The sequence below is a fragment of the Lepidochelys olivacea genome (assembly GCF_965140295.1).
Source record: "Lepidochelys olivacea isolate rLepOli2 genome assembly, chromosome: 2".
Lineage (NCBI taxonomy): Eukaryota > Metazoa > Chordata > Testudines > Cheloniidae > Lepidochelys > Lepidochelys olivacea.
In genome coordinates this window covers 136,855,810-137,144,167 of record NC_140412.1, presented here as the reverse complement: position 1 = coordinate 137,144,167, position 288,358 = coordinate 136,855,810, and the positions used below count along the sequence as shown (strand labels likewise).

At 42.5% G+C, this 288,358-nt stretch overlaps 2 protein-coding genes and 1 long non-coding RNA gene across 5 annotated transcripts; 1 reads left to right on the top strand and 2 right to left on the bottom strand.

The window, feature by feature from the left end:
* Positions 1–30,872: 30,872 nt before the first annotated feature.
* LOC311517221 lies at positions 30,873–49,509 on the bottom strand. The gene is made up of 3 exons (XR_014710639.1): positions 49,422–49,509; positions 49,258–49,321; positions 30,873–32,261 (listed from the first exon to the last, which is right to left on the bottom strand). It is a non-coding gene; the product is annotated as an uncharacterized lncRNA (long non-coding RNA).
* Positions 49,467–97,305, top strand: OTULIN (OTU deubiquitinase with linear linkage specificity). Of its 3 annotated transcripts, XM_084621869.1 has the most exons (9): positions 49,467–49,635; positions 59,351–59,581; positions 71,400–71,735; positions 81,172–81,248; positions 82,248–82,342; positions 85,137–85,280; positions 91,977–92,102; positions 94,334–94,603; positions 97,014–97,305. In XM_084621869.1, exons 1-9 carry the CDS (start codon positions 49,619–49,621, stop codon positions 97,206–97,208), a joined length of 1,491 nt encoding a protein of 496 aa, XP_084477995.1. In that variant the 5' UTR covers positions 49,467–49,618; the 3' UTR covers positions 97,209–97,305. The 3 variants fall into 3 exon arrangements, with proteins under 3 accessions (XP_084477995.1, XP_084477997.1, XP_084477996.1); XM_084621871.1 differs by lacking the exons at positions 49,467–49,635; positions 59,351–59,581 and adding an exon at positions 69,269–69,587 and having other exon boundaries at positions 71,404–71,735; XM_084621870.1 differs by lacking the exons at positions 49,467–49,635; positions 59,351–59,581 and adding an exon at positions 69,269–69,587.
* A 22,580-nt stretch (positions 97,306–119,885) lies between these two features.
* ANKH (ANKH inorganic pyrophosphate transport regulator) lies at positions 119,886–257,858 on the bottom strand. Its single transcript, XM_084619141.1, has 13 exons — positions 257,672–257,858; positions 257,099–257,242; positions 178,746–178,962; positions 169,684–169,802; positions 168,927–169,010; positions 165,892–166,062; positions 165,061–165,195; positions 161,909–162,001; positions 155,180–155,275; positions 126,058–126,187; positions 124,804–124,927; positions 124,007–124,106; positions 119,886–121,624 (listed from the first exon to the last, which is right to left on the bottom strand). Exons 1-13 carry the CDS (start codon positions 257,678–257,680, stop codon positions 121,508–121,510), a joined length of 1,539 nt encoding a protein of 512 aa, XP_084475267.1. The 5' UTR covers positions 257,681–257,858; the 3' UTR covers positions 119,886–121,507.
* Between the last annotated feature and the right edge of the window lie 30,500 nt (positions 257,859–288,358).

Here is a 288,358-nt window from a genome sequence, read left to right as displayed (position 1 = left end):
GGGAGTCCTGACCCAAAATGGGATAACGCGGGGAGGTCAAAAGTTGTTTGGGGGAGGTGTCGCAGCATTTCCTCCCTCACTTCTGTGCTGCCTTCAGTGCTGGACTCTGAAGGCAGCAGCCACTAACCTTCCTGAAGCGAGAGGAGGCTCCCGGATGTGGAGGTGGGTCCCAGCTGGTGGGAGCACCTCAGCTGGGGCTCCTAGCTACTGGTTCCCTGGCAGATTAATGCAGGGGCCCCGGCCAATTTCGGGGGCCCCAGAAAAATAGGCACCTGAGCCCCAGCAGGAGCCACAGGGGGAGTAAGCCCCGAGCCTGGGCAGCCAGAGCCCTGGCAGGAGAGAATTGGAGGGTGGAAGCCTTAAGCCCGGCACCCCAGTCCCTGCTCCAGCTGCGGAGCAGCAGCCCTGAGCCTGAGTGCCTCAAGTTCTGGCTCCAGCCGCAGGGGCTGAAGCCTCGAGCGGCCACTGCAGCTGCCGGGCAGAAGCCCTGAGCCCAGGTGCCCAGATCCCTGGCAGGAGTGTGTGTGTGTAGGGAGGAGGCAGAAGCCCCAAGCCCAGGCACGTGGCTGGAGTTTTCGGGAGCTCAAGACATGAGTCTGGGTGCCCCAAACCCTGGCTGCAGCCTCAGGGGCCAGAAGCCCTGAGCCTGGGCACCCAGAGCCCTGGTCGGAACAGGAGCAGGTGGGGGTGGGGGCAGAATCCCCAAGCCTGGGCAGAAGCTGCCAGGGCCAAAGCCCTGAGCCCAACTCCGGGGCTGCTGCAGCACAGATCTGAGGGTGTACCAACCTCACTAATGCGCTGCGTCTACAGGTGAGTCTGATAGCCCCACCGAGAGCAATTGTGCAGGGGAAAATCTTGTCCTGTCCCCAGCCCAGCGGACTAGCGGGATGCTCCAAGCCGGCACAGGAAGATGGGATTTCACAGGGCAGGGCTAATTTCACTGTCCTTTATAATTGGTAGGGGCCTAGCTATAGAAAATAATGAGTACCAAAATGCTCTTCAATCTAGTCAAGAAAGGCACAACAAGAAGCAACGGCTGTCAGCTGAAGCCAGAGAAATTCAAATTAGAAGTGAGGCAAGAATTTTTGACAGTGACGGAGACAAACCAATGGAACAAATTACCAAGGGAAGAGGTGGAGTCTCTGTTTCCTGATGGCCTCACATCACAACTGGTTGTCTTTCTGGAAGGTGGGTTTCAGTGAAACACAAGGAATTGAGCTTAATATGGGGTAAGTGTCTGAAATTTCATGACTTGTGAAATAGAGGCTGGATTAGGAGATCTAATGGCCTACAAATCTATGAAAAACTCAGTGCGGGATGAGGTACAGACTCTGCTGTTTTACTGGAAAGCCTGCTTGTTCCCCAGAATCAAGAGTGAGCAAGTGGGGTGATCGGGGGAGCAGCTCAAACATCCAACCTGGCTGTCCAGGGGCAGACATCAGCCCTGCAAAGGAGAGGTGGGTGTGGCAGTGACTTCACAAGGGCCTTTGGTAGGAATTCAGCCTATTGGGCAGAGTTGGTGAGGAGGCTGTGACCTCACAGAGCTCCCTTGACATCAGACATGCAGTACAGGGGTGCAGGTCAGGGGGAACCTCGGAGACCCCTGTAGCCTTGCTGAACAATACTCCTTCTCACGGTCTCTCCTTGAGGACCAAGAGAGGATTTGTGTTCACGCACCTGAGTGCTAAGAAGGAGCTTCTTTGGGAGTTTTCACCTTCCTGTGTTGATTTTGGAGAAAGCAGACATCTCCTGTGTAGAAGGTAAGATTCTCAGTGAGAGTTGGAACTTCTTCAGTCTTCTCCATGCATTGCGAGCCGAGCTCTAGGCTCGGAAAACAAAAGGTAAATGGGCAGAAAAATGTCCCGCCTAGGATACTTCCCCTTAGTAACGGGCTACCTAATAGGTCTCAAAATGTAATTGTAAAGGAGGAATCGTTCTCAGGCAAGTATCTTTCTAGTAGGATCCTGCAGGGATTGGTTCTTGGCGCTAATGCTATTTAACATTTTGATCAGTGATTTGGAAGCAAATATACAATCATCATTGATAAAATCTTGGTTATGAAGTATTTCTGGAGATTTAATCTAAATCCGCTATGCTATAGTTTGAACGCATTGCCTCTTGTCCTGCCCTCTGTGGCAAGAGAACAATTTTTCTCTATCTTCCTTATGAAAGCCTTTCAAGTATTTGAAGATTGCTATCATTTCCCTCTTTTCCAATCTAAACATACCCAATTCATCCAGCCTTTGCTCATATGACTCACATTCCACACCTTTGATCATTTTTGTCACTCGCCTCTACATCCTTTTCATATAGCAGTGACCAAAATTGGACACAGTACTCCAGCTGAGCCCTAACCAGCGCTGAGTAGAGCAGTACCATCATCTCCTTTGACTTGCATGGTATGCCTCTCTTTATGCAACCCATATTGCGTTTGCTTTTTTGCATTTGCTGTGCAGAGAGCCTGAAAACGGTTTTGCACCTCTATCTGCATTGGGGGTACATAGGTTCTCCTCTTTCTTCTTCTGGAGGTCACATGCTGCCAATATTCTCCCCCGTTCTGCACTGCACTCTTGGATTCTTCAGCATATGGTGCTTCAAGCACCAAACAGACTTCTATCCAGAAAACCTTCATGTTCTCTGATGCAGCGCAGGGTTGATACTTGCCTCCCTAGTCCTTTAACCTTCTCTTCCAATAGAGTGAGCACACACACACATTGGAAGAGTACAATGCCTACAGGAAAGGGAAACTGATATTTACAGAGGAGAAAAACAACAGGGGCAAAGATAGGGGAAGCAGTAAAACAGGGTTACATTCAACACAAGGCCCTACAGGCCCAGTGGTACCACACTCTGAAAGGGCTGACACCAAGCAATGTGTCTGCACACAGAGTTCAGGACTCCTGCTTGCTGCAGCCCTTCTGTCTGGACCTCCAGACACACACCCTATCGCTTTCTCCCCCATCTCTCTGCTCCCCTGCCCTCCCAACAGGACTTCCTCCCGATGGAACAATCAGCAAACCCTCCCCCACCCCCACCCCCCGAAAAGATCCACAGAGCTGGATCCAGAGGTTGGGTCCGATTGGTGCAGTCTGATAAGTGTCCAGCAGGGGGACTCAGTCTGTGACAATAACCACATATGTTAGAGCCAGCTGGGTAACAAAAAATCCTTCCTCGCTGGGGATGTGGAGCTAAGCGAAATGGAGAAGAAGGAAAAGCATCCAGTAAGATGCTTCCTGAATTTTACACCAGAGAGGCAAGGAACACAAGGGACCAGGGCCTGGTCTGGGAACCAGAACAAATACATTGTTCTCATCCAGGCTTTTCCATTCAATCACTGTGTGACCACAAGCAAGTCACTTCATTTCCCTGTGCCATACAGTCTCCCCAATTTTAAATGAAGATCATCAAGGTGGGTTTATCATACCAGTTTAGAAGGTAGGAAACTCAGATACATAGAACTGCAGCCTGTTGACACTCTAGATGTGAAGTGTGTTTGTTAACAGGGGACCCCCATGCGTGGTTCATAACCCCATAGTTGAAACTGCTGCTAAGCGTGTTTTTGAAAGCATATGAGAGTAGGGCTGGATGCCCTTTTCCTGTACTACAGGGGGGAGTGGGTGTGTGGTGCCTGGGGGAAGGCGGGGGGTGAACAGACTCTCAGCCATTAACTGTCTTCAGCATTTACAACAACGATCTGGAAGTCAATATCACATCACAGCCAGTAACGTCTGCAGGGGGCACAAAGATTGGTGTCGTGGTAAATAATGATGAGGACAAGTCAGCCCATTCAAACAACACATCTGAATACAGCAAATGCCCAGTCCTAATCTAGGAGTGAGGGAGATTAATGAGTGGAAGAAATTGCCTAGGGAAGAGGTGGATTCTCTGTTTCCTGATGGCCTCACATCACACTTGGCTGCCTTTTTGGAAGGCGTGTTTTAGTGAAACACAAGCTATTGGGATTAATATGGGGGTAAGGGTGTGAAATTTCATGGTTTGTGAAATAGAGGCCTCATTAGGAGATCTAATGGCCTAAAGGAAAATCTATGAATCAATGAAAAACTCAGTGTGGGGTGAGGAACAGACTCTGGGTAGCCTATTTGCTGCCCAGAATCAATAATGAGCATGTGGGGTGATGTGGGGAGCAGCTCAAACATCCTACTGGGCTGTCCAGGGGCAGACATCAGCCCTGCAAGGGAGAGGTGGGTGTGGCAGTGACTTCACAAGGGCCTTTGGCAGGAACTCAGCCTATTGGGCAGAGGTGGTGAGGAGGCTGTGACCTCACAGAGCTCCCTTGACATCAGCCAGGCAGGACAGGGATAAAGGGCAGGGGGAACCTGGGAGACCCCTGTAGCCTTGCTGCAGCAAGCCTCCTTCTCGCAGTCTCTCCCAGAGGACTAAGAGAGGATTTGTGTTCACGCACCTGAGTGCTAAGGAGGAGCTTCTTTGGAAGTGTTTCTCCTTTCGGTGTTGATTTTGCAGAAAGCAGATATCCCCTGTGTAGAAGGTAAGATTCTCAGTGAGGTTGGAACCAATTCAGCCTGATCCATACGTTGCCAGCCGAGTTCTAGGTTCGGAAAACACAAGTAAAGTTGTCAGAAAAATGTCCCAACTCGGACTCCGCCCCTTAGTAACGGGCTACCTAATAGGTCTCAAAATGTCCTTTTAAAGAAGGAATCATTATCGAGCGGGTGTCTTTCTCGTAGGGTCCTGCAGGGATTGGTTCTTGGATGTACGCTACCTAAAATTTTGATCAGTGACTTGGAAGCAAATATACAATCATCACTGTAAAATCTGCCAATGACAGAAAGATCGGGGGAGTGGTAAATAATGAAGAGGACATGTCACTCATATGGAGCCATCTCGATTGCTTAGTTACCGGAGCACAAGCAAATAACATATATTTTAATATGTCCAAATGTAAAGTTTCCCTTTAGGAACAAAAAATATAGGCTATATGTACAAGAGGGGGACTCTATCATGGGAAATAGTGACCCTGAAAAAGACTTGGGGTCATGGTGGATAATCAACTGACCATGAGCTCCCACTGAGACACTTTGGCCAAAAGGGCAAATGCGACCCTGGGACCCATCCATAGCGGAATCTCCGGTAGAAGTAGAGAGGTTCTGTATCTCTGTACTGAGCACTGCTGTGACCACTACTGGAATATTGTGTACAGTTCTGGTGTCCACAGTTTGAGACAGATGATGATTAATTTGAGAGGGTTCAGAGAAGAGCCACAAGAATGATTAAAGGATTAGAAAACATGCCTTAAAAAGATAGGTTCAAGGAGCTCAATCTATTTAGCTTAACAAAGAGAGGGTTAAAAGATGATGAGCATAAGAGAACAACTATTTGCTAATGGGCTCTTCACTTGAGCAGACAAAGGTATAACAAGATCCAATGGCTGCGAGTTGAAGCTAGACAAATTCAGACTGGAAATAAGGCAAACATTTTTAACAGTCAGCGTTTGAAGTAATTAATCCAGGGTTGTGATGGATCCTCCACAACTAGCATTTTTAAAATCAAGATTAGCTGTTTTTCTACAATATGCGCTCTAATTCAAACAGGAATTATTTTGAGGGAAGTTCTATGGCCCATGTTATACAGACTAGATGGTCAGAATGGATCTTTCTGACCTTGAAATCTATGACTCACTGAGGCGTTTGGAATTTGTCCGTATTTTGCTTCTCTTTTCCGCCCTTCCTCATGTCTTTTCTTTTCTCTTCTCTTGTTCCATTTCTCTCTGCTGCTCTTCTTCCTGAGGCAGGTGGGGCTGTTCTCCAGCTGTCATTGTAGGAGGCCCTCACAAAGAGGTGGGGTGGAATAGTGCACTGACAGAGGTCTCCACCAGAGTGATCTCCTGTCCTGACTAGTGCTGTCTTCTGGCCACCTGTTGAGAATGCTCAGCCTCCAGTCCCTGAGAGTCTCCATGCTGATTGGATGAGCTGGGGGTTATTACTGAGTTAAAAGGGAGGAGATTCAAGTCATTGTTGGCTGAGAGCAGTGAGGTCTAAAGCACAATTCAATGACATTTCTTTGTCACTCTGCAATGCGGTAATTTTTGAAGACTACGTCGTATTGATTCCAAAATTTCCGGGAATTTCTAGGCATTGGTGGAAAGAACCTTGTTGATTTTATTTCAGAGTAGCAGCCGTGTTAGTCTGTATCCGCAAAAAGAAAAGGAGGACTTGTGACACCTTAGAGACTAACCCATTTATTTGAGCATGAGCTTTCGTGAGCTAGAGCCCACTTGAAGTCACTTGATTTTCTTTTTGTTGATTTTAGTGACAACTGGGAACCACTGCCACCAGGAAAGCTTGATCTCCACACTGTGCCCATTTAGTTGGTGCTGCAGACAGAGGCACATTGTGACATCAGAGTTAACTTAGCCAGTCAATGCTAATCCTGTGCAGATGATTTGCATCATTAAACCCCATTGGTTAAAAGGAATCAGCAAATGATCCTGCAGGTTTCAATAGGAGAGATGACCAAGGCAGAGGCCGTAGGGTTAGGATTTAAGGTCAGGGTTATTGGAGTGAGTGAGTGATGGGTGGCTGAATTACCTTGGATGTCACAATGTTACTGCTCAGGCTACTCTGCCTGCAGAGCCCCATGGGCAGTGACTGACTGTCAAGGGGAAGATTTTGTTGATCTGAAACTTATAAACCAAGAAGAGCAGAAGAGGAATGGCTTAGACGATTTGACAATAAAATGTAGGTTTTACAGCATTATCCAGTGCAATTGCTACTGGTTCAGAGGTAGAAACTGGCCCTACATAAACAAACAAGTGTCCAACCCTCTAGTTAGTCTCTTTTAAGACTGAGTCAATAATTCATAACAAATTATTGATATGATGACTTTTGCTGCCTTCTCTCCTTCAATGGCATATGAGCAGTTTATGATTCTCATGAATGTAGTAGTTCTCCTAAAATCAAGGTGAATAAAAATCAATGCTTGTTTCAAAACCAAGAAACCCAAAAAGGGATTTTTTAAAAGTTAAACTGGATTATTTTTATTTAAATTAAAAACAGGTTTATTTTTTGAAAAGCAAATCTATTGGAGATTAAATTTGAAATTATGACAACCCATGTTAATGCCTAAACTTGCAATAGCTTAGTAAAGTCATTTAAATTAAGTAATAAATATTGACAAGTCCATGGTTGCTGCCAAGTTTTAGTGGTAATCAAACCACTGAACTCATGGAAGTCTTTGGCTGGAACCAGAGTTTACTGAAATGGTAAACCAGCTTTTGACAGCAGTAGCTTCTTCTGCAGGCACAGAAAGAATATTTTTTTAATTTAAGTTGATTCAGCTAGTTCAGTTCAATAACCATTTCATTCAAATTTCAGAAACTGACTGGGAGTGGAAAAAGAAGGAAAGCTTGTTTTCCTCTTCCAGTCTATAAATAAATACTAGACGTGGGGGGGTCAGACCTATTAGTTCTAAAATCTGAGAGACACGATGACTAGATGCAATCAGTTCATTTCACTAACTGCAGATACTTCCTTAAATCAGGTTTCAGAGTAACAGTCACGTTAATCTGTATTCACAAAAAGAAAAGGAGTACTTGTGGCACCTTAGAGACTAACCAATTTATTTGAGCATGAGCTTTCGCCGTGAGCTGTAGCTCACGAAAGCTCATGCTCAAATAAATTGGTTAGTCTCTAAGGTGCCACAAGTACTCCTTTTCTTTTTGCGAATACAGACTAACACGGCTGCTACTCTGAAACCTGTCATTATGCAAGGCACTGCATTTAGCCGTATGGAGTGGAAATCTATCAACTGTATCCGATGAAGTGAGCTGTAGCTCACGAAAGCTCATGCTCAAATAAATTGGTTAGTCTCTAAGGTGCCACAAGTACTCCTTTTCTTTTTACTACTGCTAGGAGTTAGAGAAGTGTCTCTATCCCGAACAGAGGTGGTGAAACTGAGGTAAAGAGCAAGAGGTGTTTACACAGCAATGCTGTGGCCGAGCCAGAAAGAGAAGCATAAGAAAAAAACATTCATCAAAAATGTTTTGCATTTAAAACTACCTGATTTCTTATTAAATAAAGGAAATATTAGCTGTAGTTAGTGAACTGAATTGATACATTCTGGTCACCATGTTCTTCCAGATTTTTCAATGGGTTGATCTCATCCCCTCACACCTAGTGTTTATTCCTAGATTGAAGGAAGAAAACAAGTGTGCCTTCTTTGTCAACTCCCAGTGTTCTTTTTCAATTCCATTAACTAGTCATTGAACTGAACTAGATGAATAAACTGAAAGGAAGAAACTATTCCTTCTGCACTTTCACAGGAAGGGCTACTTCTGTCTAAAGATGTTCTAGCACTTCCACAAACTCTGGTTCCGGGTGCTTCAGTCATTTGACTCTCCTTAAAACTTGGCAGTAAACGTGTACTACTTAAGATGGATTTCTTTCTATTCTCTTGAAATTATTTTAAGAGATGATAACAAATTTAGGCCTTAACATAGATTGTCAAATTCAAATTGAATTTGAAGCAGGCTTATTTTTAACGAAAAAACCCGTGGTGAGTTTAATTTGAAAAACCCGGTTCATATTTTAAAAACCCTCTATTGTTAATCCACCTGGCGAGGGACGGAAAAGCCTCCTAGCTCAATTCCCACCCCAAGAAGGGCTGATCCTCAATCCAAGGTCTAGGGCTGGGCTCCTCACTCTGTACGGGGTTGAACTGAAAGCCCAGATCTAAACTCTAGGAATTTGGATCTGACCGATGAGGGTCCAGTGCTGCATAGCACTTACAGTACGACTTTTCCTGGGTAAATCTCAGCACTTTACAATAAGTGAGTAAGTATAAGATCCTCGTTTTACTGCTGGGGACTGAAACACAGAGCAGGGGAATGGCTTGCCTGAAGTCCCATAGGTCAATAGGAAAATGGCCACTGAAAGCCAGGAGTCCTGACTCCCAATCCCCTGCCTCAGTCACTCCAGCCGGTCACACTCCCTCTCAGAGCCAGCGAGACTGGGAACAGGGTCCTGCTCGCAACTGCCAGCTCTGGAAAGGAACATTCCTTTTGTGGTTAGTGTCGGGGCCTGGATACAGGGCTCCTGGGCTCCATCCCTGGCTCTGTCACGGACTCCCAGTATGACCCTGAGGCAGTGGCTTCCCCTGCCCAGGCCACAGTTTTCTATCAGTGTGGTTTGAGTCCCTCCCCTACAGCCCTTGGCTTGTCAGGCTTCAGGAATGTGTGTGAGGTGCTAGGAGACCTTAAGATGGGAGGCGTCCTGCCCACAGTATGTCAGTGTTCTGGACCCCGGCTGCTAGCCTGAGTTTATCCATCCCTTGGCAATAAAACATGATTTTGTTTTCACAGCCACTGTTGGTCTCCCTGCTGGCAGGGCATTGTGCAGCTCCCTTTTCAGCCCACGTTGGTGCGGGAGAGCGAGGAAGAGGGCCAGGAATAGATCAACTCTGAGCATCTGCCACCCAGCACTGCGCCATCTAGACCTAGTGAGTGTCAGGTAGCATTTCCTCAGAGGCTTCCCTGTTCTGCTTGGGGAGAGGCAGAAATGGTGGGAGGAGGAGGGGGAATCTCCTCCCAGTGAGACTAGATTTGCTAACACAGTCCCCTGAAGTCCTTCGCTCTGGGCCTGGGCAGCGTGTTTCTTGCAGGGTGTTCTCCAGAGCCATCTCCAGCATGGTGGAAATAGCCCAGCAATAGGGCTTCCAGCTCTTCCCTTATAGGAGTCTCTGGGGGGTCAGACCCCAGCAGCTGCTGAACACCCACTTTCCCACTGAACTCAGTGGGAACTGAGGGGGACTCATGCCTCATATGATTGGAACCTTGTGAAGTTGAGCCGGGGACGAGTTCCCAGGCCAAACTCAGACTCCTTCCCGGGTTCTGGTCTTTCTCTAGCCAGGGCGGGCGTGTAGCCTGGGCGGGAGGAGGGAGCTGCTTGTCCAAACAGACTGAAAACCCCACTGTTCTGAACGGATGAGACTCCCCCTGTGTCACAGTGCCTCAGTAGGGAGAGGGAGCTTTGGGAGCAGCCTGTGCTGTGAGCTGCTGCCAGTGTGTGTAGATTGTAGTCCCTGTGCCCTGTGGTGGGGCGTGTAGTGAGGGGGGAGGAACAGGGGGACAGAGCAGACAGGCCCGTTAGTGAGAGCCTGCCTTGACCCCAGACTCATGGCTTCTCCCCACTCAGTTCCAGGATGGAGAGGCTCAGGCCGATGATGGAGAGGCTCAGGCAAATGCTGCAGAAGAAGGCTGTGCAGCTCGCTCCAGAGCCAGTGGGAAGCAGCTGCCAGCTTCCCCAGGAGGAGAGCAGTCCCTCTGTCCCCACTGGAGGGGAAGTAGCTTGTGGCCAGGCCAAGCGGTGGATGTGCCTGGCATTCTGGAGGAGGGAGACACCAGCTCCCAGAGAAGGCCCTGAGGCATCTTCTGGGGCAAAATGGAGGTGGCCCAGGGTGCATCTGTGTGGGAGGCAGCGAGGACGGGACAGAAGCCGGGCAAGGCGGCTCTGTGGCTTCCTCTCCAGGAAGCAGAAGATCCAGGAGCCCAGCGCCAGGGCCCAGGAGAAGCCACCCCCCGGCCTGGCCACTGAAGAGGCCCCAGCCTGCCTAGGGGAGGAGATGGGTGACCCCTGCTGTCATAAATATAAAGGGAAGGGTCAACCCCTTTAAAATCCCTCCTGGCCAGAAGAAAAATCCTCTCACCTGTAAAGGGTTAAGAAGCTAAAGGTAACCTCGCTGGCACCTGACCAAAATGACCAATGAGGAGACGAGATACTTTCAAAGGCTGGGAGGAGGGAGAAAAACAAAGGGTCTGTGTCTGTCTGTATGCTGCTTTTGCCGGGGATAGACCAGGAATGGAGTCTTAGAACTTTAGTAAGTAATCTAGCTAGGTATGTGTTAGATTATGATTTCTTTAAATGGCTGAGAAAAGAACTGTGCTGAATAGAATGACTATTCCTGTCTGTGTGTCTTTTTTGTAACTTAAGGTTTTGCCTAGTGGGATTCTCTATGTTTTGAATCTAATTACCCTCTAAGGTATCTACCATCCTGATTTTACAGAGGTGATTTCTTTACTTCTATTAAAAGTCTTCTAGTAAGCAAACTGAATGATTTTTCATTGTTCTCAGATCCAAGGGTTTGGGTCTGTGGTCACCTACGCAAATTGGTGAGGATTTTTACCAAACCTGTCCCAGGAAGTGGGGTGCAAGGGTAGGGAGGATTTTGGGGGGAAAGACGTGTCCAAACTACGTTTCCCAGTAAACCCAGTTAGAGTTTGGTGGTGGCAGTGGAGATCCAGGGACAAAGGATAAAATTAATTTGTACCTTGGGGAAGTTTTAACCTAAGGTGGTGAAAGTAAGCTTAGGAGGTTTTCATGCAGGTCCCCACATCTGTACCCTAGAGTTCAGAGTGGGGGAGGAACCTTGACACCTGCTCTAGCACCAGCAGCTCCACCTACACCCAAGGCGCCAGCAGCACCTCCGAGGAGTGAGAGCCCTGAGGCTGGAGGCTCCCACAGTACTGGTGAGGGGAGACCCAAGGGAAAGGGAGAGTGACTGGGGCGGGGGGGCTAGTAACACCCTGTGCCATTGGTTCACTAAGTTGTCAGTCCTCAGCTACGTGAGCCCCACTGACACCAGTGGGTGTGGCACAGCCATGCCTGGTGCAGGGCATTCTTGGCGGAGTCAGGGGCACTCCGGCTTCCCGGACCCCTGATGATGTTGCGGGGGTGGCCTGACTGCCATGGTGCCCTGAAACTGATGGAGCTGAGGGCATCTCTGGGAGGGGCCGGGTGAGGCCCTTTCTGCCCTGGGGTTCTTTACAGAGGAGGGGGGCACACTAAGCCTTCTCTCTCCACTGCACCCCGTCCTTCCCCTCGGCAGCAGCAGAAGTCACCCTCTCTCCTTTTCTGCCTAGCATTTCTCCCATGTTATCTGGGACCCTCAAGAGGGGGTGTTTGTCCCACGCAGGGCAGTGTCTCCTCTCCCCACAGACACTGTCCCAGTTACAAACCCTGCCTGTCCAGGAGGACCCTGTGGTTTTGGGCTTTTCCTATCCAACCCATGGAGGACCTGAGCCCTGGAGCCAGTTTCGGTGGGGTGGGGAGGTCCCTACCTAACAGGCTCTCTCTCTCCCGCAACCCCACTCCTAGTGGGTGCAGGACAGGGCCAAGCAGCTCCGCTTCCTGCACGCAATCCCCACTCTGTGCTTCCCTGCACAAAAGCAGGGGCAGGACACCCTGCGGCCGCACTGCTCCAAAGCGTCCCTTGTGGAGAGCATTGTGAGCGAGACCCGTGCCCAGCCCCTTGGGGGAGGGAGCTAGACGTGGGACGAAGAGAGGCCTCCCCTGCACCAGTGTGGGGAGATGGTGGGGCTGGAGGGGTAGCAGAGGATAGGGATTCCTGGGGCTGAATACTGGGAAGCTGGATGTGTGTGCGCAGGGGGATATGCTGGCTGTGTCTGCAGCGCACTTTGGCCTCCTCTCTGGGAAGTGCCTGTGGGTAATCAGGGCCAGAATCCACCTGCTGTTTTGTCTCCTTTGGGTCTCCCAGGAGCTGATTGAATACCTTCCGCTGGGCTCTGAGTCAAGCTCCATCCTCTCCAGCTCTATGGCCACGGTTTGCCACCTCCAGGTACCAGGACCCTCCCGTCCAGTTTCCCTAACCCTGGTGCTCTTCAGGCTGAGACCTGGGACTCACGGATCCTCCCCCTCCTAGGTTATTTGTGGCTGTTCTCATCCTCCGGCCGAGGAGGCGGGAACGTTCACTCTTTCCTGGCTGTGTGGTTGATTTTACTCCAGTGACATTACAGTGGCCTTAGGGAGAGGATCACCGGGGGGCGGGGGCAGAGATAACGGGCAGCAGGGTCCAGTGGTGAGATCAGGGGAATGGGCCCTATTGCAGCCCTGCCACTGATTGGGTTTGTGACTTCAGCCAGGTCACTGCGCTCCTTGGCACCTCCATTTCCGTTTTTGCTGGCCGGTGCCTATTTCCCTCATGTTTCATGTCCATGGTGGTGCCCGCACCACTCTTGTGCTGCAAAGTCGAATCGAGGCTCCTCTTTCCTGCCAGCAAACTGGACCTGGAGCTGGAATCATCCCTCCTGCGAGCTGTCCTGTGCTGCGTTTTTACCATGCGCCCAGGGAAGGACACCGTCCACTTCCGGGTAGGTCACCATCCTACTTCTCTGTTGCAGGAGCAGGAGTGGCCTGTGGTTTCGACCTACTCCCTTAGTTTGGTGGAGCTGCTGAGAATAGGGGAGGGGTGAGCAGAGCTGGGAACAGGCCCGGGGGTTAAGAAAATGGCAGGGAGGGCCCCTTCCCTCCAGAGGGGATAGTGTTTCCCGTCCTTGGCAGATCCTCTCCTTTCCTCCTCATTCTGTGCTCTGCTACCTGGACTCTGTCTGGGCGCCTGGCTCCCATTCATTGCAGTTTGGCTGTTCCATACCCTGTTGGGTACCAGGCCCTGTAGGAAGAATTGCTAAGGGCAAGGATTTAAGAGCCAGGACAGAGACATCTTTGTCATCCTGCTGTCCTCCTTTTATTCTTAGGAAGAGAGACAAGGGGATGTGTGGGATTTGAACCCAGGTCTCTAGGGCTCCAGGTGGGCAGTGCCTGGGAGTACCTGTAAGTCATCTGGGCAACAAGGCAGACCCCCTGCCCTGATGCTGACACAGTGCCCATTTTGTTCCTGGTTCCTGCCTGCGTGCATCGCTCTGCCCTACCCTCCGGTTCCCAGCTATTGACTCAAGCTTGACCCTCAGCTCCGGTCTCTTGCTGATGAACTTGGCGGAACCCTTGGCTCCAGATGTTGTCTAACAACTAAGGCTTAGCATTGTGCTTGCCCTATTCTTTCCTCGCTCCAGCCCCACCACTGACTCACTCCAGCCTTGTCTCCTCCTCCTGATCCTCCCCAAGTCCTTGGATTCTGACTACCCAGCTTTGACCTTCCGCCTGTATCTGGACTCTGGCCTGATATCAACTTGGCTTATCTTTGGACTCTGACCACCCGGCTTTCACCTCTGGCCTGCACCTGGACTCTGGCTCCAGTTCTCATTCTGGTTTGTCTATGGAGTCTGATCTCGGTGTTGACCCAGGCATGTCCCTGGAGATTGATTCTAGCATCACTCTTAGCCTAGGCGTAATCCTACGCCTAGCTGTGACCTACACTCCAAGCACTAGACCTAAATATCGGATGCAGCATGTGAGATCAGGTGGTGCAACTTTTTGCAGAAATTTAATTCCGGAAGTAAGTGGCCTGTATACAAAAGGGGACATATCACACCAGGTGTGAACCATAGTCTTGTTACCTGTGCCTGGCCCTATGGTGCCCCTACCAGAGTGGTTGAACGGAGATGACTGAAAATGTAGGGGTTTCCTACAACTTAGCCTGAAAGTTCCCTTTGGCCATATTTACACAATGTCCAAAGACCTAGTAGCTCTCCCTGTGTAAAACCATGAAAACTGGTAGAAAGGGTTTATTTGCTACTAAGCATTTCCCACAGGTTTCCCACAGGTGCCCTGGCCCTTTTTGGGAACAAGAAAGGTGGGACTCTACGCCTCTGTGCAGACTACCAGCCCCTGAACAAAGTGACAGTTTGGAACCTATACCCCCTGCTCTCAGGGGCGGTCCTAGACTAGCTGCCAGCAACTGGTGCCCTAGGCAAAGATGCAATCAGTGCCTGTCAAGGTTCCTTCCCCACTCTGAACTCTAGGGTAAGTCCTTAAGTCAAGTTGCAGTGGGGGAGGTTTAGATTGGATATTAGGAAAAACTTTTTCACTAAGAGGGTGGTGAAACACTGGAATGCGTTACCTAGGGAGGTGGTAGAATCACCTTCCTTAGAGGTTTTTAAGGTCAGGCTTGACAAAGCTCTGGCTGGGATGATTTAACTGGGAATTGGTCCTGCTTCGAGCAGGGGGTTGGACTAGATGACCTTCTGGGGTCCCTTCCAGCCCTGATATTCTATGGTACAGATGTGGGGACCTCCATGAAAACCTCCTAAGCTTACTTTTACCAGCTTAGGTTAAAACTTCCCCAAGATACAAACTATTTTACCCTTGGACTTCCACTGCCACCACCAAACTTTATCTGGCTTCCTGAAAAAACGTAGTTTGGACACGTCTTTCCCCCCCCAAATCCTCCCAACCCTTGCACCCCACTTCCTGGGGAAGGTTTTGTAAAAATCCTCACCAATTTGCGTAGGTGACCACAGACCCAAACCCTTGGATCTGAGAACAATGAAAAATCATTCAGTTTTCTTACAAGAAGACTTTTAATCGAAGTAAAGGAATCACCTCTGTAAAATCAGGATGGTAGATACCTTACAGGGTAATTAGATTCAAACATAGAGAATCCCTCTAGGCAAAACCTTCAGTTACAAAAAAGACACACAGACAGGAATAGTCATTCTATTCAGCACAGCTATTTTCTCAGCTACTTAAAGAAATCATAATCTAACACATACCTAGCTAGATTACTTACTAAATTCTAAGACTCCATTCCTGTTTTGTCTCCGGCAGAAGCATCACACAGACAGACACAGACCCTTTGTTTTTCTCCCTCCTCCCAGCTTTTGAAAGTATCTTGTCTCCTCGTTGGTCATTTTGGTCAGGTGCCAGCGAAGTTACCTTTAGCTTCTTAACCCTTTACAGGTGAGAAGATTTTTCCTCTAGCCAGGAGGGATTTTAAAGGGGTTTACCCTTCCCTTTATATTTATGACAGTACCCCAGGCCCAAACCGCAAGGGAAGGTCTAGGCTGAGGTTTTTGGTAAACTGGGAAACATTTTGCCGCTTTTTTCCTTTTCATGTTTTTTAAGCGTTTTTTTTTAAAACAGAGGCTTAATTATTCGGTTTGTCCATCCATCCGTCTGTCCAACCACTGTTTCTGAGATCAAATAAAATAGAGACACGACTTTTCAGAAGAGATCTGTACACGACAGTGAGGTGATATTTCAGTTGATTTCAAATAAAAATGCATTTAAAATGTTAATTATAATTTGTATTATTACAAATCCAAAATCATCCATTACACTATCCTGCTTTAACTGCCATTACCACCACATCCAATATAGAAAGAAATGAGAAAACTCTTTAATGAACTTCAACCTGTATTTACAAAACACTCTGAATAAAAAACACTCTGTGCTCTTAAAACATGACTTTTTTTGCTTTAAGTTTTGAAAATTCAGTCACTCGTTCTCTTAGATCGAGTTTTCCAGCTAGTTCATGCTCTATTGACATTGTGGCAAGTCCAACAAGTCTCTCTTGCACCATTGTTGAACTCAGATATGTTTTTATCAATTTTAACTTTGACAAGCTACGTTTCCCACTAGCTACGGAAACTGGCAAAGTTGAAAGAATGCGTAGAGCTATAAAAATGTTTGGAAAACTGGCTGAGAGTTTGTTTTCACAAACAAACTTCAGTACTTCTTCAGGAGTGGAATGTTCCTTAAGTCGTCTTGAAAAAGTCTCAGGCTCACTACACAAATCTGTAGCATCAATGTCTTTAGAATTTTCAGGAGTCAATGCCGACTCCAGTTTTATACCAAATTCTCTTACCCGTTTCGCTGTTTTCTTTTGCAAGCTGTGGATATCATCTAGAAAGCCAAATATTGACTCTAGCTGCTGCATCTGTTGACATCTTTCATCAACCGAGTGAATAGCAGTATCAAGGACTGCGAAGAGAAATGCACTTTGAACCTTTGTTTTGGGTTCTGAATAGGTGTGTCTTGTCATTCATATGAAAACTGCTGTTTCTTTTGCCGAATGCAAACTGGCTCTGGTTCAAAGTCTGTCGGAAAGTCTATTTCTTCAGCAAGCTTGAGAGAATCTACCAGTGTTCTTTCGAGCCCTTCATCACTTCTGAATTCCTCCAGAATATTTTGAGTTTGCTGCAGTTTTTGAAGAGCAGAATGTATGTTCAAGTTCTTTTCCTGAAGCTGCTTACGAGTGAGGTTAATCTCGAAAAGGATATTATACCACAAAATGAGTGAAGTCACAAATTTGACTTTGGAAAGGCCATTTGCAAGAGCTTCTGCATCTGAACGTGCCATATTGCCAGATGACCCAGTAAAGGTAGTATCATCAGAAATTTCAATTAGGGCATCATAAATGTTTCCAAGTTCATAGTGAAGAGGCTTCAAAGCATCAATGCAACTCTCCCATCTTGTCTGACTAAGTGGTTTCACAGTTAGAGAATTCACATGGCGAGGCAGAATCTCCCAACGGCGTGTTGAGCCTGAGAAAAACACATAAACACCTTGCACCAGGTCAAAGAAACTGCTTGCCTCCAAACAGCATCTAGCAGCATCATTGACAAACAAATTCAGAGAATGCGCGCTGCAAGGAACGAAAAATGCCCTAGGATTGATTTCCATCATTCTCCTTTGTACACCATTGTCTTTATCCTTCATATTACTCCCATGATTATAGCCTTGACCACGTAAATTTTCAACAGATAATGACTTTGTTTCAATCTCTTGTAGTATAGTTTGTCATAAATGCTCCAGTCATCTCCTTCAGTGATACGAACGCCAAGAAATGTTCCTTTATGAGCACTTCAATATTATCTTCATCTGCAGACTTTTCCATATCCACAAAACGAATGATCATTGTCATTTGTTCAACATGACTCACATCTGGAGTACAGTCCAGTATTATTGAAAAGTATTTTGCAGAATGGGCAGCTTCTGTAATTTTCTTTTTAACGGCATTTGCTAGGATTTGAATCAGTTCATCCTGCGTATTTTTTCCTAAGTAACGAACCTGTGTTTCATGATCAGTTATTGTACGTAGATGCTCCTTCATGACTGGATCAAAGAAAGCTCCTGGTGGGGTCAGACCCCCGAGCTAGCTGTCAAAAGTTGTTTTTGAAGTCGGGGAGTCAGTCAAAATAATTCAAAATATTCAGGCAAATTAATTCATTTGTTGTTGAGAACGAGGCTAGGCCACATCTTATGGGTCTGTTACAGGAGGGTGACTGGAAGATCACGATGGTCTTTTCTGGCCTTAAAGTCTATGAGTTTATGAAAACAGTGCTTAGCCAGTGCTAAACATTTCAGGTGCCGTTGTCTTTTAAAAGCTCTAGCGCCCCCAGGTTTTGGAGCAGGGACTTGAAATTTCCCAAGGAGGTGGCCTTTGTACCAGGGATGCACCTTTTGCTGTCTCTGAAAATCTACCTAAATTGACCAAAGGAGAAGTCTTTGAAAAGTCAGGGAGAATGGAGCTGCTAACCTCAAAGAAGTCAAAATAGAGACTTCTTTGATGTTAGCAGGTCCATTCGCCCTGACAATTGTGTCTGCACTGGCATGCTCCAGCCTGGGGCTGAGCAGGACTTTCCCTGTAATTGCAGCTCTCAGCTGCTGCGGTCTGTGCTCAGTCCAGGTACCTGAACTGAGAGCAGAGAGCCTGTCTCTCCTGTGCTCTCAATGCCCCCCTCCCTGCTGGGCCCAGAGGAGGAAGCGCTAGATTCAAATGCAGAGACTAGGGGACAGGGGTGAGTAGATTGGGAGAAAGAGCCTAAGGGATGCTGGAAGCTGGCAGGAGGTGAAAGAAACTGGCATTTGGAGGTGAGGGGAGGGCAGAGAATATGTCTGAGTGAGCAAGGAGACTTGCAGCCAGAGAGGAGACGGGGAGTGAGAACCAGTGGGGTGGGTGGAAGGAAGTGAGGGGGAATGGGAGATGGATCTGATGAAGAGCTGGGGTTCAGGAGAACTGGGACTGGCTTGGCAAAGAGATTGAAAGCAGGACCTGGGGCTGGAAATTCATGAGTATTGTGATTGGATGAGGAGCCTAGGGAGTGAGATTGGCACAGGAGGCCAGGACTGGGGGGAGAGACAGATCAGATGAGGAGATGGGAGGGGGACTACTGGGACTGTCTGTCTAGGAGATGGGCCCTGAACCAGTGCTGAGATGTCCCACACCTCTCCATCCACTTTCCACATTTTTCCAGATTCCCCCTTCACCTCTGCTCACTTCCCTTTCCGGTTTAGCCCCTTGGGGACCACATAGCAGTTAAAGGGAGGAATCCCAGGCTCTGCAAAGTAACTTCTTAAACACACACACACTTTACTCTTAGACAGCACAAGAGAGTCACACATCTGTGCAAAAAATAAATACCTGACCTCAGTCCCCTCTCTGCATTCTCAACACTTCTGAGAGACATTGGGTTTTGGTCTGTGTCCTGGGGCTCCTGGCATAGGATTGGCTTTCTCATCTTAGAGAGCACATCACTTTAAAAAACAGGCTGTGAAACCTTTCCCTTGGGGCCGAGAACATCTGGACTGCAAAGTCCCACGTCACCAGGAAGGGAGCCAGAGAAGAAGTGTGCATCTGGGACAGGGCCTTAGGAGCCCCACAGCTTGAAGCAGTGGCTGGACATTGCCTGACCCACATGGCTTGGTTGTAAGTTGGATCCAGAGGTTGGGTCTGATTGAGGCAGTCTAATGAGTGTCCACCAGGGGGACTCAGTCTGTGACTTGAATTTAGAACAAAGAGGCAAGGAATACAAGAGATCAGGGCCCAGTCTGTGAACCAGAACAAATACTGAATAATAATGAATAATGAATCACTGTGTGACCACAAGCAAGTCACTTCACTTCCCTGTGCCATAGAGTCTCCCAAATTTTAAATGGAGATAATCAAGGTGGGTTTCTCATACCAGTTTAGAAGGTGGGAAACTCAGATGCATAGAACTGCAGCCTGTTGACACTCTAGATGTGAAGTGTGTTTGTTAATAGGGGACCCCCATGCGTGGTTCATAACGCCATAGTTGAAACTGCTGCCAAGCGTGTTTTTGAAACCATATGAAAGGAGGGCTGGATGCCCTTTTCCTGTACTACAGGAGGGAGTGGGTGTGTGGTGCCTGGGGGGTGAACAGGCTCTCAGCCACTAACTGTCTTCAGCATTTCCACCAACCATCTGGAAGTCAATATCACATCACAGCTGGTAACATCTGCAGGTGGCACAAAGATTGGTGTTGCGGTAAATAATGATGAAGATAAGTCAGCCCATTCAAACAACACATTTGAATACAGCAAATGCCCAGTCCTAATCTAGGAGTGAGGGAGATTAACCAGTGGAACAAATTATCAAGGGAAGCGGTGGACTCTGTTTTTCTTGACGGCCTCACATCACAGATGGATGTCTTTCTGGAATGTGTGTTCTAGTAAAACACAGTATTGGTTTTGATATGGGGGTAAGAGTGTGGAATTTCATGGCGTGTGAAATAGAGGCCTCATTAGGACACCTAATGGCCTCACAATCTATGAAAAACTCAGTGTGGGGTGAGGAACAGACTCTGCTGTTTTACTGGGAAGCGTATTTGCTCCCCAAAATCAATAGTGAGCAAGTGGGGTGATCTGGGGAGCAGCTCAAACATCCTACCAGGCTGTCCAGGGGCAGACATCAGCCCTGCAAGGGAGAGGTGGGCGTGGCAGTGACTTCACAAGGGCCTTTGGCAGGAACTCAGGCTATTGGGCAAAGGCAGTGAGGAGGCTGTGACCTCACAGAGCTCCCTTAATATCAGACATGCAGTACAGTGGTTCAGGGCAGGGGAAACTTCGGAGACCCCTGTAGCCTGCTGCAGCAAGACTCCTCCTTGCGGTCTCTCCTTGGGGACCAAGAGAGGATTTGTGGACACGCACCTAAGTGTGAAGGAGGAGCTTCTTTGGCCATGTTCTCCTTTCTGTGTTGATATTGCAGAAAGCAGACATCCCCTGTGTAGAAGGTAAGATTCTCAGTGAAGGTTGGAAACTGTTCAGCCTGATCCATACGTTACCAGCCGAGCTCTAGGCTTGGAAAACACAAGTAAAGTTGTCAGAAAAATGTCCCAACTCGGACTCTGCCCCTTAGTAACGGGCTACCTAATAGGTCTCAAAATGTAATTTTAAATAAGGAATCATTATCGAGCGGGTGTCTTTCTAGTAGGGTCCTGCAGGGTTTGGTCCTTGGATGTACGCTACCTAAAATTTTGATCAGTGACTTGGAAGCAAATATACAATCATCACTGTAAAATCTGCCAATGACAGAAAGATCGGGGGAGTGGTAAATAATGAAGAGGACATGTCACTCATATGGAGCCATCTCGATTGCTTAGTTACCTGAGCACAAGCAAATAACGTACATTTTAGTCTGTCCAAATGTAAAGTTTCCCTTTAGGAACAAAAAATATAGGCCATATGTACAAGAGGGGGACTCTGTCCCGGGGGAACTCTATCATTGGAAATAGTAACCCTGAAAAAGACTTGGGGTCATGGTGGATAATCAACTGACCATGAGCTCCCACTGAGACACTTTGGCCAAAAGGGCAAATGCGACCGTGGGACCCATTTCTCTCTGCTGGTCTTCTTTCTGAGGCAGGTGGGGCTGTTCTCCAGCTGTCATTGTAGGAGGCCCTCACAAAGACGTGGGGCTGGAATCGTGCGCTGACGGAGATCTCCACCAGAGTGATTTCCTGTCCTGACTAGTGCTGTCTTTTGGCCACCTGTTGAGAATGCTCAGCCTCCAGTCCCTGAGAGTCTCCATGCTGATTGGGTGAGCTGGGGGTTATTACTGAGTTAAAAGGGAGTTAAAGTCATTGTTGGCTGAGTGCAGTGAGGCCTAATGCTGAATTCGATGGCATTTCTTTGTCTGTCTGTAATGCGATAATTTTTGAAGACTATGTCCAATTGATTCCAAGATTTCAGGAAATTTCTAGGCAGGCATCAGTGGGAAGAACCTTGTTGATTCTGGTGACAACTAGAAAAAGAAACCACCAGCAAAGCTTGGTTTCTGCACTGTGCCCATTTAATTGGTGCTGCCGGTAGAGGTGCACTGTGACATCAGATTTAACTGAGCCAGTCAATGCTAATTCTGTGCAGGTGATTTTCATAATTAATCCCATTGGTTAAAAGGAGTCAGCAAATGATTCCGCAGGTTTCAATGGGAGGGATGACCAAGACAGGTAGCAGGTTTAGGGTTTATGCTCAGGGTTATTGGAGTGAAATGAGTGATGAGTGGCTGAGTTACCCCTGATGTCACAATGTAGCCTGTACAGGCTACTCTGCCTGCAGCGCCACACGGGCAGTGACTGTCAAGGGGAGGATTTTGTTGATCTGAAACTTATAAAACAAGAAGAGGAGAAGAGGAATGGCTTACATGATTTGACAATAAAATATAGGTTTTACAGCATTATCCAGTGTAATCGGTACTGGTTCAGCAGTGGGAACTGGGCCTACATAACAAAAAAAGCGTTCAACTCTCTTTTAAGAATGAGTAAATAATTCATAACAAATTGGTGATATGATGAATTTTGCTGCCTTCCGTTCTTTAATGGAATATGAGCAGTTTATGATTCTCGTGAATGTAGTAGTTCTCCTACAATCAAGGTGATTAAAATGAATGGTTGTTTCAAAACCAAGAACCCCCTGTTTGAGTCTAACTCTCATGACCTACTCAAATCGCACTACTGCTAGGAGTTAGAGAAGTGCCTCTATCCCGAACAGAGGTGGTGAAACTGAGGTAAAGAGCAAGAGGTGTTTACACAGCAATGCTGTGGCCGAGCCAGAAAGAGAAGCATAAGAAAAAAACATTCATCAAAAATGTTTTGCATTTAAAACTACCCGATTTCTTAAAGAAAGGAAATATTAGCTGTAGTTAGTGAACTGAATTGATACATTCTGGTCACCATGTTCTTCCAGATTTTTCAATGGGTAGATCTCATCCCTTCACACCTAGTGTTTATTCCTAGATTGAAGGAAGAAAACAAGTGTGCCTTCTTTGTCAACTCCCAGTGTTCTTTTCAAATTCAATTAACTAGTCATTGAACTGAACTAGATGAATAAACTGAAAGGAAGAAACTATTCCTTCTGCACTTTCACAGGAAGGGCTACTGCTGTCTAAAGCTGTTCTAGCACTTCCACGAACTCTGGTTCCGGGCGCTTCAGTCGTTTGACTCTCCTTAAAACTTGGCAGTAAACATGTACTACTTAAGATGGATTTCTTTCTAGTCTCTTGAAATTATTTTCAGAGATTATAACAAATTTAGGCCTTAACATAGATTGTCAAATTCAAATTGAATTTGAAGCAGGCTTATTTTTAACGAAAAAACCCGTGGTGAGTTTAATTTGAAAAACCCGGTTCATATTTTAAAAACCCTCTATTGTTAATCCACCTGGCGAGGGACGGAAAAGCCTCCTAGCTCAATTCCCACCCCAAGAAGGGCTGATCCTCAATCCAAGGTCTAGGGCTGGGCTCCTCACTCTGTACGGGGTTGAACTGAAAGCCCAGATCTAAACTCTAGGAATTTGGATCTGACCGATGAGGGTCCAGTGCTGCATAGCACTTACAGTACGACTTTTCCTGGGTAAATCTCAGCACTTTACAATAAGTGAGTAAGTATTAGATCCTCATTTTACTGCTGGGGACTGAAACACAGAGAGGGGGAATGGCTTGCCCGAGGTCCCATAGGTCAATAGGAAAATGGCCACTGAAAGCCAGGAGTCCTGACTCCCAATCCCCTGCCTCAGTCACTCCAGCCGGTCACACTCCCTCTCAGAGCCAGGGAGACTGGGAACAGGGTCCTGCTTGCAACTGCCAGCTCTGGAAAGGAACGTTCCTCTAGTGGTTAGTGTAGGGGCCTGGACACAGGGCTCCTGGGCTCCATCCCTGGCTCTGTCACTGACTCCCAGTGTGACCCTGAGGCAGTGGCTTCCCCTGTCCAGGCCACAGTTTTCTATCAGTGGGGTTGGAGTCCCTCCCCTACACCCCTTGACTTGTCAGGCTTCAGGAATGTGTGTGAGGTGCTAGGAGACCTTGAGATGGGAGGCGTCCTGCCCACAGTATGTCAGTGTTCTGGACCCCGGCTGCTAGCCTGAGTTTATCCATCGTTTGGCAATAAAACATGATTTTGTTTTCACAGCCACTGTTGGTCTCCCTGCTGGCAGGGCATTGTGCAGCTCCCTTTTCAGCCCACCTTGGTGCAGGAAAGTGAGAAAGAGGGCCAGGAACAGACCAACTCTGAGCATCTGCCACCCAGCACTGCGCCATCTAGACCTAGTGAGTGGCAAGTAGCATTTCCTCAGAGGCTTCCCCGTTCTGCTTGGGGAGAGGCAGAAATGGTGGGAGGAGGAGGGGGATCTCCTCCTAGTGAGACTAGATTTGCTAACACAGCCCCCTGCAGCCCTTTGCTCTGGGCCTGGGAAGCGTGTTTCTTGCAGGGTGTTCTCCAGAGCCATCTCCAGCATGGTGGAAATAGCCCAGCAATAGGGCTCCCAGCCCTTCCCTTGTTGGAGTCTCTGGGGGGTCAGACCCCGGCAGCTGCTGAACATCCACTGAACTCTTTTCCACTGAACTCTGTGGGAACTGAGGGGGACTCATGCCTCATATGATTGGGACCTTGTGAAGTTTAGCTGGGGACGAGTTCCCAGGGTAAACTCAGACTCCTTCCCGGGTTCTGGTCTTTCTCCAGCCAGGGAGGGCGTGTGGCCTGGGTGGGAGGAGGGAGCTGCTTGTCCAAACAGACTGAAAGCCCCACTGCTCTGAAAGTGTGGGATTCCTCTGGTGTCACAGTGCCTCAGTAGGGAGGGGGAGCTTTGGGAGCAGCCTGTGCTGTGAGCTGCTGCCAGCGGGTGTAAATTGCAGTCCCTGTTCCCCGTGGTGGGGCGTGCAGTTAGGTGGAGGGGAGGTGGGGATGGAGTAGGCAGGCCCATTAGTGGGAGGCTGCCTTGACCCCAGACTCATGGCTGCTCCCCACTCAGTTCCAGGATGGAGAGGCTCAGGCAGATGCTGCAGAAGAAGGCTGTGCAGCTGACTCTAGAGCCAGTGAGAAGCAGCTACTGGCTTCCCCAAGAGGAGAGCGGCCCCTCTGTCCCCGCTGGCGGGGAAGCAGATTGTGGCCAGGCCAAGTGGTGGAAGGAGGAAGACACCAGCTCCCTGAGCAGGCCCTGATGCACCTTCTGGGCCATCATGGAGGTGGCCCAGGGTGCAGCTGTGCAGGAGGGAGCTGAGTTACTCCAGGGAACTCTTTCCTGGGTATCTGGCTGGTGGATCTTGCCCACATGCTCAGGGTTCAGCTGATTGCCATATTTGGGGTCGGGAAGGAATTTTCCTCCAGGGCAGATTGGAAGAGGCCCTGGGGGTTTTTCGCCTTCCTCTGCAGCATGGGGCACGGGTCACTTGCTGGAGGATTCTCTGCACATTGAAGTCTTTAAACCATGATTTGAGGACTTCAATAGCTCAGACATAGGTAAGAGGTTTATAGCAGGAGTGGGTATTCTGTGGTGATATTCTGTGACCTGTGTTGTGCAGGAGGTCAGACTAGATGATCATAATGGTCCCTTCTGACCTTAATATCTATGAGTCTATGAGGGTGGCTCTTGGGACAAAGATCAGGTTCTTGACGGAGAGCATCCCTTATCCCTGGATCCCAGCCCTGGGACTCAGACGTTGTTCTCATTGTACTGTGTTGATTTTATTCCTAGGAAAAGCAACGTCAAAGGAGGTGTAAGAATCCTGGACTCTATTGCCTGCAAGAAGCTTCAGCCATCTTCACAGGCAGAGGTCACTGTCTTTCATACAATTACACCAGTGCCCTTTCTGGTCTCCAGCTCTGTTCCCTCCAGCAGGACAGAGACAATCCTTAACTCCCAGAGTCCTGATTTCCTGCCTTTCCAGGGGCTGAGGGCTTGTATGGTCACCAACCTGTCATCAGATACTTTTCCTATGGGAATCTGATGAGAGCAGAGAAGGAATCTCCTCTTCTCTTAGAACCAGTCTATTCAGTAAATCCACCCACACTGACCTCATTTTAGCTGCTTTGTTTAGCTGAGATTAGCAGTATCTTCTGAAAACCCTTAGTGTGTGGGGGTGAGGTGGATCAGGGGACACTGGAGCACCAGCAGGTTCCCCTGAAGAATACCACCCTGTCTTTCTGTGGTCAGGCTGGGATGCGCTGTCTATCATGGAGGTGAAGACTGGATGGGAGCTGCTGGATTGGCCTTGATATGCCGTGTCCTTGTACAGATGAAGGACCGACATCACAGAGATGGCAAGAAGGAAAAGATATACCACAAATGGCTGGGAATGGGCTGAACAACCTACAATGATAGGTAAGTAAAACCCTGGCCACATACAGACACCACGGGCATTGGTGTGGATTGAACCAGGGTCCATCAGCACAAGCCCCTCTCACTCAAGCTAAAGGGGTCACTCTAGGAGTGTAGGAGAGGTACTGGGTGAGTCTGATGGAATGAATAGAAAGGGGAGCCTGAGCGGAGGTTGCTGGGTCCTTCCCAGTAGCAGCAGGATGCTGCAGGAAGAAGGGTCTGTAAGGTGGGAGTGGGAGGGGAGGAGCAGATGACTGAGGTGGAGATATTTTTACACAGGGAGATGTTTGCATAGGGAGCTTTGGAGGTAAGAAGGAGAAGTCCAAACTGGACATGGAAAAAAAGCAGCCAGAGCCAGACTTGGGAAAGTGGGGAAGACAGCACCAGGAGAGGAAGATCATCTCAGCAGCTGCAGTTTGGATGGCTGGCAGGTGGGAGGGAAATTCACCAGAACATGATTCACCGGAACGGCCAGGGCGAGGTGCCTGACGAGCGGTGAGTGGAGAGTCCCGTTACAGAGCATGCTGCAAAGCCAGCAATCCCGTGCTACTGCAGATGCAGAGTCGTTGTCTTTCTCCCCCTACACTGCCAATGGAGGGAAGATTCTGACCCTGTGAATTTCTCCCTGGCTACAGATAACCCATCCTTGCTCTCAGTGAAATGCTATGGTGTACTGTACACAGCATGCATGACACTCAACCTCGGAATGCTGTTAGCACTGTTGTGGGGTGATGGCCAAATATCATTGATGAGCATTGCTCTCTTAGGCCCCTTTCACAGTGTATTGAGCCTGTGATGAGCCAACCTTCCCTCCGCCATCCCCGCTGGGCTTGGCTCACAGAAACTCTCAGGGAATGGGTTCCTCCACCACAAGCCGGGGAGTGGGGCTAAGCTGCTCCAGGGTTGTACTGCAGCCTCAGGGCTATAGTGACATGTTCCAGTGAGAGAGGGGCTGTACCAGTGGGGAGGCTGCATCTCCGAAGTGGGGGATAATCTCACGGTTTGGAGACTAGTGACGCAGCTGGGAGGACATTCCTCTAACAGTACAAAGGGAGGGTTCTAAGCTGTCAAATGGGGTTCTAACTCAGGGTGTTGGGAAGATATTGACTAGAGGTGGGAAAGAAATGTGAAGAGAAGAAACTGAATTGTTTATGCACCATTGCTAGGAGACTGGGTAAGAAGCAGGAGGAACTAAACGTTCTCATTGATAACTACATTTGATAGAGTTGGTATTATTGAAACCTGGGGGCATGACTTGCGTGACTGGACTGTTAAAGTCACCTGCTGCAGTGGCCGCCTTGTGTCTGGCATTTCCCAACTTTTGAGTGCTTGACTTTGCAACCGGAATGATTTTCGTGTTGCTTCTCTCTGTGTGGGTGATCAATATGCAGAACTTAGAACTTTAGCAAGATTCTGGATTGTTGGCTGTGCTACAAGCACTGCTTATATCAACTGTCCCTATATGCTGAGTCTTCAACCCTGCTGGGTCTGAGAGCAAGTCTCCCCTTCCTTCTTCAGACCCGCAATCGTCCAATCAACACTGAAGAAAGCAACCTTTTCTCATATAAATGGATAGCTACAAGTATTTTCTGTTTTTCAAAAAGACACTTCCACAACATGACAGATGTGTGATCACGTTGCTTAATGCACTATTGGAAGGTGCTCAGATACTATAGTGATTAGCACAGTATAAAAACCTATAACTAGGGCCTTATCAAATGCACAGACCATTTTGGTCGATTTCAAGGCCATGGGGTTTTTTAATTTCTCAATTTCATGGGTTCAGATATTTACATCTAAAATTTCATGGTGTAACGGTGGGGGTCCTGACCCAAAATTGAATAATGGCGGGGGGGTTGTTTGAAAGTTGTTCTCGGGGGCGGGGGGGTCACAGACTGCCACTCTCACTTCTGTGCTGGGCTTTGAAGGCAGCAGCCACCAACTTTCCTGAAGCTAGAGGAGGTGGGTCGCAGCTGCTGGGAGTGCCTCAGCTGGTGGCTCCTAGCTGCTAGTCCCTTGGCAGATTAACACAGGGACCCTGACAAAATCCGCAGGGGGCAGAAGCCCCTAGCTGGGTGCCCTGAGCCCCAGGTGGAGCTGCAGGGTGGAAACCCCAAGCCCCAGCTACAGCCACCTGGTGGAAGCCCTGAATCGGGGCATCCAGAGCTGTGGCAGGAGTAGGGTGGGGGGTGGAAGCCCCAAGGCTGGTGTCCAGAGCTCTGGCTGCAGCCACAGGGGCCAGGAGCCCTGAGACCTGGCAACCCAGCTCCAGCTGCAGTCACCATGGTGCCTTTGTCATGCAGTGATTGTTTTGGGCAGTCTGTGTATTTCTGTTTTCCCGCTCCCCCCCATAACTGAAGGTTATCAAGGGGCATTTGAAGGTGACCTGTATATGTTCCATTTCATGTCATTGCATTCAGAATTCCAAAGTTTGCAGGGATTCTTTAAAAGCATGTTTCCCTTCCCTCGACATTCTGTCATGGTCGCCACAATTGGTTCCTTTAAAACAGGAAGGGCAAAACTTACCAGTGTTTGTTATGAGTTGAATAAACTGGTTATTTTTCAGAAAAGCTCTTTGTTTTGCACGGCACAGTGTTCAAACTTATCCACTTTGCCCTCTACCGTTCCCCTCCCAACACACCCCCCGTTCCTCCCCCCTTCTCTTTTTACATGTAGGAAGCGGTTGAAGAGGGGATCACAGACCCGTGTTGGTAAGATGTTAGAGGTTAACAAAACACATGTGGAGCATATAATCAGCGAACGCAGAGTGGATTTACAAGTTAAACTGGGGTCACCCTACTGTTAAAGTTTCACCACGTCCACTGCCTCCAGTTCTGGTGCAATTATAGATGTTAGAATTTGGTCTCTGCAGGGTTCGGTGTATGGCTCGGTATGTATATCCGCCAAACCCTTTCAGTGAATAAATCCCTTCTGCATAATATTGCTTCATTCCTCGCCTGCCTGGGCTGATCCTGGTCATGCTTCATATTCTTTTATATCAGTGGGCTGACCACGCAGGATATTGGATCGCTCACCTTCAGATATCCTGGTTGCAGGATTCATAATTGAATGTTGTGCCAACCCCCGCACCCCCATCTCTGCTGGTTGATCTCCTAAGGTAGTGAGCCTGCACCTATTACTCTCCGGGGCCGGCATTTGTCCCTTTGCTTACGTGGGTCTGGCAGCTCCTGATACAAAACCCAGGTACACACACAGGGGTGTTCCACCAATTTATAGCAAAGAATATTACGCAAGGGGATGGGAACAAACCAATCAGCCAAAATGGGGATGAGAAGCTTAGGAGAATTTAACAACTGTGAAACAATAGGACAATCCCTTCCCCCACCTCTGGAGGTGACCTAAACCTTCACCCCCAACCAGAGACCTTGAATCCCACCAATGCACACAGGTGACCAGATGTCCCAATTTATAGGGACAGTCTCGATATTCAGGGCTTTGCCTTATATCAGTGCCTATTACCCCCACCCTCATCCTGATCATTCACATTTACTGGGTGGTCACCCTTGGTGCACACTGAGCTGAGATGCAAGCTGTTTACTAAGAAACTGAGGCATAGTCTACACTAGAAAGGGTTTGCTGGTATTAAAGTGTCATAAAAAAAATCACACCCTTGACATTATAATACTGTCAAAAGTTGGTACTGTGGACCTTGCCCAGAGTGATCACTCTCTGAAGCTCACTTGGAACTGTTAACACAGTAAATTAGGGTATCTCCATATAATAGCCCTGACTTATTTCTGGAAATAAAGAACTCTCGCCTGTCTTTCAGCAAAGAGTTAAGCTAAGGTGCAGGAAAAAGGGAGTGTTTCCTAATTGCTATACATACATAACTTTTCTGTAAACAGTCTGTGCACCTATCAATATTAACTCCTCAGTTCCCAGAAAGTTACACTTGCACCCACGATTACATCAGGTTTAACTTGCATGACTGCTGAAGGAATAAAAAAACCCTCCAGCCATTTTTTCTTTTTAAAGATATTTCCTGCCTTTTCTTGTCATGATATTATCCTGTATGTCTGCTCTAAATTTCTTTTTTGCAGATTCTACTGATTTACATGATACTCTGTGGTTTTGACAAGTTACACTATGATTTTTTTTTTAACATTTCTTACTGTCTTTGTGCTGTTACATTTCATGCTCCTAGTAATTATTTGTGCACTTTGGTAATTTCATATGTGAGCTCATTAATTCAAATAACACTTTATTTTCATTTAGGAACATAGCTCTAATATCCCTTTGGTAGCATTGGCATGCCCTGTGAATACTGTATTGTTCAGTGTGCCTTATTATGATCACATGTCTGAAAAGAGTCTGCTTACTATGTGTATAGATGTTCTATCTTTGCAATTATCAAAATATGTCAATAATTGGTGAAATATCTTCTGTGACGAATACTTAGGGAAATCTGTTGAGGATCAAACTGTGCAGGCTTTGCAATACAAAAAGAATAACATACATTTTGAAATCATAAATAAAAAACAGAACCTTAGCTTGCGTCAATATTCCGCTGACTTTCATTGGAAGGCGAGGCATCATTTTTAATGGTTTCAATTGCAAAATATAATTAAATCTTCAGCATATAGATGATGGGCCTGTTCATTAACCACTGAAGTTATCTGGCATTGTAAAATTAACATCAGTGGAATTAGGAGCACAATCCACACAATAAGGTTTTAGTCTTAATAATCAAGCCCTTAAGGCTTATATGGATGTATAACTTCTTATGTACATAATCTCTTAAAACTAAGTAATATTTTTAAACTGCAATAATATATGTCATCATTACATCTTAATCTTTTGTGGGTAGCAGAAAGGGAACTTTTCCTTAAGGTAAAAAGTTGAAAGTTGTGTACACCAAAAAGGAAGCCTTAGAACTGTTCCAAATGTACCATGACAGTTCAATAGGTGTACGTAGTGTTGACTGGATTTTATACTTGGCCAGAGGACAAGTCTCAGGAACGTCTCCTCCCTCCCAAGTCTATCATCAGGGTCTTACTTCCCCCAGAGGAAAAACTGATAACGGATAGGGTGCAAAACAAGAACAGGTTGATTGGAATAAGGGTAAGACTAATTCATGTGACAAAAGTTCCTCCTCTGCCTTGGTAGGTCCTGCACTTATTGACGTATTTGCTTGCCTCAGAGATTCACGGCCGCCCTCAGTTTGGCCAATTTTGCTAGTGGCTCAAACCTGCCATTCACTCAGCTAACCTCATCACTGGCCAGCATGAGGAAAGGGAGGAGAACAATCCCTGCAGTCTCTGCTGATCCACCTACTGGGTGGCGGGATAGGCCAGGGACCTTCCCCTCTGGTGGGACCCACAGTCCAGGTCACCTCCTCTTGTCTCCAATAGGGAGTTGAGGGGAATGGGGGGAACCCAGGCCCGCCCTCTACTCCGGGTTCCAGCCCAGGGCCCTGTGGATTGCAACTGTCTATAGTGTCTTCTTGTAACAGCTGCGCGACAGCTACAACTCCCTGGGCTACTTCCCCATGGCCTCCTCCCGACACCTTCTTTACCCTCACTGCAGGATCTTCCTCCTGAAGCCTGATCACGCTTGTACTCCTCCATCCTCCAGCAGCATGCCTTCTCACTCCCTGCTCCTTGCACACCCTCCCCTAACTGATGGGAGGTCCTTCTTAAACCAGGTGTCCTGATTAGTCTGCCTGCCATAACTGAGTCTAACATGTTCTTAATTGGCGCCAGGTGTCTTAATTAGCTTGCCTGTCTTAATTGGTTCTAGCAGGTCCTTGATTGCTCTAGCGCAGCCCTGCTCTGGTCACTCAGGGAACAGAAAACTGTTCATCCAGTGGCCAATATATTTGCCTTCTACCAGACTCCTGTACCTCACTGCTCTGGGTCTGTCACACCCAGGTAAGTAACAGGTAGGTAACTATAAGGACTCCCAAATTATAACTGAGAAAACAAGGGAACCGAATATAAAAGGGCCACCGGCTGTGACAAAAAGGGCTTGGCTCCCTTCCAAAGCCTGATTCCGGGTAGGTTACATGGAGGACAAATCCATATCCTGCAGCTTTATCCCCGGCACCGGTGTATGACAGGGCTGGCTCCAGTCCCAATCCGGATGGTAAGGCAGGTGGAGGGCAGGACCTCAGGCACAGGCTGATGGAAGCTTGGTCTTGTTTTTCTTGCAGCTCTTCTTCCCTGCATCATCGTGGGTGGATGCCTGAGGCAGGATCAGAACAGCAGATGATGGCTTGTTCTTGCATGCAGGTAAGAAACACTCCCTACAACCCTATGCGTGGTACTGATGTCAACCCTCCAGGGTAAGCAGTAGCACTCTGCCTCTCGGAAGCAGCATGTGCTCCTGCCACTGCTGCTGTCCATCTAAGATGGGCAGCCCCGTCTGCCAGACGTGCTGGCCCTTTTATAACATACAGTTGCTGGGCAGATTACCGATCAGGTGATCTACCCAGTTTCCCGCCTTAGGGCAAAAAGGGCGCCAAAGGTGTAACAGGGGCTGAGGAAGAAGGGCAACAAGTATGGATTCCCTGTTGTTGTTAAAGGGATCCAAGATGGTGTAAGGGATATAACAGCAAAATAAAACTTTTCTCCCAACAGTAGTGGAATATTCAAAACAAGACTGATTGCCATATTTGGGGTCGGGAAGGAATTTTCCGCCAGGACAGATGGGCAGAGGCCCTGGGGGTTTTCGCCTTCCTCTGCAGCGTGGGGCACAGGTCACTTGCTGGAGGATTCTCTGCACCTCCAAGTCTTTAAACCACGATTTGAGGACTTCAGTAGCTCAGACATAGGTGAGAAGTTTGTTACAGGAGTGGGTGGGTGAGATTCTGTGGCCTGCATTGTGCAGGAGGTCAGACTAGACGATCATAATGGTCCCTTCTGACCTAAATATCTATGAATCTATGAATTCAAGTTATGACTGGCTTGGAATGACAAATGACACCAAAGAGTGGATATTGTAACTAAAACAAAATTCTCAAATATTTAATTTTAATTTAGATTCCACTTAAAATTAATTCAGAAAGGAACTACGTTTATACATTAGATGTGAAAATGTAAGCTCTCCCTCCTTGCCATTATTTTTTCAAACATGTATGTTGACGATATTGCATGTGCTTTTCAAAACTAGGACATGAGTGGTTTGCATTATCAGAAAGGAAGAAAATGATTTCATCTAGATATCATCTTGCAATGCATTAAGGTGCATTTTAAACTTGTACATGTCTCCCACCTATATTAATTAACAAATGTGGTTATGACCTCATTCACAAAGCATTATGAATGTTTTGATTGCAAACTACAGCAACATGATAGGCAGTATGAATTTTTTCCTTAAAAACAACTCAGAAAACATGTAAACAGTAACCAGGCTAACCATATATTTATTATTGCAACAGAGTAAAGCATCTAATTGTCAGTAACAAGTCAACACCCTTGCTACTGAGACAACTCAGTGCCACAATGATTTCCATTGCTCACTACGCTGGCCTAGCACATTCATTCAGAATTCAATAGAACTCATTGTGGAATTGTGTTGTCTCAGTAACAAGCAGGTGCTCTTGTCAGTCCTGGATCCAGTACTATTCAATATTTTCATTCATCAGATGGATGATGGAGTAGAGAGTGTGCTTATAAAATTTGCAGATGACCTCAAGCTGGAAGGGGTTGTAAGGACTTTGGAGGATGGTGTTAGAATTTGAAATGATCAGGATTGATAAACTGGAGAATTAGTCTGAATTTAACAAGATGAAATTCAATAAAGATAAGTGCACAGTACTTCACTTAGGAAGGAAAAATCAAATGCATAACTACAAAATGGGGAATAACTGGCTAGGTGGTAGCACTGCTGAAAGGATCTGGGGGTTATAGTGGATCACAAACTGAATAGGAGTCAACCATGTAATCTAGTTGCAAACAAGCTACTATCATTCTGGAGTGTGTTAATGGGAGTGTTGTATATAGGACATGGAAGGTATTTATCCTGCTTTACCCTACACTGTTGAGGCCTCAGCTGGAGTACTGTGTCCAATTCTGGGCACTGCACTTTAGAAAAAATGTGGACAAATTATTGCAAGTCCAGAGAAGAGCAACAAAACTGGTAAAAGGTTTAGAAAACCTGACCTATGGAGGAAAGGTTAAAACATGGAGCACATTTAGTCTTGAGAGAAGAAGACTGAAGGGAATCTGATAAGTCTTCAGATAAGTTAAAGGTTGTTATAAAGAGGACGGTGATCACTTGTTCGCCACGTCCACTGAAGGTGGGAAAAGAAGTTATAAGCTTAATCTGCAGCAAGGGAGATTTGGGTTAGATATTAGGATCAACTTTTTAACTATAAGGGTCCTTAAGCTCTGGAATATGCTTTGAAGGGAGGTTGTGGAACCCCCATCATTAAAGGTATTTAAAAACAGGTTGGACAAACACCTGTCAGATTTACTTGGTCCTGCCTCAGAACAGGGGGTTGGATTTGATGCTTTTTTTAAGGTCCTTTCCAGCCCTATCTTTCTGTGAATCTATGGAAGACGTAAATTGTGGGGTTGTTGACTAGCCTTATACCTATGTTATGTACTTTTGAAAAAGGGCTAACTATTGCAAAAATCACTTTGTTCTCTTTGCTCAATACGTTACCTTATAAAAAAGATCCTTGGAAGAATTCAAATTATAATTCTACTCTATATTAATGCACATACATCATTAAACCATGGGAATTGGTTGGAATGGACTTAATCAGACCATTCAGAGCAACAGAGAAAGGATACTAGTATATATTGCTACTAATTTTACAAGATGAGTGAAAGCATTTTCAATTAGAAACAAGGAAGTACATGATGTGGCAAGGAAGGTCTGTGAAGTTATATAGTGACCTGCATGTCCAGACGGGATATACACAGATCATGGTTCCAAGTTCAATAATTAGGTAATGATTCACATTAGACAAATCATTGTAATTATGCATAACATAAATACATACATTAGAAGGAAAGTTTATTGAAAATGTTTTCCCCCCCCCCAGCTTTCCCTGTGTGAAGCACTGAAGATAGAACATAGCTTCACAACCCCATACCAAAGGTAATTTTAGGGAAAATATTTTAAAAGTACTCGTGGAAAGTGTAGCTGAGGCCTGGCCTGACATGAGTAATTAACACATGGGGAGAGGCCTTATTTTGTGGAAATAGGATTTTGGGAGGTAAATGAATTATTAGGCTGAAAACAGGACATTTGTGCTAAATAAGAGAAGTAAATAGGTCAGTAGTCTAAAAAGACAGTGTGTCTGAGCCAGCTAAGATAAGAGGGAGAGCACCCGAACTATTTACTATGAACTAGAAACAAGACAAAATAAGTTAAGACTATCGAGATGAGGTAAAGAGGAACATGGACAGCACGTGGACAGAGCATGCTGCAAAGAAACCAAACCATTCCAAAAATGTATGATGCAATTCATAATAAATGCAATGGGATGTGTAAATGTATATAAAAAGAGAGTTCCTGTGTAACTTTAGGGCTGTGATATACCCTGCATCCACCCTCCTGAGTTTGAGTCTGATCAACTCAGTGTAGCATTGGTGTGTGCCAAATAAAAAATATCTGAGTGACGAAGTCTGGACTTGAATTGAGTTCTTGGGGAAACCAAGTGGAAAGAGGTCTTGGAGGGAATCCCAACAGTAAGTAAAGGGGACTGTGTCATAAATTGAATATTGTGAGCAAATCTTCCAAATTGAATTATTCCACTGAAAATGTTACCATCTTCTGAAATCTAAAACAGAAATTAGTCCTAGCAATATAAAATGTGCGGTGCTTCCACTTAACATTTTGCAGAGTCTATATCAAGCAGATAGCTCCAGACATTTTCTTAAGTACTTGTTTTAACAAACTGAGTTATCCTTCAATGTTTAGAGTGTTAAAGCAGATGGCTAACCAAGAGGACTAGGATGAATTTTTGGACTAACTTTATTTTGTCTGGTTTCAGAGTAGCAGCCGTGTTAGTCTGTATTCGCAAAAAGAAAAGGAGGACTTGGGGCACCGTAGAGACTAACCAATTTATTTGAGCATAAGCTTTCGTGAGCTACAGCATCCGATGAAGTGAGCTGTAGCTCACGAAAGCTGATGCTCAAATAAATTGGTTAGTCTCTAAGGTGCCACAAGTCCTCCTGTTCTTTTGTTTGCGATTGAAACATTAGATGTCAACAAAAATAGCACCCCTTCGTCTTAGATATGGCTGAGAAGCCAGGTTTCCAGAGGAATTTTCTTCCTATTACTTGGTATGTGTCTTAAATCACTAGTAGCTTTAATACAAGTTAATTTGTTGTTGTTCAGTTACAGAACACAAACCGGTTTCCATTTCTTGACACAGTCAGAAATGTTCTGGTGTCCAGATAACCAGATACACCAGTAGTATTGCACTACCCTGTAATAAAAAATGGACACTGACAGTCGAATGGCTGTAAACAACAACTCCAGAACAAAAGACAAACAGCAAAAAGAATATTATCAAAGAAACATTTCTAGATATGGAAAAATAAAATTCGACTCTGGGGACCATATTATGTTACTCAATTCAAGAACAAAAACAAGAAATGGAGGACAGCTGCAACCCACTTACAGAGGATATACAAAATACCTAATATGGATTAATGATTAAATGAGAAATCTTATCAGGGAAGAGATTATGATCAATGCACAGTATCTACAAATCAAAACCCTTTAAAAAAGACACCAGTAATATGTACAGGAAATGAAGCATCAGACGAAGACATTGAAACAGAAAGTGGCGTGGGTGGTACTGTGACAACAATACTCCCAGAAGTTATTAAAAAAATGTGCTCATGCATCTTTGAACCCTGATGAGAGCATGGGGTCAAACTGGGAGGTTGAAGAGATGGACTGTATGGCTGCAAAGTTACAAGCAACAGTTCTAGCAAACGTAAAGATATGGTTATGGAATATTTGGAAGAGAAGGCATGGTATCAGAAAGGTAAGTTCTTGATAAGTTGATGTACTGTCTTAATAATATTTGGAAATTTCATCAGAATTATGTGGCATGGTATGTTTTTAATTTATGAACATCAACAAAGAAATGCATTTGACTTCTTTTCTAGTGAAATGTATGCAATCCCACCAAGTTAAAGGCAGACTGGAGGCAAACGTGAGACAATTCAACTTGTATGAATCTTCATGCTGTGGGTCAACAAACTGGCTGGATGATCAGATATATTATAATAACAGTAAACGAGGATGGTGACTGAAATGATTAATTTCAGAAATTTAAAATGTTCAATTGCTTTGGTTTTCATAATCTGATATAGGTAATGGACGTGTACTTGAGTTGTGTTGTCAATACAGCAAAAAGGAAGGTAAGCTGCTAGTAATGCTACTTCATTACTGTTATTTGTATTTCTAAGTCAGTATTTAGAACAAGTATGAGAGAGCATTTGGTTTATTACATACAGAGAAATGTCTGCAATTAGTACTCTGTTTTTATTAACTTTTTCTTAGCAATCAATATTCCTTCTGTATTAATACTTTAAAACTATAGTGTTTAACTTATATTTTAAAATGATTGATTAATTTACCACATCCTTGTGTGTTAACAGGTACATGCTGTCTTTTCAATAATTACTAGAAAAAGTCTGTCAGGCAGAGCAAGGAAAGTGAATTTTGAGAAGATAAGTGGTCCTGAAATTTGATTTGAATGCATTGGAGGGTAGCGGGCCTCTGGTTTCCACCAATACAAGTGGTGCTCATTAGCTACAATAAAGGAAAGGGACATAACTGTGTAGAAGTTCTTTCCCATCCCAGTGTCAGTGGCTAGTTACAAGAATGAAGCCAGGAACAAGAGAGAAGATTTTAAAGTAAAACTCAGGCAGTGATTCATATTAGTAAGTGATATTCAACATATGGTGTCATCCTTCCACCAGCACCAATATCAAGTGCCTTCTCTGTATTGCTACAGAGCAGGAGTGGGCAAAGGATCCTTGACAGCTTCTGTTCCTACACGGGAGCAGGGGATTCCTGTGTGCCTCTCCACCCATTCAGTTAATTCCACATGTACTCAACAAAATCATACCACCTGGCCAGGGTGATAGTGCCAACAGAGGCCAGGCAATTCTGGTTCACAGAATTACTGGAACTGACCAGCCAACCTCTTCTACCTTCATGTCAAGATCTGCTACACAGGAATGGCAAGATCCTATATTCAGACTGCCTCTGAATCTGGCAGTCTAGGACATGGGTCTTACAAATGGCTTCTCCTGCTCAGCTGAGGTGCAGGAGGGCCTCATTCACTGCAGATAGGACTCCATTCACATGGTGTACACACACGTGAAAACAATTTAGGTATGAGAAGCCAACAACAATCTTCCTCCAGTCTACTCCAATACCATCTGTCACAGAGTGGACTGTCCCTTTTAAGGGTATGTGGGTTCAGTCTCCGCTGTACCTAGTTATCCACTTCCCAGGAAAAGGGGTTGGGCCAGTGGTTGGGTCTGCTGACCAGGCAGCATGGCAGAGGTGGCACATGAGTCTTTTGTTTGAAGAGGCTACTCCCAGGAGTGCCAGAAGCTCCTTGAAGTGCAGGGCCACCAGCACCCAGACTGTGACCATGCCCCTGCTCTGCTGTTCCCCCCCAAGGCCCCGCCAATGCTCCAACCCAACCCCTGTGACTCTGCCCCCACTCTTCCCCGAGGCCCCACCCTCACTCCGCCTCTTCCCTGAGGCCCTTTCCACCAATTGCTCCTCTCCGCCTCCTCTGCCCCCATTTCTCTCTCCTAAGGGGAGGGAAGGGGCAGATGTGGGGAGGGCCCATGGTCCAGGCGCTGATGGCCCCGCACTTCTAGGGAGCTTCCAGCACTCCTGCTCCCAAGGTGCAAAGGTGGCTGGCTGGCACACCTCCAAAGGGAGGTGACCTGCATCTGACATTTGCCCCCTGCACGGCCAGCCATTTTTATTTGGGGCAGGCTTATAAAAGGGAACCTGCTCTGTCAGAAAGATGACACCAGGGGTTAGGGGAGAGCTCTGTGGAGAGCCCCAGACAGTGAAGGGGGCCCAGCAGAACTCATCTATTCAGATAGATCAGGGAAGTTGAGAGAGTTTGGGCCTAATGCTCTGAGTCAAGAGTAACAGGAGAAGGACCTGCAGAGAAAATGTAGGGGATCTAGAGGGGGCCCAGGGTCAGAGGGCATGCACTGTGGTGAATTGCTTCCAAAGGGCCTGAGGCAGTGGTTTCACAAACAGAATGCCAGAATATGGTTTGAGATAAGTAAGTATATAGTTTTGTGTTTTTTAAATCCATCAATTACAAGCTTTGTGTAACTCAGTCAGAAATGCCAGACACCAATAGCAGTTTCACAATAGTTAGAGGAATAAAGTGACGGGAATGTGTAGATATAGAAGAGATAGGGAGGGAAAATATCTGTAGATTACACAAGCCCAAAATAATAGCCTGAAGGCCTCCTGTCCAGAAGGTTCTACAGGAATTCTCCAGTATTCACAGTGGCAAAGATGTCAAAACCTGTGATTCTGGTGCTGCATATAAGAAAAACAAATTGGCAGGTTTTTTAAAAAAGAAAAAAGCGAATATTTTCTTGAGCTCGAAAGGAAGAGGCAGCCATAACAGCAGCAGAAATGACTGCTGTGTACCATGCAGTGAGGCATCATTTGAGCAATAATTCCTTTGATTGTGGAACAAGCTCTCATCCCAACTGTGGAATGGTTTTCCAACCATTCGAAACATGTACAGTGCAGAAACAAAAGCAAAGTCACTGGATAAACATGGTTTGGCACCAAAATCCATACAGAGGATTATTCAATATCTGCCCAGAGATTATACCATTTTCTGCTTTATTTCAACAGATGCATTAAACAAGGGCAATAGGAAAGAGACTGAAATCCAGGACCTCTATGGTGGCATTCTCAGAAATGCTTCCAGTTGCACGCGCAGGGCCAGGTAGGCAGGCAGAGCTTCAGAGTCTCAATGCGTGGATGAGACGACGTTTTGGATTTATTAGGAACTGGGGAAACTTTTGGGATGGGGGAGCCTATACAGGAAGGATGAGCTCTACTTAAACCAAAGTGGATCCAGGCTGCTGGCACTTAACATTAAAAAGGTTGCAGAGCAGTTTTTAAACTAAGAGATGGGGGAAAGCCAATTGCTGCAGAGGAGCACATGGATCAGACAGAGACTTCTCTTAGAGAAGAGTCTATTGATAGAGATTCTCTAGGTTTTAGTCAGGAGGAGAGGATGGAAGAGGATAAAGTATGGGCCAGATGAGACGAGAAACATTCACATAAAGAATCTGACACATCCGAAAAGTAACATGTTAATTTACCACATAAACAGTGGCAAGTTTTTAAAGTGCTTGTACACAAATGCTAGAAGTCTAAATAATAAGATGGGTGAACTAGAGTGCCTCATGTTAAAGGAGGATATGAATATAATAGGCATCACAGAAACCTGGTGGACTGAGGACAATCATAGAATCATAGAATCATAGAATATCAGGGTTGGAAGGGACCCCAGAAGGTCATCTAGTCCAACCCCCTGCTCAAAGCAGGACCAATTCCCAGTTAAATCATCCCAGCCAGGGCTTTGTCAAGCCTGACCTTAAAAACCTCTAAGGAAGGAGATTCTACCACCTCCCTAGGTAACGCATTCCAGTGTTTCACCACCCTCTTAGTGAAAAAGTTTTTCCTAATATCCAATCTAAACCTCCCCCAATCCTCTAAACCTCCCCAATCAATGGGATACAATCATTCCGGAGTACAAAATATATCGGAAGGACAAAACAGGTCATGGTGGGGGGGTAGGGGGGTGGAGTGGCACTATATGTGAAAGAAAATGTAGAATCAAATGAAATAAAAATCTTAAATGAATCCACATGTTCCACAGAATCTCTATGGATAGTAATTCCATGCTCTAATAAGAATATAACAGTAGGGATCTATTATCGACCACCTGACCAGGACAGTGATAGTGACGATGAAATGCTAAGGGAGATTAGAGAGGCTATCAAAATAAAAAAACTCAATATTAGTGGGAGATTTCAATTATCCCCATATTGACTGGGTACGTGTCACCTCAGGTCGAAATGCAGAAACAAAATTTCTCGATACTTTAAATGACTGCTTCTTGGAGCAGCTGGTACAGGAACCCACAAGGGGAGAGGCAACTCTTGATCTAGTCCTGAGTGGAGCTCAGGATCTGGTGCAAGAGGTGACTATAACAGAACCGCTTGGAAATAGTGACCATAATATAATAACATTTAACATTCCTGTGGTGGGAAGAACACCTCAACAGTCCAACACTGTGGCATTTAATTTCAGAAAGGGGAACTACGCAAAAATGAGGAGGTTAGTTAAACAGAAATTAAAAGGTACAGTGACTAGAGTGAAATCCCTGCAAGCTGCATGGACACTTTTCAAAGACACCATAATAGAGGCTCAACTTAAATGTATATCCCAAATTAAAAAACACAGTAAAAGAACTCAAAAAGAGCCACCGTGGCTTAACAACCATGTAAAAGAGGCAGTGTGAGATAAAAAGGCATCTTTTTAAAAGTGGAAATCAGATTCTCATGAGGTAAATAGAAAGGAGCATAAACACTGCCAAATTAAATGTAAAAGTGTAATAAGAAAAGCCAAAAAGGAGTTTGAAGAACAGCTAGCCAAAAACTCAAAAGGTGGTAATAAAATGTTTTTAAAGTACATCAGAAGTAGGAAGCCTGCTAAACAACCAGTGGGGCCCCTGAACGTTCGAGATACAAAAGGAGCACTTAAAGATGATGAAGTCATTGCAGAGAAACTAAATTAAGTCTTTGCTTCAGTCTTCACGGCTGAGGATGTTAAGGAGATTATCAAACCTGAGCTATCTTTTGTAGGTTACAAATCTGAGGAATTGTCACAGATTGAAGTGTCACTAGAGGAGGTTTTGGAATGAATTGAGAAACTTAACAGTAACAAGTCACTGGGACCAGATGGCATTCACCCAAGAGTTCTGAAATGTGAAATTGCGGAACTATTAACTATGGTTTGTAACCTGTCCTTTAAATCAGCTACTGTACCCAATGACTGGAAGATAGCTAATGTAACACCAATATTTAAGAAGAGCTCTAGAGGTGATCCTGGCAATTACAGACCGGTATGTCTAATGTCAGTACCGGGTAAATTAGTTGAAACAATAGTAAAGAATAAAATTGTCAGACACATAGAAGAACATAAATTGTTGCGCAAAAGTCAACATGGTTTCTATAAAGGGAAATCATGTCTTACTAATCTGTTAGAGTTCTTTGAGGGGGTCAACAAACATGTGGACAAGGGGGATCCAGTGGACATAGTGTACTTAGATTTCCAGAAAGCCTTTGACAAGGTCCCTCACCAAAGGCTCTTATGTAAATTAAGTTGTCATGGGATAAGAGGAAAGATCCTTTCATGGATTGAGAACTGGTTAAAAGACAGGGAACAAAGGGTAGGAATAAATGGTAAATTTTCAGAATGGAGAGGGGTAACTAGTGGTGTTCCCCAAGGATCAGTCCTAGGGCCAATCCTATTCAACTTATTCATAAATGATCTGGAGAAAGGGGTAAACAGCGAGGTGGCAAAGTCTGAAGATGATACTAAACTGCTCAAGATAGTTAAGACCAAAGCAGACTGTGAAGAACTTCAAAAAGAAGTTTAATGTGGATAGATGTAAAGTAATGTGCATTGGAAAAATAACTCCAGCTATACATACAATATGATGGGGGCTAATTTAGTTACAACTAATCAGGAGAAAGATCTTGGGACTCATCATGGATAGTTCTCTGTAGACGTCCACGCAGTGTGCAGTGGCAGTCAAAAAACCAAAAAGGATGTTAGGAATCATTAAAAAAGGGATAGAGAATAAGATGGCGAATATCTTATTGCCCTTATATAAATCCATGGTACACCCACATCTTGAATACTACGTACAGATGTGGTCCCCTCATCTTAAAAAAGATATACTGGCATTAGAAAAGGTTCAGAAAAGGGCAACTAAAATGATTAGGGGTTTGGAACGGGTCCCATATGAGGAGAGATTAAAGAGGCTAGGACTTTTCAGCTTGGAAAAGAGGAGACTAAGGGGGATATGACAGAGGTATATAAAATCATGGGTGGTGTAGAGAAAGTGAATAAGGAAAAGTTATTTACTTGTTCCCATAATATAAGAACTAGGGGCCACCAAATGAAATTAATGGGTAGCAGGTTTAAAACAAATAAAAGGAAGTTCTTCTTCACTCACCGCACAGTCAACCTGTGGAACTCCTTGCCTGAGGAGATTGTGAAGGCTAGGACTATAAGCGGGTTTAAAAGAGAACTGGATAAATTCATGGAGGTTAAGTCCATTAATGGCTATTAGCCAGGATGGGTAAGGAATGGTGTCCCTAGCCTCTGTTTGTCAGAGGTTGGAGACGGATGGCAGGAAAGAGATCACTTGATCATTACCTGTTAGATTCACTCTTTCTGGGGCACCTGGCATTGGCCACTGTCAGTAGACAGGATACGGGGCTGGATGGACCTTTGGTCTGACCCAGTATGGCCATTCTTATGTTCTTAAATTGTTTCTTTCTGCATTACATCCTTTAACCTTTGAACTTCACCATATTGATAAGTTACTCAATTTTGTAAAGGAGTGCTACGAATTGTAGCAGAGCATTCCAGATATTGGCAACAATTCATTACTATTTCATCACCGAAATGAAGCAGTATTTCTGTATATTCAGCAGTCAGAATGAATAGTTCTTTCCACAATTTACAGTCTGCTTAACAGTGCTTGAAAGCAGAAAATGAGCATATAGTTAAAGTAAATGGCCCTGTGTATATTATCCACAGTATACTTAGTTTGTGTAGCGCATAGCTAACTGTGAAAACCTCATTTTGAAAATCTATGATCTTTTAGCACCCTTCCCCAGTGTTACTTCAATAAAGATGGAGGCTGCTGCCACTTAAATCTATCCGTGTCTGTCTTCATTCACCTACGTGTCCTGATATTCACTTTCAAAGCCCAGTGCTATATCTGGATCCAGACTTGATACCTGGAGTTTGACAAAGGTAGTGAGCAGAAGAGGATACCTCACAGAAATTAACACACTCCTTATATCAAGAAATAAGTCAACCAATAGACTGTATTCCAAAAGATGGCCAAGGGTTTAGGTGCTGGTTCAGGAAGCAAGGGATCGGACCAAATTCAGTAAAGGTGAAATACACATTATCAGTCTTTCATGTAGGAAGCTTAGTAAGGGAATTAAGCCTGTTTGGTTTCCTGTGCTGTCTTTATGAAATTCATAACTTTATGGAATGGGCCTTAATTTGGAAAAAAGGGTTACATCATGCTGCATGGTATTTGGATAATTATTTTGTTTGCAGGTCGGGCCAGCTCAGGAATATGTGGGATTTTAGAAGGTGCTGATGGTTAAGTTACAGGGGAAATATGGAACCTCCAGTATCCAAGTTGCCATAGCTGGGCATTCATATGGACACCTAGTGTGATCTTTCCCAGCTTCCTAGGGAGAAGGTGGTATAACCCAGATTTCTAGTCACCTCATCCCTGGCTCTAAATCGGAGTTCCCAAACTTTTTGCTGGCACAACCCCATTTTAATTATTTGCTGCCAGAATCCGAGACAGCGTGGAGGCTGCCATTTTGAAGAGCAAAATGGCATCCTATGCACAGCGTGATCTCACGTGCGCCATAAGTGTGAGATCATGCTGCACGAAGGATACCATTTTGTAGCACGAAATGGCATCCTCCACACAGTGTGACCTCATACGTACTAAGTCACACTGTGCGGAGGATGCACCATATGTGCGAGGTCATGCTGTGTAGAGCAAAATGGCATCCTCCGCACGCTAAGGATCACTGTGACCCCATCTGCTGATAATGCAATCCCAAACAGTTTGGGAACATCTGCTCTAAATGATGCTGGAGTAGAGACTTGTATAAGCCGCCTCTCTTTGCTAGAGGACCCATGGAAAGGGGGGGTGGGTCCAGGGGCTTCAGAGTGCCATTTAAAGTGGAGGAGGCCATAGATTTGCCCCTTTCCCACCTGACTTTCCTCTTCCCCTCTCACCTGCAGCCAAATCCCCTCCCCATGAGATTACATCTCTTGACAGGTAGCTGACAAGAGAGTAGAAAAACTGGCCAGGCCAGTCAGAAACCAGCTGGGTGACAACTCATCCGATGAAGTGAGCTGTAGCTCACGAAAGCTCATGCTCAAATAAATTGGTTAGTCTCTAAGGTGCCCCAAGTACTCCTTTTCTATTTTCCATGTACCTGCTTAAAAGTGGTCAGGCCATGACCCTGGTTTGCTGCCCTCCACCCCTTTCCTCTCTTGGCTCCACAGCCCGTGGGTGGGTCAAGAAGGACATGAGGCTACTCCTTTGTCTCCATTTTAAACAACCGTACGTGTTGGAAGATGTGGAGAGAAGCTGATGAAAGGAAATCTGGGTAGAGGAGGTGCATTGTGCCCGCACCCACACAACCAAGTAGTGCAGGGATCTGGGCATATTCACTATACTTCCTGAGTGGTGGTTCTGGTGTGTTTGTTTGTCATTACTGGTTCCATTTGTCATCTAACATATTTATCCTAATTTTTCATTCTCCCCATGCTTTTCTTAAATAAAGTGCCTCCTCCTTTAAAAAGCAAACTGCATATTGAGTTTTATCATGGTTTTGCACCTGTTGTAGGTATCATTTGTTTCTTGGAATTTACAAGTGACGGGCCCCACCTACGCAGAAATCAGTTACACGAAGGGTCCCTGTGGCAACTTTGTGTCTAGGGGGTCACTACAGTGGAAAATCTGCAAAAATTAATTTTTGGGTGCACTCTGGGCTAAGAACATTAGTCAATTAGAAGCCCTTATTTGACATTTGAATTTTGCCTGTTGTGTGGTGCCCCCTGGTCACAGCCTTTGGTTTCCAGTTTGAGGCAGAGTAATGTACCTGTTCTGCTTCACTAGAGTCACTAAGGAAATGAGGAAGTACTTAGGAGCACAGAAACTGTTTATGTGGCCTTAATAGGATATCTTCGGGAAGAACCAAACTGCATTGACTTGCGTGTTGAATTTCACAGTGAACAGAGCGTGTAGTGATGGTGCTCAGAGTGGGCCTGGCAAGGGCTGATAAAGGATATTGGATTCTTTCATTTTTCCCTATCTTGTTGCAATCACAATCACTGCCCACATCTTCCAGATTAGAGATTCTTTTTTGGTGTAACAGTTATGCTATGGTCCACATTGGCAGTAGCCTGACAGTCATATCCTATGCAGTAATTCAGCTTGTGGGCAGATTTCAAAGCTTAAAGCTTACTATTTATTTCTCTTTGAATCCTCTGTGCCAGTCCAGATACTTGGGGATAGATCCTCCCTGCCAGCAGATGAAGACAATGCACAAAACACTTTCAGCTATGTAATCCCCCACCCTGTATTTAATAGGCTTGCCAGCTTACATAGCTCCAGCGCTGCTGTCTCCAGAAGGTGGAGATCCCATACTTTTGTTGGCTGACTTAGAGACTGGAGAGAAAAGGCAGGCCTATGACTCGAAAACCCCTTTTAGGACTGGGACACCCTCAGTCTTCTCATCCGGTGGGCTGCTTGTTGAAGGACTCAGCATATCTGACTCCCACAGGACCCACAGTGAATCCCAGATGATGCTGGGACAGCTGCACCTGGCAACTGCAAGAAACTGCCAGGTGATCATCCTCCTTAATGTACAAAGGCTCATGCTTGTGAAGTAAGGGGCAATATAGGGGACAAAGCACCACCTGCCCAAATCTCCTTAACAGCCTAAAAGTTTGGGCAGGAAGCAAGACAGGGCAGTACCCTCAGCACTCTGCTGAACTAACTAGCAAGTGTGGGGAAACCCTGGGTCCAATGAGGCCTCAGACCATAGGGATTCACCCCTCTCTCTGTGAAATAGGCTGCCTTCCTTCAGAGGCTGAAATCATAGAATATCAGGGTTGGAAGGGACCTCAGGAGGTCATCTAGTCCAACCCCCTGCTCAAAGCAGGACCAATCCCCAATTTTTGCCCCAGATCCCTAAATGGCCTCCTCAAGGATTGAACTCTCAACCCTGGGTTTAGCAGGCCAATGCTCAAACCACTGAAGTATCGCTCCCCAAAGTGCCCATCCCTTTCCTCTGCTGCTCAGGAAGCCTCCAGGCTTTGTTACTCTATGATGTCCCCAATCTCCACAGGGCAGAGAGGCTTTCTCTGGCTCTTCTCCAGCTTGCAATTGCTACTACCACCACTCCCCCGCCCCTACCAGTGCTCAGGGATGGGGCACAACATTAAATATTCTGTGGCAACTGCCATTAGGGTTGGATGGGCAAAGTTAGTGAGCAGCAAATCTCCACACACTAGCCTTTGTCTAGAACTACTCTTGTCCCCAACTTCTGGCTGTGACCACTGCTCCCCGCCTCTCAGAGCTAAGCCAAGTCCCCGCTCCTTCCTCCTTTCCTCACCCAGGCCACATCCTAGCTGGGAAAATTCCTTCCCAACTCCTTTCAAAGTAGGATGACTGTACGTCCTGTACTGGCCGGGACAGACCCCTTTTTAAGCTCTGTCCCTGCCCTCGCGACTTTTCTTTTCTTCTTTTTTTTTTTTTTTAAACAAAAAAGGGCATTTGTCAAAACTGATCAGTTGGCAAAAACAAACAAAAAAATGCCCAGTTTACCAAAAAAGTAGGGGGCGCCTCCCCCAGGGGGGGCATGGAGGAACATTAGGAGGTGGTGATGAGAGGTGCTGGGCAGCAGGGCTTGGAGGTCAGTCGCAGCCCCAGGTAGCATGGGGCTCAGCCCCAGTCCTCGCGGGGGTCAGCCCCAGCGGCGGTCGGCATAGAGTTTGGGGGGGGGTCAGCCCCAACCTCACGCGGCGTGGAACTTGAGGGGAGGGTATCAGTCCCAGCTCCAGCCACTGCAGCGGGCAGTGTGGGGCATGGAGCTCGGGGGGGGGGGGGGGTCACCCCAGCCGCAGGCAGCACAGGGCTCCAGTGCTCAGCCCGAGCCCCAGCTGTGGGTGGCATGGGGCACACAGCTCGGGGGGGGGGGGGGAGGGGGAGGCTCAGCCCCAGGCAGCGCAGAGCTTGGGAGGGTATAGGTGCTGGAACTAGGGGTGTGGGGCATAGGTGCCCCCTGGCTTTAAGTGGTTTCCATTGTTTACAGTTTTCATTGGTGCTCTCAGCATCCCCACTATACAAATTTCTCTTTGCAGGCAGCGTGGAGCTCCGGGAGGGGTGTGTCAACCTGGCCACGGGCGGCATGGGGCGCAGAGCTCGGGGGGGGGAGCTCAGCCCCAGCCCTGGGCGGTGGGGGGATGGTGGCTCTTGCGAGTCCTGTGGGCGTGTGTGGTGGCTCAGGCGAGCCCCGGCTGACCCGTTTTTACTTTAGAAAATATGGTCACCCTACTTCAAAGCCTTCAGACTAGAGGTTATGTGAGTCATGCATGGGTAATAACTTCCTTGCATGAGCGCTAGTATATGTAAAAACATAGTCAAGATGACTTCTATTTCACACTTCAGTGTTTTAATCTAGTCTTGCAGTTTAACACACTCACTCTTCCTTGGGCAATTGCATTTTCTATAATCTCTCAGTGAAACATTTAACTTTGGCACAGGAAGTGTTTAAAAATTATCCCCTTTTGAAATTCCAGCTGAAAGGCTATGGTGCTTAGCAAGCTTTTGGGGGAAGGCACGAATGGTTGTGGGACAGAGGCAGGAAAGTCCCTCTGCCAAAAGTACATGTTGTGTAAGAAAATCAGTTTGATTTGTAAATTAGTTCATACAGACAGAGAAAATATCTTCGCATTAAACCTACCTAGTAATACTTTAGATTTGACGAGTGACAAGACGTGTTTTACATAACAAAATAAAGGTTCAACTACTAAACCAATTAAAAACTAGACATATAACAAGCATGTATTTTTAAATGTTTAATGTAGAGCGAATTCTAGGAGAAATACATAACCTAAAGTATAAACAAGCACACCACAAACACTTTGGGCCAAATGGATTCCTGTCTGGAAGATTACAATAGTCGACTTGAGCTTGTCTTTTCAGTATTTTTACCATCAGTCAATTAAATTAAATAGAGTGACTAAGTTGGTCTACCTTATCAGCTTTTTCTAAAATACCCGTGTGCGTTTGGTAAGGCTAGGGAAGTGCGGTAGATGGGGATTTACTTATCCCCTTGAAGCGTACCTTGTCAGTGGGAAGCAGGGTGTCTGCAGCACGTGGCGGCGGCGGGTGTGTGATCTGTGCGTGCCTGTAATAAGCAAAGTTTTAACGAGTTATTTTTGGCATGTATTGTACTGATGAGACGCGTACACAACAACAACCCCCCACGTCACGTCAAAGATAATTACATGGGCAGGCGTTGAAGTATGTCCCGTCGCAGGCGATGAAAAAGCGAAAGTGAAAGCGACTGTATCGAAACTGGTAGGAATCCGAAGCACCCAGACAAGACAAAGCGTGAAGAAAGATATGTTCCTGTTTACAACTGACATGGTGATCTAGGTTGAAAAATGGAGGTAATCGCAAGCCTGAACAGCAAGGAAGGCCGATGGAAAACCAAATAAGGTACAAAACGGCCTCTGTTTTAATTCTCCAGAAGGGAAGAGCTCAAAAAGGGGGGAGGGATAGCTCAGTGATTTGAGCATTGGTTTGCTAAACGGAGGGTTGTGAGTTCAATCCTTGAGGGGGCCATTTAGGGATCTGGGCCAAAAATTGGGGATTGGTCCTGCTTTGAGCGGGGGGTTGGACTAGATGACCTCCTGAGTTCCCTGCTGTTCTATTCTATGATCTGCAACTGTTTTGGTCCGAGAATCAGGTTGGAGTCAGGAAGAAGGAAGTGTGACAAAATTACTCAGGATGGGAGCAGAGAGATAAATAAATCGGAGTCAACTAGCAGCTAACTCTCTGCAGCAGTTTGATTTAAGTATAAGGGAGAATTTTATACTTTTGAAAAGCAAACAGTTTTAGTCTCAACTATTAATAGATTGGATAGCCTAATAATGAGGGTCTGTGTTTGGGGCTGCAGTCCCTTGTCTGAGCAAACGAAGACATTTTGGGAGGGATTAAACCAAGCAAATATTTATTATGATGCCAAGGTGGTTTTATTTTTAATTTCAAATTTACTACACCCTCAGGATAAGGAGCCAAGACTGTCTACGAAATATTTTACTAAAGACTCTTATCTGCCAGTTTTTTGAAGGAAACATTGGATTTAAAGAGAGATCAAGGGAAGTAGATGAGAAGTAATTATTGAAGAGACCTGTGCAACTTTTTTTTTTGGTGGTGGTGGGGGGTCTGTATTTCCCTCTGAGGGTCAATGTTCCCTCTAATTTTTGACTGGCCGTGTGCGGAAAAAAATTTCTGTGCAAATTTTTATGCGCTCGGTGTTTTGCGTGTGCACGGGGTTTAGGATCTGTGTGCGGGCGCACATGCGCACAGCTTAGAGGGAACAGTGCTGAGAGCTCTTCTTCTGTTTGTGTGTATACTCAGGATACTGAGTTTGTGTGTGTGGTTTTTGGGAGGGGGGTGAGGGGGTGAGAGAACCTGGATTTGTGCAGGAAATGGCCCAACTTTATTATCATGCACATTGTGTAAAGAGTTGTCACTTTGGATGGGCTATCACCAGCAGGAGAGTGAATTTGTGTGGGAGGGTGGAGGGTGAGAAAACCTGGATTTGTGCTGGAAATGGCCCACCTGATGATCACTTTAGATAAGCTATTACCAGCTGGACAATGGGGTGGGAGGAGGTATTTTTTCATGTTCTCTGTGTATATATAAAGTCTGCTGCAGTTTCCACGGCATACATCTGATGAAGTGAGCTGTAGCTCACGAAAGCTCATGCTCAAATAAATTGGTTAGTCTCTAAGGTGCCACAAGTACTCCTTTTCTTCTGTTTTAGTATCAATTAATGCTAACCAGGACTTTTTATCGGGCTATTTCTAGTTTCACTCTCTCTCCTGCAAGTGATTGTGGGTCTGTTTGGGAGTGAGGCTGGAACTGAGTGGTGCAGCTGTTGCTGCTTTCTCTTTGTTTGATGTAAGGTTTGGGTTTTTTTTGTTTTGTTTCGGATTGGTGTTGGTTGTGGGTGTAGTTTTGGGGAGTTTTGGCCTTGCAGGCCAGCCTTGCTGGCACTCCTTTGACTCCCCAGCCGTGGGGTGCAGACACCACCCATTCTCACAGGTGGTAAGGTTCTTGATCTATGGTGATGATTGGCAGAGCTCACCTTCAAAAATCTGCTTCCATGAAGGAGTGTGCCCTGGCGAGGGGAAAGCAGGTCACTTGTAAGAATATAATGTATGCCTCTTGCATGAGCAAAGCTGTTTGTTAGCACACTGAGCCTTGTTAATCTGGTTGCTGTGTGATGGATACCTGTGTGTCCTTGTTCTGCCTCCCTCTGTGTTAGCTGTTAGCATTGCCATTTCTCACGTGCTCCCTTTCATAGGGAATTGAGCTGCTGACCAGAGATTTTACAAGATATGGTTAGGTCACTAGTCCCATTAGAAGAATTCCTTCTAATATATAAAGTCCCAGCAACTCAGCAGGTCCTGTTCTTTCATAGAGAGGTTATCAAATACTGCCTCTAAATCTTTGGAAAGTTCCCTTAAGTATAGAATTGGTGATTGACAATATTTTGTCTGTGGCTGAGGCTTTGGCTTGCTTCTAAGTGGGAGCCTGACGTGTCATCAAGCAGCCTTCTGAGAAGAACCAAGCAGCCACTAGGAAGAATGCACCTGGGACTGAGGTGGCATCTATGAAAGGCTCTGGGCACATCTGTGAGTCACCTGAATGAAGTCCCACAGTGAATACAAATACTAACAGCAGAGGGAACCCTATGCTTTGAAGGTGCTGCAAAGTGATCATTTTAGTCTCTGGAGTTGAGGAGCACAGTGTTCTATGAGCAAACCTAGCACATTCTGAGCAGGCTGCTGAGGGCTGTGGGTGTGGGGATTTCCCAGCAGCCACTATCATCCTCCCAGTCCTCACAGCCTCCCCCGCCCCCCCCGTTAGTCACTTGGCGGCTACCTTCCTTAATGTTCCTGAGACGTAGTGACTGTGGGTCTGGGACCAATGGGGATGATGACCTCATGGACCATCTGGGTCCTGAACTCAAGATGTCATTAGCTGTTTGCTTGATGAGAGCAAGGGTTAACATGGGTGGACATGAAGGGTATGTTTTCTAAACCTAACCTGATTTTACTGTCTGCTTGGTATACTGTGAGACATATTCTATCTGAGTTTGACAAGATAGAAAGTGATGACCAAAGTGCATGTTCCCTTAATCAGTAGTAATGCCAGGGGCTAGTGACCATGTGATTTATTTCCTTTTTAGTTGGATCTCTGGATTTCTCTGTCCCGTCTCTCCCTTTCCCCCCATGATGCATGCTGATCCAGTGGACAATCTAACATGTGGGTCGCTGAATATCATTGGGTGCAGGGATGTTTAAATCCTATGGCTTTTTAAAAATATTTGTCCCAGAAGAAGGTTGACACTTCTTTTTTTGCAATAGATGCACACAGATGGTGGCAACTGAACTGACTAACTTGCCAACTGGAAGGGAGAGGTTTTTCTGTGTCCTGTATCCACAGTGACTGCAGGCGTTGTATTTCTTTTTAGTGTTCCATATTGGCTTGGAAACACAGTGTAACATATCTTGTGACTATTATCTTGGATAAAGTGAAGATATCGATGTTGAAGAGCAGAAAATATCAACTGGCTTGCTTCATTATTAGTGATGCTCTTTGTTGTTTGCTTTTTTTAAGACTTCTTGCATGATCTTGATAGACTAAGCTTTGGTCCATTGAAAATGAACCTTATCATGTTGTTGATTAGAGACTTGGTTTGAATTTGGCATTACGTTGTTTCTGTATTTTATGTTCTGACTTTATTAAGCAGTTTTTTAAAAGTCTGTCCCTATATATTATGTAATCTAGGCATTTACAGAAGTTGAATCTCCACCTTGATAGCTATTCCTGTATTGAACTGACACTTGAAATGTAATTATGGTTATAGACTTTTGCATAGGTAATTAACATCTTTTTAAAAAATTCAGTCACTTTTTCTTAACACTCCTCCTCACACTGTTACCTGAGAATCTGATTGAGGGAGCCCTTGTTATTGTTTGAGATGGGGCTTTGTAATGCTATTTTAAACTTCATAATTTTTTTAAGTTACAGAAAATAAACATTTACATTAATAAAAAAATTGATTAAAGAAAGCTTAATTTAAGTGTTCCTAGGATCACAAAGTGTCAGATAATCAATTGTGTACTGGTAGTATTTATTTGTTATTTAATGGCATTAGGTAACTTTCCACACACTATGCAAGGGAGCAACAGAGAAAACGGTCTCATCCGTCACTAAATGAAAACTTGTCTTGTATTTGATCTTTGATACCTTTGAAAGCTTTATGAGAGAGAGGGATGGATGGTAAGGAGTTTTACTGAGGCCTCGATTGCTGCAGATTCAGCCCAGATTGACAGCTGTTTGATGTTTCTTGTGTAAATTAAGTTTGGCGTTGTTACAATTCTAGAAGACCAGTATCCCTATCACCAAAAACTACCCTCACAGTTAGCAGTCTCAGCAGAGGCCAGTGATTTAATGGTAAAGAAGACTGAATTACCTTGTCCCTTGAGGGGCTTCCCTCCAGGTTACAGCACAATGGTGGAGGAGTGCTCTGCCTATGTATGTGTTCGGTGGTAGAAGACTTTTTATTCTAAGACTGGAACTAAAATTAACAAGTGGTACAGGGGTAGCTGACTTTTCTCCTGGGCAAAATGTGAAATCCTCAGGCCTAACTCAGGAACATGATCAGGCATCTCATTTGCACATTGAGTGCACATTTGTCTATTGTGGACTGCTACTTAAGACAGTGATTTCCTCATGGATTAATTCTCTTCCTAACCTCAATTCTAAACCCTCCCTGTAGGGAGCATGAAAAGTAACATTACAGCAGGTTAAAAACAAACCATCCTTACTTCAATGACATGAACGGGGCATCTGCTTGGTTATGTTCTCTGTTTCTATCTATTTTTATTTCCTCTCCCTCATTGTAGCAATTTCACATTTAATACCAACCAATCTTCTATTTATTATTTCTTCATTTCTATGTTTGCTTCTCCTCCTGGTTTTGTGTTAAATGGGAAATTTTTTGCGGTCCTCTGGGGGAAGCTTGAAACGTGTTATATTTAACACAGGGGTGAAGAGGGCTTGAACTGAAAGTTCCTGAAGAGGGGGAGGTGGTAGTGTCCGGGATCACTGGATAGCATGTTGTATTTTTGAGAATACTTCCCATGAGCAGAAGTGATCAGTTTTTCAGATTTTCATTTTGTTTAGATTATAACAGTAGTCAACATGCTCTCTTTATCTGTCCAGTTCTTACCCTCTTCTTTCAGAGCATGAGAATCCTGGCCAGGTATGGTCTTCTGTGGGAATAATATGTGAAGAGGCCGTAGGGAGAAAGAGACATTTATTCCACCCACTCCTCTAACACAGGCTGTAACTCATCTCTCAGCATGCAGCTGCCAATAAGCCTGAAGGATGCCAGAGCTGCCCAAAAAGCATAGCTATCAAATTTGCCGAAATATGCAATCCAGCTGCAATATAACACACACACACTAGGTCATTGCGGTTGCACTAGCCATGGTTTGGGGACCATAGATATGACAAGAAGGACCCAACCAGGGAAAACACAGTCTGTGGCCACCCACTGATTTGGACTTTGAAGCCAAAATGAAATTTTTTGGGGAGGTTTAGTTTATGTGGGGGCAGAGAAGACTAATTTCATCTCTTCAGAGAAGGAATTAGGTAAACTCTACCATATATAAAATAAGTAATTACACATTTATAATTGGTAGAACATCTGCCATACAAATTTGATCACAAAGCACTTTATAGAATTTTCATAAATGATCCCACTTTAGAATAATAAATAATAGCGGGGGAAAGAATTTGCATAGTATATAGCAAGGGAAAACAGATACTTGTAGCTAAGGTGTGAAATGATTGCAAGCTGATGAAGGAGAGAGACACAGGAAGGCTTTTTTGACGGCAGGAGCAGCAGAAGTAACCTCACTTGCACTGAGAGAGGCAAAAAATGGAGGATCAGAGAAGTCTGGCGAACTACTGATGGGCACAGTCTGAACCATGTTAAGTGAAATCCTGAAGATGTACAGCCTGCTAGGTTAGATGCTAATACCAGGCAGGCAGGGTGGAGAACTTAGGGTTAGATTACTTGGAGCTCCTAGAACTGCATTATCAAATTCCTCCTACAAGAACATAAGAACGGCCATGTTGGGTCAGACCAAAGGTCCATCTAGCTCAGTATCCTGTCTTCCAACAGTGGCCAAGGCCAGGTTCCCCAGAGGGAATGAGCAGAACAGGTAATCATCAAGTTATCCATCCCCTGTCGCCCATAAAGATAGATTATTGTAATTGTTTAAACTATTCCATGGTGAGAAATGTCCACTCTTTCACATTCCATTGCCCATCCATAATTTCCACCAAGGAAGTTCAGAATATTAAATAGCAAATTGTCAGTGTGGGTAGAAAGTACTATATATCTTTAGCACAAAAAGTGGAAGGCAAATCTTTCTGGAAACAGATCTGCAAATTCTGTCAAACTGAAAAATAAAAAGGGAAAAAAAGTTTGTATAAATCACAAAAACATATAATTTATCTTGTATTGTACACTTCGTATCCGTTGGTGGGTATTTCCCATCTATTTTCTCTCAAGGGCATTCCCCAGAAGTCATAAGCAGAATTAGTCACTCCTGGAGCTTCAAACTGTGCTCCACAAGACTTTAAAGCAACTTTTAAGTAGTGTACAGGAGCCAGTTCAATGAGGAAGAAAAAAATCTGTCAAGCCGTGAGATGGATTAAATAAGGTAAAATTAAATAATCAGAACTACTAGTTTCTTTGCTGGGTGTCATTTTAAATGAAAGCTCAGGCCTGTGTGTCCACTAAGCAGAAACTGACAAGTACAGGATGCTGACTCACTGAAGCTATTGTGGTTTTATTTTGTTTATGAGAGAGCATCAGAGCTACAAAATTAGCCACAGTATTCTGTTGAATTTTACATTGTGTAGCATTGCATGTGTAAATTTCTTAAACTTCAAAATGGTGCTAAAGCCATTCGATGAGTGTGTGAGCCAATTCCTCTTCCTTAACTTTTACTAAAATCAAATGAGACATTGCAACTAACACCCAATTCATTCTGTCTATTCTGCATAGATATTCAAGCTTCCATGGAAATGTTCACAAGAGAAATGGCTTGTCTGTGGGTCATTGACCAAAACTGAGCTCTCCCCACAAAAATGTCTAGTGTTGGCTGCTGCCTTTCACCCATCAGCTGTCTGCATGTCAGTGGCACTGTATGTATATAAAGCTTGAGTTGAGACAGTCAAGATCTCTGAGATAAAGTATCGTGCTTCCCTACAGCTGTACCAGTTAGCTAGAAAACCAAGATTTAAGCAGCTGCGAGCACTTGGGCAAAAATGTATTACCACAGTATTTATTTCAGTTCTCATATCACTGATTTCTTCTTTCTCTCTTCCTCTTCCTAATTGTGTGTGGATTTTCTTTTTTTAATGTATGCTGTGGTATGTACTTTTATTAGTGACGGCAAGGTCGAACAAGTGTGCCTTGCACTTGGAATGGAAGATGGTGAAGCTTAAAATAGTTCATAGATTCTGCCAGTATTCATTCCAGTCTTGGATTAGCCTCCAAGAAAGGTGTCTCCTGCATAAAATAATTATTTTTCCAGTACACAGTTGCATTGCATCAGAGGAGCAAGGTTATAATGGTCCTCCTCCTGGTGTTTTAGATGATTTTTTTAGGCATTGTAGACCCAAATCCTTAAGCATTTTGAAGGTAAGTGCTGAAATCTTCAACTAGATAGGATATTATTTGGCTAGCCAATGTAGTGATTTGAAGATATCTTTGAAGTTTGCACACAGTATTAGTTGTAGTTTCCTGTGGGCTACTGTTTTATGCCAAAATAGGCTATGGTGCTGTAGTCCAGTTGGGAGGTAACAAAGGCATATATTATTACCAAGGCCAAATCATCTGCCAGTATGGGGGGGGGGGGGGAGCAGACTCCCATTCAGCTGTAAATGGTGGAATCCTAGAAAAAACGTAGGGCTGGAAGGGACCTCCAGAGGTTATCAAGCCCAATCCTCTAGGCTGAGGCAGAACCAAATAAACCTAGATCATCCCTGACAGACGTTTGTCTAACCTGTTCTTAAAAACCTCCAATGATGAGGATTCCACAACCTCTCTTGGAAGTCTATTACAGAGCTTCATTACCCTTATCATTAGAAAGTTTTCCGAATATGTAACCTAAATCTCCCTTGCTGCAGATAAAGCCCATTGCTTCTTATCCTACCTTCAATGGACACAGAGAATAATTGATTTTCATTGTTTTTACAGCATCCCTTAACATATATGGAGACTGTTATCAAGTCCCCCGTCAGTCTTCTTTTCTCAAGAATGAACATGCCCAGTTTTTTAAATCTTTCCTCTTTGGTCAGGTTTTCTAAAGCTTTTATCATTTTTGTTGCTACCCTCTGGACTCTCTCCAGTTTTCCATGTTTTCTAAAGTGTGGTGCCCAGAACTGGACCCAATACTCCAGTTAAGGCCTCACCAGTGCTGAATGGAGCAGAACAATTACCTCCCACATCTTACGTGTGGCACTCTTGTTAATACACCCCACAATATTAGACTTTTTTCGCAGCTTGCACACATTGTTAGACTCATATTCAATTTGTTATCCACTGTAAATCTGAAATCCTTTTCAGCAGTGCTACCACCTAGCCAGTTATTCTCCATTTTGTAGTTGTGCGTTTGATTTTTCCCTGAAATTGGCCACTCTCAGAAATCCCAGAGATCCTCCGCACCCAAAAGAGCAGTGTTCCCTAGTTTTACCTTTAACCACCGTTCATTTAAACTACACAGCCCGTGTAATTCAGTGAAAGATGGTTTATTTAAGAACGAATAGAGATTCTACTAGGGACAACAGAGAATGATGGAAACAAATGATTATAATACAAAACAAAATCATAAAACACGAACTAGGGCCTACTCTTTAAAAGTTCCTTTTCTATCTAATAAAGTAGATTTCAGTCTGTTGCAGAGCTGGCTGGCTTCCCAGGAACCAGGATCCAAACTTTCATGAAAGTTGCTTAACAAAATGAATGGATACTGTGCTTAATTATCTATGAGATGACAACTCCAAATGTGGAATTACATTTCCATACATTTAGTTTTAAACGATTTTATTCTTTCCTTTTTTATTTGTTCTGCATGGTTTTTTTAGGAGTGTTTTTTGCATTTATTCATTCCACTTTAAGGGTAAATGGAATAGTATATTTGGTTTATTATTCAGTTATTGCAGACATGATGAATTTGTACAAGAATAGTGCTATCTTAAATATCTGTTCTAATAGTGTTCTGTGACCAGTAATAAACACCGAATTGCCAAATGGCGATTGTTCGGATCTTTGGTGTGCTAGTTAATGAGATAACTAGCAAGTGAAAAAGATTACCGCACACATTGTGTATAGGGTTGCCAACTCTGACTGAAGCTATTTCAGGAGCTTTTTTTCCCCCCAACATGACATAATGTCATTTTCTTAAAATATCCTATTAAAAACTCCTGGATTGCTTTCAATAGTCACCAGGAGATTGATGCCACTTCCGGGAGACTCCCAGCCAATCCTGGAGGGTTGGCAACCCTAATTGTATATGTGGCATGTTCACAACAGTAGTGTATGGCAGTCTAATCAATGCAACCACTAACAGCATTAGATTGACTTACATTTCAGAATTTGTGAAGGAATAACTTGAGTCAATTAAACACAATCAGTGCCTTGTGTAGGCCTGGGTGTCATGTGGGGATAATTCCATAAAGAATGAGCAAAAAATTTGCAGATACAATCTTTCATGGTAACCAGGTCTCAATATAGTAGATTCTATCAGTGACAATATAGCAATATATTACTAGTGTAAAAAAAAAAAAAGTATATTCTTCTCTTTTACAAGTAAGAAGAATTACCTAGCTTGCATCATCCTGCAGATTTTAAAACCCTACTTATTAATGAGATACTCAATATTACATTTGGACAGCTGTCAACAACTTAGCCTGTACTCCTACATGTGTGTTACTGTTAAAATGCTGGTAATAGAATGGCAATAAAGACTACGTCTTAAGAAAATAATTAAAATCTTAGAAGATGTTGACTTTGATAATTCTAATGGCATTGAAATATAAATGTTATTTATAGAAACATGGGAAACACTTGGCGAAGTTGGGATGGCTGCCAGAGAAAGAGTAATCCAGAAGTAGCGAATGGTGAACAGAAACCCACGTTAAAACAGAGGACTAGATCAAACAGTTGTTCAAACCAAGAAGTTCCACAGGAGAGCAATCTACAATCATGCAAAGGGGAAGCAAACAGAGATTTAATCCAGGAAAAGCAAGATGGTAACATTTCTGAAGACTCTGACAAATTAAGGTAACGTTTTGGGTTTTGTTTTATATGTTTCTGATGGCATTGCCTTCTGTTTGAATGTCTCAGTATATTCAAAGCATTTTTAAAAATGAATATTAAAAAATAACCCAGCACCCTGTATTTGTCTAAACAGATAAGCACATTACTATTTTACAGAGGATAGTGCCATCCTAGATCACTTTGACTTCAGATATCCTTATACAAGTGTCCTCCTCTTTAAAAATTGTGAGCTACATATGTGCTAAATGCTACTGTGTGCTAGATGTATACCCATTCTCTAGTTATTGAAGTTCTTTTCTCTTTTTCTATATGAGAACATTTTCAAACTATTGTATAAGTATTTACTCCTCTTTTTATTCTCACCTATATTATCTAGAAAAATTGTATCCCTTTGAGGGAAAAAGATACTGCATGAAGGCAAAAGTCTTTATTCCTTTCCAGTTTTCAACTTTGTGAGTGCTTGTGAATTTGATGCTTGTGAAAGGAATAGGATTTAAAATAGATCTGTACATAGAACTCATATAGCCGGAACAATGGCTGTGCAAATGTAGATTTACCAGTGTTGCCCCCACCGTAGGTGTTGAAACTAGGGATGTTAGGGGTGCTGCTGGATAATAATAATGGATATAACCCATTATATCCAGGGTTTATAGTTTGGTTCAATGGCTCTCAGCACCCCACTATAAAAATTGCTTCAGCATCCCTGCTACACACTTCAATCCTAGTGAACTAAGTGGTCCAGCTCTAGTACTGAGAATAATGCACTATCTGACCCTTTGATTCTTGGCCTCTCATCTTAAATTGCCAATGAGGATCCTAATTGTGATAGTTTTTATGATGCAAGCACCAGTTCATTAGGAACTAGACTAAGTCCATTAACTCACTTTATATAGGACACAGAGTAGCCATCAGGTTTCGGTCACTACAAAGGTTGGCTGCGTTTGAACTGGGGATCTATAAATGAAAGGTTTCGTATCCCATGGCAAATCTGATCAAAATGGTGGGTTTTTTTTAGTTTTTCTCTCAAAACTTATATTTCTCACTTTTTGTCTATTCACACTGATGTCCTCATAATTTTTCTTCTCTATTTAACAGCGTAGGCCCTGACTGTATTCAAAAAAATGTTGAGCATAATCCTGACTTGTATTTGTAGTTCCAAAAAGTATTTATTTTATTAGTCTTTTTTTTCTATTTATGACCTTCGTTCGTGTGTCTTTTGTTTGAATGTTATGAGTGTGGTCATTAGTGTTTTCGGTTTTACATTATACAGTCCTTGTGCAATGTTCTCATTGTCTTAGCAGAAGAAACTCTTGGAGTACTATACTTACGAATGGATAGCTCATCTCAAAACATTTGAAACAATTTGCTCTAAAGTGAAAACGTTATTTAGTTTTGTGTTTTTTCCTTTTCCTCCTCTGATTATTTTCTCCCTATATTTTAGTGTTTATTTCCCCTAGATTTCTTCAGCATGTTTTTGCCCAGATTAATTCTACGTTGCTATAGAAAAGAGTATTGGACTGTACATAGGCATTAACTCCTTTCAGGGTTCTCAGGACAAATTTTTTGGTGGCGTCAGAGTGCGGCCATCAACTCTTGCTGGTGGTCGCTCTCACACTTTTTCCTAAAATACTTAATTAGCTTTAGGAAAACCAAATCATTGTAACTTACTTATTGCGAGCTAGTAAGTCTGTTGTGAAAGGTGATATTAACAAACATACAAGTATCACTTCACAGCAGATTTACTCAGCCCTGGCAAGCCTGGGTTCAAATTAAGCCCTGGATGGAGGGTCATGGAAGGCAGTGGGGGCCAGAGGAGATCGGGGCAGGGGATAGGCAATGGGGGGGCTGGAGCCTGAAGCCCTGCGGCCAGAGCAGGGATCACAAACTCAAATCACCATGAGGGCCACGTGAGGACTAATACATTGGCCCGAGGGCTGCATTACTGACAACTTTTCATATAAAGATACAAAAGCCCCCCGCCCCCATTCTACCCCTTCCATGAGGCCCCACCCCTGCCCCGCCTCTTCCCACCCCTTCCCCAAAGTCCCCACCCCAACTCCGCCCCCTCCCTACCCCTATTCCAACCCCTTCCCCAAATCCCCACCCCTGCCCTGCCTCCTCCCTCCTGGAAAGCGTTAAGCACGGCCAAACAGCTGTTTGGTGGTGGAAAGCGCCTGGAGGTTGGCAGAGGAGCGGGGATGGGGCACACTGGGGGCACGAGGGGGGACGGGGAGCTGGGTGGGCCGCAGCAAATAACTCTGTGGGCTGCATGTGGCCCACATGTTTGAGACCCGTGGGCCAGAGCCTGGGGCCTGCCTCTGCGCAGTCAGAGCCCAGGGCTGGAGCCCAAAGCCCTGCGGCCAGAGCCTGCCACCCCATCATGCCTGGGGTGAAGCTGAAAGCCTGAGCTCTACTGCCCCTGAGCCAGTAGGGAACTCACAGGCTGCCTGCTCCTACAGCAGTGTGCCCCAGGTGACTCCAGAAGAGAGCAGGGCCCAACCCCTGCTGTTGGCTCCAGCAACCAACACCAAGGCGATGCATCCAGGAGCACTGGGGAGGAGAAGGGGGTGCTACTTTGCCCTCTTCCCCCACCCTTTCATCACTGTCCAGGAGAATGTGGCTGCAAGAAAAGCCGCTGGTGGCCGCATTTGAGAAACACTGTTTTAGACTATTAGAAATCACTGGTGATGTCACTGAAAAAGTGATTTCCTTAACATTTCACTTTCCGGTAAAGGCTGATTTTTTTTCTACGTAACCTCCATTACTATATTACTATGGACATTACTATAGCCATTTCTTATGGAAATAATAGCATGGGCTTTCTATAATCTTTTCAGAGTATTAGTTATTTCAATTTATCTTCTTTCAGACATAGATGTCAAAGGAATTACTATCACTAATTTTTTTCAACCTATATAGGCTTTTCATAATTTCCTCTTATTATATCGAGTTGCTTCCTCTGCTTTTATCTTAGATTTAATTTCTCTTTCCTTTTCAGGCACACCCCATTCAAATACCTGCTAACTATTCATGTCTCCCAATGATAAATGATATGTACATTTAGCTATTTCACTCTTTTTTTCATGTCTCCGATAAATTCTTGTTAATTTGGACTGCTTCTGTAGTCCCTTTCCATTTCTGTGTATCTTCCTCAGAAATTGCCTAAAACTGAATATGTGCACTGCGCAGTGGAGAGGGGCAGTTCCTTTGTTATGCCATTCTGCCGTTATGTACTGCAGCCCAGGCTTGCATTTGCATAGCACTACAAGTGTTCATCTGCCTCCCTACCCACTGCTGCATCCCAGGTCTGGCTTGAATTGTTTCTCCCCAGACATATCAGGCTCTGTGTTACCCAGACAGGCTCTCATTCTAGTCCTTTCTCATTTTCCTTTATTCAGAGCACTCTTGTTTTCTCCTACCCCTGCGCTCTGCACTCCTGGGGGAATTCTGCGCCATTGCGCAATGCAGAATTTTGCAGAAATTAACGTGCACACAGAATTTCATTCCCCCCACAGAAACGGGCTGCAGTGCTGCTGGCCGCCACTAGAGGCTGCTGGACCCAGCAGAGCCCAGCTCACACATAGAAGACAAGGCCGTGGGGGGGGGGGGGAGGGAGCTAGAGGGTTCCTGGCAGCTGCAGTTCCGAGCACTCCAACGGAAGGAGATGGCAGCGCGCAGGAAACTCCATGCAAGCCTGGGACCAAGCATCAGGCTGTTTCTCCCTCTGGATCTCTGGGGGGGAGGGGGTTCAGGTATCTGAGCAGGGGGCCCCCATGACTGGTCTCTGGGGGAGAGGAGGTTTGGGTGTGTTGTCTGGGGGGGAACCCTGGCTGGGCTCTGGGGGTGGAGGGCTTGTGGGTGTCTGGCCCCCCTACTGGGCTCAGGGGGCAGGGAGGTTGTGGGCATCTGGCCCCCTTGCTGGGCTCTGGAGTGGGGCAGAGAAACAGGAACTGGGCTGTCATAGGGGTTTCTTTAACACTCTATTTCTGGGGGAATTTTTGGGTGTGTCTGTATTGTTACAGACATACTTGCTGACAGATATTTTGAAATAAATTGCCAAAATAATTGAAACTGGTGTGATTATGTAGTGTTATTTTGACAAATAAAATGTGAAGAATTTTAAAATATTGTGTGCAGAACTTTAATTTTTTGGCGCAGAATTCCCCCAGGAGTAACTCTGCCTGTGTGCATGTGTGACAGGTGTGTGAGTGACTCAACATGGTTTCCCCTTCTTCTGCGTACCCTGAGCCCATGGGAAGCTGCATATGGCACCCCACTGCCTCCATCCCTGCCCAAGCTTCTATATCCCACCTGCCTGCTCCCTCCTGACTTCTATATTGCCCGCAAGTCCTATCTCTTTCTTCACTACCCACCTGTGAAATTGGTATGGCCCAACTCCTTCTGGGCTGCCTAGCAGCATCGTAGCAGGGCTGATGATATCACTGGAGTGGGCGGGGAGGAGGAGGAAATGGCCATTGTCAGCATGCATGTGCTGAAGGCAGGGCATGGGAGTGAGCTAAGGCGATATTAATTTAACATTAGGCATTCTGCACATTTGCTATAGGAGAAGTGGAGGAAGGGAAAAGAGACATTTTTCACGCATGCATCAACAGCTGAGCATGATAGAAGAAGAGGCTTACTGTATACTTGTGGTTCAGGAGTGAGATAATGTGCATCTTCTGCAATCACTTTCTTTGATGTTGGGGTTGCTTCTGAAGTTGCATGTCTGATGCAGGGACACTGTAGATCACAGGCAAGGGGTGATGTTGGTGTATTGTTTTCAAACTGCTCCCAGCACAATTTGCTCCAGATAGTAGTTACTGATCTCTAGGTACTGGTTTTTGCCGCCCTGTCATAATTTGTAGTCTGGCTAACAATATAAGAACGGTCATGCTGGGTCAGACCAATGGTCCATCTAGCCCAGTATCCTGTCTTCTGACAATGGCCAATGCTAGATGCTTCAGAGGGAACGAACAGGCAAGCATGGAGTGATCCACCCCTTGTCCACTCCCAGCTTCTGGCAAACAGAGGTTAGAGACACAAGGATGGGGGCACTCCAGGCACAATTTGCTACTATTGTGAAATCTCTATTTTAAATTTAGACACAAATAAAGAAAGGTATTTTTGCAGTTTGGAAATGCATTCTACAGAGCTAAACCTCAGGACTATTCTATATAAAACCCTGAATGGAGATGATATTCTTTATTAGTGTCTTTCCTGTATAGATTAGGCCAAACAATTTCTATATTAAACAAACACTTAACAGACACAAAACATTGAAAACAGCATAACACATTGTAAACAGTATTTGGAATACTATGTATACTTTTTAAACACAAGCTATTAGGCAGAAAAATTACCTTTGTTCCTTATACAGACTTCCCCCTTTCTCACTGTTACACATATTGAACAACTAGTTTTCAACATAAAATTTGCAGTTCTGCACACATGAACACACTTCCCTCTGATCTTATTTCAGAGATATTGTCTCAGGCCTTTTCCTCACTGCTAAAACTGAAGTGCCTTGACCTCACTGTGTTTTTACCTCAGAATAGCTCACGTACCTTAGTTACTTTGAGGTTAAAAAAAAATCACCCTTTTTAGCAGTGAGGAAAGGGCATAAGGGCTAGATTCATACCGGGACTTAGGCATTGTGATGCTGAGCATCACAACACCTAATTTTTAAGTGTCTAGCTAGAAAATCACAGGAACAACACTGCAATTCACAAAAGCTGAGTTAGGTGCCTGTGCTCCCTATATAATGAATGGGGACAAATTGTCTTCTAAGAACGTGATTCACAAAAGCCAGCTCACTAGCTGTATTCCCCCAATGTAGCCAATGGGAGATGCCAGTGAGCGGCACGTGTCCCAAGCCTTGCCCCTCTCACAGAAGTTGGGACTGCAAGGAGGCACCTATCCATGCGAGCTATCCGCAGCTGGGAACCACTCTCCTGGACTCAGGCGTCTTAGGCGCTAAGCTGTTTTGTGTCAGAATGAGCTAGGCAGGTGCTAAGCAGCTGGAGGAGGTGCTGGTGGTAGTGCCTTCCTTGTAAGTTTCAGCCCAGTGGTTGGAGAACTCACCTGAGATGTGGGAGACCACTGTTCAAATCCTCTCTCTCCCTCTGCCAAGGAGGGAGTTGCACTTGGAGCCTCCCATATCCAGGTGGGTGCTCTAATCGCTATGCTAAAGGTTATAAGGTGAGCAATGGCACAACCACCCCACCTCCTTCTCTGGCCAGGCTTTGAATGAAACCCCATCTCGTAGGCAGCCCCTGAGCACTCCTACCAGATTGGGCCTAACCCACAAAATAGGCATTTGCCGGCCTATCTGCCCTGATTGGTGAGTCGCTCTGGGGATTTGGTGGGAGATAGGCGTCTGGATGCCTAGAATAAGGCCCGCCCCAAGGCCCTGCTCCCACTTTCTGTTCTTCCCCCATGGCCCTGCTCGTGCTGCTCTTCCCGACCTTGCTCCACCTCCCCCCCGCAAAGTGTGCGAGAGCTCAGGGCTTGCCCAGGACTTGGGGAGGCTGGGGTCATCTGGCGGGCCAGTGCTCAGGTCAGCTCAGGCTGGCCAGCAGGCTGTGGCTCAGGCCAGCCAGCAGCCCGGAGCAGCTGTGGCGGGCAGGCCAGGGCCTGTTTGGGCCAGGCGGTGGCCCAGAGCTTGGGGCAGCTGTGGCAGGCGGGCCAGGGCTCTGGCCTTGTCAAGGTTCCTTCCCCACTCTGAACTCTAGGGTACAGATGTGGGGACCTGCGTGAAAACCCCCCTACGCTTATTTTTACCAGCTTAGGTTAAAACTTCCCCAAGGTGCAAACTATTTTACCTTTTGCCCTTGGACTTTATTGCTGCCACCACCAAGCGTCTAACAAATATATAACAGGGAAAGAGCCCGCCTGGAAATGTCTTTCCCCCCCCAAATCCTCCCCAAACCCTACACCCCCTTTCCTGGGGAAGGCTTGATAAAAATCCTCACCAATTTGCGTAGGTGAACACAGACCCAAACCCTTGGATCTTAAGAACAATGAAGAAGCAATCAGGTTCTTAAAAGAAGAATTTTAATTGAAGAAAAAGTAAAAAGAATCACCTCTGTAAAATCAGGATGGTAAATACCTTACAGGGTAATTAGATGCAAAACAGAGAATCCCTCTAGGCAAAACCTTAAGTTACAAAAAGACACAAAAACAGGAATATACATTCCATTCTGCATAGCTTATTTTATCAGCCATTTAAACAAACAGAATCTAACGCATATCTAGCTAGATTACTTACTAAGTTCTAAGACTCCATTCCTTTTTTGTTTCTCCCCCCGCTTTGAAAGTATCTTGTCTCCTCATTGGTCATTTTTGGTCAGGTGCCAGTGAGGTTATCCCAGCTTCTTAACCTTTTACAGGTGAAAGGGTTTTTCGTCTGGCCAGGAGGGATTTTAAAGGTGTTTACCCTTCCCTTTATATTTATGACAGGTCTGCTTGGGTATTAACTTCACAGCTTTAGCATGTCTATGTAGATGAGCCTTTAGTAAGTAAAGGGAAGGGAATAAGGGAAATTGAGGGGGGAAAATGCACGTGCATGTGCGCACACACACTGCAGACATTCAGGTGCAAATATTTTTGATTATGTTCTCCCCACAATCAGTGTCAGAGTTGTCAAGCCATGAACAATAATGGTGCATTAAACACCTCTGTGTCAGCATAGTGTGTCTTCTCACTGCTAAGAAAATGTTTTTACTGTAGAGTAACGAACATGCATTAGCCTTCCCACTGTAAAAACATAGTGGAGATAAGGCACGATAGTTTCACGAAAAGGCAGACTAGGTTAGGTCAGCACTGTGTCCCCTGCCAAACCAATGCTAATGAGTTCCTGATGCTGCCCCCTGACCCACCTGTACAGTCAGTCCACCCTGGCCCTGTCCTCCACCCTGGCCGCACAGCAGGGAGTGCGGCCTAACTCTGCCCATGTGAGGGCAGTGGGCGGCTTCAGTGCGTTTTACTGAGCATGCTCCATATCAGCAAAGCTGTGGATTGTGATGTCACATGGGCAGTTAGAGTTCTTGCCAAAAAGCTTTGGAAGCCGTGTAAGAACAAAAGGGGGGAGGGATGTCACGCGCAATGCGTTTGCACTGGATGAGGGAGCGCTGCAGTTTAACCCCTCGGCTGCTGGCTCTGTTCTTTGTCCGCCTCGTGCCATGGCTGCCGCATGGGGCGGCCGGTCTGAGCTGGGAGCACCCCTGGCTGCAGAGGTCCGAGTGTGTCGTGGGGCTGTCATGGCAACTGGTAACAGGGCGCTGTTGTAGCATGAGGACCACAGGCCTCTCCCCTGACCCCCCCTCTCCCCTGTCTGCTGACGTGAGGCAGGGGGCTGAGGAAACGGATGAGGGTAGGCCCTGTGTTGAGGGAGCTCCCCCACTCTGTCCCTGGCCTGGGCTGGTCTGAGCAGGTCACTGTGTGATGGTGAATGTAGCTGAGCCGGTTCCAGGGCCCCAGCGGAGGCAAAGCCCCTCTGGGCCTGGCTGGCACCAGGGCTGTTCACCTGCCACTGCTGCTCTCTGGGCCGGAATGGTAGAGGAGTGGGACTTGCAATAGCTTACTCGTCTGTGAGCTTGGCAGATAATAGCCATGGTCTTTTTAAAGCACTGTTGTTTCTTGTTGTTTTCACACTTGCAGGAAATTGTGTATGCATGTGGGGCAATAATTATTTAGTGATCAACTCTGAGCAGTTCTCAAGCAGTGTTTTTCTTACATTGCCTAGCTGTACATTTTGATTATTATTGCTGGAAATGTTTTTCTGTTGGTCTGTGCATGTACGGTGAAATCAGCGTTGACTCAAGTTTACTGATAAAAATCCTTCGAGGTTTAACGATCGACACTAATGTTCCTGTTTCAGTAACTCTTTACGTGTTGCAGAGCTCTCTGACATGCAAGCTCAGATCAATCACCTGTGGAAATGAGCAGGGGCGTATTTCTTGACAAGTCTCAAAAAAAATAAAAATGGCTCTGCCTTTCAAAACAAGCCCAACCCATTTCAGAGGGAGGAAAGTGGGGATATTTATACAAATTCCATAATTTTTTTAGTAATGTAAACACACACACACACATGTATTATTTTAGTAAGGGTAATGTGTAACAATGTTGTATGCAGCAAAACTAGTGGTAGAAATAATAAAGGGGGAGAGGAGGGGGACTTGCAAAGCAGCATCCACCCTGCAAGCTCAGTGGGCTTCCTGTGCACCTTTTCCGGGCTGTAACATCCCACTCGGGGGGGTGGGGCTCCCCTTAGCCAGCCGGGTTTCACCACCTCCCCCCATACTTACTTGGGCTGGGACTGCACCCCTCAGTGCCTCCACTCCCTCCTGCTCCTCCCAGGCACAGACCGCCCGGGGAACAGCTGCACCAGCTGTTTTGGGTGACTGCAGCTTGAAGTTCAGACTTCAGGGCCCCCCAAACAGCTAGGGAGTGCACACGCTGAGCTTGTTCTATGCACCCTGCAGGTTCCGGGGCGGCTGGAGGCGGCATGTGCTACTCAGCTTCCCGGGTTCACCAGTCATCGCCCTGGAGTCCAAGGGAGGCGACTGGTGAACCCGGGAAGCTGAGTAGCACATGCCGCCTCCGCGGCCGCCCCGGAACCTGCATGGGGCAGAATAAGAAGCAAACACTTCCGGCGGAAGCTCACTCCCAGCCCAAAATAAAGCAGCGGGAGCTCGCGCCCTAGCCCCCCCCCAGACGCCCAACTTTGTGACATTTAGAGCAACTTTCAACAAGCAGGCGCCCCGGGCTGCTTCTCGGCAGGGGGGCGGCTCCGCGCGGAGGGGGGGGGGGCGGGCGAGCGAGCCGGAGCCGGAGCCAGCAGCTGCTGCTGGAGCCGGCGCGGTGGCTGCATGAGGATCCGAACAGCCGCGCGGAGAAGAGGCCCGTGCTTAGAGGCCACCTTGCCGTGAGCCCGGCGTGACTTCGGCTTCCCGGGCAGCACCAAGGGATCCAGGCTGAGTAACGAAGGGCGCGGCGGGCTCCCGGCACGGTGAGTCCCGCCCGAGCTGCGCGGTGTCAGGCCAGGGCGGGCGGTTTCTGAAAACACTTTCTGGGTTTTGTGCCTATATTTAAAGTCACACGGGAAGGCTATTCGCTGAGACGGTTTCATTTATTGGGTGTTCTTTGGCATCTGTTACTCCTTTTCTATGTCAGGATTGATTATTCTATAAATAAATACTAGGTTTGAACGGATACAGCACATAGAATTGGGTGATTTAAAAGGTGTAACGTTGTGCATTAACCTTGTTGGAAAGCTTTAGAAATTGTATAAAGGTTCTGTTCTACTGGAAGTAGATTTAGAGTATAAATCAACTAGAATATTGCATTTAGGTGTTTTCGTATAATTATAAATCTTGGCCTTTAACATTTTCAGGTAGGTTACAAACATCAATTAATCCTCACCACACCCATTTTAGTTGCTTAATCTTAGTTTAATAATTGAAGTCATGTGATTTAGCCAGTCTACCTTTTTGTTCCCTTATTAAGAGTCAACTAATAGGAGCAGAGCGTCCTACCCATGAGTAAGTGTCTGAAGGGTAAAAATGAAAACAGGAGAAGGATGTTTTAAGGATATCAAAGAAGTAAAAAACTTCTTCTTCTTTTTTTTTTATGGAGACAGACTTAAAACGTGTCTGTACGTATTTTACCTGCTGCTATTAAAAGATGTAAGTGATGCTGAAGATTACCATAACTGAAATAATAAAGTGGATACAGACATTTTTCTATCTGGTATAGTTTGTACATAGTCAATTTCAGTGTTGCTCTATATTCAGTTTGCCCTATTTGTGGTCCTCAAATAACATTAGAGAGAGAGAAACATTTTTTACAGATTGCGAGACCAAAAAATTGACAGTGGAGTCCAGGGAAAATCTGGTATCTGAAACTTTTAATTACATTTTTTAAGCTGATCAGATTTCACAGTGTTCTTTTATGTAGAGCCAAAAATGTAAATGGCACTTCAATAGTTATTATCCATTCCCGCAAAGAGTTCACAATCTAAAGGTATGGAGAAGTAAAATACTTAGAATATTGAAACCTTAGAATAAAATGGTGTCTGTTTATCAGGTTTAGCAGAATATGTAGATTTTCAGAAATGCCTTGCAGGAGTTGGACTCAGGATTCATTAATTTGAGAGATTGCCAAATGGTAGGAGTGATAAAAGCAAAAGATAAAGGGAACAATAGGTACAATGTATAAAGCAGGGAAAAGTGTAGCAGGATATAAGGACAGAATGTCAGAAAAGAGGTGCAGTTCATGTGTATTTATTGTAAATACACTTTACAATAGTAGAAATGATTTCTGGGTTTGTTTTTTATTTCTGATACATATACATTTTTCTCTGCTATCTATAGAAGTCCCTTGTCTGGAGTAACTTAAAACTGGAATGGATAAAGCAATCGAATAGTGATTCTTATACTTGTGCATGACTATTGGTTAATCCCAATGGCCTTTTAGGGGATACTTCGTATTTGAAAGGGCAGGTGTTTGAGAGAGCAGTAGTTTGAGAGTCTACTCTCAAGTCTTAGCTTGAGCAGTAGTCTGTAGAATGAAAAAGTTTGAGAACTATCATGTTAGAAAATAGACACTGTAGCTAAGAATCCTGCGCTGGCTAGATGATCAAATACATCTTCATATCCAAATTTTCTGATAAACTGTTTCAGCTTTGTATGCTGAAAACCTGATCCATTAATCTTACACTGAGAACAACCAGGAGAGATTTTGTGTCAAAATATTGTACCTTTGGCAAAAATATACTCCTTCATCCTCATGAATGTACCTTACATATTTATGTATTTCAAAGCCAGGGTATGTTTCAGCGAAAGACAAGCAAGTCCACTGGCCCTTCGGCTAGTGCAGAAGAAACACAGAAGAAAGATACTGCAATGATAAATTTGACTAGACATGAAAAGGAAAAATATATTCCCAGTGATGAACCTTCTTCAGCAAGTGCAGCTGGTGACCAGAAAGAGAAACCTGCGTTAGAAACCAAAAAAGAACATGCTCATTCAGGACATGGAAAAGCTGCTCAGGCACATGACCTGAAGGCATCCCTGACCAGCCACGATTCCCATAAAAACTGTGAAGTAAAGCTGTCGGTGTCAAGTAGCTCTTCAGCAAAGGAGTCATCTGTAGACAAGTGAGTTTTTATCGAAACTTTTCTGTAAAATCAGGTACTTTAATTTCTGTTTGTAATATCAATGTAAGTAAAATAGGCATAAATGCCAAAGAAATTAGTAGTTGCATGTAGGTAATTAGTGTTGCTGCATGACACTTAGCTTGAATCTTTCACTTCCTGAGTTGAAGGGATTTGGCTGCATCTCAGTAACCTGTGGGCAGATGGATCTCTTGGTACTCCATAGCAGTCCCCTTTGGCCAGTCTAGAAGAGGTACTTATGAGCTTTGTAGACCTTTAGGCTGGATACAGGGCCTTGAGAATTGTAGGAATACAAGGTGGTACTGTAAGTCAAGGGACCAATTTTATAAACACTTACTTCTAGGGGCATGGCTAACTACTGGGGATAGGAATATATTTTATTATCTTAAAATTCTTAGCATCTGCTTCGAAAGAATGCTGTGTGCTCTGATATTTTGAACTCTGTGGAAGTTCTGTCTGCAAGGACTACAAGAGTAGATGTGTTTAAACATAGTCTGCAATCTTTAAAAAGACAAATTGAGGAAAAAATAGGGAGGTGGGCAGATGGTGGGACGGGAACTAGCTGATCATTTTGTGAGCACCCTCTGCTGTATCTTCAGGATTAGTTTAACTAACTAGTTTTATTCCCAGAACTTTTCCAACCCTGTGTATTTCTAGAGTTTTGATCTGTTGACCCTGACTTTTTAAAGAAAGGTTTTACTTAAATATAGAGCCGTGGTTCCCAAACTTGTTCTGCCGCTTGGGTGGGGAAAGCCCCTGGCGGACCGGGCCGGTTTGTTTACCTGCTACGTCCACAGGTTCGGCCGATCGCGGCTCCCAGTGGCCGCGGTTTGCTGCTCCAAGCTAATGGGAGCCGCTGGAAGCAGCGGAACAAGTTTGGGAACCACTGATATAGAGGAATGCTGGTATGTGAAGAACGCACATTTTGCTTCCCTCAACAAAGGCAAAACTGTAAGGCCCGGTGTACACTAGCAAATTAGGTTGGCATAAGATAAAATCCACACCCCTGGGTGGTGTAGTTGAGCCAACCTGAGTCCTTGCATTGACACTATTAGATCTGTTAGACCTTGCTACGGCCTCTCGGGAGGTGGATTACCTACACCAGTGGGCGAATCCCTCCTGTTGGCATAGGTAGTGTCTACACTGAAGTGCAGCAGGGGCATAACCGCAGCAGTGTAGCTGTGCTGCTCTGGCATTTTGAGTGTAGACAAGCCCTTACTGAAGCGAGAGCAGGATCAGAAATAATCTCAACTCTCTCTTTTATATATATCTAATATATATCCATATATAATCTCCCTCTCCCTCATGTATGTATGTGTATAAATAATGTGTGTCAGGCCCAAATCTGTGATCTCTTACTTGCGTGAGAAGTAAGATTAAGTTGGGGACTACTTGTCTGAGTGAGGATTTGCTGCAAAGACTCCATAAAGAGAAACGGGTGTCCTCAAAGGGGGAGGGCTGTGGGAATCTTTAGGGAAATGAACCTGTTCATGTTTGAAATGGGTATTATAAACAGTGGAAAGTGAAAAGAAAATAAATGTGGCTGCTCCTTTTCCTTAGTATAGATTGATAAAATGGTAGAGCAAGGAAGTGCTTTATCCTCATTATTCTATGACCCATGCCTTATTTACTAAACATCATCCAATGTGAACAGTGAGTACAAAATTATTCATTTCCTCATGGTGTTTTCTAAGGTACTCATCAAAAAGCGTTACTTTTAATTTTAGTTGAGAAAAGTGAATAAGTATGACCATGGGCTTGAAAATGCTACTTATTTCATGTTTTCACAAACTTGCCATTTAAGTAATTAATCCCCTTAAACAAGTATTCCAATTCTGTGTATTTGAAACTTCCACCACATAAATAGATTTTCTGTTTTCTCATAAATAGATTTCATAGACTTCATGAAGTCTATTTTTTTCATTTATTTTAATTTTTGAAATTAGCTGTTGCTGTGTAATAAAGGCTTTTGTGCTTCCATATAATTTATGCAGTTGAGTATCTGGACTTATCAGTATTATGAATAATACATCTAATCATCACCATCATTAAAAAGGATTTACATAATCCTCCCTTAATAAGATCTCATTTTAAAAAAGTAAAATGAAAATGGTAATTAACTGTAGTAAAAATGCAATAAAACAAGAGCTCCCCCTACCCCCTGACGCTTCATACAGTATTTTGAATCCTGTGGTCTCAGTCCTGGTAATGTTTCTTTGTGTAGTAGTCCTGTTTGAAGTAAATGGAGACTAGTCATATTAATAATTGTTAGCAGAATTGGGCCATTGTTCCTCCCTCCTTTGGAGGGTTTGGTTGTTTTTTTTGTTCATTTTTTCTTTCTCTGGTCGCACTGAAAATTCTTTGTCTGCCCTAGTTCATGGTAGTCTCATCCTTACCATTTCTCCTCTTTGCACTTCTGTTATTTCATCTATTAAGATTCCTAAAAATAACCCCAGATATATGTATCCTTGGGTGTACAACATGCAGCTCTTTCTCCCCCTTTTAAAGATCTTGGATACCATCTTTCTTCCTGACTGTTTTTACAATAGAACAAAATCTGCTTCATGAAAGTGCTACTATTTAAGAATTACTATTAATGTTTGTCTGAATTTAAAGTAGAAGTTTTACTTACAGCCTGTTAGGGGTTCTTGTTCTATTCAGGTCATCTTCCTTTATGCCCATTGTATTCTCAAGTTTTCTAATGGCACCTGTTTTGAGAAGAAATTTCTGTCTCTTCCTTTGACCCAGATACACTCAGAAATTGCAGTGAGTGCAACCTTTTTTGTGTACACTCAACTTGAGAGTGTTTTTCACTCAAAATTTTAAAGCAAGTGCTGCTCACACCAATTTTGCTGACACCCTGCAAGCAGAAAGTGGGGCAATATCCTAAAAGAACTGGATATTATCTTGCCCTGGAATCAATGAACTATTGGAAAAAACAACATTATTTAGACTAAGTCGAACACTGGAAACTTAGAAGTGTCAGAAGTTAGGTTGCTCGTTTAACTTCAGTTCACCTTCCTTGTTCTTTTGTATACAGGCAGTTCATTAAATCTTGTGTTCCAGTGCATTTTTTTTCCATAGGACCCTCTGCTTCATTCAGTGCACAGATTGGATAGTGATAAGAGAATGAGGTAGCTATCCAATATTTTTATTCTTATAACTCTTAGTGATCCCATATCTATTTACTGAACACCATCCAAAGTCTGCTGCGAATACAGAGTTATTCATTTCCTCCTGGTCTTTTTTAGGGCACTCATTCCCATAATATCAGAGTATGTCACAAACATTAATGAATTGATCTCCACTGAGAGGTCAGAGCATTATCACCATTTTGCTGATGGAAACACTGAGAGAGATTTGCCTGAGGCCACACAATGAATGAGTGGCAGAACCAGGATAAGTACTCGGGACTTCTCACCAATAGGAGTTGTGGGGAAAAACAACTTGAGACAGCAAGACAAACTTATGAGTGCGATTGTGTGACAAGGTTGGTTGTAATGGTAGGGGACAGAGTTCAGCAGCCCTGAGGCTCGCTTCTGGTTTATGTCTCATGTTCCTAAAAGCTCATGCTTCAGGGTTTCAGTTGTCCACCAGCAGGGGTCAGGAAGGGATCCTCCTGCTCACCCCACAATGTATTATCGTGGGTGGGTGGGTGGGTGGCTTTTTTTTTTTGGTCCTTTTGAAGGATAAAAGATGGCCACAGCTGGAGAAATGGGACACTGGGTGGGGTGGACCAATGGTTTGAGGTGGCACCAAGCATTCTCTCTGTCTGGCTAGTTCTTGCTCACATGCTCAGGATCCGATTGTCATATGTGGAATCGGGATGGAATTTTCCCCTATGTCAGATTGGGGAAACCTAAAGGGGGCGGGGGTGTTTCACCTTCTCCTGCAGCGTGTAGGTGCCGTCACCTGCCAAGATCATCTGGGTATATTTCACTTAATCATTTCCCTGCTCTTGTGGGGTGCTTAGGTCTATGGTGCACCTCAGTCCCTCCTGTTCTTTGCCCGTGGCGCACAATAGTGTAGTCTCCTGAGAGTGTAATACTTTGGGCTAATTTCAGTTAATGTGTGGATGGATGCAGGGTGATGTCGGTGTCTTGTGATATACAGGAGGCAGATGATCCATTGGTTTCTTCTGGCCTTAAACTCTGTTCATTTTTCCAGACCACACTGCCTTACTGACAGAGATGCTAAACATCTGCAGCTCCCATTTACTTCATCTGCAGTTGTTTGTGAGCGCTTAGCACTCCTGCAAATCAGGCCCCGGATGATTAAAATTGGGCACCTGGGAAATTTTGGAACACGCGATTACCTGGAAACACTTTGGTTTAAGTGACTTGCTCAGCATCACATAGAAACTCTGATGGAAGCAGGGATACAAACGAGTTCTGGTGTTCGTCGGACTTAACCATAAAACTATCCTTTTTTCTTCCTTCAGTCCACTATCTCATTCACTACACACCTCCGAGCTTCTGTAACAGATGAGGCAGAGAACTTATAATCTCATTCACCACGTAACCCTGAGTTCCATTCATCCTGTGCACTAAATTGAAAAAATAGCGTGTGATCATGTAACTAAGGAGTTATCCTAATGTATACGCACAGGAAAGCGGAATTAAGGTTGCATAGCAATTGAAAGGTTGGAAATGGCAGAAGTGCTTCATTACTTTCTTGTTTCAGTTTTCACCAAGAAGGTTGGTGGTGATTGGACGTCTCGCATAGTGAATGTCAGTGAAAATGAGGTAGGATCAGAAGAGGCTAAAACAGGGAAAGAACAAGTTAAAAATTACTTGGACAAATTAGATGTTTTCAAGTCACCAGGGCCTGATGAAATACTCAAGGAGCTGACTAAGGAGATATCTGAGCCACTAACAATTATCTTTGAGAAGTCATGGAAGAGGGGAGAGATTCCAGAAGACTGAAAAAGGGCAAATATAGTGCCCATCTATAAAAAGGGAAATAAGGACAACCCAGGGAATTACAGACCAGTCAGCTTAACTTCTTTCCGGGTGCAGATAATTAAGCAATCAGTTTGCAAACATCTAGAAGATAATAAGGTGATAAGTAACAGTCAGCATGGCATTGTCAAAAACAAATCGTGTCAAACCAACCTGATTGCTTTCTTTGACAGGGTAGCAAGCCTTGTGTGTAGGGGGGAAGCGTTAGATGTGGTATATCTTGACTTTACTAAAGTTTTTAATACTCTCACATGACCTTTTCATCAATAAACTAGGGAAATCCCACCTAAATGGAGCTACTATAAGGTGGGTGCAAAACTGGTCGGAAAATCATTCTTGGAGCGTAGTTATCAGTGGTTTACAGTCATGCTGCAAGGGCATAACGAGTGGGGTCCTACAGGGATCGGTTCTGGGTCCGGTTCTGTTCAATATCTTCCTCAGTGATTTAAATAATAGCATACAGAGTACACTTATAAAGTTTGCGGACGGTACCAAGCTGGGAGGGGTTCCAAGTGCTTTAGAGGATAGGATTAAAATTCAAAATGATCTGGACAAATTGGAGAAATGGTGTTAAGTAAATGGGATGAAATTCAATAAGGACAAATGCAAAGTACTCGACTTAGGAAGGAGCAATCAGCTGCACACATACAAAATGGGAAATGATTGCCTTGGAAGGAGTACTGTGGAAAGGGAGCTGGGGGTCATAGTGGACCACAAGCTAAATGAGTCAACAGTGTAATGCTGTTGCAAAAAAGGTGAACATCATTCTGGGATGTATTAGAAGTAGTGTTGTAAGAAATAATTCTTCTGCTCTACTCCGCTCTGATTAGGCCTCACCTGGAGTATCGTGTCCAGTTCTAGGCACCACATTTCAGGAAGGCTATTGACAAATTGGAGAGAGTCCAGAGAAGAGCAACAGAAATGACTAAAGGTCTAGAAAACATGACCTAAGAGGAAAGATTTGAAAAAATTGGGTTTGTTTAGTCTGGAAAAGAGAAGACTGAGAGGGGACATAACAGTTTTCAAGTATGTAAAAGGTTCTTAAAAGGAAGAGGAAGAAAAATAGGTTTTTTAACCTCTGAGGATAGGACAAGAAGCAATGGGCTTAAATTGCAGCAAGGGAGGTTTAGGTTGGACATTAAGAAAAACTTCCTAACTGTCAGTGTGGTTAAGCACTGGAATAAATTGTCTAGGGAGGTTGTGGAATCTCCATCATGGGAGATTTTTAAGAACTGGTTAGACAAGCACCTGTCAAGAATGGTCTAGATCAGGGGTGGGCAAACTTTTTGGCCCAAGGGCCACATCGGGGTGTGAAACTGTATGGAGGGCTGGGTAGGGAAGGCTCTGCCCCCTCCCCTGGGATTCCACCCTCTATCCAACCCCCTCTGCTCCCTGTACCCTGACTGCCCTGACCTATCCACACCCCCGCCCCCCTGACAGGCCCCCTGGGACTCCCATGCCCTATCCAACCCGCTGTTCCCTGACCGCCCCAGAACCTCCGCCCCATCCAACCGCTCCCTGTCCCCTGACTGCCCCCCAGGACCCGCTACCTAACCTTGTCACCGCCGTGTCTGCGTGCCACCCCCTTACCATGCCACTCAGAGCAGCAATAGCTCGCAGCTGCGCTGCCCCCATGGTGGCATAGCAGCATGGGAGGGGGAACAATGGGGGAGGGGCCGGGGGCAAGCCTCCCTGGTCGGGAGCTCAGGGGCCAGGCAGGACATTCCCGTGGGCTGGATGTGGTCCGTAGGCTGTAGTTTGCCCACCTCTGGTCTAGATAATTAATCCTGCCATGAGTGCAGGGGACTGGACTAAATGACCTCTCAAGGTCTCTTCCAGTTCTACGAGTCTATGAAATGTCAGAATTTCAAGTGGTCAACTTTGCATCCTAAATAGCCTTCTTTTAGTATAGTTTTCTTACATGTAATTTACTAGATTTTTTTTAAACAAAAAAGGTTTTAAAAAAAAATGTATTATGTTCAATGATAACATACCTTCCTCCCAAAAGGAAAACGGTGACTCAAAGTTTATATGTCAGCCACACTGAACAGAAATGAACAGAATTTTCAAGGTCGAAGAAATGGGACTTACCTGGCCTCAGTTTTCTCCTTGGGGCAGACTTGTGGTGAGGGGGAGTGGGAACTTGCAAGTATCTCTCTTATAATGGAAAGAGTTTGGTAACTGACATATATAGGTCAATATCAGGCTTCCCTATAATAGAGTATGTTTCCAAAGAGAACTTTACAGAAAATGTGTTCGAGCTTTGCTGTCATCACCTAAGATCAAAAGGTGCTGTGAAACTTTAATATGTCTAGTTACAGATGTTTGATGAAATACTATTTAAAGCCATTGTGCCTGTTAACTGTGGATTACTCTCGTGGAATTCATAAGGCTGTCTGACCACCTTTGAGCAAGTATACTGAAAAAACGAGCCTGTCTATGATATTTGTTAGAAATGTTTCATAATATCTTGGCATGTCCAGAAATCTATTTTTCAGGTTCCTAAATTTCAGCTGGTGGAGAGTGTACTCTCAAATATATAATCTTTAATGAGGATCTATTTTGTGTCATTAACAGCTTTTCCCCTTAAGACAACTCAGTCTTATCAAGATTTGTCACAGAGGAACAATTCTGTCTATTTATAATCTATTTATGCTATTGCTTGAATCTTCAGGAAGGAGACTTGTGGCTCTGAGTATAAATAGTTAAATAAGACTATGTAAAATCAGTTAATATTGAGATAATGTTGTGATGCTAACTATTTGGTGTCTTCCAAGGTTGTTTGAGCCTCCTTGAAGAATCTTGGTTGAGTCCTCCTTTATACGTAGTACAGATAAAATTCATAAACACAGATGTGTCAACTTGGAAATGAAATTATATTTAGCTATGCAGACTTCCAGTCATTCAGTTTCAGTTTTAAGCCTTAGTAAAGTCTAAATTGAAACTGTTGTAGGTCTTCTGCTCTATAGATGAGAGTTTGCTAGCCTCAACTATGTTTGGCCACAGCTGTGTCTAACTTTTTTTTTTCTGACTAGTGGAGAGCAATGTTTTTCTGAAAACAAAGCTTATAATAATGCAACAGGCTGTTTATAGCTTTACTGTTTTCAGACGAAAAAGATTCCTCCCCACAATAATCATGGAAACTGTCCTAAAACCCTGATCTTTTAAGCACAGTTGTGGTTAGCATGTTCAGACTGGTGTGGAGAGGACTAATGAGTTAAGCCATGAAGGTATTTCTGCAAATAATTTCAGAAATTGTAGTTGTTTTTTTGTAAGATAAGTGGGCATAGACTTGAATAAAAGAAATCAAGAGCTATAAATAACCATGTTATTAAGGCTGTAAATAACAAATCCATATTCTTAAAACTTTAACAGAACATATCCAGTTACCACCTGACCACATCAATCCATTTGTTTACCTTTTCCCTCTACCCTTCAGCTGTCTGTCTTGTCTTCAGGGTGTAAGCTCTTTGGGGCAGGACACTACTTTTGTTTCTGTTTGAACAACACCAAGCATATTGTGGGCACTGTACTGGATGCTAATTAATAGTACGTAGAAGCATAGACTAGAATAATTGCTAGTAGAGACTAATACATAGCAGTCTTGTAAATTTTTTTCTTCCTCCTGGAAAGCGGGGGGGAGAGAAGGAGTGCTAAGATTTTGAAGGGTGAGTAAAAGTATTTTTTTCCGTTCTAGTAAAGAGCAAATGAGTAGATAACATGCTTGATGGTAAATATTCATGAAGTTTTGTAAGGCTGAGATTGTGTTACGGTCAGATTATTATGTAATTATATGCTGAATGCCTGGCAGAATCGGGGTTAGAGGAATATGCAATACATCAGTATTTAAGACCTGCTTTTGTCTTTCAAGTTCGTGACATCCAAATCAATCATGGATTACTGGCTCCTACTCAGTATGACACCTTAGCATGCTTTTTATTGCCATTCAATCCCAGTTAGAGCCTATGCATAGGGTTATGGTAAGTATTGTATTTTTAATTTATATATTTTTTACAGTACTTGTGTATCACACGATAAATAACAGTAAGGCCTTTTAAACATAGCTAGAGTTGGCCACTATTGTAAAAATAATTACAAAATAAAAAGGGGACTTATTTTACCATTCTGTGCTGTCTCCAGTGGGGTTCACATCACCAGCAGAGCACATGTTAGGGCAGGAGGCAGTAATCTATTACTGGCATGGATGTCCTGGAACTGAGAATATGATCTAACGCTCTCTTTTTGGGGGCGGGGGGAAAGCGGAAGCATTCACCACATAATTAAGAATTTATTTCCTTTAAAAATGCATAATAAATGTAGATAATCTTAAAACGTTGAATTTTCTAGTAATATTTTTGAGAATGATTTAAAGTACTACATCCAGTGGTAAATGGAGTAAATGTCAATGCCAACAAGATCTGTGGTGTTACATGAAGTGTGTATCAATGTTATTTCAGTGAGGAGGACATGTACCGTGATGCAGAAGAAATAGAGAGAGAAAAAGTATTACCTGTTTGTGAGACAGGCTCCTCAGGTACATTTGAACTTTAGTATATGGCATTACACACATACAGTAGAATAGCTTATTGTTATAATGACACTTCTAGCTTTGTTGCCTTCATCCGCAAAGAGCTTGTGCTCAACTGTATCTGTGTGTAAATGTGATGGCGGTTACTGCTCACAGTTGAACACAAGGCACATTTTCATCCAGTGAAAACTATGTAATAGAAAATCACTTTGGCTACGATCGGACTTTTACAGTCTACCTGTAATTTTTCTCTCTTTCGCTCTCAAAATTTCCTCACACCCAATTGAAAGAGTTGATGATGGATGACTATTGTGTGTTGTGCTTGTACATGTGTAACTGGGCTTGAAAAATTTATCAAACGCTACTAGCTAATAGGCAATATGAAAGTTCCCCCAGCTGGGAGCTGTGGCCTGTGTTCTTCACTGCAGCACACCACTACCAACTACTTGGAATGGAAGTTTGTGGGATTTCCAGGAATGGTTGTGTTTCTCAGCCCTCCCTGGAGAAATAAACTTCTCCTACCATACTTGGCTAGTAAGTGTTTGATAAATGTGGGTGGGGTTCTTGCACCTCTGTCTCTTTACTTTTTGAGGGGAGGGAGGGGAGGGAAGCTCTCCTTTCATTCTGTCTGGCTGCTGTGGGATGGAGAGAGTTTACTGGTCTCCCCTTTTCTTCTCACGCTTTTTTTTTTTTTTTTTTTTTCCCCTTCCCCTTCCTAGGGGCGGGGAGGAGAAGGGGGAGTTGCTGGGGTCTCTTCCTTGCTGGATCACACCATAATTTTTGCTTTCTCACAGCTTTCCTGAGCATTTTTTTTTTTCTGATACTAACAGAAGATACTATTTTTTTTATCATTAGCTATGAGCTGTGCTACACCAATTTCTCTTTGATTAGCACTGGTTTTCTTTTTGTTTGTATTGATGAGTAAAGTACAACCACTTCATTGTGTAGCTCTGTTTTTTACTTCTCCTTAATTTAATGTATATTATGTGTGATCAATCTTGGCAGAAAATAAACTCAGTGTTGCACCTGAAATGGATATCATAGAGTACTGCCAAAAAGAATGGAGAGGCAATACAGCGGTGGCAAAACGTATGAAAAAGGTATGACCCCGCCCCCCGAAAGTTATTTGTAACTTTTTGCTAACATAGGCCCATATCATGGAAACACTTACTCAATGCATGATTCTTTTATGTTGATTTGGCTTACAAGTATGAACTATGTGCTGTTCACAATAGTTTAATTATTAAATTTCTTTACCTGGTGAGGGTGGTGACAGAGTTTTGAGAGGCTTCGTTTATTAAGGTTTTATTTCTACAAAGGCACTTTGATACCCTCTGTCATGAAGATGTTAGTGGTACCAGGTCATTGAGATGACTCCTTCCCACCAATTTTAAACCCTCTATCTGCATATAACAAATGGCTGCCAACACTTTCTTTGCAGTTTGAAAGCAACTGTGGCTGGGTGGATGACCAGAAATGATAACTTTGAAAAAGAAAAGTTTGAGACTTTAACCTGAGCCTTTAATTCTCTTGAAAAACTGCTGGATTTTTTTTATTCATTTATTTTCAGGTAGATCTAGAATGGGAAAATTTAAGTCATAATTTTTTCTGATTTTTTTTTTTAACTAACTAGTTCTTGGAATATCTGTTTTGATGGCTAAATAGTTTGCAAAATCATTAACAGAATACACAAGGAGATTTATAAAATACAATTTTTTCCCTTTAAATGAGAGAGACTTTTTACTTAAGTTCAAAGATAAATCTCCTCTCTGAGAGCTGAGAGAAATAAAGGCAAAACTTTGCTTTAGCTGTAAATGCCATTGACTGTAGTACAGAAAATACAGAATCTAGACTTAGGGTCCTCTTACATAAGCAAAGGAGGAACTGATCTTCAGCTTAGTTTTAGTTCTTTGGCCTTGCTTTCTCAATATGAACAAGTAACATATGTCTTTTAGATGGGGAGAAACTTACCAGAACACTTCAAATGCATACACTTCTTTGCTGGAGGGAGAATAAAAGAGTATGAACCACACGTGACAAATATTGGTCATGTTGCTTAATGAACTGCTGAAAGATGCTCAGACGGTGGAGCTGAGAATAGAATAAGAACTTAAAGAACAGAGCGCTTTTGTTTTAAATTTGATTTATTTTTAAAATCTTAAATCTAAATGTTCTGTTTGTTTGGAGTCCTAAGCAGTTTTTGCTGTTTTTAAAATAACTTTTAAAAGCCTTTTAATTGACCATGAGTACGTATTACTTTGTAGTGGGCTTTAAGTGTCATTAGGCCAGATTCTATTCTTGCAACTTGCTGCAAGATATGAGAGCAGAATTTGACCCTTTGAATGAAGTGTGTAGTGTTGCTGGGCTTCAGTTCAGGCCTGACCAAGAAAACAGAAAATGAGGGCAGAATTGATTGTAAAGTATCGTGCCTCAGGGTAACTTCCCTTGTTCTGCTGGTGAGTGCATTGGTAGTGCGCACTGCAACAGAGTGACGGGCAGTACTCATCGAAAAAACCCTAAGAACATGTTTTTTATCATTAAAATGATCTCTCTTAAGCATATCCTAAAACAAACTCTGGTACTGGAGCAGAAATCCAAGCAGTATTAAATAAATATACAATAATAGAAGCAGGCATTAAATAAAACAAGTGTGTGGTGAGGTACGGTGTAAACAAGACGCACCTCTGTGGCAATTTTGCTTAGTAACAGCTGAACTAAAGCAAGGCTGTTTTTTGTCATACTTGTGCAACTGGGTGTCAAAACACTGTCTGCTGCATTTACCAGAGGATTGTATGATTTTTGTACGTATCTGCCAATTTCAACAGAAATAAAAAGTCTGCTTAGGGCCATTCAAGGTTTTTTCTTTTCAATCAGTGTGCGTATAGTTCTAAAGCACCCATTGCCATAGTTCTCAGCACTGTTATGCAGGGTGTCTTTTGCCAGTGGGACAACCTTCCTGCATCATATTTTTGGCTTATGTAGTGTGTTTTGTCTTGGCAAGAACATTACTAGATATACAGTCTCTCTTTTGCAGTCCTCCACTCCACCCCTCCCCAATAAAAGTTTATACTTTGGTGGATGGGGGGGGGGAAGGAGGCGGAGGCAGGTAACAAAGGGGGTTTTGGGTGGAGTGAGGCTAGCTGAACAAAGAGTATGATTAAAAAAAATGAGGGGGAAAATCTTTTATTTGCTTGCTATCGTTCATTAGCTCTCAATTTTTGTATGATCGTTGAAGAATCTAATTTTTCAACATGTAAAATTAACAATTTTGTTAATGTAATGCTGTTATAAAACTGGAGTCCTCTATATTTACATAGAAATGTGCCTCAAGCAGTGTCCATGCACGTGTCTCCACACTTACCTGCCAGAGAGCCCCAACTCTGCAGTGAGGAGAACACCTGCAGGTTGTAAGCGGCTCGTTCAGGAACATTCTACACGTTTTAATTAACGGGCCAGTTCTGATGCTGATATTTCACATGGTCCAGCCAGCATCTTTAGTAATGTCCTTTGGTCCAAAACGTACAATAGGCAGAATTTTCAAAAGTGCCTGAGAGACTCAGGAGCACAGATCTCCTTGAAAGTCTGTGAATTGTGCTCCTTAAGTCACTTTGGCAATTCCCTGAACCTTCTAATAAACTCCTCCTTTTAATGATTGGTTTGGTTTCTCACTTCAGCTACTGTGGGTTGTTGCTTTTTTTTATAGCTTCTATTCCTATTAGATTTATCAAATAAAGGCATTTGAGCTTTCTGTGTGGAATATTGGGCCAAATGCTGTTGACTGTTAACTAGATCTGTAATTTGAGCATGTAATTTGAGCAATTATGTCGGGACTAATGAGGGTTTGATGTATTTTATGCATAGGGTTATTGCAGTTTATTTTGTATTCTTATACAGGGATATGAAGCAGTTTCTCAGAAGTTTACCTCTATAAGGAGAGTGCGAGGTGATAACTATTGTGCTCTCAGAGCAACGTTGTTCCAGGCACTAAGCCAAACTTCTGAACTTCCTGACTGGCTTCAGAATGAGGACTTAACGTTGGTATGCTTCAAACTTATATCTCCTGATAAGTAAGAACTAACATTTTTTCTCTGTTGCACAATGTTGTGGCCTCATTACTGTATTGCATGAGCAACACAAAACACTGATGAAGCTATCATCACAACATTCTGGTGAAATCAAGGTGTACTATTCAGAGATAACTGCACCTCTGTTCCTTTTCTGTCATTGATTCCAGGCGTGATCAGGCAGGGCTCAGGTCTCCAGCCATCACATGTCTCTGGGTAGGGACCCTTGTCCTACTTCCTTCTGATAGTGTGTTTTTTAAGGCTACAGAGCTGCCTGCCGTATGTGTGATATCCCCAGCAAGCCAGCCTTCCTCTAGGCCAGCAACATGGCTTTTCTTTCTCTCCAAGGGCTATGAACAGTGACCTGCCAGCATTTACAAGTTACCACACAGCTCTTTCTCAGCAGGCAGATTTATTCTTGGGTCACAGAATACCTACAAAAGTTCCTACATGCTTATCAATAAACATACCAGAAATAGCCCCTCTGTCTGATGGGCCTAGTAGGACAACGTCCTTCCAACCCTTCATCAGGATAGCAGACCCCTTGGACAAAAGCTCAGATTCATTTGCTGGATCATAAGGAAGGCGCTCTGTCAGTTCAAAACTCAGCTTTTTATACCAAAGTCACTTTGTTTGAGGCTCTGGAAAACTCAGTTTGAACCAGACTCCCCAGGGAGTCGTACATCTCTAGAGTTGTAGTCTCAGTGATGTGCCTTAATCACACTTCCACCACACACGCACACTGTTTTTAGTTCCTAGAGGAGCTGTGGTAACCCTCTCCCATAGAGTAGCATATTCACATATAAACCATTCATCAATTTAATACAGTGGTCCCTGAAGATACTGAATGGAGTTGCAATATCTGTCACAACTATTAACCCAGTTTTAAAGATGGGGGTGGGAAATTGAAGCAGATCTTCAAGGGATCTTAGAGCTGGGCACTGAACCCAAGTCTCCTTAGTCACAGCCCAGTTATTTGACCACAGGACCATCCATCCTCAACTACTATTCTTGGTTCCTTTGTTTTATATAACATAAAAGTCACTATATGGAATTTATTGTTTGACAATATTCAAAAGAATTAATATGCCTTAATTTCAATTAAATATTTGAGATTTCTATTGAATTAGTCTTCAGTGCAACTTCAACAGTTTGTGAATAAATACCTTGAGATTAAATTTATTGTTCCTCTTAGAAACCTTAATCTTTTGGTGTTAAGGGAAAGATATTGAGTTCAGTAACTCCTTCATACACCTATAGCTCTGTTCTCTTCCCTGCATCAAGTTGGAGGTGCATTGGTAGTATGATGAAGCTTATGTCAAAAACGTTTCTGTACTACTTTTGTGGATAACTAGGCTGTTTCAGCTTTTGGTACTTGCATTCTGTTGCTTCACCAGCAGTAAATTTCACTTTTCAAAAAAGAAGGGTTTGCTATTAGTAACTGTGCAGATTCTGTCTAATACACAAGGTTCAGAACCCATGACAGATATGTTTTTCATTGTCTACGGAGTTTGGTCAAAATTATCATATGCTCTAAATCAAGCCAAGCCAAAGTATTTGGCAGTTGAACAGTGCTCTTATTACAATGCTATCGTGAAACATTCTGATTGCTTCAGGTACTTCATTAATAAGACAAGTTGAAAGTACCCTTAAAAGGGCAATTGAGGAACTCTTACATGTTCTGAATGTTACTTATACTTTACCTTGAGTTTTTATTGTAATGCCAAATGCACTTGTAAGTAGTAAATGGATATTTTGTTTCCTTTATTGTACAGTCATAGTTTGTATATTTTAATCGCAGAACTGTTTTGGTATGGAGAGGCTCAGTGCCCTAATTCTCTACTACTTTTGAGACAATAAAGCTTTAATCCCTTTACTTAAATCCAGTTTTAAAACTTCCCAAATGTGATAACTGTCTGTGTACTTCTGCTGAAAAGCTGTTTTGTAACTTCTGACAGCAATACTGCTACCGATATACATCTGCAGCAACAGTACAATACAAGGGACTTCTGAAAAATAGTTTCTAGGGGTAACCCACTACCCACGTGAGAGAGAAGCCTGGTCTCTTTGGGATAAAGGTATATTTCTTGGCCTCTGAAATTCTGAGTCTCAAATTGACAAGCTCTGATGGTAAAGTATGATTTTTGCCATCTATGACCTGCTGTCTGGGTTCACTGATAAGGTGCCTTAGGACACTAAAGACCAGTTTCGGGCCCTGGATCTGGATCCTGTTTGACAAAGGAAATCTAGTAATGAGATTGTCACGTCAGACTGCCCAAGATGTAGTGGATGTGGCAGTGAGATCCCTGGTGACTGCTGTAATAATGAAACTTACCGTGGCTCTCTTTGGAAATTCTTGAGTCTGAACTGACAGTGGAGGACCCTCTATTTGAGACCATCGTTTTCTTCAATGCTACAATGGATAACGCTCTCTAACTGTTGAAAGAATCCTGAGTCCACTGCGATTGCTTGGTATTTATGCATCTGGAGTCAAGAGGAAACCAATAAGCTGCAGTTCAGATGACTAGCCCTGCCTTTTATCATCAGTGACAGTACAAACTGCCATGCAAGCATCAGAGGACACACAAAGGGTAGACAGGGTCAGTCGTTTTTCCCTTCCCAGCCACTGCTATCCTTGAAACCAGCATTTTGACAGGATCTTCTAGAATCCATAGAAGATTAGGACTGGAAGAGACCTCAGGAGATCATCTAGTCCAACGTCCTGCTCAAAGCAGGACCAACTCCAACTAAATCATCCCAGCCAGGGCTTTGTCAAGCTGGGCCTTAAAAACCTCTAAGGATGGAGATTCCACCACCTCCCGAAGTAACCCATTCCCGTGCTTCACCATCCTCCTTGTGAAAGTTTTTTCCTAATATCCAACCTAGACCTCTCGCACTGCAACTTGAGACCATTACTCCTTGTTCTGTCATCAGCCACCACTGAGAACAACTAGCTCCATCCTCTTTGGAACCCCGCTTCAGGTAGTTGAAGGCTATCAAATTCCCCCTCACTCTTCTCTTCTGCAGACTAAATAAGCCCAGTTCCCTAAGCCTCTCCTCATAAGTCATGTGTGCCATCATTTTCATTGCCCTCTGTTGTTGGACTTTCTCAAATTTGTCCACATCCCTTCTGTAGTGTGTGTGTGGGGGGGGAACGGGGATGCAATACTCCAGATGTGGCCTCACCAGAACCGAATAGCGGGGAATAGTCACTTCCCTTGAGCTGCTGGCAATGCTCCTACTAATGCAGCTCAATGTGCCATTAGCCTTCTTGGCAACAAAGGCACACTGTTGACTCCTGTCCAGCTTCTCGTCCACTGTAATCCCCAGGTCCTTTTCTGCAGGACTCTGCACTTGTCCTTGTTGAACCTCATCAGAGTTCTTTTAACCCAATCCTCCAGTTTGTCTAGGTCACTCTGGACTGGGGCAGGCAAACTTTGTGGCCTGAGGGCCACATCGGGGAATAGAAATTGTATGGCAGGCCATGAATGCTCACAAAATTGGGGTTGGGGTGAGGGCTCTAGTTGGTGCGGGCCTGGGGATGAGGAGTTTGGGGTACAGGAGGGTGCTCCGTGCTGGGATCGAGGGGTTTGGAGAGTGGGAGGGGAAACAGGGCAAGGGGTTGGGGCGTGGGGAGAAACTCAGGGGCAGGCTTCAAATGGCACTTAAATCAAGCAGCTCCCGGAAGCAGGGGCATGTCCCTTCTCTGGATCCTACGCATGGAGCAGCCCCTGACCCTGCACCCCGGGGCCATGCAGCTGCTTCCGGGAGCCACATACTGCAGCTTCTGACCCTGCGTCCCAGAGTGGGACCATGCCACAGCTTTCGGGAGCCACGTGGTGCTGGAGCTCGTGGGCCAGCTTAAAACAGCTTGCAGGCTGGATCTGGCCCGTAGTTTGCCCACCCCGCTCTGGACCCTATCCCTATCCTCCAGCTTAGTGTCTTCCACGAACTTGCCGAGGGTGCAATCCATCCCATCATCCAGATCATTAATAAAGATGTTGAACAAAACCAGCTCCAGGACAGATCCCTGGGGCACTCCGCTTGATACCAGCTGCCAGCTAGACATTGAGCCGTTGATCTGTTGAACAGGTCCATTCATCCAATCCATACTTTAACTTGCTGGCAAGAATACTGTGGGAGACCGTATCTAAAGCTTTGCTAAAGTCAAGATTTATCATGTCTGTTTAAATCTGAAATGTGGCATGCAAATGATCAGAATAGGAGTCCACCGCTTTTCCTATATCCACAGAGCCAGTTATCTCATCATAGAAGGCAATCAGGTTGGTCAGGCATGACTTGCCTTTGGTGAATCCATGTTGACTGTTCCTGATCTCCTTCCTCTCCTCCAAGTGCTTCAAAATGGATTCCTTGAGGACCTGCTCCATGATTTTTCCAGGAACTGAGTTAATGCTGACCGGTCTGTTGTTCTCTCTATTCTCCTTCTTCCGTTTTTTTTAAAGATGGGCACTATATTTGTATTTTTCCAGTTGTCCCTGACCTCCCCTGATTGCCAAGAACTTTCAGAGATAATGGCCAATGGTTTGCAATCACATCAACCAACTCCATCTGCACTCTCGGATGCATTGCATCCAGCCCCATGGAATTGTGCATGTCCAATTTCTCTAAATAGTCCTTAACCTGTTCTTTCACCACTGAGGGCTGCTCACCGCCTCGCCATACTGGGCTGCCCAGTGCAGCAGTCTGGGAGCTGACCTCCTCTGTGAAGACAGAGGCAAAAAAAGCATTGATTACTTCAGCTTTTTCCACATCTGTCACTAGGTTGCCTCCCCCATTCAGTGAGGGTCCCACACTTTCCCTGACCACCTTCTGTTGCTAACATACCTGTAGAAACCCTTCTTGTTACCCTTCACATCCCTTACTAGCTGCAACTCCAGTCATGCCTTGGCCTTCCTGATTACACCCCTGCATGCTCTAGCAATATTCTTATACTCCTCCCTAGTCATCTGTCCAAGTTTCCACTTCTTGTAAGCTTCCTTTTTGTTTAAGCTCACCGAAGATTTCTCTGTTAAGCCAAGGGAGTCGCCTGCCATATTTGCTGCTATTTCTGCACATCTGGATGGTTTGTTCCTGCGCCTTCAACAAGGCTTCTTTAAAATACAGCCAGCTCTCCTGGACTCCTTTTCTGCTCATGTTAGCCTCTCGGGGGATCCTGCCCATGAGTTCCCTGAGGGAGTCAGTCTGATTTTCTGAAGTCCAGGGTCTGTATTGTGGTGCTCTCCTTCCTTCCTTCCTTTTGTCAGGATCTTGAATTCAGACCATCTCATGGTCACTGCTACCCAGGTTGCCAGCCACTTCTACTTCCCCTACCAATTCTTCCTTGTTTGTGAGCAGCAGAACAGGAGGAGCACGGCCCCTACTTGGTTCCTCCAGCACTAGCACCAGGAAGTTGTCCCCAACACTCTCTCCAAAAACTTCCTGGATTGTCTGTGCACCAGCTGTCCCTCTGGATCTGCACAGCCCCTCGGGTTCTTCTTTTGACCCTATGGGAGCTCCCTGGTGTCCATGCACATATTGAAGAACTCAAGTAACTACAAGGTGAGTAGATCATCCTTCTATGCTGTTACGGTAAAATTTACATTTTTAAGAAATCAGGATCTATGCAGATGTGGATGCTAGCATCATCTAAGTTATCCCTTTCTTTTCTTTCAAGGAAAATCTTAAACCAAGTCTGCCTTTCTTTGATCATATGTTAACTGCTTCTAGAGTTCAGTTACACCAGACACTTTGGGTTGAATATGTATTTCTTCAGACTATTTTCTCAAGCCACTTTTAAACTGATTTAGGACCAAATTTTGAATACTATATTATTTCAGCTCATTAGTATTTGACAGTTCACGATTGGTGCAGATCTTTGACTGTCCTTCAGCGTGAGCATAAGCTGTGCTGATTATAAGGTTTTCAGAAACCCCTTAAGTGCAGGTTGGGCATGTAGGCCAAAATAAAAGGATAAATAGAAGGCAAGAGTTTATTACAGTATTGCAATTTTCTAAAACTTTTTGCCTTCCTTCAAGAATATTGAAGACTACAAAATATTCATAATATGGGAGGGAACCCTTGGCCTTACCTTAGCTTTATTTAGGTGGCCTAAGTGGTCTGTTTTTAGTGGTGGGTGTTATGCCACTAGCAGAGTCCTCATCCGCCATTCAGTCCTTGGCCGGTCGGGGAGGGGGTGTGTGTGTGTGTATATGTGTGTGTGTGTGTGTGTGTATGTATGTATATATATATATATATATATATATAAAATATATTTTTAATGTGGAACTGAACCAATATTAATTTCACACAGTCCCTCAAGCCACCAGCAGTTGGTGACTGTTACCATTCACCTGAGCTTTAATTAAATTTGTGCCATTGGAAAGGATCTGTGGCTGGCTCGTGGCCTGATAACGGGCTAATCTCCCAGCTGCTGATTTAATTCCATCTATTGTCCAACAAGAGATGCAACAAGCTCGTTCTTTTTTTAAAAAAGGGGCAAAAAATGGTGGCGTATACTTTTTGTACACGACCGCTTTTTTGAAGAATATAAGAGGGTACCATTGTGAGCAGCAATATGTAGCAATATCTTCAGGAAAATACCACAATTTGACAATTTTACTTCCAAGATTTGACTTAATAAGTTGCTCGTTTTTCTTTCTCAACTTTGTAGCTTCCAGAAAAGCTGCTGAGCAGACACGATTGGATCAAACAGTGGCAGCTAAGACAGAAACTGGGCAGGAAGATGGGAGAACTAAGTGACGAAATTAAAGACTACTTAATACTTCTAAGGAAGAAGGTTGGATAAATTATATGTTCACTTTCCTTAGTGAGTTACAAATAAGTATGTTTAGCTCTCCACCAATTCAACCTAAATCCTAACAGAATAAAATTATTATTCTAGGAAGGGTAACTAATTACTTAACATATCTAGAATTTATGACACTAATTAAAGGCAACAGAAAACTTCTAAGACTAGAAAATGGAATTTAGAATTCTTTAGTATTAGATTAATATTTAAATCTTAGATTTCACCACTTCCATGTTAAGGCATAGTATTTCTTTGCCTAAAGGCACAAGAAAAGTGGGAAGCCTTTAACCTATTCCCAGAGCAGTTTTGCCAGGATATTCCTGCCATACAGTTATGGAACTGATAAAAACCTTCATGTTATGATGAACATAACACACACATAATGAAGGAAGCAGCTTGAGACTGTGGGTTGGATGACTGCAACACAGTAAGTGTTGCATTGACCTAGTGCCACAATTCATATTATATGGCACTACTTGGTAGTGTAACACTCCTGTGAGGGTGATTCAGCCTTTCACCCTACTTAGGTAGATAATTGCGTTCCAAGTAAGAGTGCTCATTTGGGGAAGAGCTGTGTGCTTTCTGGATGAGACCTTACAAACTGAGGACATTTCTAGTCTTCATGGGCATGAAAAATCCCTTGTTTCTAAGGAGTTGGAAAATATTGGACCAGAGTGCTAGGACAGACCTCCATCTACCCCCTCACTATTGCTGTTGGGCGATCTACTGGCATGCCACCTAGCTGCTGTTCCCAGTCCCAGGGGTGAAGGGATTTCCTGCATTTATGTAGTACCATGTAAAGTGTTTTTAGAAGCCTTAGGGATGAAAGGTGCTATATAAATATAAGATACCAGAAGGGTGTGAGGAACTATACTTCACCACTACAGTGTGACATTTTAATGAATCTTCTTATGTTTCCTAATTTGTGGGGACTTTCTTTTCCCTTCTTGAATTAGCTGATGCATAGACTAGTCTGTTGTCAACATAAAATTTTATTACTAGAAATACATAGTTCTAGGTTCACTCTCACTATTTTGGTTCATGTTTACCATACATCCTTAGTGAGAGCAGAGGTGTGTTCCCTATTGGACAAATGCTCTTAGTGGGGTGGTGGATGGCTGCAAGCAGTGATAGAATGACTGAATCTTTACACAGCAAAATGATCCTTTACTCCCCTTATCATTTGTGTATGTTTATGTATATACATATAGCTGTTACAGCATTTATCATTTGTTATCTAACATTTCCCAAATGTTGTACTCTTTATAGATTAGCATTTGATTTGTTTTCTTATTACAGCATGGAATCCGCTTAGTACAACGGTAGCCAAACTTCATTGCACCGTGACCCCCTTCTGACAACAAAAATTACTACATGACCCTAGGAGTGGGGACTGAAGCCTGAGTTTGCTGCCCCGGGTTGGGGGGCCCAAAGCCCAAGTGCCACTGTCCTGGGTTGGGGGACCAAAGCCCAGGGGCTTCCACTCCAGGCAAGGGGCATGTAACCTGAGTCCTACTGCCCAGGGCTGAAGCCCTTGGGCTTCACCTTCGTCACCAGACGGCAGGGCTCAGGCTTCATCTTTGTCACCAAGCCCCAGCAAATCTAAGCCAACCCCGGCGACCCCATTAAAATGGGGTAGCAACCCACTTTAGGGTCCCGACCCACAATTTGAGAACCCCTGGCTTAGTAGAATGTTTGTTTTATTGGTTCCATTATTCATATCTTTTGTGTGCATATGTTTACAATTTTATTTTAAACATTTTAAATAGGCACAGATTTACTATGTCAAATTCTAATGTTTGGTTATATGCAGTAGGAGCTAAATAGCTAAAGCACTGTAGGTATTTGAGATGCAGGGAGAATATGAAAATTATAGGTACTGTTACAGCCAATGAAAAGGTTACTGCCTCTCTTCTGTCAGAATCTGTCTCTCCACCCCATTACTTTTTCCCCTTTCCTTTTCTTTCTGTTGATCTCAGCCTCATCAGATACTTGTTGCTACAGGAAAAAGGCAGCAGCTACAGCTATGGGAGGATTTAAAATAAATGGATTTTATTTTTTTTCAAGTAAAAATACGTGTATGAGAGCCCTTTATACATTTAATTCAAAGTAGCAGTGCTGAAAATGTGGCAATCTACACTTGAAAAAGTCCTTCTTTCCTTTTGCAATTATGAATGATATGCTGTCACTTACCTTGATGATCCTGTTTTCTTTTATAGTGGGAGAGTATGAGTGAAATGAAAAGTCCCATAGAGAGACAAACAGCTTGTGACGAATTGTTTACAAATGAAGAGGAGGAGTACAGTCTCTATGAAGCTGTGAAATTTTTGATGCTGAACACAGCTATCGAATTATATGACGATGATAAAAAAGGAAAGAAAGTACCAGTGTTCTCATGGCTACTGTTTGCCCGGGATACATCCAGCAACCCTAGTCAGCTAATGAATAATCACTTGAATCAAATAGGTCACACTGGAGGCCTTGAGCAAGTAAGGAGAGCTATTTATGCATTCTAGTATACGGGCAGTTTTCTAGTGTCTAGGACTTTCATGTTGTGGTAGAAGCAGAACTAATCAGCACGAAAACACTTTCTGAAATGCTTTGGGAAAATCAACAGAGCTGTAGCAGCTTTAAGTTTGATGTGGTTTGATGCTTGTAAAAGGGTAGCTGCTCAGTAAATGGAATAATAGCCATACTCGTTAGTGGTGATCTAGTTAAGGGTCTGTGCTTGTAATTGTAAACCCCTGTTTTCTGGAGCATATAACTCCTGGAGAAGAAATGTTGCTCATTTTTTTACATATAGGTTTTTTAGTAAAGTAAATGAAGAATTAGATTAATGTCTTGAATGATTATTATTGTACCAGAAAAGGCCACTACTCTTAATTATTTAAAATGTTGATTTAAATGTCAAAATAAAGGGGTGGGTGGGTGGGTGGGTGTGTGTGTGTGTGTGTATATATATATATATATATATATATATATATATATATATATATATATAAAATATAATTGTAATATATGAAAAGCTAGCAGTACTGAATTAATTACATAGGGCAAACATATATGCAACAAGAACTGCATAATAAATCCATTGTCTGACTGATAGACATTTTTACTGGTCTTGATTACCTGAAAAACAGCATAATTCATCCTTGAGGAATTGCAGCTACCTAAGTGAACCATGACTTAATGTATAGAGCACAAACTGGTTAATGAAGATATTGGTGTGAAAGGTAGTACAAATATTTAAAAAACAATCAGGGAGCCTGATCTCAAAAGACCAGATTCCTTAAATCAGTGTAACTACCCTCAGAAGTGTAGTTGCAGGATAAAAATCCTAAGTGCAGTGCTCAACTGTGCATTTGTTAATCAAGAATAGCTAAGGGCCGGATCCTGTTCCCATTTAAGTTTTTGTACTAAACGCTCATTGACTAGGTGCTTAGTTCTACCTTTTTCAAGTAAAGTCGCTTATCACCTGCCTTTAACTTGTTGGCTTTTCTTGGGGTCCAGCTTTGTCACCCTTACTCACATGGAGTTGAACTTTACTCAATGACTCATCCTATTGAGATCAATGAGACTGTTCTGATAAGTTATGACTAGAACAGGTTACGCCTGGCCCTGTATGAGTTCACAAGACAGGTGGGAAGGACTGGGGGAAACCCTTCCTTGCTACCTCACATCCATGCAGGCAACAGGCCTAATAAGGTTCTTGTACTTGCTGAGCACAAGGACTACAGAGGCTAATGCTGCTGACAGTGCTAGTCTCTACGAAATGGGGCGGGGGCAATGGTCCTAACCTGCATGCATACACACATTACCATCAGCCTTGCTCCAACTGGAAGAATTGGCTGGGTGCAGATGTGAGTGGATGCCCGCCGTACCTTCAAGTGTGGTGGTGGTGCAACGCTCATGTTCTTCCTGGCATTTCCTGGGGAAGTACCATGCCTTAGCTTTTACTGCTGTGCCTTAAAGGCACAATTCAACTCTATTCCAGCTATTTCTGCAGTCGTGTCCTCGTTTCCCTCCTTTGAGGGACATTAAACTATCTAAAGACAAGTAGGGACATGGATTCTGAGTGCATATGCATTCTCATTTTTTAAAATTCTGTTTCTTTTATAAAGAGTGTTACTGCTTTTAACATGTGTAGCACTAGAAACTAAAGTCCTGAAATAATCCAACTTCTACAGCACGAGCAGCATCAAGCAGAGGTTCCCCCTCACTGTCTTACTGTTCTTACGTGTAAGTTTAAAAAATTATAGCAGGTATGAAGTGCTGCTTTAGTTATACTAAAGCAAATGTATATCAAAGTGCTTTAAACAGTTTGTTTTTTAAATGTAAGTCTTCAGGCTTTGTCCAAGGGGAGTCAAATCTATCTGACCCCATTGTAGTTACGTGTCTTAGACTGAATTCTGAACATCTAGTGCACTTGGACTGACTCCTGTCTGTCTCAATGGAGTAAAGGAGCATTCAGTGGTTGGTAGCCTCTGTTCAGGAAATGATACAGGTATAGGTCCACAATTTTCTATCAGGAATGTTTAAAGCTAAGTACCTTAAGCACTGAAATAAGTGGCATTATTTCTTTCAAAAGCCTTGAACACATAGCTTTCATTTTGAAATGAAGTGTCTTGATTTTCAAACATTTGAACAAACTACTTCACTGCCTTAAGCACTTGAGATTAAAAATTTTGGCTATACTGTGTAATGAGTACACAGTGTGAAATCGTTGTGTATTTGCACCCTGAGGATGGGATTTCAGTGAATTTCCTCATGCAAGGGAATCTCAGTATCTGAGCTTCATTCTCCATTTTAAGGGTCCTCTTGTACAGAATAACATGTCTGGAAAAATACACACTAGTATTATGCATTACATTCTAATTGATTTTTTTTCTTTCAACCTAGGTGGAAATGTTTCTTCTTGCATATGCTCTGCAGTATACCATCAGAGTTTATCGATTGTATAAATACAGCACTGATGAATTCATCACACTTTATCCCAATGACCCAGAGGAGGACTGGCCTGTGGTGACTCTTATAACTGAAGATGACAGACATTATAATATTCCAGTCAGAATGTGTGAAGAGACTAGTTTGTAAACAAGAGATTTTGGCAGATTTATAAATTTGATATCCAAGTCTCACCTGGATGTTAAATTTCCAACACTATTTTGAAATAAAGTCATGATGAGATTTACACGGTGAAACCTACAGTACTTTGGATCTCGAGTTACAAAGGATTGAACTGAAATTCCAAATAGGATCTTTGTAGTGGGCTGACTTGGGGCTAGCAGGCCTAGTGGGCATGCCATGACTCAGCAGACCCCAAAGTCCTGAGATGGCCTTGCTTGGATGGTCCATGGGCATGGTGGCTGAGTTAGGGTCTGTCATTCCCTGGTGGGGAGAAAGTAGAGAGACCTGGGTCCTCCCTCTCCACCAGATCCCAACACAAGGGAAAGGGGAGAGGAGCGTCTCTTGCTGATAAAACCCAGACCAGTTTCCTCTGAGCCACTTGCTACATCCCCGCTCTCTCTCTTCATTTTGGAGGATGATTGCAGCACTCTGCCCCCTCCCAGCAGAGAGTTTCCCCATAAGTCTCAGCAGTTCAGATAGCAAACGGGTAGCTCACTTCTCAGTGTCCAGATATTCTCCCTTGTCAGGGAGCAGGGGAGGGAAAAGGGTCAAGCCCCCAGCCTCCCAGTTAGGTCTTACCCACAGTCGAGACCCTTCTCCTGTGGTTTGCTCTGTCCCAGAAGCTGCAAACTGGCTCCCTCCATGCAGACCGCCTCTCCTTCACTCTTCTCCTGCTTGACTTTCAGAGTCCCCTTTTAAGCAGGCCCTCCTTTTGGAGCATGTTCTGAAGCTGCTGAGAGGCGGGGCCCAATGGGCCCTGTACCTCTCCTTCACTCCCTTAGCCTTTGTGTGCGGTCTGTAAACCCCACACACAACCTCCCTTTAAAGAATACCTGACTAGAAAATAAAGTTGGTCTCTGTTGCTTGGTGTAAATGAATTTTCATGGCACTCTCTGGAACAAATCTCTTAAATGGATTATGTATAATAGAATATAAAATGTGTAAACTAGGGAGTAGGTATGATGGAAAAAATAATAATTTTCCCCTGAAAGGGCATGGCAAAGAGACTTGATTGGGGTTATAGAGTAGTTTGCCTGGAGGTCAGCAGTTTAGATCCTCCTCAGCTGTGTATTGTCTGAAAGCCATTAACATGTGGTGGCATTTTGGGAGAGTATGTGAAATAAACTTGTGTCAATCCAGTTCCTAGTGAACACATGCCCATATCACAAAAGCTGTTCTCATAATTGGCATATTTATGGGAAGTCTCAGTGGAGAGGCTAAGGATTTGAATGGATCTGGAGATTGCACTAGAAACCTGGCTGGGGTTGAGCCAAATGAGCATGCAATGTGAATCTAGCCCTACTGCTGCCTCTGGTTTTCCTGTGGGCCAGCGATTCTTCAGGGCTTTCAATCTGGCACCTTTCACAAGTGTTCTAAAAATAAATTGGAATAGTAATGCAGCAGTGCTCTGCAATGTGGTCATAGTTTCAGGATTTTCTATCGTAGCCATATGAATTGGTTTAAATCTGAAATGTGGCATGCAAATGATCAGAATAGGAGTAAAAATGACTTTAAATGGCATGCAAACCAGACAGTGGTAGTTGAGTGTCTGTCCTCTTCTATGACACACTTTTTGTCCAATAGGATTGGACCTGTTAGGGTCATTTTATTTAAAGGTATACTAAAAAACACAGCAATATGGAAAATTGGGTTGTGCTGTTCCGTTTGAACTATCTTCTAAACTTCTCTTGCATATTTAGTCCATAACAACAGCTTTTTGAAAACAGCCTGATGATAATTCCTCAATTTACATGGGATTTAAGTTTTTTCATTTTAAATGGTGAGGGCCAACTTCTGCTGTCAGTTATTCCTGATTTTTCACCTGCATAAAGGGAGGCAGAATTTGACCCCCAGTTCTTAACTAGTGTCTGAAGTAGTTACTGTGTTTTTTCCATGTAGTATTTGCAGGCTTCTGGATATTCTGAGTGTAGTGTGCTTACTAGAGTATACAGTATGTATTGACCACACTTAGATCTCACACCCTAGCAATAAGTAATGGCTCTATCTTTTTGTTATATCTACCCTATGGAAAATTATTAGCATGATGTTTTGTGTTAAAGGTTCCTGGAAGCTGCAAGGGCAGAGCATAACAAACGTTGTGATAAAGAATATGTTGAGATCAAATGCGGGGTTTAAGGCTTGTTGCCGTTTCTGTCAACTTACTAGTGGCATGTGAATAACCAAGAAATTGCCAGAGACGTTACCGATAGCAAAGGAAAAGGAGAAGACACTTACAAATTAAAAGTTTACATTAGTTGTTTCACTTCACCTGGACTTTAATGGAAAAATAGTACATAAGCAGTTTTTTCTGATTAATTTTCTATCTTGAACATTGGTGTCTTTTTGCTTTTAAGAAGGGTTATTGTACTTGAGACTAAAATGTATGAGCCTAAACAAAACACTTTAAAAAATCCATGGGTTTTTTTGAGTTGTGCAATGTGCAGGTATATTTAGGGTGCAGACTTGCAGTCCTGGTGCCTGTAGGGCAACATGTGCAAGTGAGGGTTGTGGCATCAAGCCCAAAAGACTTGCATAATTGTTATCCATAGAATATGGTGGAAGCCTGAATACTGCTAAAAACTTGGAATTTGCTTCTGTAGAGGTCAGTGGCAAAACTACGACTGACATCAGTGGGAACAGGACACTTCAGGATATTCAGAGAATAGAAACGGCCTTGCATGTTACACTCATGAAAATATTTTAATGCAAAAAACTCCGTTTTCAGCTACATTGTATACATATGTTCAACTAAACATCTATTTCAAATATATTAAATTTTAATATTGACTGCAGTGTTTCCTTTATCTGGTGCTCCAGAGTGGACAATTATTTGCTTTCAGACCCTTATATTTTCTCCTATACTTAGCTGAACAAGTGAGGTGGACGCCACCTCAATGGAGACAATAAATGAAGAAACTGAGATAGTGGATAGAGAAGGAGAGTGGTGGTGTGATCCAGTTACTCTTGTGCCCTTGAGTATTCTTCAGTGAGCGCTTACCTATGACAGCAACAGCTGCTCTGAGGGAAGATTGCAGGGTTGGGCCCATAGGTGGCAATAGTTAAAACACTGAAACTGGAATGAGTTGGAAGATATAGCAGATACCTTAGCTCGTTATCCAGTTACCTAGCTAGGTACTTACATGACTCCCATTACTGTAGTATCGGACCACCTAGGTGGTAGAGATGAGAACTTTGCAGTCAGGTGTCTGATTTTTGTTGTTCCCACATAGTCTGTGCATTTCTCCCCTCTAACTACTTGTTGCCTGTCTTGTGTTATGTGTAACTGAAAAATTATAGCACCTTAGAGACTAGCAAATTTATTTGGGCATAAGCTTTCGTGGGCTAAAACCCACTTCATTGGATGCATGCAGTGGAAAATACAGTAGGAAGATTTTATGTACACAGAGAACATGAAAAAATGGGTGTTGCCATACCAACTGTAATGAGACCAATCAATTAAGGTGGGCTATTATCAGCAGGAAAAAAAAAAAAATTAGCATGGGGAAATAGTTTTTACTTTGTGTAATGACCCATCCGCTCCCAGTCTTTATTCAAGCCTAATTTAACGGTGTCCAGTTTGCAAATTAATTCCGGTTCTGCAGTTTCTCATTGGAGTCTGTTTCTGAAGTTTTTTTTGTTGGAGAATTGCGACTTTTAGTGAAATTGAGTGACCAGAGAGATCGAAGTGTTCTCCAACTGGTTTATGAATGTTATAATTCTTGACGTCTGATTTATGTCCATTTATTTTTTTACGTAAGACTGTCCAGTTTGCCCCATGTACATGGCAGAGGGGCATTGCTGGCACATGGCATATATCACATTGGTGGATGTGCAGGTGAATGAGCCTTTGATAGTGTGGTTGATGTGATTAGGCCCTATGACAGTGTCCCCTGAATAGATATGTGGACAGAGTTGGCAACGGGCCTTGTTGCAAGGATAGGTTCCTGGGTTAGTGTTTTTGTTGTGTGGTTGCTGGTCTTGTTACAGTTTGTATGGCAACACCCATTTTTTCATATTCTCTGTGTGTGTGTATATATACACACACACACACACACACAATCTTCCTACTGTATTTTCCACTGTATGAATCCGATGAAGTGAGCTGTAGCTCACGAAAGCTTATGCCCAAAAAAATTTGTTAGTCTCTAAGGTGCCACAAGTACTCCCTATTTATTTATTTATTTTCCCCCTGATACAGACTAACACGGTTACCACTCTGAAACCTGAAAAATTATAAACTTTTCACTGGTGGGACCATGTCTCTCTTTTACTTGAAGCAGCTAGCCCACTTCTGGGTGCTGAATAAAAATATATATTGGCCTGATTCTGCTCCCATTTTAGTCAGTGCCAAAATATGCATTGATTTGAATATTTATTTCTAGCTGCTTCTGAAAACACTGAAATATATATTTGTCAATAGAGCACAAAGGTAACAGATCAGCTCTGTAGTGCATAAAAGTGTTTAATAAAAGAGAGAAAATGTAGGTGGGTGATGTTTAAATTTTGGAACACTATTGTCAGACCATCCCAGCACTCTACAATGGGTACCAGCTGTGACGGCGTCACGGCATGGTATCTTGAGAGCATAACTGGCACTTTTGTGTGCAGCGAATGAATTATTTCATTTTCATCCTTTTGTTATATTAAGGAGGCTAAACCCCATTTTAGATCTGTTGTATGAGTGTGCCCATTTCTTGTGATACCATAGGTTTAGGTTGAGTATAATCTAGGAGCTTGTCATTGAATGAAGAAATGTTTGTCCTCTAAATCTAACCAGCTTTAAGCAGGTTTCCATTAAACATGGCTTCTCAGAGACAGAAGAGACGTAACTTGGGAAATAAATAAGGGGATTTTCCTGACTCCCTCCCTCCCCCCCCCCCAAAAAAAAAAAAGCTAAGGTGGAAAAGCTTTAGCTTTTTAGAGGTCTAATAGCGAGAGAGAGACTTCTCAGGTTCCCTCCCCACATGACAGATGCCAAAGGGGCTCATACCTGCCAGCTTGCTCATGAGTTACTAGTTGTCATAAGGTATCTGGTCCCTGTGGATAGACCTAGTGCTCCTGGACTGGAGCAGGTGAGCCCAATCCAGCTAATTGAAGAGGGCTGGGCTACATCTGGGCCTATGAAGGGCAGTTCGTAGGTATCTGGAGAGAGGAAAGACTGAGACAGGCTGCGGAGGGAAAGCTACAGTGGAATAGAGCTAGCCCCTGTGGTGGGTCCCTAGAGCAAGGAGCTGGGGGCTCAGTGAAGCAGCCCTGTGGTTGCTGCTCCAGGAAGGGGAACAGCTGGCTGACTGCCGGATGCTGGAGTGCTAGAGACCCCTGGGAGGGATGGCGCTGAAGCCTGGGGCCAAGGATTGTGTTCTGTTTGTTGTTAACCTCTGTTGTGAAATAAACCCTGACTGAGACTGGGCGTGGCAGCATATGCTTTGGAGCTGAGGAGAAGCGATGGCCCCGGTGACCAGTGCTTTGTTGCTCATGATCCAGTAAGGTAAAGTAAGCTGGTAGGATGGCAAGAAAACCTGTGTACATTATGGGCCATTGAACTGCTAGCTGTGAGGGATACAGTTTAATGGGAACCTGGTCATGTTATAATTCAACACCCGTCACTCCTGAGTATTTGCTTCATTTTGTGTCTTACTCCTTGTTTGTTTCTTTCATTGGGTTTTATCACTGTTGGCCAAAGTCTAAAATGAAAAATCTTGAGTAAAAGGAAAAGCGTAATGGAGCTGATGTGCTCCAGGGCTTGTGGGTTATCGGGGAGGGGAACAGTGGTTATGGTGTTCTGCTCCACCAGACAGACAGTTTGGCCCTTGTATATTTGTGTGTGAGACTCCATTAGCTAACCCCCTGCCATGCCCTCTTTCCTCTGCTTCTCACAGAGGCCCCCATGGTGTGTAGGGGGTATTCAGTCTTTCTGTGCGCACACTCTACTGCTTGGCCCACAGTAGAGTATGAGACAACCGCCTAGTTTCCAATCTGGGCCTAATCCTGAGCAAGCTCACCTGTCTGTCAGAGGCCCAATCACATATATGGCTTGGGACATCTTGTCCTGTGCAAGTATGGTACAAATTATACCATATTGGAGTGATGAAGGGTATAAAAATGATAATTTATAGGTTTTTTGGGGGGAGGAGGATTTGGTTTGTTTTTTTCCCCCCTGTGGCATTCGTCATAGAACTTGAGCATCATGCAAATGTTAATGAAGTTATCCGCACACATCCATGAGGCATGTAAGTGTGTTTTCCCCTTACAAAGAGGGTGACTTGTCTGAGATACTTTGTTAATGTGTCAGTTGAGAACAGTACCTACATTTCTCAAGTCCCCATCCAACCTTAACAAGATTCAGAGCATGAAGATGGGATATATGATTTTTCTTTTAATATCATGAGTGAACCACCAATCTTATTCATGTGAAATGTGAGATTAACCTTTTCTAGGTGGCGCTGTTCAGTAAGATGGGCATGAAGTGCCTGTTTTACCTAATTCTGAATGCCCATAAATATAAACTTGTTAGTATTATGGACAGTTTCTTGTCACTCAGTTTTTAACTATGTTCTTGCGTGAGATGGACATACCTGCAAGATTGCAAAAACCACTGGCAGTATATTTTTGCCTTGTCTACGTCTCTTTCCCAGATTAGATGGAAAATATTAATCTGAAAAAACCATTCCTGACCCAAAAACCTAAGACTTGTTCAGTGTGAGTTCGGATCTGACATTAGTTTAGTAAATTAGCTAAAACAATCTGTTACACTCTGACTCAGTGTGTGTATTAGTAAAACAGTTAAAATTATTAAGATAAGTGATGCTCCGCTACATTTGCTCAGAGTATATTATTAAGGAATAATGGTATGGAGTCAAAGGTGGCCTAAATGCCTGAACTCAATGTTCAGAACAACTTCCTTTTTGTGCTTCATTTCCACTGAAAATGCTCACTTATGAATGACCTTTACTACTACTTAAACATTCAAATAGCGTAACTCCAGGATTTCCAGTCTGTGTTTGTTTGCTTTGATTCAAATATATTGCTTTGAGGGGAAGAAAGGGGACTAAAACTGGCCAATTAAGGTTCCTTGTGGTCTAGGACTTTTTCACTCATATTTTACGTCTGTGAGTGATTTAGGTCAAGATTTCAGTTATCAGTGATTAAGACAGTCTTGCTCCCTGCACCCTTGGCAGATAAGGAAGGTCTGAAGTGCAGAGCAACTCTTGTAGTTCTGCTACGTATGGAAGCCTGAGGGGATACAGGGCATGTAGGACTGTGCAGGTCCTCTGTCTGAAACAAAGTGCTTCAAGTACTCTGAAAATTGGGGTTGGGGTTCTCTCAGAATCTGCCAGCAGTAGCTTGGTAACACTATTTAAAGTGACCTGGCTCAATTTTTAAATGGTTTATTTTTGAGGGTGGTGGGTTGCTGCATCTTGAGGCTCACCCCCTCCCTCACAGACACCAAGCACTGCCCAAACCCCCATACTGCACTGAACAATAGGATAGACTGCAGCAGCTACTGCATAAGGACACTGTCACTTATACTCTACCCTGCAAATGGGGCATTGGGGGAGGAAAAAAGATTGTTCCCCTCTACCTCCCACCCTCAGTCTATGGAGAGCTGCACAAAAACCATTAACTTTGGCTTTGCAAAGGAGACGGAATGAGTGAGTAGGTACAAGCTCGTCAGAAAGTTAGCTTTTAGTGATTGCCAGCAGATGTCGCTGTAGGCAAGAGAGTATGGAAAGTTTTAGAGCTTTATTTTGCCCTGTTCGTTCATAGATTCCATTGTGATGCTGTGGCTAAAAGAGCTGATGTGATCCTGGGTTGGGAATCTTGAGTAGCGAGGATATTTTACTTCTCTGTTTGGCACTGGTGCGACTGCGGCTGGAATGTGCTGTCCAGTTCTGGTGCCCACAATTCAAGAAGGCTGTCGATAAATTGCAGAGGGTTCAGAGAAGAGCCACAAGAATGATGAAAGAATTAGAAAACATGCCTTAGAGTGATGTATTGAGCTGGATTGCAGTCGATATGTAGCTACATGGGGAACAAATATATAATTAATGGCCTCTTCAGTCTAGGGGAGGAAGGTGTAATGCGCTTCTATGGCTGGAAGTTGAAGCTAGACAAATTGACACTGGAAATAAGGCATAAAGTTTTAACAGGGTAATTAACTATTGGATCAATTTACCTAGGGTCGTGGTGGATTCTCCATCACTGACCATTTTTCAGTTAAGATTGGGTGTTTTTCTAAAAGATGTGTTCGAGCAATTATGCTGGGGAAGTGTTATGGCCTGTGTTATACATGAGGTGTCACTGGATGATCACAGTGGTCCCTCCTGGTATGCTGCTTTTCCAATTGTTACGATGTAAATCTGCTGTAATTTAAAAACACGTTAAAATTATATGTAAATAACGCCTGCTTTAGGTCCAGTGCCAGAGCCTTTATTTGACACAATTCTGCCCACTGTAGCTTGGGGGGGGGGGGGGGGGAGAGGGTTTGCCTGAGTAAGAACTGCAGAACTCAGCCCTTCCTCTGTTTCTGAACATTTTCCTTTTTGCTATAAAACATGGTTTAGTGTAAAAGGCGAAGAGCAGTCGTTTTTTTAAAAAAAAAATAAAAAATCTGCAGCAAGTGTCTGCTATTTTGATAATACAGTCAAGGTTGAGGGCCATGTGAGAGCCTGAACTTTGTCCCCTTCCCCCCCCCTCCCTTTTAGCCTTTTCTGGGATTTCTCTTCTGCAGCGGACTCCACTTCCCAGCACTGGCATAGCATTTAGGCCCTGATTCTGAAGTGCTAAATTTGAGTGTTTGCTCCAGTGAATGAGGTGGTTGAGTTGAAGGGGACTCTGAGAGTGAGAAATTCCTCCTTGCTGGCTTTGTGTTAGCTCTGGAAGCTCCTCTGGTTCCTGTCTCTGACGTTAGGCGACTGGGTCAGAAGTGGGTATGACTGGACCAAAGGAGCACACTCTCCTTTTCATGGTGTATAGCCAAGCAGGACTTGATAGAACAACTGCTTCTGTCCAGCTGTTGATATCGGTGTGAGGAGGAGAGCCGGCAGCAAAACAACTTGTAAGAGAACAATCCTGGCGTGGGTTAGCTCGTGGTGTTGAAAAGAGGGGTGGTACATTAAAGGATAATCCTTAATTTTTCTGCAAGTGCCTTTGACATGTTCCCACAAACCCTTGCTAGGCCAGGAGAAGGCTCTCGGCGGTAAAGAGGCACAGTTGTTGTCTTCTGCTTTACCACAGCCTGATATTTTTGTTGTCATGGAAGACGCAGGGAAGGAAGGGCCTGAATCTAACTGAAGCTAAGCATTCAAAATACCCTCCTCTGTTCCTCAAGCATGTCACCCCCTCCTAGCCAGAGCACATCTCCCCAAACAGAAGAGGGGGGTGGCAGCTTCCCCAGGCCTATTCTAAAATGGATCCTTGACTCCCTGTGGAGGAGGCTAGTAACTAACTCTGCTCCCCCCAGCGAGGAGGATGGGAATGATTTTTTTAAAAGGCTCAGTTGAATTTAGTTTCTCTGCTAAGGCAGAGCATGAAGCCATTCCCCACCTACGCTCCTGAAGGCCCAATGGGCAGAGCTGATGCAAATGGAAGCTGCCTCAGACAAAAGAAAAGTTGACCCATATGAGGTGAGCAAAAAAGGAGCAGGAAAACAGTGTTTCTTCCCCTTCTGATGGGTGTGGCTAGGGAGTTTTCAGAGTATGTGAAACCGATTAAGCAAGATGTGCAGACTATTTCCCCATGGGATAAGAGGTTGTCAGTACTGTTGGTATTCAGCCTGCTCAACCACACATGTGACAGCTCCTTTAAGAGAGTTGCTGCTGCTACCCAGATATTACTGGGCTTATCTGTTTCAGCAGGAGCATGTTGGGAAATGTAGCCCCAGGAGGGGTCAGGTGAGCAAGAAGAGTCATGTAGCTAGTAGGATTATATAAGGGAAGCCAGTAGCTCAGTTAAAAGAAGGGAGTGACTCCAGAGAGAAGGAAGGTGTGAGGAGTTGTTCAACATTAGTGTGCTAGGGAAAGGAGTACTGGGAATCAGCTGTCCACTTAGAAAACAGCTGAGAAAGGGCCACTGAGGAGTCTTGGCTTGGGATACAGGTGAAGATTGAGGAGGTATTTATAGACTGAGGAAGGTATGTAAAGGTGGCATAGGAAATGGCCCAGGGAAACAAAGTCAGGGCAAAGTGGGAAGTTAAGGTGGGGCAATCTACCTATAACAGAAGGTAGGCATAGGTCCCCCTATGCTACTGCCTCAGGAGATGGTGTGGTTATCTTGTTGGTGTTTGGAGCCCAGGAGGGTCCAGGCCAACAGAAGGGCTAAAGCCTCCATTGAAGAGAACAGACCCATAGAGGCAGAGCTGTGCTCTGAAGAGAGTATGAGGTGAAAGACTGTTTGTTTGAATTTCCATTATTTTACATTCTGGAAAGGGTGAATTTCCACCTCAGTGCTGTGACTCACTGAAGACCCCTACAATGGCCTAGGAGCCTGGGAGAAAGGCCTAGACAGATGCAAAGCCGTAGGGAAACTGAAGCAGCAGAGTCCTGAGAGGTAAGAACTTGTTACACACACTATGGTTCTTAACATCTTTCAATGCCTTGAATTCATGAGTTTAAAAACCAAAGCAAAAACACACATGAGTGAGAGAAAGTAACATTATTCTTCAGAGAATTTAATCCCCCTTCCCCTGGTTTCCCTGACACAGCAGAGATTGCCATACCCAAACCTGAGACTGGACTTATTCTGTCATGTTACACCCCAGTCTTGACTTCTCAAATCTATCAGTGTAGAAACTTGAGGTAAATCCTAGCAGAATCCAGTCATTCAAGTCACTAGATCATCAGTGTCTTCCAGAAATGATTCTACAGCACAACAATGTGTAAGAGCAAATGATTTATTGCAAGAAACAGGGACATGGGAAACAGGAACACCAGCCATGCTCCAATTCCTCCAGGATGGTCTTCAATTTAATACAGGATTCAGTTTCTAGAAGATCATAGAAATGTAGGGCTGGCAGGGACTTAAAGAGGTCAAGTCCAGCCCCCTGCGGTGAGGCAAGACTGAGTAAACCTAGACCATCCCTGACAGGTGTTCTTCGAGACTTCCAATTATGGGGATTCCACAACCTCTCTTGGTAGTTCCAGAGTTTAATTACCTGTGTACAGTAAAAGCTGTTTTATCTGGAACTTCACCATCCAGAAAGCTCTATAAACCAGCATTTCTGATGTTCATTGAAATTCCAGTTTATAGTCCGGTTGGTGTGGGGCAGAAGCAGCTTGGGGGGCTGCTCATCTCGGGCAGCTCCCCACAAGCGGTGACCTGTCCCGGCCGCTCCTAGGCGAAGGTATGTCAGGTGGCTCTGCGTGCTGCCCCTGCCCTGCTCCACCCTGAGTGCTAGCAATGCAGCTCCCATTGGCTGGGAACCATGGCCAATGGGAGCTGAGGGGGTGGGGGTGCGCCTGTGGGCAGAGGCAATGTGCAGAGCTGGCTGCTGCACCTCCACTTAGGAGTAGTGGGACAAGTGGCTGCCTGCAGAGAGCCTCCTGAGGTGAGTGGCCCCCTGAGTTGGCACCCCGCTCACCCTCCTGTGCCCCAAGCCACTGTCCTGAGCCCCCTCCCACACCCAAACTCCCTCCCAGAGTCTGGGCCCTTGCACCCCCTCCCACACCCAAACTCTCTGTTAATTGGCATTTTTCACTTACTGGCACCCCCCCATTTACCCAACATGCCAGATAAAACAGCTTTTACTGTAGTTAGCAGGTTCCTAATATCAAATTGAAATCTCCTTTGCTACAGATTAAGCCCATTACTACTTGTCCTACTGTCAGTGCCCACCATCCTCTTTATAAAAGCCATCAACATATTTAGAGACTATCTGGTGTCTCCTCCACCCTACCCCCATATATCCACCCTGTGTCCTGTTTTCTCAAAACTAAACCTGCCCAGTCTTTCTAATCTTTCTCCATAGATCTGGTTTTCTAAACCTTTTATATCGTTTTGGTTGCTCTACTCTGGACTCTCTCCAATTTGTCCACATCTTTCCTGGTCTGGCATGCAGAATTGCACACACTCCTCCAGCTGAAGCCAGAACAGTACTGAGTGGAGGGGGACAATTATCTCCCATGTCTTATATACAACATTCCTGTTAATACACCCCAGAATGATGATAGCCTTTTTTGCAACTGTCTCACTTAGTTGACTCTCATTCAATTTGTGATCCCAATTACCCCCAGAGCCTTGTCAGCAGTGCTACCACCTAGCCAGTTATTCCCCACTTTGTAGCTGTGCATTTGATTTTTCCTTTCTATGTGAAGTACTCTACACTTACCTTGACTGAATTTCATCTTCTTGAATTCAGACCAAATCTGTCAAGGTCCTTTTGATTTCTAATCCCATCCTCCAAAGTGCTTGCAACCCCACTCAACTTTGCGTCGTCTGAAAATTTAATAAGCACACTCTCCACTCATTTATCCAAGTCATTAATGAAAATATTGAATAGTACTGGACCCAGGACTGACCCTTGTGGGGCTCCATTAGCTATGTCCTCTGTTTGATAGTGAACCATTGATTACTCGTCTTGGAGTATAGTCTTCGAATCAGTTGCGCACCCACCTTATAGTAATTTCATCTAGATGGCATTTTCCTAGTTTGCTTATGAGAATATCACGTGGGACTATCTCAAAAGCCATACTAAAATCAAGATAATCATGTCTACTGCTTTCCCACTATCCACTAGGCCAGTAACTCTCTGTCAAAGAAGGAAATTAGTTTGGTTTGTTCTTGACAAATACATGCTGGCTATTCCTTATAAACCTATTATCCTCTAAGTGCTAACATTGTTTAATAATTAGTTCCATTATCTTTCCGGGTATTGAAGTTAGGCAGACTGGAATTCCCCAGGTCTTCTTTGTTCCCCCTTTCAAAGATAGGTACTATGTTTGCCCTTCTCCAGTCCTCTGGGAGGTCATCCATCCTCCATGAGTTCTCAAAGATAATTGCTAATGGTACTGAGATTGCTTCAGCTAGTTCCTTAAATACCCGAAGGTGAATTTCATCAGGCCCTGCTGACTTGAATACATTTAACCTATCTAACTATACTTTCACATGTACTTTCCCTATTTTTGGCTTGCATTCCTTTCTCTCCCTCCATCCCCCCTTTTGTTGTTAATATTGTGTTGTGTATCTGGTCACCATTAACATTTTTAGTGAAGACTGAAGCAAAACAAGCATTTAAACACTTCAGCCTTCTTGATGTAACTCTCAGCCCTAAGTAGTATCCTCAATATATAATCACTTCCTTATTCTGAGCATCACATAATCCGATTCCAGAGGTCAGTCAAACTCAAGATTTCACCTGAGAAAATAGGATATCATGGAGATTAACCTGATTCTGCCTGTCTTCACCTTGGCACTGTTTGAACCTCTAATCTAGAAGGACTTGTATTTTCCACTCAGTTGCAACTGGCTTGTGTAGTACTTGCAGTACCAACTTTTATACCCAAAGTCAACATATCTTTTTACAAATCTCAAGAAATAGTACTGTTTTCATTTTGTTCTCGCCTGGAACATGCACATGAAATGTTGTGTGCTGTAGAAGTTCAAAAGCCTCCAAAATAACCTAAGCTACACTCTGCAATTTAAAGAACGTCAGCATTGTTCCTTAGCATAAATGTGTAAGAAAGTATAATAATCCTCCATTGCAACATGGATGTGATGCTGCGAATTGGAGGCCCATAGGACTTCAGGCAAAACTATTCTAAAAAGGAACAAAACCCACCATCCAAGAGTGATTCTCACATTCTGGGCATGGAGAGTGTTAGCATCAGAAGTGCAAAAAGCTGTGCAAAGTGTGGCCTGGAATCTGCAGGCACCCACAGATGCCTTCTGTGAGAGGAGAGTGTTCCAGCGAACAGTCTCCAAAGGAGGACCTTATAAGGCCCTTTCACCTTCTAAATCATTGTCCTCTACTGTGCCACATGGAGGCTTGGTAGAAGTATTGTGCAGAAAAATGGTAACTTCTTGTCTGCTCACTTATGTGCTTTGAGTAATGTGGGTGGGATACTTCGCTGGAGACTTGACATCTAACTCAGAGGATGACTCTCTACTGAGCCTCCCTGTTGGCTTAGTGGGTGGTTCACACTTTGTATTTATGGTGACTTGAAACTCCACAATAATTGAACTTAAGTGAGATGCTATTGGAAATTATTAGCAAAACATTGCTAGTTAAAGTATGTTTTCACCACTTTGGAAGAATTCTTCTGGTGGTTTGTCAGATGGCTGCGGTCAACAGCCACAGCATCTCTTCAAAGCCATTGAGCTGGCCCTGATAGGAAGGGAAGAAGGAGGGTGGGCTATTTTTTAAGTTGACTTTTTAACAGGAGGAAAAATGGTTTTCATAGAATATCAGGGTTGGAAGAGACCTCAGGAGGTCATCTTGTCCAACCCCCTGCTCAAAGCAGGACCAATCCTCAATTAAATCATCCCAGCCAGGGCTTTGTCAAGTCTGACCTTAAACTTCTAAGGAAGGAGATTTTATCTTTGGGGTGAACAAAATAATTAAGTTGTCCCATATGGTTTCACGTTTGTAACTTTGCAGGGCTTTGTGAGGGTACACAGCTGATCTTGAAAGCTTTTCTGAGGTCTGTGCAGTGCTTTAGGTGCTCATTGACTTCAAATTACGTATTTGCATCTGGCAGGATCACACCTACCTGGAAAGCAATTGTAAGTGTCTGAGTTAACATCTCCATCAGAGAGGATATTTTACTTGCTTGACCCAAACAGGCACATGCTCTGACATCAGAGGAAGTAACAGATGAAGAAATTTAAAAAAGCGGAATCATAAGCAAATTGTTTGAACTTTACTCAAAGTAAAATTAGAGTATGAAAGCTATTTGACAATCTTGGAGCACAAATCCAAAAAAGAGGAAAGCATAGATCATTTCTTTAACAATGCAAAAACATACATCTATGTTAAATACATAAACAGCACTCAATTTTAATACAATATATACTTTATGCTGACTTTAACAGTCATTTAATAATCAAAGGCTGTACAAACTTAGTTTTACCTTGATGGTTTTCTTTAAAGTAAACCACCAGGGTCAAAGCAAAACAAATAGTGTGTTTATTAAAAAACCACACTGACAGCTACAGCATATGTACAGATTATAGAATCTAATGTTTTTTGTTTTAAAAGAAATCACCTGGATTTCTACAAATGTGACAAAAATGATGCATGAGGTAACTTTTTTCAAATTTTAGGATCCCTGTACCATGTTTCCCAATGGTGCTCTGACTTAAAGCCTTTGGAAAATTGACTTGTTTAAGTAGTGACGGCTAGTCATTCTCTAATAATACCACTTTGTACTTGGCAAGCCAAGTGCCTGGCCCTAAAAGACTTCTAGTGGTACCTGGTTTTGTCAGCTTTAGCCTTCTTTCTATACTGCAGAAGAATTGTAAAAATTGAGCTCTTTCCCTAGAGATATGTTAAGTGAATTGAACTGGGTCACATTCATAGTGTTGCATCCCCTAAAGTATGGCCAGCTGCCAGCCTTGCCTTTTCTCATTTTGTCACTCTGTTGCCAAAACCCTTGCTTTGCAAAGGTGCTCCAAGCACAGAAACTGTACAAGTGTCCCTACTCCTCTTCTGTGAGCAGGCATGTTCCGCATCATGCTTCAGGGAGAAGTTCATCGTAACACCCTTGGGGGGCCACTACTGTTTTTAAAATACTTACTGTGATGAAGCTGCCATTAAGCTAAAAAGTCAAGTTTTGAGAATTCAAAGGCACAATTAGAACACAAGAATGTTGGTGGTGTAATATGCAAGTACCACTCACAAATCTCGCCTCAGATTCCCCTGCCTCAGAGGGGTGCTGTATCTCCATTACTACTTTAGACAGCAGCAGCCCTTGACATCACAAAATTTGGCCAAACCTGCCTTAAGCTCTTCACTGAAACTGATATTTATTGTGAGTCATTTTCCACAGGACACTTTTGTGGAACCAATCTTGACAGACCCTGTCAATACTTGTTCCCTGTTGTGAAATTAGAGTGCCACTCTCCCTCCATGTCCACCTTTAGGTCTCAGCCCTCCCTGCCCCACTTCTTTTAAATTTCAGTGTTAGGGCTAAGTAGGGGCTAGTGCATAAGGAATGGAGAGAGGACACAGCGTGGAATGTGCTTCTTTCTTGTCCAGAGCCAAAGAGGCAGCTGCAACTTCTGCCTTGTGTTCTGGGCCCATACAGCTTGTGGTTGTCTGTCTAGTGCCCCCAGTGAAATTAGACACCCTGAAAGGGAACAATAAGGGAGAGGGTCCTTCTGCACTGGCCTGGGGAGTATGGGCACATATATTCTGTACACTTTCAAAGGGTAGCATAGCTCCTTCATGCCTTAGGAGCTCCTAGAAACATCCTGCCCAAGACTGAGACAGCAAGAATGCTCTAAGAGCTTGGGAAGCTGTAAAAAAAACCCACAGAATTTAGAGTTTAATTTTAGCCTGACGTTGGGATTCTAGATACTGGGGCTGTGCGTGCTCCTCTGAGTGCTCTGCCAGAAACAGGAGCAATATGAGGGGCTGGATAGGCACAAGCCCAATTGCTAGACTGAGACCCCTGTTTAAAAGAGGCAAGATTTTCCCTACAGCCTCCATTATCAGAGTGCAAGGGGAAGGTAAGGCCTGAAGCAGGCAGGGGAGAAGAAAGTTACAGCTCTTAAGCATTGTTCTACAGTGACTTCCTGCCCCAAGTCCTGTTTGAGAGGAGTTCCTAACCTTTTCAGAGGACAGATTCTGGGGAGTACACCAGCCCAAACCACAAAGACAGCGGTCATCAGCAGAGCATCCATCGGCCCCAGTCATCAAGCAGGAAATACCTTAGGTTGCAAATTCCTAGATTTGATCTCAAATTAAACACCAACAAGGAAACTGACAGATCAAAACTTTACTAATGTAGCAGTGGGGAAATAAAACACCACCCACCTTCTATGATTTCTTTACTCTTCCCAGTTTAAAAATAGAGGCTGGGGTCCTAGTCATCTTGTGCGTTTGCAATACAGTAATATACAATATATTGCAGCAAGCTTAGGTCAAGTCTGAGTTTAAGCAAAGTGCACTTTTGACTATATTACTTAAAAACAGTGACTAATTGTATATATAAAAGCTTGTTGATCTACACTAATATGTAATCAGATGCCACCTATAAAAAGGCATATGTATGATCACCTTTTTGATCTACCTGCAAATGAGGAACAAATGGGTAACGGCTAAGAAAATATTAAAATTATCAACAGTAGCCTCTCTATCATTTCACTATGGCTCAGGAAACCCCCCTCAATTCTTTAGCCTTACTCAGAGGCTCCACCATAATTACATTAGCACTTTAGTTCAGTGATAGTGATATGGTATCAATCTCGCTCCCATATGCACACATACACACCTCTAACCCCCACCCCCCAGGATCATTCTAGTTTGAAGTGATAGTATTTCCAAAAGAACTGCCAAGCTTTTCTTTCTTGTGCTTGCTGACTTGTGGGTAAAGTGGTTATTATTCCAACTATAAAATAAGGCGCCTCCTAATATTTTTAGTTGTCTTTGGTACCTGATCTATTTCCCCCACCCTCCCACAAGTAGTGGCATCTATATTGTGGCAGGGGAAAATTGAAAAGGGAAAAGAAAATGACAAGCATGCTTGTGAAAACAAGGTTTCCCCTCAGATTTTCTATAGGTCTGTCTATACTATCCGCCAGACAGTGATTGATCCAGCAGGGGGGTCAATTTATCCCATCTAGTCTAGATGCGATAAATCAACCCCAGACTGTTCTCCCGTCGACTCTGCCTGCATCTCTCACACTGGTGGAGTACTGGAGTCGACGGTGGAGTGCCAGCAGTTGACTCACTGCAGTGAGTAGATTTAAGTACATCAACTTCAGCTACATTATTCTCCTCCCCGCCCCCCAAAAAAAACTGTAGACAAGTGTGCTGTTATGCCCTGTGTCACAAGGGAACGTTTTCAGAAATGTGCTTTTAAAAGTACTGTGGTGATGTAAAGTTTAACTTGCAGGGTAAACCAGGTTTAGCGCTGCTTTGCATCATTAGAACAGCAAAACACCATCAGACAAAAGTAATGAACCTGGACCAATACTTCGAAGATGAATATTCACTTTTCAAATCTCTCTCTCCCTGCACTTATTTCTTTGTCCTCTTTCCCAATGCAGCACATTAAAGTAAGTTCTTTTCTGGATCAATTTTTAGTTTAAACTTTTTAATCATTGCACTACTAGACATTAGTCACCACAAGGACTATATTTTCTTTCTTGGCTTAAGGAAAGCCATCAAACAAAGAGAGCCTAACAGGAGCCTTCAAACTAGGGAAGGGAAGAAACTGAAGATGACAAACAAGAAACAGAGAAATTGGTAAGACACTACTAATAAACATAAAAGACTGAGTTAAGCTGATAACTTACTGATAACTCACCACTGTAGAATGAGAGCACTCGTCAGTCATGGCCCACTGAGTCTCTGGCCTCCTTACTGAGAGGGTGCTAATTACTGCCAACTGGGATGATGGTTATAGTGACATGGGCGCCTAGTTACTGAGAAAACTGGACTCATCGCTCCAAACTCATTTTTACACGGCTCACCCACAAACTATCAGAAAGCTACATTCAATCACTGAGCCATCCGTTCCCTCCCTCTTCCCTACAGTTCAGTTGTAGTTTAGACAGAAAGAACAATAGTGTTGTCACCTAGCATATTTGTGTTTTCCCTGTGACAATAACTGTGTCACAGTTGTGATGACCATCTTCATGTATAACTGAATCATGTCACAGCTCCCAAAAGACACATTGAGCCTCTATTCCATATGGACAGGAGAAGAGTAAGACCCAAAAATATTGGTATTGTACCACATGTACAGTGATGGGTAGTGGAAACTCTTGTCAATGGGGATTTACAGAGGTGTGACATTATTTATTGATCTGTAGTTGTGGTGGTAACAGCATGATTTTAAAAACAAAGTAACATTTGTGGAAAATGGTAAAGATAAATGCCTCTAGCTTAGTGTGAGATGTGATGCTAGGCTAATTTTGGGATGTGGGAAATGCCCATGATCCATTGCAGTAGAATAATCACTTAAAATCATTACAGTTTGCCTTTTCCTTAATGAACATTAACATGGCATTCCCTAACCCATGTAAAGCTAACTTCTTGCAAAGGGGTAATTATGTAACACTCTTTACTTGCAAACTGTAAAGGCTTTAATGGCAACTGCTGTACTAGCATGATTCTGCCTGAGTAGCACTTTGCAGTGCTTCAGCCCTGTTCTCACCAAACGCTATGGCTCAATCCCCTTTTTAAAGAATATTTTCTCCCTGCTATTAAAACAAAAATTCCAATAAATATTCCCAGTTCCCAGCACCAGCCAGTAGTTCTGTAGTCACTCTGAATACTGAAGTAGTAATGGTCCTGGCCAAGGTTTTCTTTCACTGAAGCTTCCCTCCTCGAGCACCTCTCTACTGCTCGCAGAGCAAAAATGGCAACCCTCAGAAAACAGCTTGGGCCCCCTTTGAACCTTTGATTGGCTGTCCACCTCATGTAGTTCTCGCTCTCCCTCAGCCACTGACTGGATGCCCATAGAACGATTTTTCATTCCCCTTCAGCCTAGTAACCTGGCAGGCTCCGTCTACAGGACTGGTTTCTCCGGCAGAAGGTCATTCAATATACTTATTTAGAACACTTCTTAAAAACTGCCTGAAAGTCCATCTAATATTAATACTACGGTGTTCATGGAGTTTATATATATAACATATATATATATATACACATACACACACACACTAACTTCACCCTGGTAACAAATGTAAATAATATAAAGAGGTTTTTGAGTTTCTGCCCATTGCTGATTAAACTGTAAATTAAACTGTAAGCTGTAAATTAAACACTGATAATTAGGTTGACCAGTTGTCCAGTTTTTAAAGGGACAGTCCCATTTTTTGGGACTTTTTTCTTATATAGGTGCCTATTACCCCTTACCCCCCCCCCCCGTCCTGTTTTTTCAGTTGCTATCTGGTAACCCCACTGATTATCCACAGCTGTGTTTAATCTGTCACAAAACCTGTAACTGGACACAGAACTGACCCTTTCATTTTATAATTCCCAAATCTCTGCAAACTGCCTTTAAATGAATAGAGAATTTTGTAGCCTACTGATAGCAGAGAGAATAGGTGACTGATTCTTGTCGACCAAATCAAGGGCAAGGCCAGCCAATGATCCAATAGTTCATTCTGGCCTAAACAGTGCTAGCCAGCTTAAATTGCCTCCCATTGCCAATGACAGGACATTTCTAAGTACTGGATCACAAGTCTCTAACAAAGCAGAAATCAAAGCAATCTCACTACACTGTTTAAATAACAGAAACCACCCTTAAAAATGTTGGATTTTAATGAATAACCTTAAACACAAACATTTCTTTTCATGCATCATGGCTTGCTATGCACACCTAGCTTCATCAACCAGCTGCCTATTTTAGACCCCTTTTGTGTCAGTAAGATGCTGCCATGACTAAGCAGAAAATAATACTGAGGCAGACAGCAAGATCTGTTCCTCAAAGGAAAATATAAGACAGCAAAATAAATGAACTCGAGCTGAAAAGAAAACCCATAATCCTCTGTTATTCCCCCAGTCCTATGACCCTGTGCGTGGAGCTCTAGCTATCAAGCAGACAGCTTACTGATCTTTCCATGCACATCTGTGCAAGAAAAGAGGAAGCTGAGCTGTCTACTGGGGACCACATGGTGCCCGGTCCCGCACTTGCCAGGAAACCTAGAGCCTTCTCCATCAAGCTCATTGTTCGGTAAGACTGAGAAAGCTGCTTCAGGCAGTAACAAATGTTCCTTCAGTATCAGAGAGTCTGTAAAGGAAGGGCTCAAACGAAGTAGCATAACCCTGTGTATATATTTAATATCCACACATCTCTAAAAATCATCGGTCATCAGCACTCGTCTCGTTTTCAGTCATGTAATGCATGTTCACACTTGGTCTTACACATGAGCTGCAGAATACAAATCAATTTTGTTCCTCTTGTATAATAGTTTAATTTCCATAATTTAGTAATTTCCAACAAATATTAGTATCCCCCTGCAGGTTCACTCATGAAAATATTGTACCCTGGTTCTTTACAGTGAAACCTTCAAGGGGATAACTTAATGTTTGCCACAGTGATAGCGTACTAATAATGAGATAACCATGCATAGGGGAATTCAGAAAAGTCCTTTTACAAAGGAAAAGGTATTGGGTAAAACTTTCAAAGGTGCCTAAATGATTTAAAGCACTACTGACTTTCAATGAGACTTTGGTGCCTAACGGACTTTTGAGAATTTTACCCATTAATGCCAAAAAAGTGTGGCAGAAGTGTGTGTTTTTCATAAACCTCATGTAGGTGCACGTACAACTAATACATGTTCACTGCAGTACAGACTAGGTATCCCATTGTCTCATGAAGTTCTAACTTAAACCATCTAGTGTCGAAACATGTCTGTTACTGCAAAAACGCAATTTAAGGAAATGCACAACACACTGGAAATGGGATTAAACAGAATCTGTTCCATTCGCCACAGCTAGGGCTATAAGAGAACATCTGAAATCTTGCTCAAACCCTGCTGTTCCTTGATCATGGATTATTTTTATAGATTCAATATACAAGGAGTATTAAACATTTATTCTCCACAAATTGAAATTTCATCTGAGTTGCTACACTAGCTTAACACTTCCAATTGTATCACCAAGAATTTGGCATTTGCCATATGCTAAAACTTCTAGCTAAACAGAAAGCTTCAGCATTTAAATATTAGATTTTTTTAAATTTTTACTTTCTTGTTTTTGTAGAATTTTAAACTACATAAATATTTAACGCCCACAAATATTCAAAAACACTGCTGCTTAAATTTCTAGTTATGTACCAGAAGAAACATTACAATAAAATATTTTCTCAGTTTAGCTCTGCTTTTGCCAGAAAAACTGCATGTTGAGAATTTGAACACAGCTGTACTAGAGAAAGCAAAATTAGGGCAATAGAGAAGACCTTGAACTGGTCACTATGGTCTACATCAATCTATATACAGGGTATATACACATGGCCATGTGAGTCTGTACTCATGAATTTTTATGTGTGCACAGTATTCATCCTGCACAAAGTTGATTTGTCCGAGTTTATTTCTTCTACTGTAAGGAATAGTGGGAAAAACCTCCAGATAGCACTGAAACCATATGGATTTCATTTCACCCATCTGTGGCACTGTTTTCAATAGCAATGGACTGATTTTTGCAACTCATTCAAAATTTCATGTTTTATCTTAATACATTTGTACATATAATAAACAGCACAAACTTTGGAAATAAGATGCAATGGTCACTGATACAATACATTTCACTACTGGTATAACCAATACATGAGCAAACATATTGTATCAGAGACATTTTTAAGGAACTTGGAAAAATAGGAAGTGTACTGTAGCCTAAAATAAATTATACAATATACAATATATATATTTATACACATGTATGTATATATACACATATTGATAGAACGTTTAAAATAAGTTTTTAGAGTTGATCAGTTCTTTGAAGTGTAAGGACTACCTGGTAAGTAATCTAGAAACTGAATTTGTCCATAATTAAATAATAATTCACTTCTAAAACTTACAAAAATATACTTTACTAAATAAGATTTAAAATTCATAATTTAAGGATGCATCATATAGGATGAAATTCATTGTAATACACACCACTCATGTGAAGGCCCTCTGTGCTATTTAAGCCACACTTAAACCTAACAGTGCCTATCTTGTTCACCCTGTACAACACTTACTCATGTGGTGAGCAGTTCATTCCCATGGAACGATTCTCACAAGGGCTACTCAGTGTGAGCAAGAATTGTAGAATTGGATCCCTAACATAGGACTTCAGCGTCCTGGCAGGCACTCAAAACTTCTCCCATACTGATTTTGATTTACTTTTATAGGGAAACAGGTTAAAGCAATATCCCTATATATTTAATAGGGCTATATGTATTAAAGGACTATGCCATGGTGTACTTTAAGTTATATGTGTGTTTCTGAACACAGATTGTAGAAATAATTGTATAGCAAACTGTAGTGTAAAAACTAATTATACATAGAACTTATGTCAGACCAGTGGACCAGAACTTTGGTAAAGCTTTTCTTCTTCTTTTCTTCCCTTAGAAAAGAATCTTGGGTATGTCTACATTGCAATAAACCACCCACAACTGGCTGTGTCAGGTGACTGGGCTTGCAGGGCTTGGGCTGAGGGGCTACAAAATTGCAATCTAGACATTCCAGCTTGGGTTCCAGAGTCTGGGCTCCAGCCCCAACATCTACACTGAAATTTTATAGCCCCACAGTCCGAACCCCAGGAGCCTAACACAGACCAACCCTGGGTGTTTTATTGCAGTGTAAACATACCCTTAGATGCAACTGCACCACTCTACCAACTGCTGCACCCTCTTCAGGGAAGGAGAACGGAAACTGGTCACAAGGAAACTATGTGTAGGACTTGGCACCAATGTTCTATAAAACTTCTTTCTTAAATGTGTACAATTTTTGAAAAATCTTGCATCTCAGATAACTTCTTAATAAAGGCTAAATAGCATTCTTGTCCTGTATTTCTCGCATCCCTTTTATTATTTTTATGTACCATTTGCTCACTGGGGCTCATGCCTTCCTACCTTGTTTTGTAACAATGTACAGCATAACAGCAAATGACAAGTGAAAACAAACATAATGGCCCACCGTGGTACATTTGTTTAGATAGCAAAATCATTGTCAAGCGAGTAAAATAAAGCTGCATTTTCAAAGGTTGTTTTTTTAAAATTCTCAACAAAAAGGAAAAAAAAGAAAGAGGGAAGAAAGGACGGCAGCAGAGTCAAGGGCACAGAGACACACAGCAGGGCTTTGGTTGACAAATGCAGATTGCCCAAAGAAGACGGATGCATATTGAGGAAAATGCCCTTTTGTGTGATGCAGCCATATCTTTTGTGTTTGCATGGAGCGAGAAAACAAAAACAAGCAAAAGCAAAGACCTTCCTTTAGGTCCCTCATTAGTGTGAGCATACTCAGTATGCTAGAGAATTTATCTGAAGCCTTTTAAATCAAGGCCTCTTTATTACAAAAATAAAACCAAAAAAAAAAAGGATGAGAGAAGAAAAGATGCTGAAGTGTCATTTTATGTGTCCCTGTAGAGAACAATCACGTCCTGTTTATTATTCATTCTCTTCTCTCATTTCTACGATATCTGTCATTTCTTCTATCTGTGGCATGTCAGTCATTACTGAGTCTTCGCCTTCCGTAGCAGTCTCATTTTCGTTCCGCTTCTTTTTCTAGGTCGAAAAGAGGTTGTATTCATAAGCACATGACCATCTATAGTGTTCATTGTGCATCAGCTCACTCCTACAAATGGCAGGCCTTATCAGAAGGAATGTGGTCTAATATTTAGAATGCAACATTCCTGGCTTCCACTCGTGGTATGCTACTGATTTGTCATGTTAATTTAAAAACTTCCTTTAACATCCCCATGGGTCCATTTTGTCCTCTGAAACACAGGTATTATTGTTGCCTCTGTCTCAGAGGGGTGTCGTGAGGCAAGTGCTTCAGGGTAACTGGAGGGAAAACACTATGTACAGAAAGTGAAAGGTGGGGTTCTAAATTCCAAAATGTCACAAGTCAGGAGCACAAGAGGTAAAAATAGTGATGTTCACTAGTACAGTAACATTCTTCTCAAAGACAGAAGGCAATATTCCTTTTCGAGAAGAGGGGGAAGGGGCATTTGACCAAGGCTCCACCACACATATATTTACACAGAGGAAAACTAAGGCACTAGGAAGTTAAGTCACTTGGCCCAAGCTCACAAAATCAATGGCACAGCTGGGAACAGAACCTAGAATTCCTGTGTCCTAGTTCAGAACACTTAGTTAGTATTGTCTATGAGAAAGTGACAAAAGCAAAGACCAATTCCCGTGTAGTGTGTTTACCTGTTGACCCAAGCTCTCTGCTCACTACTGATAGGAGAAGCCACTGTCAGTATGAGGCAGGCCACTTGTGTTCCCAACATTCTGCTGTTGAGCACATGTGGCTTAATGTCTGTCTGTTGCATCTGAAGACGTGGGTTTTTTACCCACAAAAGCTTATGTCCAAAAAAATCTGTTAGTCTTTAAGGTGCTACCGGACTCCTCGTTGTTTTTGTGGATGCAGACTAACACGGCTACCCCTCTGATACTTGTCTTTTCAAGACAGTCATATGATTCATGCAGGATGTTTTGGATGAGTAAAACCTAAGATGCCCTCAGCCCCAATACAAAACAAGTTGAAGCATCTGTTCCTTATTATCTGTTTCTCAGCAGGCTGCCCAGTCCTTATTGAAAACAGTTGTAAAACTCCCCTCCAAAACCCACTGATATCACTGATTCAGCTGAATCAGGCATATTAATAGAGCAAGATTACGAGGGCGGTGTATACAGAAAACTGGTTTGTGGCTTTCAAACATTTTACCTAGATTTAATCTTTTAGCTGAAAATAAACTGACACGCAAAATTACTGTTGGTTGTGCCATTACCACATTGGCCGGTGAAGAGATCATTTCAGATTCATTGGACTTGTAATAGTTATACCTGTCAGGCAAATGTGATCATCCAGTTGTTACCACTTCATTATACTACAAAAATAAAGTACTTCATCTGAAAATTGTGGAGGTCAAAAATACTGGAGGAGATGTGACAATTATACCATGCACATCATACAAATATTAGTGTAAACAGAAATTTGTTGTGAAACTACAAGCCAAGAATAGCTTGGGATAGAAGATTTTTCTTACTATTTTTAGTGAGCAAGGAAAAGATTAACTACAACAGAGAGACAAAGTTCTCTATTTACGCACGTGTAGAGTACAGCATGGGCTAAGGAAGTGTGAATTTCTCTGCTCTGCTGATGTGCCTCAACCTGTTCTTAACTTCTATCAATGAGCTTGTAGTTCAAAAGCTTTTAGGTAGGTTCTGATTTCATAATTGTTGATAAAAGCAAAAGTGGTAAAAACGTGCAGGGCTTTTTGATTTTTTGCCTGTAATGGAAAATTCTAAATTAAAAAAAAAGAAAAAGCAGCAAGGATTCTTTTCTCTACACTCTCCCACCACAACTGTGTTTAGCTAATTAGATGATTGATGCTGTACTACTTCTAACTGGAGTTATGTATCAAATACCTTGTGCATACCCTGAAAACGTATCTGTAAGGGTTCAATCCTGCAGACTCACTTATGCACGTGAGAAACCATACTCACATGGGGATTCCCTTTGGCCCTGATCCTGCAAACACTCCTCCTACCTATGCATAACTTTTTTCATTTGAGTCCTCACTGAAATCAATGGAACTAGCCATGTGAGTTAAGTTAAGCATAAGGGTATGTAGGACTGAGGCCACTGAGAGATGCATGAATTCTCCACATGAGTAAAGTTTCTCACTTGCTTAAAACTTTTGCAAATTCAAGCCTGTACTTTGAACGTGTGTGTGTTTGTGTCGGTGGAGGAGAAAACCCATCTCCATCCAGTTAAGTGAATATTTTATTCAGGATAAAAATAAAGCCAGCACTTTTTTGCCCACCTTCCACATGGCCTTTACTCAAAAATTGTGTTTTCTACACAACTTGTCACCTTACAGAAGTAGTTATCCATGTTTGTCCTGGTCACTGGATTCTACACAACCAGTTTCCTACCTGTTTCCGACAGACGTAGCAAGCCGCTATTGCAACCATGGTAGATTCTCCTACAAAACCAGCTAGAAGTGATCCTACTCCTAGGGTGGCTCCATGGACTCTGAGAATAACAAAAAAGAAAAGGTAGGATTTAAAAAAAAAATAGAAAATTACACTTTCAGTAAAATATTGAACCAATGTATTTTAATGAACAATTTTTACACAAGGCCTAATGGGGCAGGTATTTAATATTTTCTGGGGGAAAAAATCCAGACACTGGTAGAGAGAATAACTGATATATTACCGTAACATTTGCTTCCTAAATAGTTTCATTTTTTACTATAATCTGTTATTGCCTGAAAACAAGAGGAGACCCATTGTGAATCAAATTCTGCCCCAAGACAAGCTAAATATAGAATTTAATTGAGAATGATAGCTCTGCTGTAGACAATAACAGTTTTTTTAAAAAAAGAAGTCTACAGAAAAAAAGATACCATTCCCTATATACCTATTGCATAGATTTTTCAGAAAAGTAAGTAATTTCTGTGTAATTCTGATAAGTTTTCATAGCATCCTGTGGGTATTGGTTTCATCTCTCTTAACAGCTGTAGAATTTTCAACAAGGGCTAATAGTTACATGCCTAGCTAGAGACAGGAGGTGGCTGGAACTTTGGAAGTGATCATTTACAAGAGTTTGAAACTATTTTGGTTTTATTTTAGTCTCTGCCTTTGGTGGAGACACAAAGAGTTAAATAAGGGCAGCTATTAAGTGAAAGGAGAGTGACTCCATTAGAGTCGTGGTGAGTGGAGTAACTTACCCTAAGTAAGGCAGCACAATGAGACTAGTGATGAGGACGATGATGCGCAGCACTGAGCTGGGTGCCAATACAAATGTCTTCTTCAGTGTCATGAGCCAGCCAGTCAAGTGTGCTCTAACTGTGACTGTCAGAAAAAAGGAAGAAAAATATGCAGTAGAAAATGAAGGGAGAGAGAAGGAGTACTTGTGGCACCTTAGAGACTAACCAATTTATTTGAGCATGAGCTTTCGTGAGCTACAGCTCACTTCATCAGGGAGAGAGAGAATTTTTTCATGTTAATAATGATACAGACCTCCTTTGTAAAGTGCTTTTCGAGCTACTGGTGAAAAGCGCTATTGAAGAGCGAGGTATTATTATAAATACTATTTATTTAGAGTTTAGCATAAAAAAATACAAACACCATGGCCTTGTTTACAGTTGCTTTGCCTACAGTGAAACTGCTTTAACTGCAAACTAGACTGGAAGTCCAGAATTGTTTTAGTGCTTTTAATTGTGCAAAAAGCAGTCTGAGGTACAGCAAACTTCCCTTGGTGTGAAACTGGCCTGCCAAAAACATTTCACAAGAAGATAGTTTGACTCCATTGAAATAAAAAACAAAATAAAAATGTGTGTGTGACAATAATACAAATACATCTTAAACACCTCTTCCATATGGTAGGTGCATTCTCCTCATTAAAAATGCATAACCCCTTTTAAGGTCAGGAAGAAAGGATACCTAGATGTGTCAAGTGGGGAACAGACTTCCTGAAACAGAACTTCACGTTTGGAGACTATAATCCTTACAGAGCTGTGCTCTTAGATATATATTGATCCATACAAAGAATATCTAAGACTCTATACAATGTAGCAGTAACACATGTAGGTTATAATATTTACATCAGCATTTTAATATTTGAGGGAAATATTTTGGCTAGTAGTGTAATAAACATCCATATAATATGAAGGAGAGCATTCCGTTTTATTGTTTGCATAGCAGTAGGACTTGTAGGCCCTGTTCAGTATCAAGATGTGTTGATATTGTGTAGTTGTCCAAGATGTTGTACAAACACACAGTTAATTACAGTTGGGCAGAAACACACAGTGCACATTCTCAGGCACCTAGAACAGATACAGGTCAGCTTTTAGTTTTCCCACTGAGTCCATTTAAGAAATGTATGTATGCTAAATTTGTCTCCATCTACCGACAGACCCTTTATACGACATTTATACCTTGAGCCACATTCAGCCCTAGTGTCAACTGGTCTGTATTTTTACCTGGAACTGGGAAAAAGGAGAAGATGCGCAAAGGAATGACACACAGTTCTGCAAAGGCAAAATCGACTCCAATTATGTCAACTAAAATCTTCTCTGATGCATTCGGAGTCCAAAACATCAAAAAACAGAGCTGGAAAAGAGAACCACATAAACAAAATTAGGAAGAGTTTGCATAGCAAAGCAAGGAAGGAGAAGGAGAGAGACAGGAGTCCAGCTACTAATCTACAGGCTTAACTGATCATGCAAGTATTTCCTGTATTAAATGGAGGAAAGTGATAGGTGCAGTACAATAATATTTGGCATTTCTACAGCATTCAAAGATCTGTAGTATCCACGGATCTCAGAGCAGGCTATAAACATTAATGAATTAAGCCTCATCCCTGTAAGACTGGCATATATTATTGGTACAGATGGGTAAACTGAGATACAGGAAGGTTAAGTAATCTGCTCAAGATCACATGAAGAATTGATAACCCAGAACTTGCCAGTTCTGACTCCTAGCTACCTCCTTTAACTACTAGCCTACATTACTGCCTCTTCACGTATAAGCCAAAGAAAGAAATAGTACACCAGGCAAATACCAAGATCCAGCAGGTTATGAATCAGTCAAATTAATCATGGATGCACAGGAAAATTTAATACAATGTAACTTTACAATATTTGGATTCTAGAATTCCTGGCTTCTTCACATGTAAAGGGCTAGCCAGATGCTAAACTAAGTAGAAATTGGGGAGAAAAGGTTGGGAGAGGTCTTCCAAGGAATCTTTCCCCTTACCACAAGTCAGAACAATCCCTGTACTTGGTGAAGTGCTGAACATTTACAGCTCCCACTGACTTCAAACCAAGTTGTGGGTGCTTAGTGGCTCTGAACACCCAAATGCTTTTACCACAAAGCATAAAGCAGAGTAACAAAAAGAAAATAGATTCAGATCTTGAAAACTTTCTGACCTTTCCTGAAATAAATCAAAACAACAGCCTCGGAAAAGAAAACACTATCACAAGTTCTTCCTGAAGACACTGAGGAATTATGTTCTTTTGTTTTGAGGACTGCATTCATATAACCCTCCTGATGGATACGGATGTCAAGTGGCTCTTAAGTATCTGAATGCAGTAAATTCCTAGCTACCTCCTCCTTTAACTACAGGAGTTGGGGGTGGGTGGGGCTTAATTCATTAATGTTTATAACCTGTTGTGAGATCCCTGGATGCTACAGATCTTTAAAAGCTGTAGAAATGCCAAATATTATTGTACTGCACCTATCTCCTTCCTCCATTCCAAATACAACAGTAAAGAGTATAAAAATAGTGCATGTCTTCTGAGTTTGCCCACAAACACATACAGATGTACATGCACTCACAACAGTCACTTAGGAGTAGCGGAACAGTTGTATACACAGAGACGCTGCCATCTGTATAATGGTAGTAACCCCTAAGACAGCTCAAGAACCAAGAACCCCCAGCACATAGCATTCCTATAGTGTCTGTCTGCAGCTTGTTACGTACATTAGGATGATCAAGCATGATTTAAGAACTTGAGTCTACAGTAGACAGAGTGCCAATGTTCAGAAGCACAAACACAGATTTGAATAGCTTAGATTTGAAATTGCCTCCAAGAAAGATTTAACTTTACTGCTGCTGCTACCAGTACTTTAAAAGGTATAGAAATGTGTCTGCTTTTATCCTGTACAAAGCATCAATGCATGTTGGAAAGCCATGGTAGCCTGGCAGCCATAATGCCTCGTACGGTGAACTTGTCAGATATTATCATTTAAGAACTTTTATGGTTAGTCCGGATTTGAAAGGAAAACGTTAAAGAAAATGCACCATGTTTTAAGAAGTGGTGTGGTGGCTCAATACATAATGCTCTTCCCTCTCAGCAAGCATTAAACCATTGCCCCAGCGCAGTGGTGGGAACTCTGTGCAGTTAGCTGTTCCATCTTTGGGATGAGATACAAAACGAAAGTCCTTACTGGTGATATTTTAAAGATCTCAGGGCACTTTCTCCATACGTAGGGACAGCAGCCCTGATGTTCACACCATTGTTTAACTCTGGCGTGTTCCTCACACCTTGTAATTTAATTTGTTTTTGTTGTTAAAAATAAAGTTAGTTATTTTTCATTTTCCACAAGAAAATGGATGCTGAGAAAGAGTGATCATAAATAAAACAAACCATAACTAGAAGCCTTAAAGCATGCCAGTCTGTCAGACTGCAAGACAACAGAACTGAATTTACTTTTCAATAAATCAGAATCTGATGATGCCCTCAGTGTCTAATTGACTCTTTTTTAATCTATGGTGCGATTTCATGGCCCTTAGCAGTTCTCCAGTTATAGGACCCACATGTTCTTCCATATATTTGCAGTGAAACTCTGGCGCCATTGAAGTCAACCGTCAAACTCCCATCGACTTTTATGGGGCCAGTATTTCACCCTTGTTCTCTAGTTGCGTACCAGTGATTGTCTTTTCTAATTAACATGCAAACAGACACTCTTTTATTGACAACACCAAGTAAATAGAGCCCTGCACAGATACAAAATGTACGTCCACAGATAGGATATAAATTTTGTATCCATGCAGGGCTCTACAAATAAGTCACTTTACTCTGTGCTAAGTGCAGAGGCACCCTCCTGACAGCTTAAAGGCGTGAACAAAACCACTTACTTCAGTCTGCTGATTTAGCTTTATTTCTTCTTCTCATGGACAGGAACTAAGGGTGGAATTAATTTAAGCAGCCTAAACCTCAGACTTCGGTGCCTAAATTTGGGATTTAGGCAGCTAAATTCAAGTTTTAGGCTCTACTGTGATTCACAAAACTCCTGCCAAACACTGTAAGCACCTAAACTCTGAGCCTACATTTTCAGAGTAAAAATTTCCTAGGTGCCTAAGTTTCTGCCTCTGAGCATGTGCATTGCTGCCTCACTCTAATAGTCCAGAGGCTTGTCTCCCTCCCAGAGTAATCCACTAACCAGAGGAAGACAGGCAGGCAAACACTTATCTCACCTGTGGGACCTGATCCAGTAGGCATGCTTAGCGGCTGCCTACTGGATTGGGGCCCATTCACAATCTTGGAGTGGGGTAGTAGCCTTATAACTTTTAGACCAGTGGTTAGAGCACTCACCTGGGATGCAGGTTCAATTACCCACCTCTGCCTGAGGGGAAGAAAGGATTTGAACAGGGGACTCCACTCTGCCAAGAGAGTGCTCTAACCACTGACCTATGGGATATTCTGATATCCTTTTCCCCTCAGGCAGAGGGAGAAATTGAACCTATGTGTCTTACATCCCAGGTGAATGCTCTTAACTACTGGGCTAAGAGTTATAAGATAGGCATCACCACCGATCTTCAGGCTGTTTTGTGTGGAGTGAGGCAGGTGTTTCATTCTCACAAAAAACAACTTAGGTGCCTAAGTCACCTGACTCCAGGAGAGGGTTTCCAGCTCTGCCTTCCTGCAGCCTGGACTTAGGCATTAAACTCTGTGAATTGGTGGGGTACGACAAACCCCTCTCATCAGCATCTCCCTCTGGCTAACTTAAGCAACTCCCCACCTAGCATTCTGGCTTTTGTGGATGGCATTCTAATGCATCTCTCTCCCCATTCACTGTAAAGGGAGCTTAAGTGCATAACTCAGGCTTTGAGGATCGCAGTGTTTCTGTGATTTTCTAGGTGCCTAAAAGTTGGGCATTGCGATGCTCAGTGTCCCAATGCCTAAGCTGGTTTGCACTGCACAGTACAGATACCAATAGCTGCATAGTGACCGTATGAATTCCTGCACTGTGGTCGTCATTATTAGCGAAAGTGCTGTGATGGACATACTGTACAGTTTTTGAGAAACAGCATAAAGTTGCTATGCAGGAGAGCTTTCTGATTGACTTACCTATAAAGCCTAATGGAGAAAATAACTTAGGGCAAACACAAGCACAAATCAAACCTTTTATTTTATTGCCCATGCTCAGACACCCACACTGAAGTGAAATAGCCATAAAGTGAATTGTTATTTATCTTTGAAAAGTCAAAGTTTGAACAGTGAAGTTTTAATTGCACTAACTTCAATGCACTTTTCTGCACAGATAGCTGGTCACCTTGAAGATGACCTTGCTATTAGAAAACCAGGGACTGAACTACAGAGAACATACATAGATAATGGAAGTCAAAATTCTAACTTTTTCTTTAATGTTCCTTTCGAAATTACAGTAATTTTATTATGTGTAATAAACAAATAAAGTATGAAGTGATAAGAGACTGAAATAAATTCAATTCATTTTTTCCAGTAAAAGTTCTCTTTTAATCAGAAACACTACTCATGGCAAGCAATTTATCTACTTTCATGGTTAAAGAGAACATATTTTAAAACCACCTACGTTTTGAGAATGACAAAAGCTGTAATTTTAATAGCAGTGTAACTTCTAGCTAAAACTGCAGTATTCTGTGAAAAATTAAGCAAACGCTGTAGGGTAAACCTGACACCTTCAAAAATTTATAACAGTGTAATTCCCCAAAGATATAAAGAGCAATTTCCACTTTCTAAATGAAACAGGGATTTTTCTGTCATACATTTTTTAATCATTTGGGAAATCTGTCATCTTTGTATTCAAAAGTGACATCCTGACTGTAATTTCAATGCGGTGTCCTGGTTCAAGAGCTCAGAAACACATCTAAGACATCAAAGGAAAACTACTTCCACAGATTTAGCAAATTATAAAGAAAGAATTTGATCATTCTTGTATTGCACATCAGTGTCAGCTACTGTACTGCACAGCATAATGCCATTCCTGCAAGAGTGGTACATCATTCCCTACGCTGTATTGAACAGCAACACTGGCATATTACCAGGACAAAGTATATGCTACTATACATTAAAGAACATGTCGTTCTTTCTCTGAAAGTGTTTCAAATGGTAGCCTAATATGGCTAAGAGGAGAAAATCTTTTTTTTTCTTTTCTTTAGTTCCAGAATTACTGTAGATTAGTCAAAACTACTGTGCTCAGGGTCCAGTTTTGCTCCCATTGAAGTTAATGAAAGTTTTGCTGTTGACTATAATGAGGATCAGGACTAGAAGCCCTATGCTGCATACACTTAGGGGCATGCTTACATAACTACTGTAAGAAATTCAATTTAAATCAATTCATGGAGGAAAAGTTAAATCGACTATTCAGAGTAGTATATTTAAGCATCGTCTTAAGTGTTTGCAGGATGAGGGTCGAAAGCAGTAAAGATCTAAAGAACTTAAACTTCTCTAATAATTATGCCCTACCACTGGCTTCCTGGATTTTTAGCTTTGCAAAAACAAAGCTAATGTTTATTATATTTGCTACATGCCCACAGCATGCCAAACGACATGCAGAACACAGAGGAAAATAGTCCCTTCCCTGTGGAGCTTTACATTTTAAACAACAACTGGAAACTTGCATCATTGTAGGCCATTGGGGAAAGTGTGTGTGTGTAATGTTTCTATTACAACAACTGTGGTGCGTGTCTTTATCTGACCATGTCTTTATTAGGCAGAGATCCCTATAAATGTGTGTGGTGACTGCCATTCAGTGTAATATGTGTATTCAGTAGGGGATGCTGTGAATCACTAAGCACAGGGTGAAACTTGCTGAGGCTGAGAGCTTAGTGGTATTGGAGTAAGGCCTTTGTTTGTGGAATTTAAGCACCAGCTTGAGTTTTGTTACCTTATCGTAGGTATTGTGGCAAGGTAGCTCCTCGTCTTGCCAGACTTAGCACTTCACCCTCTGGCAGTGGTGGGCTGGAGTAAAATCAGCCCCACTCTGGACAGTGCTTGTGTTCCACCCTCTGTTTATTTACCAATATTGCCAAGGGAGGCAACCCAAGGACTACTCCTCCTCCAAACAAAAAGACACAGAGTTAGAAACTCAAAACAAAGGGGAATACATTTCCTTGCCCCCTTGCTGCGGGGTGTTGTCCTGTTGTTGGCTTCTCTGTCTTGCCAGAGCTTCAATAGGTAGACACGGTAGATCTGCTCCTGTTTCTGGTGTTTGGGCTGTTGAATTTTATAGTCAACTTACCCGATGGCTTCTACTACTTCATATGGCCAGGAGCTTGCTTTCAGCTGTGGACACTACCACCACAACCCGATCTTCCATCTGAAATTTCTGAACCTTTGCTCAGCAATTATAATAGGTCTCTTGTGCTATTTCCAGGTTCTCTCGCTCTGTGGAGGTGACTTGGGCTATTCAGTTCTGCATCTGCATCACATGTTCCTCCCCGGTTTGGCTGTTCTTTCTAGGCTTCCTTGGCCATGTCCAGTAGACCACGGGGGTGGTGACCATACAGCAGATCAAAGGGGGAAAACCCAGTAGAAGTTTGGAGAACCTCCCTTATAGCAAATATCAGGTAAGATAGTAAGGTATTCCAATTTTTCCATTCTGGCTCACCAATTTCCGTATCATGTTCTTCAGCGTCCTATTAAAGTGTTTGACGAGGCGGTCAGTCTGTGGATGGTAGACTGAGGTTCATAGGACCCATATGTGGAGCACTGCACGTCTTTCATCAATTCTGACAAAAAGGGGGTTTCTTGCTCCATCAAGATCTCTTTGGGTACCCCAACCCTAGAGAAAATTTGAATCAACTCCTTCACTATCATCTTGGACATTGAGTTTCGTAGGGGTATGGGTTCTGAGTATTGGGTGGCATAGTCCAGAACAAGCAGCACACTCTGATGGCCCCAGGCCACCTTCTCCAGTGGGTCTATCAGGTCTACGGCTACCCTCTTGAACACAACTTCAATAATTGGTAGATTTCAGAGTAACAGCCACGTTAGTCTGTATTCGCAAAAAGAAAAGGAGTTCTTGTGGCAGCTTACAGACTAACCAATTTATTTGAGCATAAGCTTTCGTGAGCTACAACTCACTTCATCGGATGCATACTGTGGAAAATACAAAAGATGTTTTTATACACACAAACCATGAAAAAAATGGGAGTTTATCACTACAAAAGGTTTTCTCTCCCTCTACCCCCCCACCCTACTCTCCTGCTGGTAATAGCTTATCTAAAGTGATCACTCTCCTTACAATGTGTATGATAATCAAGGTGGGCCATTTCCAGCACAAATCCAGGAGAGTGGGGGGGGGGGGGAAGAGAAAACCTTTTGTAGTGATAAACACCCATTTTTTCGTGTTTGTGTGTATAAAAACATCTTCTGTATTTTCCACAGAATGCATCCGATGAAGTGAGCTGTAGCTCACGAAAGCTTATGCTCAGATAATTGGTAGAGGTACTAAAGGGGCCCTCAAGAGCGGTTGTGAGCCATGTAATTGGCATTCTGGGCAGCAGGTACAATATTGTCAGATCTCCATATAAACTCCTGGCCAAAAGAACCTCTGTAGGATTCAATCGAGGGTATTATCTACCCCTAGATGTCCTCTGAACAAATGACAATGGGCTAGGTCCAACAGTGCCCTCTGGTGTCTTCGAGGTACCAGGAGCTGCTCCACTTCTTGGTCTTGTATTTGGACTACTCTATATAATAGGTCCCTTTTTATCATGAAGTATGACCCTGGGCTTTTCGTTTTCCCCTCCACTGGGACCCCATTCACCACAACTATTTCTTTCTAATATTGTGGTGTAGTGGATCATTGGCTTGGTTCTGCCCAAAATTCTTAAATGATAGCCCAATATATTCAAGTTCAAGGGGACCTATTTCTGTTGCACTTCCAGGATTGGTCTCAGCGGAATGGGGTCTAGCTTCTGGCTCGTCAACTATCTGAGTCACTCCTCCTTCACTTGTTGGACAAGACTGCTTACCTATGAGCGCAGCCCTTTGGTTCTGGGCCAAGATCCTGATCCCCAATCTTTTGTCCTTCCTCGCCTAGCTTTCCAGGGCTCCCCAGTTGCAGAGAAAAGTCCTGGGCTAATTCAGAGAAACTGGGAGAGGGCTATCTACTGGGGCCTGATTATCAATCCCGGAATCACTACGCTCCTCTGACTCATCCACCAGGAGCAGGTTTTCAAACCTTGTGAAATCTCATCCTACGAGGACCAGATATGGGTGCTTAGGGATCACCCCTGCCATCACCCTGATAGTGTTCCCCTGAACCTCAATTCATACAGAGATGGTCGGACAGTAATTGACAGCCACATGTACACAGGTTATTCCTGTGCATTTGGCCTGAGAAAGCTGGTTCCACCCCACTAGTTTCCAGAGTCCACTAATGGAATGGTCTCTATGCCATTCATCCTAACTGGCTGCGTGTATCTATGTGAGTTCATCATGACTCCCACAAGGTTGATCAAGCCACATGGATCTTCATGATAACCCAGGTTGCACTGCACGGGCTCCTCAACGTTAGGACATTGGGCTGCTATATGCCCTAGTTCCCGACAGACATAACACCTATATCCCGCTCAGGGCATCCCACTATTTTTTGGCTATTGAGTCTTACCCCATGACCCTCTCCCCAGTTCCCCAAGCCCCTTCGCAGCCTCAGGTTGCTCTTCAGCATCCTTCCTCTGCAATATAGTTCTGCCCAACCTTTCAGAAGTCTGGGCCTTTGGGAAATTGGGGGATGGGGAGGACTTAATGGCCAAGGAACTTTCTTGGACCACCAACTGCCTGTCTACAAGGGCAACTAAATCATAAGAGGAGGGGTCACATTGGCTTACCCATCCTCGTAGGTCTGGTGGTAGTCCTCTCATGAACCTGTCCAACACTAAGACTTCTATAATCCTCTCTGTTCAGTGGATCTCGGGGCACACTCACTTCCGCAATAGATGCATCAAGTCAGAGTTGTGACCTCAGTGCTTTGCCATCCCGGTACCTTTACACATGGAACCCCTGGGCCCTTATAGTTGTCGTCATCCTGGACCTTGCCAGGATTTCAGCCTTCAACTGGGAGTAATCTGTAGCAGCTTCCATTGCCATGTCGTAGTAGGCCTTCTGGGCCTCTCCACACAGGAAAGAAGCGAAGATGCTGGCCCACTGGTCTCAGGGCCAGGCTTTACATAGGGCCATTCTTTCAAAGATGAGAAGGTATGCCTCCATGTCACCTTCCATAGTTATCTTTTGTAGGTAACTGTGGCCCCTTAGAAATCGTGTCCCATCATGGCCATGTGTCAGAGGCCTTCAGTTGGTTCAAGACCTCCTGCAGGGTTGCTTGATCCTGGGCTGCCTGGCTCATCAGCAGTTGATTCATTTCCTGCCGTAGCTGTACCAACTCCCATTGGGTGGCCATCTGTACCCAGGTAGCGTCGTCTTGTGCTGCCGTGGCTTCCACCAGTGCCCTCTCTATGTAATCCACTTTGAGGGTGATATACCTTGCCCCAAGATGGTTCACTGTGCCAACAAACCCATTCCTGACATCAAGTGTGGCAAGGCACCTCCTCTGTCCCTCCAGACTTAGCACTTCCCTCTCTAGTGGTTGCAGGACCTGAGGTAAGTCAGCCACACTCTGGACAGTGTTTGTGTTCCCCATCTGTTTATTTATCAGGCCCAAGGAGTCCTCTTCCACAAAACAAAAAGAAACAAATTTACAAACACAAAACAAAGGGGAATACCCTTTCCCTGCCCTCTCGCTGGATGCGTGTGTGTGTGTGTGGGGGGGGGGGGGTTGTGTGTCAGTCCTTCCCCTAAGCAGGCACTCCATTTTGGTTATTTCCCCTGTAGGGAGTAGAGCAGCCTTTCACCCTGGAGAAGCCTACCTCCCTGCTGCCACTGAGCTTGCAGCAGCTGGTCTCTCCCCCACTCCCACCCCACCCCTCCTTACAGCAGAGAAAGTCTCAAAATACAAGTGCTCACTCAAACTACTCAATCCCTTCTCTCAGATACAGTAAATGCATTTACCTTGAATTTAACCACCAATGTATTAAACAACTCCAGTACAAAAATGTTGCTGAGATTTCATTTGAGAACTTGGATGAATGAACTCACTGGTTTCCAACAATTTCTAGCACACAGAACATTTCATTTTATAGATACCACACCTAGAAACTAATATTCTAATGTACTTAGTGTGCGCCAGTAGGTGTTATTTGTCCTACTGAGAGAGACCAATTAAGTAATAAATTATAGTGAAAAGTTAACCAAGATAACTGCCATGTGTATAGGTAGCTTTTGTACATCTATGGATAAACACAAAAGACTTTTCCAGGAAATGGCAAAGGACAAGTAGATTGGGCTATAATGTAATCTCCAATCAGAAAACCCCCCAACCAGCTGACAAAGCTGCAACATGACTCATTATTTCTCAAACATTGGCATGACCCAATGTCATTCATGTTTTCCAACTCAGAGCACAAGCCAAAACAACAAAAGACGGTACGTGCACTCCATCACTTAGCACATCATTGTTATGGTCTTTCCAGTGCATCAATGGAGCCTAATGTCTTATTATTTCATTAGGAAAGAGCCATCAAAAGGCGACTTAGATTACCAGAGTTTCGTGTCTGGCAAATTTAGCCTATTGTTTATTTAGACTACAAATTTAGACTACTGTTCAGATTCTGATGCTCATTTTAAAAATTAGGGCCTGACAAAGAGGATAATATCTGTCATGACCCAGAAACATAGTTGTTTAATGGGCGTAGCCTTCTAACAACAGTGGAGGCGAATTGTACTTGATACATTTGGGGAAAGTCTGGAGTGATCTCAAGATGAAGCTGTCTAGTATAGGTATTCTCTTGTACAGTCTCTCTCTACACTTGTATAGAATAATCCAATCACATATAACTAAAAATAGGTTAAGGACCCAAAGTCATCTAAGGAGTGCAACAAATCCACAAGATGTCCTTTAGTTTTATATTTTGTTTGGATTACTGACTTAGCCATAAGTGATGTAAAATAATATTCAGCCAGTTTCCTATTGGCTGGATAACTAAGTGGTCTCTCTTTCACATAAAATAAATTGCAAGTCACTCCATCCCCTTTCGAGAAGTTGACATCACACATGAAAGAGAGGCTGAAGTGGAGAGTAGGTGTGACTTTTTTTTTTAAAAGGTTGTTCTAGTTGCAGAGTCTGTCAGTCACCCAAATGTGTGTCTTGCTCTAAGTTGCATAAGTATGAAGATCTGAATTTGACCCTTTGTCTGATATCCATCTATGCAAGATGTCTGGAGAGCACTGTAATCTTAGAGAATCTCTCTATATTTTTGTCAGCTATATAGCCAGTGTGAAGCAGCCAGCTTCAATAACCTTTGAAACTTTAAGCCTCCTTCAGATGCCAATGTGGTGGTAATATGGTTTATATCTTATAAATGCCTATCTTAAAGTGGAAAGAAATAAGTAGTTTTTACTTGCAGTTTCAATCTAAGTAAAACAATGGTGAGCAATAATGCACTTTAATACTGCAACATTATTCATATTTGCTGTCATTAAGCCAGATACTATGATTCCATTTTCATCCTGTAATTAGGAACACTGATGGAACCTTAAGCATAGCTCTACAGTTACACCAATAGTAAAAAATATTCCCTACTGCCTGCTAAAGTGTTCATGGTACTGTGCAATCACCGCTAATAAATAGGTTAATAACCACCATTTTATAAGCAATTGTCATGCATGACTTCTTTTAAGGGAAAGGACTCTAAATATGAAAATAACAGTTGCACTAATTTAGCAAAACTGAAAAATGATTTTGTATATTGCCACGGGCCAATACTTTCTGAACTCTAGGAGCTATCACATCAAGGGCTGCTGACATGAAATGTGGTGGTGGTATCCCAGCAGAAATACCCATCAGGAAGAGGTTCAAGAAGATCTCAAACCAAAGCCCTACATTAAGGGCTTTTACATATTTAGAAGAGTTTGTTTTTTTTTAAGGCAGTCCACTACTTTATGGGTCAGTCATTTCTATGGACAACAGAAGGGAAAATGGTTCCCCCCCAATCTCGTGTTATGTTTTGAAATATGCCTTATATGTATTACCCCATTTGAGATGGGGCAGAATATTGGGACCTCAGGCCATATAAGAAATATGTAGAATAAGTCAAGAAACATGCATGTTTACAACAGAAAGACCAGAATAAGATGCTAGTGTGTCTATGTCCATGTACAATATCGTGAACAGTCATGAAGTCAATATTTTGTATCAATGGATAATTTCCCTGCCCTGCAAAAAGTTTGCCCATATATCTGAGTAGTCTTAGAATCTCTCTTCACTAAATGATGGGTTAAGAAAAAAATAACTGTCAAATACAAAAGTTTTCAAGCAGTAGGGGGAAACCAAACAATGCAGGAATGCTCTATGTGGCATCACTTTTCCCTTCCAAAGTAGTGGTTTTCATGTTCATAGATTCTTCTTCTTCTCTGACTTTGCTCATATCGCACTGCTACATAAGAGGAAGATCACTGGCAAAACTAAAGCTGGGTCCAGCCGCTGTACAGTAACTTTATTTCTGTTAGCATTAGCATGGTCAAAAATGATGCTACTGCATGTTCTTCCCATGCAATTACTACTGAATATACTTAAGCCTTGTGATTACTCCTGGGCTGGTTCACTAATGTGTTTGAGACACGCATGAATGCTGTGTGTGGGTTGGGTTTTTTTTGTTTAGTTTTTTTAAAAAAAGGTGAAGCTTATCCAGGCTCTTCTTATAAAAGCTTGAATAAGCTGAAGGTGGTGGACATGAGATCTCTTTGAAAGCTCTCAATTTCAGAATTTAGTCACTGAAACTGTAGCTCACAGTGCTCCTGAAGTGTTCTAAGTATTCTAACTACAACCTTCAAATCAGCCCAGCAGTAACATTTGGGATTTACTCCAGTGTCACCCTTCACAATTAAGGTGTTTGAGCAGATATATGCTACAATGAAAATGTCTGATCCTCCATTTCCCTCTTCTTGTACTCACTCACACATAATGGATCCTTTTTGTGCAGAATCAGACAATGAGACCTCAATCTTTACCTCTCTGGACAAAACAGAATCTCCTTGTTCACAGACAAAGGGTCAGTAACCTGGAGTTGAGGTTTGATCTTTTGACTGCTCTATGTCTCTCATTGGATGTTACTAGGTATTGGCAACACAGCTTATCCCATGCACACCTCCCTTCATTTCGCTTCTTTAAACGTGTGGGAAAATATTTCTGCAATGCAACACAACTGGATAGCAGTTGTACAGAGACTAAACAGAGTATTTGGATCCTTAGGAATTAACAGTATTGCATTGTTCTTCTCACCCAGTTTCTAACTCAGCCAGACTTCACCTACTTGATACTAGGAGTATTGCCTACTCCTGACTGAAACACATGTGGCTATTCCAATTTTGAAGATCTTCAGCACTTCCTGGGGAGAGGGAAACTGTTTAAGGTGGTACAAGGTGGTGTAATTCTTTTCAAATACGAAGAAAGGAAAAGATACTGAATATCATGGCTAACTTTGTAAAGGTGAAACCTACAGGAGCGTCCCACAGTTAGCTGAGGAAGAAACATTGCTTGAAACGAATAAAGCTAGACTGGATGAAGCACTGGAAAACAGATTATAAAGAAAAGGAACCATGCTGTGGTAGAACATTGGTGTAGAAGTGATAATGGGGCTAGAAAGTAATATTTAAAAAAACAAAACAAAAACCCTTGTTATGTTCTGTGACCTTCTGAAGAAGGGCATTTCAATTATTTCTCTACTCTGAACAGTGCATGATCAAAACAACTATGCAGGCATTTCTAAACATACACCAGAAATCACACTCCTTTTAGTCAAACTCCAGGCTTTTTTCTTAAACAATAAAATAAATAAAAATCATAAAAGCTTGCTTTAATTGCAGGAGTATAATCCATTTAAAGGAACTGACTTTCAAATAATCCTTCATCAGTGAAAATAACAGGCTGGAACCATAATGTTACAAATCTGGCTCATCTCCCAGGTCACTTTTATTCAACAAACATCTCAGTATGTCAGTGATAGTGTTGCCATTTAAAAAAATCTCTTTACCTCTCTGCTTCTGTATTTAGAATTTGATTTTTCAAGATTTATCCATTCTGTATATCTGAGAATATTAAGCATTAGCAGAAACACAGAAATGGATAATCTAACTATTATGAAGTAATAGTCCTGCACAAAGTACGTTGTAATTTTTCCTGCTAATTTTTATACTAGTGTTAACCTATTTATCCTACTTTAATGAACATTAAATCAGACTGCACAATGCATTCCAGCCCTTCTTGTATAAAGAATACAAAGTACCTGGAATGCCAGCAGGTGATGTTAAAATACCAAACCATATTTGCTTAATGTTCTGTACCCAATGAGTCATGTCATCTGATACATGAATTATAAAAACTAAATGCTGCTTATATAGAATCAGACTGTAGAGATGGCAAAGATCTATTAGACGCCACACTTGATGACCTGTCTCCTAGATGCGTGTGGTTAGTGAAATCATCATTGCACGTATTCCCAAAAAGTCACATGGCATGAAAATGTTGAGGTATTAAAAAGTAAGGCACCTCATGACATGGAAGGAGGCTGTCCCCACGAAGCCAACGCACACAATCACTGCTCTTCACACGGTATTCCAGAACATCACCATCCTTGGTGTAAAAACTTCTATCTTAATACTTGTTTATCATAGAATCATAGAATATCAGGGTTGGAAGGGACCTCACGAGGTCACCTAGTCCAACCCCCTGCTCAAAGCAGGACCAATCCCCGACTAAATCATCCAAGCCAGGGCTTTGTCAAGCCTGACCTTAAAAACTTCTAGGGAAGGAGATTCCACCACCTCCCTAGGTAACGCATTCCAGTGTTTCACCACCCTCCTAGTGAAAAAGTTTTTCCTAATATCCAACCTAAATCTCCCCCACTGCAACTGGAGACCATTACTCCTTGTTCTGTCATCTGCTACCACTGAGAACAGTCTAGAGCCATCCTCTTTGGAACCCCCTTTCAGGTAGTTGAAAGCAGCAATCAAATCCCCCCTCATTCTTCTCTTCTGAAGACTAAACATCCCCAGTTCCCTCAGCCTCTCCTCATAAGTCATGTATTCCAGTCCCCTAATAATTTTTGTTGCCCTCTGCTGGACTCTTTCCAATTTTTCCACATCCTTCTTGTGGTGTGGGGCCCAAAACTGGACACAGTACTCCAGATGAGGCCTCACCAATGTCGAATAGAGGGGAAGATCACGTCCCTCGATCTGCTGGCAATGCCCCTACTTATACATCCCAAAATGCCATTGGCCTTCTTGGCAACAAGGGCACACTGTTGACTCATATCCAACTTCTCGTCCACTGTCACCCGTAGGTCCTTTTCTGCTGCCGAGCCATTCAGTCCCTAGTCTGTAGCGGTGCATTGGATTCTTCTGTCCTAAGTGCAGGACCCTGCACTTATCCTTGTTGAACCTCATCAGATTTCTTTTGGCCCAATCCTCCAATTTGTCTAGGTCCCTCTGTATCCTATCCTACTCTCCAGCGTATCTACCACTCCTCCCAGTTTAGTGTCATCTGCAAACTTGCTGAGGGTGCAATCCACACCATCCTCCAGATCATTTATGAAGATATTGAACAAAACCGGCCCGAGGACCGACCCCTGGGGCACTCCACTTGATACCGGCTGCCAACTAGACATGGAGCCATTGATCACTACCCGTTGAGCCCGACAATCTAGCCAGCTTTCTATCCACCTTATAGTCCATTCATCCAGCCCATACTTCTTTAATTCGCTGGCAACAACACTGTGGGAGACTGTGTCAAAAGCTTTGCTAAAGTCAAGGAACAACACGTCCACTGCTTTCCCCTCATCCACAGAGCCAGTTATCTCGTCATAGAAGGCAATTAGATTAGTCAGGCATGACTTGCCCTTGGTGAATCCATGCTGACTGTTCCTGATCACTTTCCTCTCCTCTAAGTGCTTCAGAATTGATTCCTTGAGGACCTGCTCCATGATTTTTCCAGGGACTGAGGTGAGGCTGACTGGCCTGTAGTTCCCAGGATCCTCTTTCTTCCCTTTTTTAAAGATGGGCACTACATTAGCCTTTTTCCAGTCATCTGGGACCTCCCCCGATCGCCATGAGTTTTCAAAGATAATGGCCAATGGCTCTGCAATCACATCCGCCAACACCTTTAGCACTCTCGGATGCAACACATCTGGCCCCATGGACTTGTGCTCGTCCAGCTTTTCTAAATAGTCCCGAACCACTTCTTTCTCCACAGAGGGCTGGTCACCTTCTCCCCATGCTGTGCTGCCCAGTGCAGTATTCTGGGAGCTGACCTTGTTCGTGAAGACAGAGGCAAAAAAAGCATTGAGTACATTAGCTTTTTCCACATTCTCTGTCACTAGGTTGCCTCCCTCATTCAGTAAGGGGCCCACACTTTCATAGAATCATAGAATATCAGGGTTGGAAGGGACCCCAGAAGGTCATCTAGTCCAACCCCCTGCTCAAAGCAGGGCCAATTCCCAGTTAAATCATCCCAGCCAGGGCTTTGTCAAGCCTGACCTTAAAAACCTCTAAGGAAGGAGATTCTACCACCTCCCTAGGTAACGCATTCCAGTGTTTCACCACCCTCTTAGTGAAAAAGTTTTTCCTAATATCCAATCTAAACCTCCCCCACTGCAACTTGAGACCATTACTCCTCGTTCTGTCATCTGTCATCTTTCCTTGACTTTCTTCTTGTTGCTAACATACCTGAAGAAACCCTTCTTGTTACTCTTAACATCTCTTGCTAGCTGCAACTCCAGGTGTGATTTGGCCTTCTTGATTTCACTCTTGCAAGCCCGAGCAATATTTTTATACTCATCCCTGGTCATTTGTCCAATCTTTCACTTCTTGTAAGCTTCTTTTTTGTATTTAAGAGCAGCAAGGATTTCACTGTTAAGCCAAGCTGGTCACCTGCCATATTTACTATTCTTTCTACACATCGGGATGGTTTGTCCCTGTAACCTCAATAAGGATTCTTTAAAATACAGCCAGCTCTCCTGGACTCTTTTCCCCCTCATGTTATTCTCCCAGGGGATCTTGCCCATCAGTTCCCTGAGGGAGTCAAAGTCTGCTTTTCTGAAGTCCAGGGTCTGTATTCTGCTGCTCTCCTTTCTTCCTTGTTTATCTTTGTCTTTAGTTGCTTTGCTTAGGAATTTGTCACTGTGGCTCAAAGAACTTTTGTTTAACCCTCCCTCTGCTCCTCGCTATCCCTTCAGTATCTACTACATTAATTTTTCCCTCTGCTGCCCACAGGAGTACAAATCTTCACCTGAAAGTGACTAGTGATTTCTGGGTGGCCAATTTGAATCACCTTTAAAAGGGCTGTAATTTTAGAGGGTGGGTGTTCAGCACCCAATGTAAATCAAGTCTCTAAGTAAGGTGCCAAAAAACTGAGGCATCAACTCATCAGCCACTTCTGAAAATGCTGTCCTTAATTTTTTTAAGTCTCTCTACCAATTTAACCCTAGGCTTGTTCTTGCTTCAACTGAAGTGGGCATTGTCCCTCTCTCTCAAACCCAGCATAGCTGCGGTGATTAAGTGACCACTTCTGGACTCCAGGGGAAGAGGTGGTGTTTGTATTAACGGAAGGGAAACTCTAGCTCTCTCAGTTCCCGCCCTGGTGGTACCCAGATGCATTGGAACTGCTAGGGAGAAGGCAGAAGCTTGTTCCAGCCAGTGGGAAAGTGAAATAGGCTGAGGGTCAGGACTCCCCATGGAGCTCTTGTTCCTCTGACTCTGTTGGGTCTGTCAGGACCTGCAAGTCACTCTCTACCTTCAGTTTGGGTCAGTATGTCCACAACCTGATCAGCTACATGCCCAGAAATCAATTCACTCTCCTCACTGGAATGTGTTGGAAGTAGGAGCTATTGTTATTTCTATTTTTGGATTTCTTTGACAGCTGACATATACTAATGCTGACTTCAGGACACAGGATGGTGGGAGCTGTGCTTATGCTCTTTAGGGGGAAAATGATTATATGATATTTTTAATCAAAGAACAATTATCCTAACGATGGGTCAAATTCTAGCCTTAGTTACCCCTGTGCTTCCCCAGTGGCTTCAGCAGAGTTGCTCAGGGGTAGCTAAGGGCATAATTTGGTTTGCTGTCAGGTTCTGACTGGAATCTGCTGTCCTTCAGGCTTGAAATACGATGCCTTGATGTATGGTTTCCACAGGCATATACCTTATAAGCTGCATAGTGCTTTGGACAGTTAGATGTTTTAGTTCAAAATATAGATGCACATTAATGCTAAACCGCAGTCTCTGTGTGAATCTGTTCTTGGATACAATCCAACTGAGAAACAGCAAAACTAATTTAAATGCTGGGGCTGACACTAGAGACAGCTGTGCAGGAGACCAGCTTCGGAGCTGCCACGAGAAACTAGCCACTCTCTTAGACTGCTCTTATGATCTTCCACTCTATGGGACCTCTTTTGCTCTCTTACATCTGATAAGTATTTTGTGAATGAATTCAAGGGTGCCTCAGGGTTCTTCACTACACAATAAATATAATCTCAATTAATGGTAAGTGGGGGGGGGGGTAAAACATGCATAGCAAGACAGCAAAATATCTTACTATAGAGTTTTAAAGAACTCCCTCTACCCTTGCCAGATTTGATGGAAGATATAGGTTTGTCTAAACATCTGGAAATATCAGACATGAACCTATAGCTCCACTGACTATCTTATTCATAGAAATCTGAGCAAGTAGGCTAACAGGTCGGCTGGTATGAGCGATATCATGGTATGTTTCCTAAACTCCTGACCACAAATTGGACAAAAGATGGGTATATGGGAATTGAGCAGCCTTCAGTGCCCAATAATAGGCAGGTGAATGTTACAGGATTGGTGACTTGACAGCAAATTTGCTCAGATCAGCTGTAAATTAAATGTCTCTGGAGTGAGTAAGCAAGTGATAGCTTTGGACTGAGCAAAGAGAACACTGGAGCAGGACTACTGCAGTGTCAGGGAACCCACAATAAGTTGAACAGCTGATGAAGTAATGCTATTTAAGTGGGAGCTTGAGTTGATATGAAGCAGAGGCTCATCTACTGTAGTGAGATGTTGGGCTGTAAAGCTGTCCTCCAGCTATAGCTATTGGAGCTACATTGAAATATTTCAAAGGAAACATACTTTGAAATGACACCCTATATGATTTTGGTATGGATGTGTCCCAGTTCTGGTCTTGGATTTATACCAGTATAAACAAAATCAGAATCTGGTCCATAATACCTGCAGATATGCACAATGGCTATTGAGTTCCCTTTGCCTGTGGGTGCATTTCAAGAGCTGGTAAAGTCCTCCCTAGTGATATCCCTTACTACTTAGGGAGTTAATGGAGAAATTAATCAGTTAATGTCTGTAATGCACTCTGCAATTCCTAGCTCAAAGGCACCATTGAAATAAAAATGTTTGTTTATTTCTGTAATAAAAGTCTTCTATTTCCAGTCACGGGAGTGAGAGAGACCCATATCTGCCAGTAACTTGTGTGACCCAGAGCCAATCATTTACACTCTCGGGATAAACTGAGACACATGTGCACAAGACATACAATATTTGCCTGGCTTACTAGGTGCTATGAAGGTAAATAAAGGTCTTCAAAGTGCTTGGGGGTGCTCTACAGAAAGGCACTACTGAGCACAAAAGTCACAGTTCCTCTCATTCTGTGAGAAATTTTCTTCAGTAATCCCATCTTCGAAAAGGTACCCTGGTTCGTATTAATTTAGTCCTCTTCAAACAGTGAATGCTGCAATTAATCACCCCTGTAGTCTGAACTACCTGGTCATGTAGACAATCCTTGAGTATCTGGTAAAGTCTTGTCTTCACTACAAAAAAAAAAGGTGTTCTTAACTCAAGTTAGCTGACTCAAGATAAAATCCTAGTGACAAACTGCCTTATCTTCACTAGGATTTAACCATGAGTCAGCTAACTTGAGTTAACACTTTTTTTTTTTGGTAACGAAGACAAGGCTTTAATACTAGAACTGACTGTCACCCGTAAATAGCAAAGTTTGTGAAAAGGTCTCACAGTGATACTGTCCAGACAGAAGTTACTTGCCAGAGAATGTTACCACTGCTTTATATACAATTGCCCTGCTACAATTCCATTCTCCAAAGTAATAGGAGTGGGGAAGACTACTCAGGAATCCAGTAACATCCTTCCGCTTTAACTAGCCACAGTAGTGGTGCAACTCCATGCTTATGTGATAACTAACACTGCCTAACTCCAAAATGCTAACTCTTATAAAAACATTAAATAAAACAAAGAAATTCATTAACAAAAAAAACCTTATTATGTAGAGTTAATTGACTGCATCTATTTATTAATGTAGAGGGGATAGCTGGCTGGAAATGTTGTTAGGGGGCTCGCTTATCATGTGCTTAAAGTTACTATAACCAACAATGAATAATAATTAACAAAAAAATTTTCCAGAGCCATTTTAGAACTTTCATTATAGTCTTTTGTGCCAGACAGCAATATCTTCAGCAGATAAGATGAACAAGCTGACTGTAAAATGGTGGCTGATTCTATTTGTCACACGTTAACCTTTTAGTTCATCTTACAGTTGGGGGCAGTTTTACCGCAAAGAAAAACCCATTTAAGGTTTTTATGGATATGCCTCTGGCATGTAAGAGCAAACCGGAAATAGCTCCAAGTGAAACATACTCTCAAATTAGTGCACAGCTTGAATTGCCCATCTTCTCTGTCCAGCCCTTAAATCTTGCCAAGGTACAGAAAGGAATGAAAATCAAGGGGCAATCCTGAACACATGAGTTTTGTTTCTTAAAAAGAATGGCCAATTATAATATAGAGACTGTTTGCAGCTAAATTATCCTTTTACACACCCAGCTCACTTATCAACAGAACCTCTGTTTTTCCTGGAGTCCACAGCCATGGAATGTGCCCACTGGAGAGGAAGAAAATGCAAAGCAAGACTGAATTAACTTCTATGACAACGCTGGTCTTTTCTGCAGCTTAAGCTGTTTCTAACAAAACAGAGTTTAAAGCCATGGGGATTGCACAGTGCTCCTGGCATCCGTTCTCTCTCAGACAGAGCAACACCCTGAGGTGTTGTAAAATAAGCTTCCAACACTGTAAGTGGAAGTGAACTGTGGTGACACATGGTGTGACGGAGAACCTGAAATCAGGATCTCTTCTTAAGGGTTAGTGTTCAGGTTGTGTGACTTGCTCAAATCTGCTTTAATGGGAGTCAAGCATCCCACTTCACAGTTTGGAACCGGATCCTTAAATGCACCCCGTCCACCCGAGCGGACGTTACTAAGTTTGCAGGAGTATCTGACCTGAATCAAACTATTCAGTAACTGCTGCTGTTTACAGTGTTGGCAGCCCACCTAGGAAGGAAACAGGGATAGTTTTAATGAAAGAGAGTTTGGGGTTTGAGATTCCTTTTATTACTCCCTCAGCACCATCCTCTGTGCTCCGGTGGCAGCAACTGTTCTCTGGCCAAGTAAGGCTGGACTTGGCTCTAGGCCTGAGGCAGGTCTCTTGAATGACAGATCCTTGCTGAGGAAGGGAAAAAGCTCACCTTTCAACCTGGATCCTGCATGTAGTAGCATGTTGTGCTGCCACCAGACCATTGGACTGGCCCAATTATAGACTTTTCTGCTATTCCCCACTCCTTCTAAAGTAAGCACAGAGGGTCCAGTTCTGCTGTCAGTCACAGCACGCAAACTCACTGACTTGCATAGCACTGGAACATATGTACCTGTGGGCAGAGTTGGGGGCCCCAAAGATGTTACGTGAAGGACAGCAACAGATGCAGTCAATTAGCTTCTGCCTTCTAAAACAAACCCTCTGGCCATTTCATTCAAATAGCGATGCACCAAAAGAAACTACCACCAAATTGGAACGCCTAAGGGCTAAGCCGCAGATGACTAAACACTGTTAGTCACGGACCTCAGATGCCAACAGATCATACTTAAAAAGAAAAGGAGTACTTGTGGCACCTTAGAGACTAACCAATTTATTTGAGCATAAGCTTTCGTGAGCTACAGCTCACTTCATCGGATGCATAAAGTGGAAAGTACAGTGAGGAGATTTTAATACTACTGACTGCTATTCCTACCTACATGCCTCCAGCTTTCACCCAGACCACACAACATGATCCATTATCTACAGCCAAGCTCTACGATACAACCGCATTTGCTCCAACCCCTCAGACAGAGAGAAACACCTATAAGATCTCTATCAAGCATTCTTACAATTACAATACCCACCTGCTGAAGTGAAGAAACAGATTGACAGAGACAGAAGAGTACCCAGAAGTCACCTACTACAGGACAGGTCCAACAAAGAAAATAACAGAATGCCACTAGCCGTCACCTTCAGCCCCCAACTAAAACCTCTCCAACGCATTATCAAGGATCTACAACCTATCCTGAAGGACGACCCATCGCTCTCGCATATCTTGGGAGACAGGCCAGTCCTTGCCTACAGACAGCCCCCCAACCTGAAGCAAATACTCACCAGTAACCACACACCACACAACAGAACCACTAACCCAGGAACCTATCCTTGCAACAAAGCCCGTTACCAACTGTGCCCGCATATCTATTCAGGGGACACCATCACAGGGCCTAATCACATTAGCCACACTATCAGAGGCTCATTCACCTGCACATCTACCAATGTGATATATGCCATCATGTGCCAGCAATGCCCCTCTGCCATGTACATTGGCGAAACTGGACAGTCTCTACGTAAAAGAATAAATGGACACAAATCAGATGTCAAGAATTATAACATTCATAAACCAGTCGGAGAACACTTCAATCTCTCTGGTCACTCGATTTCTGACCTCAGAGTGACTATCCTTCAACAAAAAAACTTCGAAAACAGACTCCAACGAGAGACTGCTGAATTGGAATTAATTTGCAAATTGGAAACAATTAACTTAGGCTTGAAGAGAGACTGGGAGTGGTTGAGTCATTATACTAAGTGAAATTATTTCCCCTTGTTTATTCCTTCCTTCCTTCCTTCCTTCCTCCCGCCCCCACTGTTCCTCAGACATTCTTGTTAACTCCTGGAAATGTGCTAGAAATGGCCCACCTTGATTATCATTTCAAAAGGTTTTCTCTCCCCCCACCCCACTCTCCTGCTGGTAATAGCTCATCTTAAGTGATCACTCTCCTTACAATGTATATTCTTTCATGGTCTGTGTGTATATAAAATCTCCTCACTGTACTTTCCACTTTATGCATCCAATGAAGTGAGCTGTAGCTCACGAAAACTTATGCTCAAATAAACTGGTTAGTCTCTAAGATGCCACAAGTACTCCTTTTCTTTTTGCGAATACAGACTAACACAGCTGCTACTCTGAAACAGACCATACTTACTAACTTAGACTGCAGGTTCTGTTCCTTTCTTTGTAACAACACCACAATAAAAGCCTATGTTAGTTAGAAATGAGCTCCCTTAGGAAATGGGGATATGATGCAAAAAAAGCAGAACAAGGGATTTGGCCCTGTTATTGCATTTCGGGCTACTTCTGAGAAAGCTGAATCCCTAGTGAGCGTGTCAGACCCTATTGAAGCCGCTGCTGTTCTGAGAAAAGCACTCGTTTAATATCAGTCTACTTATGCCATTTTAATAACTGGCTCATTACAAGGGCAGTGCCAAGCTTTCCAAGCACAGAATAAGGATGAGGGACAGAGATCTTGTATGCCACCCTAAAAGGGAGGAGGGTGAAGCTTTACAAAGAAGAAATACAACATTTTAGTACTTCAAAAAATGCTTGGTTATAACTCCTGTACTGCACATACCTGATTCTGAAACAGATCTTTCCTAAAATAAGGGCTTTGTGGAACGAAAGCACCAGGCCTCACTTTTGGGAGTTCAACTTGTGCTTAGGTTATAAGTGGAAAATGAGCATCGTGGTCTAGCCCTACACTCCCCTCACAATTGGCCTAGGACTGAAACACGGAAGCTGCAGACCAAGGAGTACCCAATGCCATCAACAGAAGTTGTATGAGGAACAATAGCCATACTCTGTGCAAGAGCGGCTTAAAACATTTGTCCCCATAGTGCCTTATGACTAATAGTAAAAAAAGGAAAATGGGACATAAGCACATTCTCAAAATGGAGCTTGAATTAGTTAAAATTTCTTATCTAACATCAGAATGCCCCTCAATTGCTTAGCTGCACTAAAAAAAATCCTTCAACTAATTATTTCCCTCCCTGCCTGCCCCCCCCCATGACATTTAAATATCTGAGTTTCAATGGCCTCTCATACACACAAGCTCTAAAAATAGGACTGTTGGGAGGGAGCTGCAGCTGACTCATTAATCAGAGGTCTCATTAATCTGGTTAATCAGAAAAGCTCTCTTATTTATGGTAAATCCAACAGCTGTTTCTTATCTATTTCTGTTCTCCACAGCCTTTAAATGAAACTGCTTCTCAAAGGAAACCTTCTAGTGAAACACATGTAAATGCCCAGACATCTTCCACCAAACAATATTATTAATTGCAGTTTCACTACACAAGTAGCTTTAACAAATCCATGCAGCAAATCTCCAGCAAGATGCTCTGCCTCAGGGAGTCAAACAGTGTTGACATAACCAGAGGAGTGGCTTACTATACTGATCTATCTAGGGAAAGGCTCCTGCCATTTCCCCTCTACCACGGTGACTGGACACATGGTCCCCAGGGCATTCTCTTTGGAACCTCCTTTCTTACTGGATTACCACTCCATCTCCCTGTCCGATGGGTTCCTTTCCAAATCTACCAGAGAAAGACCCATTCAGGTGGCATGGTCAAATATCCTTCTTGACTGATCTGTGTTCAGCCAGCCTGGGAAGAACTACTGTACATACTTGTTCATAAGCCAAAATGTTTTTTTAGTAAAAAAGGGAAGCATCAGAGAAGGGGTTCGGCTTATGAATGGGTAGAGAGAGGGAGAGGTGGGACACAGCCCCTCCCCCCAACAGAGGGGGCAAGGAGAGGCAGCACAGCCAGCAGAGCCAGAAGGGAAGAGGAGGGGCAAGAGTCTCTCCGCTTCTGGCCATGCTGCTCTCCCGCCAGCCTCCGAAGCAGCTGCAGCTCCAGGGCTGGCAGGCTGCAGCTGCACCACTCGGCCCCGCCCACCGGAGCACGCTGTGGCCATGCGACCCAGCCCAGCCTGCTGGACCATGCTGCAGCCGCGCCGCCCGGTGTGGCCCCCCGGAGCACGATGTAGCTGCACTGCCCAGCCTGCCGGAGCAGCTCCAGCCAGGCCAGAGACATCCTCCCCTGGCCCTCCCCAGATAAGATGGGAAGGGATGGGATGGAGTGTGGGAGGGTTGGGGGTCCCGGGCTAGGGGTGGGGTCATGTGGGGGGTGGTCACAGGGGTTACTCCCCTGACCCCCAGCTTCTCCCCCCCCAAAAAATTTCCCCACCAGTTGCACCAGTCCAGGTGCGCCAGGACACTTTGTTTACTTAGGTTACCTCTGTGCCTGCCCACGCTCGAGGTAAACAAACCATCTCAGCCCGCCAGCAGCTTATGCTGATGGCCCGGGAGCCAAAGTTTGCTGACCCCTGAATGATAGGGTCAGCTTATGAATGGGTCATAAAAATTTTCCATTTTTACTTGTCCATCTTGGGGGGGGGGTCGGCTTATAAACGAACCATCTTATGATTGAGTATATACGGTATATCCCCTCTTCCTCCATGTTTGGACACTAAGGAGACCTGCTAACATGCTGAGCCCCCAAGGACAGTGATCCCATTAGACTCAATATATTGCAGTAGGGATGGTCCAGGAGAACAGAGCAGTTACTAATGGTGATGGAAACAGCTCTTCCTCAGATAAAGGAACAGCTACTGTAGCTCTTTGAATTAGCTGCACCAGATGCAAATTTGGAGTTCAACCCTACAACTACTTAAATACATACAAATATACTTAAAAACTATATAAATAACTTTCTTCACATTAAGTCCTACTAAAGTCCTATGTGCACATGTTTGCAGGATCAAACCCCTGAATTGAATCAGGCCTGTAAGCTGGCTTTCTATAGTTTAGCCCTGGATAGACAGACTTTCCCAGCAAATAGTATGGCAGACAAGAGGGACTAACTAGGAAATGCACTCTACTAATGGTTCTACTTTTTGGTTGGGTTTATTTGTGAATGATCCTAGGCAATGCTGCACAAATGAAAACAGTCAAGAAAAGCTATGGAAATGGACTGTTCTGGGTACTTCTAGACAAATGGGTTTCCTAACATGAGCTTATGAAAAAATGGTGCCAACTGAGTAGAGGGAGATAGGTTCAAGCATGTAAAAATAGTCTGGAAAGCTATAAAAGAAAAGCCTAATCAGAAGATTAAAAATAGCTCTGTGCAGGGTGGTGCTGGTAATGTGAGAAGCTCAGGATTTACCAGAACCTTTGTAAGCTGAAAAATGCTTAAGAGGGTTAAGAAAATAATCAGTTTACATGAAGCCTTGAGTGCTGAAACACAAGTGCTGCAATCTGGGAAGAGGAAAGGATTCCTGAGAAGTGACTCCACTGAGTCAGAGAGAGCGCTGCAGGAGGGTCTAGCTCCCTGCTGGGCCTTTGCTGCAGGACAATGTGTCACCTTGGACTTGGGAGAAGTTAGAGCAAGAATATCCAGAGAAAGCCCTGAGCAATAAAGGGGACACAACACGAGAGATCCGAGAAGCAGCCAACCTGAGGCCAATCAAACAAAGCCAAAAGCCTGTCATCACTAACAAGCTGTTTGGAGTAATAACTTAGAGACTCTTAATAGCATTGCACCTAAATTGTGAGAGAGACCGAAGCGTGGCCTGGGCACAGATCTGGGAGACAAACTACTGAGCTTTGATTCCAGTTTGGCCACTGACTCAGTGAGCCGTTTCACTTCTCGGTCACAGTTTTGCCATCTGTGAAATGAAGCAAAGAATACCTTACCTACTTCACAGAAATGCTGTGACAATAACCATTAGTAAAGGCTAGTGTGCTGGAACGACTGGCTCTAGGGAAGACTTGGCTCTATGTAAAACTATTTCCCATATCGTCAAGTCACATGTGCTTCAGCCAAGAGGGTGGAGCCTAGAAACTTGTGATGGCAAAAGACAACAAGGAGTGTAACCAGCAACTGGCCCAAGACCTCTTAGTCAGAACAAATTGTAGCATCCACTGTTAATTAATTGCAAATTGGAATGCCCAGACATTTTGAAAGGAGAGTCCAAAAGAAGCTGATTCCTCCAAAGAACAGAAAGGGTACCTAAGGTGCCAGTAAAACCTGAGTATAGTGTGTGTATAGTTTTAGGTACTCCCTGCATCACAGCTGAAGCCAAGCCAGCATCAGCAACATCCAAAAACAGCTGTAGCAGATCCCTTTCCATGTAGGCAAAGATTTTCTGTGAGAAATCCTGTAGGTTTTCTGTAACACTGTTGAGCTAGCGTGCACGTTGCACAACATGGCTTTCTGTGCCCATCGGGGAGAGTGTGCTTGTATTTCAAACCTGCTAGTAACAATCATGCCCATGCATGGTTGCACAAGCCCAAGAGTACGCTGAGCATTAGTGTAAACACTTCCTTCATCATGTGCCAGTACAGTAGTTGCATTTACCATGACCATCCTCTTCACCACTTGCTTTGATACTGAAGTCTGTGTCGAAGGTCGTGTTACTCTCTTGGCTGGGAGTCCATTTTCCTCTTCAAAATAAGGAAAGAGAATTGTCCTCAAAATATGATGAAGGAAAAAGTGCAGAAAGAATGGTTTTACAAAAGATATGTTGTACACACTGGTATGCTGGTCATTTCTGGGATGATGTGGGTTCAGAAAATAGTTCCCCTTCTACAGAAGACAAGCTAAGAGACTCATCAAGCAAAGCTTTGTCTGGAACAGGCTCAGCTGCCAAAGCCCAACCCCAAGACAAGATTTGGAGACATTTCTAGTTGAGTTAGCTTGGGTTTGGGAGGGGGAAGGTGGAGGGGCGGGGGTCAAGTTACAGGCCTGTGATGTTACTATCAGTATTTACTCCATGGAAAGGCATGATGTAACACAAACCAAAACCCTGAAACTCAAATCCTCTCTCTCTCATGTGATTATTTTTCCCACTTTAAAATTTAACAGTGAGCAGTAAATAAACAGGGGTCACCCAGGCAACAGCTGCTGACTCCAAAGAGTGCTATCAACATATCTTCAGTGATTCAGCATTCTGCTACATTCACAAACCACAAACTCATAGGAGCACACATGAACATGCAGATAGAGAGACAGCTGACTGGTGCCATTTTTATTACTATTTTATCACTGTCCATGCACCTTAAGAGCTAAATTTTGAGAAACAGTCTATTTGTAGTTTTGCAGCTGCAGTTGTACAGTTCTTAGTGTGCACAACCACCAGCAGCCTTCAATAGTAGGATTCTGACAATGAAACAACTTGATTACCTTTGGGCACAAATCACTTGCATCCACAAATCAAATAAAAAAAAATCCCATGATATTGTATGTAAAAACTGCAAGTTGTTGCGTTTTTAAAAAGTGCCCACTGTTAAGTAAGACAACAAGTAACAGAAAGCTTAAAGCAGAACCTGAATGGAAATGCAGATCAATAAGGGAAAAGTACAACAATGAAAAACACTGAGCCCTCATACCCCACAAAAATCTTTTCCAATATGCAGGGTTTGAGTAGTAAATGTTGAACCAGGGGAGCTCATCTTTTATGTACATCGAAGATAGAGTAACTAAGTATATTAATAAGGGAAACTGAGTTACTTTGCCATGGTGAGCTCACATCTCATCAATACGGCTACCAGAGATTCCAGAATTTGGTCCTCAGTCTTATTCAAGCTAAAACTATGGGTGCAGGGGATCAGCTGTTTCACATTCCAGCTTGGGTGAATGAGAATCTAATGATTGTTCTCTGGAAGAAATGCAGAACCTTTGTCCTTTCCCTATCTCTGCAGACTATTTCAAAACAAAAATTGGTGAGTGCTATAGCTGTGCCAATAAAACATGAAGAAATAAAACAAAATCTTTTTGTTGCAATATATAAGGCATGTAAGTTACCCTCTTGATTTACTCAAAACAAATAAGAGAAGAGTAGCAAAAAGAAGCAGAACCCCTCTGCCCCACTGTTACTTCCACACAGGCTATTTTAGAAGATGAAACTACCATAAGCTTCATAGGCAAAGCAAATAATGCCACAAGTATGTTGATTAGATTCTGGTAATCTGAATTTGGTGTTTGCAGCTTCACACGTGTGCAGTAATTTTTTGCTTTAGATTGAAACTAAAAAGAGTTGACGAGTGATTCCTTACCGTTAACGACAGAGCCATGCAGACAAAAGTGAACTTCTTGATATGCGTTGCTGTGACTGTGTTGCTGGTGTTCACCAGTTTATTGCTGGGGTTATTCTAGGGTGAGAGAGAGAAAGATAACAAGCATTAACATGGCTCCAGACTGCTATGGAGCGGACAGCACCAGGGTCATAGGGGGAATCTCACTCTCTGTGTGCACAGTTCTTACTTTTTTTTTTTTTTTTTTTAAATTTAGTTAGCTTCCAAACAGGACACTTGCACAAGCCACAGAATATTTTTCCATGTGAACTGACAATCATTGTTCAACTGGTCTCTCACAGAGTTTACTAATTGCCTCAGTCTGCCAAGCAGTAATGCCTGCTCAAAAGTTTTAACGATTCTTTCTAAAGGATACTGGTGTGGTGTTGGCTGTCTTTGCTTAAAGCTTGTAAGGATGCGATCATAGCTAGGAAAAATGTTATCTTCCCTTCGTCCCCAGCCCCCACATCAACACAAAGTGGCACAGCATATACACAGCAGTGCAACCACCCCGTCTCAATACAGATCCAATTAGCCAGAGAGTGACTAATATAAACAAAGATCTAGGAACACCTGGCGCTGCTAATTAAGTTTGATGAACTGTACGTAATTAGACAGCTAGATCGTCCATTCTGAAAAGGACTCACATTGCAGTGGCAGGTGTGCTTAAAAAAACAACCCCCATTCGTTCCCCAAAGCACCTAACACCAACAAATGAAGCTAAAGATTTCATACTACTGACTGGGAACACATCCTTATGATAAACTACCTAAATGAGCCATGACAGGGGAGCACAGAAACCCAGAAGCAGGGCCTAGAACAGTGGCTGCAGAGTCATCTATTGGAGTGACTACTTGGCTGTTTAAGATACATGGGTAGGCACCAGAAGTGATAAGAACTCTGATGCAGTGCGATATTTACTCAGCCTTGATGTAGTTTAAGCAGAAGAATATCAAACTGGCAGTCACCTAGTATGGACAGCTTGCTAAACCTAATCTGAGAAGTCGGAATATGTGCAAACCCATCCGGGGGAGTGTCAGACAGGAATATGGGACAGATTAAAAGCACACTGACTATTTCACGAGCTTTTGTACAAAACTCAAACTCAGAACTTTCACGAGTGATTACATAACTTACGGAACCCCATTCTTTATTGGGATGCTCAACTTTGGTGCCCAGATACAAATTGGCAATTTGTACAAAACCACTTCGAACCATCAGAAGGGTAATGCTCTGGAACAGCCTCCCAATAGTTGTTTGCCCCCATAACTCCTGAGGAAGAGCTGGGCAAATGAAAATGAGTGCAACTGTACGATGGGTTTGCTTTTGATGGTAAGGGGCAGAGTGCAGCAGTGATGGGGCTCACTTCCAGTTTATATCTCATGTTCCTAAAAGCTCATGCTTTGGGATTTCAGCTGGCCACCTGGAAGGATCAGGAAGGGATTCCTTCTTCCCCATCCCCAATGTATGCTTCCTCTGAGGCATCAGAGATGGCCACAGCTGGAGATGGGAATTGGACAGGGAGGGCGAGGACTCTGAGGTGGCACCGAGCATTCTCTCTCTCTCTCACAAGTGCTTGGGTGGCTGGTTCTTGCTCACATGCTCAGGATCTAACTGATCACCACATGTCGGGCCAGGAAGGGATTTTCCCTCAGGTCAGACTGACAGTGCCCTTTTCCCACCTTCCTCTGTACCATGAAGGTGTCAGTCACTTGCCAGGACTATCTGTGTATCTTTCATCTAATAATTTCCCTGCCATTACAAGGGCCTCAGGCATTGGTGCACCTTGGTTCCTTCTATTCTCTGCCTGTGACACAAAATAGTCTAGGCTCCTAAGGGCTGTAATACTTTGGTCTAATTTTTGGTCTAAATGGGTTAGTGTGCAGGTGCTGGTCACCTGTGCTATACAGGATGTCAGGCTGGATGAACTGGATGGTCTCTTCTGGAATTAAATTCTATGACTCTGAATTTGTGCGTATGGAAGATGCCAGTAAAAAAAAAAAAATCTGAAGTTGCTTTGTACAGTATAAGCTGCCCTCTTTGAGCACTGATGGATCTCTGAACATGGTTTTCTTAAGTCTACACTTCTACAAGTAGGGCAGAACTACATTAAAGTACACTAGAGAACATTAATGGGCACTAGCAGTGTGTACACAGACTATTTAATGCACAGCTTAATTTAGTGGACTTTAGAAATCATACCCCATAGTGCATATTGCTGCTCTGTGTAGACAAGACCTTAGATGCCCCATATTTTAGCTAATACCCAGTTCTTCTATAGATCAGAATCTGATCTCCAATTTCAGTGTTGTCTCTTTTATAAATGGGATCCAGGGAGAAAAGCTGAACCAGAGCTGCTCCATGAAATCTTGCAAAGAGGGACATCAGGAGGGATAGTGTCCCTTTCCTTGCAAGACTGGAGTCAGTCACTTTCCTTGTGACATAGTCCACTTCACACACAGAGCAGCTGCAACCCATTTGAAAGGTCTGAAAATTACAGGTGAGCTTTTAGAAGGATTCTGAATGATAAGAGGTTCTGGTTGGATTCATTGGAGAAAGCTTTATCTTAAGAAACAATAGCTTCCAACAGGTGCATGAATATGAACAGGAATAAAACAATTATTTTTCTTGACCTTCCGAAGACTGTGTGTGTGTGTGAGTGTGAGTGTGAGATAACAGCCAAAAAACAAACAAGAACAATAGCTGAAGCATTCGCAGCCGGAGAACAGGGGTTTTTTTTGTTTTGTTTTTTTTTCATAATGGCTCCTCTATACCCAGCCTGTGTCGTGCCACCTTGCTCTTCAACAGTATAAATCTCAACCCTAGATTTACTTTGCAATTAGATCATACCTGTTTGATTCCTATCCTAACTCCTTCCCCACATGATACCACCTGCTGGCTGTGACAAATCATACTAGCTTCTACTTGAACTGTTGACTCTCAATGTTATCAAATAAAAGTCATGTTATAGAATCATAAAAATGTAGGGCTGGAAGATATCTTGAGAGGTAATCTAATCCAGCACCCCATACTGAGACAGGACCAAGTGAATTTAGACCATCTCCGACAGGTGTTTGTCTAACCTCTTCTTAAAACCTCCAGTGACCCAGTCAACCTGTGGAACTCTTTGCCAGAGGATGTTGTGAAGGCCAAGACTATAACAGGATTCAAAAAAGACCTTGCTAAATTCATGGAGAATAAATCCCTCATTGGCTATTAGCCAGGAGGGCAAGGGATGGTGTCCCTAACCTCTGTTTGCCAGAAGCTGGGAATGGGCGACAGGGAATGGATCACTTGATGATTGCCTGTTCTGTTCATTCCCTCTGGGGCACCTGGCATTGGCCACTGTTGGAAAATAGAATACTGGTCTAGATGGACCTTTGGTCTGAGCCAGTAGGGCTGTTTTTATGAGATGGGGATTCCACAATCTCCCTTGGTAACCTATTCCAGAACTTGACTACCCTTATAGTTAGAAAGTTTTTCCTAATTTGTAACCTAAATCTCCTTTGCTGCAGATTAAGCCCATTACTTCTTGTCCTACCCTAGGTGGACATGGAGAACAACTGATCATTCTTCTCTCAGCAACATCCCTTAACATATTTTAAGACTGTTCTCAAGCCCCACTCAGTCTTTTCTTCTCAAAATTAAACATGCCAAATTTTTTTTAACCTTTCCCATAGGTTGAGCTTTCTAAACTTTTTATTATTTTTGTTGCTCTCCTCTGGATTCTCACCAATTTGTCCACATCTTTCTTAAAGTTGTGGTGCTCAAAACTGGTCACTATACTCCAGCTGAGGCCTCACCAGTTCTGCGTACAAAGAAAGAATTACCTCCCTTACCTGACATTCAACACTCATGTTAATACAGCCAAGAATTGTATTTTTGGCTTTTTTGCAACTGTATCACATTATTGACTCATATTCAGTTTTGATACACTATAAACCCCAGATTCTTTCTTGCAGTTATTTCCCATTCTGTAGTTGTGCATTTGATTTTTTCCTTCCTAAGTGTAATACTTTGCATTGGTTTTTCCTGAATTTCATCTTGTTGATTTCAGAGCAATTCTCCAATTTGTCAAGGTCCTTTTGGACTCTAATCCTGTCCTCCAAACTACTTACAACTCCTCCCAGCTTGGTGTCCTCTGTAGATTTTAGAAGCCTATTTTCCACTCCACCTATGACTGTTCAAATCATTAATGAAATTATTGAATGGTGAAGTTTTTTCTAGAAAATGAAAGCTCACTATTGCCCAAATCGTGTTCCCACTGTAGTCAATAGCAAGCCTCTTATCAAGTTTAGTGGAACCAGGATTTGGCCTTGTATGGGGAGACTCCATATCTTCTCATTATTGTAACTTGCACACGCAGTACACTGAAACAATGGAGTTTCACCATATCTGCACTGAGTGTTAACAAGTTACACAACCCTTGTTCTAATCCACTCTGGTCTGCAGTTTATTTATTTTGTTGTTGCTGATCCAGAGTACCGTTAGGTGTCTCTAACAAAGATGCTACCCTATTTTCATATTCTAGTCTATATTCAGCAGGATGTCCCTGCATAAGTCTACATATTGAACTTTAGTTGGCATGAGAGTCTTGTCCTCATATAAACAAAGTTAACAATTGTGACTGACTGCTTATTTTAAAAATTGGATGGAAGTGTGGTGGACAAAAACAAATAGGGCTTGATTACTTACATCTGTGTAAGTGCATACATGCCTCCACACACAAAAGTGTTTATTCACCCAGGATTGGGACCAAAGGAATTCAGGAGTGTATAAGCAGTTGGGGAATGGAGGGGTTGGGTATCTGATTTTGATCATCATAGCGGTTACCTGTCATCATGTAAATTAAGTGTTGGTGTGGGTATGTAGGCTGTTACTAGTGCCAAGTCAGAGCAAAATGTAATTCAGACTAAAATACCAAGGGGCTTTTTTGTTCTGTTTCCTCAAATCTATTCCAGGAGCAGTCCTGGAGTCCTTATGTAACTTGCTGAGCTCCCATGAAAATTCTCATTCACCTTGATCGGTTAAGTCCATAGTATAGAAATAATATATGGAATGTCTGCTTGTTTTAGCCTGTGAAGTAACCTTTGTTTGACATTTAATATGAGCAAGTTAAGCTAATCCAGTCTGCGGAAACAATGTAGTGTCCAGAGAACAGCCTAACTTTGAAGATGAGACTTGAGTTCCTTAGCTGCTGGATATTTCATGAAGATGTTCTTCATCAGGGAAATAGCTAAATTAAACTGGAGCTACCACTGAAGTTTTTAAAAACTTTACAAATACGGCAGTTATCTATATTCAAAACAAACAAAAAACACCCAGAACCTCAAACCCAGGAAATTGAGAGGTAAATTAAAACTAGAGATAAGACAAATACTTGAAATTATGAAAAGGCAAAACTAATGCTAATTCAGAGTTTAGGATAGTCTAAAATGTTAAAAAATACATTATAGAGACAAAAAATAAAAATAGAGGACCAAAAATACATCAATCAACTAATTCAACATGGCCTGAGCCATCCCGGTGTGCGCTCACTCTTTCTCTCTAATATAAATACACACACGTGGAATAGGGGGTGAACTCTTGAGGTGGCAAAATTTGCAGATGAAACAACTCAAGGTAGTTAAATTCAAAGATGATTGTGAAGAGTTACAAAGGAGTCTCACAAAACTGGGTGACTGGATGAAAAAAAAAGGCAGATGAAATTCAGTGTTGATAAGGGCAAAGTAATACACATTGGAAAAAATAATCCTAGCTATAATTAGCTGTTACCACTCAAGAAAGATCTGGAGTCATCATGGATAGTTCTCTGAACACATCCACTCAATGTGCAGCAGCAGTCAAAAAAGCTAACAATGTTAGGAACCATTAAGAGATAGAGAGATTATAAAAAACAGAAAATATCAAAATGCCACTATATAAATCCATGGGATCTCCCACACCTTGAATACTGAATGCAGTTCTGGTCACTCCATCTCAAAAAAGATGTATTAGAATTGGAAAAGGGGCAGAGAAGGGCAACAAAAATGATTAGGGGGATGGAATGGCTTCCATATGAGGAGAGATTAAAAAGACTGGGGCTGTTCATTTTAGAAAAGAGACGACTAAAGGAGGGATACGATAGAGGTCTAAAAATCATGAATGGCATGAAGAAAGTGAATAAGGAAGTGTTATTTATCCATTCACATAACACAAGAACCAGGGGACACCCAATGAAATTAATAGGCATCAGGTTTACATCAAACAACGCACAGTCAACCTGTGGAAGTTATTGCCACACAATGTTGTGAAGGCCAAAAGTATTACTGGGTTAAAAAAAATTAAGACCGTCAGGGATCCAATCCCATGATTTGGGTGTGCTTAAACCTCCAAATGCTAGAAGCATCTGGCACTGGCTCCTGTTGGAAGACATGATACTGGGCTAGATAGACCATTGATGTGACTCAGTATGGTCATTCTTACATGTTTTATATACATACATATATACACACACACACACACGCAGTTAAGGAGGAATGGAAAATATGGAGATTAGCGTATGAGTCTTCTTCCCTTACGCACCTTTTACACTGGTGTAACTCTTCTGCCTTCTGCTAACTATCCTTAATTTACAGTGGTGTATATCAAAGGAAATTGGGTCTAGAACTACCATGAATGTGAAACAGGACTACAAAGTATTTAGTATCATCATACAATACAAATACTCACCTTGTCAAAAGCAGGATACACGGCTCTAATTTCTGTCAACCAGCCGTACGGCATGTGTCCCACAGGGTATGTAGCTGTCAGAATTGCCACAGCCTACAACAGGAGAAAAGAGAACATACTTACTCTTCAAATCTTCAGACAGCATAAATAAACTAACTTTTTTATCCATTTTCAGTTACTATTGACCTCAGTGCAACAAGAGAAAGGCAACCAAAGGGCAATCATTACATCAGGAAAACAATCATAGAAACAGTTATTCTATGATGCATTTCAGACTCAGGGAAAATTCAACATGGGTGAAGCTATATGACTTAACAGGTTTTACCATCACAATTGTACTCTCTGATTATATTTTAGATTTTTAAACTGTTTATTTGCTCGTCAATCAGTTGATTTTTCCCTTTATTCCTTCTACGGTGTTGATTAATTATTTGATCTAGTGAGGCTTAAATACCCTGCACTAGAGTACACTGCTTTTTCTATTAATTGTATTCCATGATCTTAACTTTTTCATACAATTTTGTTTTAATAAATTCATAAGTAAAACAGTGGAAACATAAAATTATTTAATTAAAAAGAACTACAGCAATGTAATTTGAAAGCCTGCAGACTGACTCACTTTGGATGCCAGATTGACTGTTTTGGGCTAGAGGGACCCTAGAGACGAAGAAAACTCTGCCTACTTCTGTACTAATCAATTGAGATCAGACAAAAATAATCCTAGATCATTGTTTCAGCTCATTACCTGAAATCTAAGAAAACTAAGTCCTCTAGTACTTTTGCAAGTACCATTTACATAAATGCGATACAAAAAAACCTAACATCTCAACCGATTTTAAGATTGCTTTGTGCTGCTGCTGTTTACGTTTTCTTCTTTCTTGACGAAAAAGTCAAATTATACATCAAGGAAACATTTTCAAACATTGAAACTGCCTCCCCCACACCCCCCATGGAGGCTGGTGAGATTTTCCAAACACTGATGTGGCCACTGCTGGCCCAGATAAGATGGGGCAGTAAACATGTCCATCATTTCAGTCCTACCCTTCTCAACTGATGTATCTTGGTTCACATGGGAAGATAGTTTAGGGAGATTCTCTTTAGGCTCCTTCTAATGCTGACTTGAAACTAGCCAACTGTCCCTGTAACTTTCCTCTTCCACAGAGCCAATATATGTGTCAGTGCTGTGAATCACCTGAGAACTTGATAACTTCACTATTCACACTCCAAGAGTTTGACTGTATGGGGTCTGCAGGATCAGGCCTTTCTTGTCTTGTTATGATTCAACTAAATTTAGACTCCGTTGGGGATGGATCATTAGTGGAAGAGAAATACTTCTTTGGTCTGTACTATTGCTATCTCAGGGTTTGTCTTCACAGCAATTAGACACCCGCAGATGGCCTGGGCCAGCTGACTTGGGCTCATGGGGTTCAGGCTGCGAGGCTGTTTCACCGCTGTGTAGACTTCTGGGCTCAGGCTGTAGGACCCTGTGAGGTGGGAGGTTCCCAGAGCTCAGGCTTCAGTCCAAGCTCAGAAGCCTACGCTGCAGTGAAAACAGCCCCGCAGCCCGAGTCCCGCAAGCCTGAGTCAGCTGACATGGGCCAGCTGCAGGTTTTCCTTTGCTGCGTAGACATATCCTCAGTGTTTTGGTCTCCTAAAAGAGGAATCAGAAAAGGCTTATGGGGCTAATCCTGCATGACTTGATTTCATGGAAAACCCACTGGGTGCACAAGGAACATAGAATCTGTTTCTTGTCCTTATTACATCCACCTCCTTGTCCTTATAACATCCACCTCTCCTTCCGATTTTCATCTATAGTAGACCCCTACCATGACATCATTCATGTTTCTTTTCCCCTTTCATCTTCACCCAGAAACTTTCAACTGGTCTTCCTCTCACCTCCTTCTGGATCTCAGAAAACGTATATATATTCTTGATGTATACAGCGATACCTCATTCCTTTCCCTCCCACCCCCCTCCCCCGTCCTTCCTGAACAAGCTATACCCCTCTATACCAATATTCCAGTCATGGGATTTATCCCACCAATATATATGTCCAACAGGGCCATGTTACTATGTCTGTGAAAACCTTAACATTAGGACTTTCTGTAAATCCTTCACATTTCAGAAAGGTAGGAGTCTGCATTTAGTTTCCTAGGTTTTTTTCCCCCTTATTGGAAAAAAGGAAAGGAAATCACAAAAAACCCTAATCCTCCTCCCATTGAAATCAATGGCAAAAATCCCAGTGATTTAAATGGGGGAAGGACCATATAAAGATGCACAGTTTCTGTAAGCACAGGATTTTGTGTTGTAGTTACAAGAAACCAGTGCCTCTGTGGACTGCTTGAATTGCACCTCTGATGAGTATTTCAGAAAGTGAGCACTTAACAGAGACAAAAGGACTGGTACCTTCAAGATGTTAAGCAGGACACATCTTTGGGACAACGGACCCAAGAACTCGCCTTTGGGACCCTACTTCAACCAGTTTAGAAAGTGCCCAAGAGGTAGGCAGGTATGTACGTATGCGTATGTGAAACAACCCACGCACTCACATCCCAGCTAGGGGCCTGATTCTTCCATGCCTTATCTCTCATACAGTCACTTACAACCTTGCAAAAAAGTTAACAAGTCCTGATGGTAATGCATCACATCGCTTTGCACAGCTGTAAATAAATACGCAAGAAGCAACACAATGGGGAATGAGACCCCAGACAACTATCCTGCATTCACCAGGCTCTGGGGTTTGCATTGCCCATCACTATGCAAATCTTGAAACCCCAGGATACTTGAATGGAATCTGTGGTCCCATGATGCATTTGATAAGACATTGTTTAGAGTGGGATGTAAGTGGGACAAGAGGGCTGACCAAAGGACAAGAGGCTTCATGTTAAGAGGCAGAAATTAGGCCAATGTCTTCTGCTTGCTTTTAGCATCCTGGGAAAAATGATCACTTAGCATTTGCATTTGAGACCACTTTCCCCTGTTCCTACAGATGAGGGGAAAACACACCAGGAGGTGCTTTATATGGATGGGAATGAACACCCTGCTTCCTTAGCGAACGTAAGCAAGGAAGACTTCTTTTGTGTGTGGAATGCAGTACAACGATGAAACATTTCAGTACAGAATGGCACCCAGCTTCCCAGGGATTCACATACCTCTGTGGCTGCAGAGCTGCCGCCCAGGTCCCGGGACACAAAAAGGTTGACAATGGGTCTACTGATTCGCTGAGTTGCCAAAATTAATGCCAAAGGCCACCAAAAACTCAGCATCTTCCTAATTGTAGCATCTCCCTGAAGCGTAAGAGAAACAAAGTCCCTTTTGAAACAAATAGGCAGGACAGAACCAAAAGCACAACCAAAGGATTTTTCTCACTTTTCCCACCCATCAGCTGACTCACCAAATTCAAAAGCACGCCAGAGCCTAAGAGAGGAATGCCACATGAAAATGCAATCTCCCACATTAGCAATACAGAATTAAAGGTAGCTGTGCATTCTTAACAGCCCTACTAGATCTGAATAATTGATGTACAAGGTATTTGCATAATTTGTCCTGGCAACCGGTTATAAAGGCATTGATCTGCACTGAGGGATTTGTGAATTACTGCAAGACATTCAAGGGAAAAAAAAAAAAAAGAGGTGTTCTGACACATAGCTTCCTCGCACAGGGAGGAATCTCTCAGAATGTCAGTTTCCAATGTCATCCTTGTAGCATTTGCTGTGCCGATGATCCTAAATACTAATATAACATTTGCGGGAATATGCTTAGCACAGCCACAGAGGTACTGACATAAGGATACGCTGTACCGCTCTCACACAGGAGACTGTCGGTTAGCTGCCATGTACATGGTCATTGAATTGGTATGCACAAGGGTACGTTTGAAACTAAGTGTTATGTGCTTTTTTTCCTGAGGGACAGAGAGCTTACAATCCTCATCAATACTAGCTAACCTGATTGCACAGTAAGTCCTACCAGGCATCAAGACATACCCCCATCTCAGGCCCACTGCTGTCAGGAATAATGTCGTGTATATTCCTGTAGTAGCCCAGGCATAAGGTGGTACATCGGACCAGTGCTCCCATGTACAAGGATAAGATTGGGATAAGGAGAGGCTCTTTGCATTCCAAGTGACTGTGAAGCAGAATGGCTACAAAAACAACCTAAAAGAGAAAAGAAGAAAAAAAAAGTAGACAGGTTAGGGGTTTTCCATTTTAAATAAAGGGCCCAGTATTTCCTGTTGTACCCAAGACCAATCGATCTCTGACACTGCCACACTGATGCAGACTACATTGTGGAAGTGCCCAGAGGCCCTAGTCAGGGATTAGCTCCCCACTGCAGGAGGCGCTGTACAAACGAGTAGAACAAAGACAGTCCTTGTCCCAGAGAATTCACATTCAAGATTTGACACCAGGCTATAGGTGGACAAAGTACTGGTAACGGGGTCAGGTGCAGGACAGGCAACCACAAGGATGAGTATGTTTGCATGTATTTACTCTTGGTGTTGGTAGTAAGTTCCAGGGGGCCAGCAGCCTAACCAATTCCACATGGTGTTGACCCTTTTTGATAGTGGGTATGCTTACAATATCAATTTCTAAGTGTCTCTTTTTTGAAAGTCAGATTAAAAAGAACAACACTGACTTCTTTGACTCTTTAAGAAAGTCAAATATGATTTTTCAGTATTTAAAACTCAGTGGTTAGAAGGAAATCCCACTTCAATTCTAACTTTGCACTGGCTTCAAGTAAGATAGCTGGGCTTTCTCTTGGACTACCAGGGCTCAGCCTTGGCATAATTCTAACTGGTAAACTTTAATACTGAATACCAAATCCCAGGAATACAGCCGATTATGGTGAGAATCAACCCCATTACACTTCCTGGATTTTAGCATTTAAGATAATAACTTTAACTCTTTCACATTTATCACAGAGCCTGAGCATCCCAGTTAAATTCCAGATGTTTCCAATGGGGAAAATTGGGAAGCCTGCTTAATGTGGGGTTCTGTGAATGAAAGAACTGAAAATGACTCTATTGGCAGGGGCTGGGACTACAGTGAGTTCTGAACGAACACATGGTGTTGGGTTTGCTTACTAAATACATAGTTCTGAGGTACTAAATACATCCTTCTCTCATTGGTTTTATATTGTGTGCAGACAGTGATTACACCTAGTGTATGTCTTGCTTTAAAAAGAAATAAAATACCTGTATTTACAAGGCTGGTAATGCTGTTTATAGGAGGATTGCAAAACAATTGATTTAGGATGCTACATAGGAAATTTTTTCAATAAAGTTGCTCATCCAGAAAGTGCTCAAGAGAGGAAAGAATTAAACGCTCAGGACCAAAACCATCAATCACATCTTCAGGACTACGGGTAACAAAATTCTTATTAAACAGGTGTTACTACTGCTTATGTTCACTTTGCTAGTGTCAACTGATGCAGGGAAGTCCAGTGGTAAGAGATTTTGCCCTTCTGGAAATGCTCTTGTCCCATACGTATTCTGCTATGGAAAGAGGAGATATTGTGGACTTCATTTTCAATAGCCTTACACCTTGTTTAGTCAACTTGCCCTTGCGCAAAGTGTATGTATCTAAAACACTGCCAGATTAAGATGGTGGTATTATAATCTCTTTGTTCAGGTCTGAATGACTAGACAAGATGCAAAACCATGGAGAATGAGGCCTAGCAGGCTATATTCTGTTTTCATACCACCATTTTATACCACTGACTTTCAGGGTCACTCTAGAGTGAGATGAGAGTCAGACCCATTAAGTGGATTTCTTTGGTATTAAGTTAGCTTGTTATAATTACTTCTAACTTATATTAATTGCAGAGATTTTGCTCTACGTGGTATACAGTGCAAAAATGAGTATCTATCATAGGGTAACAGACCACAAGGTTTAACCCTTCAACATACAATTGTTTTTACTTAATAGAGGGAAGGTGACCTAGAGAACTGAATGAAGGATTCGGAGCCCAGAGCTCTTGAATTCTGATTCCCTCTGACCTTGCACAAGTCACATGCTCCGTCTCTGCCTTCACCTCCCTCACCACTAAATGAGGATGACAAGGACTGGCCTAGGTACCCGGTGCTGTGAAGCTAAATTTGTGTAAAAGTTTAAGCGCTTTAAAAATGAGAACCGCAATATTGGTACTTGATATCAAACATGAATTTAAATGACTTTCCACAATGGATGTCTAGTAAAGTGCAGAATGAAGGGAACATACGTTTAACACATCACTCAGGTAATGGAAGTTGAAACAATGCAGGACCCTTCCTAATAATGCACTGCAGCACCAAAGTGGTTCAGCTAAATTCTGACTGCAGTTTTCAACATGAAACATTCAGGGCCTTTAACAAGAATATTGCTTGCTGAGCTGTCCTCACGCTCAGGAGACAGCATATGTTATTGCAGTATGGCTGGAATTTCACCAAGTTAATCAACAAGTGCATAGCTGAGGGATGAAGGGAGAACTGAGGAATCAAATATGTATTTCTATTGTCATATAGTCTCGAGGCCCCACTCAGGATTTCAGCCCTATTATGCTAGGTGCTTTACAAAATATGGTAAAAGACAGTCCCTCCCCCAAAGAGCTTAAAATCTTTACTTACATTTGTATAAAGGTACTTAATCCTGGAACATGTGGTAGCCATTGTGTTTCACTGAACTCCTGTCCTTTCAGGAAGGGCATAGCTGCAGTGGGACATTGCATTAAACCAAGCTATCCTGGTTCCCCATTCCTGGAGATACCTGACTTGTGTGGAAGCGAAAGCAGCCTCAGCTACAACTGCCACCAAGGGGCCTCTATGCAGTGTGGACTGCCAAAGTACAGCACGCTCCAGGTACAACCCCACCTCCGCCAGCATGCTGGGAGGAAGGCGTAAAGCAGGTTGTAAGCCAGTGAGAAGTTTTGACGTGCCGGGGGAAACCTCAAATGCTTGTTTAGAACAGCTATAGAGCTCCATATCGTGGGCCATGATCTGGCCCATAGTGCAGCAGGCACAACTGTTGTTGAGATGAGTCATTACCTGAGCTATGACATCTGAGATGGAGGCACATCCCACAAGGAAACTGTGTTTGTGTTTCAACAGAATGCCAGCATGGGTCCAAGCCTGTAAAGGACAGAACTTTGTTTAGAAAATGACTAACATGGATACATCTATTAGGTTCAGGTTTAGACCCTGGCTACTTTCTTACAGCTAAACTTTACACAAACCATTTATGAAACTCTTTCCTACATCTGAGTCAGCCTCCCATGTGAATCTGAACAAATCTAGGCCAATAACCCAGAGAAGAAACTGTAGCTTTTAACTCTTTGCCAGGGCTGAGAGCGAGGATCGGTTTAAATGACTGTACAGTAGCTGCTGAGAAGGGAATACAGTAATGAGAAGCAGTCTTTATTCCTGGTGTAGGGGTGGAGTTAGAGTTCTAACAAATCCAAGTAATAGGTTTTCTTTTTATTCACCAGCTTTCACTGTGTACAAAATGTAGCTCTGATCTCACTGGCCAATGGGTATACTGAATATTGCAACAAAATCCTGCCTTTAAAAAGTAACTCACTGATGCCACTTCTTTTCATACTTAGTTATTTGGAGAAAGTGACTGGGGTGCAGGTATACATCAGTAGCATCATCTGCAAAATCTTTAACAGAGCAGAGGAATTATTTGCGTGGGCAAGCTCTCCTTTAATGCACCTCCAAATACCTGTCAAATAGTTGGGTTTTATAAGCTGGGAACATCAGAGAGAAGTGACAATTAAAATTCAGTTCTGAGTCAGACACTCACCATGGCATCCATAAAAGGGAAGGCAGCAAGATAAAGGAAGGCCCTTCTAGTTTTACTTCCCACTGATTCATCCACATGGTGCAGCTTGTTAATAATATAATACCCCAAATCGCTATATGCTGCAGAAATAAAAGAATAGCAAAAAAATAATTTGGTTAAACTGACAGATTCTGGCTGGGATGTTCAAAAGCACCTGTGTGTGTTAGGCATCTAAGCTCTAGGCACTTCTGAAAATCCCACCTTCTCTTCCTAATCAGGGATTTTTGTAGTGTCTTACGAATACAGCCTTTCAATGTATTTTGCAGGTACATATTAGAGAATAAGCTTATAAGTATTCTTAGAAGTTTATAAAACACATAGTATCATATAACACCGATAATATTACCTGTAAAACATGTACAAAACAGTGAAATCACATGATAACTTATAAAGGCATGCAACAAACCGCATTTATGGCCATGTGATGGCTTCCCGTTTACCTTGTCTGCTAATCATTTCTACCGACACTTGTTTTAACATTGCAAAACCTCTGGGGCAGCCTCAGGTGGCTGCCACTTTCCTTCCATGGTTTAAGGGCTAATATATCACAAGGCTAGAAATGGATTATCTGTGCTACTGGAAACTGTGCAATTCCTGCTTTTCAGTGGGCAATGCACTTGTTTCTAGTCCTGGTTCATCCTTAGGTAAAAGCTATTTTTAAGAAGTTAGTTAAAGTAGCTTTGAATTTCACAATTTTAGAGGAATGCGACAACTTCCTTTTCATATAAGGCCAATATAGCTGGACCCTCAGTACTAGATCCTGACATTACAGGTTGTGAAAAGAAAAATAAATCCCAATAACTATTAAAAACCACTATAAAGATGTATAACCTTTCATTTTTAAAAAAACTGTTAAAAGAACGTTAAAGTTGACAAGTCATGCTATTATTGCAATTTTGTTTGGACACACTTCACTATATTACAAAAGATATACATAGATACTTAGCAGCATGTCACATACCTTATACATTTGCTTATATTATCCGATCCATGTGTGTTAATACTGGTGGTCCCATCCAGCTTTGTTCTAGCCTAAAACCAGCTATCCTAATGGAACTGGCAGGTTACTCAAGAAGGTAGGGAATTTGCTTACACTGCCACAAAACCTCAGTTTTGCTGAAGGGCTTAAGGCACTAGTGTTATATGTAATATAGAACAATGTTTGAGGCCAGTCAGAGGAACTGAGTCCAGCATTGTTTTGCAATTACTGAGTGATAACACAGTCACAAGGTTAGGGGATTCAAAGAAAGGTTTATTACTCATTATAACACTCTTCTAAAACGATGGGCAAGTAATGACAACTAGATCTAATGATAGAAACAGGAATGGGGGGCAACATATTTCTACCAGAAGGCTGGGAAAACACAAAGCAAGATAAACAAATAAAACCTCCATTTTATACTGGTTTTCTAGTCCTTACTAAATTTCTGCTATCTATATTATGGCCAGGCTTGCAGACGGTCAGATCACCCTAGTAATCTCCAAGCTGTACTTAGTGTCACTCCCAAACAATCAGCTTAATTGCCTTTTGAATAGTATCAGGGAACCATCCTGTAAAATAGAACTCAAACCTTACTTCCTGAGTCCTGGCGGTCACCTCAGTTCCTTTTCTTAAAATATTCATTTTGCAATAATTTTCACATATCAACTGATATCAGCTGTGGCTATTTTAAAAAAAACAAATATCTATGTGTCCACTTAACTTTTCACTCAATACTTTGTAAACAGTGTGTGCTACCTACACATGTTTACAATTTCTTTGAACACTGTTGCTCTCATTGCAGAGCAGCACCTCATGTCTGTTCCCTAAAATAAAAACGGACTTAATGAGCTTGTGCAACTTTGGAAGAGACGTGAAGAACATATTTCATTACGCTCAGATTCTGTGAGGTCTGTGTTAGGTTCCATCCACACCTGTGCCTCAACTCTGTGGACTAAAACCATGTAGTAAGACAGCTAAAACTCTCGCAGGAGCTACAGGGTGTTAAGTTCCTTACAGGGACAAATATCCTCTTGACCCTGTCCCTTCCTGCCCTTTGCACCCTTTGTGTCCTGTGAACCCACTTCTTGTAGAGGGGCTTCCATGAGCAACTGAGAATGGAGAGCGCATTCATCAGAGATGCTCTCCGTTTTCTCAGCCCTCTCCCCCCCCCACACCTCCATAAAAGCAGACAGTAGAGCAACCTTTTTGGCTCTGAAAGATATAGGGATTAAAAAAAAGCACTGTCACAGAAACCTCGATTAGTGGCCAAGGACTGGATGAGCATGGAGACGGAACCAGCCTGACTCCTGGAAATGTTCCCTCCAACACATGGTTGGAGCACATTGGCAGAGGCTTGTACAGCTTCTGCCCAAAAAGGACCTATTCCCTGGACACAGCGCTTCACTCTCCAGGGCTCTCAATCTGGCATGTTTTACAAGCACTGAAATCCCTTGACGTTAGACAAAAACCTACTGAATTTTTGACGTTGTTGAAATCATAACAGCTAAGCTTAACATTAGCTTTAAAACAGTTAACCTGATTTCCACATGTAAGTGAAAGGTGACACACACTTTTGGTGATGTTGCTAAAAAGCGGTTTTCATCCTTAGAGGATAAGCAGGCTGCTCTCGGGTAAGACTTACTCATAAGTATTCAGGCATGTCTCTCTCAAATGTGAATAAAGCAATCTCTGATGAATTAGAATGTAACCTTGGCAAGCCAGCTGTACTTATGAAGAACAATATAAAAATTAATAATACAGCAGCCTGTTTTGTTCTCCTGTGATAACTCATACTATTTCTCAAGATTCACTTTCATATGTTTACAGTTTGGTCTTGCTGCTTGCATTTAAGTAAAAACTCTAGCTTGGCTCTTTCTTATATGAGTCTGTTCAGAGTCATAAAGATAGGCATTTTCCACTATTGGATTTATCTGACTAGCGGAATATCATGCATATAAATGGAACATCTTCCCTATGGTTGCTTCTATAAAACTCCAACCAGTAGCCCACACACTTGACATCCCTGAAACAAATGCACAACTGAATACGCTCTTGGAGCTTGGCTGACCCATGCATAAACTGTATTAATGACAGCAGAGTCTTAAATAAATGGCACCACTGTTAGTCGTTCTGGGGTCATCCACTATCCTGCATGATGCTCTTGTGTCATGAAGGAAACAAAAAGAACCCTTCCAGGAGGTGCTAGCGTTGATGTTCAGACAAAGCCACACATGTAAATATTAGCTCTATTGGAAAAATATCACAGGCGACTTTGGATTAAATGATGAATTCTCTGGATATAGTCCATCTTCCTACTTTGATGTCAATTTTAAAAATAAACTGTTCTTGTAGACTTGTGAAATGAAAAACTGTGCTTCTTGTCATCAGGTAGATGTGCCACAAAGTTGGAACACTGTATTACTTGAACTCTTCAAAATCTGGAAATGCCTGAGGATTTCTGTCAGTGTTCCCTCCCAACTCTGAACTCGGGGATACAGATGTGGGGACCTGCATGAAAGACCCCCTAAGCTTATTTCTACCAGCTTAGGTTAAAACTTCCCCAAGGCACAAATCCTTTCTTTGTCCTTGGACGGTATTGCTGCCACCACCAAGTGACTTAGACAAACATCCAGGGAAAAGGGCCACTTGGAATCTCTATTTCTGCAAAATATTCCCCCAAGCCCCTTCACACCCTTTCCTGGAGAGGCTTGAGAATAATATACTAACCATTTGCCTTTAATAAAAGTACAGACCAGACCCTTTATCTTTAGCACACTAAAATCAATCAGGTTCTTAAAAGAAGAACTTTATTATAAAAAAACAGTAAAAGAAGCACCTCTGTAAAATCAGGATGGAAGGTAATTTTACAGGGTAATAAAAAGATTTAAAACAGAAGATTCCCCTCTAGGCTCAACTTCAAAGTTCCAAAAACAGGAATAAACCTCCCTCTTAGCATAGGGAAAATTCACAAGCTAAAACAAGAGATAATCTAACGCATTTCCTTGCTTTACTTACAATTTTTGTAATCTTAGATGCTTATTTCAGGTAGGTTTTAGGAGATGTTTTTTCCTGCCTGGTCCCTCTCTCTGTCCCGAGAGAGCACAACAAAGAGCACAAACAAAACCTCCCCCCACCACCCAGATTTGAAAGTATCTTCTTTTCTTATTGGTCCTTTTGGCCAGGCGCCAACCAGGTTATTTGAGCGTCTTAACCCCTTACAGGTAAAGGAGGGATTTTAGGCTACCCTTACCTGTATGTTTATGATAATTTCTCAGACAGCTTAATGCCTCATAACACTCCAAATATAGCTGTTCCAGTTTTAAAGTAAGATTAGTTTTAACTGGCCGAAAAATACACCAAATTTGAGTCTGGGCTCATTCCATTCCTTCTCTGCTTTGTGACTATGTTGTTGAGGAGAAAATGACTAAGTTAATTAGCAGAAATGTAAATTGTTAATGTTAGCTACTGCTACAGCAACATCCACCTCAGGATGTCAATGCATTATACCCTTTTTAAGGAGTTCTGTCTTATCACCCCCTGCAAAGTAGGCACAGATGATGATTACTTTAATGATAGGCTAGGCGATTAGAACAAGAATCCCACCAGAAGTCTACGAAAACTAAGATCAGAAGAACCTGGATAACCTGACTCATGGTCAGATCAGTGTTCCCCTCTCCTCTGTGCTACAGATGGCAGAACATTTGGTATCAGCTAGTCAGGTGGGCATTTTTAGAACTTGACTGACCACAAAAATGGCGCAGTTAACCTTCATTCACACCACTATATTTTTTGGCACGAACAACTATTGACCGTGTTAGCTGGAAACCAGGCCCTTGATCCTTCATGCATGAGTCACTATGCATGTGATTAGTCCCATGGAGACCAGGGGAACTATTAACAAATGTAAAGCCACTCACCTGTGCAGGTGCTTGCAGGATAGGGGCCCGTGTCTGCAATCACAGTGGAAAACGAATAGCATTGCTATGAGCTTCTACTGGATTCAGCCTGCCATCTGTTAGCCTGGCTGCTGAAGTTCCAACTGCTTTGTGTTGGAGCTGACAAGTGACACTTCATCTACTGCCTCACCAGGAGCAAAATGGTGGTAGTGTACATTTTCAAGAGGAAGGGGATGTAGAAGTGTTTACTTAGTCACAGGGACTATGACTTTAGCTGCACCTCCAAAGCTACTGCTGGTTTCCGTCATTCCTAGAACTTCAGCAATGGCAAATGTAACATATATATTCAATTGAAAAGAAATGGCCAGAGTGTTATTCCAGCATCTTGAAACTCCTGCTGAGAAAGGGTGAATTAAATGGCAGCCAGGACCAAAACAGGAAACCCTGATACGTAGAGTCCTGCATGGATACAAAATTTGTATCGGCATCCGATCCGCAAACACGGATATCCGCAGATTTGCAGAGCTCTGCTGATAAGTGATGAATTGTGCTATTGTGTCTACAGCAAAGAGAAAGATGCAGAATGACCGATCCTGGGGCTAGTATTAAACAGGTCCCAGTTAGTACAGAACAGCTGCCAAACATCCGATAAAATGGAGAATTGTAATATAAATGAATCCCTTTCTCTGACAAGTTTAATATTGGTAAGATGTAGCAAATTTTTGTATGCATGCAATAAATGAGATCTCTGCTATATTATATTCCTTCCCTCACAGCACACTGTTCCTTCCCAATGCTACTCCTACAAAATACTCAGAAGTAAGTCACAGCTTGTTTATGCCCGGAGATGTAACAGACTTCCCACAAAGTTATACTTCAATTAACTAGTGGTGGCAGCTGACCCCAAAACATCACAGGATAAGGAACAAAGCACACATTTCAATGTCTAGCTCTAAACTGAAATGGCCAGTGGAAGGATGGTTTTGTGGCCAAGGCACTAGACTGGGACTTTAAGTGGGAAGGAAATGTGGTTTCAATTCCCACCTCTGACATCATTTTTCTGGGTGATCCTGGCCAAGTCACTGACTTTCTCAATTCCTCATATTACTTGCCCAGGGTGTGTTATGAAAATTGTTGGTGAGGCTGTCATACTATGGTGATTGGGGGGGTGGGAGGTGTAAATACAAGATACACACAGCTTGCAGACATGAGTCTGGATTGTTTGGCTCAGTTAGACACCCACATAGAGGATTCCTGTGGCTAATGTGAAGGGCTAGAAAGGAGATCCTGGTGGAGAAGCAAGTATGAGTCATGGGGTTGAAGCAGTCTGGTTTGGCATTGTAAAGGAGTGGGTGTTGCTCTTCATCAGTTCTGCCTGAGTGTTGCTGGTAGACTCAATCATAGCTGCCACTGGGCATTTCCTCCTCCACAGTCACTTGTTGTCTTCTTCCCGCTGACTCTTCTCAGCCAAGAACAAGACTCTTCTCTTCTTCCCTTGGGTATTTTGCTCTTCCGTAGTTGAGTCTCACACTCCATGAAGGACAAACATGTCATCCTCCCTTGTTCTTCACCTACAGACTACAACAGAGAATCTCACTGCAGTCTAGATATATTTTTTTAATTTCTTGAGCATCAATATCCTGGGCCTTTTGCTTCCTAGAAGAGGTATGTGACAATCTCACAGCTGCTGAAGACCAGCTGCCAGACTGTCACTTGGTTCCTCCTTCTCCTACTGTTCTTCCCCCTCCGGAGGTTGTGCATCTGTGGGTCACAAAGGGATAAGCAGGTTTTAAAACATGTTCAAAAGGAACTTGGCAGCATCACATAGTCATTTAGTGCTGGGAATCTGACTAATGCCATTGTCTTGGGTCCTCCTCCACTCTCAGTGGTGGTCCTCTCATATTTTCAGGCATACGCATGTTAAAATATTACAAAATATTTTACATTTTGCCACCATGAACAGTTGGAAGATTGAGTGAAGCCCCTTCACTCAGGACTTTAAGGTCTGACATACAGACAGACTTTTTTTTCCCTCTTCATAAAATGGAAACATTGGGTGTAAGAGGTTCAGACCACAGCAGTGCTCTGTAGTTCAACAAACCTAGGGTAACTCAACCAGCATGTTCAGGAATGACTACCCACAGCCATCTGTGACCAAAAGCCCCACACATACCTAAGAAGCAATCAATCTATCGCCTTCAGCTTGGAAATCTGGCTCATATACTGTGAGTCAGCAGGAACCCATATGGCTTAAAACCAAAATGAGATGGATCAGAAAAATGAACTCTTCCCGGCTGGTAAAACTGCCCTCTGTTCAACCTGGTACACAAACTGGACAAGGTGGGCAACTGAAAGACCATGTCAAGGCTGGGGAAAGATCCAAACCAAGAAATCTTATGGCAGATCTTGCAAATGAATACGGATTTACAACACTGACTGCTTATAATCTTCAGTACAAAATCCTGAGACACCCGCATACATTGAGGTGGCCTGTGGATGTCAGGGAGATCAATGAATTAATTTCATTGATGGTTTAACTTGTTAAATTAGTGACAGGTTGATCTTGGCAAAGGGCTACTGCAGACAATGAGCACATTGCCTACATACTGTCATAACAACAACAAAGGGTAAAATTAGCCTTTTAATTAACATGTGGGGCTATGGTCTTAACACGAGGTGCTTTAACACTGGGTGCCTGTTTCTGTGTGTTTAAAGAGTTATAGGGCTGCTAAGAATGATTAAAAGGTGGCACCAAGCCAGGAGATAACATCAGTGGACATCTGTTCTTCCAGAAGGCTCTTATGCAAGTACAATAAGTACAAGGGCAGGGCCTCTGTGATGACTTGCAGGGTGTGTGGTGGTTGAGAAACTGACAGCCTGACAATGAACAATGGGTCCCATGTGCAGGCCACCCTCTGTAGCTCCACATCCAGCGATAGATATTGCCACCAAATACCTGCCTAGTTCCCAGAGAGCAGCAGTCTCCCACATGGGTGCCCAAGTCCATTCACACTCCCTGCATTCCTTCCCCATCCCTCCCCTCAGACAGCACAGAGATATAAGGAATACCAAACACTATACCTGTTACAGGGACTTTACTTTCTTCCTCCTGGTCAGTCTCCTCCTCATCATTTTCCTTGTTACAAGGGCTACATCAGTCTCCATTCTGTGAAGTGGGTTGGAGGTTGTCTGGAGGCACCAGGCCTGGTACAGCTCTTAAAGGTACATGAGGTCCAATTTCTGCTAGGCTCTTGGTTGTGGTCTAATGTTCTCTGATACTAACCCTTCACGGCCTTGAATATTCCATCATACTGGTTGATACTCAGTTCAGTATCACATTTGGTGGGTCTTGCAGAAATCTGCAAATACTGTTAACTTCTTCCTAGCCAACTCCAGGTTTATTTGTATATTCTCCCTGATCAATAGTGCAGTCAGGGTCCTGGTCTTGCTTGCCAGTGGCTCCTGGGTTTTGCAAGACATGATGTCTGTAGTAGCTGGTGCAAGAGCTTAGCTATCCACCAAAAATGGACAATGAAGCTTTGACTACAGCTAACAGAAGGTAATGCTGGTTATTTTTAAATCAGCCTGTCTGATCCTTTTTACTACACAGTTTATCATTATGAAATGGCTGGCATGGGGGAACAGATACTAAGGTGCTCCTACTGTGATGTGGGTGGCAAAGTAAATATCTATCAAAGGTCTTAAGAAGTCCTAATTGAAGAAAGAAAGAAAAAAAAAAGCATTTCTTATAACACATTGGAATGGCCTGCTACAGAAAAGAACCGTGAAACCCATTTACACAGACAAATCCCATCTGCACAGCAGTATGACAGTGCTATGACGTGGGTCCAGCCTGACAACTGTGCTACTGCAAAACACGGTTGAAATAGGCCAGCAGTAAGTTGAGCAATCACACACTGGTAGTAGTGGTGTGCATTTGTGCACGAGCAAGAACTACAGATGGAATCTACCATTCTAAAACAGTAAAATTTTGTAGTCTAAGCAGAACTCCAGCTACAAGACAATCTCATAGTTCCTCCTAGGTTTTCATTTCTAGGTGTGAGGAGAGCTGCAGGTTAAGCAGCTCTGGGGGATGGGATGGGGAAGCAATTTCAACCAGTAAGTAAATAGTGAGAAAGGCTTACCTATCAAGGTATGAAATACAGCAGCCACCGCACCAGCCACAACCATGCACAAAACTGCTTTGGTCCTGTCTCGTTTGCTGTTCACAAACACCAGACCCACATTCTTGAAGTCACTCATTGGACCTGTGAAGAACTTCATGAGGGAATAGGCCAGCCCGTAGCTGGCCAGCATTTCCACAGCATCTTCCTTAACAGCTGCTATGCCCCTGTTCAAGGCCTGTTGAAATACATAAAAGAAAGAATACTTCAAAATGCAGACAGTGTCTGGGAAAAAAAAATATGATGCAGTTTGTTCCCATAGAAACCAACAGTTTACCAAAAGTTAAGTCATAACCTCTTTTGATCTGTATTGACTTGACATTCTTTGGATCCTGCATGCAGAAATATAAAGTGACTGAAACATCAAAATAAATACTGGCAAAGTGCATACGAAAACTTTTCCCACTCTCTATGGCTTCAATTTACTGTGCTGCACAGCTCTATTGTACATATGCACGGTGAGACAGATACCAAGTGTTCCAATTTACAATGGCCAGTAAGAAACTACAGAGGATTTAAATACATAAAATGTTTCATGAAATAAAACATTAGTAATTTGTTTCTAAAGTTATCAAATGGAACCCCCTTATACTGAAGTGCAGTACTTTAAACAACTTTACTATATGAAATTGACCGCTGTGCAGAAGGCCGAAAAGTCCCATGTGAGGACTTAGGTGTGACTTTAGAAACATGTAGTCCAGGTTTGCCTTTTGCATGGGAGAGTGAAATTTTTACCCATATCCAAAGATACAAAACTGGAACTGCAGCTGGTCCATTATAATGCATTGAAATTACTTGGGGCTTAAAGTCCATTTCACTGTAAAAGGAGTTGTGCTATAGTCATGTTGACCATGAGTAGGTACCTGATTCTACACAATGGTGTTGTTTTTCATTAAACATAGCCAAATGTACATGTGGCCAAATATGTTGGTCTTCCGCCCATGTAATTTCATGTTTCAAAGTAAGATTGAGACCCTGCACCCCTTGATTAAGCAAAATTCTCACAGCTTATTAAAAATAAAAATGAAACACAAAATATCTATATTTCAAGTTGTTCTTATGTTGAATAGTCTAGCAAATACCTTGCAGATACTGAGGGGGGAAAAAAAAAGTGTCCTCCTGCTCAAATCTCCAAATAATTTAACAGATTATCTTCATATCTAAATTGAACCAAGAGAAAAATGCCATAACATTTTCCTCAGAACTCAGGAAAAGCTCACAGCAAGCACATTTCAAATGTGTCGACTAAATAGGACACAGTTTTGGTCTTCACTGCCATACCATCAATCACCTGAGGTATTCAGTAAATTGTGAAAATATGATTAGACTCAAAAAGCACAAAGGATGGAATGATGACTTGATTTCATAAGAATTTAGTTCTTATGGGTCACAGATGAGACATACTGAGAGGTCCACAAAGAACTGACCAATCAGGAACATCTTTTAAGTCTCCCCTGACTCCAAAACTGTAGTGTCTACCACTTATGTACCACCCCTGGCACTGAGCTTTGTTTGAAGGTAAAATATCTAAATTTGAATATCGTAATGTAACTAAGTTCAAGTCTTAGCATTTCAACATCAGAGTTCTATGTGAAGCACCTACAAGCAGGCAACTCCCATTGGCTTCAACAGAAGTTGTTTCTGTACGTTGGAGGGCAGCATTTAGCCTCTAATATTTTTTTCCTTTTCCATCTCTGTAAGATGCTTCACTGCCACTTGCTGATGTTAAGACTAAATCGGTGTCTCCAGTATGACATAAAACTGCCGCAAGTTCTCCATACCTGATGCTCATCAAAACGGTCTCTTGCACTACACTATGCACTAAACAGGAAAAATGAAGTTCCATATTTTTCAGCCTTCTTGCTCTACTTTGTCCTTCTTCTCCCAGACAATGACCTTATCCCATCATGCGTAAGATGCATAAGATCTTCCCTCCTACTGTTACACATAACTTCTTCTTGGGCCTGCATAATGCAAGTGCTGCACTTGACATGGGTGCAAATTATATCTAAACTTGCAGAGTAAATAAAACCCCAAAAGATGGCATCCTGGGCATGGAGGAGTACATAACATTGTACACATAATTTGCTTACTACTTAGGAATGCTGTAGAAAAAACTGGTGGCAGCCATCCACCATGACAAGGGTCAAGCCCTTAGCCTGTATGATTCCCTCTAATAGCTGCATAAAAAAAGGAAGGATGTTAAAACTGTTTCAGAGCTTTAAGCTTGTACCTTGGCCACTTATACATGGGACAGTGGTATTAGGGGCTATGCCTTTAAGGGCTGAGCTTCCCAGACAGAGTCTGGGCATGGTGCTGTGCAGTTGGAACCAATCTCAGAATGAAGCAGATCTCTTGCAAGCACCGTAATCACTGAACTCCATCAGGGCAACAGCAGACATTGGTGCTGGTAGGGTCTCCTTAATGGACTGAGGATACCTATGGGATGTGATTAATGCAGTTCAGGACTTATTGGTCATATGGATAGCCTACTGACAACACACCTATAGTGCAATTTTTCTGACTTGGGGCATGACCTGAAATAATCCTACCTGCTAGGGACAAGCCTTCCCTGGTGAGCATGGAGAGTAAATAACTTCTACAAAATGTGAAGCTTTCACTTATAAAGTCTTTCCTCTCATGCTCATGACAAGAAGGCACAGCTGTGGTGAGTATACTCTTCTTCCACATACTCCTTCAGAGCTGGTGGGAGGCTTAAATGATGTTTGTGAAGTATATTGTTCTGGTTATCAAAAGTAGTAATTTCTTTCGCTTCAACAAGAATCAGATCCTTCCATGCCTCTGCCAGCACTGCTAGTAACAGGGTAAATTTCCAACTTTTAGATAGAAATCAACAGAGGGTGCCTACTGCATTCTTTGAAGGGCATTATTTGACTTTTATTCTTCTCTTCCCTCCCATTGTCTTTTGTTTGCAATAAACTATGTCTGGTGGTTCTAATTTTCAGAGTAATCGCTAAAGCATTCAGGGCACTCTGCAACCTAAATTAATCCTGTCACTTGAAAACAAAGCTGCATATATTTTTAGGCATAATTCACGGTAGCAGGCACTTCCATCCTGTTAGGACTACTACTTGTTGTCAAGGCCTATGCAGGAGGGTAATGAATCTATCACCGACAGGGTAGCAGTTTATCTGAGAGTCTGTGCATTCAGTTGAGACCCATGCCTGTCAGTGGTTACCTAGATGGAAAAAGCCATCCAATCTGAGCCAAATGGGTCCATAAAATGCCAACGAGAATATGATCGCCGAGAAAACTATGGCCTAAGAAACCAGCAGACCCAGAAAAATCCTCATTACACATAGGGTACAAAAATTCACCCTGGATGAAGCTCTGAAGTCAACTGAATTTGGGGTGAATTTGGCCCATAATCACTTTGTGTGTCCATTTACCACATAACTAGGAATGGACAAGATGAGTGACTCTAGAGTGGGACTCTGCTCCCCCATCATATAAGACTGAGCTCAGACATTTTCTGTGGAAACAAACTACAACTAAGGAAACACACCTGAATTGCTATGGGATTCCCCCCACTACACACTCTGTGCACCAGGTAGCGTAAAGGAGCCCTACTTTATTAGAGGAATGTTGCCATTAAGTTGTCCTACTGAGGAACAGCTTACTGACACGATGAAATCCCTCTAAGGTTAGACATGAAACAGTCATGTCCATAAACAAGGCACTGGAAAAAGTTTTTGCTGTGGAAGACCGCTTTAGAAAACTTACAATAAATGTAACGGTCTACTAGCTGCTTAGTTTTAGTAACTTCCTCCAGACAAACCACTCATTTTGACTGATGTGCCTCAGCAATTTCTTTTTCCATTTTCACATTACAGAGATGGATGGACAAACTATTCAATGACCCCTTTCAAACCTTGTGGATTGCATGTCATATTTGATACCCTTAAATCAATGTGAAAACCCAGAAACTTGGAGAGCTTATTCTGTGCATCATTTGAAAGATAAAAATGTTTGCTGGGTTCCATGACGTGCCAAACACTGGAAGCACTTGGTAATCTTCCAATTTAATTTCCTGCAATTACATTACCTTTTCAAAAAGTCATAAACCAAGGATCACTGACTGCAGTTTGTGTACATGCTTTGTGCACACAAAACCATTGACAAAACTGAACAAACAGCATCTGTGTTCCATATTTGTTCCAACCAAGTTACAATCTGTGTCCAAAAAGATCAGCATTATTTGTTAGATGAAACATAAGTTTTTCAAAGATATTTAGGCTTTGCTCTGCTCAGCACTGTAATGCTTAACTGACTTGGAAGCTTACATCTCATTTTCAAAACTGACTTAGGCACTTCTCATTTTTGAAAAATGAGAATTTGGCTCCAAAGTCAGTTAGGAGTTGCACCCTGAATGGAGCAATGCCTAAATGCTTCTAAAATCTGGGCCAAAGGCCCTTATCATAGGGTTGACAAATCATGCATCATTCAGTTACTTTTCCATTAGCTTATGACTGGTCAATTAGTATATTTTTTAAATCTCTTCTTGCCAGATTTGGATGGAACACCTCCAAGGAAAACAGAGATGCTTCAGGGAGTGGTGCTGGTAATTCAGGTTTCAGAGTAACAACCGTGTTAGTCTGTATTCGCAAAAAGAAAAGGAGTACTTGTGGCACCTTAGAGCCTAACCAATTTATTTGAGCATAAGCTTTCATGAGCTACAGCTCACTAAATCGGATGCATACTGTGGAAAGTGTAGAAGATCTTTTTATATGCACACAAAGCATGAAAAAATACCTCCTCCCACCCCACTCTCCTGCTGGTAATAGCTTATCTAAAGTGACCACTCTCCTTACAATGTGTATGATAATCAAGGTGGGCCATTTCCAGCACAAATCCAGGGTTTAACAAGAACGTGGGGGGGGGGTAGAAAAAAACAAGGGGAAATAGGTTACCTTGCATAATGACTTAGCCACTCCCAGTCTCTACTCAAGCCTAAGTTAATTGTATCCAATTTGCAAATGAATTCCAATTCAACAGTTTCTCGCTGGAGTCTGGATTTGAAGTTTTTTTGTTGTAATATAGCAACTTCATGTCTGTAATCACGTGACCAGAGAGATTGAAGTGTTCTCCGACTGGTGTATGAATGTTATAATTCTTGACATCTGATTTGTGTCCACTTATTCTTTTACGTAGAGACTGTCCAGTTTGACCAATGTACATGGCAGAGGGGCATTGCTGGCACATGATGGCATATATCACATTGGTGTATGCGCTGGTAATTCAGCAGATGACATTCTTCTCTCCTGCATCATTACTGAACCTTTGCCCCAGTACAATATTGGGAGCTACTGTGATGTTGGGGTTGCTGTCTTCTGGAAAAATGATAAAACCAAGTTCCTCTCACGCTTATAATTTAAGATCCCATGGCACTCCTTTTAGCTGCAGAGTTGTTGACCCTGAGGTACAAGCTAAATTTCAACTTGACTAATTAAACTCTACACTTGAATTTTTTCCCTGAAGCATCAATTGGATATATTCTTCCTAAAAGGGTGCCTAATGTTAGTTGGAACTGTTCAAATAGCTGCTGTATTTTGTTGGGTGAAGTGATTCTTGTACCTCACAGGGATATTCTGAAGCTTACATACTTAACATTTGTCAAGCACTTTCAGTTGCTCAGAGGGAAGGAGCTATAGAAGGGCACACCATTATTTATTATAACTCTTACCAAAAATGAATCTGTACCTGATACATGGCACATAGCATATGATAGCAGAAGAATGTCATAATTTCACATTACCTGTCTGACACATCTTTGTCAAATGTCTATTAATTGTGAAAATGACAGTACCATGTTCCTCAAGTGGGCAATAGACAGACGGGGCAGAATTAACCCTTGTAACACTCATTTAAATGGAGGTATACAAGCTATGAACTTGGCCTATTATATTTTTCATATTTACGTGATTTTTGACAGACAATAGCCTAATCATACCAACTGCTGATGAACTGAATGCATCAGTAAACAGTCTGCAGGGAACAGTCAACCCTTGTTGAATGGGTTGTGTATTAAATTTCTACTTATAAAATAAATGTAATTCTCAGGCCTGTAAAATATATTGCACACTGATAACTCACTTTACTCCTTGCTTACAGAACAGTTGCTTATATTGATGAGATTGTAACTTTGCATTAATCGCATTATAAACAGAGTGAACTAACTTTGGCCCCCAAAGTAAGTTAAATCCCAGGCAGCATTGATGGATGTTGGTCTGTCTATACAATCTTGAGTTTTGTTGACATGGTCGATAGCCTTAATCTCAACCAATTCATGTCCAACACTGATCCAGCCTTAAAAATCCATGTTATGTAGAAAAATATATGTGAAATCAGTGAAGTTACACAGGACAGATACTGGTGTGAAAGAACTGAGATACTGATTTAAAACAATTCATTCACTTTTGTCAGTCAGATATGTTAAACATTAAACCACAATAGTGGTTTAGTTATAGAAACATGAACGGCAAAATTATAAGGAAAACTTCCTCTATTTTTTGGTTCCTACTAGGACACCTGATAACATAAACATAGAGAAAACATGTGGGCAACTATTAGTGTCATTCTGCATTCACAGTTTGCTTATTAAAGCTGCATTTTCCCCTCTCCCTTCTACTTCTCCTTGGATTTGCATATCACTCACTGTGCACTACCTGGATTTCATGTTGTGCAGACAGAGGGCCACATGGAGGAATACTGTCCCAATATTTTATCACCTTTCTAAAAGATTAGATGTACTGTGGGGGTGACATTAGCATTTTGGTTTCTTTTACAAATAGCTAATTAGGGCCAGACCCTCAGCTGGCAAAATCAGTGTTGGTCCTTTGACATCAGTAGAGCTATACTGCCTTGAACCAGCTAAGGGTCTGGTTCATACAATCTAGAGCAGGGATTGGCAACGTTTGGCACGCAGCCCACCAGGGTAAGCCCCCTGGCAGGCCGGGTCAGTTAGTTTACTTGCCGCATCCGGAGGTTCGGCTGATCGCGACTCCCCTGGCCGTGGTTTGCCGCTCCAGGCCAATGGGGGCTGCGTGGGTCGAGGGACGTGCTGTCTGCTGCTTCCCGCAGCCCCCATTGGCCTGGAGCAATGAACCGTGGCCAGTGCGAGCCATGATCGGCTGAACCTGCGGATGCGGCAGGTTAACAAACCGGCCCAGCCCACCAGGGGGCTTAATGGCGGGCCGCGTGCCAAACATTGCTGATCCCTGATCTAGAGGATATTACTTTCCAGACAATGCACACAGTGTAGGTACAAGACATATTTGGTTGAAATAAGTGAGTGACCCTCTTTTGGCAAGTGTTTTAAAACATGCAAGTTATAACTGTTCCTCCTATGCCATTTCATTCTTAGCAATTGGGAGGTAATGAATGATAGCCGTGTTAGTCTGTATCAGCAAAAATAACAAGGAGTCCTTGTGGCACCTTAGAGACTAACAAATTTATTTGGGCATAAGCTTTTGTGGTTAGAGCCTACTTCATCAGATGCATAATTGATTTATCTCGTTAGACTGACCTCATACTTGGTAAAGCAACCCCCGTCCTTTCATGTATTTCCCTGCTCCTGTATTTTTACTCCATGCATCTGATGAAGTGGGTTCTAACCCACGAAAGCTTATACCCAAATAAATCTGTTAGTCTCTAAGATGCCACAAGGACTCCTCGTTATTTTTTTTAAAATGATAGTCAGTCACTCTCCCTCTCCACAAGTGGTAACACATGCTTTGTTTCCAGTTTTTTTTCCTTAAACATTTTTATTATGAGTAGTAAGAAAATCCCCTCCTCACTGACTCTCCTCTTCACACTATGCTCATTATACAAAATATCATGTCACAAATATAGTGCAAGGCTGTAGTCCAACCCGTGTGTGAGTGAGAGAGAAAGAGAGAGATATTTTGTTTTGGGTCTATATTAACCCTAATTTACACACACATAGCATCTTTCAGCCAGAGCACGACTGAAATACTGTTACGTCCATTGTGGAGCGAATCAGCAAGCCCTTGCACAGTATGACATTAGCTGAGGAGGTGAAACTTTGGCCAAGGACATGCAAACACAACCCCCCATCTTCTCTTATGAAGAGTGCCATGCTGTCTTTAATATACACACAGAATCAGCAAGGTCTTGGTTTTTATAGTGTCATTCAGAAGTCTCCAGTGCCAAAGAGCAACTAGTAGGGCTCAGTCTCCTTACAAATGTAAAAAAACCCTAGTCATTTTAACTGGCTTCCTCAGCTTGACAAGAAACTTGGGTGTAACCTTCATCAAATCTCCAGTGCATGTGTAGTGGCACCTGCAGCAAAATGTACTAACACAAGAGTCTTTCATGCAAAAAGACAGTGCCCTAGAAACCAATAAGGAGCTTTGGGGAGAAGTGTCTCGGGGAGCAGAGAGAACCCAGCAGCTACCAGAACTAGGCAATACATCTTATACTGGAGTTCACCTACAATCATATGATCAGGATGAACATGTTCTGCACTCAGTCTTAAGGATATTTAGAAAAATTGCCGAACACCTGAGCATTAACCTGAGCACCTGAGCATAACATTTCAATAACTTGGGTCTAACTTAAGTGTATTCCTTCAGATGTATTTACTGTGTGGTTAACCTCAAATACTCATGATTGTGTCAGAGTTGAATCTATGGCTGTTCAACAAATTCCAATCTTCTCTATATCATATTCTGCCCTCCGAGATGAAGATGATCAGGGAGTTATGAGAACAGTGAAAACAGTTACCAGTTTTATTTACTTTTGTTTATGTCTTATATTTGATAGGTTTATTCAAGTCTTTGAAAACTGGAATTGTGTCTGGGTTTTTTTGATCAGTCTTGCCAGTTTAGCCACCTGAAGGAAACCTCAAAAGCTAAGTCTGAAACTGAGTGGGTCGGCTAAGCATGTGTATGTCTCAAGGACAATAGCCCTCCCTCACCCCCATCTCCAGCCTCAATCATGAGAGGGAAACAGAAGTCTTTGTTGAAGAACTGGGGAAACAAAGAGTGGACGGTCTCTCCCTACCCTCCACTCCCTTCTCCCTCTCCAATAATTGTTCTGAGTTTTCACTCTAAGTCTTGTCACCATGTACATTCTGTACCAGATTCACTAGTACAGTCTAGCTGCTTTGCTTTGTGCTGCTGCCATGACACACTCTACATTGCTGTGTGGTGTTCTGGCAGGTAGTTTTTCAGGAAATCTGGCCCTCTGATTTTTATTAAAATAAGACCAGATTTACTGCCGTATCACTGATCTGCTTTACTCTTAATCTCTGATACTAGTACAGCTACATCTCCACTAGTATTGTATCCTAACCATGAACATGTTAGATAAATACCTATATAGCTAGATCACATGGTAAGAAGAGAGATCATCAGCTCAGCAAAGCAGGAATCCCTCCTATTCTGTCATCACCTGTTCTGTTATTGAAAAGGGGACTGAAAATTACTTGCATTTCAAAAGCATTTGTTTGTAACAAGAACATCAGTCTTAATTTAAAACCAACTCTGCAGCATCTAGTAAAATATGTTAACCACAGGGGATGTTTGTGTTATGCACCAGTGGAAATTTCCTGGTGTTCTTTCCTTAGGTAGCCTGATTGTTTACTTATAAGAATCATAATGAAACATTAATTGTTAGTTATATTTATATTATATTATAGTAGCAGTCAGATCCCAATCAGGATCATGGCTCATTATGCCAGGTGCAATATGAACACACATGACAATCTCTGCCCCAAAGATCAGATCTTTGAAAAAACACACTGAATTAAATGTTGGCCTTCAGATTTCTTATAGAAGACTACAGAACAAACCCTTTACTCTCAGCGATATATAAAATATACACAGCAACAGCACACAAAAAGCATAGGGGATTGATTTAAAAAGCAGTAACACTCACTCTGATTACATAAACACAACTGTCTACATTTTGACAATGTTTCAGTCATGTGATTCTTCTTGTGGCATTACATTATATTTTTTTTTCTTGGAAGTATGAGAGTTGCTAATGGTCCGTACCAAATGAACAGAATTTGGATCAGGTCCTTTGTGTATAAGTGTTAGACTTCAGTACAAGGCTGTCCAAGTCAAAAGAAAACCTTTCTGTTGACTTTAGCAGGAGGAGGACCAGGCTCAACATGAGCAAGAGCAGCACAAGCTTCCTCTTGTTGCCTAAACCCGGGCCAACTATGGCCACCTTTAGGGAGAGAGGCTATTTAATTCTCTACCTTTCTAACTGTGGTAGGGTTCCCTGTGAACTACTGTACTAAGATCAAGTAATAGCCATCAGAAGGCATCAGCTCTTGGTCACTATTGAGCCGGATGTGAATGAAAAGGACACTTTTTTAGAATGGCAGGTAGGAACATGATCTAAAAGAGCTGAAGCAAAGCAGATGGCAGACAAAGCTACTGCTCTACCCTCATAACTGAAGTAATGGAGGTAGTACTTATAGATATATAGATATAGATATATATTAAAAAATAAGAAGTACTTAGTCTTACAGACAAGAATATAGGTTATAAAGCAGTGGTAAGCAACCCATGCCGCTTCCCGCGGCTCTCATTGGCCAGGAACGGTGAACTGCGGACACTGAGAGCTGTGGGCGGCCGTGCAAATGTAAACAAACTGTCTAGTGGCCCACCAGTGGATTACCCTGATGGGCCGCGTGCAGCCCGCAGGCTTCCCACTACTGTTATGAACTATATGAAAATATCAAGAAGTGCCAAAGAGTGTAATTTGGATACCTGTATCTTTATATAAAATGATATTTTTCCCCACAAACTTCATCAGTCAAGAGAGAAATAAATAAAAATATAGTGGAAATCATGTACCCTTCAGACTATCATAGGCTGACAGAAAGAAGAGTTACTAATATCTCTGAAGTGACAGCTGAAGTACTTCTCCCTCTCGCTTCTTTCTAGCACAAAAATTTGAGCCCCAGGTCAGATTTTGTGAAGCCATTAGTAAAAACTTGGGTATGCTAACTTATCTGACCAGTCTATACAGGCTGCTTACATAAAGTTTAGCAAAGGACGTCGTGGAATCTCTGTTGTTGGAGGTTGTTAAAAACAGGTTAGGATGGTCTGCTATACTTTATCTTGCTGCAGCACAGGGGGATGGACTAGATGACCTCTTGAAGTCCCTTCCAGCTCTACTATGCTATGATTCTATAAACAAAATATGACTCTGAGGAAAAGGTTAGTATGCCCCGTGGGACTGCCCAAAAGAATAGAATACCATCAATAATTTATAATTTCTCCTCTTCACCATAACTAGTGCAAATAAAAAGCAAGAATGAACCCTCTTGCATGATTCCTCTCATCCCCTTACTTGGAATGCCTGCTAGTCTGTGACCAGGAGCAGGGTTTCTCTTTAGCTGTCAGTGTAGTCCATTCATTTCCACCCTCCAAATCTTATGACAGATTTGTGCTGTAGGAGGTTTAAAGAAAGAGGCTAAATCCAACATAGCAGATGATTCCAGAGAGTTTACAGATTCCACCAGACCCTGGGGAACCTGGGAGAATTGCACAAAAACCTGTCTTCAAAAGCAAATGTGCAGATCCTGATGACAGTAGCAGCCAGGAGACTTATGGATAATTAGGCCAGCAGTGCTGGCATTGAATTCAATGAAGATGGAGCATCCTTGCCACTGCAACAAAGAATGAAAGGTCAAGAGAGACTGTCACATTCTACCCTCAGATATTCAGCATGCATCACACAAACCTAAATCTGCATTCCTGATCAGGAGCAAGGGAGAGATGTAGAGCTGTACAGCTGAGTTGGGAATCTGGCTCCCAAAGCAATCAGCGGCATGCATCCTGGGGGACTGAAAGAACCCAAGGTATAGACCCATTAAGGTCAAACCGTACTTCATTTGAAGTATGTAAGGCTAGACTGGAGGAAGTGTTAGGATATTTACTGTAGGGGACAACAGCGTGGTGGCCGGATGGTGAGCCAGACGATTTAGTTCCTTTCCCACTCTGAAGTTGTGCATGTCACGATTCACATGATGACAGAGCGATCGCACACCCATTAACACAGAAATAAGGACAAGGCTGTGCAGTGAGAGGAGCCCTTAGGGAGGTATCACTGGAATGGTAGTGCTCCCACTCACTTTCTGCTGCTGGAGCTGTAGTGGGGGTCTAGAATCTGGCTTCAGGTCTCTAAAATGGCAGATCAGTTCTTAACCCAGGGTTCCCAACTGTGGTATATGAGCTTGATGTTTGATCCATTCGCTTCATCGTAAGTGTTTAAGAAGACGGTACATGAACTAATGAAGTGTAGAAATCACTGGGACTTAACCATTTATATTCTGAAAGTCCGTGTAGCAATGTGTTGAATCTGTGCTGTCTGACCACTGCCCAAACTCCCTTCCTCAGCCAGGAATAGAATTTCTGATTGCCCACATAGCTCTGCCATCTAGCAAATAACTATATAAGCTACTGGCAAAACATGTGTCATATGGCTATTTTATGATTACTCCATGGAGGATAGCAGCCTACTACTGCTACCAGTTACTCCCTTAGCTCAAATGGTAGAAAACCGTGCTGATAATTTGACCTGTTTTTAAAGGTCCCGGGGGTCCCAACCCCTCGGACTTATGTGGTGGGATATGGCTTCAGATGACGGAATTTGTGGGGGGAAGGCAGTTTGCTTTAAAAGTATTAAAGTTTTACATTCCTAAAGCTACCTTAAAAGAATGTTAACGTTCAAAATAAATCACTCAAGAGTTGGGAAATGCCAGAATTAGTTTTTCGATTCAAATAAACTCACAGGTTGAAGTTCATGCTAAAGCTGTAATTTGTAAATTGCAGTGTATTCATGATAAATGGCGTTTCATTAGTCACTTGACTGAGCAGTTTTTGTGGGTATGTGATAGACAAAATACGTAGAGAGAATGAGTCTATATCTATGTAATGTACATGTTCATGATGAAGGCCGAAGAACATTTAAAAAATGCTTTTAAATATTAATTTATTCTACTATTATTCAATAGCAAGAAATTGTCACTGTATAAATAAGCTATAATGAGCGCCCTGAGTGAATATACAAAATTCCTGACTTATCATAAAGCTGCATCGTGCCAAGAAAGAAAAGATCAAAGCAATCTGGTCTTCTGTTCTTCTCAGTACTACTCTCTGCCAAAAGGGGAACAAATGGGAACAGGCTACAACACTAAAACCTATAACTGTATGCCAAAAGAACAGTGAACTGAACAAGAATAACTCCATGCATTAAGACTTCTAAGTTCATTCTCTCTGGACTCTATAGTATCTGTAGCATGCCTGTATGTCCCTGAACATGCAGGATAACAGCTGTGCAATTCCTTTTAAGCTTGTGCAGTAGTATTACTCAGTTTTATGCTATCATTAACCTGCTCTTAAAGGATTTCTTTCTCTGGCTCAGCTGTGACTCACTGCAAATGTTCCACTGTTTTGCCCAATTTGAGTTGAGTAAATGTTTTTGAGGTCTTTGATTTTTATCTGCTGTTCTGTGGGGTGTTGGGGGTGGTGGCTAAGATCGGTCATGTAAGCAGCTGTTCCCTCCAGCATGCCACCGGACACACAAAGCGCAGTTTGTTAGGTGTGAGTGACTGTGACTGCAACTGTCGAGCTCCAGATTAGCTCATGTCTTAACTGCTCTGAAACAAATAGAGGTCACCCATGTTCCCCGTACAAACACAGAATTGGTGTTTCCAGCTCTGGAAACTTCAACCAAACCAAAATGCACATTAATAAGAAAATCCTTTCATTTGTACTTGTTTCTCTTTCCATTTTTTATCCTTAGTATCATCTTAAGTGACTGAATCAAATTTGACGGTAGTTCTGGATTGTAGGAGTGATTGCCTTTCTTGCTGGGACTTTTGATAACCCTGATGCAAAACTCCACTGGAAGCACTTCCATCTGTGATGCACAAACTGAAGCACTGTAGACACTGTTGTAACAGAAGGTATCAATGGTCTAGCTAATCTATTATCCTCCCTCTCATTTGGGCCTAATGTACATGTTTAAATGGAAGGAGCAAAAACAAGCACATTGAACCTATATGGTTTCTCCGAGGGAGTTTCTTCCTGACACAAGACTCTGATCTCTTTATGCCCTGAAACACTAGGATTTTACACACCCACTCCCCCATTCTAGAACCCCAGGCAAACCTTGTCAGTCCAAACACTGTGATTCTTAATCTTTCCTTTCTGCTATAAACCCACTCCCTACAATCCTAAAGCCAAATCACCACAACCCCAGGCTTCCAGGATATCAACAGCAATAAATTGCATGTGTCATGAACACAGTTTGATTTTCAGAAAGTCATCTTCTGCTGCTGTAATGATCCATTCTAGCACTGTTCTCACCACAATGAAAACAGGCAGTGCTGGCCGCCTCCCCGGGCTTCTGCTACACTTGTTGAGTTATGATAATGCATGGATCAAGATTGTATAATTGCAATGTATAGACATAAAAACACCTTTTTCAGGCTGTAGGCACCTTACCAGATGACTAAAAATACGATCAAGCTAAGTAGGACACCACCAACCATCTCTCTGCATGAATGCAGAGTGCCAAATAAAACGGATTTCCCCCCTCAAATGCTGTAAATCTCTAATCCCAACAATAAAATAGAAACAAAAATTCCCTCCCCTCTCTGTACACTCAAACCTCTGCCCTCTTAAAATGATTGCTCAAGGCCTTGCTACAAAATCTGAAAAATTTGGGCTATTTTGGACCAAATGGGTTGTGGGGCAGGGGAAGAAGAAATGGCAGATTTCAATGTTAAGGGCCTTCCCAACACTCTGCCAGTAGTTTCCTCTCCTTTAGCATGGGAGCTCCAACTCAAACATACCTCTGCTGATCTCATCTGGCAGTACTGCAAGGGAAAGAGGCAATTTTTGAGGGACAGGTCCCAGGCCATATATGGCTTTGTGAATCAAAAATAATATTTTATCCTCCACACAGTATGCTCACAGTGAGATATATCACTTAGCAAGCAATCTGTCATTGTTCATACTAACCTCAGTTTCTGGGGTGATTTTTCAAGTATAGCACTACATACGGACAACTGCAGAAGTCTAATCTTCAGGTGACTAAGAGGTGGATGATGGTAGCCACATGAACATCCAAGAGAGGGTAGAAACCTCCTTATTTGATGCTGGGTGGGGAGGTTAGCTGACCTGGTTACTACTGCTGTGTGATCATCTAACATCAATTGGGAATCTGACGACCCCACTATAACAAATGGTTTTCATTGTGGTTGGAAAGGTAGCTAAAATACTAAGTGATTTTGGAATGCAAGGAGGCTGGGTATGTCTACACTGCAAATGAAGGGGCACTTGCAGTGTGGGTAGGCATCCCTGTGCTAGTTTTAATCAAGCTAGTGTGGGTAACAGTAGCAGTGAGCGATGTGAACTTCAGTACAGGCTAGTTGCCCAGAACAAGCCTGCTGGGAACCCTGGGTATGTTCTTGATTTGCTGTCCCACACTGGGGTCTATGCCGCTGTGTCTTCACTGCTCTTTTTACTATGGTAGCTAAATTAAAGCTAGCAAAGGTGTGCCTACTCACGCTTCAATCTCATCTTGTTCTGTGGTGTAGACTTACACCATACGATCTATCCTAATCAATCCTGGTACAGTAGAGGGAAACTGGAGAAACGTGTTAACACTCAAGTTAGGCAAGATTCTTCATTAGCTCTCAATGTGCGTTATACAGATATAGGAACAAAGCAGTCCTTGCTAAAGATAACAGGCCAGCTGCACTCTGCTCTAGAACGGGGAGGAGGGAGAGAGAAAGGAAGGCCCAAAAATGCCAGGCACTAACTGATACATTGCATCCTCACAAGCGTCTTTGCTATCAGGAGAGATATGAAGCCTCCCCAAACCTCAAGCTGCTTTCCCGGGACAGAGCTAGAGCTAAGCAGAGGATATTCCCATTTCACAGCAACTTTTGAGGTTTCAAAAAGTGCTTGCATTCCTTACCAGAACAAAAACAAAACCTTTCAAGTGTTTTTGCAAAACCAGAAGGTTGTGAATCTCAGTCACATGCTCGCCTGGTGGTTTGTGTGCTGGCCTAGGGTGTGGGAGATCCAGGCTCAAGTTCTTGCTCTGCCCGATTCAAAACAGTTCTCATTCAGATCACTCCAAAGCAGGGTCTCTCACATTCCAAGCCAGTACCCTACCCACCAGGCTACGGAGAGTGTGTGTGTGTGGGGGGGTGTACATGTCCTCCACCCAAAAACCTTCCCCCACAGATACAAAAACCTTTCACAGATACATCTCTGTGAAACCAGCCACAGGTAGAATCTTCAAGTGACAGCAGGGGTGAAAACACTCACGGCTGGAGACATAGCAGGCCTTGCGACATGCATTTCTCTGTGCGAGGAGGGGCAAATCTGAGCCTGGTTGCTAGTCATTGGTGACTTCGTACCCTTTCTTGGTTATGATGAAGAGCATAGTGTAATTGACAGTGAAACTATTGATGATCTTATCTGAGATGTATCTCTCTCCATGGTCACAAAACCTGCACTGAAAAGCTACTATTGTTTAAGGCATTCCAACCCCAGGGAGAAACAGACATTTGCAGATGACTGGTTGCCCCACTAACCCGACTGCTGTAAGCGCTAACCTCTTTAGGAATTATTAGGTCATGTTTTCCAATACTATTTGCTCAAGTAGCTTCAGCCACAGAGCACCACCTGTTATCTGTTAAGCCCAGTGCTCCTGCAGCCTTGTGCATACACCGAGTTTAAATCAACGTGTGTAACTGGTACATAACTACATCCTTTCTTAACCTGGCTTTCTCTATGCTCTCCTGCAAAGATAACTATTAGCCAAAATGATCCCTCCTTTGAAAAGTGGTGATGTACACTTAAATCAGTGAAATTTATGTGGTTCCCCTATTAAAACCCCCCAGCTGCTAAATAGAATAGTTAAATCTTATTAACTCATTTTGTTTTGTTATATCTAAGCACAAGAGTGCTAAAATAAGTGGAAAACACTGCCTGAATTCGGAGCAGCTGCAATAAAGCTATTATTTAAGCATTCTAGCAAATCTGATAACATTATCTAGTATAATTCAGTGTCTGAGTCACTGGCTTTAAATACAGCATATTAAATCTTCTTATCTCCTATCTTATCTCCTATCTCTGTTCCTCTCTCAAAATGCCTGGTCTCAGTGAATCTTGGATTTCAAGTAATAATAAAATCCATGAAGAGAACATACCTACCATTCTTTCACATGTAGGTATTCTCATTAAATAGAAAGCCCTTATTGTGCAGCGAATCAGCCTACAGTCATTTGTTTCCCTGGTCCCAAACCATTTTTACACTCTGCTCAATGAATTTTTTAGCAACCTATTTCCATAAAGTGAGCAGGAAATTAAAGCTGTCTCTTCCATCGTCTCCATAGATCTCCCTCCCCCACATATGCAGGGGAGTGCACTGGACTTTGAATACTAATTCAGTGTCACTAAAGTGTATCTCAGGACTGCTTTAATACGCAAACGCTTAAATAGTTCCTTCTGGGCTTCAGGCCAAGAGCCTTACTAAGAGGGAGAGATTCAAGATGAGTGTCATGCTATCAGAGTTGCAAGGATTTAAAAACTGGGCTGTTCTGCTTTGTGCAGTTTTGCCTAGTAAACTCTTCATTAAATTGCTCTGTCTACATGATCAATAGATTAAAATGTATCTTTTGCTGGACAAAGTAAGGAAATCCTCAGAGCAAACATAAGGTACGGGGCTGAAAATCTAAAAAACCCTGAAAGAATCAGATGCAGAGCCTGTTGTTAAGAGTTGATGGCAATTCTAACTCTGAGCACACACAGGGAGAGATTTTTAACATGGGTAAGCAGATGTATTAGTAACTGGCTGTGTGTCATCTTAATAGAACAAATGCGCATATTTCTCTGAAGCAGAGTGAACATAATAATCTACCACAAACTGCATGCTTCCACCTGACTTCGTTGACAGCCTGTGATGGCTCTTAACAACAAAGCAAGCTGCAGGGAACAAGCTTCAGTTTATATTAAGTCGTGATGTTTGAAATCTGGGATACAAACAGCCAAAGCAGTCTTTGTCATCCCTGAAGAAGGTGGAAGCAGAGGGGCTCCAAGAGGCCTCACCCTGAGTCCTTAATGATAGGTTAATGGAGTTTTGCCTTAGTAAGGGCTCAGCTGCAAGACTAGTAGTATATACGTGCACAGTGCACTCAGTAGTTCTTATACCTGTATTTGTCTGTTACAGTTAGAAACTTGTCTACCGGCTAGTGCAGAGGGAACTGAGCTCAGGGCTTCTGGATTCTATTCCCATCTCTGCCACTGGCCTGCTGGGTGACTGTGGGCAAGTCATTTCATCACCCCTGCGCCTCCATTTCCCTATATGTAAAATGGGAAACAGGATATTGATCTCCTTGTAAAATGCTTTGCGATCTGTGGATGAAAAGTCCTAGATTTTTTTTTTATTATTGTCATCTTCTGTGACTGTAGGCATGCCTCTTAACTACTCTGACTCTGTTTCACCACTGGTAAAATAATACTTTCTTACATCTCTGGGAGGATGTCAGGCTTAATCCATTAATGTTCGTGAGCACTCGGCTAAGAGGGTGGTGAGTGCCAGAGAAATGTCTATTAAAATTACGTTAATAGCCAAAACGAAGGGAATTGGCTTGGAATGCTACAGGTTTATCAACTTAGAATAAATATATATAAATTAGACTCTCATGCTGGACTTGCATCACACTTAAATACAAACACTGCAGAAACGTGTCAGGCTTACAATACTGTATTAACTTTCTTATTAAATTACTCAACTGTTGACTGTCCAAACCAACCTCCATCAGTAATTGGTTACCACCAAACAAATCAATATCACCATTCAGAGCTCCACAGAGCCATGTTAGTACAACACATTCAAGCAGTAACTTCTCATACAAAAATACATGAATTATAACTGATCAGTGATACAGGTACAACTTTCTCCTTTAGGATTGAGCTAATTAACATCACTAGGCTTCTTCTAAATCTTGTCCTTTTCTGCCTCTTCCCCCACCCCACCCTAACATCAAGATACAGCCCCATTTCTTCACAAATCATATCTTCTTTGAGCACAACCTACTCAATACATTCTTTATAATCAACATTTATTCCTTCATTTAATAGATTGTTCAAATTTTAACCCAAAAACCAATTTCCAGAGAGGCACAAAAAGACAGAGAAAACAGGCCATATTCATCTATGTTAAATTGATGTAGCTCCATCCAGGAATCAATCTGGCCTGATGTATCTAATTTATAAAGGAAAGGAGTACTTGTGGCACCTTAGAGACTAACCAATTTATTAGAGCATAAGCTTTCGTGAGCTACAGCTCACTTCATCAGATGCATATCGTGGAAACTGCAGCAGGCTTTATATATACACAGAGAATATGAAACAATACCTCCTCCCACCCCACTGTCCTGCTGGTAATAGCTTATCTAAAGTGATCATCAGGTGGGCCATTTCCAGCACAAATCCAGGTTTTCTCACCCTCCACCCCCCCACACAAATTCACTCTCCTGCTGGTGATAGCCCATCCAAAGTGACAACTCTTTACACAATGTGCATGACAATCAAGTTGGGCTATTTCCTGCACAAATCCAGCTTATGCTCTAATAAATTGGTTAGTCTCTAAGGTGCCACAAGTACTCCTTTTCTTTTTGCGAATACAGACTAACACGGCTGTTACTCTGAAACCAATTTATAAAGGGTTATTTACTTTACTGGAGTCTTTAATCCGTGAGAGCAGGTAACATGGAAGGAGTGCCCTTCAACAGGCACTACAAATCAGAATGTTTATGGAAGGGTCTACATTACTTTAAACTTTGAATAAAACATCAGTCAATAAACCAGATGGATTTCACTTATTTTATGATTAAAGTGAATGAAACACAAACCATTCTGTTTGTGCTGCAGCAGGGAAGGGTTATCAAGGTGACAGAACAGATACCAGTACACAGAAGAGAGTTTGCATTTCTGAATTTTAAACACCCTGTAAACAAATAAGTTTGTCTTTGTTTACTTTTTTATTTTTATTTTTAGGGCTTGTCTACACATGAAATTATTCCTGATTTACTTCATCTGTGGACACTTATTTTGGAGAAGCAGCCGTGTTAGTCTGTATTCGCAAAAAGGAGTACTTGTGGCACCTTAGAGACTAACCAATTTCTTGTTCCTGTGTCTTAATCCAGTGGATAAAGTTTGAATATGATTTGTTTAATATAGTAGTGTGGAAAGGGCAGGGGACTTTCTATTAGCTTTCCTATTTAATGGGTGCACTATACTAAACTGCTGTGGTGGCATTCCCTTCTCCTACCCCTCCACCGCTAGCACCACAGTTTCATAGATACTAAGGCCAGAAGGGATCATTATGACCATCTAGGCTGCAGAATATCACCCAGCCACTCCTGCGAAAAACCTCTCACCTATGTCTGAGCTATTGAAGTCCTCAAATCGTGGTTTAAAGACTTCAAGGAGCAGAGAATCCTCCAGCAAGTGACCCGTGCCCTGTGCTACAGAGGAACGCGAAAAACCTCCAGGGTCTCTTCCAATCTGCCTTGGAAGAAAATTCCTTCCCGACCCGAAATATGGCGATCAGCTAACCCCTGAGCATATGACCACAACCCTAATCCTAGTGGGAGGCGTGAGGGCTGAAGAGCAAGTCCACCCTGCATTCATCCCTGTCCTGGTGGCTCCTGTCCTGCGGGGCTGGGCCTTGCTCCTGGCATTGTGATGTAGCTAGCCTTGAAACCCCATACACCAGGTTGCATGCCTGGAGTGAGGAGCAGGGCCCAGAACCATGGGACAGAAGCTGCTGCTGCAGGGTGAGTGCAAGGAGGGCTTACTCCTCACCGTCACCTACCTGGGGCCACCCCTCCACAATGAGTCAGGAAAAGTGTGTTTTGCCTGTCCTTTTCACCCTTGATTTCATGATTTCTGTAGGTGCAACCGAACCCATGCTAAAGCCGCCCCAATTAAGAGTTAATTTCATCTGGAGCTCTCCACATGTACCCAGAGAAAAAGGCAATAACTGCAATTCATTTAGTTATGCTCAAATGGACAATACAGTGAATCCACTATTAAAAGTCTGCATCTGACCCAGCGGATTGACCAAGTTCATGTGTCTCAGAACAAACAAAGGTCTTAGAAATGTGTCAAAACCAGTCTGAACTCAGGAGAGACACTGTCTGAGGGTCAGGCAGAGAGGCAGAGGCTGCAGGGGTGCAACGTATCTCACCCAGCCCAATCTAATGGATGCCTGAGCAAGGGGAACCTACATAAAGTTGCAAGGAAGGGCTGAAGATATGCAAGGAAGGACATAAGAGGATATGCATTCAGGCCATTTTGTTATTTTAACACTTTTCTTCTCTGGTTACGTTCCCATGGATAAATACTGCACTTTCATACTGGGTTTAGGTCCCAAAGGGAAGCCTATAGCAGGGACCAAAGCCCAATTGGGCCGAATGAGAACATGGCCAGTAAAACAGGGGTACTGTAACCTGGTGACCCAGTCTAAAAGTGGAGGTGACTTATGGGATTCCACCCTGAGAGCTTGACAGGCACCTAAGAGAGAAGTCAAAGGGACAACTCATGCTGATACACAACAGCATTCTTCTCTATCACAGGTATTTAGAAAACTGGGCAATATTACATAAACCATAGCTCTTCACCACTACACTACAAGGTTTAAACTTTCCATTAAAATCAATGCAATGGGTCTCACCTGTGAAATACTACTTTGATTACATAACCAGGTGTCCCACTGCTGTTGGAGAGATATACATGTAGAAAGACAGAATATCAAAGCAGAGATCTAACACCTGAAAAAATAATTCAGCTCTAATAAGTGCAGTCCTGGGGGTGCTCAAAACAGAACTAGTCACACCTGTTAAAGGTCAAATTATTATGTTTACTTCAGCATTTCATGCAGTATTATCCAGAAACTTTAGAAGACAAGTTATACCACTGAAGCTATTCACAATGGGTTTGAGTCACCCTGTGGCAGCCTTGACTCTGAATTTTCTTTTTCACAGTTCATAGTTCAAACTTAACATTACTTGAATAGAAATGTTTGGGGTTTTTTTTCTTTTGTAACACTATTTTGCATGCATCTCATCTAATTTTTGCATTGTTCTGCCAACAAGGTGGGCCAATTCTTCCCCTGAATTACGCCGTTATAAAACTGTAGTTGGCCCACTGATTGTGGCTGTTGTAACGGAGAACAGAATGCGGCCCAGTATCAAGAACACACACTTACACGGTTTCAGCTCTTGCAATCATCATATTTTGGCCTCCACAATCTAGCCTTGATATAATTTCATCACTGTCTTGACATTGCAACAACATGGATTTGCAGAGATATTGTCAGGTTGTCACTAAAATCCTGTTCCCATGACTGGACAGATCTGTTAATTTTCCTCATGCTTTTGTCTCTTCATAAGAGCAATATGGTCATGTGCTCCTTTTCTATCATCAAAATTTGTATTTGTTTTTTGGAAATGTAAAATCTGTTGTTTGAAACGACATTATAGAATAATGGAATGGGGCGTGCCCACACCAGAATATAAACATATGAAATATTATTCATAGCAGTAGCACAAAAAGGCCACAACAAGACAGGGCCCCATTGCAATAGCCACTGTGCAAACATGACAGTCAGTACTCCAGAGAACTAAGGGCCAGTCTTTCACAATATGGAATAATTCTTGTTTTCCTGCCAGCCCTCCTAACCACTCAAAATGGGTGGATACAAAGCAGAAGCATGGCCTCTCTCCTATCTCTACCTCCAAAGGGTGGTGCTGCATGCAAGCCCCCACTCACATGCCTAACTGAAGAACAGGCTCTTCCCCGAGAAGCAGTTTCCTGTAGCTCCTTCTGGGGCGGCGTGACTAAGTGGTGGGGATGGGAGGGGGGGTGCAGGACTGCAAGTCTTTGTCCCTGAAGCAAGTTACAGCCTGATCCTGCTCCCTTAGAAGTATATAACCAGAGTCACCATTGATTTAAATAAAGTAAGGACTGGTCCTTAAGGACCCAGTTCTGCAAACTTGTATTCAAATGAAAAAAAGGTTTGCATGATTGGGCACTTGCTCATTGCTTTTGGATACAGAGACAGGGTTCTCACTGATGTCAGTGGGAGATCAGTGTAACCTTTGAGGGGAGAATTTACCTGAGACATTTTGGACAAAATTTACCAAATCATCCCAAATTTCAGAGGAGTGAGAAGTATTTAGATGGGAATCCCTGGATTTGAACTAACCTCTTTGGTGTTCGGTTTCAGTCTGGACTCAAATCCAAAGGAGCCTATTTTGGGGGGGCACACCAAGTCGGCTATGGAAACTGAGTCTTGTGAAAACTATTCACAAGATCCTGACAGTGTCAATCCTCAAGCTTGTCAGGCTCCAGAAGCCCCCCTGCAGGAAAGACTGTGCTAGTAGATTACATGCAAATCCCAAGGGTTTCTGTTTCTTTGGGGGCTACCCAAGCACCATTAGTTTGGGCTTTTGGGGGGAGTCAGTAAGGGGAGTTACCACAGAGGGACATTCTCAAAACACTCTTCAACTTCTTGACTGATTTTTCAGCCACTTGTAGTAAGAAGTGGGAGTAGAACAACCAGCTTCACACCCCTATTTGAGCATCCAGTTAGATTCCTATGGAACGAAAACTCAGCCTTTGTTAACCTTCAGACCTCACTGTAAATCACCAATGTCTGGGGTTCCCTTTGGACATTGGATTTAGTGTTGCAACATCTCACTTTTTGGGTGTCATAACTGGGGGAACTGCTTGACTGATTACAAATTAGGAAGAAAAATGGTACTTTAGCCCCAGATCTATGCTACCGGGGTTGAGGCCACTTATTTGTGAACTTTAGATTAGGTGCTTATAGTCAGGTTTATAATGGTTAACCCGCTGCAACCTTACTGGAGCAAGTACTGTTATTCCATTATTCCTTAGAAATGTTACCAACACAAACAAGCTTTAGGATTGGAATGCCAACACACCATTAAGTATAATGATACTCTGTGCAAATGACAAAGACCCCGTTAAATTATTTTCAAATTAGAAATTCTTCTTTCCAGTCAATTACAAAGCTGCTGCCATTGATTTTAAGAAAAATAAAGGCATCCCTTTTATTAATCAGTGTTAATTGTGTTTTTCCCACAGGACCCAATCGTTATTCCTTTCTGTAAAGATATCTTTGAGAAAGCAGATGCCTTTCACAAAGCAGGTTAAACCTCTTCTCCTGAAACTTGAGGATTAACAGCTGAAAAGAGCTGTTAACTAGAATCAGACATATGAAATTAAATGCAAACTCTATTCTGAAGCACTGTTGCATGATTAACTTAGTTACATGAACAACACAGGACATGTCAATATTTTCCCCCACTTTCAAATGTGGTATTTATCTGACCTCACATCACACCTGGGCTAGCACAGCACAGCTGCCTTCCCTTCCCTCTCTGAGCTTGTGTGTGTGTGTGAGAACAAAGATCTGCACCATTATTGAACATGCTAGAAGAGTCATTAAAACCCTGAGCTTACTCCTAAATCCCAGATGACTGGTTGTGCTGTCTGCCTCACTCTTTTCATACATTACAATTTTAAAATACGACACTATATAAAAGCCTGATCCTACACAACTGAAGTCAACGGGAGCAGGACTGGGCCCTAACAGACTAGGTGGTGAAGCGAGCACATCTGATCCAGACAATCTGGAGTTCAGGGATTACTGACAACACCTGCCTGTCAACTCTAAATGAATGGGGATAGATTTCCCCCTAATGGATTACAGGAAGGTCACTAGCTCTCAGCTGTCTGGTGCAAGCAAGGGCACCACTGTCATTTGCACTGGGAAACCACTCGTCTGCCGTTCCAACCTAAAGGCAGATGCTGCACTAGTAGAAAATGCTATGAAGGGATACTGAAGCAACATTAAGTATGCAATCATGCTGACAGAAGCACCTCTGGAAAAGAACTAGTTGCTGTAAGATGAAACAAAGAGGCACATTTAAATACACTTTAAAATTATAAATGGCAATGCTTTTTGCTACATAATTGGTGTTGTGAGATGAGATTACAAGGGACAGCAAAATGGTAAGAGCTTGAAAAGCAAAGTGATTCTTTCATTTGTAAGGAACTCTGTAAAGTTTATTTCATCATCATATGTTGGAAGGCAAAATCTTCTGAAAAATCTTGTAATTTGAGTTTCTTGATATAATTCCAGTTAGTTAAGCTCCAAATGTTCTTTGGTATACCAAAGAACAAAAGTTTAGTCTCCAGTAGACTTTTGCAATTAGTATAGCATTAAAACTGAGCTCGTTTGGACTACATAATTCATCCTGCAACTAGAACAATGTCTGTAGTTAAATTAGAAACATACTGTATTGTGTGGATGATGGCATAAATGTACAAAATAGCGCACGAAACTTTTTAAATCCCCAGTTTTGTTTTGTTTTTAAGCACCCTTTTCAACAATCAAAAGTGTTGGGTTTTTTTAATTGATGTTTTGTGCAACCTTCAGGCATGATCCAAAGGTCTCAGAAGTCAAATGAAGACTCCATTGACTTCATGAACCTCGATCCAAAGGCCACTAGTATGTCCAGAGCTGTAAGATCTTGATGTGTGATCTTGTCTCATCTCATAAAAAAACAGGTGAAGTCCAATCAGTAGTAGGTCAAGGTGCTACAAGAAATAGTGTGCTTGGCTTTGAAACTGTACTGGCATTTAAAAGGCACTGTGACTGCTAGAGTTGTCTTTCAAAGGAGACATCAAACCAAGGTCATAACCATTTATGGTCCTGACAAAATCCCTTGATGCTTTTGGCGAGTCCCTGAATCCTGAACATATTTCCATTTGGGTTGCCTACCTTAATTTTTCCCAAAGTTTTAATTAAGAGTTTGGGGCTGTTCAACAATGGCCATATTCCATCCCAGAGGTGGCTGCATTTCAAAGTGATTCTTGTGTGTAATGTATTTCACATTTCTACAGTACTGTGACAAAAGATGGTAGTAATTTATATTACCTGCAAACTTGGTTCAAGTTCAGAATTACATTTTTCTGTCTCAGATTTGGAACACCCATGGGTGATTAATCAGTTAAATCTGTACTGCATTACAGCATGCTGTGTAAAATGATACAGGGTTCAAACAGCTTTGCATGACTGAAACACACAGTAGAACGGGAATGTGCCATTTTGAACTTCAATTTTGAACTTCTTTACCAAGTTGTATTGGCTCCTGTTCCTCCCAGACTGAGAGCTTCTATGCCAATTGTCATCCAAGAGCAAATTTATGATGCTGAGGGTGTATCTTCACTAGGGAAACTACAGTGGTATAACTCTGGTGCCATAGTTATGCTGGTAGTGTAGATGCAGTCTACCTGATGGAAGGATTATTTTTCCCCCATCGGTGTAGGAACACCAGTTCCATGAACAATGGTAGCTATGTTGACAGAAGCATTCTTCCATTGACATAGCTGAATCTACCCTGGGGGTTAGGTTGGTTTTTTAGAGTGTTTTTTTCTATCACCCATGATGACTGATGTGGCTATGTCAATTTAACTTTTAAGACTTGACCAAGCCTGAATCATGAACCCCAAAATAAGGTCTGCACTGGAAGTGCAAATACTACGGTGCTAGTGGACATCTTAACAGTGTGTCTTTAATAAGGAACCTTTCCTTTTCTCCTGCTTCCAGAGTACCTGATCATAAAAAGAATTAAGAAATTCCAGGTTTATTACTGTTATTTCCATGGCAACATAATAGATCACAGAAAAAGGATTATGGTTTCCCTTGAGGACAAGTGGGTGCAAATAAATGGAGTGTGAAAAGGGAAAGACAAATCCAGTTAGTGCAAGTACAGATGATGATCTAGCTGATGCTATCCACACAGTCTCGTAAGTACTTTTGCCTCATCAACCTGAACAAAATTTTGCTGCCTTAACATTTTATTGGATTTGATAACAAATGAGTCAGTCCTTCAAGCTGGTCAACACTACCAATTAAGCATGTTCAGCTTCTCTCTGTTTTCTCACCTGTACCTAAAAAAAACCAACACTCACGTAGTTGAAGGACTTGTTACAGGGGAGGGTAATAAAATGTATACATACTACAGGGTGGGGGAGTCTTGTGGATAGCAAAAAAAACCAAGACAGGGCAGGTTTGGAAAATTAGATAATAGAGAACCTCAGACTGAAAAAGGATGGCTTGTTATGGCTTTGAGCAGCTCCTAACTTCTCCTGTCCCAGTATCCTAGCAGAATGCCTTCTTGGGTAACAGTGATGATGGTGGTGGTAACTAGGAAGGCAAACAAAGGGGGTAGTAAAGCCCTGTGAACTACTGTGAGTATTCTATTCAGCCTCCATGAAATTTTCATTTTCTAGTCAATTTTACATTGCAGCATGGAATGCCACCAAGTCAGTAGGATTGCCAGTTTCAGCTAAGGAAAATGCCAGGATACTCTAGATCTCTTCGAACAATACTGTGCGTATAGATCTAGAATGAATATTTTAATGCAATCTGATGTTACATACTTTACCCATATACAAGTAAACAATCAAACCTGTGCATTATAACAGCAGCAAGAAAAATAAGGTCAGAGAGAAATTCTGAAGTTGTAATTTCTAACATAAAACATAAAATTGCACCAAACTGCCATTTCAGTAGAACATTCTCCTATTATCAAGCAAGTTCCATACCCTGTTCATTATCCATAGTCTCTCCACTGACATCATTTTTACAGACACTAAAGCCAGTTATTTTCTTGCCCCCTTCAGCCCTATTCCAGTCTGAAAGACAAAGCCCTTCAAATCGCACATGTTTTCTTCCATAGTAACTGATGGTCAATAAACCAAGATATTGTTTATCTTTCTCTCTTGAGCATTGAGCTACTGCCACAAAACAGCTGGGTCGGTCAGTGCAAACATGTTTCAGCATTGTTGGGACCTAGACATTTTTACAACTCTGTTTTTCAGGTTCTCTTTTTATAGCTGTTGTTGATCTGCCTGTCTTTCTCCACACTGTGGTTAGACCTTCCTCTTTTTTGTTTTTTTGTGGTCTTGACGCCTACACAGCAAGTGGCTGGGCAATATTACAGCCTTTCAGAAGAAGCCCATTAAGAGACAGGTGGGAGGGTCTCAATTACATAGTTTCTTCCTCCAATACTAGATTAGTGACCTGTCTACCCTCTAGCTACAAAAATATGTCTCTCCCCTACTTCTCCTCTCTGCATATGTTATACATGCTTGCATATTATACCCTCTTGGCAGTAATGTGGTCTTCTATATAATTAAAGGTATTTCTGCTCCTCCATTATGCCTGTTTTGCTTTTTATGGCTTATAATGCTTCTACAAACTATCTCCCTTAACATCAGTTAAATTAATGTTTTCTCACAGCTACCATTCTTTATGTGTATGAATATGTAGAGAAAGGATACAACACAGGTAGCTGAGGGCTGTAAGAACTACGTGTGCACACAAAGGAACACTGAAGACAAAGTAACTACACAACAAATTCAAGAAATCTGTGATGTCATTGGAACTCCTGGATGTTTACTTAGCTGTATTCAGTCTCTGATGTTATACTCTTTAAAAGTGAGATCTCCTAAGGATCTGCATTTAAAATGGCAGCCCTGTCTTACAGAATGCTGAATACAACACTTTCTGTTTTTATAAAATAGTACTTTGGGATATAGATTTTTCTATGCATATTCTATATTCTTTATGTTGGCTTTCCAAGTACCTAACATGCACAAATCTAGCAAAATGAAAATATTATATAAAATAGAGGGCTATTGTCACCCCTTGTCTTAGAGAAACATTTCTGCAGAACTGTGAAGTGGCAGATAGTTTAAAGATATGAGAAGCCCAACACTTATCACAATTGTGGTAGGTCAACTTCTGATGAGGCATCATGACCAAGAATTGGCATAACAGCCTTAATGAAAGGGCCATCATCAAGTGGTTTAGGTACAAAAGGTCTGTGTGACTTCAGAAAAAGGAAAAGTTTACAGAAACCATGTCAGAGCACATGGAATCAAATCAGCTGATGCCTATCGGGGAGGAGACTGGAGAGGTACACAAGAGATTTTACAGTCACCAGCACTATGAGGTTTCAGGTCCTAATTCTCCACTTACTTGCACCTTGTACAGTCACTTGTAGCTTGTAAAATGAAGGTAAAATGCTACCATATCAGAATGTTAGTGTTTTACACCTATATTGCACAGCTGTAGGTGCAAGGCAGTGGGGAATGAAACCATGAATGCTTCTGAATATGGAGATGGTAAGAAGACTAGTCAACTACACTTCCTAGAATGTGCATCCATCTTTTTCAATACTAAGCTGTTAGAAAATGGTTGCATTTCCTGTGTCAAGAATTCAGTGAAAATGTGTAGGACCAGCCAGTGCTAGAGACAGGATTCTGAACTGGCTGGCCCACTGAACTGAGGCAGCATGGTAATTCCTTTGTTACTCCAAAGGATATGTCCAGAGCCATCTGAGTCTTCTATGAAAGGACCTCTCTCAACACCAGCGTCTCACATCATGCAACTGGCATAGAATAAAACATCCACTATTATTACATATTTCTGGTAGTGCCCAGAAGCCCCAGTCAGGGATTAGAGCACCATTGTGCTATGCAAGGTACACACCCACACATACAAACACACCCCAACACCCTGTACCTGGCCCAAAGTACAGACTGTAAGGCTGATGAGACAATAGGTGGCTACAAGCAGGCAGGTGGTGGGAGTAAAAGGAAAACGAAATGACTGTTATTACTGAAATAATCAGTTGTCTCAGCACTTATTACTTAAAAGCTACATACAATTGAATTAAGTATTTAGAGGATGGACTAATCTGAAGAAAAATATTGCAGATAGAGTAACAGGTACAAATGCATCCTTTGGCATGGCCCATGCACTAGCCCTGGGCTAAGCGTGTAAGAAAAGCTTCTGAGTGTCAAAGCAACACTGACAGACTCTGATCCTGCTGCCCTGGGTCTCTGAAAATGTTACCTCCAAAATACTAACTTCTATGAGTACACAGGAGCTCCTGGTAATAATAATTATAAATAATGCTAAACTGTTTTAAATGCATTTTCCCTCATCTTCCCCACCTCTCCTTCAGGAAATCACACAAGCCTAAACATTTCCAAAAAACAGCTGGTTTGGAAGAAGTGAGTTGCAAGTATATTTCTCAGTGTTCCATCAACAGACTGCTATAAGTGCCAGGATCCGTCCACCATGGAATTGACTTTAGAAGAAGCGGGGGGGGGGGGGGGGAGGAAAAGAAATCTTTCCTCTTGGGGTTAGAAGGGAGAGGAGAACTGAAATGGAAAACAAAATCCATCACTTTGTTTAGACTTGTGAGTAATAATTACTGAAGCCAGCTTTTCCACACAGAATGCTCTCTTGGTTTGTGTGGCCAGGATGTTTTGCCACCAAAATCTAGGACGAGTAAATTGAAATCTGTTTTGAGGGCTCTGTGGTATGTTAATACATTTTCTAAATTTAAAAATTTACTGGGCAAAATGCTTATGCTTCTGCAAATGGGGGCACTTATATTTTTCTGTTTTTTTGCCAAGCAGACCCAGACAGAAAGGATACAGTTTTAATGGTCTTTGGATTAGCCTTTACTGGGAAGAAAATATGAATCAAAGTCTACTGATTTTTGTTTTGCGTCTTGTGGTGCTTTCTGGCAGCATTACGTGTGTATGTGTCTGACTGTCTCACTGCTGAGACTCTGGTTGAAATTTTGTACATGTCTACAGAATGGAACAGAAGCCTGTGATATTCTGAGAGCAATTAAAAACTGAATATGGCCTTTCTATCTTTTAAATCCCTTGCAGAAATGTGATGAACTGATGAATAATGATTTGGGGAAACATGAACTTCATTCAACAGTTCATCACTGAGGCATTCATCAGCACATTAATAGTTCAAAGAGATCGTTGCTACAGTGCAAAGACAAAAAAGGCATACTATGACACTGTTTGGCAATGTATTTCCTTATTGTTAAATAGTCTCAGCACCTGACTAGAAAATCTGATATTACACCTGAAGGCCATGGGCAAGGACTGGGGATTAGACAACTCCCAAGACAACCAAATTAGAGTCACTGATTGGGACAATACAAACTATTGTTTAATAAAATATGAGTATTCATTTTTAAAGCGCTCAGAATCTTTTTTCTGATGGTGCCAAGGGGTAATAAAACAAGCTAGAGATTCCATAAGGTGCACACTGATTGCACTTTTGATTTTTATTTACATTATGGGCATGCGTTGGATGAGAGTTCAGGCTGCAAACACTACTACATTTGAGAAGCTTTACATACATAAGCAGCTTCTTCAACTGATGTGCGTAAATATCTGCAGGTTCAGGGGATAACATGGTTTTCTCAAGTTACTACTGTAAACTCCTCACTCAAAGATGTCCCCGTTAACGTTGTTTCATTGTTACGCTGCTGATCAGTTAGGGAACATGCTCATTCAAAGTTGTGCAATGCTCCCTTAGAACATTGTTTGGCAGGCGCCTGCTTGTTCACTGTTTGCAGGTAGAGCAGCCCATTGCAGCTAGCCGGTGGGGGCTTGGAACCAGGGTAGACGGGCAGCCACCCTACGTTCCCTGTGTGGCAGCAGCCCAACAGGCTATCTATTGCCCGGCCCACTGCCATGTGCTGCTCCTGCCCTCCGGGTGGGTGGGTGGGTGTGTGTGTGTTCGTTCCCTGGAACCTATTTACAATTTCACTGGAACCCCCCTATTTACATTAATTCTTATAGGGAAATGGGATTTGTTTAACATCGTTTCACTTAAAGTAGCATTTTTCAGGAACATAACTACAACGTTAAGCGAGGAGTTACTGTATTTCACTCACCTTGAAATGGGAACAAGCAACACATTGGTGAACAAATTTGAGAAGCTGTCTATTGTCAATGTAGCTTCTGCAAGTATCTCTGTGTGCTCTTTGGAAATGTCAATTTGTAATTTGACAGCAGCATCCCTCTGTGAATCATAGCAGATAATCCTATACTTCCTTCTGGCAACAGTGTCACAATTAAGTCAAGTTTCTCCTTTTGCCAGCACTCGTTGAATTGCACTAACAAGAGGCTGTGTGAAAATGCAGCACAAGCACTTGCTACAAAGCTTAAGAAACAGAACTGAAAACAATTGAAACTGCCCTTGCATGTCAGGTAACTATTATTTTATTCTTTTAACCTTTAATTATAAACACTTCTGTCCCTGATGTCAGATGGACATGCTGCTGAAACCGTGATCTTTGCTGCTGTTTTCCTATGCTCTTTGTGCAACTATAGTAACAGGAAAGCTGGAGGAAGGGAGAGGGGAAATATAGCCCTTAAGAGACAAGCTCACAGTGCATGAAATAGTTTTGCAATAGTTTTCTTTCACTTTCTCTTTCAAAGAAAGCTAAAATCAGTGAAGCAGGATTACACAAGAACTCAAACTTGTGGCTTTATAACCCTGAAATCTGACAAGCATGTTAGTTTGAGAGCACTGCAGTGAAGATACAGTATTGTCAACTTCAAGCATTTAAAAATCGTGAGTAGGCCTCAAAAGATCAGGAGACTGACTTAAAAATCATGAATACTTTTATACTGTGATGGTTCTTACTTGCCTTCTGGTTGTTTAAGCCTTTAAGGCAATGGCTCCTCAACTAGGGACTGGGGAGCCATTGCTCACATTAGAAAAGTTGTCTCAAGAACAAAACTCCCCTTCCATTGACAATCCAGATTAAGCCAAACAGAAGAGAGTTGTTCTTAAAATATGACTGTCCAGACCCTGGCTCTCAACCTATTTACCAATGTGGGTCACTTAATTGGGTGACTGGGTGACAAAATGGAAGATGAAATTCCGTGTTGATGAGTGCAAAGTAATGCTGTCATAAATATAAAGGGAAGGGTAACCACCTTTCTGTATACAGTGCTATAAAATCCCTCCTGGCCAGAGGCAACATCCTGTTACCTGTAAAGGGTTAAGAAGCTCAGCTAACCTGGCTGGCACCTGACCCAAAGGACCAATACGGGGACAAGATACTTTCAAATCTTGGGGGGGGGGAGAAAGGCTTTTGTTTTGTGCTCTTTGCTTACGGGGTTGTTCTCTCTTGGGACTGAGAGAGGCCAGACAGAAATCCACCTTCTCCAACCCATCCTAATCCAAGTCTTCAATATTGCAACCAGTATAGGTAAGCCAGGCAAGGCGGATTAGTTTATCTTTTGTTTTATGTGAATTTTCTCTGTGTTGAGGGAGGTTTATTCCTGTTTTCTGTAACTTTAAGGTTTTGCCCAGAGGGGGATCCTCTATGTTTTGAATTTGAATACCCTGTAAAGTATTTTCCATCCTGATTTTACAGAGATGATTTTTATCTTTTTTTTTTTTTTTTAATAAAATCCTTCTTTTAAGAATCCGACTGATTTTTCCATTGTTCCAAGATCCAGGGGTTTGGGTCTTTGATGATTTCGTAACCAATTGGTTAGAATATTATTCTCAAGCCTCCCCAGGAAAGGGTGTGTGTAGGGCTTGGGGGGATATTTTGGGGTGGCGGGGGGAGATGTTTCCAAGTGGTCACTTTCCCTGTTCTTTGTTTAAAACACGTGGTGGTGGCAGCATACTGTTCAAGGACAAGGCAAAGTTTGTACCTTGGGGAAGTTTTTAACCTAAGCTGGTAAGAATAAGCTTTGGGGGTCTTTCATGTGGGTCCCCACATCTGTACCCTAGAGTTCAGAGTGGGGAAGGAACCCTGACAAATGCACATTGGAAAAAATAATCCCAACTATACATACAAAATAATGGGATTTAATTATCAGTTACCACTCAAGAAAGATCTTGAAGTCATCATGGATCGTTCTCTGAAAACACCTGATCAATATGCAGTGGCAGTCAAAAAAATCTAACACAATGTTAGGAACCATTAGGAAAGGGATAGATAATAAAACAGAAAATATCATAATGTCACTACCTAACTCCATGGTATGCCCACACCTTGAATATTATGTGCAGTTTTGGTCACCCCATCTTGAAAAAGATGCATTAGAATTGGAAATAGGACAGAATGACAACACAAATGATTAGGGGTAAGGAACACCTTCCATATGAAGGGGGGGGGGAGAAGACAGGGACTGTTCAGCCTAGAAAAGAGGTGACTAAGGGGGGCTGTGGCAGAGGCCTATAAAATCATGACCGGTGTGGAGAAAGTGAATAAGGAAGTGTTGTTTACTCCTTCTCATAACACAAGAGCCAGGGGTCACCCAATGAAATGAATAAGCAACAGGTTTAAAACAAACAAAAGGAAGTACATTCTCACACAAGGCATAGGGTTCAAATCCCTATTAGATAAGTTCATGAACGATAGGTCCATCAATGGCTATTAGCCAAGATGGCCAGGGACACATCATCATGCTCTGGGGGTCTCTAAACCTCCAACTGCCAGAAGCTGAGACTGGAGGACAGGGGATGGATCGCTTGAAATTGCCCTATTTTGTTCATTCCCTCTGAAGCATCCGGCATTGGCTGCTGTTGGAAGACAGGATTCGGGGCTAGATGGACCACTGTCTGACCCAGTATAGCATTCTTATGTTCTTAAGGAATTCAGTATATCCTTTATTCTGGTTTTGTTCAAATCTACATAGGCACTCAGAACAAAGTGTCTGAATTGTGTCCAAATGCTCTTGTAGATTAGGCTTGTGGAGTCCCTTCTGGAGGCCTGAAGTGCAAACAGTACCTTGTCTGAGTAACCGCCTTGTGAGAGGACATCTGTCTAGAAGCCACACTCTGTTAATCAGAGATCACCAATGACTGGAAATAATGAGTCCTTGGGGAGTAGTTCTGGTGAAGGGGTGGATAAGGGGTCTTACTGCCACTTTCCAATGCTGCTGGGTACAAAAGAAATCAAAGCTAGTTTGATCTTGTGGGCCTTTTGCATAACCCTCAACTAGGTTTAATCAAGGAGTCTCTCTTCCAAGGACAAACCGTAATTGGCAGCTTAAGCTGTTGCACTGGTTGCTAGTGACTCCGAGAAAAGCTTCACTGTGTTCAGAGGTGTATTGACTCCAATGAAGGCTCAGGGACAATACATTCTCCTATCCTTGGGCAACACAGACTGCTTGCTCTGGAGCCCTCGATTGTTGATTAACTTCCTCAGAATAGGTTCAAAGAATTCTGTATGGAAAAACCTACCCAGAGCGTTCTTGTCAGATTTAATAGACCCTAACATGGATCAATGGCCTTCCTCAGAGCTGGAAGGGGTAGGAGGGTGTTGTTTTCAGGGAGGGCAGGGTTGTTAACCTGCTGCTTTGGCTTTTTAAGTGATTGGATTGCTCAATGGTTGCTCTGACTGCCAGCTCCTCATCTCTCTTACAGGAAAAGAGCAAGATACAAGGAGCTGGTATTACGGATCTTAATTTTCTAACGCAGTTAGCCCTTTTTAACTGAGGTGCACTCAAGGTCAGGACATTTGGGGTCAGAGCAGACTGCTCTTATGAAAGCACTGGCCCTAAATCCTTGCCAGGTCTTCCTTTCCAGATGTAGAAATAACGCCCTCCCATAATGTGCAACTCTCAAGACTGAGGTAGGAAAGTTGCTTAGAGAGGGAAGTTCAAGGAGGGGGGAATTCTGCCCCCCCAAGTTAAGTGGTACTGTCAGGGTTGGTGCTTTGAGGAGGAACTGAAGTAGTCTGCTGGCAAAAAAGCGGCTGAGTCTCTCAACTCAGGGCTGACCCTGGCATAAGCTAGTACATCTCTTTTTTGGTTGTTCTATTCTTCAGCTCATTGGACCTCTACTTGCCTACTTTCTAGGGAAGAGCATGCTCCACTGTAGCAGGTCAATAAGTAGCTCAAGCAGTTAAAGTCACCTAACAGTTTGAAGAAAAAGGAAGGAGTGTTACCTCCTGGAAACACAAACATTCAGTGAAATTGGACAATAAGGGGCAAGAGGCCCAAGGTAGCAGAAGCTCAGAAACTGCCTGACTGCTCTGAGGCATGAAGGCAGAATTCTGGAGAAATGCAGCTAGGGGATGGGATTTGAGAATGGAATACTGAACAACTAAAATATTACCCAAATAATATTGAAAACAAAGTTACCATTATAAAAAAGCAATCTCTTCATACACAAACTGTAAATTATTGACTAATGATTAACATGCTATGTTGCAATGAGCCCAGAAGCAGTAACATGAACTGATTGTCCATATATACACAATACCTGCCTCTTATTACAATCAAATCCATTCCTCTCACTTTCAGATGTGGTGTTGAGCTCTTTAGCAATATGACCATCTGCACCACTTGTTCATATGATACTCAAATGAATGCTTGCATAGTACATGCCTGTGCTTAACAACACTGGCTGTATAGCACAAATTTTAGACATCTTTTTAATTGGCATTTCCATTCCAGTTCTGATGAAGTGGTGCTGCCATATGCTTATTGTCCCTGTGCCGCTTTTCAGTAGCACCCAAAAAACAGGGAGGTCTGCAGGTGTTATTACCCAGTTGCATTTCCAATGTGATATCAATAGAATAAAAAGGGAAAGCAGCTATTCTCTGATTCTTTCCATTCCTGCCTTAGATCCCACTTAAATTTCAAAGTAGGCCTGACCCAGTGGAGCTGCCTTGGAGGAATTTCAGCGGGGACGTCAGGGCACGAGTGGGAACGTGACACAAAATTGAAGCCTTACTGGCTAGTCCTTACATTTATGGCTCCCCTCTATTCAACGAATGGAGAGAAGAGTGTCTAGCAAACAGGGGGGTCCTGGCCCATGACTAGGGCCCCTAGGTGCTACAGTAATACAAATAATTAACAACAACAGTTGCATATGTTATGCTTGTGTCTTCTCTTGGTTGGACTCCTATTGCAGTTACAGCAACTGAGTGGGGAAGGGTGGCCACAAAGGTTAAAAGAAGGGTAGTTTTAAAAGATCAGTCACTGAAACATGCTACTGATGTGAGAGGTCAAAGGAGAAACTGCACAGGCAGAGAGTGATCTGCTGCTGCTAAGCTTCGCTTTCTAATGCGGCTTGTGGGAAAATACAATGGGAAGGAGACGATGGATTTTGGGGGAAAATAGTTCCATTCTTCGTTGCTACCATTCACATGGTTGGGCTGTGTGTTATCCTTCCCGTTGTAGTTTTCACCACTTTCCTCTCAGGGCAGAGTACAACATGAATTTGGCATTTTGCCTGAACATAACTCTAGCTGAGGGCCATGACACAGCAAAAAACAAAACAAAACAAAAACACCCCACACACGCAAAGGAAGAAAACTGCTTAGCCTACACAGGAAGAGAAATACAATTTATCATGAACAAACAACTGCTCCTCCCACATAAACTGCTCAGACTGTACAAAAGCTTAGACCTAAAGATGGATCATCAGGAAATAACTAGTTCTGGTATTTTGTGAAGGACACTTGACTAAAACTGAATACCTGAGGTCAGTCTGGCATATCATTAATTTTTCATAAGTCCAGCATTTCTGAGAGGCTAAATTTTAGTATGCGGTGGGGAGCGAGGGAGGAGGGGCAGAGAGAACCTATTCTTGTTTCCCACATTGGTTGCCCTTGCTGTTTCAGCGCACAGCGCATCCACTAACTGACCCCTGGGTGAGATAAGGGTGTGGCCACAGTCCTGCCTTCATTGCACACATTTGATGCTGGAGGGCTCTGGTGTGAGCGAGTGCAAGCTATGGCTTTTCCTAAGTAGCAGCAAGAGTCACTGGAGGCTGTGTTGCCAGCAGCATTCCTAGAGACATTATACCTGCTCCTACACTAGGCATAGTACATCCAGCCATATAACACACTGCTGGCCTACTAACCCCATTCAGTGCAACTCCGGCACTTGGGTCCTTAATTGTGCCTGAGCCCTTAGCATGTCTAGTCAGTATACTATGAATTCACTCTAATAATACTTGCACGTACATCCAAGCATTTTAAAGCACTTTGCATGCATTACAACAATGGCCCAAAGAAGCCTGTTAATTGTGAATAGCAGAACCAAACTAATGAGAACGGAGGCCGGGTACTCCTACATTATTGATACAAATACCGAATGCTGTTGGATAAAGCAAGACGCACATTAAATGTATTAAAGGATGCACCTTATGCAAGAAACAAGGAGATCTGTACTCCAATAAATGGCTAAGGTCTTGTGTCTTCTAGAAAATAGCACCAGTTTAATTCAAATCAGATGAGTAAAGCAGTGCAAACCCCTGTGTGGACACTGTTATTTTGGATTAAGAGTGAGTTATTCTGGTTTATTGTAAACGGATTCTTAATCCACTTAAGCTAAATGGAAATAAACCCTGGCTACAAACCATAATAAAAGTGTCCACACAGGCTTTTGCGGTCGTGTAACTAAAGTGATTTAAAATTGCAGCTTGAGTTAAACTCATGGAATTTTCTTATGTGGGCAAGACCTGGAGGGTAGAGGAGTCAATGGGACTTGTGCTTTAGAAAAGTCCCCCTAAAGGACATTGGCTGTACACAAAACATAATGTAGCACCTATTGTGTATTCTCCCATGTCACAAATAGGACAATTTCTTTTTCTTCAAATATATACTTTTCTTTCCTTGTACTTTTCATTTCCCTTGTAAAACACCCTCAATTCTATTAAAAGTTGCAGCAAAGAGTGGATTTACAGCTGGTAAACATACACCCATAAATTCAGGCTAACTGACGTACAGCTATTGTACACAAAGACATATCATATGCACAGACACACAGGCGTGCACACACTTTCAGTGGGGGTGGAGAGAAGCACACTACGTTAAAAGAAAAAGCTCAACAGGTAACTCAAATGTCTGTAGTTGTTTTGCTGAAGGATGGAGTCGTCTAATGGGAGAAAACATGGGCTAGCAGGTGATGTACATGAGCTGATGTAGAGAGATTTGGATCTTTTTCTTAAGTCAGCCACAAACTTGTGCAACTCCTTAACATTTTGTTCACTTTGTGGATTGAGAGTTTGAGGATGAATAAATCATATAATGGAAAGTTAATACTGAAAAACTACTATTGTATAAATAGATAGAAGAGCCTCAGATGAAACACTGTTCAAATTTGGTCACCCAACTTAAAAGAAATAGGCCCTGAGAATGATTAGAGGCTTGACGTTTCCTCAATAGGAGGAGGAATTAAAGAGTAGTGGGATTTCTTAGTTTAGAAAGGACACAGAGTAACCAAGGGATGGTGGGAAAGCTGGGTGCTCCTGCCTGTTTTAACATAGGAACAAGGGGAAAGTAAATGAAATTGGAATGCAACAAATTTTCTCTCAGCCAGACACATAACATGAGGTACTCATTGCCACAAAATTGTACTGAGGCCAAGTGCTTCGTGGGTTTCAGAAAAGGATTAGACATTTACACAAATAACATCACCCCCAGTTGTGAGATACGATAAAAACTATAAGGGATATAAACCTTCAACCTCAGTGTAGAGGCTAACCTCTAAGATAAGGGCTAAGAAGAGCCTTCTCCCATGCACAAGCTATTCCATAACTATCACTCTAGGGATGCTATCATACACCTCTGAAGTATCAGATACTGGCTACTGTCAAAACGGGCTAGTAGACTAGACAGACCACCGGTGTTATCCGGTATGGCAGTTTCAATGTTATCATATTCTGTTTCAGGACTCAACCCACTTGTAAACTGAAGATGTTTGCGAAGTACTTTGAGAGAGCATCAATAAGCGCAAACTATTATCCTAAATTTCTGAAAAGTAGCCTAACCATCTTCAGCACAGTATTAAACAAAAACAAGTAAACCTACTGTTCAAATGTTGGTTCATTTAAAAATCATAGTTTTACAATAATTTGAAAACCTATCTATTTTGTAAAGCTAACCTTATAAAACAAGGGCTTGTCTACATGGTGGAATAAAGTGTCTCTACAGGGCTGTGTTTCTAAAGCACACTAATGTGCTGGACATTAATTGGTCTGTGTGAACCCTGCTGGTGTGTAATAAATGTTCCCTATTAAGTTTTAATGCAGTGCTATTTATCTGTAGATCTCCAAATTTTTTCTGACATGAATATCAGTTATTATTCCTATTATATAGATAGGGAAACTGAAGGACCTTGATAAAATACATAAACTGTACTACTAAGGCAAATAAGATGTTCTATATTCAAGTTTGTAAACCAATCAGTGTTTCCCCAATTAAACTAAGGATGAGATTTTCAAAAATGCCTTAGAAATTTAGCCATCCAACTATCATTCACTTTCAATAGCAGCTGGCAACCTAAATCCCTTTGACACTTCCAAGCATCCTCCCCTACATGGTATTGGGTGAGGTGCGCTACCTAGACAATTCCATTCTGCTAAAACAAGTTGCCTCAAGTTGTTTATTTGAGGCAGACAGCAATACTGGTTTATGGGGGTGGAGTGGGGGTGTTTCTGATCTCTCCTAGCCAACTGGCACATTGCTTCAACTGCATTTTGTAATTTAACCAAAAGGGAACAGCACAAAACCTGTCAGTTCCGGAATCCATAATGATGTGACATGTATGACCGATCCTTAACTTCTCACTGTTTGCTGCATGAGATAGGTTAAACCTACTTAATGCATTCCTTGTGATATGCTGCTTTCTGTTAATGTTTAAAGGTGCACCCTTCTAGTAAGACTTTAATGTTTACAGCTCCTGGCAGACCGCCTTTGGCCAGATATTGCGTGAGTTTCGTTTTGTCCCTCCTGTTCCAACTCCATTGCCAGGATCTCCAATGTAGCTGGATCATTTCAATTTCATTTTATATTTAAAGAGATAAATAGGGAAGCTGCTGTGTGCCATTGCTGAAGCTGGCACATCTTGGTGGCTGATGCAGGCTTGAGCCATGTGGATTGCCGATCCCCTGCTTTTAAGACAAGCATAGGACTCTCCCTCCCCTGTGCGAGGCACAGACATGCCCAAGAGCCACCTTCAGATCCTCTTGAGAGCTCCTTTTGGTGTCTCCCAGCAGGAGGCTGAGTGTTCCCTAGGAGGAAAAGTGGGAGGATGATGCTCAAACTGAGCAGTGACTATGGAGAGATTAGATTATTGGTGGTTATGGGAGATGGGGAAAACGGACAGTATATTCTGTACTTGCGGCAAGCTGTTCTTGTGTTTAGGTCTTTGGAACAGGGACTCTGTTCTGTTCTGCGTGTGTATGAGCTAAGCCTCTTGACCAAACATGCAGACTGGGGTTGACTAAAACATTTTGTGAACTTGTGTTGAATTTGCTGAATTATTTTGGTCCCAAAAAATAAAAAAAATAAAATAAATCTGAAGAAATCAAAACCTTTTGACATTTACTAAACAAAAATTTTGATTTTTCAATTTTCTAATTTCAAATTTTAGTTCAATTAAAAAAAAACCACACACACCCCCTAAAACTAAACAAAGTGAAAAAATTGGGGGTGGGGGGGCGGTTCGGCCACTGAACCAAAAATATCAGTTATTCACACAGCTCTATTCTGCATTCAGTGATGTTGCCTGCACTTGAAAAACAGATCTTATTAAAGCCTAATTCAGGCACAAAAATTATAACAAATATTCCCAGCTTCTATATCCTGAAAGACTGTAAGTAGAGCCACAGAAACCAGTTTTCCTTGAGAGCTTCTTTGTAGTGATCAACAGGAGCTGAGAGAGAGAAGCTAACTTTGAGAACCCTCTCTGCCCTGTGGAAACAAAGGCCAAATAAAACAAACCAAATGTACACCGGAAAGGAAAGGAAGTGGCTTGAGAAGAAATGTCACTAAGGTTGCGGGTAGCATATTTAATTCTAATCTAAGACATTTCACGTATTAGGAAATAAAAGCAAAGTAAGAAAAACATTTTGGACCAGAAGTTAACAAGAAGTTAAGCCAAATCCAGCTTTTCTGTGTGGGTGCAACTCCACTGAGGTCAATAGCTACACAAGGGCTGAATTTGGCCTCTGCTGGCTATATAACTACATCAGTGACAGAAAAGGGCTAATCCATTTAAATGGTCAAATTAAAAATGCCACAGTTAGTACTCAGTTAGCCCTTTTTATCATAGTCTATATTGATAACCCTTTTCTAATCTGGCTATTTTATAGCTATATCTCATCTTTACCTGGATAAGCTGTTCCCAGTACTAACTTGTATACGTCTTTTTTATTTGTGAAATATTTTGGCTTGGATATATCAGCGGTTCTAAACCAAAATGTAAGAATGATTTTGTAACTGTACTGGCATGGGAGGGGGGAATTAAATGTTAACAAATATGCAGTTTTTTTTTTTTAAACCAAGTTTTGACCTGACTACAGTTGAAGCATAGGTTAAACTCACTGGTCTAGAATGGAAATTGAGTTGTCCGGGGACTTGGCAATAAAGGTGTCGTAACAGTTTGGATCTACTTGTAAATGCTGCATTGAACAAATTAATACAGATTACTAACAGGCTGTAATTCCCCCCCTCAAGTAAAGAATCTCAAGAGTCAGTCGCAGTATTATCTATGTAGGATTCAACTTACCCATTGCCCTGCAAAGTTATTTGCAATACTATAAAGAGGGTGTAAAATGCTACTACAGAACTGATAATAGTTTGCACCCACTTTGCATTGGTATAAATAACTAGGAAGTTTAGGGCAATAGGTAAGCTTACCATAGCTGTGCATGGTGCCGTACGGGTAAATGAGAGATCCCCCTTACTGGATGATTCAATTCCAGGTTCAACAAAAACACCACAAACATAAGAGAAAGCAGAAAAGAGGAAGAGGAGAATGGCAGGGGAAGATGGTGGGACAGGAGTACACTTTATGTGGCAGTGTGGTTTCTCTACAGCTATGGAATCGTGTATATTGGTTGTTTAACATATTTCTTGTTCAGTATGTTAGAGAAATTTTAAACTGAGCAAAACAGTTCTAGTAGACATATATAAAGACCAGATTCTGCCACTCTTACCTCACACCGAGTTGAATCTTTGGGTCTGATCCTGAAACGATGCATGGGTGAATCTCTGCGCCTACATGAAGTCTCACTAAAGTCACTGGAGCTCCACAGGGGACTGCCAAATGGATTCAAGCGCAGGGTTGGGGCTTGACCCTGTGAGTATTCCCACAGAAATTAAAGGGCTATTTGCAGAGTAAGGTACTACTCTGCATGAGTAAAGGTGGTAAATCTGGACCTACATGTTTAATCTAGTTTATGTCTAATTTAAACTACTTGTAATATTTATGGTTATTAGATCATTTGGGAAAGTTACTAATGGGCTTCAGTCTCCTCACACCTCACACAGTGTCACAATGTTGATGTAAGTGGAATTACCCAGTGAAGAGGAGAGAAGAATCAGGCCCCGTGATCTTTAATTAATTACAACATTGCATACAACATCTATTTCCCTATTCCAAGGCTCTGCACCTTACAAATCTTCTCCCCCCACTTAGAATACAGCAGTGCTATCAGAAAAAACTATTTAATGAGGGCCTTCTGAGCTCGGTGATGAGAAAGGAGAGGTTAGTTATAGAAGGGCTGTACTTTGAAATGACAAAGTCTATATCTTTAGTTCAGTTCACAATCAAGCTGGCAATCTTACAGGCAATGGATTGATCGATCTCTCTCTCGCTCGTTCTCTCTCTGTATTATGAAACTCAGCATGTTTGTCTAATCCACTGTTTACTCAAATCACTAAAGATGTATGGAAAATCTGCTAGGACTTGGAACTCACTTCTTTACAATGCCTACCTCCAAAATGCCAAACCTGCTAACCCTTCACTTCCTTCTCATGTTTTCTTTTCAATTGTCTGTGAGGGGAATTTAGTGCCCATGAAAGAGACTAAGAGCAACTGGCTAGAGCCAGGCATGGAGTGAGCAAGCACCACACTTCCAGTCCTCATCTAGCACTTCAAAGCTGGGAGCACTGTAGAAGCAGCCTCTTTCCAGTCAGTATGAATGATTAAAATCAGCAAGCAGTGCCAGAGGGAAGACAAAGGGGTTACAAGTTGGGGAAAACTATCAAATGCATGAAGGCTCTCTGAGGAGAGGGACAGAACCACAAGGCATTTAAGAATAGGGGAAGGTGAGGAGAGAGGCAAGGTCACTTGGGACTGACCAAGAGAGGGGCAGAGCCATTCGGGCCTGGACTAAGGTGGCAATGTGCGGTAACGATGGACTTTCCAAGTGGGTGACAAAAGGGGAGGAACCATTCAGTGTTTAAACAGCGAGGCCTAGGTTTCCAATTCTTGGGGTTCCATCTGAATATTGTAATACCTCTTGCACTGCTATTTCGAGTGCTGGGCCCCTCTTCAAGACAGATGACCATTATCCTCAAATTTAGTGGTGCCTTTGAGATTGGGTCTAGGAAAGATCACAAATGAAATGAGAATACATCCATGTTATTACCCAATCTCGGGGCTTAAATCATTAGGTTAATCCTGCAAAGCACCTAGATAATACGGTAAAATTTTATAACCCTGCTCTGGTAACTGGTATTGAGGTAATCCAAAGAAACAAAAACAAATCAGGTTTTTCTAACTATCAGCCAAGTGTTATATGAGGGGAGAGGAAGCAAGACAAGACAGAATTACTGTGCCGCTTACTCCTGAAACAAACTCTCCCTTCCTCCCACTCATGAAATTTGAATTGATGATTATGTGACGGTAATAGTAACCCACACAAAATACACCACTAATCATTGGTTTGTTAATTCCTGAGGACTACTGTTTTAACTCAAATGCAATTTGATCATACCTTCAGTGGGTAAAGGGCTAAAAAAAAGCAGCCCATATCCAAGATAGGTGCTCAAATTTTGATCTTTTGAAAGGTATAGCATTAAACGTTGCACACAATTAAATAAGGTTAGGTGGTGTAGATACTTCTTGGGTTGGTGTTCAGAAGAATAAAAATTACATTATTTTGTATTTTTTTCTTTAGTTTGAATGAGCTAGTTTATAATAGTAATAATTGCTCTCGGCCTCATGTTCCTTTGAGCTATTCCAAATTTGAGGGAGGCACTGTCTGACTTGCTCTTTGCACAGAACAAATGGGATCTCCAGTCCTGACTGAGGCTCCTGTAGGGTACTGTACTACTACTACTAATTACAATACCATGTGTGCATTATTTATATGTAGTATCCAATGAAAGTTACTTAGACTGTAAGCTCTTTGGGTCAGGGGCACATCTTTTTATTCTGTGTTTGTACAGCACCTAGCACCATGGGGTCCTGGTCCAGGACTAGGGCTCTGAAACAATATGGTAATACTACTGCCAAATAATAGTAATAAACTTTTAAGGGTGGCTTTTAAAAAAAGAAAAAAAGAGACATTGACCTGAATTTGGCACCCATCCTGTCCTAATGGGCAGTACCCATCTCACTAGATGCTTAAAAATGACCCCCCTGAGCTGAATGAACCACAAGGTGAAATTTCTTTACCAAAAAAGTAATTAAGCTTCTAGACATTATTATATTTACATCTCCCAATGCAACTAACAATTATAAATCTCTTATTTTCAATATGCCTTTTAGAGTTCACTTAAAGTTTTGCAAGACTTTATTATGCTATCTGCAGATTAAACTTGAAGTGACCCAAAGGTCAAGGCAGGAAAAATCAATGCATTAAATTAATTTTATTGCTGAATCCGCTCCCTAGATAACAATCTGTAGTCGGAGTTCCTGTATTTACATTTATTTCCCAGTGAAAAAGCAAAACACAACAACATGAAAAATGGCAAGTGATTGCATCATAAAATACAAAGCTGCAAATTAGATGGAGGAGTTAAAATGGACATAAGTAGAAAGAAAGTAAAAATGAAGAAAACACTAAAAATGCTAAATTCATTAATTGCTATAAAATTCTACAGTGCATTGAATGTGTTCACTTTTGTTTGCAGTACTCAAATTTTTTCAGATATAGCGATCTATATCCTACCTATGTCTGCCATAGGGCCCAATCCTTCAGCTTTTTAGGCAAATATTCTTGTTGATCCCAATGGACCTATTTCCATAAGGAAGGAGCTTCAGGGCTATGCCCTTGTTCTCAAATTCCTCAGCATGTTACCTGTCCCCAATTAAATTTGGCAGGGCTTTCAGGCATGGTGCAAGTGAATTTTTCAGATGTTGTCGGGATTGATGTGACATCATATTATGTTACAGAACAAATGCCACATGACTTAGAGGACAACAATGAAAGGCTATTGGAATATCAAGTTACTACTTTAAAAGAAAAAACAACAATCAACAGATTCCTTCCCAATGTGCTGTGACTTCTCTGTCTGTTTTTTATATTGTAAATGCCTCAGGGCAGAAACTTTATTCATTTTGTATCCTTAAGGACACTGAACACATGGCCATTAGTTATTGAAGTATGACAATTAATATGAAACTGCAGCAGCAGATCTGCTCAGTAGGATCAGTGGTACTCTAATAGAGGAAGCAAGAAATAGGTGATGGACAGTGCAATAAGCATCAGGCCATGTCAACATGTTGTAATATGCACTTCAAACTGGGTTTGGCCAAGTAGCAAGGTTGTAGAGCCATGGCCCCATCTCATGCACACTTGCTAGCTGGAGGCTGGTGCTGGGGGAACGCATGCTGCATTACAGATAGGTATGCCGACCATTTCTAATCTCATTCTCACCAGCACTCTTATCTCTGTAGGAAACAGAATGCATGTCTTCACTGCTGTTTGTACTGTACAGCTCTACGTCCCACTTCAGCCCTTTCAAACACAGACTCAGACTCCAAGGTCAGAAGGGACTACCATGGTTACTTAGTCTGACTTTCTGCACATGGCAGGTCAAAGAACCATGCTCACCCACTCCTGTAACAGACCCCTAACCTCTGGCTGAGTTACTGAAGTCCTTAAATCATGATTTAAAGACTAAGTTACAGAGAATTCACCATTTACTCTAGTTTAAACCTGCAAATAACCCAGGCCCCATTCTGCAGAGAAAGGCAAAAAACCCCACCAAGGTCTCCAACAATCTGACCCAGGGAAAAATTCCTTCCTGACCCCGAATATGGCAGTTGCTTGGACCCTGAGCATTTTGGCAAGAACCAACACCCAGACACCTGGGAAAGAAGCCCTCCCCACCTAGTATCCCATCACAGGCCACTGGGGATATTTGCTGTTAGCAGTCACAGATCAGCTACATGCCATTATAGGCAGTCTCGTCATACCATCCCCAGCATAAACTTATCAAGCTCAGTCTTGAAGCCAGTTAGGTTTTTTTGTCCCCACCTCTTCCCTTGGAAAGCTGTTCCAGAACTTCATTCCTCTTACGGTTAGAAACCTGCAGCTCCCATTGGCTGGGAGCAGCGAACTGCGGCCACTGGGAGCTGTGGGCAGCCATGCAAATGTAAACAGTCTGGTGGCCCGCCAGCAGCTTACCCTGACGGGCCACATGCGGCCCACGGCACACAGGCTGCCCACCACTGATTTAAAGGCTAAACTTGTTGATGGCCAGTTTATATCCATTTGTTCTCGTGTCAACATTGGTGCTTAACTTCAATAACCCCTCTCCCTCCCTAGTATTTATCCATCTGATGTATTTAGAGAGAACAGTCATATCTCCCCTCAGCTTTTTTTTTGTTAAGCTCCTTGAGTCTCCTCTTGTAAGGTGGTGATTTTCCCTTCCTCTGATCATCCTAGTAGCCCTTCTCTGCACCTGTTCCAGCTTCAATCCATCTTAAACATGGGAGCCAGAATTGCATACAGTATTCCGGATGAGGTCTCACCAGTTCCTTATATAAATTGTAATAAAACTTGCCTATCTCTAGGGGAAATACATCACCTGATACACCTTAGCATTGCATTAGCCTTTTTCATGGCCATCCTGTGATCAACCAATAAGTCCAGGTCTTCCTCTGTCGCTTCCAACTGATAAATCCCCAGCTTATAGCAAAAATTCTTGTTGTTAGTCCTTAAGCGCATGTCCTTGCAGTTTGCGCTATTAAATTTCATCCCATTTCTATTACTCCAGTTTTCAAGGTCATCCATATCTTCTTGTATGATATTCTGGTCCTGCTCCATATTGGCAATACCTCCCAACTTTGTGTCATCCTCACATTTTATTAGCACACCTCCACTTCTTCTGTCAAGGTCATGAATAAAAAAAATGTTAAATAAAACTGGTCCCAAGACTGATTCCTCAGGAACTCCACTAAAATCTCCCTCCAGCTTGACAGTTTACCTTTCAGGATGTTCCATTGCAGTCTCCCCTTTAAACCAGTTTCTTATCCACCTTTCAATTCTCATAGTAATCCCCATTTTCTCCAATTTAACTAATAATTTCTCATGTGGAACTGTATCAAATGCCTTACCAAAAATCCAGGTAGATTACATCTACTGCATTTCCTTTATCAAAAAAGCCCAGTAATTTTCTCAAAGAAATAGATCTACCTTTTGTAAAACCCATTTTGTATTTTATCCCAATTACCATTTACCTCTGTCCTTGACTACCTTTTCTTTCAAAATTTGTCTCAAGACCTTGCATACAAAGGAGGTCAAACTAACCGGCCTGTAGTTTCCTGGATCATGCTCCCCCTGACCCCCGCCCCCTTCTTAAAAATAGGTACTATATTAACAATTCTCTAGTCATAGGGTATGACCCCCTGAGTTCACAGATTCATTAAAAATCCTTGCTATTGGGCTTGCAATTTCATGTGCCAGTTCCTTTATCTTTTTGGATGGAGATTACCCAGGACCCCTGATCCGGTCCCATTAAGCTGTTTGAGTTTGACTTCCATCACATATGTGGTAATTTTTACTTCCCCATCCTCAGTTCCATTAGCCACCCTGCCACTATCCCAACATCCTCATTACCCTTCTTAAAAAAGAGAGGAAAAAATATGTTTAGGTGTTGGGCCATGCCTAGATTATCTTGAATCTCCACCCCATCCTCAGCCTTTAGCAGTTCCACTTCTTTCCTTATTTATTTTGCTATAGAACTTTTACTATTGGTTTTAATTTCCTTTGCATGGCTGCTGATTACAAGCCTCAATACAGCCAACAGGACTTGTCTACAGCATTTAGAAAATTCCTCCATTACGAACTTCTCCCACTGTTGTATGGAGTGTAGTTGTAGCTCCGTCAGTCCCAGGATAAGCTTAATAACTCCGTGTGGCTCAAAAGCTTGTTTTTCTCACCAACAGAAGTTGGTCTAATAAAAGATATTACCTCACCCACCTTGTCTCTCTGAATCTCTCCCATGACATTCAGTTCTTTACCTCTGTATTTTCATGAACTTCCATAACTTTACTACCACATTTTAACCAGCTATTACTAGTGAAGAAGAACAACATATAAGCTTATAGTGGAATATTAAAGTAAATCATGAAAAAGCTGGTAAAAGTGTTCTTAGGCTGGGGGAAGTATTAATTTTGTTGATCTATTTGCTAAACTATTGAATCTGTACCCTGAATATCTTTGCTTCTTGGAGACCATATAAGAAAACAGCTTTTCTGTGTCCTGAATAAGTATCAGTTCCGATCTACTGCATGCAGTCTTGGATGAGTCAAGTGAATATATTGGAACTGAACTGTTTTGCTTTGAATGGTACCGCACATTTGTGTATATACACATAGGGATGTTTCTTGTCAAAACTTTTTTTCTAGTTATCTGAATCTTTTTTCCTAAACATAATGCTGTCCTTGGTCCAATTTTTTCTCTACAGCCATTATACAACCTATTGTTATAACCATTCTTGAAATTATGTAATCTGTTTTTGACTGCATTAAAACTTCCCACATCCCCAGCAAAAAAATGCAGAAACATACTGCAATTTTTATAATTTTGAAACAGCTTATGGAACTGTTCTAATACATTTTACTCCCTTCGCTTGACTGGTGGTTTTGAAGATGATGTATATTTGTTGCTCTTTATTATATATGTATAGGTATGCAGAAGATTTTAGGGTATATCATGTATATTGAAAAATGAGCCAGAAGCAAAGACAAAAATCTCTCAAAGAAAAAGTTTAGTTAACCCTTAGACTGAATTCTCAAACTGTTACGAATACAAAATTTTGTTGTCATAACTGTATTTAGAAGCCTAACCCCGTGACTGGGCCTAGTTACACAGGTTGAAAATTACTTGCATGACAGCATCTTTGCCCCCAGTTCACAGCAGGCTCCACAGGAGTGAGCCCATCTGTTCTCCCTGAATGTCTGCGTTCCTCTCTCAGGAAGGAAGGGATTCTTTTATATAGTAAAGAAAGGCTCTTGGTCCTTCCTTGAAGATTCTTCTTATGTGGCTCTCCATTTCTAAACATGTTGTTTTGCAGTGTTACTGTAGCCATGTTGCTCCCATGATATGAGAGAGACAAGGTGAGTGAAGTAAAAGATATGACCTCATCCGTTTTTAAACTTGTTCTTCCTCACTCCTCTCATTGGAGTCCGTTTGTACATAAGAGTGTCTTCTTAGAATCATAGAATATCAGGGTTGGAAGGGACCCCAGAAGGTCATCTAGTCCAACCCCCTGCTCGAAGCAGGACCAATTCCCAGTTAAATCATCCCAGCCAGGGCTTTGTCAAGCCTGACCTTAAAAACCTCTAAGGAAGGAGATTCTACCACCTCCCTAGGTAACGCATTCCAGTGTTTCACCACCCTCTTAGTGAAAAAGTTTTTCCTAATATCCAATCTAAACCTCCCCCACTGCAACTTGAGACCATTACTCCTCGTTCTGTCATCTGCTACCATTGAGAACAGTCTAGAGCCATCCTCTTTGGAACCCCCTTTCAGGTAGCTGAAAGCAGCTATCAAATCCCCCCTCAATCTTCTCTTCTGCAGGCTAAACAATCCCAGCTCCCTCAGCCTCTCCTCATAACTCATGTGTTCTAGACCCCTAATCATTTTTGTTGCCCTTCGCTGGACTCTCTCCAATTTATCCACATCCTTCTTGTAATGTGGGGCCCAAAACTGGACACAGTACTCCAGATGAGGCCTCACCAATGTCGAATAGAGGGGAACGATCACGTCCCTCGATCTGCTCGCTATGCCCCTACTTATACATCCCAAAATGCCATTGGCCTTCTTGGCAACAAGGGCACACTGCTGACTCATATCCAGCTTCTCGTCCACTGTCACCCCTAGGTCCTTTTCCGCAGAACTGCTGCCTAGCCATTCGGTCCCTAGTCTGTAGCGGTGCATGGGATTCTTCCGTCCTAAGTGCAGGACCCTGCACTTATCCTTATTGAACCTCATCAGATTTCTTTTGGCCCAATCCTCCAATTTGTCTAGGTCCTTCTGTATCCTATCCCTCCCCTCCAGCGTATCTACCACTCCTCCCAGTTTAGTATCATCCGCAAATTTGCTGAGAGTGCAATCCACACCATCCTCCAGATCATTTATGAAGATATTGAACAAAACCGGCCCCAGGACCGACCCTTGGGGCACTCCACTTGATACCGGCTGCCAACTAGACATGGAGCCATTGATCACTACCCGTTTCTTCCTACAGTGTCTATAGTGACAACTTCTTCTGGATAAGAATTCTCAATAGGGACTAGCACAAGGTGTTATTATACTGAAAATAATTAATTAATGATTTCTCCACATACGTATGAATTACAACTTAAAAATCAGGCTATTATTTCCACTGTATGTATCCGATGAAGTGAGCTGTAGCTCACAAAAGCTTATGCTCAAATAAACTGGTTAGTCTAAGGTGCCACAAGTACTCCTTTTCTTTTTGAGGCTATTAAAACAGTATCCATTAAGGACAGTGCCAGGTTCTGCTGCTCTCATTGAAGTTAATGAGGTTCTGCAGGGTTCCTCAAGGAAGTGCATTTGACATTACTAAGATGTTGTAATGCAGACCATGTCAGAGCTCTGGCTGAAAAATGTTGGTCCTGTATCTTAAATTCATGTTGGCCTGACTGGCTAGTAGACTGCTGTCCAAAGGCTAGTATAGCCCTGCGTTTGTTCCTCTCAATCTTTTTTTTTCCCCCCCTTTCTTTTATTGTCGGTGTATATGGAGATTTGCTTATTGGCATATTCAAAGCACTTTAGTTTTATTTCGATTTTTACATAATTTATGTATTTGTTCTGAAAGCACAGAAATGCTATGGACTATATATACACACCTTTTGTTCCAAACGGTGGGCCGAATCTTTGCACCATAAGACTCCATGTCTCCTTTCCAATTTTGAGATTTTTACCTCAGACTTTCTATGTAGCAGTAGATAAAGGAGTTGGGATGAAAATACATGCCCTCTTTCTTAAAGGCCTTCCATTTATCTTTCACAATGTTATCTGCAACTTTCCTATTAATGCTATTGGGTTTCTCCGGAGTGACTCATTCCTTGGATTCCAGTAACAAGATAGTTATCCTTTTCTACATCTCCTGCTCTTGCTCTTTTCAGTGGTACAGTTGTTAAGTGAGCTCTGTGTTTATGGAGAGGTGGTTTCCTGTCAGTGCACTAAACTACTGTATGTGGTCATGATTTAGGTGCACTTCTTTCTGTTTTGGGGCTTTTGTTTTTTGTTGGTCTCAGATATTAAAGATATTTGAAAGTTTAGATCAGCAGGAGAGCCAAAGTAGAATGCAGCTACAATCTGTGCTACATATGTGACGTACTCCTGCTTCCCATTATATTTGAAAGGGGACGTGGGTCTCTATTTTCACTTCTGAGACCTTCATTTACAAACTACTTTCAGCTTCCTGATAAAAATAATGTCTGACTAGTCAGTAATTTCATACTAATATACACTTACATTTGGGCAAGGGTTGAAACCTCTTCCATTATAACAGGCATTATGACAGGCAACATACACCTTTTATAGAAGGTAATCTTTAGTCTGGTTAGCTAATAGGGATACTGCAAACCCTTAACAGGTGCTGCCTAACCGACAATGAATGTAAAATTCTATAACGTGATATAGTTTTAAAGAAGAGCCCACATCTCCACATACTAGAATCACGTCACACACAAATCATTATCTACTCCAGAAAGTAAATCACCACCCTTGAAGGAAGAACAGCATTCAGTATAACCCCCACAAACCTGCAACCATTTCTCCACGTTGGCTGCACTAGTGTTGTATTATCCAATAATGGAAAGCAACAAGCAGATCTTAAAGGGAGACTTCCACCCCGCAGAAAGGTTCCAGAACGCATTGGATTGAAGATATGAACTTGAAACAAACAGATCTGACATTTTATTTTTAAAAGAACAGAATCGGCTTTGATAAAACATTAGAAAGGTCAACAATCCTCATGCTTCATGGGGGCATGAGCTGATTGCAGCTGGAGTCTGACATTTTTCCCATGGCATAGCTAAGGGCACTATGTGGGGGGGGGGGGGGGAAGGTGTTTTGACAAGATGGGGTGTTTTGTTTTTTTTAAACAAACAGTACTGAATTATCGGTACCTGACTGTTCAGAGGTGCCTGATAGCATGACTAGGAAGTACAAAGGTGATAAGACATATGGACTGAGATTTTTCAACATAGCACTGGCAAACTGGGCGTCTGCCTCCCACTGATTTTAAATAGGATTTGGGTGCCTAGGTCTCTTAGTTCCTTTGATGCTGTAATGTTTTACTTCCACATATACTGTGACAGGGATTTTCAAACCATTAAGAAGATACCAAGCTTTACAGATAGAGCGAGAACAGAAAAGTGAAGAGAGAAAATGAACATGAAATATCCTCCCAAGACAGTCCTCAAACCAGGATCAGTGGCAACTCTAAAGCAAATGCTGACACCTGGTTTTGATATACCATTAGCACAAAGAGCAAAAACTGAACAGATAAGCTACTGTAGGAACAGTGATAAAAGGGCATGGTCAAATCCACTTTCAGTATTTTCTTTTACACTGTATTGTTGGTAACACTGCCTTAGAAACCTGCAAGCAAGTTGTCTTTCCTGATTAAATTAAATTTGTCCTTATTTTGTTCAACAACCCCCATAGCTGCCATCCTCAAACCCCCTTCTGTCACATGCCCCCCACGCTCTCTGTTTGAGTATAAAATGAACAGAGCTTTATTTGTTTACCAGCTCCAGCATCAGCAGTAATGTCGGCACAGCACAAGCAATGAGCTTGCCTCCACAACTCCGGCTGACAGGACAACTCATGTTTCTGGGAATCTGGCTTAGTTAACTGCTGCTTTTCTACAAGCACAAATGTTGCTTTTCTGTAGTTCCCACATAAGCAAGTGCTATTTAAAAATAAACATACAGGTGACAATGATATTTTAAAAAAGTGTTTTCAAAACTCAAATTCCCTACCAGTGTACAGCAGCTTTTCAAACTTTGTGCCTACACCATTTGACAGTGTCTCTTAAGATTAAACTGAGCCAGCAAATGCTGGAGGAGAGCTTTAACTTTCCTTATATCTGTGCACAAATGCTCAACTTCCAACTGTAATATAGCTAAGGAGTTTCATTTCACTAATAACTTTCCATACCAAGCCTTGTGCTCATGCACTCTCTCTCTCCCCTCCGCCCTTTCCCCAGCATACTCCAGGATTTTCATTTTCTCTCTATTCCCTCAAAGCTCACATATTGTAACCTCTGCCCTGGAAAGGGGGACTGGATGTGGTTCCCTTAGCTAATTCTTCAGTCAGCTTGAGCCGCTTGGGTGAAGGGGAAGGGGCAGGCATAGCATACAAGGTATTTTCTCACTCAAAAGTACAACCCTATTGGAATTGCTCTGGAGATGCACCAGCCTTGGTTGTCCCAGGAACTTGGGACCTGAACTCTGCGACCACTACCCAACTTACCCACTTCACAAGCCGTTATCACACTTAGCTCAACTGATTTAATTTTAACACTTCCTCATAGCTGAATGTTCCAAACATCTTTTCCTTATACTAGTTACTTTTTTTTTTTTTTGTGGACCTTATTTGCTAACGTGGGAGAGGTTAGCGCAGGAGATGGTGTTTTGGGAGTTGTGTGGTCCGTTTCTGTCTCACACTGACTGCCTGCGTGACACCTGACATACGCTGAATATTTCACTGGGCTGCGTTTCCCTTAGCATATTTAACACTGTGCCCAGCCACCAAAGCAACATTTTCAGGTGAATGGCTACAAATGGCAAGAAACGTCATGATTTTCTGAGTTCAGTGATTCACTAGCACACACTACTCTGAAATCATAAATACCCTAGGTTTGATTTAGTCTTATATTCATAATTTATATTTTTTATTCACAATTAGCTATTCTAATTGTGGGGTGGTAAGTTCTGGGCCTAATCATACCTTGGATATCAGCCCCACAACTCAAGGGTGTGAGGCCCAGACCAAAATCCTAAACTAATCAAAGGCTTTGACCACCCTTTTTCACTGTTAGTACACTGTCCCCTGGATGTTATTAAGTGATAGACAAACACTGGCTAGATCCATGTTTAATTTGGGCAGGCACTGTGTGTGTAATTTTACTAATGCAGTTCACCTTTGCCCCGAAACATGCCTACTAGTGCAATTACTCCCTTGAGTACATCATTTCAATTGAGCTAAATTATGTGGTATTTTTAAGATTGACAAGGATGAGACCAGCAAACTCATTTGGAAATGTAAACATTTCCAAGATGTGCACTAAAGCTGCGAGAGGTAAAAGTCTGACATACTAACTCATTGTGCTTACTAGACCCCCTGGGATAAACTTCTGAAATGAATCCTACATTCAACATTTACTTCATTGACTCTGAAGCACTTTTCACTTTATGGACAACTACAAATGACTTTGATCTGCCTTCCCCACCTCTCTTAACTAGATAACTTTTGAAACTGTAGAAGAATACACTACAACAGAACAGCTTTACATCAGAAAGATTTCATTCAGGTTAGATACTTGGCACCTTGCTTCAACATCTTTATCTCATACCTTACAAGTAGAAAAACAGCCTTGGTCAGCTATTGGGATGGGAGAGAGAAATAGTAAGATGATCAGGCATTGTGAGGAATATAGGGTATGTTGTTCCCATCTCGATCCAGGAACTGGCTTTCAGACTTAGTGAGAGAGTAATGACTCTGACCTTCATTTGCAATATCTCAGAAAAACAAATCAAGACAGCAGGCACTTACCATGTGCCATCAGGCAGCAGAGCTGTGGAAGAAATCCTTAATTGCTTCCATTACCCAGAATCTGGGTGAATGAGAATTCCAGACAAGCAACTAGGGTGGAGATCTGAGACAGCCATAGGTTACTGGCAGGGACACAGTACTTTGTGTTGATGTTTTGCCAACTCTCCGCCAATGTCTGCTAGTAAAAACATGACATATCTGAACTGAATGGTCCATAACCATCAGATATGAAAGGAGAAGAAAGATGTTGGCACTGCTAGTTTCCTGGAAGTGTGAGTGCTTCCTCAGCTGGAGGAGGAAGAGGGGCTACTGTGTCCTCGGTCTCAATACTTAACTCAAGCATGTGCTTAAAACCCATTGACTGCAAACAGAATTTAAAATTAAATATCCAGGAAGCTGTATATGTAATATATTTTGATTTTAATAAGACTTTTGACACAGTCCCACATGAAAGTTTCATAATAAAACTAGGGAAATGTGGTCTAAAATCAAATTACTATAAGGTGAGAGCACAACTTTCTGGAAGACTGTATTCAGAGTAGTTATCAATGTCTTGCTGTCAAACTGGGAGGCTATATCTAGTGTGGTCCTGCAGAGGTCTGTCTTGGGTGCGATACTAGTCAATATTTTCATTAATGACATAGATAAGGACTGGAGAGTATGCTTATAACATCTGTAGAGGACACCAACCTAGGAGGGGTTGCAAGCACTTTGGAGAGCAGGATTAGAATTCAAAATGACCTTGATAAATTGGAGAATTGGTCTGAAATCAACAAGATGAAATTCAATAAAAGATAAGTGAAATATTTTCCACTTAGGAAGGAAAAAAATCAAACGCACAAATACAAAATGGGGAATAACTGGCTAGATGCTTTTACTTCAGAAAAGGATCAGGGGCTATAGTGGACCACAAATTGAATGAAAGTCAACAATATGATTTTGTTGCCAAAAAAAGGGTAAATATTCTGGGGTGTATTAACAGGAGTATCATGTGTCAGACACAGGAGATAATTATCCCACTCTACTCGGCATTGGTGAGACCTCAGATGGAGTACCAATTCTGGGCACTACGCTTTAGGAAAAGAAGTGGACAAACTAGAGATAGTCCAGAGACCAACAAAAATGATAACAAGTTTCAGGAATGATTAAAAAACAAAACAAAACTGCAGGTTTAGTTTTGAGAAAAGAAGACAGGCAGGGGCTGGGGTTGATATGCTGACGGCTATTGTAAAGAGTTACAGTGATCAATTGTTCTCCATGTCCACTGAAGGTAGGGCAAGAAGTAATGGGCTTAATCTGCAGCAAGAGATATTTAGGTTACATTATAGGAAAAACTTCCTAACTATAACGGTAGCTAAGCTTTGGAAAAGGCTTCTAAGGGAGGCTATAGAATCTGTAGGAACCGGTTGGACAAAGACCTGTCAGGGATGGTCTAGGTTTACTTGGCCCTCCTTCAGTACAAGGGGCTTTGACTAGATGACCTCTCAAGATCCCTTCCAGGTCTGCATGTCTCTGATTCTGTGTGTTTAAAGGCTTTGCTGAATCAGGGATTTAGAACCTCCTAAATAGGGCCATTCCTTGCAAAGGATACAGCAATACTGCAGCTGGAAGCATGCTTCCCAGCACGAGTACACCGACATGCAGCAAATTTAGTTAAGCTAGCACTAAAAATAGCAATGTCGCCGGGGTAGCATGGGTGGCAGCGTGGGCTAGTCGCTGCATAGGAACCTGCCCGGAGCCCCTTGACACGTACTTGGGCAGCTAGCCCAAGTTGACATCCGTGCTACCCATGGCTACACTGCTATTTGTTAGTGTGCTAACTTGACCAGAGCTAATGTATGTCTGTCTACTCACGCTGGGGAACATGCTCCCAGCTGCAGTGGAGACATAACCTCAGTGCATCCTTAATGTTGGAGCCATTAATTATTTATTGCTTGATGGATGCAGTTTGCCCACAAACACTCATGAAAGAAACATGTGATGGCAGATGCCTTTGGGGAAAAATAGGGGGAAAATTAAGGTTAAAGAATACATAGGAGAAAAGTGCAGGTAGTTGTTGTATCATGAGGGAAGGTAGAGGAAGTGAAGGACAGTCTGTGCTAAAATGTCTAGGAGCGGTCCAGTGCCAGAAAAAGCTACAGCAGTACAAAAACAGACTTCATATTAGATAGCATAACATAATCAAAGCTCCATAGCCAAGACAAAACTAAGTGATGCAACACTGTCAATTTTAAGTATCAAAACAAAAAACAAAAACAAAACAAAAAACAAACAAACAGTACAAGATTAGCTATATTAAGATTTAACCATATGGGTTCTATTTGGCAGCCTGTAGTGGAAGCCACGCTGCTGATTATTGTTGTGCTGTATCAACCTACTCCCAGCCAGGGATTTTATACAAGAAAAAGTTTGAATTGTGTGGCGTTTCCTATTTTTATATCCGGTTTCTCTCTTCCGCAATGGTAGGATTTATTTCATCCACAAAGTTTCTCTTTGTTTTGTGATTTCTAACAGAAGAGTAAATGATTATTTAATCTCATTATCTAGCAAAAAATAAAGACATTCAGTGAAGATTAATGTTACAGGATAGACACATTGTTCTTTATCGAGAACAAATGAGTTACTGATGGTGAGAGAAAGGTTCTTGAAACAAACTCCCATAGGCCTGCAATAGAGCAGCTCAATGCAAAACAGTTACTAATCTCTGCTAGAAACCATACCAATCCCTCTCCCCTCACCCCAGAGTGAATTCTGTCAACCAGTGTTTATGGTCCCCAATTCTGTAGGCTTACTGGAGCAGAAATCCAAACATTCCCCACTCTCTCTGCAATCACTATTGCTCCTTTAAATAATTTCTCTTCATTTTTTAAATGTCTTACTGCAGCACACACTACTCCGAATTACTGAAAGGGGGGCAAAGTGGGGAAGGAATAGCTCAGTGGTTTGAGCACTGGCCTGCTAAACCCAGCGTTGTGAGTTCAATCCTTGAGAGGGCCACTTAGGGATCTGGGGCAAAAATTGGGGATTGGACCTGCTTTGAGCACGGGGTTGGACTAGATGACCTCCTGAGGTCTCTTCCAACCCTGATATTCTATGAATGCAGATTTCTTCGGGAAATGTTTATGTTATATATAATACATAAAAATTTCCTTTGAACTGCAGCTGTTAACATTATCTGCACTTGAAAAAGGTCACAGATTAGTGAGTTATGTCTTCTCCCATTCCCTCCCACTTCTACAGTTCAACGCAAATTATTTCTTATTGCATGTTGGATTAGTATGACTTTAATATTCCTTTTGGTACTGGTCACATTGAGCTGGATTTCCTGCTCACTTCAACTGATTTTACACTGTCATCACTCCATTGCTTACTTCTGATTTACACCACCAAAAGTGAGAGGAGACTCTGGTCAGTTATTTAGAAATATATTGATGATAAATTGATGGGTATGCACCTCTCTTGTTTGGGCTAATCCCACTCTTTGTACTACAGTAGAAAGCTCAGGTTGCTCTGTGCTAACAAATTTGAGAGAGACAATTTACTGGCCTTCAGCAAGATTTTTCCTTAGAGTCTCCATCTTTTCAATCTCACCTTCTTCCTCAAAAATCCCCCAACTCCTTTCCTCTATTAATACACAGATAGTAACAGACCACCCCCACCATGTGCCAATTAAAATAAGGATTGTTGAATTATTGGGTCGCTTTCACAAATACACTCCCTGCCCTCAAGCTCAATTTCACAGCTCTAAACCCTGAGGCAGAGATTGTTCTCCTCCCTTGCTAATTATTCATTTATATTTACAGTCACACCCACAACATATTAGGTGCTTTGCAAACAGACAAGCAGCCAGGGTCAGACTCTGGGTATGACTTGGGCTTGTGGGGCCAAAAAAAACTGTTGTGCAGACATTGGGGCTGACCCGCCACACACACATCCCCCTAGCCCCCATCCCCTTGTGGGGTCCCAGAGCTCAGGCTCCAACCCGAGCCCAAATGTCTACACTGCAGTCTTACAGCCCTGGGAGCAAGCCACAGCCCTGGGAGCCCAAGTCAGCTGACCTGGGCCAGCTGCAGGTGTTTAATTGTACCTAAAGAGCGAGCTTGCTTAATGTAATTCCTCTGCTCTAGTGGACTTCAAGAATACAATGAAAAAATATTAGGTGGATTGTTTGTAGTGATCTCTCATACAAATCCTATTAATGAGGGAACACTTGATCTCTATAGAGTTTATAGAAAAGCCATGCTATTTATTCTTTAGTTCCAGAGAGCCTTTCCTAAGTAGTCTTTTTCTAAGCTTATTACAATGCTGGAACATGTTCTAACACGTATACCACTGACTGTACCTCAGAAGGTTCAGACTGTGAATGATGAAAGGTCGTCATGCTTTCATGCCTTAAAATAAAAGGTTTAAAGTTAAATGACTGCTAGCAAGTATGTAAAGAACTGTGCAACCATAATTCATCCATACATTTTTGTGCATGGACCTTAGGCCATATTTTCAAAAGGAGGAGGCCCGAGGTCCATGCACAAAAAAAGTGTGTGTGTAGCAGGATGCCTACATTTGCACATGGAACTGACATGTCTGCACACAGATACGGGTTGGATACCTAACTAGCCATTTATGTGCACATGTGCTGTAACTGTACCTGCAATTGTTTAAGAAGTTTCACACACAGCTTTTGGGCCTCTTCCCTTAACAATTTCGCCCTTAGTATCTATCCCAATGTAAACTAATGTGTGATTGCTAACGGCAACATCTAGTACTGTCCAATTTGGAACAATGCTATAAGGGCATTCTCTTCCTCCAACTCCCAAATATTGTACATATTTACATTTTACATTATTTTTAGCAACTGTATTTTAAAAATGCACTCATCTGTGGCAACCAGGAAGCTTTTCTTGGATGAGTAACTTCTGTGTCTAAAGGATCCAAGTCTTCAGTTAAGAGAAAAAAGTTTCTTATGTTTAGGGTTGTGAAACAACCCTTTCCAAAGACACACAGCACAAGATGAGGGTGTGGTCTCCCTAAATCTGCAGGCACATATCTCCAGTGTTTCTGCATTTGTTGCAACACACAAAGGGACCAGAGTCTTCCTCGTGACTGTAGCAATTATGTGAATCAAGTTCACTCTAATGCAGCTTGGAAACTAGGGGAGTCACTGAAATTATTTTTACTGGGGAGGATGACCCACAAAGAGGCTTGGGGAAGGGCAGATCCGTGAATGGGGATCTCTTCCACAAAATCACCCTTGAGGCAACCAAGAGGATCTGCATTAGAAAGTGGTAAACAGAACGCCCTTCCTTTTAACAAGCCAAATGGTGTGGGCAGGGATGAACTGTTCAAATCTATCCAGCACAGGGGCATGGCAGGGACTTGGCTCCTCACCTGTACATTGATCCTGTATGACTGGCATTCCCCTTATGTGCCTCTGGGACTCAACAAATTTACAAGATGCTTGTGTATGAGGAACTGAATGTATGGCTGAGTGGGTGGATATGAGAGAGAGAGAGAGAGAGAGACAGACTGACAAGATAAATGAGGGGAGCCAGTTTTGGTGGAGGGGGAAAAACTGGGCAGGGATCCTTGTGGGGAGATTGGAACTGGGATACTGGACTGGAAGGGACAGTGGCAGAAGGATCTTTGTCCACTAGAAAAACACTCCCCTCCAGAATCTAAAATAGAATCCAAGATTCCTAAGTCTCAACGTTCTTCTGCCATCAGCAAACATATGAGAGACCTGTTGGCAAACTGTCTCATCCCCCTCTTGTGGCTGGTCCACAGAGGATGACAACATACTACTGCTATCAGTTACTCCGCTAACTCAATTGGCAGACATCTGTGTGATCAACTGTAAAGGTTGTAACCTGCTGGCAAGCTATGTGAGTAACAATGTTTCAATTAAATTTATGGTTTTTGGGGCGGGGGGGTGGGGGGGATTAAACCACAGGTAATTACCTACAAAAGACTTAATATTCTTTTAATTAAGGTTGCAAAGCCAAGTCTTCAAGGAATGTGTATACAATAAGTCTTTAATTACATGGTCACTTGCTATTTTTTTCCATGTCTGAAAATTAGTGTTGATCTGACCAACAGAATGGGAACCTGAGGTTAGTGGCCAGACACCTGTGAAAAGTTTGGTTTAAGTGCCTTGACCAGTATCACAAAGTAACTCTAGCAGTAACCGATTGGCTTAGCCATAAAACCATCCTCTCTTCCTGAAGTCCTCCCTTGCTTCATTCACTACATACCTTCCATCTTCTGCAACAAATGAGGCAGAGAACTCACAGAAAATAGCCTCCTTCAGCACACAATCACTGGAACAGGATGTGATCACTGAATTAAAGACTGTCCGCAATGCATATGATCATGGACACAATTAATGTTTTAATCTACTCCTGTTTCAAAGCAGGGTATATCAAAGCACACTAACAAACTTTCGTTAGTGTGCATCAGCAGGGTCCACACAGCCATTTAATGTGCAGCAGGGTAGTGTGGAGTAGATTCACACCTCAGCTTGGCACAAACTAAACGTTCGCGTGTACAAGCCCTTAGTCCTTCTGTGATCTACCTTGTTGATTTCCTTTGCAGTAAATACAGTACTGTACATAGTTAACATTATGCCTAGATTCACTGAATCACAGAAGTTACAGCTAGGTAAAATGTAACCAGTTTAGATCATATAATCTAATGCCTAGTAATGTAAGATTCTTCAACGAGTGTATTTTAGATTTAAGTAATGCAAGAGATAGAACTACTCACATTTTCCTTTGGGAGACTTAATCATAGTTCAGTACATCTCAGAGCTAGGACATTTATTCTGATTTTTTTTAGCCTAAAGTTTTCTATCTTCTTAAATTCTACCTCTTTACGACTAGGTTGATATTGTACAGGAGGATATGCTAACTCACTCCTCTTCCTTTCCTCGATGATTACACCTTCAAATCCCTACAGCCTGTTACCATGTTCCCTTTTTATCCAAGCTATTTATTCTTATTTTTTATAATCTCTCCTTTTAAGTAACTGGAAATACTCTCTTTTAAGAGAACTGAAAAATGTATTTCAAGCCCTGAAATCTGCTTACTGTTAGTTTTCCTTTCAAACATGCTAAACATTTTTAATTGGTAGACGCTTAGAGGAAATAGGCAAGGGGGCAAGCTGCAATAAAACCTGTAGTTCTGCAGCTGAAAGACTATAGATCAAAGTCTCCAAAACTGTTGGAACATAGCAATATGCTACAGAGATAAAAATCTTCAGGATAAAAAGGAAGTGAATAAGGGCTATCCCCACAAGAACAAGCTCAGCTTGCTTGGATTACAGAAACAAGTGGCTGCTTCTCCCTGATGGTTAGATTACAAAAAGAAGATGCTATCCAGCAGCTGGAGATAAGGAAGAGGAAGGAAAGTGGGGTAAATTGGATGGGGTCAGGAGACAAACTGGCAAGGGAGTTTGATAAATCCAAAATACAAATTCCACATTTTCAGGGAAGTGAGCAATTCACATGTGTTGTAGTAAGAATGAGACAGAACTCCCATTTACAGCTGAATTTTGTCCTCAGTTCTACAAATACAACCTGACTGTACCATTGCAGCGGTATAACCAAAAATAAACTCAGGCCCCTGAAGCGTGCACCTCCTCTTATTTAGGCCCAAGCAAGTCAGGAGTAACTCTACTGCAGGTAATACTTTATATCAGACTAGGGCTGGTATAAATGAGATCAAACACATGCCTAATAACTTCATTCAAGAAATTAACCCACCTCTTAATAGCCAACACCTGACCTGAAGACATTTGCAAAGTACACCAGTTAAAAGCCCAAGACTTGACAAGTGTTGCTGAACCACTTATTGTGCTTAGAAATGACTCCTTAGGTGATCTCACAATAAAAATAAATCATAGTTCTTGGCTAGAGTGATCACAACATACACCAATATTTGCATTGTCACCAAATGTGAAACACTGAACTATTTCCCTAAACAAAGAAACAGAAAAAGAAACATGATTTACGTTAGGTTTCGCAATGCAGCGAACAGAGGTATTTTTTTAATAACCACTCTACATCTCCAGTACATTTTCTTTGTCCCCTTCATTTGTTCAATTAAAAAGGTGTGGACATCAACAACATACAATGAAACACTTAGCTGTCTTTGTAACTGAGGGCTTGTCTATATACAGAATTGTTCCTGACTCATTCTGGAGTAAGTGTCTCCCAAATTAGTCAGCAATATTTCCATGAGCATACAAGCACTGAGCTAGGATGATACAAAGATGCATGGAAATATTCTAACCAAATTAATTCCATGGATTAGACCACTAGGATTGAGGAAATGGTAAACACTGCTCTGTTAGACACTAGCGTTCATGAGAGACTTTGGTTTTTTGCTCTGTATAGCCCCGAGCAATTCCTTTTTTACCTGAGGTCTCTATAGGCTTTTTCTTGTTATCTGAAAACATGGCAGCAGAACATAAACATGGCAACAAAATGTAATACCACACCTGTGGGAATCTCACCTCAGTAGAGGATCAGACAAGCAGAAGGAAACCTAATCTGGTGACCTAGTTGCACACTGACACCAAAAAAAAAAAAAACAAACAAACCAAACCCCACCACCCACACTTTGAAGTGTAACATAAGAAGTTACCAACAACACCTGAGATGACATTACAGAGAAACAGCAAAGTTCAGTGCACTGTTGCAAGTGATTACAGAGCTAACCTTTTCCTGATGTTAATGACATCACAGGCAAGAATGCTAAAATGCAAAGTGATTTTCTTCCAGCGATCGTACTTGTAACCAATTCTGCAAGAATCACAATTGCTAGCAGCTACTCTGATTAGTGGTTTAGAATAATCTGAGCTCAATACAGATTGAGAGAAACTGATGCAGAAGTGATATGTTGAGTAAATGCACATTTCGAAATGGTACTACACTCCAGCTTCACCTAGCAATAATGCTTTCTTATAGAGCAAATAAGATTTTCCTGAAGTTACTAGCTCCCAAAAAATTCTGTTTGAGACTCATTCAGGAAAACACAAAAAGAAGGATTTATGATACTGAGGAAATAATTCTTGTATAATACATGTCTTCTAGGTTCATACTTCTTAATACTTTCCATCTATATAACACCTTCCATCCAAAATTACAACATGTTTTATAAACACCAATGAATAAGTTTCACAACATGCCTGTGGGGACATATTACTATTTTATAGATGAGAAGGTTGAGATAAACAGAGATCAAGGTCCAGATTCTCAAGTGTATTCAGGTATCTAATTCCTACTGATTTCAATAGTAATGAGATATCTAAATACCTCTGAGGATCTGGGCCTAAATGACTTGCCACACAGGAAGTCAGTGGACAGAGCCAGTTAGAACTCACATCTGACTCCAAGTTCTGTTCCTTAAAACAAGACTATTCCTGTTTCACATAGTCACAGGATTTGCTGTGTTAAACACACTGCAGTCCATCTAACAATGTAATTAACAGGTGTGATGGATTATAAAGTCTGATCAGATTTCATGTTACTGGAGTGAGAGAAGGTCCTACTGATGTAAGATTGAGAAGAGAGAAGAAATAATTAAAGTGGAGGCAGCAGCAGTGTGGAGAAAAGCAGAGCAGTTAGAAAGAAGGCAGAGGAGAGTGGAAGAAAGGGAGGGTGCTAACAGAGCGAGGGAACAGAGCATACTTCTGTGGCTTAGATCTCTATATATTATAATACAAAATCTGAAAAGTTTTGAATGATGTGGATATAATTCCATCAAGAGAGTTTCTAGTGACAACTGAAACCATTCAAGCTTCACTCCTGTGGTTTATATTGGCAGCAGAACCCTTCTTTGGGATTATAGCCCCGTAACTCATAGTTACCTGCTATCTGTTCTATACCGTATGTTCAATAAAGGTACATACATACATAGCAGTATAGCTGCTGCATGTCACTGACTTACTTGATACATGGCTGAGATTTGTATCTCTGCTAACAGGACAATATATATATAAGAGACCTTTGATTTTACCAAGTCTCAGTGCTGGTCACATGAGGTAAAATTCCAGGAAATGCTCTGTCAAAGTAGTGAATTGAACATCTGACTCCTAACTCCTGTTATAGTTAATGCAGACATGCATTCCTAATTACTCTTGTGCCCTATGGATCTCTGAAGCACTGATTGGAGGACAGATATTAAAATCGCTAATGCAGAAGTAAAAAATACAGGGATATGAAAGTCCCTCATATCTATATAATTTTTTTTAAAAAACCCTTAAATAAATTATCAGACTTAGACATCCAAAAGCAGAGAAAGTGCATGTCTGTCAGACTCTGACTCATCATTTTATCTCACTTTTCTTCAAGAAATATTGTCGGAGACACCAGCATAATATGGAGCACCACACATTTCATACATGCTACATTACATAAGGTCTTAACAATCTTGGGTGATGACTGGTCAACTCAATCACACAACAGTGTGACCAGTATGCATTCTGAAGCATGTTTCCAAGCAAATGGACTTATTGCAATCATAAGCCCCAAAGAGATCAGCACAAGAAATGTTTTTGAAAAAAAGGCACTGATTTAAAATTCGCAAAGAATAAGGATGGTTAAAGCTTGTTTCATAATACTGTGTTTTATCTCCTAACCTTTTCTACATCTTTATTATTCCACCTCCTACCTGCTACTAGAATCCTAGATGAGGTCCCTTCCAGCCCCTCGCCCTGCCATACTGAAGCAGGACCAAGTAAACCTAGACCATCCCTGACAGGTGTTTGTCTAACCTGCTCTTAAAAACCACCAGTGACAGATTCCACAACCTCCCTTGAAAGCCTATTCTAGGCCTTAACTATCCTTGTAGTTAGAAAGCTTTTTCTAATATCCAACCTAAATCTCCCTTGCTGCAAATTAAACTCATTACTTCTTGTCCTACATTCAGTGAACATGGAGAATCACTGATCACCATACTCGTTATAAAAACATTTTACATATATAAAAACTATATCATGTCCCCCCTCAGTCTTCTTTTCCCCCCCAAGACTAAACATGCCCAGCTTTTTAACCTTGTCTCATAGGTCAGGTATTTAAATATTTTATTATTTCTGTTTATCTTCTTTAGACTCTCTCTGATTTGTCCATCTTCTTCTTGAAGTGTGACAAGGTGGGTGGGGTAATATCTTCTATTGGACCAACTTCTATTGGTTAGAGAGATAAGCTTTCAAGCTACACAGCTTTTTCTCAGGGCTTGGAAAGATACTAAGAGCTCGTCTACACTGGCACTTTACAGCACTGAAACTTGCAGCGCTGTAAAGTGCCAGTGTGGACAGTGCACCAGCGCTGGGAGCTATTCCCCTGGTGGGGGTGGGGGTTTTAGAGGGCTGGGAGAGCTCTCTCCCAGTGCTGGTGCCGTGACCACAAAAGCCACGTGAAAGCACTGTCGCTGCAGTGCTTTAACGTTGCCAGTGAGGACGTGCCCTTAGACTGTCACAGCTAAAGGTTGAACAGATAGTTTAGCACAGGTAGTTAGCACATATTCTAAGGGACCATTCAAGGTGAAGTGGCCCTTTAACACCCCAATAGGATAGGATAAAGGGGGGTTAGTGGGTTACAAACAAACAAAAACAAAACAAAACGGGTGGCCAAACTGTGGCTTGCGAGCTGCATGCAACTCTTTTACAGTTAGAAAGTGTGGCTTGCGGAGCCTCCCACGCCCCCCCATTCTCCCCACGAGACTTGGGCCGGGGGGAAGAGTGCGGGATCTCTGTCTTGCAGTGGGGTAGGGGCTTCTGCCCAGTCAGGGAGGGCGGCTCAGGGCTTCAGCCACCGTGAAGACGACTATCTCGACAAATGCACCACGTAACCAATGATATGCCAGTGACACATCAATGACGACTACTTAAACTCTCTCCACCACAACTTCAACAAACCACCACCTGTCCATTATACTCTCTCTCTCTGGAACACACCCACACTAACATCAACTTCCTGGACACCATGATCAGCTTCAACAATGGAAGCTTACAGGCAATATACAAGAAACCCATGGATCACTAGACCTACTTTCACAGACCCAGTAACCACCCCAAACACTCCAAGAAATCTGTTATCTTTCACCATGCACCGAAATACCACAGAATGTTCTCCGGGGAGCAAGTCTGGGATATACACATTAACACACTCAAAACTGCCTTCACCAAACAAGACACTCCACCAGAGAAGTAGATTTCATCATGGAACAGGCCACTTAAATACCCTGAGAGAACCTGCCTCAATACAGAACTAAAATCCCTCTGACCGCACACTGCTAGTTGTCACCTACCACCCCACACTAGAACTCATACGGGGTATCATCAAACAACTAAAACCTACACTCAATGGGGACCTCATCCTGAAAGAAATCTTTCCTGAACCCCCTCTTCTGGCCTTCAAACAATCCCCCAATCTCGTCAAGCTCAGCAGCAGCAAACTCCCCACAGACCAGGACACGCCAACTCAAAGTGGCACCAGATCCTGCTAGAACAACGGATGCAAAACTTGCAGACATATATCCACTGCTACAATGATCAACACCCCCTCCCACCACACACACACACACAACACGTTTCATGATCTATTGAGCCTACACATGCCTATCACAACATGTGTACTAAATGTCCAGTGTACTAAATCCAGTGTACTAAATGTCCCAACAACAACTATGTGGTGAAACCGGACAATCACTATGCTCTCGAATGAACACACACAAGAAAAATGGTAAGAGACAAAAACACCTTATCACCTGTGGATGAACACTTTTCATAAAGCGATCACTCTGTATCTGACCTATCAGTCCTCACCTCAGAGGACACCTGTAGAACACTTTTTTCAAAAGACAAGCCTGGGAGCTTAAATTCATAATTTTGCTAGAAATCACTAAAAATCATGGTTTTACTAAAGACACTGGACTTATGGCTTATTACAACAATCCCTAACCCACTAACCCCTCCCCCCCTTTTTGTCCCATGATTACAGGGGTCTTAACGGACAACTTCACCTTGAATGATCCCTTAGAATGTGCGTTAACTACTTCTACTAAACTGTAAGACCTTGAAATTAGTGTGACACTCTAAAAGGATATGTCTACACTAGTGAGCTTACAGCGGCACAGCTGTACCGATGCAGTTGCACTGCTGTAAGATCTCTCCTGTAGCGTCTCTATGCCAACATAATTAAACCACCTTCAACAAGCGGTGGTAGCTACATCGGCGAGTTACATAGTGCTGTGCACACTACCACTTATGCTGGCGAAATTTATGTCGCTCGGGATTGGGTGGGGGGGGGCAGGGAGGAGGTTCACAACCCTGAGTGACATAAGTTTTGCCAACATATGTGGAAGTGTAGACATGGCCTTAGAGTACCTTTCCCAAACCTAAGGAAGAGCTCTGTGTAGCTGGAAAGCTTGTCTCTCTCACCAACAGAAGTTGGTCAAATAAAAGGTATTGTGACATTCCCCTGGTGTTATCTGGACCAGTAATCTGCTAGGTCAGTCCAGTCCTTGCCTTTGGGAGCCAGCCTTACCCTGCTCCGCTGTGAGAACCCCCTCTCCTGGCCTGTTCATACACAGCCTCTGGCATGTAAGCTGCTCCTTGGATTGTGCAACCAGATGACACTAGCCAATATCTCCAGTCCCAGACACAACCCTAGCAACCTCCATCTTGCAGTGTCCAGTTATCCAGTGTCCGCTGGATGTTGCAAGCTTATATGAGTTCATCAATTTAACAAAGAAATTGATAATATACACCAGGCTTGTTATCCCAAGGGGAGTCTCTGACATGCTTCAAACCAAACGCACTGCTTCAGGTAGAATAAACAAACAAATTTATTAACTATGAAAGATAGATTTGAAGTGATTATAAGTCAAATCATAACAAGTCGGATTTGATCAAATAAAATAAAAGCAAAAAGCATTCTAAGCTGATCTTAACAACTTTCAGTGCCCTTACGAACTTAGATACTTCTCACCACAGGCTGGCTAGTTGCCCTTCCGCCAGGCTCTCCCCTTTGATCAGGGCTTCAGTCGCTTGGTGGTGATGTCTGTAGATCAGGGGTTCTCAAACTGGGGGGTCAGGACCCTGCAGGGAGTCGCGAGGTTATTACATGGGGGGGGGTCGCGAGCAGTCAGCCTCCACCCCAAATCCCGCTTTGCCTCCAGCATTTATAATGGTGTAAAATATATAAAAAAGTGTTTTTAATTTATAAGGGGGAGGGGAGGTAGCACTCAGAGACTTGCTATGTGAAAGGGCACTAGCTTCAATATGAAAATCCTACAACTAGGCTTGACCTAATTACGAAAATAAAAAGCTTGCTTCTTTAGCCTTCCTGCAGAGGAGATAATGTCTGTAAATGTGGCCTTATGTTGCATCTATCTGTAACTAAACTCAAGAAGAAAGCAGAACCTTCAACTCTACTTAAGCAGCAGTACTGTAAAAGCACACACCACCTTCTGCACATATGGTCTGACTAAGTGCCTACACCATACAACACTGAATTCCATTGTTGTTGGAGGTTTTTTTTGGTTTTAAGGTCTCTCTCCATGTGAAGACACTGTAGACCTCAATCAATTCCTATTGAATTCTGGTTGGTGTCCCTGATTGTCTAATTGTTTTTGGCTTTTTTGGTGATGTCCAAATACCCTACAGTGCAGGAGTGAGACCTCATCTCTCTCCCTCCCCCTCACACACACACTTACGTCTATTACCTGTAATGGGCGAGGGGGTGGGGGGAGCAGAGGGAAGAAACAGCAACTATATACACCCTTTGTCCTCTAGCCGCCTCTCTTTTTCCCCCACTTTTAGTTCTGTGATAGTTAACTGGCTCTTTCCTTCATTTCCACTCCCACAATATCCAGCAACCTCACCTGTTGGGGATGGCCTCTTGCTAACTTAATTTTTAAATAAAAAAGTTGAGCTGAGAGCCCTAAACCAGTTTACTCTTCAGGCCATTAAGCACAGCCAACTACTCCTGTAGCTGAAAACTGTAGCCTTGCTGGGAAAGGGGATGGTGGTTTGCCTTTGAAACACTGCTGCTAACTGCTCCAGTCACTTTAAAATGAAACCATTGCTTCTCCTTCAGTGCTTAGCAGTGCTACAGTATCTGTGCTGTGCCTACAGAGCAGAGGGGTGACTAATAAATAGCCTGCCTGGGGATCCCAATTCAATTTCTTAAGATACATTGGCAAGAGGACAAGAGAAGCTGCTGGGAATTGGGAATACAGGTAAGAAAAAGAAGGGTAAGAGTTGCCATTTTAAATTGGCACCACTAACTTATTTCCCTATGATCCTGAATACCTTTATTCTCATATCCAAAATTGGGAGCTAGGCAATATTCCCAATAGAAACTGAGATTTGAATATTTGAGCCACAGACTGCTGCTGAAAGGGCATTGGCCTTAATGGGGACTCAGAAGGAGAATTCCACAATTTATATAAAAGGTGAGGGAGAAAATTGCAGCCATGCTGCCAGGCAGCAGAAAGGCCCCAGAGTCAGTGCTGAAGCGGAGATCTTGGCTGGGTTCTGGAAGCTGTCCCATTGCTCATTCCACCTAGTGGCTACAGGTTAGCTCTTACTTCTTGGATTTCTCATCTTGGACAATCTAGGCTGGTAAACTGCCCTATTGTTTCTAGTCAGCTTCACATTTTGCTTCTCCTGTACTTACGCAATGTTGTAATATTTGAGTTGCAAACCCTGCAGGGGAATGTAATTCCGTCAAAATGTTTCCACTGAAACTTAATAAAAAAAAATCAAACATTTCTGTTTAATCTTTTGTAAAAACTTGTTTTCTTGAACTAAGTTTGGACTTAAAATTTATCTGAAAGTGTCCCTTTAGTTCAGGAATTATGCACACACGTGATGGGGGGAAATCTGTCATTAAATACTGTCATAGCAATGCAATATTTTCAAAAACCTAATGGTATTTCCACTAGGATACAATACTAATAATGGAATCGTGGTTATTGTATATAGTTATAGCCTACACTGATTACAATGGGAGCTTGTGTCACATTTGTGTTAATGTGGTATTAAAGGCCTACCTAATCTAGGTTAGTCTTTGACCTCTGACGTCAATCATAATACTTTGTTCTTATGACACCTTTCATCTCGAGTATTTTTGAAATTTATTAGCTCTCCTGCCTGCCCTGTGATATAGGTGTTATGCACTCTTTTAAAAATGAGTGAACTGTGGCATAGAAAGATTATGTAACCTGGCCAAGATGTCATAGTGGCAGTTGGAAATATAAACTCTCCAGTCTCAGTAATTCTCTTTAATATTTTATGCACAACTTGTTCTGTTTTTCTGGTCACCATTTAAGAAAAGAAAATGGTTTTAACTGCAAGGAGAAGCTTGTTAAAATAAAATTAGGCCTCTTAAAACAGCAGCAGCCAACAAATTTAGAACAAGGGATGTTGATGCCTCATTGCTCTTATGGAAACTCGCTTGTTTGTACCCCAAGTAATATATAAAATTACGAGGTTATCCCAAGAGCCCTGAAGTACTGAAGCACAATAAAGAGTCAATGAGAGAGTAGTAGTTTGACTCCTTCATTGCCTCGTTTCAATTTGCCTAATGCCTAGATGCCACTGAACATAACACATGCATGTGTGCGCACGTGTGTATATGTGTACTGCCAATGAATTGCTGGTAATGGATCTCACAGGCCATGTTTATCCTACGGACAGTTGAAAATAAAACAAACATGGTTGATAACATTGCTTCAGCTGATTATTGGGAGACCTACTGTAGCACTGGCTGCTGATACCATTTTCAAAACAGTGTCATACACCCTTACTTGTAGCAAATAAGGCCACTGCAGGGGCCTTGAGTACTGGTGCACCTGGTTCCTTTTATTCTCTGCCTGTGGCACATCACAGTCTAGACCAGTGGTTCTCAAAGCCGGTCCACCGCTTGTTCAGGGAAAGCCCCTGGCGGGCCAGACCGGTTTGTTTACCTGCCGCGTCCGCAGGTTTGGCCAATCACGGCTCCCACTGGCCGCGGTTCGCTGCTCCAGGCCAATGGGGGCTGCAGGAAACGGCGCGGGCCAAGGAAAGTGCTGGCCGCCCTTCCCGCAGCCCCCATTGGTCTGGAGCAGCGAACCGCGGCCAGTTGGAACTGTGATCGGCCAAACCTGCGGACGCGGCAGGTAAACAAACCGGTCCGGCCCGCCAGGTGCTTTCCCTAGACAAGCGGCGGGCCAGCTTTGAGAACCACTGGTCTAGTCTCCTTTTGGTTGTTGGCTTTAATGTGCAGGCGCTGAGCGATATTGGAGGCCTGTGATACACAGCAGGTCAGACTACAAGATGATCTAATGGTCCTTTCCGGTCTTGCACTCTATGACTCAAAGTTAGTTAACACCAGTGCTAACGTGACAACAGTAGGGAATCCCAACATTGATAACTGGTGTTGGCAACCAGGGAACACACTTCCAAAATACTGCAATAGTCAATGCCGCCTCAGAGGCGGTTTAGAGTGCAAAGTGCTGACCAACAAGTCAGACCCACATTCTATTCCTAGCTCTGCCAATGGCTTCCTGAGCAAATACATTACCCCATCTGTACTTCATTTTCCCCAGTATTGCCAACCCTGAAATGTTCAAAGAAATCAGTCAGGTCCCAAAAAAGTGGCTTACAAATCATGATACTTGGGGGGGGGGGGGGGGGAGGGAGATTGCCTTCTGTTTTTTGTGTCCTTTGAAGGTTTTTTCCTGCAACCACAAGAAATACAAACTTAAAAAGCAAACAGACGCTGGTATTTTCAGGTAATCACTGATCTCCAGTACCCGGGCCCTTAAATAAAACACCAAATATCGTGATACTCATGATAAAAATCATGAGTTAGCAACACTTCCATTTGTAAAATGAGTATAATGATGCTTATCTATGTGATGTGCTTTGAAGCTCCCTGGATGAAAAGTGATAATAATGGTGTTATTACATCAAAATGTAGTGGTATAATACATGATGCAGAAAATGAGGGAGTTCAAAATTTGTTGGGATCCATTCTTAAAAGCCCCCCAAAACCTTATTCAACATAATGAAACATTTATGTTATGCTTTCTTTAAGTACATTTAAATCAGCATAAAAACAGAGCAAGTAGGAATAAAGGGGTTAGAGCTATTATTGTGATTTCCCCCTCTCTCCACTTCAGTCATTCTGTATTCATACTGCAATATTACAGTTTAGTATAAACAAAATTCAGATATAAACTTTTCTCAGATGTAGGCAAAACTGAGATGAGATTAGCTGATTGCTTTTTGGGACAAGACTGTGATTGAAATCTAAAGAATGCTGGATCAGGTCCTTAAGGTCAATGAAAATATCTTCATAGGGGTTAATGGGTTCTGGAACAGACTATAAGGGGTGAGTTGATTAGTTCTCTCTGATATTACTGTAACATGTTTTTACATCCTAAACACAATACAGAATTATAATTAAAAATATACTGTTCATATAGTACACCCATAATCATTGAGTCTTATGAAAATACTTAATACCCCTTATTGTTAATTTTCCACAATGTACAATTCTCAAAGTTCTTTAGTCCCCTCCTAAATCACCTGCCAAATAATTATCTAGTGACAGCAGAGGACAAACAAAAGATGTGGCAGCTTCTTAGCTGTATAATCCTCCCTGTACTTAGCCACATGATAAAAATATCTCAAATCCCACAAAATTCTGTTAAGCAAAAAAAGAGTTTAGAACTAGTCACTTGCCTCACATTGCACAAAACTGGCATTACATTTTATTGAAAGGGCTCTGCTTTGAAAGCTGTGCTCCCAAATAATATTTCTACTCATGGAAACAACAGATGGAGAAGCTGTATCAAAAGTCTTATGATCTACAGTATTCTTTCAATGACTGCTCAATCTGTTCAGCCAATGTATATTACTAGGCTAATTTTTATACAGTAATTTTATATCTGACCTACAAATTCTTCTGTGCCTCTTTTAGAGATTATTAGCCATAGGGAATAACTTCCCTTCATGCTAATTTGACTGATTTATATTAGCAGTCTTCTCTTAAGCATAAGTGCAGAAGGGGAAGTACTGTAGCTTTTTCTGAGCTGTCCCTTGGCACACCCTTTATTATGTATGCAATTATTCTTATTTTGCCCTATTATTAAAATTATTACCACAGCAGGGAGTGATCAGACGACTGGCTCATCAAATCTTTATCTTCTGGAAAGCCTATTTTTGCTCAACAATACTAGCCTGATAATCATGTAGCATCCATTGGGGCAAAAATGCAGACACAACATATCAAAAATAGGACAAGCTCGGGCATAAGAATTACCAACAAAAGAATAAAATCATCATTTCTGCCTCAGTTTCCCCACTCTCATGTGAGGGGATAAACCAACTCACCAGCCAGTATATTAATGAAGCTCCCACAAGTGTCAGTATTTCATTCCTTTTTCATCAGCGATGCACTTATTGTTAAAATGCAGTTAATCATCACTGAAGACATCACTCAGGAGGTATCCCCAGCCAAGTCTTCCACCCTTTCCTCATCCTTTTCCTGATCCACACTCTCCTGTAGGAACCTCTCTGCTCCCTGCAGCAATCCCCCTTTAAGTGAGCAGCTTGTTGGCCTTCTGTCCCACCAGCTGGGAAGCAGCTGATTAGCCCAACTCCCTGGAAGGGCATCCCATGCTGTGATGGTGTCCAAAAGCACATTCTACCAGGTATCTAGCTGCAAAGGGAGTTGAACTTGATCGACCCTGTCCACGGCAGTGAGACCACCATTTTCAGCACCATTTAAAAAAGCTGCATAAATAATTTTTAACGTGTATTTTCCAAATACTCATTTTCCCAGCGTAAGTGGGGTTTGGGATGTTGGTGGCAAGAGTGTACTGAACACTCAACATTCAAGGAGCTCTTCTGTGATTTACTTATTAATGTTGAAAGTTCTGATCTGATCTAAAGAGCGCTGAAATCAATGCAAGGCTTTCTTCTGATTGGCATGGACTATGAATCACACCCTACTTGTATAAGGCAAATTGTGTATTTGTACCTCTGAATCACATTTTTCTTCATTTTCTTCTATCCGGTTTTCTCTTTTATGTCAGGAGGCAGAGAGTGGGATTTATGGAAAAACTGATTGGTAGAGTAAGTTGCCCTTGTGTGAGACAAGAACAAATTGTATATATCAAAATATTTTGAATATCTTTTATTGCTTATATTTAGAATAAAGATTTTTTTTAAAAGTAGAAGAAAAACAAACAAGAGTAAGAATGAAATATCTTGGCAAATATCAGAGGGGTAGCCACGTTAGTCTGGATCTGTAAAAGCAGCAAAGAGTCCTGTGGCACCTTAGAGACTAACAGACGTATTGGAGCATAAGCTTTCATGGGTGAAGTGGGTATTTACCTACGAAAGCTTATGCTCCAATCAATACGTCCGATGGATGTAAGGTGCTACAGGACTCTTTGCCGCTTGGCAAATAGTTAATTCTTATATCTATTTTCCACTGTAATAGAATTGTGCCCAATCTTGCACTTTTTACACAGGCAAATTCACTAATATATTGAATATAATATAATATATCTTTGCCTGAGTAAGGAATGCAGGAGTAGGTGCATATGCTGATTTTATGTATAAGAATTGCCTAAAAGGAACCAGATTGTCTGTTGACAGAATAGTAACTTATCACAAGGATGGAAGTTGTTAGGGGGCATTCAGCTAGTGCACTTGTTGCATGGGGCTTCCACACACTTGTGGTTATGTTTCTAGCACAGCAAACTGTGCCAAGTAAATAGGCTGTGATTAAAAAATGAGGAAATACAGTGAGCCTTATTTTAGATGGTGTCCAAGGCAAAGAAGAGCTTTAAATCAACAATACTGAGGAACTTTAATTAGGATGAAGTGGGCACACTTGTTCACAATTGACTTAATTCATTTCAAAGTTTGTTAGCAATAGATTCCAGTGCTCTCTATGCTACTCTTCTCAGGTTCTCATACCATGGCATCTGAATTTGTGAATTAAAAATGACAAAGAAAGCAATACAAAGAGTATTCAAGGTAAATAGAGTTAGAAAGTCAGCTCAGTAAGCTGTTATCAATTAAATGCTTAGCACTTCACATTTCAGAGATTCTCTCTTGCGGTCTATACTAGGTCTATACTAACGCAGAGAATGCTACCCTATTTTTTGTTTGTTTTTTCCCCCACTGATTTAATCCATCCTTTGTCAATATCATTACACAGCATCTTGTAAGAGTTTCCTAAACACAGTGCTTCACTGATAAGGTGGCAGGGACTACTGCTTACAAATGGTTCACTGGCTGCTGAAGAGGTTGCAGTAGCACCAGCTTTTCAATGACGCCACATGGAGAGAGGTAAAAGAACAAGATAAAGCAGGCTGTATGAGGGGGAGGGAATTAGGCCCCTTCACACCACCACAAAATCAATAGTTATAACTGCACCCCAGCAAAGCCCCAAACAAGCAGGAATTAGCAGTATCTCTCTAGTATATTTCTATAACCATGATCAATGTCTCTTTAAATATTCTCAATCATCAGCCCAACCTGCTACATGTTTTGCAATAGGGGATTTTTAAAAGTCCCTTTTCTCCCACAAATTAAGCAAAAATACTGTACAGTGGGGTTTTTGGAAAAGTAGTTTTAAATTAAAATATAGACAAATGCTTTATGTAATCCCAAATTACATAATCCTTGAGTGCACTAAAAAGATGTCCTTCTACATGCATCAAACTAGAGTTCAAAACAGATCATGTTTTAACATTAATGATGGAAAGCAGAAAAAAGTCTGATGAATAATAAAGAAGCAGTAAACAGATCTTTCCAAAACACAACCACAGCAGGGAGGCTTCAAACCCAAAAGCAACCATGAGATGAAAAAGAAACAGAGAGAGTCCACACCCCCAAATAAATGAGACAATCGATATTCTGCACTCAGGCAAAATTTTGTGATGCACTGGGCAAAGCAGCTGCAATGTTGTTTGTTTTCTGCAAACGGCTATCTGCAAATTCCTCTCGGGATACCTATAGATCACAGTGCACCCTATTTTAGTCTCCTATGGATGTTCTGGCAGAGAAAAGTCCACATTTGCCAATCAAATACAGCCTATCTGTACATTGCCATCAGCGACCCTAGGCTCCCAGGGAAGAGACTAATAAATACAGAGGGTGTTTTGTCAACAGTCAGCAATAGGGATCCTAACAAGGCACATTTGCAAAGCAGCATCTTGCACAGTAATTTATCCCTTAGCCCCAGCGATGGATGGCTGCATTTGGCTATGTCTAGAAAAGGTAAAAGGCGTCCGGCGAGTTACCTGCTCCCCGAAGTCGATGGCTATATTGGTGATGCCCAAAGGGACCAAGAATCGGATCAGGGGCCAGTAGTTGGCGAGCGCTGGAAATTTCACCATAGTCCCAGCTGTGCGAGGACCCCAAACACATCTGCCGTAGCAGGGACACTGCAAGGGGGGAGGAATGGGGAAAGAAGGAAAAGGAGAGAGAAAAGAAAGGCCCCCTAAAAATCAAGCTTCTGGCTTGGCTGGGGGAGGCGCTGCACGTAGGGCGAGCAGCAGCAGCAAAGCGCTCTCTCCTCTCCTCCGCCGCCGCTCGCTCTGCGCGGTGCGTCGCTGTCTTAGCGAGAGATCCAAAAGATGAAGTCCATCCCTGCTGCCCTCCTCCCACACAACAACGACCTGCTGCTGCTGCCGCTGCCGCTGCCGGGGGGGGAAAGAGGAGGGACACCACCACCACCACCACCCGAAATTTCCGCGGGCGGGTTTTCCATTATGGGAGCTAGGGCACCCACACAAAAATGAGGTAGGTACCCTGGCTTAGCCTAGCCGGCAGCAGGGGGATGGGAGCAGGGGTGGGAACAAAAACAAACCAACCACCGGCATGGGGGCAGGATGAGCCGGGCTGTCTCGCCGCCGCCGCCGCCTCCTTCCCCAGGCTGTGGGAGGAGAGGGACGCAGGAGGGCGGCTGGGGCTCCTTGGCGGCCGCCTCGGTGGTGCAGAAAGCGGGCTGAGGCGGGAGACGCTGCGCCCCGGCCCAGCTACGTCTCGTCTCTCGGCGTCTGCCTCGCCGAACACGTGGGTTTTGACACACACCCGGCCTCATTTCAGGAGAGGAGGGGAGAGGGCGGCATCTCGCTGCTCCTCCTAACGCCGGCCGCCGGGCACAGCAGCACCTCTAGCTGCTGCAGCCCGCCCTGGAGAGGGAGAGGGAGAGGGAGAGGGGCCGCCGGTGCCTGCCCAGCGGGACTGTAAACAAGCGTAGGTGCCCAGCGAGTGTGGCTGTACAAGTGACTGTGTGTGTGTAAGTAAGTGTGCAGTCTCCTCCATACGCTGTACGTATGCACATACACACTGGACATAGGCATGATACACATACACAAAACATACTTTCCACACACAGGCTCACAGCACAGAGCACATGGTATGTACCGGGCAGGTGTCGGTTTGTGTACAGTAGCTGTGGTTTTGGGGGTGTGCACATTGCCACAGCTTGTGTACATGCATGGGTATGTAACCCTGGTGATTGTGCATGTACAATATCTGCATCTCTGTGTGTACATACATGTCTGCATCTAGCAGGCATCTGTTAAAGCCCTCTGCTGTGCTCCAGGGCACTGCCACATAATGGAGTTACAGTCAGCAGAAGTGTACAGTATTCTGTTGCTCCATGCATTGTACCAACACTAGTCTGTAAACTTCTCCCCCACCCCAGGGCTAGTTTTAGGATTTGTGACGTCTCAGGCAAAAGTGGAGCTTTACAGTGCTTGGAGCAGGACTTCATCTGTGAGTTGCCCACTCGCCTCCCTCTCTTGTTCCACTGTAAAAGTGTCGAAGAGTGAGCTGGCCTGCAAGCTGCGTGTCTACACAGGCCCCTCTCAAAAGTGGGATCCCAAACTTGCATTGCATGTTAATAAGGCCTTCACCGTGTGCGTTTGACCATTATTGTAGAATACTGTAGAATGTAAGCAGTGCCTGATGGAGAAGGCACGTCCTGTCTGTTAATGACTGGCTGGAGGATTTACAGAACTGAGGCAAAGTAGTGAATGGGGCGGTCCTTAATCTCGCTAGTCATTACGGGTCAGGAAATGCCTGACCCAGAGTTTTTGTTCTGATAAACCACATAAAATAATAAATAAATGGAGACCAAGATGTGTTAATATTTCAAAGTCAGTTTAATTTCTGAACAATAAAATGTGCCATTTGCTTGTAGTCTGAAGGACCAAGCCTGCTCACATGGAAAGCAATGGAATATCTGTTCACTGGAAGCACTGTTGGACCCTGGCTCGTTTCTAGAAGATAAAGACTAATGCAGTTAACCACTGAGAAAAGCAGGACTTAATTCTCAATTTTTAATTGATATATGTAAGACACTTGGACTTTCCAATTTCTATTGAGGGTGTTACCCTAGAGGTGGAAGAACCAGGGTATGTCTACACTACAAAGTAAAAACCCATGGTACCACATCTCAGAGCCCAGGTCAGTTGCATTGGGCTCATGGAGCAGGCTGTAGAGCTAAAAATAGCAGTGTAAATATTTGGTCTTGGGCTGGAGCCCAGTTTCTGAAAGCCAGTGACTGGGGAAGGATCTCAGAGTCTGAGCTCCAGCCTCTGAGAATGTATACATTGCTATATCTTCTTCAAGTACATGTGTGCATGCTCTGGAATTGCAGAATTTTGCCTAGCAGTACCCATGGCGGGGCGGTGCTCCCATCTCATGGCTGTAGCCCCTCCCTTGGCTAATGAAGCAGCTCGACCCTGACCTCCCTCAGTTCCTTCTTACCTCCCATGACTGGAGTTGCAGCTCTGTGTAGTTTTCCACCTCATAATCCTTTATTCAGTGACTTTTTTTGAGTTGTATATAGTTTATTAGTACCACTAGTACAGAGTTAGTAGGATTTAGTGTTAGTTGCAGCTTGTGTTCCCTCACCAGGGTTTAAACATTGTCCGTCGTGGACGGGGGGAATCACCAATAACAATCCCCATGTGCTGTGCTTGCTGCTCTAGGTGAAGCCGCCATCATGGAGCAGTGTTTGAGGTGCAGATCATTCATGGAATGGACTCAGGTGGTGAGGGGTCTTCATCTGAAACAGCACCTGCTTGAACAGGCCATGCTGCCTGCTTCAGCACTGAGGCCCTCGTCAGATGGCAGATCATCCTCTGGTACTAAGCGTGCTGCCGCTTCACGTGCTGGAGCTGGTGCCTCTTTGAAGAGACGGAGGCAAAGACACCCCGTACCTGCCAATAATGGGGGGCAGAGGAAGGCAGTGGCTTCAGCAGATGTTATTGAGCACGCTCAGTACAAGCCAAGCAGCAACTTGGAGGGCCTCCCCCAACCCCGGGGCTAGCCTGCTGTGTTGCCTCTCCACAGAGGAGTAATTTCCTGTTGAGTGTGCCTAGGAAAAGGTCATGTAAAACTAACCGAGACTGCTCCAGGTCCCATGGGGACTTGTCTTCCTTTTTCAAAAGGAGCATGAATCAGCACGGGTTGAATGCAGGTATGTGGGATGAAGCAGGTCCCACCAACCTCTTCCCAGCACTATCCAGACAGGTCAGAGACCTATAGAGTTGACTCCGGTTCTGGCCCCCAGGGGCCTCAAGCAGCATCTGGCTCTGGCACAGTTAACTGCCTCATCCTTGTCCCCAGATGATTCCGCGGTGTCGGGCTCTTGCTTTCCTTTGGTATCGGAGGATTTCAAGCCATACCAGGACCTGTTGTGGTGCCTGGCTGGTTTGCTGGGTATTCAAGCAGAGTTTCTGCAGGAGAACACTCACAGGTTAGTGGATACTCTTAACCATCAGCCCCTGTGAGAGTCGCCCTCCCTATTAATGATGCACACTTTGAGCCTGCTAAGGTCCTCTGGAGCATACCGCCTTTGATAGCACCTGCAGCTAAGCGCATAGAAAAGTGCTGCTTTGTTCCCATGCAGGGATTTGAGGGGTTTTGTTCCCATCTGTCTTCAAATTCCTTGGCAGTAACTGTGGTGAATGATAGAGCCCTACAGGGCAGGTGTAAGTCCAGTCCCAAGGCGAAGGACTCTAAGTGAATGTACCTGATGGGTAGGAAGATTTACACTTCTTCTTCCTAGCAAAAACAAATTACTAATGAGCAGACACTGCTGTCCAAGTATGACTTTGTCAACTGGACGTCTATGTCTAAATTCACAGACCAGCTGCTGTGACCTCGAGAGAGGAATTTCAGACATTTGCTGCTTGGTGGCTAAAACTTCTTTACAGTCCCCGCTGGATATCTTGGATACTTCAGCCAGAGTGATGGCCTCCACAGTGACCATGAGGAGGTCCTCCTGGCTGCAGAATTCAGGCATTGCTCCTGATATCCAGTAGTCCATTGAGGATCTGCCCTGTGATGGCCAGGTGCCGTTTCAGGATAAAACAGATGAGACTCTGCACTACTTCAAGGTCTCTAAAGCAACCCACGTGGTCACTGGCTTGTGGAATTCAACCAATGCTGGCTTCCATCCAGGACATCTTGGAATACCTGCTGCAACCTTAGTTGTTGGGAGTTGTTCTTAGTTCACTGAAAGTACATCTGGCAGCGATATCGGCATTTCATCTCCCTATTCAGAGAAGGTCAGTCTTCTCCAAACCCACGGTGGCAAAATTCTTAAAAGGGTTTCTTTGTCTACATCCTCTGGTCTGAGAGCCAGTTCCTCTGTGGAACCTTAGCATGGTCCTAGCAGCTGGGATGGGATCTCCATTTGAGCACCTTTCTACTCTTGTGTCAGAAAACTGCGTTTCTGGTAGTGATAACATCCACAAGGAGAGTGTGAGTTGCAGGCTCTGATGGCAGGGCCTCCTTATACACAATTCTCCAAAAACAAGGTGACTTTATTACCACACCCCACATTTTTGTCTAAAGTGGTTTCTCAGTTTCATTTAAGCCAGATGGTATACTTACCTGTATTCTTTCCTAAGCCACACTGCTTGTGAGTCACCTAAGTTGAATACACAGCTGCATCTACTCAGAGAAGAAACAGTTACTCATTGTACTGTGGTTCTTTGAGATGTGAAAAAGACATGTATTCCACCAGCCACCCTTCATCCTTTCTGCATTGCAGTTTCATCTCTCAGCGTTCGGTGTGAAGGACCTGAGGGCTGGGGGATATATGAGGCGCCACTTCCTATAGCCAGGGGAGGGGCTAGGGCCATGAGGCATGAGCACCACCCCTCTATGGGTACTACTAGGCAAAATTCTCTGGCACGCTAGGTGCACACACACCTAAGTGGATACACGTCTCCATCACATCTTGAAGAACCACAGTTACAGCAAGTAACCATTTCTTTTAGCCCCACAGTCCGAGCCCCACAAGGCCAAGTGAATTGACCCAGGCTGTCAGACTTTGTGCCATGGGATTTTCTTCGCAGTGAAGATATACCCTCATCATCTAATAGCGTTTAGAACCTCTTGTGATTTTCAGAATCCAGATCCTTGTAAAACTAAGATTTTGTTCTTTTGGGAGGGATGGAGGGAGGAATGTAGCAAAACCTTTTAAAATGTTTTGCTACTCACAAGAACTTTCAAAAACTTTTAGAGATTGTGTGAATCCTCTTACTTTGGGGTTCTCCCATACCACTTCCTGTAGAAATACTGACAGCTCTCAGTGTCAAGCAGCAATGGAAATTAAGATGTGTGATCAAGCTGAGGAAATGTAGAAAGGAGTTGATGGTTAAAAGGAAATGAAAGAAGAGGGATTCAAATGGAAGATGGATTTAGGGGTGGGGCAGTGGGCAAGGACTTAGAGGTGGAAGACGTGGTGTGGGAAAACCATAAAGGTACTGCATCCCCTGCAGGCAGGTTCCAATGTCACAGTATGGTAGGGGGGAGCTGAAGTAATGGGGGTAAAGCAGGAGAGAACATAAGAACGGCCATACTGAGTCAGACCAAAGCTCCATCTTAGCCCAGTATCCTGCCTTCCGGCAGTGGCCAATGCCAGGTGCCCCAGAGGGAATGAACAGAACAGGTAATCATCAAGTGCTCCATTCCCTGTCGCCCATTCGCAGCTTCTGGCAAATAGAGGCTAGGGACACCACCCCTGCACATCCTGGCTAATAGCCATTGATGGATCTATCCTCCATGAATTTATCTAGCTCTTTTTTTAACCCTGTTATAGTCTTGGCCTTCACAACATTGAGGTCTGAAGCAAGAGAGGATGAGAAGAAACAAGTGCAAAAGCAGGAGCTGGGGTAGAGACATAAATATGCCCTTGAATTTACACCACCACATTCTGACACCTATATAGTGCCAAGTAATGAAAATGGTACTATTCTGACTGAGGTGCTAACCACAAGGCAAATTCCACTGGGAAGATGTACAGAGAGGGGAAACCTTTTCCTTCTCCCCTGGCTGTGGATTGAGTGAAGATGTGGAGACAAATCCTGCCCAAATATTGTAGTGGCCTCTGTGGGTCATTGTGCAGGTCCTCTAAAGAAGGGTATATGTGCGTGTGTATGTATAGATAGATATAGATATAGGTATTTCGAGTAGGGCTGTCAATTAATTGCAGTTAACTCATGCGATTAACTCAAAAAATTAATTGCAATTAAAAAAATTAATCACACTTATAACAATAGAATACCAATTGGAATTTGTTAAATGTTTTTGGATATTTTTCTACATTTTCAATATTGATTTCAATTACACCACAGAATACAAAGTTAACAGTGCTCACTTTATATTATTATTTTTGTTTACAAATATATGCACCGTAAAAATGATAAACAAAAGAAATAGTATTTTTCAATTCACCTCATACAAGTACTGAAGTGCAATCTCTTTATTGTGAAAGTGTAACTTACAAATGCAGATTTTTTTGGTTACATAACTGCACTCAAAACAAAACAGTGTAAAACTTTAAAGCCTACAAGTCCACTCAGGCCTACTTCTTCTTCTGCCAATCATTAAGACAAACAAGTTTGTTTACATTGACGGGAGATACTGCTGCTTGCTTCTTATTTCCAATGTCAACTGAAAGTGAGAACAGGCGTTCACATGGCACTTTTCTAGCTGGCGTTGAAAGGTATTTACAGGCCAGATATGCTAAACATTCTTATGCCCCTTCCATGCTTCGGCCACTATTCCAGAGGACATGCTTCCATGCTGATGATGGTCAATTAAATTTGTGACTGTCCTCCTTGGGGGGAGAATTGTACGTCTCCTGCTCTGTTTTACCCACATTATGCCATATATTTCATGTTATAGCAGTCTTGGATGATGATCCAGCACGTGTTCGTTTTAAGAACACTTTCACAGCAGTTTTGACAAAACACAAAGGTACCGAAGTGAGATTTCTAAAAATAGCTACAACACTCGACCCAAGGTTTAAGGATCTGAAGTGCCATCCAAAATCTGAGAGGGACGAGGTGTAGAGCATGCTTTTAGAAGTCTTAAAAGAGCAACACGCTGATGCAGAAACTACAGAACCTAAACCACCAAAACAGAAAATCAACCTTCTGCTAGTGGCATCAGACTCAGATGATGAAAATAAACATGCATCAATCTGCACTGCTTTGGATCGTTATCAAGCAGAACCAATCATCAGCATGGCAGCATGTCCTCTGGAATGGTGGTTGAAGAATGAAGGGACATATGAGTCTTTAGCACATCTGGCACGTAAATCTCTTGCAATGCCAGCTACAACAGTGCCATTTGAATGCCTGTTCTCACTTTCAGGTAACATTGTAAATGAGAAGCAGGCAGCATTATCGCCTACAAATTGTAACCAACCTTGTTTGTCTGAGCGATTGGCTGACCAAGAAGTAGGACTGAGTGGACTTGTAGGCCGTAAAGTTTTATATAGTTTTATTTTTGAATGAAGTTTTTTTTGTACATAATTCTACATTTTAAAGTTCAACTTTCATGATAAAGAGACTGCACTATAGTACTTGTATGAGGTGAATCGAAAAATACAATTTTTTTGTTTTTTACAGTGCAAATATTTGTAATAAAAATAAATATAAGGTGAGCACTGTACACTTTTGTATTCTGTGTGGTAATTGAAATTAATATATAAAAATTGAATTTAATTGCGATTAATATTTTTAATCATGCAATTAATCACAATTAATTTTTGTAATTGCTTGACAGCCCTAATATAGATATATATTTTTAAATATCTAGCTATTAAAAATATCTAGCTATTAAATAATAGCCCTAATATAGATATAATATAGATATAATATATCATCGGAAGATCCACATAACAGGTCTCTTTCCTTGCTCACTCCTGCCTCCCCCTCCAAGGGAAGCTTCACAGCCTTTGAGGAGAAGGCTGAGTTTACCTGAAAGAGACCACCCATTACTTAATTCTCTCATATCAAATTGTTTTTGGAGTTTCATTGCTATGCTATGTGTTATTAATTGGAGTCATGTTTCACCCCAGAAATGCCTGCATTTCCACAGTAGGTGAAGTATTTCCACAGGCTTATGATCCTGAAAGCAAAACCTACAGTATAAGTAAGGTTGCATAAGGATTTTGATTACAAGTCCCTATTTTTACATATGCATTTATTTCTGGAGAGAAAAAAATCTCCTTTCCAGGTAAAACTGTCTTTGCTTGGTTTCAGTCTGGAGGGAATTTTTTAAATTTTAGGAAAAATCTTTGTGCTCTTTTTGAGTTGCAGAAAGGTAAGAAAAGGTGTACCTGTTTACATTTCCTTTCATATATAATTCATGGTTGAAATTTACAGTTTGACATTTTTGGGTTGACTAATATTTGAGGATTATGCCCTTTCATTGCCTATGAAAAACAAATACCCCATACCCTGCACACAAAAATAAAGACCCCAAAGTTATAGCATTTAAAAACTTAGTATCATAGCTCCTAGTGTTAGTTATCTGGAGGTGCAGTAATTACTTCTACCAGCTCTAACAGTTACGCTCAATCCTGCAAAAACTTACGAGTAGTTTTATTAAGCATAATAGAACTGCTCACATGTGTAAGCATTTGCAGTATCAGGGCTTTAAAGTCATTCAACAGATCGTATTTATTGACTTGAGTGGACTTTGGATCCCTACAGCTGTAATTTATTTCCGAATATTTAATTAATGCCCCATATTGTAAAGTGTTGGGCAACTTTAACGGGCAATGCTATCTGTGCCTCCTATAATAAAATAATGAAATAAACAATTAAGTTCTTCTGTCCACATTTGTTTCTCCTTTTCTTCACCTCATTAATTTCTTCTGCTTGTTGGATGTATGGAGTTGTTTCTACTCCTCTTCTAGCTTGTGTACACTACTCAAGGCATAGAAGCTCATGCAGAATTTGTTTGTGGTGGGGTATACTACCCCTTTAAGTGGTAATCTGGAGCTCACAGCCAAACCAGTGCAATCAAGTGGCACCCTGCGTCTGTCCTTCGGACTTGGCTATCCAAACAGGAAAAGGAGAAGAGATGAGAAGCCTACAGGCCACAGATCTGGGCTTTAGAGACCTAGTCTTTCTGACCACAAGTTTGGTTGCTCTGACTCAAGGATCTGAGGTAAGGGTTCATTGAAGTGGATTAAGCCAGTATACTAGGCATGGAGCTACCGAAAATAGCCAATGGAAGATGCTGATGGTGGGGGTGGGGGGGTGTCCTAAGCCCTGTCCCTCTTGTGGAGCTAGGCACCTAAGCCAAGGCTGTAGGGAGGCACCTATCACTGCTTGTGATCCACAACTGGGAACCTCTCACCTGGGATCAGGTGGCTTAGGTGCCTAAATCACTTCTTGGGAGAATGGATTAGGTGGCTGCCTCAGTACACACAATATGGCTGGGGGAGGTGGTGCCACTACCCTCCCCCCCTCCCCCCCCCGCCCATCACTTTTAACTAGATGGTTGGAGTATTTGCCTGGGATGTGGGAGAACCAGGTTCAATTCCCTCTTTCTGTTCGAGGGGGAGAAAGGATTTGAACAGGGGGCCCACCTCCCAGGAGAGTGCTCTAACCCCTGACCTATGGGATATTCTGATGGGGGGTTGTTCCCTCAATTTCTCCTGCTGAAGTTATTCCGCTGTGACTGGAGAAGGGGGACTCCAAGCAGGTGCCCTAACTATTGACGACAGAATCTCTCTCTCCCGCAATGACTGAGGATAAATACTTAAATAGTTTTGGGAAAGAGAGAGAGGGATTGATTCTGTAGTTTAGGTGCCTAAACTGCTTCATGGATTACACCCTATGTGCACAAATTAATTACACCTATGACTTTTAGGACATTACAATTAGAATAGGGAGTCAGGAACAAACAAGATAAGAATAAACAACACTTTATTCCTGGAAAGGATAGGGACAAATTAGAAGATGGTAAAGAGAACAGGCAAAAAAAGTCAGGGACATTAAATAAATGAGGACCCAACCAATTCCACAGCGGTGAACACTAAATACACACAAATTAAATAAAAATAACAAAATGCCGCCCCACCGTCAGCTGATGGGTGAAGTTGGGGAGAGATGGTGTCTGTTGCTGGGATGCTAACATCCCTTTTGACTGGAGTGAGTTCCTAGTGGCCTCAGTCCCAAGTCCCATACTGGGAGTGGTTGAGCCAATGCTGTGTGACTGGAACAGTCAAGGCTTGCCCGTTGTCCTTGACCTAGGAGCTTCTACAAACTTCACAGTAAGTCCATTCTGTTTCTGTAGTTAAAGCTTTTCAATTAACCTATAAGGGGAGAAGTGTTCAGAAACTATACATATAGCTTGACTTAAGGGTTGCAGTTCCCTCTGAATAGAGGAGGGAATATATTTCAGATACTATATTTTGTGTATTACCTCATGCCCTTTCTTGGGTCCCAATCCTAAAAGTGGAGGAAGAGGTCCTGGAGAGGCAATAGAGGGTTCTGTGAAGCACATGTTGGTTGCTGCTGCCTTTCTTTAGGGCCCACACTGACCACTATCCTTTCCCCTTAGTAGTAAGAGGTGTCTGGTGGGGAATCTGCTTACTGTATGACACATTCTACATCTTTTGTGGTGTAGAGTTCTTTGCCTATCTTAATTTTTGTTACTGTGTATAAACAAATACAGAAATATTCATTTATGGGCTTCATGGTCAGTTTATGTCACGCAGCTCTGTCCTGAACCCTGTAGAATGTTATCACGGCTGGGACTGTGAAAACCCATGTGGTGAATGAACTTCCCAGGCTAATCTCTGGCTCAATAGGACCTTCCAGTTAGGAACACCGCTGCAGTGAGGTAAGGCAGGGCTGCAGGACCCCTTCCAGTGGGGCTACAGAAAATGTTTATTGCACTAAAGGAATGAATTCTAAGGCCTGGTCACTGCAAGGCCTGATCTACACTTGAAAGGCTTTGCTGGTATGCTATGCCTGCAAAGCACTCCTACTATAGTCACAGCTTTTACTAGCAAAACTGTGCTTTTGCCAGTATAACTTGTTCCAGACCCAGTGAACACAATAAGTTACATTGGCAAGAGCACAGTTTTACTGTTGTAACTGTGTCTATACTAAGGACTTTTGCTGACACAACTGTGGTGGCACAAATCATACCTCTTCACACCCCTATCCGACATAGCTGTAGTAGCAAAAATTTTGGAGTGCAGACCTGGCCTAAGTTAGCTGGATGGAGAATTCTGAGGACCTGCTTTTTGGGTTTTTGTCTCACATTGCTTCCCACATTTGGTCCTTGGTATAAGGAAACCTATGTTTCTCCCTTAATGGGTGGGTGTAACAGGCATGTAGGAGAGCACAGCAGCAGAAACCAATAGGGTTGATGAGTAGCAGAGCACAGGCTGGCCTGGCATCAGGAGGTCAGAACACATAGCAGAGTGGTGGTGGCAGTAAGGTGACCAGATGTCCCGATTTTATAGGGACAGTCCCAATTTTGGGGGCTTTTTCTTATATAGGCACCTATTACCCCCCCCCCCCGACCCCTGTCCCGATTCTTTACACTTGCTATCTGGTCACCCTAGGTGGCAGCAGCAGCATGTGAAAATCGCTAGAAGACGAGGTGCCTCACAACAATTTGAGGAGAGGAAAATGAAATTATGTATCTTCCCTTATTGATTCTGGGGTCTTAGCCAAAACAGTGAAGAATCATTGTGAAATGGATGATGGGTATGTTACAAGGTTTAAATCCAGCCACTCATCGTCTGGAATCTTTCCATTTTACCTTTAACATTAAATTTGATGTACATACTTCTGCATGTTGGGCTTGCCAAACCGAGATGATATTTATGTCATTAAGACAATCCCTGGTGAACATCACTGTTGTACAGCATGTATGATAAAACAATGAATATGCTGGCATATTTCATAGTGGGTAACAACATTCTGGTATCTAAACATGATTTATTAGTGTTGTATAGTTAAAAATAAAAACTTCTCTAATATATTCCTTTGCTATGAAAGAATTTCTAAAACATTCCAAGGGCTTGGAAGTACTGGTGAGCATTTTATTTAAAGTTATAGTACTGCTTTTTGATGTCTTGGGCAGATAGTAGCACCAATTCAGTGTATCAATCAGAGTTGCATGTAAAATGCCATGATGTTATGAAAGTTGCTTGTTTTAGAAAGAGAAGAATGTGCTCTTGGCTTCTTGCAGTTACTGGGAACTATTACAAAAAATTTCTTTCCCTTTTTGGAATGTGTATCCCACATTTGTATAATATAGAAGTGGTTTAAGTGAATTTTAGGGTGCCAGAATAACAATTTGTGTACTTTTTACAAGACATTTGCTTTATAAAAACATTGATCATTTGTGCTTCTATGGCACCTTCCATTCATAGATCTCAAAATGCCTTAAAAATGTCAACAAAACCTCACAATATTCCTGTGAGAGAGGCAAATATTACCCCCATTTTACAGAGGCAAGAAACTGAGGCACAGGGGAGTGAAGTGGATTATCCAGATCAAGAAGAGGGAAATACATGATCATTCCTGTCCTTTCTGTGCTTGAACAATTAGATGTTTGTGCTTTATTCAAGTTATGCAGCTGGACCTAAATGAAAAAAGAACTTGGCCCTTACTAAGAGGATCTAGTCTATCTAATTTGTTTGTACGGGTTTAGAGGACAACGACAACTGCAAAACAAAAAATGGATATTTGCATGTGAATGTTGTCATTATCCAAGGTCTCAGACATTGTTTCGATAAGGTTGTATGATTATAATCTTGGGGGGAAGGGTGGTTTAAAAGTCTGAGTTGAAAGCTGGAGAACATTCTTCTCCTAGGAGTGAATATTTTGGATACTTGTTACAAACAAATCTATATATTTATTTTTGATAAATTTAATACAAAACTCCCCTAGAAGTTGACTACTTTTGGCAATTTTTCACTATGCCTTTAACTCAAAAATGGCTTAATGCCCATTTCTCCCCTGAATGGACCAGCTTTTAATCTATACGATGAATTGATTCCCTTTTTTAAAAAGATATATTTGCATATGGGGATTGGATGGGTTAGCAGGCTGTTTAATAGTCTACATGTCCTTTTGCTTCTAGATCACCAGTTCAAATACAGCCAAAGTTAATACTGACCTGTGTGAAGGCTGTTTGTTGACTACATAAAATACATTAAGTGCCAACCTAAAAGAAATTCAGAGCAAACAAATGCAAGAGTTCACTTCATTCTTCATGGTAGCCTAGCTACTGAAAGAGACTAGGGTTGTCAGTTCTCCTAGAAAAAGAGGTGGGAAGGGGAAGTTAAAATTTAAGTTCCATGGCCCTTCAATAACTGAATTTCACAGTGACTGGCAAATGAATTTTGGCAGACAGGTTCCCAGTCAGAACAGCCATTCGGTTGTCCCTGACAAAATGGATTCCACTTGTACAGATAAATTAGTGCTAGAAATGATATCCAGAGGTGCTTCTTTGCAATTCCTCTCTAATCCACTATGGCAGTTCCTCTGGCCTCTAAGACCAAGGAATTCCCAGAAGTGTGCAGAAATCCACCTTATCACTCAGCATCTCTTGTGAGATGAGAGCCATTTACTTTCTTTCTTTATCCAAGCATTTCTTTCAGAACTAAAAAATGGGGTGATCTGGGAACAGTGCTGGATTTCAAAGTACTCAAGTGCACAAAATACCTCAGATTTTGGTTGGAGAGCCTCTCAAAAATCCTCACACCTCTGTCTTTGGGATATTTCATGACATGACTCCAATCCCAATCAGACTGGGACATGGAAAATACCTTGAGTTCAGTTACTGGGAGATCCCTTTCATTTCTCTTTTTTCAGCCAGTCCAAGAATATTTACCACAATATTGACTAATCTGGTAACTCCCTTCAGAATCCAGGTTGTACGACTAGTTTGGGGTGACACTTTCCTCAAGGGACAGTCAGAAAAATAATTCCTGCACACAACTGAGATGGCAATCTATTAACTGAAACACACGGTCTTATGTCAGTTTATCAGAAGAGTGTTTCTGTATCAGGAGAGAATAATCAAATCAGATGAAACAAAGCACAGTCCATCCAGTTCCAACTACTCCTTCTTGGAAAGCTGGTCTTCTTGTACACGGAATGGCTTCCTTGGGAAAAGCTTTTCTTGAGGATACTGCCATAGTGCATGCTGAACCATTGGAATCTGGCCTAGTCATTGGGACTGCACAGATGAGTACATTGGGACTGCCCACCAATGCGAATAACTTTCACACCTCCCCTGTGTGGAGAATGAGCTTTCCCAAAGGAAAACGGGTACTCAAATAAAGAGATAAACACCGCAACTTAAATCAAGTAATTGAAACTGGACAATCTCTAGCACAGGTCACACTGAAACAGATATTTCCAGAATAGATTACTTTACTTTAGTGGTAACAATTAAGTATGTCAGGACCTCAAAAGTGACTTAATTTAACATCATAATCTGGTTGTTTAATTTATCAAGATGTGATTAGCTCTAACTTGTCTACCTCAATCAAAGCTCCCACACAAGTGTTCATGAACAAGGCCCTGTTAAATAGTTTTGTTCAACTTCTCCTACATATACTATACTACAATAATTCCCTGCTTTTAAATTAGAACATACTAATCCAATGAGCTGTGAATGTATGAAATGTCACCTGTGTAAAATCTAAGCATACTATCTTCTTTATCAATTGAGTTGCCTCTTAGTAATTGGAAACTGAGCCTAATCATACTCTTACTTAAGAAAGGCAATCATGTCGTGATTTTGTAATCCTAGGATTTTGGGATCAATTCCACTTTGATCTTTTTGGATCCCAAAATACCTTATTTTAACAGTGGTATTTTAAAGTAATTTAGTCATTTGTTTTATTTGTTTCATCTTGGTTAACTTAAACATTGGTGTTGGTATTGTAACAATGTTGAAACAGAAGATAAGAATTGAGATAATAATGGGAATTAGTCCTTGAATTAGTTAACCAGCAAGTTTTATTTAGCCTTAAAAACAACTCCCCGCAAACCCTGTAAAATGTCTGGTTTTTTCTCTTTAAATTTTAGCTCTCATTTTATTATTTTAAACTCTTCAGTGACATTTCCCTACATTGCACATTAGAGGAGTCACTGATCATGCTTATGGATGCCTAAGCCTAATGACTATGGATAAGAGGTCCATAGGAAACAGAGCTCAGTGATTCATCACTCAGGTCCAAATTAATCTATAGGGTAAAACCACTAACTTCAGTGGAGCTAATCAAGTGTTGAATTTGACTGTCAGTCTTGAGCATTATTTGATACACAAGGTGCCAGCTGGAGCAGCAGCTTCCTAACTCAGGGCTCCATGATGCCAGAGGATGTCATAACATAATGGGGTCAGATATCAGCTGCAGGTTAAGACCATGTGACCTTCTTGCTTTGCATGGAGCTCTTAGTAGTTCACATTTCATCACTGCAGAGTTGCAAGGTTTCTATATTTAATAAGTATTGCAAGTTCCTGAATAACTGAAAAATTTAAAAAATATACTGAATGCATCACAAAAACACAACTTGTACTTTAATATTTTTGACAATTTAATCTTAATTATTTATTGTTACAGAAAGATATCCCCACTCATTATGTATTACCATAAAGTCTTTGTAATATGCAATTTCACTTCAGCAATCTGTTACCAGATCTCTCCATCAATTAAGAACACAGTGGTTGTCCTGGAAGCTAGCAATTGCTGACCATTACCACATGGTGGTATCCCAACTCCCCACATTCATCACCTGTATTTAACATAGAAAATCATTGTTGTAATAGTGTGTGGTATCTATCAGAGAGCATTCACTTCTTAAAGCAGCCACTCAACAGTCATTTTTGTGTGTCTGAATTAACATGTGCAGATGGAAAAAAAAGCAGATTAATGAGGTTCTAGTGTAACTGCTATTAAAGTATCTCTGCTGTTCAGTTCTGTGTTTGTGGAGCATCACATGTTGGGGTGTACATGGTGGGTGTTTGATTTTCCTTTTATTGCTATACCACATTGGTTTTCCATGCTTATAATATTCTCCATGGGCATGGGAGTAGGGAGTAAATCAAGCAAAGGAACATTTTGCAGTTATAGACGTTGATGCCTAATTGGATTTGATGATTTACTATAGCAGACAAACCACTTCATTAGAGCTTTGTGCAAAAGCTTGTAAATGTCAGCCTCTGAGAAGCTGTTATTTTTGACAGTGTAGCTGAGAGTGACCTGTTACTCAAAGTAGTCTAATATCCGTTATCTATCTCTGGCTTCTGGTTCTTAAGATGGTTCAGGTGAGAGTAGTTTCATTATTATGAAGAACATAGTACTACTATGATGCTTTGATTTTGTGTTTGTGTAGTCCTTTGACATTCCTGCTCCCTGACTTTGGAATATCAGCACAATTTACCTTCTGAAGCCTGGTCAAAGATTTATGTGACTGATCTTGAATTCCTTGTGCACCCAAAGCTCCCACTGAAGTCATTGGGAGTTGTGGGTGTACAAGAAATACTGAAGAGTCAGGCTCAAGTTTTTCTCTGATACACTCTTAACAAAACCAGAACTACGTTCTTCAGAAGCAGATAATTACTTATCTGGTCTACCAAGAAATATGCTTGTAATAAGACTGAAAACTTAAGATTCCCTTTTCAAGAACAAATCCATTGAAACTAAAAACGAAACCTCCTTTCACAGAATATAAGATCTCATATCTGTCTTCTGGTTGGTAGGCATTGTAAACTGTATATCCAAATCCAGTTTTTGTGGTGGGTTTTCAACTTCCACTAGACTTGGGTGCAGAACTAGGAATGTCATTCACTGACTCCATGCCTTGATGTACCACTAGACTTGTCAGGAGGATGAGAGTTAGCAAACAAAGTAGAATGCTTGATTTCATCGTTATGTAATCATTGAATTGAATTCCTTCTGGATAGTTAAATAACAGTGGTAAACTACAGTTCCTGTACAGTTATCAGAAAGCAAAATAAAGGTAAGGATGTGATTGATGTATTCCCAAGAGGCAAATTCTTTCTCTAGTACACAAGTGTAAATTAGCGCTGACTCTTCAGGGCTGGCCTTACCATGAGATGAACTGAGGCGGCCGCCTCAGTGCCAGACTGTGGGTGTGTGGCGGGGGGGGGGGAGGGCACGCTACTAGGACGCAGAGTGTAGAAAATTGTGTCTGCTGCTGGTGCGTACGTATTCTGTCTGCTCTAGATGCACAGAGATAGTGGAGTGCTGTGCTGGAGGAAAGAGGGCACAAGAGACATATCAGGCAGGCAGGAGAAAAGGTGAGAGGGAATAACAGAAAGCAGCAGGAGCTGCAGGGAGAGAGAGGAGGAGAAGGAGCCTCTTATGTACCTCTCTAGCACCCCCAGGAGCCTGGACTGGTTAACACCAGCTTCTCAGGGAGCTTCCTGTTTCCTGTAGCTTCCCTGAACCCACTTAAGGAGAACAGGCAGTCAACTGAAGTAGTAGGAGCCAGTTCAGCCCTTAAGACACTGATATCTTCCTTCACTCAGGCCTTGCTACCAGCCTGCTTATTTGTTCCCTTCAACTGAGTGTTGAGAGCCGCTATAGCTGGCACAGAACAGCAGTCATGAGTGAAAGAAGAAAACACCCTTCTGGGGCAGCATTCAGAAAAAGAAAGAAAGCAAAGGAAGCTTTTCTATATAAGCAGGAAGGAGCTCTCCTGAGATACATAGACACAAATAGAAAAGGAGTACTTGTGGCACCTTAGAGACTAACCAATTTAAGCTTATGCTCAAATAAAGTGGTTAGTCTCTAAGGTGCCACAAGTATTCCTTTTCTTTTTGCGAATACAGACTAACATGGCTGTTACTCTGAAATAGACACAAATGTTCATGGTGAGCCTTCCGGCCCCAGTGAGGACGTGAGTGGTGAGGAGATGCCTGATCTTCCAGTTAGTCAGTGTGCAGGTGACCTGACAGTTACTGCAGCATCCATATCTCCTTCTCAAATGGATGTAACCATGCACATTCCTGAAGAAAAGTGTAGATCAAAGAAGAGTGTGGTGGAGGGGCAAGAAACAGCTGCTGCTGAGTTTAGTTCCTTAAGTCTAGATGAGCCAGGATTGTGGACCCACTTGAGCAGTAGCCTGAAGGACTTCCTTGTACTGCATGGGCCACAGCAAGTGAAAAACTTCATGTTCCTCAAAGACAATGAAAATAGAAGTTTCCATCCAACACATTACTGGCGTGAAATCCCCAAAGGTGACAAAGTGGAGAGGCCATGGCTTATGTACTCAGAAACCCAAAATATTGCATACTGTTTTTGTTACAGACTCTTCCAGTCTAATGTTCCAACCACATTGGGTTCTACAGGATCAAAGGACTGGAAAAATCTGGCATGTCATGAGAAGGCAGCAAATCACCAGAGAGCATTCCATAGGTGGAAAGAGCTTGAGATGAGACTAAGGTTAAAGGCCACCATAGATGATCAGCATCAAGAGAAGGTTGCATCAGAGTCTCTTTACTGGCAAAATGTTCTGAAAAGGCTCATTGCCATTGTGAGAATGTTTGCTACCCAAAACCTAGCACTGCGTGGCACTTCAGATCAGCTACATGTGCCAAACCATGGAAACTTCCTTAAAATTGTGGAGCTGATGGCTGAGTTTGATGCTGTACTCCAAAAAGAGTCACCACGCAAGAAATGTACACACACCACTACCTTGGAAAAACCATTCAAAATGAGATCATACAGTTACTGGCAACAAAAATCAAACAGAAGATTGTGGCAGATCTGAAGTCAGCAAGATATTACTCTGTTATTCTGGACTGCACACCTGACATCAGCCATAGGGAACAAATGACTTTAATGGTGCGTTTTGTAATAACAACAGAACCAAGTGAAAATGAGTGAGAACCAAGTGAGAACCTGCAGTGGTGACTGTCAGAGAGCATTTTCTAGAATTTATTGACATTGATGATACTACAGGAGCTGGTATGACAAATGTGCTTCTTAAAAAGCTGGAAGATATGGGAATTGCAATAGCTGACATGAGGGGTCAGGGCTACGATAATGGTGCCAACATGAGAGGAAAGAACAGAGGAGTGCAGACACGGATCTGAAAGTTAAACCCTCAAGTTTTTTTTGTCCCATGCAGTTCTCATTCATTGATCTTGGTGGTCAGTGATGCAACATCAGCTTCTAGTGAGGCTGCTGAATTTTTTTAATGTAATTCAAAGCATCTATGTATTTTTCTCTGCATCAACTCATCAATGGCAAATTTTGAAGCAACATCTGGGAACATCCTCTCTGACACTGAAACCACTGAGTGCCACGATGGGAAAGTCGAGTGGAGGCGATAAAGCCTATCAAACACCAAATTGGGAAGATAGATGATGCCATAGTTGCCATTATGGAGGATAATACTATGACAGGAACTGTTCATGTGAGACCAGTGGCAGAGGGAAATGGAATCACCAGAAACATACATAAATTCAAATTTCTGTGTGGCTTAGTGTTGTGGCATGACATACTGTTTGAAATAAATGTTGTAAGCAAGAGACTCCAAGGTGTTGACCTTGATATATCTGGAGCAATGGAACAACTGGACAAAGCAAAGTCATACCTACAGTCTTACTGGTCAGATGAGGGATTTCAAAATGTTCTGAAGTTGGCAGAGGAACTTCACACTGAAGCTATTTCCCCACCCATTCAAGAATACAAGAGTCACCGAAGAAGACATTTTGATTACGAGGCACGGGATAATCCCATAAGAGACCCCAAACAACAATTCAAAGTTGAATTCTTTAACCAGGTACTAGATTGTGCAATACAGTCAGTTGAAGAACGTGTCGTACAGCTCAAAGAACACAGCAGTATATCTGGGATGCTGTATGATATTCCAAAATGTCTCACTATACCTGAAGAAGACCTACACCAGCAATGCAGGGCACTAGAGACGGCGTTGACACATGATGACATGCGCGATATTGATGCGAGTGATTTAGGTGATGAACTGAAAGCCCTTTCAAGATACATTTCAGCAGGATCAACTCCAAAGGCTGTTCTGGAATATATGTGCACAAATAAGATGACCACCCTCTTTCCAAATGCTTTTGTTGCTCTGCGCATACTTCTAACACTTCCTGTAACAGTTGCCAGTGGAGAACGCAGCTTCTCCAAGCTGAAGTTAATAAAAACACATCTACACTCCACAATGACATAGGAGAGGCTGGTTGGCCTTGCAACCATCTCAATAGAGCATGAGCTTTGCCAGACTGTGGACCTTCAGGAATCAGTTCAAATCTTTGCAACCAAGAAGGCACGGAAAGCACCACTTTGAACATTCAAACAGATAAAAATACCAGTGTTTACAATGCAGACAAGAAAAATTACATTTGCTGTTCAGGCGTTGGAAAGTTAAGTGTTACTTAAAATTTTTGAACAAGGCATTTTAAGTTATCAGTTCTCCTTTATTAGGGTAGGTAGCAGAGCAGTACCATGAGAGGAGTAGAACAGGAAGAAGGAAGAATTGAGACCTTTCAAAGTTTTGGCCCAAAGCAAGGGGACATGGGGGCTTCATTTGAGCTCCCCACCTCAGGTGCCAAAATGTTGTGGGCCGGTCCTGCATCCATATCCTAAGTAAAAACCAGCCTTATTAGTTACTACACTGGTTTTTTATTTGATCACTTTTTCTAGAGGTCTTCACCCTGCTTGCTTCATTCATGTGGGTAGTGTTATTTAAGTTTCATGGGATTGCTTTAGGAGGAGTCATGGCAGCTAGATCAGGCCCCCAAACCATTGGAGTAATATTGATTTTGTCCATAATTATAAGTGTGTGATGTCAGCTTGCACAACACGTCACATAAATGCAATGTATAATGATAAACAATTAATACAAGTCACCTCAGAAATGAAAACCTAGTTTAAAGGGTGAATAATTAAGGTAAGAAGTGCAAAAGGAAAAAATGGTTGTAATCCAAATAACACATGAACACACAAAAGTGAAAACATTTGGAAGCGAGAAAGGCCTATTTAAAGCTTGAATTTGGCTACTGGTTGCTGATGATGGTATTAAACAATACATAAAGCATTTAGAGATTCAGGGCACATCTGCAGGTTACCTCAGTTTACTTTCTGTCTTTGCTTGATGGTGTATACTCTTCTTGTAATGAAGCTGTGAACTGATTGAATCCTATGAACTATGATTGAGCACCTCTTGAGTGGAAAGTGATAATCTTTGCATACATCCCTTTTAATGATTTGGGGGAGGGATAGAGCACTGAGTGGAATGAAAAACTAACACTTATTTTATATTTTATGAATTTATAATTAAGTTTGTGCTGAAACAGCATCACTGAATAAAGTTATCTCACTCATCCATCTGGCCCAAAAGAAACCAGGCAGAAATTATGCCAAATCTGTATCTTAGCAAAGTGCACCCTAACAGTAACAACGTGTTTACCTTTTTATGCATAAGTGACAAACTGCTGGTAATGAAAGGAGGAATGAGAAAGCTACATGATTACTATACTTTCAGCCTTTTTTCTTAAGATAGGCATCAGCTTCACATAAGCACAGAGGAGATCGGGCTTACAGGCAATTTCTCATGGATGTTGAGGCAAAGGCAGACTATCTTTCCACTTTGTTTCTGCTCCTAATATGATTGCCAGAGCAGGCAAAAGAGAGAATTCACCAAAATCATCAGCAACAGTGCTGGAAGATTTGTCAATATGTGATGACTGAGGATAGCTTTCGGTGTGAGCTGCCTGGTAGCAAAATCCAAAAAGGAGAAAGTGCCTCCTTTGCAGATACCACGACCTAGTACAAACCCCTGAGGAAAAAGGAATGGTTTTCTATGTGAAAAGCATTTGGCCAACACATAGATTAATGATCATTGACATTTAAATTTTAAGGAACTACATAGTGTTGCTGGCTGTGTGATTCCTATTCCATTGGCCAGCCATGCAGCTAAAACAACACGCATTTCTATACAAATGTAGGGGTTAATATTTTATATGTGCCACTATCTGTTTGGAACAGGCTTTTGGGGGAGGTGACATCAATTTGAAGTGGCAGCACTTCAAACTGGATATTGTGAAAACAAAGCATTGTGAAAACATCCGTGTCATTGTCCATTTTTTGGTTAGAACTCTGATGCCGCTTGAAGAACTGAGAGTAGAAGTAAGCAATGGCATCCTTGGTAAAAAAAAGGCAGCATAGGTGCTTGGCTAATATAATGGTGGAACTCAGTGGAAGTTGGGCACCTAGCCCTTTATGTTCCTTTGAAAATTCCAGACATAAATCTTAAGCACTTGTGAAATGTTTTCTGAGAACAGCACAGTGTAAGGAGCCAGTCCTGGCTCTGTTTATATGAAAACTTTTTATATAGGTACAGATTGTGCCTGGTCCTTATGTGGATGAGCAATGAGTAGGGTCTGGAAAAGAGGCCATAAACAGGGCCAGATTAAAGTATGCTCACTATAGGTGTGTGCTTACAACATTAGTTCCTTAAGTTATGTGGTTACATGGGAATCTGAACTTTCATTTAAAAATCAATAAGGTTCTAGCCCTCATGGTTGGGAAGAAAAATTTGCAGGGGCATATCCTTGGCTTGTGTAAATTGCCAAAGTGCCAGTGAAGTCAATGGAGGTATGACAGTTGGCACAACTTGAGAATCTGTGAAAATATGAACATAGTGTAACTGATGCAGACACTTGCCTGAGTTTGCAGGATGCCTGAGAGAACAGGTCAGAAACATGTGAAATGCCCCATGAATCTAAATGGGTGTTAACTCCCAGACTTGGTGCTCTGGGAATCCCCATCAATTCCATCCAGCAGAGAAGTCTGTGTGGTAGGAGAGTGGAACAGGTTCCATCCACCAAAGAAAATGGACGTCAGCCATTGAAATAAATGCTAGGGTCCCCTTTACTGGCATGCCTGCCTTTCTGGGGTGGGCACAGGGAACCCTGCAGGTGCCCCTCTTGTTCCCAAAGAAAAGGGGGAGAACTGATGCTATTCCTGAGGGAGATTCCTGAAGTGTCCTCCTGGCATCTCTACTCCATTTGGGAGGTGAAGCCATGGAATAGGACAGTACCTGTGACATGGTTTGCCCAGGTCCCAGATTGCCCTAATCTGATTTTGAATACAAGGAGTCTTCCTTCTTCCTCCACCTTCTCTTTGTGTGGCCTGGATAAGGGCCCATCAGAAATCCAGTCCTATACTTAGGTGAGCTCCAGTGTTGTTTCCTCCCTAAAGAGAGTAGGTAGGAGGCAGGGCCATATCTTTGTTTCCCCCTAAGCACATACTACCAGAGTTGGCTGGCTATGTAAAGGGAGTAAACTACTCCACAGTGGGGTATAGTAGCTGACCCTCTATTTCTGGGAGGCATTCTAGCTCCCTAAGCCTCCTGGTGCTCTCCTTTGGTGGAGTGACTCTGTCTTTTCCCCCACCCCACAACATCTTCCTCCCAGATAGAGCTCTTGATATAATCTAGCCCACAATTGCCAAAAGCAAAGACCTATGATTACGTTACCATCATATAAATTAAATAATAATTTTAAAACACAGGAGGTCGTTATGTTGCTGCCTAACTACACTATTTAGGAAGGGGAAGGAAGGTGTTAAATGCCAAGCAATGGACACTTCTATATAGGCAATTTTCGATGCTGGACTGATGACTTTCTGATAGAGTCCAAATTTATTCTCTTGTGTGTCCATAGACAGCGAGGCAACAGTCACCAAGGGTAACTTTCAATAATTTGTGACAGAGCAGCCCGCACTACTCTAGAAAAGATACTCTAGAAAAGAAGCTGCTGGTTCTGTTTTTGCAATTTTAAAAATACATTTATAGATCGGAGCAGGAAAGGTACTTTGTTTGGGTATGTGACTGCGATATGCACCTCTTGTTAGTTGTAGGCACTGAAATACTGAGTTAACGACCTGGAGTCAGGGAGTGTGTTTTCTTAGTGAAGTTGACAGGGTTCATTTCCCAAATATATAAATATTTTTAAAAGATCTTCCTTTGTAGGGTTGTTACATTTCCACTTATGGGTATAAATAGCTGCTCATCAAGTTAGAAAAGAAGGGCAGAATTTGACCTGCAGTTACCCCCATGCAACCCTGGTAACCTCAACCTTGTACCTAAAGGCTGAAAACAAACCTGGAATGAACCCTATCCATAATTAATTATGCATAAGCAAGGGAGAATTCTGGTGAGTTAAATTATTAATCAAGATTTTTATATGGCCATTTACTGCACATCAGAGACTTGTTAGAAATGGCAACTCCCGAGGATCCCAGGTCTTCCTGTGCTCTTGATTCTTTAACTGAATAATGGGGAAACATCTGTTTGTTTTTTTAAAAATAATATGGATAGACTGGCTATCATGTTGTTGGGAGACAGTCAGATACTTGGAGCACTCCACCTGTAGATTCATACCTCATACCTGAGAGATACAGGTAACTTGCAATAACCATATGTTCTGCCATATGTAGCTCATTAGATATAACTTAGCCTAAGGATAATTACTCACAGTATATAGGAGAAGAGGCAGGTGGGAAAGACTACTTGGCCATCTTGAGATAGGCATCTTAAACATTTTTTTAAAAAAACCCTCTATAGGAATAGGGCCAAATTTACTATTGGCCTAAGCAGGAACAGTCCCCTGGAAGTTAATGGAGTTGTAGCTGTTTATGGTAGTGGTGGATTTGTCCCCTGGAAAGAACAGCTGTGTGACCAGGAACTTCTTAGTGCCCTCTGGCAAGGGGGTGCATAAAGATTACAGGGATCTCCTGGGTATGGTATTTACATTCTAATTCACCAAAACGGTATTACTTTTATTAGAGACGTCATGTATCATACTGGTCATCGATATCATTGCAAAACGCATGTATGGATGTTGTGTAAGGAGTAATGAATTGAAAATGAAAAATTATGTTCTTAAGGTCTATGTCTAGGGACTGGTCACAAGGAAAGGTCAGAAACAGCTTTTCTGTCAGACTAGAAATGCTTATCTATCTGTCTGTTTATATGTAAATTAAGTATTGTCTGGTTCACAGTGGGCTTCCACTCACCAGTCTGAACTGAATGCTAAGGAAGGATTATGAAATCTTAAAAGATGGAATAGTAGTAGTAGAAAGAAGTAAATAGCGGGGTGGGGGTACTCTATCAAAGGTATGTCCTGGTACCTTTAGGGGACAAAGAAAAAGCCCTGTCATCCTTCACCTAGTAAGTAAATGAACAGTGAGTTTGCTTCATGAAAGACGAGTCTCAGCCAGGCTAGGCTGAAAATGCTAGACAGCACTTTGGGTGAGATAAGCCTTTTTGGAAAGCAGGTTAACTTGTTAGTTAAATTTAGTTAATACAAAGCGTGTTATGATTTTGTTTTATATGTAACCATTAGTTTCCAATATTCTTATTCACTGTCACTTGAATCTCTGTTCTTTGATGATAAACTTATTCTTGTTTTCACTATAAATATATCTAAGTGCTGTGTGTTCAGCAGGGCTGAGTTCTGAGGTATAACTAGTTAGCTGCAGTGTACTGTTCCTTCAGGAGCAGCAGCCTGGTAGTTCTGTGAGTGTTCAGCGGATAATGGCGGGGACACTATAGGGAATGCTCAGAGGATTTGGGGGTTCGTGTGTGCCTATCGCTACATGCACAGAGAGATCAAGGCCTGCAGAGGCTTAGAAGGTGGTGCTTGTGTTATCAAAGGCTGATGGTTTCAGGGAGCTGATCCACAGCAGGTACAGACAAGTCTCCCTCACGCTCAAAGCAGTGGGTGGTGAGGTGCCTCGCAACCCTGGGTACCACTGGGGAGCATCATGGGCTGATACACTGAAGAGAACAAATGAGGCTGCACTTTTTACAGGGGTAATATTTAGTGGCTACAGGAGTATGATCATTAGGTAGAATATGCTTCTCCTTTGGGGTGTGGGAGAGGAGAGAGAAGAGACTAGTCCATTGCTTTCCAATGTGATAAACTTCTGGGCAGACATGATTTCCTAGTTCTCTTATTAAGGGACAGGTTTTGAGATTTATTCTAAGATTTAGTAATCAAGAAGAGCGGTGAGGTAACATTGTCCTGTCTGATTTTATGATAAAGTGCAGATTTCAGCTCTGCATTCTATAGAAGATTATATGACCATGAATTTCAGTTACAAATATTGTTATGCCAGATGGTATAATATAATGCTTCTCAGCTGGTGGCTCAGAATGTCTGGGAGGAAGGTGGCTCAAGAAAGGCATTTGAGTCCTGTGATGCGGGAGGGTATAAACCCCACACTTATCACAAAGGGGTTAAAGAGCTCCTGTGGGAAAGGTTGGCCCCAGCTCCCCAGCCCTGTCAGTCATGTCAGGAGTGGAATAATGGTTTAAAAAGTAGGCAGTTCCAGTCAGTTGCTGGGCAGCTCTGGGAGAGAGCAGAGAGCAGCTCTACAGCTCTCAAGAGAGACTCCTGGAAGGCTTCCGGGAAGCCACCTTCAAGAAGGTCACGCTGCTCCTACAAGGAGACAGCAGACCTTGGCACACTGGCCAAGCGGGATAGGTTTGGCAAGGCCCATGGCAAGCCTGCAAGCAGTTGCTAGAGCTACAGCCAAACCCTTCCAGGGTTAGGGAATCGGGAAACTATACTGAAAGGACTATGGGAGTGGGAGCCAGGACCCCATCCTCTTCAAACACAGTCATATTATTTAGTTCCAAGATTCTTGTTTATGGGAGCGGCCTACAGATTTTGCAGCATCCAAAGGGGAGGAGGCGGCCATCAGTTGAGAATTGTGAAAGGTTCATGAGGTGTTTGAAAATTTTATTACAGTCTAAAACAAAGAAAATCTCACTCTGCCACTCCCTGCGCACACTTACCCTTCAGGGTCAAGTGTTCTGTCAACATCTTGAAACACACACACACATAAATCATGCAGATGTTATCATTGTGACTTGTTTATTCTTTTATAGTAAATGTAGGGGGTCATGGACAGTTCTGACTTTGAATAACCTGAAAAGGCTGACAGACATGGGTGCAATGAATTTGTAGCTGTGTAGAGTACCTAAAAGTACCATAATCAACAGTTCACTTATCTGTGTGGTAGTAGCTGAAACCAACATCCAGAGTGTAAATATTGAATTCTTAATAATTATTACTGACCAGCATATGCAGTAACAGGAACAAAAGTAGTAAACTCTTTGACACTGAAACCACAGCTCCCATCCAAATGGGCTAGTGATGCCACTCCATTGGTACAGCCAGCAGAGGTCATTAACAAACATGCCAGTATGGAAATGCCTGACATATTCCTTACAACCATGTATAATTGTATGGTACACGTACTTGCAAGGCATTCCTTCATAGTGCCTGTGTAAACCAAGGCATATATATGAATTTTAAGTATTTCCCCCCCTATTTTTCCTGCAAGCTGGTTAAGAAAAACACAGTCTAGAAGTACAACAGAGGGTGGGAGTGTGGGTGAGGAAAAAGCCTTCACTCCTCCTGAAGGCCCACAAGTGCGGAATTCTTTCTCCATCATCACCAAATGGCCCAAGATGCATCTTTGTGGCATTCTTCTGAGCAAAGCTCAAGACCTTTTTGTTTCCATTTTAACATGCTTTCTGTATAATTGTTGTTTCTTCTATGGTTTTGATGTAGGAGAAAAGAGGAGGGCAATGTTATTACAGTTTCTCTTTCAGCAGCTGATTTGATGATGTTGTCTTGTTGAGTAATTTTGATATGTAATCCTAATAATTTGCCAAGAAGCTTTTGGCCAGTTGGCACTGAGAATTAAATGTTCTCCCAAATGAAGACTGGTATTAAATGTTTGTAATGGTTATAAAAGATCTAAACTTCAATTGATTGTTTAGCTATCATCTTAGTCACATCATTTGCATTCCTATGGTCTTGACAAGTGAAGGAGCTGCCTGTGGGATAAAATCTTTCCTTGATTACACTGGTGTAAATCTGGAGTAACTCTACTGATATCAATAGAGGCATTACTGGGGCAGATTTTGGCTCTTTATAAATTATGCTGGAGTGAAACAAGTTTCCAGACTGACACACATTTTTTTAAGAACAAATCTAACAGGAAAAAAAAGCCTGCCCTTTTAACAGCGATTGGCAAAGTCTGCTGTGTGAAAACTTTAAACAACTGGGGTTCAGCCGCTGAACCCAACTTGTTTTTTTTCCTCTTGTGACTAAGTGGTATTGTGGTGAATAAATGGTATTGTCGGCAGCACAGCTGCAACCTAGGAAATGGGCTGAGACCAATTTCAATTTTTGTTTTATGTCCTCAGGCCAAACTTATTTTCAGTTACTTGTGGTTTGGTCACATTTCAGAAATCTTATTCCGTAAGGGTTCTTTCCTGTCTTGAAAACCTCAGTCATCTAAACAATAACAACACCATTATAAACTTCTCCATCCCTAACAGAGATAGCTGCAAGTTCCTTCTGAACCTGATAAAGTTGAAAGCCTGGTATTGCACAACAGGACATGTGAAACAGCTTGCTGGAGCAGCGTGCAAACATTGCAGCAGAAATATAGCTGTAGGCCTTATGGTGATCCCTTAGCACTCTTTTTACAGTAATTCATAAATAAGGATATAGAGTTGTATGAAATATCTGTCCTATCTACTGCTAGTTTGGAAATAGGATTGAATGTGTAAGCTGATTGACTAAGGGGATAGGTAATAGGATATGGAGCCTTCTACTATTCTATTTTGTTTCAAACTTAGCTCAGATCATTCATGTCTGAATGACATGACCACCTGCTGACCTGTTTAAAATGAGTTGGTGGCCTCCGTTCAATTCCAGTGGGAAGGTGTCCAGATTTAAACTACCATCCTTGCTGGCACCTGGGTTGGCACACCAGACAGACTTGTAGCTTTTGATTAATTTAGAGTGCAAAATGCATAAATCACTAATAACAGTTTCTTTTACTGAGGTGGCTAAGTAAATGTATTATAGGAGATGAGTTTGGTGAATCACAAATTGAGACATGAGAACTTTATTTAGTGCTTAAATAAATACAAGTAAAATAGAAATAATAGGAAAGCAATATAAGTATAGCAAAACAATCCCCTGCACTGTACGTATTCACAACTTACTGGAGAATTATCAGAAGTAAGTGGAGAAGCACCATAAGTGAGAATGACATTCCATGTTTCTATCATCCTCTCATCCTCAAGCTCTCTCTTGAGATCTAGTGATGCCTTGGGGAAAAAGACTTCAGGAGCAGATTTGTACCCACTCTGCCTAGGTGTTCAGCAGACAGACCTGCTTTGCCAAAGTGATCCGTTTTGTCTGGATTTGGGTTACAATTCACTTTAGTACGGGGAGATTGCAGATTATGTATTCCTTACACCACCCACTCCTAAACTGAATTTCACACCCCTTGATAATCTGTACCTTATTCCCTGATAACCAGAAACTTCTATGCCTAAACTCTGTACCGTTTTCTTTTTACTTCAACATTATCTTAATAAAATTATTAAATTTGAATGGATGAGTAATGAAATTAGTTATCCTTATTGTATGAGTTAAGGGCAGCAGAACTGTGCTTCGTATGCTCTGATTGAGGGTGTCGCCCAAAACTGATTCTCACTTGCTAAACAGCGGGTAGGGATGCTAAATCCCACTGAAGATGAGAAAGGTCGGGTACAGGTATTCCTCATTGATAATGTGGACTCTGCCTAAAAAGTCGTAGATACCATTTGACCCTATGCTCTCTAGTGTTTACAGACAGAGCTGATGGGACTCAGTTGGGTGTCCTGGTTTCTGTTCATCACTGATGACCAGCTCTATGGGCTAAGCCTTAGACATGGTATGGGAGCAGTGACAGACAACAAAGAGGCAGCAACACAGAGGTTCCCTATTATCCAGTGAACTCACTAAGAGCAGGACTAAGTGGGGGAACCTTAGAACATGACATTGTAGAAATGGCAGTGAGCAGCAGCAGCAGTGATAGCAGCAGAGGTGGCAGCCCATGGTGGCAGAGACAGCAGCAGCAACAGTGAATCAATTGCAGAGGTGGCAGCAGCAATGGAGGCATTGCTCAATATCTTCCCCACCGCCCCTTCAGGGATGGGAGGTGAACCCATTGTGAATCTCTGAAACCTGGGTCTTTGTTGACTAAGGACAACCAACTGTGAGTGGGGTGCTTTGGAGGGAAAGGGGATTGTTTTGTTAAAAGGACATTTGCTCAGACTTTCGCACTACAAGGTGAGAAACTGAGGCAAAGAACATTGCCGAATGTACTGTGGAGTTGGGTTTGCACATGGCATGAGATGCACTGTCCTAGGGTTGGGGGTTCTACGACCACCGCTCCCAAGAGAAGGAGGCGGGTGGTGTTGGTCGGGGACTCACTCCTCAGGGGGACTGAGTCATCTATCTGCCGCCCCGACCGGGAAAACCGAGAAGTCTGCTGCTTGCCAGGAGCTAGGATTCACGATGTGTCAGAGAGACTGCCGAGACTCATCAAGCCCTCGGATTGCTACCCCTTCCTGGTTCTCCACATGGGCACCATGATACTGCCAAAAATGACTTTGAGCGGATCACTGCAGACTATCTGGCTCTGGGAAGAAGGATAAAGGAGTTTGAGGCGCAAGTGGTGTTCTCGTCCATCCTCCCCATGGAAGGAAAAGGCCGGGGTAGAGACGGTCGAATTGTGGAAGTCAACGAATAGCTACGCAGGTGGTGTCAGAGAGAAGGCTTTGGATTCTTTGACCATGGGATGGTGTTCCAAGGAGGAGTGCTAGGCAGAGACGGGCTCCACCTAACGAAGAGAGGGAACTAGGTTCACCGGGGGAAGGAGACCAAAGTCCTGAGGTAAGTGGGATACCGGGAGGAAGCATGAGCAGGAGTGCACGAGAAGGGAGGGCTCCTGCCTCATACTGAGAAAGAGGGACGATCAGCAAGTTATCTCAAGTGCCTATACACAAATGCAAGAAGCCTGGGAAACAAGCAGGGAGAACTGGAAGTCCTGGCACAGTCAAGGAATTATGATGCGATTGGAATAACAGAGACTTGGTGGGATAACTCACATGACTGGAGTACTGTCATGGATGGATAAACACTGTTCAGGAAGGACAGGCAGGGCAGAAAAGGTGGGGGAGTTGCATTGTATGTAAGGGAGCAGTATGACTGCTCAGAGCTCAAGTATGAAACTGCAGAAAAACCTGAGAGTCTCTGGATTAAGTTTTAGAAGCGTGAGCAACAAGGGTGATGTCGTGGTGGGAGTCTGCTGTAGACCCCCAGAACAGGGG

Coding starts and splice junctions, on each gene's coding strand:
- OTULIN (XM_084621869.1), top strand. Junction 82,343..85,136: donor TGGCAAAACGTATGAAAAAG/GTATGACCCCGC, acceptor ATTCTTATACAG/GGATATGAAGCAGTTTCTCA. Junction 94,604..97,013: donor ACACTGGAGGCCTTGAGCAA/GTAAGGAGAGCT, acceptor CTTTCAACCTAG/GTGGAAATGTTTCTTCTTGC.
- ANKH (XM_084619141.1), bottom strand. Junction 126,188..155,179: donor GCATGGCTCTGTCGTTAACG/GTAAGGAATCAC, acceptor TCTCTTTTCCAG/CTCTGTTTTTTGATGTTTTG. Junction 121,625..124,006: donor GCTACGTCTGTCGGAAACAG/GTAGGAAACTGG, acceptor TTTTCGACCTAG/AAAAAGAAGCGGAACGAAAA.